Source organism: Buteo buteo, chromosome Z (genome assembly GCF_964188355.1).
Source record: "Buteo buteo chromosome Z, bButBut1.hap1.1, whole genome shotgun sequence".
NCBI classification, from domain to species: Eukaryota; Metazoa; Chordata; class Aves; order Accipitriformes; family Accipitridae; genus Buteo; species Buteo buteo.
The window spans coordinates 55,469,291-55,757,648 of NC_134204.1; the positions used below are offsets into that span (position 1 = coordinate 55,469,291).

General features: G+C 43.8%; 2 protein-coding genes across 8 annotated transcripts; both read left to right on the plus strand.

The window, feature by feature from the left end:
• Positions 1 to 14,461: 14,461 nt before the first annotated feature.
• NRG1 (neuregulin 1) lies at positions 14,462 to 197,694 on the plus strand. Of its 7 annotated transcripts, XM_075020270.1 has the most exons (12): positions 14,462 to 14,740; positions 46,466 to 46,643; positions 52,989 to 53,113; positions 61,804 to 61,854; positions 64,787 to 64,837; positions 168,545 to 168,674; positions 175,483 to 175,541; positions 186,479 to 186,581; positions 189,962 to 190,088; positions 191,568 to 191,698; positions 192,211 to 192,414; positions 196,510 to 197,694. In XM_075020270.1, exons 1-12 carry the CDS (start codon positions 14,530 to 14,532, stop codon positions 197,159 to 197,161), a joined length of 2,022 nt encoding a protein of 673 aa, XP_074876371.1. In that variant the 5' UTR covers positions 14,462 to 14,529; the 3' UTR covers positions 197,162 to 197,694. The 7 variants fall into 7 exon arrangements, with proteins under 7 accessions (XP_074876371.1, XP_074876373.1, XP_074876374.1 ...); XM_075020272.1 differs by lacking the exon at positions 64,787 to 64,837; XM_075020269.1 differs by lacking the exons at positions 14,462 to 14,740; positions 46,466 to 46,643; positions 52,989 to 53,113; ... (1 more) ...; positions 64,787 to 64,837; positions 175,483 to 175,541 and adding exons at positions 94,860 to 95,487; positions 174,757 to 174,824; positions 181,917 to 181,940.
• Positions 91,334 to 94,410, plus strand: LOC142026551 (uncharacterized). Its single transcript, XM_075019674.1, has 2 exons — positions 91,334 to 91,446; positions 94,245 to 94,410. Exons 1-2 carry the CDS (start codon positions 91,334 to 91,336, stop codon positions 94,408 to 94,410), a joined length of 279 nt encoding a protein of 92 aa, XP_074875775.1.
• Positions 197,695 to 288,358: the final 90,664 nt, after the last annotated feature.

Sequence of the window (288,358 nt, forward strand, 5' to 3'; positions counted from 1 at the left end):
GTTAAGAGGTTGAACACAGGTGGAAAACCAAAAGGTGTACGGAAATTCTTCTCTTCTGAGTGTGTACACCCAGTTCCTGAACAGTGTGAGCAGCCAATGCATGTGTTCACAGGTTCGTCTGTGGCAATGCATCCTGCCTAGTTTGAGTCTCTGCTGGGAATGAGGAAAAATGTCTCTCATTACCTTGCAGGGCTTATTGGTCAATACCTGCATTTTTAAATGGGATTTTTGGAAGGGGAGGAGGGAGAAACTGCATCACAAAGCTGGACAGAGAAACAAGGTCCCAAAGAATTCACACTCCATGACATTGCTTTGCTGGGTGGCAGTGATGTGTTACAGCTGGGAGGAATTTGGCTTGAAGACTCAAAAGCCTGTTCATTATTCAACCGTGTTGATGGAGGGCAGGCTCCAGCTCTTCATCTGAGCACAGCTGTTGCTGCCAGCCAGGATGTTACACTCTTTCTTCTCAAACTAGAGAACACAAATGAAATGCTCCATCACCTGCATTATCTGTGTCCACACTTTGTTTTGGGAAAAGAGAGAAAACAAAACAGGAGTCAGGTGGTGCTTTATTTTGGATATGGATAGCAAGTAGAATTCACAAGCAAAGTGATGCTGATAACATCTAAATTAAGCACACACAGCTTCTAGGTCCACAGGGGAGACCAAAGCCAGTTTAATGCCTCACCTGCTGGCAGGATTTTTGCTATTAGCATGTAACACATAAATTTGGCGTTACACTGCCCATGTGGCAATGGAGGCATTAATCCAGCCCGTTACTCTTGGCCATTCCAGTAAAAAGCAGGACAGATGTTTGGAGTTAGCAAATCCCAGGCAAGGGCCATTCCTCTTCAAAAAGCATGTTCCTGTGGGCAGAAAGTGCCCTATGAAGGGGAAGCTGTGCAGCCATGCCAGTGCCACATTGTTAGTTCAAAGACAGCTCTGTAGTGTGCTGTTTAGGATCCCACAGCACGGCCACTGATAGAGCTGTGCCTGCACCCTGCTGCCCATCCAGCAGCACTCTCGAAAGGAAAAGGGGACCTTGTCAGCAAGAGGAAGAAAAAGCGGCCCCCTCCTACTCCACTCTGTGCGAGTATGAGAGGTCTGGCTAGTCTCCCTGCTGGCATGAGCAAGATTGTGCAACCTGTGTGTCCTCTTCTCGTGGTGGGAGCACAAGGACACCCTTGTGCATAGGCAAAGCAGCTTCCCTGACCATCATCTATCGCAAGGAGCCTCCTGATGTGCTACACCCGGGTGGCCTTCCTGACCATGTAGCCATGCTGATATAAGCAGGGGGGAAGCTGAGGGACCAATGTCCGAAGCGCAGAGGAGCAGACTTTCAATGGGTGCAACTCAGCACAGCCTGTTGGCTTCAGCAGCACTGCACTGACTTATACCAGCTGCAAACCTGTTCTCTGCTTTTGCCAGAGTTAATGTACTTTTCTTTCGTAGGACAGGGACAGAGCGGCCTAATGGTAATTATTGTTATGCAGGAAGTTGAAGTTAATCTCTGTTTTCGCATGAGTATAAATGCCAAGGCCTGCATATGTACATTTCAGAAACAAAGAGAAATTACACAATGAACTCATGGCATTTCATTAGCATTTACATTATCTTTGGGCCCAGAGGGCTTAGTGGAAATGGAGAGTCTTCCGCATAAGGAACTTTACCCAGGGCTTTATAAGGGCTTTTTTTTATTGGATCTTGAAAACCTCCAAGGATGCAGAAGGCTCAGCCTCTCTGGCTATCCTGTTGCACTGCCTGGCTGTCATCATGGGGAAGAAGTGTGTCTTTATCTCCAGCCTGAACCTCTCTAGCTTCCACTTATGCCCAGTGTCACTGCCCTTCCCAGCAGGCACTGCCAGGGTGCTGTCAGGTGCCCCATAGCCATCTGTGCTCCAGGCTGAACAAGCTCCTCCTTGTAGGACAGTGCTCCAGTCCCACCAACCCAGTAGCCTCTTGGAACCCCTCTGGTTTGTCATTGTATCTCCTCTCTGGGGTCCCAAACAGGGCATAGTGCCTGCATGAGGACCGATAAGCCCTGAGCCGAGGGGATCACCCCTGTCCCCTGTACAAATCCATCTGCCCTGTAGAACTTAAAAATTAAAAAAAAAAAAAAAAAAGACAAGCTGGATCACAGCAAGACAAGGACACGGAGAACATGGCTTGTCTAAACTTAGCTTGCTTAGCTGAGACCAGAAGACCATGTAGCCCACTATCCTGCCCCTGAGACCAGCCAACAGACCATAGTGGTGGAAGAGTGTAAGGACATGGAAGGTATGCTAAGGGGGATTTTTGCGAATGATTTCCCAAGCTTCTAAGAACTTGAGTCTCATGGGTGATGGGTTTATATTTAATAGCTCCTAAATCACTTTTTGTCCATGAGTTTATCAGATTGGTTTTGAACTCCATGTAAACCTTTACCATCCACAATGTCCTATGATAAGGTGATGTACAATGTAATTAGCTATATGTTGTGTGAAAAAGTACTCCTTTTCATGTTTGAAAATAATAGGGGTTGTGTTTGAAACTACTGTTTTCTGTTTTACTGATGCTCCTTACTTTGATAATTCTCTAATCACCTTCTCTGTTCCACTTATGTGGAGCACATGGGACTCCACCACATCCATCAGACTGCATGCCTTCAACCATCTGTCTTGCTCTTCTCTGTACTTTACCCAGAGCCGTTGCAGGGACAAAGACTGCAGAGTTGTGGGGTTTTTTTAAATGTGGCTGCAAACCGAGTTTGGCAGAGAGATGTTCTCCATTTTCTTCTTTTTTCTATTCTCAAAAGTTCCTAGCATGGAGTTCGCTCTTTTGGTGGAGCACCAGCCCTACTGTGTGCAGAATTATCTATTTGAAACTCAGGATCTCATCTTGAGTGAGGATAATCCATTGAAACCCTGCCCCTGCATGGGTAAAGGTCAGGGAGGGGTTTTCCTCTGTAATCTTCCAACCTCTTTACCTCCACTCCAGTGTCCTGCCTGCTAAGTTTAGCTGGCTTCCAGGAACACTCCATTGGGGTAGTTAATTTCTGCTCTCATGTCCCTTCAGTCTTGCCTGACGCATTCCAAACTTTGCCACTCTTTGTCCATGACACAGTGATAGTACAACAAGGACTATGCCCCAATAAAATACTTCTTTGTTTTTTTCTATTGGACTGAAAGTTTTACAGCATCTCTGTATGCCTTTCTTTCTGCAGCCCTACTGATTTCTTTGGGCCACATATTCACCCCAAACACTCAAACTTCAGCTTTTAGAGTAACTTCCTTCAGCACGTCCAGCCCCAAGAAAGGCAAGAAGCATTGAAGGGCTGTGAGACACTGCAGGTGAAGAACAGGAAAGAGGGGGAGAGCCATCCCCACTGTGCATACAGTCATCCATAGCGTGCATTATGGTGGTGGTCAACCTCCATGGGCACTATTTCAGAGACAGTAAAATGGCTTCAGCACGAGCTGTGAGTCCATACATTGGTGTTGCTGTTATGCTGGGGGTCACCTGGTGCCATCCTAGGGCAGAATCTGGCCCTCTGGGCACTACTGGGACTTTAGTACCAGTAGGGTCAAATCAGTGCTGTCTTGAATCAATGTCCATGAAATCGAAAAAAGCACTTTTCACTGTTTCACCTACCCCAGGGAGCACTAACTTTTCTGAAAGTGTCATGTGATTAGTCCGACACAGTATAAACCCCCCACTCCAGCTTTTTTTTCTTCCTATCAATGACTTTTTCTGTGGCTGATGCAATGTCCATAATAATATTCTCTCTCTGATCTCTGTGAGCAGTAGATCTGGCCCTTTAGGGTTAAATTGGTGTGGCCAGCCTTCCCCAAAAAGATTGTGGCCTGTGGCATATTATGTTATGAGTAGGGCCACTTGATGGGGCATCCTGTCTGCGCAGCCTGGCAAAAAGGCCAGAGCAGCTCTAGTGTGTCCTGCATCTTATCTGAGACTGGGACCACCTGACTTCTCCAGCAACAGTTAGTCAACATCTTGTGTCCTGAGTAAAGATCTCAGATAAGATGGTGCTCTTCAGGTTGCTGGAATAACATTTTGAAGATCTGGCATCTTTATGGTTCTGCCACAGCTTTGATGTGCTTTCCTAAACAAATTGCTTCATTGCATCATGCTTGAGCTTCCACCTCCGTTCAATAGGGAGTCATTATAGGGACCCCCTAAAAGCTAGGAATTATTCCAGTTAAACCAAGGGAATGGTGGTGCTGACAATCTTTTCACAACTGATGACATTTCTTGGAGGTGAACACTGTCATTTGCTTGATGATTACCAGAAGGTATTCATGGATGTTAGAGCTAATAGTAATTAATTGACCATGTAAAACCACTGATGACTGAAGAAGCTGACTCAGATCCCACTTCTTTGTTTAAACTTGTGTGTAAATTCTTCACATTTTCATTTGGTAAGAACAAAGATAAACTACTTTAAATGTAACCACAACCTGTAAACATAACATGCAATGTCTGAAAGATAGGTCAGATTTTCTGTTGGGTGAGTGGGTGCAGCTTCCAGACTGAGGTTGAGAGGTTGGCTCAGCAGTTTCCAAGCCGTGAGCATTTCTTCTCTGAAAAAGAAATGGGGGTTTCTGCAGAATGAAGAAGAGCAAAACAGCTTTGTTAAGGCCAAAGGCGCAAGCTGACAAACTGGAAGAAATGGACATACAGGGCTGGGCATTTGCTGGGGAAATATTCAGGTTCTTAAAGAACATAGGGGAAGTGGGGCAAAAGAGACATTTCACCAGGGCCTTCAGTCCAAAATACTGACAATTAAAGGTTTTGAAAATATTGCCCTAAACGAATGAAAGACAATAAACACATGGGATTAGGAAAGCTCTCCCCCTCTTGAGCAATTTTCACATCTGTACAGAGGTACACTGAAGCCACAGGAGGCCGAGCCCTCCTCCCCAAATGTTTCAGACACCAAGAGCTGCTGAATGTTGATACTTTTAATCCTCAGTCAGTCTCCTCATTGCATCCACCCCATCCAGATCCTCAGACAGCTCGGACTGCAGTATGTGGGGTCAGCCTGGGTGCTAGGGCACTCACTTTGCTGCCCCAAAGAAAGTCACAGCACAGAGTTTCTTTCTCTGCATCACATTTCAGCCTGCCAAAGCCATTAGCTTACCTGAGAAACCATGGCAAGTTTGGAAAAAATGACATTTCAAAATTAGGCTTTCTTTCCCCAGTTGTTCACATTTGCATTTGCATTTGATTGCTTTGCTGATCCTCAACTATTTTAATTTTACTACAGCAAATCTTGCTAGCTAATTATTCTCTCCAGACTAGTTCAGCTTATCCTCTAGCTCTCAGCCCTTTACTTGGGGCAGTCACTCACTTACTTATTTTTGCCAGAACACTGGGATCCGTATCAACGTGACATTATTTTCTTGAGGTGTCCCTGACCATCAGACACTTCATCAGATTCTTTAATATCTTTTGCATCCTGTTGCTGTAGACAAGTCATGCACCTGCTGGACCATCTGCCGATGCAGACTGCAGTTCAACCCACGCACACAAGAGATTTCTTTATCCATTACTTTGCACTTTGTTAAATGGTATCTGTCTGTACAGAGAGGCTCTAGTGAGGTTTCAGACCAGGGCCAGGCCAAGGTGTTTTGGAAGCACAAGCAAAACCTGATTTTTTTCCTGCAATTAACTCCAAAGGACTCGAGTTCTACCTCCAGAAGTTGAAAGGAGCACATGGAGAGCCCTGCAGGGTGGTGTGTGGCATGCTGAGCACTGTTCATTCTGCAAACCACGGAAATGGGAGGTCTGAGACAGCACAGTGGTACCAGCCAGCCTTGCTTTTCAGGACTCTAGCACAGAGCGGGCAAATGCTGGGGCTTTTGTTCCTTTCCTGCCAATTTTCTTGCCTGTTCCCTGCCTTTGTCTCATGCCTGAAAGGGAAGTACCCAGATCCCAGTTATTTGTATTTTTAAGCACAAAATCTTGGCAGCCAGGGTGTAGCTTGTAGGAATTTGTCAGTGATCCAGAAAGAACCCTAAATATACATGTATTTAAGTCTTCAAGTGTGCTAAAGTACTGTGTTCACTGGGATCTGTGTGGCCCAGCAGCACCTCCTGAATTGCATTTTGTGCGTGCATGTGCATGTGTGTGCACATGTGTGTGTGTGTATGACATGAGGATCTGGAGAGAGTTCTATCTAAACAGTGTTTCACAAAAAGTTTTATCCGCAGAGAGCACTTACAGTGCTGAGGTTCTCCAGCTTGATTCCCTATTTAGACTTCCTTTAAAAAGAGAGGAACTAGTCAGCAAACAGCAAAGCTATTTGCTATCTATATGTTTTAAACTAGGGCTCATCTGGAAATAGTCATGATGTGTTGGGGTCAAATTTTCAGGCATGCAAATCACTATTTCCATGGACTTCAAAAGAGCCATGCTAATTTTCCACCCTGTGGGATATGACCTCTGGATTTTACTTCAACTTTCACACTACGTTCACTACCTTCCTTACCACATCTTTTGCCAAACAAAGTTATATTTAGCCCTTTGTCTGATATTTTATGCTGAATTCAATTTTCCTACCACCAATAACCAACCCATAATACCTTCAATCATGACTTTGCAAAGCCATGAAAAGAAAAATAAAGATATTTTTAAAATGTAGTTTTATCTTCCCTTGGCAATCTTTTACTAGGTGTGTAGCTTGGTAATTTCTGATGCCCCAAAATGAGGAAGTAGGAGACAGTGACCGTGGGAGTCCGGTCACCCTAACTGTGGCAGAAAGATAAGACAACAGGACTTCGTACCATGTCTCTACACTTGTAGAAAAAATGGAAAGTAATTAGTCTGGGAAGAAGGAACAAGTTTCTATAAACAGCTCTGAACCAGCACTCACTTACAGATCACTGAAGTCACAACTTGCTTTTAGAAATATGATGAAGCCTCATGCTGACCTGAAACCTCAGGCACTTGTTAAATTGCATGCAAAGCAAAAGAACACAGAACTGGTCATAATGGGTCAAACTAAAGTCCCATCCAGCTTAACATCTATTTTCTAACAATGGCCAGGAGCAGGATCCTAAATGAGATTAAAAGCACTGGGCATGTAGAGAGCAATTTTCCAGATTTATGCTCCCAGCTCCTGTCTGTCAACCAAGTACTCTTAGGATAACTACAGAGTGCCCATGTGTATTTGGGGTGCATTTCCACGCCACCCCCCCACTCCCCCCCAAATGGTTGGCAGGGCTCAAAACAGACAAATATACAGTTTTTGCTCTGGCCCGTCTGCAGGTAACACACCACTTCCACCCCACCCACCAGTGCACTGCGTTTAACACAGTTTCAAAACATTATTTTTTGAGGCTTGAAATAACTGGATTTCCCTGGGCTTTAATTTACCACTTGACTAGTTTCCTATTTAACCTTTCACTTCAATCCTTATTTCACAGCATGAAATGATACCCCTGCACACCATATTTCTCTTTTTGAGGCAAGCCTGCCAAAATTATCTTCTGCTTGGATGGGATGGGCAGTGCATGCAACTTTGTGAAACAACTCAGTGAAAACAACATATTACTCATAGAAAATTCTCAGTGAAGGTTGCAGCTGAGAAACTTTGATAGGAGGAATGGCATATTAGACACATTTTACCCGAAGTTCCACTTACTTAGAAAGGAAAGGGCATGAAAACTTTCTGAAAGAACAATCTTTCCCAAACCCCGTTTCTGAAAGGGAGCTAAGTCTGTGCCTGGCTTTAAGCAAAGGAGTTGCCATAGAAATACTCCTGTGCTTAATATGATACCTGCTAAGTCAGGGATTTAACCAGGGACACTGTAATTAATGACACAAATTTTTACAGCCTGAGCTAAACAGTCAAGACTTGCTAGCTATAGGTATATATTTCTTAAACAGATAAGGCACAGCAGGGAATCTTACCACTGGTTCAGGCTTTAATTAGACACATCTTAATTATTGTGCTGGATGAAAGACCTTGAAACAAAGCTGGTGTGACTGTACATCCTCTCTAACACTGTATTTATTAATTTTTGCTTAGGATTTAAATAAGAAGAGTTATGGAGAAGGCAAAACCCACACAGAGAGACTCCTCTCCCTACATGCAATTTATTTTTGTTTACTGCTGCTCATCATACTGATGTTCATGGGCAGCAAAAGCTCCAGCTGAATCACAGCAGTTCTGAATTAGCTGTGAATGTGTGTGTGTGTGTGTGTGTGTGTATATACACATGTGGGGAGGTATGTGCACAGGGGAAGCCTCACCCTTCATTTTGTATATTAATGACAAAATGGTTCCAAACAATTTCTGCATTTAACAGCAGGCCATTTAGCTGAGCCCTCAGTGAAATCCACACAAAAAATGTACATCTGTATGTCTGGTCTATGGGACTGGACCTGTTGGTATGCTCAGACAAGAAAGAATACCCTCAGTCGATCCAGTCACAGTTGTCCCACCACATATGGGGACAGAGACAAAGAAAGCATGATAGCGATCACAACACTTATGTGAAAGAAAGGGTGGTCTCAATTCCAGTTCCTGCTCTCCTAACTATTTTATCTGTCCAAAATTTTTGGCCAAAATGTCTAACAGCCTGGCTAACTCCTGAGAGATAAGAGATGTGCACTTGCATCTCTTCAGACAGAAGAAGGAACCAAGCTCAGGTTTCTCCCTCTTGGGAATAGGACATCTTCCAACACTGGGCTGTTAGCACAGGCAGGAGGGAGGCACTCTGTGCTTGTTGCAACCATTTTCAAATAGCATCTCCTTTTTTTCTGGTGTTTTTGTTTCACTTTGGGGCTGTGAATGCACCTCCCTGCAGCATGAAGTTGAAAGCCTCTTAAGCTTCAATGAAACATCTTGTTTTATTGTTAACACTTGGGTATCTTCTTGCTTAGCAGACATGGCAGTTGTGAATGCCACCATTGGGCACTGAACAATCCTCAGGCACTGAATGTGGAGCCTGTGTGCCTAATTCAGGATGCTGTTTTGATGACCATATCATGAAGAGTTTGCAGCTACAAAGCTGAGAGCTGCTGGGTATAAAGTCCCTCTCAGTTCTAACTCCTTTTCCTCTTCTGTAAAGAAAGAGGCTAGTAGCTTTGCCACACAACCACAGCAGTGTTTTGAAGATGAGATATCTTGGAGTTTGTAAACCATTGAGATTTTCTCATGAAGAAGGCTGTAACAACCTTGGGTGGCAGTGCAAGCAAAACACACGCAGAGTGCTTGTGCTGCACTGATTGACTCCAAAGGGGAGTTGTTTTCTTCACAGAGCCCATGGAGCAAAGGCAGCATGAAGTGGAGCCCTTGGGGACCCATCAGACTAGCCAAGTGATTTATTCAGGGACATGGGGTTAATAATGCACCTTGGATAACTTCACCCTGCCGGGAGCATCATTTTTCCTCCTGCAGCAGGGCAGGGATGCAGGCAGGTGCCTGTTCTCTCTGTAGTCAGCTTACTGCAGGACCAGGACAGGCCAGCTTGTTGTTGCAGAGGAGGGGGGTTACAGGGAAGCAGAGAGGCCACAAGTCCACCACTCTCATGGTGGAGAAGACCACACAAGGTATAGACATACCTGTGCAGCTTGATGGCTCAGAGACAGACAGAGCTTTACCAAACCCACCAAGCAGAGTGCAGTTTGAGACTGCTGACCATGTGGATGCAGGCTTCAAAGGGCTTGGGACCAGCATCCCTTCTGAGATGTGTCACCACAGAGGTAAGGAATGTGTGCTGGCTGTGATGGGGCACAGATTAACCATGAATTTACGCCCAGAGTGTGCCAGTCTAATTTGGAAGGTCTGTTGGTCCCTTGTGAGTGCAACCAGGATGATGGGGATTATCATGCCTGGCCACTAACATCTTGCCCACAGTGAGAAAAATCAATCTAGATCCAAAACAGCTATGCATTTAATGTGAACTTGTTAAACCACATTAAAGCTCTGTTTTGGCATTTTTAATCAAAGGTGCTTTTAATATGATCAGACTTCATTACCCTACCAAGTGAATTGGTCTGAACTTAATTTCAGAATTTTTTAGTCTTGAATAGAATATCCACCCAGAAATTGAATGAAGTTTCAATATACACTTAGAAAATTAATTTGAATTCATTTCCATGAGAGCACAATGTGTGGACTGAACACTGATCAGTAGAGTCACACCAGTGAAGTGAGCGAGCTGTCAGTACTGCAGGTGCTGGAGGAGCTTGGATTCAAACAAGGGCTGTCAAAATTACTCCTCTTAACAGATTTTCACCTTCCACGCATTTTCACTTAGTTTATTTTCAGAGGCCATATCCTTGGTTATAACTAGTGATGTTTTTCAGGAGTGTAGTAGCCTGTAGAAACTTTGGACTGATAGGTTTTTGAGGAAGATAAAGCTTATGCCCATTAAGTACACAAAAATATTTCTTCATTCATCACACACGGAACAGCATCAATGTCTTGCACATTAATGGGGCTAGAAGTTGTGACTAGATGATCTAAAAAGTTCTGAAACAGTAAATGTTAAAGTATCCACTTCATTTGTGACAGTTTCCTGAACTTTCACAAATTGAGTCCATAAAAATTATTGGTAAATTGGAGGCTATCAGGTCTTGCTTGTAGCAACATATACACAGACACACGTACAAACAACTCTGAAATGTGCCATTTCCTGAAAAGAGACGTTAATGAGACGTCATCACCTGTCACAATTGCTGCTGTTGCCAAAGATGTTGGTCTGTCAGCTTGACCTTTAAACCACTGTTAGGATACTTCTGTGTAATCAAGATTTGCATCTTCAAAATGTCAGTAGAACAAAAGCTACTGTTGTCCTGACTCAGTTGAGTAGATGTCAAAGACTTGGTTCTCAGCTGCTGACAAAATTTCAAGTCCAGCTTAAGATAAGAAAGTGTTTTATTCACAGTTACGGTTAGAATACATCTTTACCATTTAATTCTGTTTATGCTGATGTTTCTTACTCTTTTCTTGCCACCAACAGAGTGGCAATAAGCAGTTTTGATGTCTATGCAGATTGTCTTCCCACTTGTCTTCATGGGTTTTAAAGGAACACCAAATGGAGAAAAAGAGAAATTGGCAGTCCTCAGTTTAAGAGGAGACTGAGAGTAGGGTTAAACCATGACCTTTATTAATTCAGGAACCGGTTTTGTTAATTAAGTACATTTTCTGTAAGAAAAAAAAAAAAAGGTCTTAAAACACTTTATACTCTCTTGGTAAGTCATTGGAGTCTCAAAGTATTTGTAATGAAGCCTGTATGGCCAGTGATTTGTAAAAACGAACCTAGAAGCAAAAGAAAATCAGATTGTTGAAGTTTTATTCAATTGTTTGTTATCCTGGAGCGCTTTTTATTTATTTTCGTTTACTGATCTGTCTCTTTTGCCCTGCATTGCATTTTGCAGAGATGTTTATATGAGGGGAAAATTAGACTTAGCAGTGTTCTGCATTCACTTTGTGCGATGTAAATAATTGCACAAAGTGCAGAGGTCCAGAGTAGCTGACTATCAACAGCTAGATAAGCTTGGGCATAGGCAGAGCTTAACTTTTGTACTGAAGAAGTTGACATGGAGAGAGCAAGGAGATGAATGTGTAAAAGTTTGATACATAGTCTCTACCTCTGTGCTGGTGACAAGCGGGCAGCTCTCCTCTACCTGTCCTACGATGCACATGAAAGTTTGACTTCTGTTCCCCAAGTAACTGTAATTTTTATGAAATTGTGCGACATGTCTGAGCTATGGTTCCCACTCCACTGAAATTATGTAAATTGTTGCATCCTTGTATTTCAAGAAGTCCAAAGTGGCCTTTCAATGTGGAAACTGATAAGGTGCTTTGAGATCAGTGGGTTGAACTGTGCTGTAACAGCTCAAAAAGTTGTTGTATGTTGTGCATTTTCAGACCTGTGTCTGACAAGCCCACTCTCTACCACAGTACTGCAACTGAGGGGAGGAAACAGCTGTTTTAACATGGTGTTAAATCAGCTGCTACCCACTCTGCTGAAGTACCTCACAGCTGGCAACAGAGAGGAGGAGAGACAGTCTTATGTGCTATAAGCGGTACCTGCTTCTTTCTCATCAGTGTATATAGGAGTAAATCACACCCTTCCACTGCAGATCCATGACACATTGTCTAAAATGAATGACAGTCTTCCTTCTGGGAATAATAGGCTTATTTCTGGAGCAGACTTCTGGTATGTTTTCCCAAGAAATTTCCCTTTTCTGACAGAGAAGGTTCCAGGGTGTCAGGAATCAGACGTTTCATTTTTAGGCTTTCATTTTGAATGCACCCTCGGGCTCCTGGGGTCTTCTCACAGTCTCTCACCCTCAAAAAGAATGAGTCTTTGGTGGGGGTCCATCCTGTGTCCTGCTCACAATGCCTGGATGCTGATAACTCCCTGGAATGACCGTCTAACACTGATAAACACGGCATGAAGGTAATGTTTACCTTGAGCATTTAGATTTTGCAGAGTACAGAAAACCAGGTCATATCGAGATTATTTAAAAGTACACTTTGTTACCCAACACAGTCCCTTACATTTTGCCGGAGTAGGCTCCCTCCTTGCTGAGTAGTGACCCCTTAAGGAAAAACCCAGCTACTGCCGCCAATAATATCTCCCCATCTCCAGCTGCTCTTCCGTGAGATTTGCTTTCTCTCCCCGCCTAGCCTGGGGCTTATTCCCTCATTTTCGGTTCAGCACATTTGAGAAAGGATGTCATAACGACGTGTATCAAGAAATCCGAAATGTTGCTCAAATGCGTCCTGGAGCAGGCATCTTCTGTAACTTTTTGTGTCAATAATTGTGACCATGTCCTTTATTTTATTTTCCCCATGGTTTGATTTGTTCACTGATGCTGAATCGCCAGGCCACTTAGGAATTCTATTTTTTTGCCTTATTGTTTTGCAGTAGATGTTGTTCACTCCTCTAATTTTACCATAGAGACAGAACTTACACGAGCATTGGGGTTTTTTTCTATGTTTCAAAGTCCAAATGCTGAAAACCAAGTATCACTGGTTAACCACTCCTTTCTTCAAAAGCCTCTTGCTCCAGAAGAGTATCTTGAAAAAATTGAACCCTAAAATTGAGCCCTAAACTTTCAGCCACAGAAGATGAGTAACTCAGTATATGTTGGGTTTGGAGTGTTTTGTCTTTTTCAGGCCTGACTCAGGAAGATTTTTTGAATGTTTTCAATCAAACAATACTGAAAAATAATTCTATAGCATCTGTCGTGCATGGTGATCATTGTAAATGTTTTTTTGCAGCCTAAGGAACATGCAGAATAATATCCTCAAGAAAAGGAGGAATCACTAAGAACTGCAAAGTAGCAGTCCTAGTTCTGGGCTCTGATCCTACCTGGTTTTCCATGTTGCATGGCCTTTCCAAGCATACAGGGAAAACCTTCCTTTGTGAGATTTTAAGTAGTTTGTGCAGATCTTTTCTGTAACTTCTCGGAGTACTGTTTCCCACCTAAGGGTGTAAGTGCATCTCCTACAGATAATGGTTATCTGCACCAGCAGGGAATATGGCTGAGCAACTATATACACAGATTCTTGAAGTTTTCTGGGTGACGGTGGAGTTCAGTTTGATCTATCTACACTGTTATCAGCTTCCTTAAAGCTGTCCCGTGTATGACTGTGTCGGGTGCAGTTTCATCTATGAACTGCAACAAGGCTTCACCTGACCAACTCTCGGTTGTGAGAACTGGTGGTTCTGGGATCAACCCCATGAGGGGATGCAAGAGTAGGAACGGACCCACACTGGGAACACGGACTGTAAGTGCGACCTCCCCGGGGGCACGGTCCCCTTGCAAAGCACCAGGTGCGGGAGTGGACGCTATAGCCTTGCGAATCCCCCCTCCCTTGAGCATCGGCCACCGCCGGGGGGGCGGCACTGCCAGTAACTCCGCAGGAAGCCGCAGCTTAAGCAAGTGCCGAAGTGGCAGCACGCAAGCACCCTGAGGAGCCACCGCAGCCGCACCCGCCTCTAGCTTTCCCCAACCCGCGAACGCGCGCCGGAGACCACCCGCGGCCCCCGGGAGAGGCCCCGCGCCTCTCCCCCGCGGCGTGCCCACAGGTCGTCCGGCGGCGGAGCCACCCGCCCTTGCGACCAGCCGCGGGCTTTGCCGATGGCGGGGCGGCACCCGGCTGCGACGCCCGCCCCGCCCCGCCCCGTCCTGCCCTGCCCTGCCCTGCCCTGCCCTCCCCGCCCCGCCCCACCGGGGCCGCGGTGCCTGCGCCCTCCCCGGGGCCGGGGCCGCCCCACCCCACACCCTGGGGCTGTGCAGGCTCCTCCCGAGAGTAAGCGTGCGGTGCCCGGGGCGGGCATTAGTAAGGCGTGTGCCGAGGGGGTGTGTATGTGGGCTGGAGTTTATTATTATTATTATTATTATTATTATTAGGAAAGAAAGGGAAAAGGAGGGGAAAAAAAAGGGAGGGGGGAGGAGGAGGGAGGGGGGTGAAGGGAAAAAAAAAGGCCCGGAGAGGAGTTTCCAAAAACTTCCAAGGAACTCGCTGCTCCAAGTCCCAGGCGGCGGCAGCGGGCAAGAGCGATGCTGGAGCCTCGGGCGCTCCGGGAGCCGACAGCGGCTGCGGGGGCGGCTGCGGGGATGGCGGCGGCGGCGGCGGGGAGCGCGGTGCCGGCCGGAGCCGGGGTGACCGAGAAGAAAAAAGACGGCAACGGCAGGAAGGGGAGGAAAGGCAAAGGGCCCGGCAAGAAGCCGGCTCCGCCGGAGGAGGGCGAGACGCCCGGGTCCGCCACAGGTAAGCCCGTCGGCAGGTGCGGGGGCCGGCCCGCGCGGACCCACCGCGCTTTTCCCGCACCCGTGGGGCCGCAAGCAGCGGGCGCATCCCCGCCGCCCCCCGTCGCCGTCGCCGCCTGCCCGGCCCGGCCCGGCCGGGCGGAGTTGCGCGCCCCGCGGCGGCGGCTGCTCGCCGAGCTGCCCGACCCCGCGGAGCGGCGGCGGCGAGAGTCCCTCGGCTGTCCGACCGCGGGCCGGTCTGCCGCCCTCCCTCCCACCGGCCCCGAAACCCCGAGCGGCTCTCGGCCAGCTGTTGCTTTTTTCTTTTTTTTTTTTTTTCTACCCCCACCCCTCTTTTTTGGAGGTCGTGGGGCTGTCTCTCCTACTACAAAACACGTTTTCTGTCCCTTCCTTTCCCCAGAAATCACTTAGCTGTGTTGAAGGGATGGCAAACTTTCGTGTGGGGTGTTTTGTCTAAACTTGCACCTATTTACTCAGAGAGGACTTTTTGCTTGCTTAGCAGCACGTGTTGTTTCTCTTATGCCTCCCCAGTATCAAGCGCAAGTATTCGTGCCAGTGATACCCTCGTCCTTTGTAGGTGTCCACAGAGGCAAGACTCTGTGGATCGACCCAAAGTTAGGGTTGCAGCTGAGCATGCTGCCTCGCTTGCCGTGGTTATTTATTTCTATCAGCCAAACACCCTGGTCAAGATCAAGACTCCTAGTGCTGTATGAACACATATGAGCACATGATGCTTTTCCTAGAGGTATGCCACCTAGTTTATCAGAAAGCCTAGTGGCACATACAGATGCACTTAGCTTTTTGCAACAGCAGTGTGTAACTGGACTTGCTGGTTAGTTTATCTGTTTCTTTGAATTATTTGTTGTTTGTAGGCAAATTGTTTTAAAAGAAGCATATGAAGAGCAGTCAGTTGCCTGATTTGAGCTTTTTTTTTTTTTGCTTTGGTTTTTTTTTCCCCTCTAAACAGCCACATAAACAAAAAGCCGAAAAGGGTAAAACTTCCTCAATATACCTACATTAACTTTGCTTAGTGCATCATGGCCAACACGATGCTGCTATAGATTTTAATCATCAGCCCTCAGGGAGGATGTGTGTGATTCAGCAGCAGCAGGTATCCCTTTGGGTTAATAATGTTTACAAACTAGCACTGCCCAATGCATCCTCTTCTTTGTGTCCCTTGGAGACACAGCTCACCCAGCTTCTGGTCAGCAGTGGGTGTAAATGAGTTTCAGGTACAGCAGGTGAGGTTTCCCTTGTTACGCCAAGCTACAGACAAACTCTCCTTTTGACACACACACCCCTTCCTCCCCCCAGCCCCCAGGGTTTTATAATGCTGCTTGCTGTTACACTATGCAAGCATTGTGAGCGTCTCCTGCTAAAACAAACTGTCTCTTGGAACATTAAAACCTCTGGCAATCTTACACATGACAGCTGTGCTGTTTGAAGTGTTTGGGGGTTTTTTTGGTTGTTTTTGTGGTTGACAGAAAACAGGAGGACAGTGACATGTTGGAGGATTTGTGACAAGAAAGCTCTGTCAAGGAAGCATAAAGGAGACACACATTTTCTGAGTCCTCTAGTGTCCCATCCCATTCTTGTAGGAGAGCTTTCATTTTCCTGCTCTGTGGACAGTTTTCTCTCAAGTGGAGCAGGGTTGCTGCACTAGGGAAGCTTGGGCAGTCCCAGGAAGATGGGGTGAGCTCTTGTGCAGGGCATGGGAGGCTCCACGTGCCTTGGGCTGGGCATTTGTGCCAGTGCTGAGGGAGCAGGGGAAGGAGCTGTGAACCAGAGAGGATATTTTTTGAGTAATCCAACCAAGTGGACTCTGAACTAGGCAGAGGTTTTTGGGAAGATGATCTTCTTTCTCTGGTGGGGGGAGCCAGAGTAACAGTCTCGAGGATCTATGTATCTATGTATCACCTAAAGTTTAGGTAACCATGTGTATTTAGTTCCCGCTTCTGGTGCTGTGGTCTGATCATGTCTGCCATGGTGAGGGTTTTATCTGAAAATCTGAAAGGTGGCAAGTCTAGATGGAGGTTCACCAAGGCAGGGTTCAGATCACGCCTAGCTCTTAAGGCTCTGCTAAAACTCCAGAGGGCTCATGTCCCTCCTAAGCTAAAACACGTCAGTGTTTGAACCAGAAAAAGTCCATTTTTCTGGCAAGTGCTTACCTCAGTTCTCCAAAGTGCCAGTATCTTTTTGTCGGTATGAAAGAGTACCGCCTTCATCCATACCTGACATTACTAGTCAAAAGTTTCCTGTGTGGGCAAGAACTGAGCATTCTTCTATCTTATGTAATTAAAATCCCACTTCTTCCAAGATGAGTATATGTGGCAGGGTAATTCACATGTGTAGCTAATCCATGTAGTGTTTGCAGGTATGTTATCTAATAGGAGAATTAAACACAGCATAAGACATCAGTGTACACTTCACTCACAATCAAATAATGTCACGTTGGCAATGTTACACTTACAAATCTGTTACTTAAGAATATTTTCTTTTGGGGGAACTTAGAACAAGAGCTCATATTTTAGAAGAGAAAGAGTGGAAAGATTGGTTAATGTGAAATGTAGCAAGAGAGCAGTTTCACTTTTCATGCAATGGGCTTTTATTCTCTCTGTTCAAGCATATTAGAGCTTGAGTTAATTACTGGGCTACACATGTTGATTAACAGTACTTACTAGGGATGATAGGAAGGCCTCTGACTTTCGTGGGACCATGATTTCTCCTTTTTGCTAATACAGTTTTGTGGTTGTATCTGATGATCAGTTGGTGTGTTTAGGATGTGCAGTCTGAGATGTCATGAAACAGTTTTGCTTTTTAGTTACCTGCTTTCTTGAATTATGTCAGGAATTGTTATCTTCTCTGCTGTGTTCTCCTCTGTCAGTAGTTTGCATCTGCTTGTGGTCTTCTTTCCATATGAAAAATGGCAGCTTGCAGCTGGTCATCAGTTTTAAGATCTGTGCACTAGCATAGGAGTCCTTAGCAGACCTTGAGTTTTTTGTTTAGTGCTGTTTTTTATGATCATAGCTTCTCTCAGCTTATTTGCTTTTGGCTGTCAAAGTATATCACATATCCCTTCAATCTTGGGTCTGGAAGCATTGTCTTATTGGTAACTTGTCAACAGGTTGAGAATTGGCTTTATTATTTGGAAAAAAAGTGTATGAGAAAATGTTTCTTTACTATATTCTGTCACAACTTACCTGGGAACTCCAGAATTACTGTTGGAGAAGAAAATTATAGAGTTACTGGGAAAAAAACCTGAGCAGGTTTGGCCTCTTCTGCTCAGCTGCACAGTGATAACACAGAAAAAAAAAAACATCTTCATGTTTTTCATTGCCTGTTTGAAATCCAGGCTCTGTTACAGAAGTTTGGGAAGGTCCATGTCGCTGTTGTTTCTTTGTCACTAAAATTATGTAGAAGAATATTTCCCCCCTCTCTTCAAGCAGTCTTGGACAAACTGATGCTGTCTGGTTTGTGTCAAGTCCAGAGTGATTGTATCTTCCTTTAGCAGGGTACTCTGGACCATGATAAATACAGGGGGTGGAAAACTGAGGACAGAGTATTGCAAATGGACAGAAGCTTACAGCTTTTCTCCAAGTGATTTCACTGAACTGCTGTGCCAACTGAGCATGCAGAGAGGCTCAACAAATCTGGTCTTCCTAGGGCATCACCAGCACACTGAAAATACATCCAGCCTGGGCAGAGGAACCTAATGCAGGGAAGCTGAGGTTGTGAAGCAAGGTCTCCAGACCTTCCCCTCACAGAGGCACCGCTCCTGACTCATGGTACCGTTATAGCTGGAGCAGGGAGGCTGGGACTGGGCCCAGTGTCAGCCCTTGAACCTTCTGCCCAGCCCAACTTAGTGTTGGACCACATAAAGTAGTGCTAGCCAACTGAGAGAAAAGGAATCAGCCCAGGAAGTATCCATCTGTGAAAGAGCTGTGTTTTGGTAAACTAGGTGGTGCACCAGCAAACCAGTTGCCAGGGCCTTCGCCAAGTGTTTCCAGACATCTCAGGAAATGTGAGTTTTCAGGTGGTTTCTGCTTAGCAGACAAGATGAGGGAGAGGCTGCTGGGCTTAAAGGACAAAGCATGAGAAGACATGAAGTATTTCTGAGAGAGACACCTTGATGTGTGTAATGACTGACAGTGCTGTCAGAGCAGCAAAGTCTGTGGCTATGGGTTATGTCAGCCACTCTACTTCAGTAGCAGTGGTAGGAAGCTTTGCAAAAATCTGGTCCAGAAAGACAAAGTTGGTGGGGGAAGAGTGAAGAGCAGCAAAGATGGATCCCAATCATCATTTCAGTGAGGTGACCTCAGCAGCATTGTTCTGAACACATCTGCACTTGGAGAGCCCAGAGAAGGGTGGTTGCAGTCATTGACATAGAAAATAAGTACCTCCTGGTGAGAAATTTAATTTAGACTTAGGTAAAATGCCAGAATTTTGAGACTACATGACAAAATAAATAGCACGAAGTTCAGATGAGATGAGTGTGACTGAGCATCACTTTTGACTGCATCCTGGTAGCAGGCTTGGTGGACAGAGGAAGAAATGGTTTTGATCATATGAAAGACCAAGTTGCAGGTCAGGGCTTGGTTGGGAAGATTAGAGGCTTGCTAGGTTTAAATTGATACTTAACATTCATAAAGAAAGGTCAGAACGGAGGTCAGTATTTTGGCATGAATTGAAGACAAGAAAAGCCTTGGAGATGGAATGAGAGCTGTGATTTCTGGTAAAACTTGCCCAATTCTAGAGGAAAACCATTGCTTAGAAGGAGTGACAACTTCTTCTGGTGTTTCCAGGCCAAAACATTTATGCACTGCTGGTATGCCTGTACTTTTTTCTGGGAGAAAAGCTTCTCCTCCTGTGTGCAGTGCCTGAATGCTCCAAACATTCCGCACAATCTTCAGAGCAATTTTGAGAATGAATCCTTTAAAAAGCATGTGAGTGTGTTCATGTTTTGTGAATAAATGAGATTAGTCACCATTCAACATTTTTTGACTTAACACTAGAAGTACTACTTGACTGTAGCTGTGGGAATGCAAATAAAATTGTGAGGACATACCAGTACAGTTGTCCAGTAAGTACTGCATGTGTATAGAAAGACATTCCCCCTGCTAAATAAATCCAGAAACTGTTCTGAACTTTGTGCAAACTTTGATAGCTGGGGAAGGCTGAATAAATTTTTATCTTGGGTATAGAAATGCAAAGATCTGCTAAGCTATGCAAGGATTTTAAAACATTAATCCCTGGCAAAGCTTGTGAGATGACACTCAAATCTGAGTTTGTCTATTTGCAATTGTGGGCTTCTCTTCTTGGATTTCTGGAAAGGCGCTAACTGAAAAAGAGAAAAAAAAAAAGAGTGAAACAGTTTGAAACAGCTCTCATAAGTAAAAAAAGAAAAAGAATCCTATGCAGTTGATTTTCCAGAAGACTTCAGCACTCACTATTTGGGGCAGCTCACTTTTCATCTCATTTACTGAATCAAAGTCACTGGGTTTTCAAGAAAACTTTTTGGGTGCTCGGTTCATCAATGTCTAGCCACAAAAATCACAGAGGAGCTACCGAGCATCTTTGACAGCAGATTCTACTTTAAGCACCTAAGTGGCAATTTGTTATTCTGAAGGAAGGCCAGGTCAGCGCTGAACTGTAGAAAACTTCCCTCCAAGCATCTCCTTTCCCCCACCTCCCCCTTTTAATCTATTCATAAGCATCTGATAGTCCTTTGAGACAGGTACTTATAACCAAGAGCAAAACAGTGAAGAACAATAGTGTCGCAGGGTGTCAGAAGCTCTGGAAATGCTATGAATTCTTACCAAATCAGTGTTTTGTTAACATTCCAAAAGTAACAAGAGTGAATGTGCCTTTAACAGTACTGATAGTTTATCATGTTCCGTTATGATACAAGGAAACAAACCAAGTGTCAATACTTTGTGTGAGTCATTCTCGCTCTACAAAGAACTGCTTGAATGTGCTTGAGGTGTTTCAGTTAACCCTCAGTTGCTCCCTCAAATACACGGGGTCCTGGGGTCGGCGGGAGGCGGGGGGGAGGTCTTGTTCCAGCCCGACAAAATTTAGAGTGAAAGGCTTGCATCTGAAGAGCTAGTCAGTGCCGGGGCTACAGGCAGCTGCAGCAGGGGCACAGCTGAGAGAGGAGCCATGTCAGGACTGCGGTGCTTGCTGGTGATGCTCACGGAGGCGTCTGTGGAAGTGTTGCCTTAAAAATAATGAAAATAATCACAGTAACAGTGAAAGGAAAAAAATACCCGTTGGTGACCTGAAGGGAAAGGAAGCGGGGCTTGAGGAGGGGTGCCGCTGCCGGTGCCGCTGCCGGTGCCGGCCGCGAGAGGGTGCGGCGGGAGAGCGCTGCTGCCCGCGGCCCCGCGGCAGGTACGGAGGGCTGGGTTGGGGCGGGGGGGCTCGGGCCCCCCGCACCTTTCCCTCCTCGGGCTCTGGACGGGGACGGTGGGGTGGCAGCTGCCCGTTGCCCTAGAGCTGCGGGGCTTTGGGCTGATCCGTGTGGGAGACTGACGGGGGTGTTTTCTCAGTTCTTTGGCTCCGTGGGTACTTCACCCGTATCAGAGGGTGATGCGAGGATGGCAACTTGGAAAGCAATCTCCTGAAAATGAAGGGGGGTGGGGAGCTCTGAAGTTGTGCAGGTGTGTGGACGTGCAGGTGAACTTGTAAAAAGCTGTGAGGGCATGCTTTTCTCCTCTTTTCCTTCATTCTTTCCTTCCTTCCTTTCCTCCCACACTCCCTCCCTTTCTTCTTCCCCTCCTTCCTCCTTTCTTTCCTCTTCCCTCCCTTCTTTCCTCCCTTCCCCCTTTCCATCCATCTCTCTTGCTGTCCTTCTTTTATGCCTCTCTCTCTGTCCTTTCCTTCCTCTGTCCTTTTCTTCCTCCCTCCCTTCTTTTCTCCATCCTTGCTTCTTTCTCTCCCTTTCTCCCTCCTTCCTTTTCCTCCTTTTTTTCTCTTCTTCCTTTCCATCCATCTGTCCTTCCTCCTGTCCTTCTCATCTGTTCTGTTTCTGTTAATGGAGAAAAAACAATGAAAGGAAAATAAAGCAAGGTACTTCATAAGGAACATATAGGGATCTTTAACATAACCTCCTGTCTGGAGTAACTGCTAATGTTTTATTTGTGCACAGAATACTAGTGCCTGTTTTTGCATTTCTGGTTGTGTAATTTTCTGTGGGAGCACTAGATCTGGGGAGAAATTGACCATGTTATGTAGTTTGTTCACTGTAGGCCATTTGACAACTCCTAGCTCTGACAAGGAGCCCACAGGCTTCACAGGTCAGGGAGGAAGAGAGAGATGTTGATCCATTTGTAACAGTTCACTTCAGAGCCTTTCCTCATTCCCTCTGTGCATCTCTTTCTCAGATTTTATGAGCTGATGGTCCTTCCACTCTGTAAGCAGGGGGAATCCAGGTCAGGCTGTTTGGTCTTGGCATTCAGACTTGGACTCAGGCTGAGCCTTGCTCAATGCCTTTCTCCTGCATTAACAGCTTTCATTTCAACCCTGAGTCAACCACATGCCATGTCCTATGGCTAATGGTTAATCCCTTTGAAGGCAGTTACAGAAGCATGAATGCATACTTCAGATGACTAAACAGAGTCCCTGTTAACATCCAGTTGCAGAGGTGATTGATAGAGGTTGTTCCCACTGCCACTACTGCCAGAAGAGTTAAATTTTACATCCAATATTGGGAGGCTCTGTGTGTCTGTGTGTATGTGATGTGAAGTTTTAGCAGGATTGTTGGCTTCTAGAGTGACAGACTCTTCAGTTTTCCTTTGGGGAAGTTCACTGGACTTAGAAAGGAGAAAAAAGGGGTTGTTCTGTCAATGTTATGTTGCACCTGTATATGAAACAGCACTGAAAACTGCTCTCAGTTATTGCATTAGATTTGGAGTGGATGCCAGTAAATGAAACAGGGCCCATTATTCTGTGAATACATTTTTGCACGTAGCCTTGAACTGCACCAAATAAACTGGTATTGTTTGTATCATAACAGTCCTTCGAGGTCTAGCTGAAATCTGTATCCTTCAAATTCCCCTCTGTGGAACAAGCTCAGTTTGAGAGCAAGCTCCTATTGCCTAGGAGCCTACAGTCTGTACATGTCCAAGGTCACACCAAATCAGAATCTGATCCCAGCACAGAAACCAAGTCTCCTGATGCTCAGTCTAACTTCCTTCTTCAAACCACCCTGTTTCCTGACATATGGCCATTCTAGAGATAAGAATAACATATAGGTAACACAAGCCTGTCTCTTGCCCTGTTTTTAGTGTGCAAAAAGATTCCTTTCCTTCTGTGAAAATGGGTTTCCTGAAGGGCACTGTGCATTGTTGATACACCTGTTGCGGAGGGGACAGAAAGATGGGTGGTCTTTTTAGGTAGCATGCATATTGCTGTGCCACTGGTCCTGTGCAGCCAGCTCTGTGGCAGGAGCTGTTTCCACAGGGAGGATATGGGGATGAAGGGCATCAGGGAAGATGTCAGTTGTGCTACTGTGCCAGACCTGCATGTTTCAGGTAGGTGTGTTACCGGTAGGATTTGACAGACCCTCAGAGAGAAGGTGGTATTAGAAAAATTTTCCAGCAGGCTGCTTCCAAGGGCAGAATCTCCCATTGCAAGAACAGAAGAGAAACTTCCCGTGCAGAACTTCCCCCCTCCAGTGGGAACAATATGACCTGTAAAAACTGGTGTTCCAGGGTAGCCAGTGCCTCCTTCTTATTTCTGCCCTCTGCTCTACTTCTGCAGTGAGCCATACCAGCTTTCCAGCACTGTCCCAATTATCTCAAGAGAAGTTACTTTTGGAGAAGTTAGCTAAGCTTTTGAAAAGTGAACCTGAAAACATGAAAGCTCCTAGCTGGACATGTCTTTGGAAGGGGTGTACTGGAGATACAGAGTTATAGAGTGCACTGTAAAGAGTTTATTCTCTGTGGGAGCTCTAGGGGATAAACGGAGCTGCCAGTGCACTGGTGGGGTTAGTTAAAAGGCACTGATTCTAAAAGTGAAGGAAGTGATGCTGAAGAAGGACTTGCCTGCACATGTGGAGGATTTCTGTCACTCACAGCATCTGAGGTGAGGATTGGTATCTTTTTTGAAAGATATTCTATAGTTCAACCAAAAGCTATGGGATGAATTCAGAATTACTGGGTAAGGGTTTTTTCTGTGTGTCAGGCTTCTAGTCCGACCTTCTGAGCAAGTTATTGCCAGACTTAATGTTGTAGATTCTAGCAGTCCTGGCCTCATCTTTTTTTTCTGTTGACACATTTTGATTTAGATATGATTTTTTCTTAAGCATGTTGCACATGGCATGTGAGAAGGTGCTGCAAATGTACAAAAGGCTAAGTGCAAATGCTGGATGACAAAATGAACTGTGGGGAAAAGAAACTGATTGTCAACAAAAATAAAACTGGTGTTGAGCACAGGTTTTCCTGGCTGTGTGAAGTGCCAGCAAGGTCACAAATTGGAAAACCATTTCAGAGCAATAATGGGGGGGGGATTTTGAAACAAAGTCAGAGAGGGGGATTTAAAATAGATAACTATCCTTTTAACTCAGGCCTCTCCTTCATTATTTGGCATTGATTATTTCTCCCATCTGTGAGTGAGGGTGTCTCTCACCCCATTCTGTCCTCACTCTTACAGTGAATACCATGAGGGTGAGGAGTCTCTTTGTAGGGTTAGGGCCCATCCTATCACAGAATGGTGAGAACTCGTCCTAGCTACAAGATCTCTGTTAAGGCTCACGTCAGTTCCACAAATGCTAGAATCCACTGGTCTTAGCTGCTGGTGTCCTTGCTCCCATCCCCAAAGTGCTGTCTGCCCTCATCCCTTCTCCAGCTCACACCTGACTGGCAGAAGTTATTGGCAATAACCAGGCTGCCTCCAGTTTCCAGGCAAGGTGACTGAGGGGAACCAGTTCTTTGGCTGCAGTCTGAGTTGCACCTAACAGCAGGATGAAGGCAGAGCTTGGTGTTAAGGAGATGTCATCTTCACTGCTGTCCACAAGAAAGTGCAAGGGAGGGAATATAATTTTTAAAAGCTGTTGCGAGAGCTTTTTTGCTAGCTTCATCTAGGCATTTTATTTTAATGGTATGGAAATAATTGCACAGCTGCTGCCAGTGACATTGCTTCCTCTTGAGGGGGGAAGTGCTGAAGAGAGATTCCCAGGGCACCAAAGATTGCTGAGGATGTCCTAGTCACAGGGTGGATTTTTAAATGCTTCTTATGGTTCACTCTAGGCTTCCATGGCTTTCCGTCAAGTTGACTTTATATGCAAGTGCCAACAAAGCTGAAGTAAGCTGCCAGGTCTAGATAGCTGTGTTTCTGTCCATGGTCTGTAGTTTGAGTCTTTGGTGTCTGTTTCCTTCTTGTCTCCCAAAAGGTCAGACTCTGCTTCTGTGATGAGTTGTGCTGAGTGCTGGCTGCCACAGTGAGCTCACCTGAAGGTACCTACATGGCACTGGCAAGAGGGAAATAGCATGTCAATGAGATGAAATGTCAGGAGGGCATGTGAAAATACTTCATTTTGCAAGCTCTTCAAATACTTGTATAAACAAAAAGTGTTTGGGAGCCTTGTCTTCCGTCACACAGTGTATGGCCTCTACATACTTATCCAAAATGCTTATACCTGGGGATGCCAAACAGTAAATTTTTACCAGACTCTCTCCAGCGCTAAAGGCTGCTCAGTGCTTTGGCAAGGGGGCTGCTCATGCTCTGCCATTTCCACCATGAAATGAAGTAGCCCAGAAACTGCTCTGATTTATACCACCATTGAGTTTAAAGTACCACTTTCTTCCCACAATGCCAGGAAGTTTAGACACTTTGTGCTGTCCAGGGGCATCAGAAGAGGAATCTTGAGGCAGCCTACTGTCAGAGTTTCCACCTATCTCTGTAACGTACAAATGTGATGCTAACTTGCTTCAGTGTAGGCAGTTTCCCTAAACATGTCTTAGGAACCTGCATGCACAGGACAGGGAAGAATAAAAGTTGCTGCTAGTGATTTTGAGCCAAATCCCCAGAGGAAGAAAAGCTTTCATCACAGGCTTGAGGGGAAAAAAGCCACGAGCAGGACAAAGACCAGATGCCAGCTGTAGCAAAATCACCTGTGCAGTTGAGAGGGGACCTTATCTCATAGACAGAACAGTGGATCCAATCCCTCCTACCCATTACAGACAGTTCTGGTGTCACTGTGTCTATGCATCTCCCTGTCCTGCACAGTTAGGCCCTGAAAGGAACCTGATCTTCCAGCTTACAAGCAAGCTGACCTGTCAGGAATGCATGAAACTCCTTGAATATCACTGGGACTATTTGCAGACTTAAACTTGAGCACTTGCCTAAGCACTCTGGTAAATGGAACTAGCTGGGGCTGCGTGCAAGGTGAAGATATCATGCCTATGGTTAGGTTTCCTCTTCTCTCAGCCTACATGGGTATCCACGTATTTTAAACTGTGTGTAGGTGTTGTTTTGGGTGTCCTTTGGTGAGTCCCAAAAGAGCCAAGTGAAAATGCAATTAATGACACTGCAAATTATTTAAACTGAGAATAACAAATGGACTTCTGTCTTGCAAAAACAGTATTTGGAAGAAATTGAAATGATGTACTGTATCACGTTTGCTGGCCTAGAGATGGCAGGAAGAGAAAGATAATTAAATGAAATATCTAGTGTTTGCTGATGAGGTTAATGGTTAACTCAGCTGAGCTGTGCAATCAGGTGCTTGTACATTTGGAGGTGTTTTGGCATCTTTTTCATCTTCTCCACTTTACATCTGCAAAGTGATAGCTGTTTTTTATTCTACTCTCATCTACTTAGCTTTTGCAAAGAGAAGGAAAATTTTTTTTTTACTAGAGTCATGCTAGAGCAATATTAGTGCAAACATATATGCAGACTTGTGATGACCACAGTGTGTGTGTGCACAACTGCAGCAAAAGAGGAGTTAATTTTGAAGTGCTTGAGACCTTCTAGAGCTATATTACATCAGAGAATTCCTCCACTGGGGAAGTGTCAAGAAAAGCAAAGGCTTCTTTTCTAAGCCATTTTTAACTCGTGGTTCCATAAAAATGCTGGAGTTCCTGGAGAGACCCCCCTCAGGGAGTGGTCCTGTGAAATATGCCGACAGCTGGATGGCACAAATTTGGAAAACACTGCTGTCCTTAAAGAATAGAACTGAAAGCTGCTGTGAGAAAGCAGTGCATTTTCCCAAATAACCCTTTTAATTCTGTATCAATGTTTTAGAGAGGAACAAATGCATATTCTTTTGATAGTGTTGGGAAGCAAGCTCTTTATGGAAAAGCAGAAATCTCCTCACCATGGCTCACAGCAGGGAAGTGTTGAAATGTGCAGAATAGTGAGTTGCCTTTGATACTTTTTTTTAAAGCCGCAGTTGGCTAACAAGTCCCTTGACAAATTAAAGAAATTCCAAGCAGCCTTAAGATCGCCTTGTTTCATGGCACGTTTCATGGTGTTTCTCGCTATCAGTTTCATGGCAAAACTCAGTCCATTTCAGATCAATCCCAAAGAACCCAAGCACAAATAAGAACTATGAGTTGCTTTGAAGTTGAGGCATAAGCAACAGCTTGGGGTATTTAGAACTGGGGTTTGTTTGTGAGGCTGTTTCCCCTCACAAAACCATAACGACTGCTGGCTCTATAACCAGGGAGTAAGTAGATAAGATAAAAAATGAAAGATAGGATTACCCTCACAGTGTTTGCACATCCTTCTCCTGACCATCAGCAGGGTACGCATGGGTCCAGTAATGCTGCCTGAGTGTTGCTGTCTCTGCTCCAGTGCAAAGCTCCACCTCACCGGATCCAGGTCTCTCCCTGGAGTCAGCCAAAGTTCCCCATCACCTTCAAGCCCCACCAGAGGAGTGAGAGGCAGCTTGTGCATCTGCTTCACACCACAAAGGCTCCTGAGCATCAAACCTGACCCAGCGGTACCTCCTTCCTCTGCAGCTTGCTGACGTGGAGGACTTTGCCATGGCCAAGGGCATCACAGCCAATGATTTTGGTTGCTTTTTTCCTTGTCTCTTTTCCCTGTCACACACCATCAGCTGCAGCTGGAGATATGATAGATACTAGGCTAGACTAGCTTTTTGTCTGACCAGGATGGTAATTTTTATGGGTGCTGAAATATGCTTGAGGATGGAGTGAAGGATGGGCATGTGGGATTTTTCAAGCAGGAGTGGAGGATATGCACTTGACAAGGAATGAATGTATCAGCATCTTAGGGAGTCCTTTCTTAAGCAGCTGCCCGTTTCTTATGTTCTCAGTGCTCTGCTGCTGCTCTGGTGCCTGCTACATCTCTTTCCCCAATACCACTATCTGCATTTCTAACAAACTCTCTTTCCTGCAGCATGCTGTATGTAACATTTCCAGGGAGGAATGTGGGGGTGGAAAGACCACATGAGGTCATGAAGTTTTTGTGGAGTTGCAATTTGATCCAAAAAGTGAATTACCAGGTGCTTCTTCGGAGAGGGATCGGGGGTTATATTTAAATACCTCATTTAGTAAGGCCTTTTACTCCAGAAGAGAATCAATTCCATTTATTCTCTAAATGCATTTGTTTTACCATAGCATAATTCCAGGATGATCTTTAAATTGATCAGTAGATTGAACTCAACAAATTAAGAAATAATAGGAAAAAAAGACAATGCTATATATCATTTTTCCTAACACAGAGGATTTTACCAGGCTACTGATTAATGAAACTTTAAAGAGGCAATACATTTCAGATGTTTATTTTCAGAAATTTACCTTTACCTTGCAGGGAAGGGAGAGAGTAGGGGTACAGCCCCACTACTGTAATCAGCACTTGAACTCTCTGTTCCAGGGCCAGGGTGGATATAGCATCAATCAACAGGCTTTAATCAAGGAGGGGTGGCAGAAGAGGTTTGATGGGACTCTGCAAATGGACATACTGCTTCTGGAATGGTTGTTACCTCTTGGGGAGGCTTCTTGTAACAGAAGGTTCATAGGAAAGGTCTTACACTCCTGTGAGCTGTATGCAGGGGTGCAGCTGTTTGTGACTTGGCCGGGAGGCTGCTGGGTCTGCTCCTGGTTCTCGAGTGGACAGAGTTGCTGAAACACAGGTTGTATTTTTTTTCTGCTGTGTTTCTGAACAGCAGTGTTGAACGCTGATCTCCTACCCACTTGTTCAGGCATTCAGCAGGGAGGATCAGCTGGAGGCAGTAATGGCACTGCTTATACATGCTTGGAAGGCAAGAGCCTGTGGTCAGCAGCCTGTTTATGCAGGGACACCTGGAAAGCTCATCCAAACAAGCTTTAAAGTGCATACGTGAAGCCATATTGGATCACCACTTGCATTTTTTTTTTTAACCTAGCTCTAAACCAGCTAGAATTAAGATCACTTTATTTCTGAAGTTGTGTCCCCACCATAGTTAAACTCAAGTACTTTAGATTCACACTTTGAGTTAGTTCAGTTAAAGCTTTGCAGTCTACCCTTGTGCCAACAGCCCTAAAATGCTTTGCCCTTGCTGCTTAGCCTGACTAAGTCTCTAGCCCCAGTTGAGTCTCCAGGGAAATTAAGGGAGACCCAGCCCACAGTGCTGCTGTGGTCTTACACATGACGTGCTGCGCAGACGCAGGGGGAAGTCAGCTTGGGACCATGTTCAAGAGGAGGGGAGAAGTGGTGGAAAAGCAAGGCGGTAGGACTGGGATTTGTGGGGCTGAACATCAAGCAGTGGGAAATGAGTGAGTGAAGAGAGGTCCTTGGTGGAGAGCAAGGAAAGGAAGGATGAGTGTGGGAGCAGAGAGCTTAGGAAGCAAGATGCATCTGGGAGATGAGGGTGCAGGAGGGGTGGTGGAGAGGTTCAGGGTCACTTTTGGCTCACTGGGAGATGGGAGATTGGGAAGGGGGGAAACTGAGGCATGACAAACACACAATGAGGGTGGGATGAGTGGGACAAAGGAAGGTGGCCTGGCAAGGGGAGGGAAAAGGCTGCCGATGCAGATGGCGTTGTGCAGCCCTACTTCCCCCAGGGTCAGCAGGCAAAATTACTTCACTGGCCATCCTCATCATCTTTTCCCTGCCTGCAGAGCCACGCTGTTTCCATGCAGTGACCATGGCAACCCAAGTTTTTGACTGGCTGCTCTAGGATGGTAGCCGTAATAGCGGTAATGAGTATTGACGGAGGGGAGGGGAAGGCAAGCAGCTGTGGAGCAGGGGAAGTTGCCTGAGTACAGTAATCGTGTTTGGCAGGTCAAGGGTGAACTGTGGCCTGCGGGAGTTGTACAATGCCCAAGGCTAGCAAAGTGGTGTTATAATAAACCCCAGATGTTTCCGCTATTTACAATGTATACCTTATGTTTAAACCTGAAAATGCATCCTAGGATCTGGTGGGTAGGGAAACAGTTATTAACTGCTTGGAAAGGACTTACTGGTAAAGTATCTGTTCCCCCTTGATATTAGCTGTTGCCTGTTTAAAATATAAATCTTCTAAGCAGAGACCCTCACAAGCAGCTGCTTTGCCAAACCAGTGGTTCCATTCGGCTTCATGAGAAACAGCACTGTCCCCTGACAGTTTTTTGGGAGTATGCAGCCTGGGCACGGCAGCCCTGGGAGCCGTGCTAGCAGCCTGTGTGCGTTGGTGTGGGAGAGGCAGTACTGTCAGGCACGGGAGCACAGCCAGTCACAGGTGTGCAGAAATGACCGTTTAATTTCCCCAAACTAATTGTTTTAGAGCTTGGAGCCAGAAGCCTTGATGTGTGTTATGGGCCACAGCAGAACCACAGCAACTTGAATAAGCATTTGAGGGGTGGGCGTGGGGGGGGGGGGGGGGAGAAGGGGGGGACGACAAGACACACCTTAGTTGATTCGGCTTTTATGTCAAAACAATGGCTTGTCTACAAGAGTAAATCAGTCAGCTAAACTGTGAATTTACAGCCCAATGGTTGCTCTGCACAAACCCTCCAGGTGACCAGTCCTACAGCTGGTCCAGGCAAGGCACTCAAAATACTAATATTTAAAGTGAATGAGTTCAACTGTGGGAAGCCCTGGAGCGGACATTAGTGTTCAGAGATGAACCATTCTGAGTGAATTGGAGTTGAATCTGCTTTGGAAGTGAATTAAACCAAAGCCACCCAAATTTGGAAGGGACATGTTTGCTTTGATGTTTTATTGGATTTAACTAATGCAGGAGAAATGCACACCTTCCGTGAATCCTGATTAACAATTCATGCACGTACCCCACCTGCCCCCACTCCCTGTGCATCAGTCTGCACTGTGCCACACTCACCCATCGCATGGGAACTTGGTGTATGAAGAGGCTTGTCTGGACCCCTCACCACAGGGTGTACAGACACTAGCGCTTTGTGTAGGGATTGAAAGAGGAGTGCTTTAAGTTAGGCTGTGTGAAAACATTGCTGAAGATCAAGCAACAGTTTGCAAGGAAAATGGCCAAAAATGGAGTCCTGGATGACCAGTTCAATTTACTTCCGCTGATAACCCTTTGCCCAGGGTACCTAGGCATGTAGGAGAGTTGAGTAGTCACATTACGCAGCACTTATCATGTGTTGATATGGCTTTTGGGTCTGTGTAGAAGTGAATCTTGGGCATCGGGGGGAAAACTATGCTGATTTTGACAGTTGCTGTTGAGTTGTTCTTCCTTGTTCTCTGTTTCTATCCCAAATATTCCCAGTGCAGCTATCCCATTGCAAGTCTACTGTGGCTTCTACTAAAGGCAATGTCTTTTCTTCCCGAGCTTTATTGTCCTCCCACATCCCGTGTGCCTGCCCTAGAGTGATTTTCTTGAATTTTAGCCCTGATGGACAACTCCCTGCCTAGCCATCCAGTTTTACAATATTTCACATCACGCCTCATAAGAAGGAATACAGTACAAGTATTCTGCTAGGCAGACTGCCTGTGTGATGTCGATGGCTCTCTGTACCTCTCTCTCATTCTCTTGGACTCATTATCATGGGTGAAGGATGATTCATTTTAGTGGTTTCTAATGTGACACTCCAGTTTAGAATGCAGTAAGCTACTCTAGTTAATATGAAGCCAATGCCTGAGGTGACTGAGTGTACAATAACCAAAGCTCTGTAAATTCACATCCCATCCCATCCCATGAACTAGCTTCCCCACATGGAAAGCCCCAGGTGTAGAAATGTCACTTGTCTGAGATCTTTTTTGAATGCTAGAGTTGTCTGTTTTGCTGATTGAGAAAAGTTTTTTTAATGTTTTTCACCTATTTCAATGTGATGACAAATTTTTTTCAAAGTGAAGTTGCCGAGTAAGAGTTAAAACAGCAAAACCCTGCATTTTTCTCTCCCAGTCTATGCCTAAAACTGACGTGCCTCTCCTTTTTTAAGGACACGATGACCATATTCAAATGTGACTCCTAGAGTCACTTTTAGTACTTCTTTGTTTAGTGAGCCTGTTGATTGTGAATTCAAAACATGTTTTAATAAAATTTCTGCTTCTCTCCTCCCCTGTGTGTCTAGCAGATTCAACTAATGTAAGTCCTGTCAAAATTCTCTTTTTCTGTATTTTAGTCTTTATCCTTCCACAGAATAAACAGTCAGATAACAAATACATCAGATAATACATTATTTTGCAGCATAAAAATAAAAGATCTAAGAACTTATAGGATGATTATGTGTATGTTCAGTTATACAATTGTCTAAACAAATGGAGGGCAGAGATAGCATATCCTCAGGGCTTGGAAAACTGAGTTATCAAACTAAGAATAAGGGCTATGCTTAATAACAAATAAAAGTGTCATAATAGTTAGCAACCAGTGAGAACCTTTCTCTTTTTTTTTTTTTTTCCTTTTGAGGGAAAGAATGGGGTATAGAAAGGAACAAGATTATTAAAACCTGCTGTTTAGGTCAGTGCTTCCTCTGATTATTTATATTTTGTTTAAGATTGGGGAAGCAAGCCATGGGGATTAAGAGCTGTCAAACCTCTCACTACTATCAAAACAATTCCATCTCATGAGCACTGAGAAATACTGAGAAACAAAAAACTTCACAATTTTTTGTATCTACTCAGAAAGATTGGGATGAAGATACTGTGAGAAAGAGGGCACCTGGCCCTGGAGATTTTTGCCTTTCTTGGCACAGAAACCTGAACTTCCATGATTAGATACTGTGTTCTGTGTGTGCTCAGTCAACCCTGGACAGGTCTGTGAAGGCTGTAGATGGAGGTGCCATGCAGAGATGATGACTTTGTTGTTGATTTACTGAATTTTGACCCTCCTCTATGCACTTTCAACTCATGTCAGACCTATTAATGAGAATGGCTTTTGGGCCCTTTCACACCTCCCTGAACACATAGTGTGTGCTCACTTCCTGTTCCTCCATCACAAATAGCTTGATTGTTCTATTTTGATACTGTTGTTCTTTAATCCTTGGTCTGTTCATGTACTACTGGAAATTGATGGAGCTCATGAGACAAAACAGTCTGCAAGAAGATGACACCTGGAAATAATGAATTCCAAAGTCCGAAGCATGTCTTAAATTCTTTCCAGAAGCAATGATTAGAAGGGAAAAATACAGTAGACATTCAGTATAATGACACTGTTGGTTTTTGTTATTACGTTTTTCAGCCATGTTGGGTAGACAGACAGAAATTCAGAATGAGGTAATGCTGTGAAAACAGTATGCTTATCATCCATAGAGCACTTTTCTGTCTTGTTTCCATTTCTCTTAGCAATAATGGTGTCCTGCTTGGTTGCTTCCTGCATAAAATTCCCTTTGCAGCCAGAAGGGGGACTCAGGATATTAAATTTCAGCAGATGCCGTTGAACTCATCCCTTATGTTCTTTCTTCTGAACATCCCTTTCTGATACTGTTGCCATTCTTTCTTGTCTTCCTCCATCAATCTTTCATGGCTTTTATTTGCATAGCTTTCATTATTATGTACTTACCAACGTAGGACAAATTTTGCAGTAGGAGGTACTGAAATGCCAGGACACACGGCTGAAACCAGATTCCAGTCCATCAGGAAGGGGATTTGGTATATCTTTTCTTTGTCTATTTATCATGGGGGGGTTCAGTCCCTGTATTATTGGGTCTCCCCACAGTTATATCTTTTCCCCAGTGTGTAGGTAGAATCCCAGACTGTAATTAATAAGGGAATATTTTGGCTGTTGTGACACTGAAACACAGGGGAGTGTTGTGAGACCCAAGAGAGGATCCTTGGTCTGCTGGATGGACTTCAGACCACCACCCAGCTCATGATGAAAGAGAATAAATGGACATTTCTAAGCAGAGATATGTATGTTGCTTCGTGATGGCAGCAGCAGTGAACTAATCTATGAGAGAAAAGTCAGAGGTAAAAAAAAAAGCCAGATGGTGTGGATATATCATTTTAGGTAAATAGCAGACTCATCTTTTGCTCATCACCAGGACGTGAATCCTGCCTGCCACTGGGCTTGTTGTGAGACAGCCTTGTTCTCTGTACTCATTCCACCTTGCAGGACTAAGTCTTACAGGAAACCTGATACACCTGCCAGTTCTGCTGCTGGGGTTGCACAACAGTTTCTATTGTAAATCCTCATTTTCCCAAACCTTTTAAGGATCAAGCTTTTATCTTTGATTTATTCAAGTAATATGAGTTTCTTTCTCATGTATTCTAGAAAATCTGGACAAAAGAGATGACTGGCAACCCCCTAGGGTTCAGCACAGTTGGGGATAAAGTTATGCATTCTGCTTGTTCCATGCTATTTTCAATGAAAATCCAGATTGGAACTTGACATGATACCATCTTTTTAGGATAATGTGGTTTTGTTTGGTTCATAAAAGACTGCTTTTTTTTTGAAGACTACTTAAAGAAAGAAAAAAGTGACAACATAAGAATTAGTCTGAACACTATGCAGAGGGTCTCTGAAGGGAGATTTGATTCTGGTTTGATGCTTTGATCTCATATTACTGCTTGGGGAAATATCCCTCCTCTGTCTGTCAAGGAGCAGCAGCCTTCTCTAACAGATTCTGCAGTTATTTGCTTCAGATAGCTTCAGAGAGGCACAGTGGCCACATGTGATGAGGCTGGAGCCTTTATTGTAATGCTGGCTCTGCAAGAAATAGAAAAGCAATCTTCCAGGCTGCTGCAGCATGACACCAACACCAGCATGTGGGAACCTTCTTGCTTTTCCTCACCTGGGCTTTTTTCTGGGGAGTTGTCTCAGGGTGCTCCTGCATGAGATTTTGACTCTGTTGGCACAGCAGCGAGGGTGTCGATTGCTGCCTTCCTTGCAGCTCAGCTGTCCGAACCTGAGCAGAGCTGGTTTGAGGTCTGTTCAATGGGACTCAGTGGTAGAAACAGCTTTGCTGCAGATTGACTTGCAGTCATTCTAGCAAATTTTCAGTAATTTCTCAGCAACAGAAAAGCATATTTATGCTGGATGCTATGTGTATACAGTCCAGGTGAGTCATGATTGAAATCCATGTCAGCACTGGGAATTAAAAGCAAAGGAAGAGTTTCTTGTTGCAGAAATAACAACTGAAACTTTTACTAGTAAATATGTGAAACAGATAGATTACAGGAGGTGATATACAGAAACCTCCGGCTCAGTAGTAGCGAAATGAAGCTGTTGTTCATGTGGGTATTATCCTTGAGAATGAAACAAAAAGGAGACCAGGAAAGGGATGGGACATTGGTCTGATTAGTCCTTTTGTGCAGAGGTTTATAATCACATTCATGCATTTCTACCCTGAATGATGAATGCTTATTAACATATATGAGTGTTAACACACAAAGTCACTGTCATTAAAGTCAGGTTTCTTAAATCAATTCAATTGAAGCAGAGAGAGCATTGCCTCTAGAAAGACCTGTTAGGACTAATTTAATCCAGAAGTTTATTGATTCAATTTAATTTGTTAAGGAATTGATTTTAATGTGAGTTTAATCATAAATCAGCTTTAAATCTGTTTAAGTGTGTTCACACTGAGGCTTTGCATTGGTTTAAATAAAACTGATTTATGCTTTACTTAGAAATCTGCAAATTTGGGTATAGATAAGGTCTGTACTTTATTTTTTCCCCTTAGAAAGACTATAGCACACTTCTCTGTCTTCTGGAGGGAAAGTCTAACTGTATCGAATCAATGACAAAGCATTTTATTTTCACAGGGCCTGAATTTTACCTTAATACTATGCTGGGTCTTCAGTTCTTATGGTATAACAAATAAAGCCCTGGATACTTGCACACTTGATATAATCAATTTCCAGGCTGTGATTTTATCCAAAACTGTGACACACAAAAACCATTTGTAAGTTTAAAAGAAGAGGTAGAGAAAGGGAGGTTTACTTGATTTACCATGTCTTTATTCTTTTTACTGGCAGCCTGTTCAGAATTTATGGAGTGCAGTTTATTCTCCAACTCCTTTTTAGCTAAACTTTACAATATAGTCTCTGTTCTGTTAATGGAGAGCCTAGATTGGGGCATAAGATTTGGTAAATTATGCACATTGCTTACTACACTTTATATATTTGAGTGGCTCTATAAGGGCTGCCTGTGGCTTCTACATAAAGAATATCACCTTCCTACAATAAAATCTGTAATTCCTCCTCGATAGTAGATGCTGGTGGCCACAATAACAAGGGTTAGATATGTAGGATGTTAAATAGTTACTATTTAATGCATGTTACAGTCTTTTTCACATAGTCATAGATTTTAAGACCATTGAGGGGTTTTGACAGAAGGATATATAAACACCTGGCAGGATGGGCTTGATCGTTATGGACCAGGAGCTCCAGGCTGAACTTGATGGCCTGGAGAGCTATTTCACAGTTTTCTGTATTTGTGTGAAGGTCCCACTCCTGTGTGGCCCACTACTTAGCATTCACACAGGTTTCCTGGTAGGCAATTCCACCACTTATGGTTGATCTGGAATATATTTTTAAAAAGCCTTGTAATTTTTCCTGCATAATTTTTGAACTTTTGTCTACAGTTGAGAAACCATTTCAGAATTGCATAAAGTGTTCCTATCCCTCCTCCAGTGACTGCTGGACCATGGCATGTTTCTGCATGCTTTACTGATCATGTGGTTATGGATTTCTGGAAGTTGACCTTTAAAAGGATGTCCAATCTTGTATAATAATTTAACCAGGGGAGATGCTTCTAATTAGATCTTTTTGCAAGCTGTTCCTGATTGCAGGTATTTAGCAATATTTATTTGTAAGAATTTTGTTTAATTGTTCATTTGTCTGAAGATAGCCGGTGCACATTTTTAAGCAGCTGTGACATAAATGTTTCCTTTTCACTGCAGTTGCCTGTTCTGTTTTGTCATAGCTGCAGAGTATAAATGCAGGGTTCAGTATATGTTGGAAGTAAATTATACTGAAGGGTATACATTGAGATCCTCTCTGCGTACTGCGCAAGCCCATAATGTTAGGTGCCCTGTTTAGATTTTTGCTGAGCTGGGTTTGAGCTGATGATTTGTGTGCTATGCCCAGGTGTATCCAGGTTCTCAGCTCCTGAAATGAGTCAAGTGGCTTTTGGTCTCATTGGCTAAACTGTTTGCACACCTTCTGGTAAAAAAGGAAGATTTTGCTAACAGATGTTTCCAAGTGATGGCCACCTCAGTCAACTGAAGGGGCCAGGACTAGTTGTGCTCTGTCCCTGGGGAAAGGCACGTCCTTTTGCTGTGGGAGTGGCACCCTTGTGACACTGTCAGACCACGTGGATTTTCCCTTAGCATGTAGGTATGAAAGCAGTCATCTTCTGAATTGACTTCGGAGTGGAGGCACAGCATGCTCCACCAGCAATGGCTCCGACGTTTTCTACCTGGTAGAGATTTCAGCAGACAGAGGCAGGGGGGCTGCTCCTTCAGGTGTTATGCAGCTGGGATGGCACTAGCACATGCTCTGCTCTGTCTGTGATCAGCACCAGAAGAAAATGACAAAGAAAAGCATTAGAGGCAACTCTGGTTAAGCCTGGATGGGGACAGACCCCACTTTGGGGTTGCAGTGGAAGGGCTGCCCTTGCCTTCCACAGGTTTCCTCCGTCTTTGAGCACACAGATGTTTTTGTAGGCCTATGTCCTTCCACAGCCTGTGCTAAACACCCACATAAATTCCCAAAAGACAGTATTGCTAGAAGAGCTGACCACAAAGGATTTAAAGGAGAGGAGGGGAAGGAAAGTGGTGAATGAGGAGCCAATACCCATAGTGTTGTTTGACTTGTGCATTAGCAAATCAATGTCTTGAAAGTTTCAAAGTTCTTCACACTGCTGTAAATACTTTATGCAGCCCTTAATGCAACAGCAACTTCTTCCTTTTCGTGCTCCAATCATTCTTGTTTTCTCTGAATTAATTTCTACATTTTGATTTAGTTTCTGTTCATGTCAAACAAGCCATCAGACAGGTTTCAGTTCACGTTTTCCACCTTCCCACCTCAAAACTTCAACATGGATGAGTGGTTTAGTGTAGGGAGGAACATTAGTGGACAAATGAACCCTCTAAACTGCCAATTGTGCCTGAGGATGCCCAGAAATTTTCTCATGTACTTTGTGAAAAGTGGTGGCCTCTGTGTGAACTTTGTGAGAGGGAGATTTTGGGATACTTCTGGGGAGGCAGTTGTTTTGTAAATCCCATTTTGGGTCTTTCTGTGTACTCACTAATTATTCTTTCCAGTGGTTATATCCCCAAACTCAGATTACTCAGGTATCCTTGGTGGTGGTGGCAGTGACTCTAGCTCTGTGAACCTGTGTAGGATGAGATGGTTAGCAGTCACCTGTTGAGGTGCCCTGCATCCCACAGTCTGGGAATTGCCTTCTGACCACCATTTCCACTGAATTTCACCTGTAATGGCACACCCTGTTCCCTGTGTGGTATCATTTTTAATAAGGTGTCCATGTGGGAAGCAGGTCCTTCTGGTTTTCTTGTTCAACATGGAGAATTTTTTTAATACTGAGCAAATTTATGACTACAACATTGTCTGATGTTATTTAAATTCTGCATCATGCACTAATATGGCAGACTGTTGCTTCTATACATGTACAACTGAGCTCTCACTGGAAATAGGGACAAATTGGCACGCTTAATTAGGAATATCTCTGACCAGGCACCTAAAAGTGTGCTGGCAGTGTTGCTGGATGTGTGTTGTTATTCCTTCTCTTAAGGCTTCCACAGCCTCAAAAGGATGAGGAAGATTTTGAGAAGTATGAAGGCCTTCCATGGATATGTCTGCACTGGGCAATTTATTGGCTGATGCATGGTACGATTTTGTCTATGAAGTGAAACTATTGCAGAATCAGAAGAAGCTACAAAGCCTAGAAAACAGTTTAAGCCAGGAGGAAAAATGGGCCTCTGATTAGGATCAAGGGAAAGCAATCACTCATGTCATTTGTGCATAGGCGTACCAGCTTTGTTGGAACAGTGTGAAGGGAAAGAGCATGATGGAGAAATGCTGAGAGGGTGGATAAGCAACTGGTGAGACCAGAGGAGATGGAAACAGGAGTTATAAAATATAAGATAGTGCATAGGATTTGAAAAGCTTACCGGATTTGACACACAGAAGTCTCTGTGTTTTCTGATGGTGGCAAATACAGGAGTGTGTCAGAAAACAAAAAATGCGAGAGGGAGAGGAGGAATGGCTGCGGCATTTTTCAGCCCTCCGACTGAAAGGCTAAAGCTCTAAGGAAGGTATAAAAAAAAAAGTCAGTTCTACCAAAAAGAGAAAAAAAGGGAATTATGCAAGAACTGGATTTTCATCAGTAATCCAGAGGAATAACCTCTGAAGTTATACCAAAGGAGAAGATAGTTGTGTTGCACATCTTTCCTTCCTTGCCTTTTTTTTTCTCCATTTGTTTTTATTCTTCCCAACATGATCTTAGAGCACACCAACATGGCTACATGTGTACCACAGCTGAGACCCAAAGTTTAAGTTTCACATGCCTCTCAGCCCAGTGATCTGGTGGACCTTCCAATTCTGGCTGTAAGGTGTAGTCTGAGACCCAGCCAAGTTAACAGTGCAGTCACAGCCTTTGCTTTTAGGTTGTTTTCTCAGCTGCACTGGTCTCTGTTTGGTGACTTCTTGCATGCCTTTTTTCAAGCAAAGATAGAGATTAGTGATGAAAATACTTATGCTGGAGAGCAAAGAAGAGAAAGAGACATATATATGATGCAGCAAGCCATGCTTCCTCCCCTCACCTGACTTCAAGGCACGCAACTTGAGACAAACTTTTTTAATGTGCAGCCCTGAAATTCAGCTCTTAAATCAAAAGTGGCTTCATGTAAAAAAAATCACTGAGTACTTGCAAGTCCCCTTGAAGTCCATGGGATTTATACCTGCATAGCATTTCTGTGCAATGGATTGCTTTAATTTTAGCTCTGAAACAAAGATTCTGGAGTCTACCTTTATGCACTTAGGTATGTAAAATACGGACCTGCAGATTTTTATATCGACTTTATGAGCAGTTGTACCTGAATCATTTATTGGATATCAAGTATATTTATTTTACACTGTCCCCACATTTTCAGTCTGTATGATCAGGTTTTTGTATTGACAGTGTCTAACAGGATCATCAAAGTTTATCAGGGATGCAGCCAGTTGGAGTCAGCTGAAGCACTGTGAACCAGAGGAGATAGTATTTAATACAATCAGGCAGTGTGTTCCTGCAGACACGATCATCAGTAAATAAATTAAGTGTTGACCTTTAAATTGTAATCTTTAGGTTAGACGCTTGCTCACACTCAGCTTCTCTTGTGAAACCTACATTTTGCTATCTTTGAACACGGTTCCCTGTCTCTGAGGAGGTCTAAGCTCAGAAACTGATATCTTGAGTGACTGCAGGAGGCTGGACAGCCTGGCATTATCTTATTACACTGAATAAATGGGCACTCTCAGGTTTTCCCTCGTGGACATGATACTTCTAGACATGCCAGTTTGTCACTAACATCCTTTTTCTGGCTCCACTGGAGATGCTTATTACTTTTAGAGTGGAGGAGGGAGTCGTGAGACCTTCTCCATTTGTACAGTTCTTCCAGATGTCCATTTGCATTGTCCTGTTGAAAATCCTGCCTTGTCAAGGTTAGGGGGGAGCAGTGAGACCTTCTCCATTTGCACAGTTCTTCTTCCATATGTCCATTTTCAGTGTTCTGTTGAAAATCCTGCCTTGCCAAGGTTATGTTATGAGTTGGCCCATGATACTCTCATTGGAAGAGTTTACTGGGTTTCTGACAGGGAGAATGACAAGAGGATTAATGCAAGCTCAGAGAGCAGCTTCATGGCTAGGTGTAAATATCCATGAACACTGACATGACATACCATGTACTTGAAAGCATCTCACACTGAATAAACAAATACTTTAGGTGGAGATCTATGAGTTTGCTGGGTGCACCATTACTTTGAAAGGACCAAGTGAGACTTCAGCACATCATACCTAAGCCTATCAGGCTTACTGAGTTTAGGCTCAAACTCTCCACAGCATGAGACAAGCAGTTCTCGGTCAGGGTAATCAGAGTTGCAGTTGGCTTTGTGATTAGTTTTTGGAAGTGTTTACTCTGATTTATAGTGGCATTTGCTGGTTCCTCACTGGTCCAGTGTTCAAAGAACATGGCTGTAGTGCTATATGCCTCCCTATTGCTCTGTCTCTTGGCTCCTGAACATGTTGCTAGCTATTCCTGTGGCATTCCCCTTTCTTTTGGCCTTACAACATCTACAATTTCTGCAAAAATTTCTTTTTAACATCACTAGAAAGAATAAGATTACGTGGGTCTTGGTTTTACATGTAGTGCTCAAGACAAATGTCGGGTTTGCAATTTTTCCTTTTGGTCTTCTACACAGCCATAAGTATTCAAATCATACCAAGACCAAGAAGTTAAAATGTATCTGGCAGTATTTTCAAAAGAGTTCAGAACTGAGAAATTCCCATTTAAGTAGCTAAATGATTTATTTGGTTTTCCAATCTCTCAGCTCATGTTCAGTTACTCTGGTATTTTGGGGAGCTGGTTATGTGGGATTATCTCCTATCATTACACACAGGGGTTTATAGCATAGGTAATCTGCACACAGATTCAGCATGCTGGAAGGAAATAGCCAGATTTTTAAAAGTGTACAGAATCCAAATGTTGCCTAAGAGAATAACAGGGGGGGATAAAAACCAATAGAAAACAACAGAACTTTGGGTTTTGGGGTTTTTTTAGTTGCTTAGAGCAGGAGCAGTATACATTTTAAAATGTAGCTTACATGGTTTGTACCAAAGCCTTTAGAAAATCTGGCCTGTTGATGATAAACCTGAGCTTGATTACAATCTCATATGCAAGGGGAGAAGGCTTTTGGAAATAATGTAATTTGTCTTGCATTACTGACCTGCCTTGAACATTATGCTACAAAAAAGCAAGTCTGAGGCCAAGGCAATGGGTGTTATTCTTGTGGCTTTTATTACCACTCACCAAGCTGTTGGTCACAATTTTGCACAGCAAACGGTGCACATGTGCCTACTGGCAAGCATGCCTAATACATTCCTGTGCTTAGACTCTTAAAAGGCTTTGTGCCTTCCTAGGAAAAGAAAAGAAATGGGAAAAAACCCCAACCACTCATGGAATTTCAGCTGAAAGAGTGTAGTTGTGTGATAATATTTTGCAGGTTTCCTGTTTAATTTGTTCAATGTGTTGAGCTTCCATGCAGATTAACTATACAATCAAACACTGAGGGTGAGGAGATTGCTGTGCTTTGCCAAACTCACCAAAGTCCAGAGAGAAGAAGTTATCTCCAGTCATACATTATCAGTGAGTCTTTTGCAGAGAGAATATGGAAGTGCGTGTTCCTTATCTGCAATGATATTATGCAGGCCAGCAGACATACATTTCTGAAAAAATTGCTAACAAAATGACAGATATTCAAGACATTTCAATAAGCAGAGATATAACACCTCGCATGCTTTTCCCTGTTAAACCCTTCCAACACTGCAGGACGTTTGCTGACACAAGAGCCCCTGCCGTTTTGTGAGGGCTCGTCACAGCCTGACAGCCCTCTCTTGCTGTTATCACCTCTGTTGCTTTCTTAGAAAGTCTGTCAAACCAGGGGAGGTCTGTGGGTCACAGAGAGAGGTCCTGACCGGGGAGTGTGAAACGCCTGGGGTTAAACGTGGGTGCCTTTCTGTGTGTCTAATTAACTCTTAAAATGTGAGGCCCTCCTGGGTTTCAGCACAAGGAATACAGATAAAGTGGATTCTGCCACACCTTTCATTCAAGTGGTGCCGCTTTCGGGGTGGTTCCACGCTTAGTTTCTGCTGTTTTTCTTCGGGATTTGTCTGTTTTCTTTGCTACCTGGCCCTTGTCATTCGGTGACGGATGGCACGTGTGAGGACACTGCTGCCACTGTACCAGAGCTGCTCATGACAGCACTGCCGAAAACAGGACACACAGGAAATGCTGCAAGGCTCCCTTCCGTCTTTCACAACACCTTTGGATGAAGTCATCCTCTCCTGGATGGCACCTCAATCTCCATCCCTATGTAGGAGGTGCAGAAAGTGTTTTCCTTGCCCTTTCTCCCTCATTCCCGCCCGCAGCAGCGAGCCTCACCCGGATCGGCGGGCAGTGGCATCGTTGGTGTCAGGAGCAGTGCTGCGTGATGGGCACAGCAAGGAATGGTGGAAAGGAGCCAAGCTGGCAGGAGATGCCATGGGGCCAAAGGGGGAAGGGGTAGAGAGGCAAGGGGAGGAAGGTGTCAGGAGCAATGTCTAGTTATCATTATAAGCATTTTTGCCTCCTTTAAAAGCATTTTTACCCCTCAGACAAGGTCCTGTCTTAGCAGCACTGGAGAAATTGGCACAGACTGATGAAAGTCAACTACCTCCTGCAACAGTGGAAGCTGTAGCTGATCTCGATCCAAGCACACAATGCTGTAGTTCTATCAGCACAAGCTTTCTCATATGCCTGGCAGGTCTGATTAACTTTTGCAAAACTGCAGCTGAAAGGAAATAAACATAGTGTAAATGAAAAGGGCCGGGGGGGGGGGGGGGGCGGGGAGTAGAAACAATCTCTTTTCTGTCATGTCTGTGAACGGCTTTTACTGCTTTCCCTGGAGAGCCTGCATGCTTGGACAGCGAGTTACTGTGAATTAGTGAGGGTCACTGCCATTGATTAAATCCTCTTTTATGTTTCCTGGTAACTCCTGAATTATGGCAAGAGCTGAGCATATTAATTTAACACTTTTTTTTTTTCCTTGACAGTTCTGATGGAGGAAAAAATCTGCAAGTCATTTTGAGCAGATAATATTGAATTAAAATAAAATTCAGGAACAAAATGGCATCTCCCTTTTATTCCTGGGTTCACACTGCTATGTTGACAGGAAAATCAATAACCAGTTGAAGTCTTAAGCACAAAAATTTTGATCCTTGCAAGTGTGGTTATTCTAATTTATGCAAGATATGGACTAGGACCATAATAAGTGAAATATGGTAAAATAAGGAATACTGCCTTTTATTTCACACCTCTGCAGCTCCTTTTCATATATAGTGACAAAAGACTATAACCTTAACTCTTCAATGACAGAATGAAAGTGTATGCACAAACCTCAGTAGTAAGGCTGTTAATGCTAATTATTTTGTTGGAAAACTTAAAGATTGGTATATTTCAAAATTTCTTTCTCTCTTTTGGGTGACTGCCTGAATATTTACATGTGTGCTTATGTAAATGTATGTATAGATACAAATACACACACACTCATGGAATTATATTTATTTAAACATACTGATTTCAGAATGGTGTGTGGGCATTTGTTTTTCAGAAAGCAAAAACTGTTTTGGTAGCATTTTGGGAACACCCTGGAATTTCCAAAACTATTCTGAGGGGAGTGGAAAATGGGAACCAAAATATGAAAGGCATTTTGGGGGAGATTTCTTTCTGGTCTTGAAATCCTGGGCCTTACCTGATCCACCACAGTGCCATGCTGACACATGTCTACCCTGTGTGTAAAACCTCCATGGATGCCCTCCCCAGAGAAGGTCTCCTTCTCAGATGTTTTGCTGATATCTCACCCAATACTTCCTGCCAGGGACTTGTGTTCCACACCAGCAGAGATGCATGAAAAAAGTTGTCACCTTCCTTTTAATCAGAAGTCTTTTAATTATTAAAGGCTGCTCTGTCCTTATACTGTCTTCTGCTGGTGGCCCAGCAGGTGCCACCTCATTTGCTCGCTCACTGCAGACTGCCTTTTCCCAGCCACCGTTGTTTATGCTGCTCTGCTCAAGTCTCATTTTCCACAGAAATCAGGCTTTCCCTGGGCTTTCCTGGGATCAGGAAGGTTGCCTCACATGGAGAACAGGCCATGCTGCTGTCTGCCACAGGCAACTGCTTATCAGGCATGTGTGTATCCAGTTCTTTATACATGCCTCTCATAATTATCAACAAGATGGTGCTGCTTGGTTTTTGTCTGACTGGAATAATAATTAAGGGCAATTGGTGTCAGTAAGTCTCCACAAACACACAAGCAACAGATATCAAAACGTAATCAAGCATGTTCCAGTTTGCCAAAACATTTTGTTGTACTGGGCTGTATTGGAGACCTGTTGGTGTCCTGATGAAATCTCCTAATCTGCACATTACAGGGAATCATTTGGCCATGCTGGCCATTTGTTTCCTTGGACACCATTACATCTGTTCAAGGAACAAACCACACTGCAGCTAGAGAATACTGGCTCCCCAGAGGTACAGACCAATAACGGGGCGCAGCTGACCTGGGAAGGACTCACAAGCTATCACCAGCTGCAGCTCCCTGTATTATCCCTCCCCAGTTGTGTGGTAAAGGTGTTATCTTAAGCCCCAGGGCAAGTAAGGTTAAACTAGGTGTTTTACCTCAATACTGGAGTATGGTAGAGCCTGGTTTACAGCTAGCCCATAGGGTCAAATGAAGGGTAGTGTCTCACAAAAGGACTGCATCTTCTTGTGAAGCCTGTGCTCAAAGATCATTACCGGTTGTGCAATATTAGAGGTCTTTAACTTAGAAAGCCCTAAATGGTTTGAGATTTACCCACAAAAGAAACACTATTGCTACAACACGGTAGAAATTGAGATGCATCAGCTGGAGCCCTTCAGTGTGTGGGAGCCATTGGCTGAGCCTCTTCAATGCAGTGTCCCCTTCTGGGTCCAAAATACCCTTAATTGATATTGATTCTCTTGATGGGCTTCCAAGCCTGTTGTCTCTTGCCTCAGGGAAAGGATATGGCCAAGCTGAGGTTTGAGGTAGGTGTATAATGGGGGTTATAATGTTTGGCTGGAGCAAAAGCCTTTCCCTCAGATTAGGGAAGCTGTCAAGCTTATATTTATGCTTTTAGCTCCCTGTCACATCAGCTGCACCTGCAGCCTTTGGATAGCCCCTGACTCATAGCAGTTAAAAAAAATAAAGCAGCAAGACACCCTCCCTTTCCCTTTCTGTATTATCTACCAAGGCTGCCTGCTGCAGTGTGCTGTCTTGTGTCTAGGTGCACACAATCAATTAAATGTTGTTAGTGCTTCATACCATATTCAGAAGCAGCACTTTAGTTCTTGCTAAGGCTGCATATGGCTTGCAGGTTGTAAGACCCATGTAAGAGGACTCCAAAAAGTCAAACTAGGCTGTCATTAAATGTGCCTTTATGCTTTAAGGATGATACACGTAACACACAAATTATCCTTATTTTTCAGGTTTTGTTGTAGAAGCATTGCTCGTCTGGGTGGGGTTTTGCTCTCTGTAGCTTGCCTAGCTCAACTTGACTTGGTACTGTTTTCCCTTCTGAGGACAGCCTAATCACCAGCACGTTCTTTTATTTCTTTAGCGGTGCCTCCCAAATTGAAGGAGATGAAAAACCAAGAGGCTGCTGTGGGTCAGAAGCTAGTGCTAAGATGTGAAACCACTTCAGAATACCCTGCACTCAGATTCAAATGGTTAAAGAATGGAAAGGAAATAACAAAAAAAAACAGACCGGAAAATATCAAGATCCCAAAAAAACAAAAGTAAGTACAGACACATATCTCACAAGTGGGGTTGGGAGGGATGAGGAGGGCTGTTCACCAGAACACAAGCATTGAGGTTGTTAATTGCAGTATCACAAAGCTAAAAGCTGTGAGTTACAGCAGAAGAAAATTTAAGGAAACAGATAGTGATGTTATTTTTCTTGAACGTATGGATGAAGTGGTAGTATGGTATAAATATTTCATAAACAATTTTCCCTTTTCAATTTCTATTTATTTTCTGATAGCCAAAGGCTATCGTTTTAGCCAGTAAACCTTGGAGACAGGCCATTTTAAAACGACTGACAAGAACTGAGGTGCCTTATGTTTATTGTCTAAAATCCAAGAACATTTAAAATCATCAAAGCAAAGTATATTTGGAAATATTTTTGAGATTTGCTTTGCAAGCAGTCTAGTCCTTAAGAAGGGCTGAATGCTGTCTGCATTAGCTTCGAATGCCTTATGCATGCTGGCAGTAGTCCTTTACTAGAGGCATTCCCACACATGCAGAACAAGGCATGGGTCTAGCAATTGTCAGATGAGTAGCAAAGCCTGCAAATCTCATCCTCCTGGCTGGGGGAAAGTGTCCCCTACATGTGACTGATGAACAGTGCCAAAAGATGGTCTGGTGCGTTGCTTCTGCAGGAAAGGAGAAGAAGGTACACAATGCATTTTCTGCAGCAAGACAGGAGAAGGCTTTTGCTGTTTTGTCTCTACCTTGTTGTTTAGGTTAAAAAGTTTCAATTGTGGATGCTCATCCATCCAAGAAGCTATGGAAATCTGTTTGAACACAGCCCTTCAACTCTCACTTCTGTTCTCAGTAGGCAGGGCTGCTATCTGCTGCATTGTGCCATGCCAGCCCTTTGTACAAGACACAGAGGATTTGGGGTGTCTGCAAGAGTATCTGCAAGAGATCTTTCCTTCCAGGGTGTCAAGTACCCCCATACTTTTTGTCAGGTCTCAACTCATTAGGCAAAACAGGAGCCAAAATCAAACCGGTGCTTGACTTTTCCAGAGTTATTCAGGTTGAAAACCAGATGTCCTGCCCTCCCTTGCAGTTTCTTGTACCCCAGCCTGGGGCACAAAAGTGAAACAAAGAGGGGGCAGAGCAGCTTTACTGCAGCCCTCATGCCATGGTCGCACAGACGGCAAGAAGGAACCTCTGATGTCTCCTTCCAGCATTTGTGAAATGGAGCTGTTCCAGGTGGCAGGTAGCCTGGCAAATTGTCTGGACCCATTTGCAGGGCCATATGTCTCCATCAGAGTTGTATTTTCAGTCTATTCTGTAAAGAAAATGTTCAGGCCAGAGCCTGGCCCTCAGCTTCCCCAGCAGCACAGTGCTGCCTGTGACCGGCAAACAGTATTTTCTCCTCATACATTTGGGCTGATGCTGATTGACAAAACTCACTGGAGCCAGGATTTCACCTTCTGGGGCTGGGCTGTATCAGTTCAGCATTGAATCAGTAACTGCCTTCTGCCAGCTCCCTTCTTTCTGGTTTGTGTATATTTTTTCCCCACGAAACTTTTGAGGAGCTGGCAGAAGGGAAACTAGCTAATAGCTATTGATTACAGCATGCATGTGGAATGTGTGAGACTATTTTTCAGGTTGATGTGCCAAAACACATTTTAAATCCCCCAAAAGATACATAATGAAAAAAATTAAAATTAGGCCTTTTTCTGAAAAACGGAAATCTGAAGTCCTATTCCCCCACCATCAGCGGGCAGGATGCAGGCTTTGACATGGATTTCACACTTCTGTGTGCTACCCCAGCCATGAGGGTATCACTCATCATTGAAATTTCTCTCTTCTATATTCTGTTTTAAAACAGAAATGTCAGTGTGGAACAGAGAAGCCCTTCCAGTTAGAGATGTGAAAGTCACTGAATGTAGAGTACAAAAAGGGGGAAAACAAACGATGTCTGCTGACATCTGAAGGATTTTCCTTGCCTTTCTATTTTGAGATTTTAGTTTGAGGGCACATCAGTGCTTTGCCATTTCTTTTTTTGCTTTTTAGATGTGCTTTCAGGACTGAGTAGATGTGAAGAGCTTAAAAGGAGATAGATTTTATTTTGATAAAAATTGTGAGAGGCATGTGTTCTAAAGCGAAAGGAAAACAGGTGAAAATGCAGTGCAAATGAATGCCTGAAAAGACATGCAGATTAAAGTAAACAAAGCCATATTATAAAGATCTGATGGCAAATGAAAGGAATAACAGTGATGAAGGAGTTTTTTCCCCACTTACTTTCTGTATTTTTTTCATGACAGTGCATTGGTAAATGTTTGTCATGTTTGTATGCTGCTATATTGTTATAACAATCATTTTAGTATGAATTTTTTACTATTACCAAGTGTGGGAAACATCAACTAGGAAGGCTAGAGTAGTTGTTGATCTGTCTGGGATTGTCTGTTTTAAAGGTCAAATGGCTACATAAAAAGTAGGCTATGTTTCTGAAAAACCATTAGCATGCAGGGTACCACAGTCTTATTGACTCCTTCAATCCAAACACTTGAGAATAACACTTTCAACATATTTATGAAAAACTTACAAAGTTTCTAGGTGGTGGCCAATGGCCAGAAGTGACTTTTGCTAATGCCATGTTTTGCAAGAAATCACCTTTCTCATGGTGTGATGGCAGAATAAAGCCTGTTCATTGTTGGGAGAAAAATAAATATTTCTGAGTTCTGGCTATTTAGCTTTAGGTTTTTAAACAAAATTCAAAAATATCTGGTAGAACAATGAAGTGTCTAGCTCAAAAATTGAAATTAATACCTTAGCTTGGCACCTGGAGTAGGCATGGAAAAGATGCAATTTGGTGTTTATTGGGTGCATTTGGCCAGGGTGAATACTACTGCTTCAAAGGATTTTCAGAAGCAGGGCACATGCTGACTGTGTTTTCCTAGTTTTTTAAGGGTTTAGAAGACTCTGTGGCAATGCAGGCTTCCTCAAAGCTTCGCCTTCTGAAGACTGCCTTGCATGTAGAATGAACTCAAGGGAATCACTCCTCTAAGCTCACTAGGATGATTTCAGTGTGGTTGATTCAGAGGGCACATTGCCCTGACATATGTTGACATGACAGTACAGCAGGTGAAACACACTAAATGACTGTGCCCCTTCTCATTACGCTGGAAATTCAAGAGAAACTGAATGAGTTTAAATTTTAATGAAAGGCATTTAAAGCATTCACTTTTTACATCAAATTTGTCATGGAGTAAGAGCATGCAGTCAGTGAGTTTCTGCTGCTGTTATGATTGCTTATGATTCGTGATGCCACAATTGACTGATTTGTGTGTCCAAGCTCTAAGCTGTTCCTTTGTGTCAGTGGAGATATAGAAAAAATGGGCACCAGACAAGGGCTTTTTAGCTGCTAGCTAACTTTCCCATGCCTGTTCACTTGTACTGGTAACATTTCATTTTCATTCCCTGATTTCAAACCCAGGTGAAGTGTGCACTTTTTGTCTTGGGTAGTGTGCTGTGCAGAGTCAGGCTCTCTTCATGAAGACACTCCTTTACTGAGGTTGCATTTTTGGGGCAGAGGGATGGTGTTTGCCACTTCACCTAGCTGATGGCTTTGGATGCAATAGTGCATGAGAAAACTTTGTGTGCAAGTACCCTGTGCCTTGGGCTTCATCCAAGCTTAGCCTGGATATTTGCCCACAGACAGGCAATTCTGGATGACAGATGGAGACTGGAAGCAAAATGAATTCAAGCAGTCAGATAAGGTGGGCTGGGACTGCATTCTGCAGATGTATTTCTTTCCCTTTCGTGTATGAATACAAGCTCAGCAGTGTCATAGTGGCAATGAGCTAAAGATTATAATAGAAGCAAATCTTATAGGGAGGGGCATTTTTTGGTGTAGCATGGTATAGATTGAGAAAAGGACAGACATCTGAATACAAAATCCCTTATCAGAGGCTTTAAGTGAATACCGTTGGAGTACTGTATTGCTAGGGAGCTGCTTCATTTACAGACATTAATGAGTTATCTTGTGCTCTGACTGTTTTGAATTCTGTCCTGATATGTCTTGATAATATTCTTAAGGCTATAAATATTCATATTATTTCTCCTGCTCTCAAAGAGAAAACTCCTTACAGAGTTTTTCTAAAAACAAGAGTAAATCTGGCATGTTAGAAGTACATTTGTAAAAGATATGGTTGCTTCACCTATTTTAATATAATCTTAAAATCATAAAAGGAAGACACAATTCCTCACGTTTTCCCCTATGTATCAAGTAAAACAAAGAGAATAAAAATAAATGTGCAGGGCAAAGAGCTTCTTCTAAAGGCCAAGAGTGCCACAAAAGTAGTTTGCATCAATATTACTTAATATCATACAGAGAGGAAAAGAGACTGCAGCAGACATACAATGGGTGCCCAATAGCTGCAGCTGTGCTTCTTGCTTATCACTGGGTTAAAGTGAGTTCCTCAAAAGAATGAGCCTGTTTACATTTCCTTTTGAAGCATGCTGAGGCTACAGCCTGCTCTCCCTCTAGACAAATGTCTGCAAGCATGGCTGAAAGATAACCTGTGCAATATAGGAAATATCACATGTCCATGCAAGCTGTTAGGTGGTGTAGAGTACTGCCAGACATTCCTGGACAGGCTCTCAACAGGCTGCTGCAAAACCAGTTGTGTAGATGGCTGGCAGAAAGATTAGAGTAGGCCATTTTTACTGAGTCATAGCTGTTAGGTGCAAAATTCCCATGCAAAGAGACAGTAGCATTCACCTTCTTGACGCTTCTGTCAGTGTCTCAACCACATTTTTCTGATATATTCATGGTGGCTACCAACTGCAGTGTGTTCTTGTATGCCATATGAAATGCAGCCCAGATAATTAATTCAGCATTGGGAACTGGGGTCCTAACATTGCCTGAGAAGGGAGCCCAAATAGTCAGCTATTTAGTTGTTTACCATTTGAGTAAACCTGAGCAATTTGCTAATCCTAGTTTGGCTGCTTCTACTTCTTGCAAGCCTAGTGGCCTCAGGAAAGCAGCTCTCTTTCATGACATGAGGGGAAAGTCTTGTAATGTGAGTTTCTAGCAGAGCTAGGGTTCACCTGGCACACTGCTGTCATCCTGTGAGGGCCACAGCGCTGACTCCTCAGCAGTAGGACCCTTGTGTAGAGGCAGAGAATGCTGAGTTGCTGATAAGCAGGTGTTTGATAGCAGATGGGATATTTTACTGTGGTGAAGGGGATGGCTCACAAGGATGGGTTGGAAAGTGGCTGTGAATATTTTGGTTGTTCCAGAAGCCCCCCTGCTACAACAGACTTGTTTCTGATCTGAACTCAGCCCTGCTCAATGGTTCCCAGAAGGGTAATCAATTGTGATTTCTGCATGGAGACTTAGGAGACATGGCTGTGCTGAAGCAAAGCAACTCCCCAAACATAGCTTGGCTCACCACTCATCACTAGACATGCTGGTGAATACGAGGTTTTAGAGTGAAGAACCTGTGCTCCCTGGGGATCAGTCCTTCATGTTGGGGTAGGCCAACTTAGGCAGCCAATGCTCATGCACTCTGCTAGGTGACTGTTCTGTAGATAAATGAGCAGGCTTTGCTACAGGCAAAAACTTCCCCAAAGCACTTCTTTTAAACAGAAACTGGGAACAGCAATAATGTGTGTATTTTCCCCAAGCTAGTCATTCTTCGCAGTCTAGGTAAAGGGATTATTGCCATCACGAGTTGGGGACCCCTTGAATGACACCAGAACATGTTCCTACCAAATTAATGGGTAGGCAGGAGTTCTGCATTTTAAAATCTAATCTTAAAACCTTGGAGACTGATTAAATTATGTCTCTGAGCCAGGAACAAAATGTAGCTTCATGCAAATTGTGCTCCTGCTCATAATTTTTTGTTAGCACTGGAGAATGATTTACTATCAGGGTTTCAGAGGTTGTTAAAGAGAGTGGTGCATTCTAATCTCATGATTATTTAGTCAGATGTTGGAAACTACAGTACTTACCCAGAACTCTGCTACTGGCAATATGAACCTGTAGGAAAGTGTAATCTATTTTAATATTACACCCATCTCTGTGGCATCTGGATAGCCAACAATTCAGCTGAGAGAGGAAGGTTGTTTTTCAGATTTACTTTAAGAACAAAGACTCCTCTCCAGCAGAAAAGCATAAACAAGTATCTTCATCTGAGTTCATTAATGTGCCTATTTTCCAGCAGCCTGTAAGAGATATTTTTTTATTCTCCTCCCTTCATTCAAACCTGGATAGTGTTAATCTGTCAGTAAGAATGGAAGACAAGACTCTTTGTTGAGAGGTAAAAAAAAAAGAGTGCATTAGTTGATGTAGTGACTGTTACTCCAGTAGAGGATGTTTACATGTGTTTTTGATTTCACAGGAAATACTCTGAGCTTCACATTTACAGAGCCACGTTGGCTGACGCTGGGGAATACGCATGCAGAGTGAGCAGCAAACTAGGGAATGACAGTACTAAAGCCAGTGTTATCATCACGGACACCAATGGTAAGGCTTGACTCTTTATTTTACTATCATGTTCAGAAAGACCATGTATTAAAGCTGCCACCCTGACAAAACGGTTTGGAGGAGGGGAAAGCTTTACAAGTGAAGTGGAAGTGGAAACATTGAAATCTATTAGGTGTACTAAGAAAATTAATCAGGCTTGACTTGTCTGCTGTGTAGTTGAGATGTTCAGTTTTCCTTACCCAGACAAATGGGATGCCTCCTATGGATCTCAGGAGAGATCAGCATTTTCTGTGAGACACTTTCCAACACTAAGTCTATGACACAGTCCAAATAGACAAGATAAGAAGAGGATGAAGGGAAGGCAATATTTTTCTAATTCCCATGGTACACGTGAGTAGTGGAGGCACTATAGACCTGTGGGGAAGCTTTCATTTAACTTAAAACATGTCCTAGTCTGAACTTCTAAACCAACACTTCTCTCTTTGTCTTTAAGTAATATTTGTATGGCTCTGGTTGCCATCATTTTTACTTTCACAGATGTTGGAAGGTTTTTCTCTTGGTTTCTAAAATAATAATGACAAAGGCATGAATATATTTGAAGGCATTTTATTCAAAGGCATGAATGTAATTTATGACCTTTAATTCAGGTATTGTGGTTTGAACTTATTGCTTGAGGAGCGGAGCTTCTCATGAGGCAGATAGCATTCAGACTTACCCAAATGATTTAAAATTACTATAGATTGCATTTTTTGTAGGGCTTTTTTCCATTTCATTTACAGGAAGTTCCAATTGCTTCTGACAGAATTTTGTGAGTGTTGCCATTGTACACAAATGCTTTAGCAGTACTATTTCTCCTTGCGAGAGCATTGGAGGCTGCAGTTCAGTTGAGATCTTGTTTAAGTGTGACATTGACTAATTCAGCTCCAATAATTCAAACTCCAGTGTCCAGCCAGTTGTGAAGTATCAAACAAACATGCCCTCATTAGCAAACAAAGCAGAAGTATCTGCTATCTACACGTATCTGAGATAGGTTTAAAGATGTTGTTGCAATGGCAATTTACCAGGGATGCTTTTCTGTTTCACATTGTGCTCTGAAACAGGAGAAAGGCATTTAAATAAAAAGAAAAATGAATGTAAACCTTTGCCAGTGGGATTTGTCTTTGGCTATCTGCTGTTTTGTGAGCACACAGTGATTGCTCGACTGTGTTTGCTTTGTGTATTTGCTATTCTATTTCATCAACTAAAGAATCTCAAGTGCTAAGATTTCATACTGGCTGTATGGTGTTATAATTATGATCAGCTGTCAGGAGACTGATATAAAAGATCAAGTGTTATTTACCAGAATATTATTAGGAGGAAAAATGGGTAGGTGTTTCTGTGTAGCTTTGTAAATGTTCTTGGTTTCCATGAATACTAATTTTGGTTGCTCATTAGCTGCTTACATGGAAAGCTCCTATACTGCTTCCAAGATACTGGAGTTTCCAAAACTCAGCTGTAGGCACTGTGCCTAGGCTACGATACAGATAAATGCAGAAAAAATGCTTGGCCGTCCTCTATTACTTTCTCAGACAAGAAATGGTGTCGTGGCTGGGGAGTGCATGTGGGACCTCATTCCTATGCTTCATGACATGGATTTTTTGGAGGCTGTGCTGAATGACAGCAGAACACTCCTGCTGCAGGGAGACAGGAGCTTGGTTTTGAATGAAAACATTTGCAAGCAAGCCCTGTTATGTACATTTATAACTGATAAGTTAGAATCTGTCTAATCTTATTGTGAAATGTACATTGTTTAAAACACAGCCGTGCATGCAAACTCACTTGAATGCAGGGCAAACTTGGATCCAGTCTAAACCTGGCAGCTGGCTCTTGTCTGTAAAGATCTGAACTGGAAACTCAGTGATATCTGAACTGGAACATCTTGGTGATATTTGATAATCTAGAATCAGGCATGGCAGCATTCATTGGTTGAATAAATTAATCGTGCGTATTTGGTTGCCACACATACATCTGAGCCCCCTCTGCTTATTGTTGCTTACAACTGACCAGTAAAATTGTTCCTAATTTTCCTCCTAATGATGGAATTTTCCACCTGGATTTGAGGAACAGCATTGGCAACATCTGGTGACTTAAGAGGAATGGATCCCTAAGGCCTCAGAGGGTAACATCTGCTTTGCAAACAGGGATAGACCCCCTGCACGGGTGACCTCCTCACCCCTCCTTCCCCTGCATTCCCTGACCTCTTCCCCTTGTGAGTTTAATGACAGATTTGGGATCCAAACTCGGTAATGAGCCCTGAAGGCCAGTCATTACTCAGGTCCTATATATCTGTGAGGTCCTGCACTATTCATAAGAAAGAGAAAGGTTAAAAAAAAACAAAACAAAACAAAACCAAACAGCATATTTAGCTCATATTTGTTATTTCCTGCCAGTGGGCTTTTGGAGAAGATCTTGGAGTCCAGTGCAGCCCAGGAGCTCCTGTAGAAGACTAATATGCAGCTATCTGAGAGGGCTGAGCCTCTCAGGGTAGGCAGAGAGGTTGCTTCCTTCCACCTCCAGCAGATAGGGCAACAGTGGGGTAAAGAAAGATACATCAGAAAGCCTGACTTTCTTATGGTTGTACTGACCTGCTCTGCTATAAGAACCATAATTTTAATTATGGCCTTTAATTTAATGACCTCATGTGGTCGTGTTTATTAAGTGTACCCTGCTATCTGCAAACTAGATCCTTCTTTCCCTTTATGCTGGGTGCTTTAAGACCGAGGGTAGATAAAGTGATGGCATTTCTGGGTATGGGGTTATTTTTCTTCCCACTAAAAGATTAGTGCTTTTCAGTATAAAAATCTTGGGTTTAATTTCTCAGAATTTTGTCAAACTTTAACTATTTTAGTTGAAATTTTCTTTGCTGGTGTATGCCACAAAAGAGAACTCTAGGGCTAGACCAAAGGTCTGTCTAGCATGATGCCTTGTCTCTAACTTCAACTAGCAACAGGCATTAGGAAAAAAAACACAAGAACAAATGTGTTGGGTTTTTTGCCCAAGAATGGGAAAAGCCACACCTTTACCACTAAGGTCACATTTCTGAAAACTGCTAATTTCAATTCCCTTCTCCAAAGAATAGAAAAATGAGTATTTCTCAATAAAACAATTGTAAAAATTTCTTCATTGTTTTCAGTGAGCAAAGAGCTATATTTTTCCCTGATAACATTCCCAGAAATGGTAATTTTTTCTGTCTTAAACAGTAATAGCCAATGCAATAGTAACTCCCATCCTTATTGCTGTCGCTGTTATTGTTAACATTGCTGTTAATTAAAACTGCCAAATTTGCTCTTGTGCAAGTTTTTGCTACACATGAACACACGCACACACACCACACAAACTGTATTAACCTACATAGACTTTTAAATTTTTTCTCATTTCTACTGAAAGAAACATAAAGCCGTGTCTATAGAGCCATATGTATGGATTAAAAATGCAGCAAATATAAAAATAAGTTGACAAAGACTGTTTTTTACCAGTCATAATAGCAAGCAGTGGGAGCTATTCTGTTCTCTTTTAAATTTATAATGAGTATAACTTGCCCACAGGATATGGACTGCCTTCTTATTTTCATTCACTCCTATTCATGTATGTTCCTCTAAGAAAGATTGTAATTGAGGTCAGAATAGAGGCATGAAGTTCTCCTGGATTTGTATAAATAGTGCACAGGTTGGGTAATGCAATAATAACTGCTTTTTTGCATCCTAATTTTTCACTTTAGCCAGGCAAAATTCTTGCAGTGAATTTTTTCATGGACTTTCTTATCAACATAACACCTTACTATGCTTAGAAATAACCCTGAGAGAATACTTCATACCACAGCCAAAGCTTTCAATTTCATGTTTGAAAACTTGCTCACAAAACCCTTTATTTAGACAACTAGGTAAGTGACCTTGTTTTCTAAAGCGTTGAGCACACCACAGCCCCAGCTGAATGTGGTGTCAATCTTTTCCATTAAAAGCTGTTGACCTAAATCTTTTGCCTCTCTAAGGATGTTTGCTGTGCCCAGCATTACTCAGGGTGCAAAAGGGTGGATTCCTGCAGAGATGTTTCAGAAGTTAGAAGTCTACAGTGCTGGATTACTGCTGCATTGTGTGCAGGGTATTGTGTGAGCGCTCATCCTGCACATCTGTGCAAAGTGAGTTGATGTAGTTTGAGTCATCAGTGGGAGAGGCTGGGACAACTTTGCCTGAATTGAAGGGAACAAGAAGTGCTCAGGTGATCTGTTCATGTAACTCAACTGTAGACAGAGGTAAGCCTTGGTAAATTCATTAGCTACACAGTCAGTGGCCTGTGCAAACTTCTGGGTTTGCATACATAGGACTTGCTGTAGTACTAACAGCTCCGAGTTGTGCAGTAGTCAATAAGGATCTGATATTCATCATTCATTAAACTTGACTTTGTTCTTCCTCTTCTGAAGGTACCCAGTAGCTTCTCTTCAAGAAGATGGCAGAGAAATGAGTAAATAAAAACATCTTGCATCTAGTACCCATAGAGCAGGTGGCCAACTATGAAATAATTCAAATGCAAGAAAAGTCCCTCCTACTCATAGATTAATCTCTCTGAGACTTGATTAAAGCAGATCAGTGTATCTTTTCTCTCTCCAGCATAGTTACAGGTGACCTGGGGCCATAGTTTGCTTTTAACTGGCTAGTGTGATGGGTCAGATTCTCAGCTGGTGCAAATCAGCATGCCTGGACCAACATCACTGATTTAGGCCTCCACATAGAAAGAAATGTGGCCATCACTCAGTTTGGCATAGCAGTTCCCCTAAGAGTAGCTTTGAACCTTTCCTTGCTTTTTGACATATTTGAATTGAGAGCGGTGCTCTTTAAATCTGATTCAGGGCAATAGTTTCTTGGAGGACCAGGAAAAAGATAAAAAGCACAGTAGTTTTAAGAAACAAGCCAGTTCATCCATTGGATCTCCCTGTGTCCTTGACCACATGTGCCTGAATGCCTCTGAGGCCTCTGACTATGGCCTTAACTTCTACACACCTACCCCCTACTCTGCCATCTGTAGACCAAGTAACAGAGGTCTCAGATACTCCCCTTTTCTCAAGGTGTGTGCTAGCTTTTGTCATTCTTCATATAATTCAGAATGTGTCACCTGAATGGCACAACTAATCCAAAAGGTTTAAGTCTTATCTCACTGCCAGAAAGTAAACCTCAGGATGACAGAATGCTTGTTTGCAGCTGTACCTACCTGTGATATTTGTAGTGTTTGAATCCTCCTCAGAGCGCAGGTTGTTGTCCCTGTCAGGGTCCTCAGAGCCACCTTCATAGCCTGAACCAAAACCCATGAGATCAACCAAATCCCCTCAGTTTGCTCAAGCAGGCTTTTTGGATTAGGCCTTAGGCAAATGAAGTGGGGGAAATAAAGGGCTGTGAGGTCATGCAGAGGGGTCTTCACAACAGCAGCTGTAGGGCTGTCAGATGTTTGGTTATCCCCGGAGAAAAGATGTCTCCTGAGAAGGAGGACTCCCTGCCTCCCTCAGAGGCATTACAGCAGAGCTTGTCGCCCAGGCACTGAGCTGTCTCCTCTCAGCAGGTCAAACAAAGCTCCCTACCTGGAAGGATGGATCAAGATACCAAGCCCAGCAAGGTGGTGGGTTGCTGTAAGTCCTGTAGGGATTGAAGGGGCTTTTTACTGTCTTGCCAGAGGAGACAGCAGGAGGTGAAGCTGGCCACAGTACTAAGAAAATGGGACTGAGAGGCTGCAGGGACCTGTCACTTAAAGCATGCCCAAACAAGAATCTCTTGTCCATCTGTCAGTATTTTTACATAAGAAAGCCCCAACACAAACATATCCAGTTTCAGGAAACAGCACTTCACCAAAAATAAGTGCTCCTAGAAGCACCAGGGGACAGAACTGGATGGAGCATCTGAGGTAGCTGTTCCTTGTGGGGACTTAAACATGATGATAAAGACGGGGCTGTGGGCTGCCATCTCCATACCTGTCCTAGTTTTGGCTGGGATAGACTTAATTTTCTTCCTAGTAGCTGGTATAGTGTTATGTTTTGGGTTCAGTGGGAGAAGAATGTTGACAACACACTAGTGTTTTCAGTTGTTGCTAAGTAGTGTTTATACTGTCAAGGATTTTTCAGCTTCTCATGCCCAGCCAGCAAGAAGGCTGGAGGGGCTCAAGAAGTTGGGAGGGGACACAGCCAGGACAGCTGACCCAAAGTGGCCAAAGGGGTATTCCATACCATTGACATCATGTCTAGCATATAAACTGGGGGGGGGGGGGGGGGGGGGGGGGTGAGGGGAGTGGCCAGGGCAGGGGCAGATTGCTGCTTGGAAACTAACTGGGCATTTGTTGGCAAGTGGTGAGCAACTACATTGTACATCACTCATTTTCTGTATTCAATTCTTTTATTATTATTAATGTCATTTTATTATTGTTATTATTATCATATTTATTTTCTTCTTTTCTGTCTTAACCCACGAGTTTTACTTTTTTCCCCGATTCTCTCCCCCATCCCACTGGGTGGGGGGGAAGTGAGCAAGCAACTGCGTGGTGCTTAGCTGCTGGCTGGGGTTAAACCACGGCAATACCTTAGCACACTGCAGCAGCAACTGGAAGTATCATGACTGAAAAATGCTTTGAGTTCTTCCACCTCGGGCAAGTGTTGATGGCCCCCTACAAGCACCTTCTTTTCTCTCTGCTTCTTGTATTCAGATGGCTTGTCATGTGGATCTGTGCTGGCCTTCTCGGGTGGAGTAAAATGCCTCTCTTGATGTTGTGGAGTACTGTCCTCAGTAAGCAACACACACAAATTTTGCATCTTCCAAACATTAGCATCCACTGTTAAGGCTGCTAACACAAATGTTAGTAGCAGGGCTTGGTAATTTGTGACTTTGCTACATGTTTTCCAAATGTGTTTCTTAGAAAGTTACAGGTGTGGGAGGCTCTGGCTGTATTTTCCACCGGCAGGGAAGCTTGCCGTTGGTGTTTGTACTGACACAGCTGGGCTGGGGAGGCGACAGTAAGAAATGTTCCATCAAGCTCAGCATGGGCACTAGATGGAACATGGTTTCTTTAATGGAGAAAGAAGAATTTGTTCCAGTTGTGCCAGATGCTGAGCTACACAGCTCTCAGACCTGTTCTGTCTCCTTTTGTGACTAAGAAAGGTTAATTGCTCAGACAACCCAGCGGCAAAACAGCAAACTGCCTCCATACCCCAAAAATGGTCCTGAAAGCTGCCTGACTACAGGTCGCTGTGTTCCAAGACCTAGTGCACAGGTTTTGACGTTAAAAATTTTACTTACAATAATCATTTCCATGCCACACATCACTGGCTATCAGGGAAATTCTGTATAACATGTTTTCTCACAGTAGTGAGATGAAACTGGGACATATTGCCCAGGCAAACAAGTTATTTGCCAAAGAAAACTGGACGAAAATGGAAAAAATATGAAAGAAGAGCTAGCCAGTAAGAAATTAAAAAACAGCCTCAACACTGAGGTTTAATGAGAGGGATGTTGAAGGGAAGACAGTTGGACTGAGTTTTGTCTCTGGGCAAGTTTCTGTGGACTCTGAAGACAGTGAGCAGAGGGTCACCTGATCCAGAATCACAGAACAGAGTAAAAACATTCTTGTCACCTTTTTCTAAATCTCTTATGAGACTTTTTCTAAATTCTTTTTGTTCGGCCTACCAGAGGATTCTTGGTGTGCCTTGAGGATACAGGGCAAGACTTCTTCCCTGGGATTTGTGACCATTCTCCAGCTGTGGAGTTGAAACTTGTGCAACTGTATTGAACTGCACCACTATGAGGCTGAAAACTGTTCTGAGAACTTGGAGAAGACCAAGATTGTTGATGCTTACAACTGAAGGGCGCTTTGTCCACACCTAGGAGATTGCACACAGTTGTGGTTTGCAGGGTCAGCAGCACACAGACACATGGATGGTGTCATTGGAATGAGGTCTCTGTACAAGTCTGTGAAGCCTAAACAAAGGCTTTCTACTTTCTGCTTTCTCCCATCTCTGTTCTGCAAGGCATTAACAGGGATCTAAGCACAGCAGCAGCATCCCCCATAGCCATCAACCAGTGCAACAAGCAGGTGCAAGGAGTCCATGGCAGTATGCCACTAGCAATAGCATATCTCTGTAGGACCAGCATGGAAGAGCAACTTTTCTCATCTCTTCAGCAAAGCAACTGCTTGATTTCCATCACAGAACCCCCAGCAGTCATCCCATGAGGGACTGGGTTTGCATGTGTAACTTAGAAGATTCCCCTGAAGTGGCAAGTGGCGTTATTGGATGTACTTACCAGCAATTCAAGTGATATGAACAGGAACACATCTTTGCAAAATTTAACTGCCTAGAAGCATAAGGAGTAAATATTAACACTGACATCTTCCAGAAGCAGAGCCATCTGCATGATTTCTCCTCTTGCCACTGATCAGTGTTTCCCAGAGGAGAATGAGAGATTGAACAACTGGCTTCTTTCAGAAGAAACAGGCTTTTTTCTTCAGATCTACTGGTAGACAACATCATTTTGTATTTTTTCCGGAAAGGAAACATTTGCAAGTTGGTGTCTGATTGCAGCCTCTGCCCACTGAAGCAGAATTTAAGCTTGCTTCTTTGAGCACCTTTTTCCCCTTTACCTTGTCCATTCTTGGACCTGAATGCCGTTAGAGGATCGTCTGACTCCACATTATAACTTCTTGTTGCCTCTTGTGTTTTCCAGAGAGCACCAGTAAGATACCAGTATCAACAGAAGGGACAAAAACTTCTTCACGTAAGTTGAATTAATAGACTCTTTCTACCTCTTTCTCTTTATTTCTTCTTGAAACTGCTTCTGCAGCTCTGAAACTCTCCCTCTTAGCAGAGAACAATTCCCCTACATCCAGCACCTCAGTATCTGCATATCACCTTGAATACTGGAGCTACTTCAGGGACTGAGAAATGAATGAAGAAAGGTTAAGCCTACTTTTTGATATCCTGGAGCTGCATTGAGGATGCTAACTGGGCCTGCAGTTGTCAGCCTGCAGCAGACCAAGTGAAAAAGTATTTGAGTTGTTAGGAACTGTGTTTCAAAAAAGCACTTGTTGCTCCTGTTCCTGTAAATCCTAGTAGCTGCATGTGAATTTGCAGAGTGTGTAGGTATATTGATGTTTCCTCCAGAAAGTTTGTTGGCTAGACTGCTCTGTTCCTTAGGGGTCTACATACAATTCCTGACAACTCTGCAGGGTCTGTGAATGCAGACAGGTAACTCACTGTCAATAGTTTAACCACTTTTGAAGCTGCCTTGGCATACTAGAAGCCCTCTCCAGATGGTTTCCTTTCAGGCTGGTGGAATTTTGCTTTCAGCATCCTGCCTGCAGTTATGGATTACATGCCTCCAGAGTTACTCCTGGAACTGACCCCAGTGAGAAGTCACTTTCATTATTTTAACTATTAGAGTTACTTTATATATGGCCACAATACAAGCAGTTGTCTCTACCGCTGAGTTTGGCTGAGGGAGCTGTGGATAGGCATGTGTAAGCCGAGCATCCCAAGGATTTACAAGATGCACATATCCTGCTTGGCAAAGAGGCTGGAGTCCTGCTAGCTTTTTTGAGAAAGCTATGTCTGGCAGAGACAGGTTTTAGTATGAGATGACAGTGTTTGTAGGCTAGATCAAGGAAAACAGTGGGATTGCCAGATTTTGCATTTAGCATGCCTGCAGCCTTTCCTTTGATGCATCTGCGTGTGTGGTGACCTACTTCTGAAATCTTGGCACTGCTGCCTGACAGAAGACCCATTGGATGTGCCCACATTCTTTCATGTTCTCAGTGGGGCCTGTCACTGGTACTTCACTGGATATGTATGAGGCCACATAGCTAATAGAAAGTGTCCTGTAACCATTGGAACCATTTTTGTTCAAAGGAGGTGACACGCTGGTCACTGACTCCACTGGGCTTGCCTTCCCTCCTCCCTTGTGCAGCAAGAATGCAATCCCTGCATTTCTCTCCCTGCTTTCCCATGAACTAAATTTCGTGTTCTTGAGTGGTCTCTTTCCCTGCTTATGTCCCTTCCAGTGCCTGCTGTTACAGTACTGTTCTCCTCTTTACTGCTATTGTGCCACTGGAGAGGAGGTGGCTGGGATGTTCAAAAGGCTGGCTGCATTCCTGATGAGTTGCTGGACTGGCAGATTTCATGCCAAGCGGCACATCACGCTGTTGTCCTGAAGAAGAGCAGAAAGCAACACATTCAGTGGCTGTTTGTTGAGGTCTTCTCATGGAGCTCTGAGTAGGTCTTTGCTGTGTGGCTGGAGCAGAGACCTGCTCAGTCCCAAACCCAGCCAGGTGCCAGTTTTCCCACTGTTCTCACCCAGCCCTGGGTCCAGACCATGTCAGCTTTCTCTGCCACTACAGGAGTCTCCTGCTGACAAAGTGTCTGGGGTTTTGGGCACTGCGGATTTTTTCCAGTCCTTGCAAATGCAAGTAAGTTATTAGTGTGTTGCTGCTTTGATTGGAGGTAGGCTATTGTAAGATGCTGGTGTTTAAATCACCAGGAGCTAGGTCTCTTGAAGTATTGCTATAGCTACGTTTTGGTGATAGGAGGACTTACAAAGTGGTCTTAGCTTTTAAGTGTGGTTTTACTCTGCCTAAAAACTGACTCTATTAGGTGACAGATTCATGTTTTCTACCTGACGTGACATGTTGTTAAATACTTCACTACAGAGCATGCAGTATGCCTGACCTGCAGCCTATGATCCACAGGCTGATTGCTAGCTACCCTGACTTCTTTCATCCCTCTCCACGGTGGCACGTCACATTGCCACCTTAGGCGAAGTGCTCTCTCTGCAAACTCTTCCTTCCAGCTGATAGTAGTCCTCAAGCACACTCTTGAATTCTTTACTCATGCATGTCACCATATGTTTTGCTGGACTCTAAGCTGGTGAAACTCCATGCAGCCACCCAAACACATGGCTCTGGTTTGTTGCATTCGGTTCAGGTTCCTACAGCTCAGGAGGTTCAGCCCTAGCTTCAGGCTAGCTTGCTTCTTCCATTAACTTTTCTGAGTGCTTCCTTTGTGTGATTTGTGTTGAGGTCTGTTTCCTTCATCTGTCCTACAAGATTATTTGCCATCTTGAGAATGCTTCTTCTTTTTCCTTTCTTTGTTACCACTTTGGGGCTTGTGCTATGTCCCATTTTGGTCTGGAACATGTCCTGCTCTCCCTTCCAGCTACAGCTCTCTGCAAAGGTGGTGACACTCATGCACCCTGCTCTCTTTGAAGCCACAGAGGTCCTTAGCCATAGTTGTGATAAACCTGGAGGCCTGACTGTCCATTTGGAGTTATGTGAGAAGAAGATAAGAAGCTAGTGTTTCCTGGGTCAGCATGTGCAGCTTCAAGACCCACTGCTTTCCACTTTCCTCTGATGCTGTCACAAACAGCTGAAAACTTTGCTTTCTTTTTGCCAGTTTTCTCCTGGCCTTTCCTCCCAGCACTATGGAGCATTTTTGCTGTAATTGATTATTCACAGCATGCCTAGGACATGCTGTACCAACTTTGAAGTTATTTCTTTCTCGAGCTATCTCATTTTTTTCACTTCTTTGGCAGGTTTCTGATTACTGGAAAAAAAAAAAAAAGCAAGCTGTACTGGGGGAAAATGTTCAGGCTCCTCAAGTACACCAATGTAGCTGTGGCTGTATTCTTAAAACTTTGTTACTTCTGTGTGTTGCAGAACCCATGCTTAGGATACAAGCTTCAACAGAAGGAACAAACACTTCCTCCTGTAAGTATATACACGTTGTTTAAATTGTTGCTGGCAAGACCCTTAGATACAGTTATCGCTCCCTAGCTCAGTAAAAAATGTGCTTCTATCTAAATCTACCGTAAGGGATCGGGAGTGACTGGACAGGATTCCTGCACTACAGATGCAGTTATTATTTGTTATACATATTGTAACTCTCAGAGCCATGTCCTTTGCGGATTGAGGGCTAAACACCTTCCTTCAGGAAGGTCAAAGCACATGTTTGGGCAGGGCAAAGGAGGAGGAAACTGCTCCAGTGTTTCCTACCTGGAATTCCCTTCCCTGCCCTCTCCAGGCAATGCATGGCTTCAAACATGGTCTCCTCTGCCTCCACAGCCCCTGGCCCTAGGGTAGCTGGAACATCCTTAGGTCCAGCCATTCCCAGCTGCAGCACATTTCCCTTGATCCCTGTGCCAGCTAGTGCATGTTAGAGTTTCTTGGGCTCTTTCTGTTGTGCTCAGCTGCCCTTGGGAAGAGGATGTGGAAGGTGAGGACATCTTTTTATGTGTCTTCCCTCAGCAGGGACAGAGGCTCCTTCCTGTGGAAGAGAGGTTGTCTCTCTCCTCATCTTGGGAGCACACTGGGAGCTGGGGGTTACCAGTGAGGAAGCTGACTCTTTTCTTCCTCTGTAGTGATGCTTCCCTGGGAAGCACACTTTACAGCTGTAATCCTGTGTGCTTTCATCTTTGAGAACCATAAGGTAAAGCCTTCCAGCTCTTTACTAGACCGAGATCCACCATCTAGCCAACCTGGTTTTGAGCAGTCTGGAGGTATGCTTCACAAAATCAAAGTCAGCAGGGTTGTGGGAGGTAAGGTACTGACCTTTTTCTAAAGCAGTAAGTATTGCTGGCTGCCAGGAATGGGATGACAAGTGAGATAGACCAATGGTCCAATCCTCCCAACAGTTCCAGTGTTACTGTAAAATACTGTGTATGCTCTATAGCAAACTACACATAGATGCCCTTAACTCACATCTAATAGCTACTGTAGCAGCACAAGAGGGAATGGTCAAAGCCAAATCTTTGGACACAGTATTCTGAATATTTTTCATAATTTATATGAGATAAAAAAGACTTATTCTTGTAGATTTTCTTCTCAGCTCTTAACCTGATTGATGTTTTAAGTGTGTGGTGAAGAAATTTTAGAAATCTGATAGGTTATTTTAAAAGACTGAAAAGCTTTCAGCTAGCAAGGTGAGAAGAGTTAATGTTTTTGGCCATCTTTTTTCCTCTGGTGCATAGTAGCAAGGTGGCAGGAATAATTCCCGGAGCAATTTAAAACAGATATTTCTTTCTGTTCTGTTCTCAGTTCCATTGAGGTAAATTGGGATTAGTACTATTCAAGTCACTAAAGTAATGGAGGAGAGCAGTATTGGATACTGCTGCCTGTGCTGGGTTGGAAGGTACTACAAAGCAGGAGGGAGCCAATGTTTATTGCTAACAGATGTGAATGTCTACTCACACCACAGATCGCTGAGGGAATTGAGTGCACGTATTTATTCTAAAGTTGCTTAGGGCTTTTATTTTCTGAATTTCAGTGGGACATGTCAGTTTCACACTTGTCACTGTCAATCTTGCAACAGCTACAGGAGATAAAATAAACTGTTTCCTTCCACTTCTCAGACAATAGCAGATGTTTCAGAGAACTTGCCAGCACTGTCACTGTTGGCCAGACACTGGGAAAGACCTGAGAACAGCAGAGTGATTCAGTAGGGTCTCTCCCCTGGGCTTTCACAAGTGTACAGACATGTGTTATGCTATGGTTTTGGGGGGTTCCAGTGACAGATATTCAGAAAGCTAAAAATTATTAAAAAATCCCATCTCTGTAAGACACTCCACAACGGACACCCCAAAACTGAAGGTCCCTCTACCCTTTTATGTTCACATGCACCTACACTCCTCCAAATCCACACTGTTTTGAGAGTGTGAGCCTCCATTCTTAAGTAAAGGAGAAGGGAAAGACTCTGATGTATTCCCAGCTTAATGTAAAGGGCTGGTGGTCGGGCTGGGGGGGTCAGTAATCCAAGGGAGGATGAGGAAATTCATGCTTTTGTGTCATGTTTCATAGTGAGAGACTTTGTGGCACTGATTACCAACAATGCCCCGGCACGTAGAAATGCTTCCCACCTTCTCTTCCACCCCAGTCCTAGGATTGCTCCATATATATTTATTTTGTACTGTGTGATTTTGAAACCTAAGTTACAACTTTAATTTTCCTTGATGATGGAGCTCTCTGTGATATGGTTTCTCCCACTGAATGAAGTGAGCAAATCAACAGCAGTTGGAGCCCTGTGTGCTCTCACTACCAAGAACTGCAGGGGCCATTCTTAAGCACATCAGAACAATTTGGGGATGGAAGACATTTTTCCTCCCCTTGTTCCCACAACTACAGTGCTCTGAAACAAGTGCCTTATGACTCTGTGACTTTCTTCTGCTCAGGATTTGCAGCGGAAAAAGTAAATCTGAGATTTCACCCTAGTGCCTTTGTTTTATGGGTTCATTCAACTATGTATTCAAGACAAGAGAATGAAAATATGGTGGTCTTTTTGCTCTTCTGGGACTTGTTAAAGGAATTTTGGCTTCTCACCTTGATAGGCAAGAATAGCATACATATGGCAGCCTTCCTTTTCTTTAGAAAAGTGTTCCCAAAACTTGAATTCTTGTTTGTAAGTTACAATACACCTGGAAAGAAATTCAAAAGCAATCAGGTTTCTTAGGTTAAAATCATATCATCAGCACTGCACACAGCCTCCTGGTGGAGGTATTCTGCAGCAACATTTGTATGGTGCAAGAGGGGAGAAGGGAAGTGGTGGGATGCAGGCTGTTTACAATGACCATAGTTCCTGTTGTGTGAGAACCATCTACAGCACAGTATGTATGTACAGACCAGGAGTGATGAGGCACCTTAGCTCACTGTTTCTATGGAGAGCAACAGTTTGGAAACCCATGTTCTGAGGACTAAACTGGATCAAAAGCTGAGCATTTGTAGCAGTAGGAAATGAAGAAGTTGGACAGAGCCAGAGCCTGTGGGAGTATATTTCATACTCTTCATCACAGACAGCTTAGTTACACCTTGAAGCATTACCTTCATGCCCTTGTTTACGCTGCCCACTAAGGGCTACTCCCTAAAATGTCTGTGAAGGCGCTTCCTCCAGCAAAGAGTCAGGGCATGCTGTGTACTCTTCATGTTTCAGACCTGATTGTCTTACACTGGGCTTCCCAGTTCAGATTTGTCTGCTTGTGCAAGATGCTGAGTCAGCAACCATGGCACGATGTGCTTGGAGCATATTTTCTGCAGCATGCAGCCTCTTGTCCACTGTCTAGCATGCTGATATGATGCCCAGCTTGAGGCAGGAGTGTGGATGAAGAACGGGTAGGAGGCTGATCCCACCTGGCTTGTGGCTTCTTTTTCAGAAGAGTGCCGAGCAAGTTTGTTTAGCTTTTAGCTGGAGGGAAAGACCCAGTGTTGGTCATCTGTCCCATAGATTACTTTAATCTCATTTTCCCACAGACTTTCATTCTGGCCTTTAAAACCTGCACAGAAATTTTAAAAAGAAAGATTAGTTGGAGAAGAAATATGTCAGCTTGGACTGCTCATCTCTTCTCTCTGGAATTATTAACTTGCAAGCTCCAAGCCTGGCACAGCAAGGCACCTTCCTAACACTTCATCTTCTCATGGTGCAGTAACAGATTCCAACCTGCATATCAAATGGAGAGCAGATACACCACGTAGAAAGGAGGCATGCAAAGGCTTGTTGCCTGTCACATTTTCTCAAGCACAGTACTGATCTGCTTTGATAAAAATGTTCCATGCTGAGTAGTAAAACCTTCTGTGACATGGTGTTAGGGTCATTGGTTTATACAGTATTTTTAACAGGAACATTTTTGCATATATGAGGCAAGCAGCCTGGCCAGTAAATCATCTGTGTCCTAAAATCTTAACAAGCAAGTTAAGTTTCTGCTAGTTTATGCTTTCCTTTATCTCCTAAAGTGAACGCAGTCCTTCTCCCCTGTATTTATTCATGTAATACCCAACAGGAGTCCACTTTCACAAAAACATTAATTTCATCTAAGAATCATACAAACCAGAATCGGTCCTTCTGGAAAACAGAAAGCTTGGGCCCCCAGTGATACAAGTTTTATGTGGCTGTTTCTTCTGCCTTTAGGATACTTATCCAAACCTCTAAAGACCTTCTGATTTTGTTGCTATTTCAAGCAATTGTTTAAAGGGTCATCTTGATTTATAGCAAGTCCTTAGACCACTCAGGCTGTCCTGCTATCTGATGTTTGGAGTTTTGGTTAGATTATTTTATTTGTTTTTTTTTTTAAATATTACTGATGCATAGGTACCTACAAGAGTCTGCTTGCCTTTGATGTGTGGCCAAAACTTGTGGAATCAAGAAAAGGCAGATGAAGAGTGAAACTCTACTCTGCAGTCTTTCGTACTTCCTGAGGTCCATGTGAATTGCAGTTCTTTTAAGACACAATGTGACTTGGTGACCAGATATCTTGCAGTATAGCAGAATATAGTAAATATGGAGTTTCTGCATTAATGCGTTTTACTCTGGGTTTTTTTGCTTCATTTTACTCTGAGTTCAACAGATGTTAATTTCTAATATTCCCTCTACAACTGAGAGACGAAGAAGATGATAATGTGATGGACAGTGCTGCAGCACAGTGTAAGGATCAGAAAAAATCAGGGGACACTGCCTAATGAACATGTGTTTAACTTCTTTCAGCCCCAGGAGGCTCTGCTGTGTTATCATAAAGCCTAAATACACTGGTAGCAGCTCAGTGACTTCTGAAATGCAGCTTTCTTTGGGTGAAAGAGCAGAATTGTTTTACTAGAGACTAGTAATATGGCAAAGTCACTCAGGGCAGGATGGGAAGAGGAGAATAGTGTAACCAATTGAGAAAATTGAAGGAATTCAGATGGCGAAGGCAATTACTCAGGTTGCAGTTATTATAGCACAGCAGGATTCCCAACTCCTGCTCTTGTAATAAGTTAGTGTGACATTTTCAACTGTCAGCATTTAACTTACCTGTTCCATGGATTGAAAGTCTGCTTCTCCAGGAAAACCCTATACCTGATGCCTTGGTGGGACAGTGGGTCAGAGAAAAACACTATACCACCTCATGCATTTTGCTTTATTATTTCAGTGTTGGGTTTTTTTCTGGAGAAAACACTTTGCTTTGTTCTAAGAACAGAGTGAATGAGCAAGGGCAGGGTCAGGTAACTAGTTCTTGTTTAATGTAAAATGAGTTTAAGCCTTCTGTTAATGAAATCCTACTGGAAGAGCAGAGATGAAGTCATCTGTCAATCCCCTGTTAAAACCTAGCACAGCGTGCAGTATTTTCCAGTTTCTTTCTCCACAGTGGACACTAATCACAGTGGGCAATGCAGCGGTAATCTCAGTAGCCTTATGATTTGATCTGGTGTGACAAATCCTGTTTCCTGTGTTTAAATTTCACAGATAGGGCAAACTCATGTGAATAGGTAACATTTCCCAGAGACACAGATTTCAACCTTTTGCGTGATTCCCAGTCTAAGGCTGGTGTGACATTAAGTCTCTGCTTCCAAACCACTTAATCTTGCAGGTTTTCGGTAGTTGCATTCTTGGTCCCCCAGCCTTGCTATGAAGGAGAGCATGGGTTGACACTGAGGACCTGAGCTGGGTTAGGCAGCTCCACTGGAAAGTTTGTACATATCCAGCTTATAAGAAAACACCACTAGTATAGAGTCAGGCCTCTTCTGTGCTGGGGTTTCTTGGGTTTTTTTCCTTCAAGGAGGTCAAAGAGGTAAAATGCAATGATGGGTATAAGCACTATTAAAATAGAAGAAGGTGACACAACAGTCACAAAGGAATAAATGCAACAGTTTATATAGCTTAAATACAGCTGCCAGAGTGGAAGGGTTTTAAGGACATTGCCTTTAGCTATCTGTATATTTGTGCATGTAAGAAAAAATCCATAAGGCTAGCACTTGCCTCAGGATTGGTATATGATGAGGCAATAGTGTTTTATGTATAAATATATGTACATATATAGGTTTATAAAGTATATACATGTAAGTGTGAAGGCAGTGGTTTGGATCTGTTTATTTCAGGCTGTGCTTTCCTGAGATCATGGATTACACCATGAAAAGCACTACCAAACATGCGGCAGTCTACTCTGCTGGCATACAAGTCACAAAAGCTACTTCAAATGTTTCTGTTGCTTGTAATATTTCTGAAAGAATTTCACAGGCCCACCTCCCATTGTCTTTGACATTGTGGATTATCTCCTTCTCTCCAAATTTCTAACAGAAACTCTTCCCATCATTCAGCAAAAGGGATCACTAGTTAAATTTTTTAAAACCTGAATGTGTCCTCACTGGTGGAGTGGGGGACACCCTCACAACAGGATAGGTGGCCAAAAGCCACGTTGTTAATTGCTGCCTTAGCTGGGTCTCAGAGAGGAGAGACTGCAGGCTCCATCCCTAGCTCTCCTCAGGACCCCAGAGTATGTCAGGACCTCTCTTTCCGAGACTGTGTAAGTTGTATGAGGATTTGGCTTCAAGGGGCTGCTGGTAAGGCCCGGTTTCTTTGAGGGTCTCCCAGAGGGTCTAATCATGGCAAAACCTTTCCTAACAGAGCTTTAGCTTATGCCTTTCTGACTTCTTCTCCCCACTATGCTGAAGTGACAGGTACTATGCTCCCACTTGAGACCAAAATCAGCATCTTTCTTATTTGCCAGCATAGCCCATGCTATACTGAAGAACCTGAGCTTGTAGCACAGGGATGGATTGGTGGTCTGACCTTGGTGGTTTGGTCTCTGTGTCTTCCATGGGAAGAAGTCCCTGGTGCTGTCACTGTGACAAAAACAGGTGCTCAAGGACTCCTGTTGCCTGCTGGCTATATCCTTTCTAGGTAGCAATTATGAACATACTTTGTGGGATTGGATCAGCCTTCTCAAAATCTTCCCTTGTCCATGTCATTTTTGAGGCATCAAGGTAGCAAGTATTCATACTGAATAAAAGTACGTGACGGGCAGTGATACTAGCTGGGCAGAGATACGTGAACAACATGGAATACATGACCTTGACAGAAGCACGCATCTATTTCAGGCACTCTGGCAAATCAAGACGTGTCATTAACCATGCTGAAATCAAGAATGTCAGTGCTTTGTAGGAAAGGGCATAAAGGGGCCAAAGATCTCAGAGCGAGTGTGAAAAGGGATACTCACAACAGACAAAAGTGACGAATGTGTGCATGGGTACAGAATAATACTAGTATTTTATCTAAAATAGGCAATTCCCAACTTTCCCCTATAGCCCAGAAATTCTGTTCATCTCCTTATCTTCCACCTGTTGTCCCAACAATACCTTCCTACCCCCAAAGAGACTTTACCCTGAGGCACCCTGTTGTATTAACCCCAGGAGAGACTAGGAATGCAAGGTCCTTTACACTCCTCAGGAGGCCCTTCTGTCCTGAGAAAGACAGGTTTGCTGTTCACTTTCTTTTTGGAGGGGGAGTTTCTGTTGTTTCAGCTTTGGTGGGAAGAGTCCAACAAAGAAGAAAGTCGCAAAGGGAATTTGGGTTTCCAAATCTGAATTACACCAGCATGCCTGGAGGTTTGCTGGGCTCCCTTTGACAGAGAGGCACACACAGCTGGCCTTCTTAGATGGTGTGTTCTGGACTTTCTATTCCACATTATCCCAGGGGAGGTCTTAGGCTGCCTTGGCTGTAAACAGAGATGCTCTGTGGCATAGCAGGGCCCTGTTCCATGAAAGGTTGTTGCAAGTTAATGGTCTGGCAGTGGAAGCCTGTGATGAAGCAGAAACACAAAATTAATTAGATAGAAGTCAAGAGACTGGGTCCAATGCTTTGTTTTCTTGCTGACCTTCCAATTCAGGCAGTTTTGGTCAAGCCTAAAAGGCAGATGCTGTTGTCTAGGGAGAAGGAACAAAGTTTCTTAGAGAGCAATAGGGGAAGGTAAGATACCCCTCTGAGTTGTCTGCTTGGGCAGCTAGGCTCTTTTGACTCCTGAGCAGGAATCCAGGGAGTCTCTGCCTTTTTAATAACTGGAAGTGCCTCAGCATTCGATTGGATCTGTTTCTAGAAGGTGAAAGCAGAGGATAACATGGCAGTAGATAAAAGATGAACAGAAAAGTACACTGTTATCTTCAGAATAACTTTTAAAGTGTATCGCTTTGAATAAGTTTCCATTTGCTTAAGAATAACCCCATGATAAATTACTTTTTACTTCTTAGAAAATGCAAACTGCATGACAGAAGTTATATTTCAAAAGCCATAGGCAGAGCACTGTATACATACATGCAATCTTGCCATAGATGCATGGCTTTGAAAAGCTATCCCTGTGTCCCCTCATTAGCTTCTCCACAAACATAGTGGCACGCTATGGCTGAGACTCAATTTAGACTATAGCAGTTGCTACCAGGTAAATTAAAAGAAATACTCTTCTTTCATGTTCCTATTCTAGCAGTATTCTAACAGTGCAATGAGAGCCAAGCTAAACCCATGGTAGGAAATTACCATCCCATCTTTCATGTCCACATCTCTTCTAAATTGCCTTTTGGTAACATCTCATAATTGGATGCAAAGTGGGAAAGTTGTATCTCCTGTGACTTTCATTATCAAAATGTTCCTGCAGGTTCTTAATGGTTTCTGCTGTTCTTGACATTCTCCCCTTGTACAGAGAGGACAAGGAATCACTGTAGTCACTGCAGCAATTAAAGACCAGCCTTTTACAATGTGATATTCTTTCTAGGTGTGCATCTTCCTAAATATTTAGCAGTAGTCAGCTAGTCAGTAATTTTGAGTTACATCTGCAGGAGCATGGAAATGCATGGCAAGGATCACAAAACACCCACTCATTTTCTTTGAAAAGAAAGCTATGCCCCAGAGCAATTGTTCTTTATGAATTGTGTCTGATGGATGTCAGTATTTTCTTTCAGGGAATATATATGTATATAAAGGCTCTTGCATTTCTTTACAAGATTTTCTTCTGACTGCCCACTCTTCATGCTAGTCATTTCAACTTCATTATGGATGTACAGAGCTCATAGGCCTTATTAGTAAATTATATTAGTCACAGTATCCAGCTGTCTGAGATCTTTTGGCAAAATAATTCCAAATTTTCCCTTCCACAGGGATCTGCTTTTTACAAGGGAGGAAACTTTTCACAGCCCTCCAATTTCCAAACTGCATCAATCCTGTTGCAAGCCAAAATAGCGTGGGGCATTTCTAATTTATAATGGATGATCATAAAGGCTAAATCTAGGGTGCTAAGTGGAGTGAGGCTCAGGAGTGAGCTGGAGTGCTAGAGCAGTGTTTGCCCATTTCATCATTAACATGCTTTCTTGTGTCATTCTGACTCACATCACATGCTGCTTTTCAAGACACCTAAGCACAATATGAAGGATTAAGTGCATTGAGACCTTTCCTAGGAGGCAGCATGGGTACCGGCCTACCAGCTTGGCTCCCTTCACTTTAAACAGTCCTCCCACCTCATCCTAACAGACATTGCAACCCCCAAAAGCCTTTATACCATACCAGAGGGAATTAATTATAAAACCATATTCATGCCATAAAAACACTGCCTGGGTGGGCTAAGACACAGCCTTCCCACAATTTAGACACTGGGAACTGGAAAAAGCACACATGTAAATTATTTTTAATGAAGGGCAGAACCATGGTGACGTGATGTGTGACCTAGATGTAGCCCAGCCATGACACTTGTCCTTGGACTGAGAACATGATCCCTCCCCTTTGCTACTGAGCAGCATAGGCACATCTGAGAGGTCAGGCTCCCTATACCACCCCAACCTTCCTGACCACGGTGTACCTGTGGGGCACAGAGCAGCTAGCGTTGCACCACAGCCCTCCTGAGTTTAGCAACTGCGGCCACTGCTCTTAAACGGAGAGATGAGACAACACCTACTACACTCCAGTCCCAAGCGAACAGAGGAGACAACTGTTTTCCCAGTCCTGGGCGTTTGGCTTTTTTTTTGTTCATTTGTTTCTGTTCTGTTTATTCAGCACAGAAAAGCTCCTTACTCCAGAGCTATAAATATCCAGAATTGATGTTGAGTCAGGAAGGATTTGACTGGACACAGCTCTGCAGCCTGAAGCTTTTACAAACACCATGTGCCACTGAGCTTATCTTAAAGTTTAGCATTTATACATGGGGTGGTAATAGCCCTTCAGAAGTTAATACAGTCATTATTTTTCTGAGGTTTGTAAAGTGGAATCTGAACTTTATTACTGATATTTTTCTGGTAATATTCACAATGATAAAAAACATGATTCTTAATAAAACAGTCAAGCATCTGACAGGTATTTGGATGAGCTTTCCAAAATGTCAGCAGGTTTGCCGAGGAGTATTACTGCAATAGTTGGTTATAAAAGAAAAAGATAAGCCATACTTCAGGGAATAAATATGAGGGCATTTTTTCAATAATGTCTATTTTGCAGGCAGATATCTAGCCGTGAAAGCCACAGCTACCTACATTGTAGAAAGCTACCCATTAGATCTATTGCTGCCAATTGTGGCACAAATCATCAGTAGCAGAAAGTTTTTCTAGTCTTCTCAAATTAGAAGTGAGCTAATCACATGTGATGCATTTGTTTGTTTGAAATGTCTGTGTTTTTATATATAGGAACTGAGGATGTTCTTTCAACTGTAGCTAAAATTCTGTTGTATGCTTTTAAGCACTGGCATCCAATGCTGTGGGGGGCATTAGTTCAACAGTTTAGTTATTGTTCTGAGAGAACAGTAGGTTTGAATGTCTGGTACTTTTGCCTGATTAAATGCCACCTCCCTACCCCCCACCCCGCTTTTTTCCATTCTAAGAAAGTCCAAAACTAGCATTGATTGTTTTGAATTCCTTAATATTTTATGTTATTTAAAGCAATGCAAACATGGAGTGATTCCACTGACTCCACAGGACACACAGTGAAATAAGATTGAGTCTCATCTTGCACTATACTTTTTATACTGTTAGTATGACTTCTATTGTTTCCCTGAAACAGCTCTTTCCTTCCATTTCCCACTGGGGAAATCTTTGGCTTAAAACAAGCTGCAGGCTATGCATAGTTCTTGAATATTTTAATGATCTGCACAAAACCCATTAGCTGCCACAATGGCAACTAATACTTGAGAGACAGTAGGATAACAGTTGTCTTGGAGTCTTCGAGAGACCAGAAGAATCTTAAACGCTAATTTTGCAGGAAGGATGAAGAATTGCCTTGAGCAGCAATGCAGCTCATTCAAATGCGTGTCTCTGTCGCTATGCAGAGTGGTGTTTCAGTTCCCTGGTGTAATGAGCTCTGAATCAGATGCTGTCCCTGGTTACTAGGCACACCACATCTGCAGAGTAGATGCTTGTAACTCATTTATTTGTCACTTTGGAGGGAGGATGAGGTTAAGATAGGTCCAGGGAAGGCATGCTGTGACTATAAATTCTGTATCTTTTTTGGTAGACTAGTAGTCAAGCCAATGTAGCTGTAATCCCTAAGAGTCGCGGATCAATTCTAAGCTTCATGGGAGGTAACACAAATCTGAAATCCTCTCCATGTGTGTTCAGCCAACACATTTGGGCTATGCATCAGTGAAATGCCTCCATGGAGGCAGGGGAGAGAAATTAGGCATGGCTTAGGGACTGTTTACCTTAACCTGTCCAGTTGCATGTTTCTGTCAGATGCAGAGGACTCTTGGTGTCTTCCCCACAACATCTGTGTCCTGCACCAAGTGTGTAAAGGACCTCTCACATCGGCAGCAACACCATAAGCCAATTACACTTTAGAGTACAGGAGCTAAATGCCAGCACCTTACTAATTCTTCCAGCCAAATGGACACCTGGAGAGCTAATGTATTGTTGTACTTACTGCTTGAGTTATGTGTAGAAAATATGCCGTAAAACTCTAGATAATTGGATGTGGATTGCATTTGCAATTATTTGTTCACTTGATAATATGCATGCATCAGAGACCTAATAATCACCCCAGCAAGACAGCACAGTTATAGGCAGGCTGAGCAAATGGAGCTTTTCAATTTAAATGTGCAAATGAAATTTATACACACATGGGCAATATTAGCAGATGGCCAGTAAGGAAGGCTGGATAGAGGGGAGGGATTCTTTCCTTTTAATTTGGTAAGAATTTATTCCTCTGGATGATGTTTCATCCTGAGGAATAGCTTTTATTATCTGTAAATCTCTTGTAAAAGATGAGGTTGCCATTCACAACAACCCAAAAGCAGCATGTATCAAGTACTGGATGGAGAATTTTCTCTGGATGGAGATAAAATCATCAAAAAGAGTGAGCCAAATATACCAACTATTATCAATTCGCAGAACAAGATGTGGAGTGGGTAGCTCTAGTAGAAACACATTAGCTATAGTTGATGAACTGGCACAAGATTGCAGAAAATTTTGAATCTTCCTTAAGGAAAAAAGAATTCTTAAAAAAGCTGGCCATCAACTAACTCTTTAGAATGGGAGGCAAGCACAGAACTGGTTATCACTTTTTTAGACTTGCTGCTCTCAAGCTGATCTACTGTAACCTAGTATTAAAGGGTTGGTGAAGTGTAGGAAAAGCTAGTTTAAGCAGAAAGGAGAAGAGAGCATGTGTGTATGAGCTGACATTTCTGCTGAGCCTTTGTCTCAACCAGATCTCACCACTCATTTCTTAAACACTGCCATATCCTTGGCATCTTCCCTTTTGTTATCACAGAAAATTGTCATTGTGAGAAAGTACATTACAGCATTTATAAGGAACACTGACTAATAAGGGTCCGGTGAGCCTTTAAGGAGCTCTACATACTATTCTGATCTCTGGGGGCTGTTTCTTCCTCAGCCCTAGTCATGATCATGCCTCAGCCTTCAGTAGCTCTGCAGAAAATAGTCATTCCAATCAATTTTCAGCACAATCTCTGCATGCAATGCCACCTGTCAAAATTGAAATATCACCAGCTCTTGAATGAGAGTCCCAGCTGTCAGCCAGTCAAACTGACCATGTGTGAAGCAGCCATGCTGCTGTACCTCCTCTACCTGGCCAGGGAAGAAACAGAAGCTGACCTTCTGGAAAACACCATTTGCTGCAGGGCAGAATTTCTGCTGCCAGCCCATGCTCACAGATGATAGGGAAGCAGACCAGCCAGAGACACACAACAGCAGGCAGGCTGGCCAGTTCCAGTGCCCACCAAGCCCTGTGTCCTGTCTCAGGCAGCAGGCAGCAATTGGTGCCTCGGGGACTGGTAGGGGAAAGACACAACAGAAAGATGATGCCTCTGCTAAATGAGTTTCCACCTAAGCCGTGACCATGAGAAGTAACTCAAACTTTCTGACTCTTATTTTTCCTCTCGTTAGATCTGTGGGGAGTCTTGTCTCTTCTGTAATCTCGTTTGGTTGTTGGCCTCAGCTCCCTCCCACTGTCCCATAGCAACCACTCCCCCATTATGCCTTGGATCAGGTTCCTCACTGTGAGGCCACCTGTGCCCTGTGACTTCAGAAGGGGGCTTCTCCCACCTTATAGACCCAGGGCACTTGGGGACAACAGATGATTAAACCCTAAGCCACTAAGTGGAATGTAATCTTCTCTTGGTCTGCTGCCTCTCCTCATGCCTTATCTACATCGACTAGAAACAATTAGAGCAGCAAGCCACATAATCAAATATTGTGGCTAGAGTCACATGCCATTTCAGACACCTTGAATAGTGTCACACATGATTGATGTGGGAATACAGAGCACCAGAATAAGTCAGTGCTTTACTGATTACTGTTGCTAACTGCAGGCAAGGCCAAAAAGGGAGAGGAAGGTGCAAAAATAATCTTTGTGGAAAAGTGGACTTGTTTTATTACCTAGGAAATGTCATCCTTGCCCTCTTGTGATTGATTGACTTATACCCTAAAGCATGAGGCTTACTAGCTTTTGCATAAGAAGCATTTGGTTTTGTTAGTGCAGCAAGGGAATCCATGCAACTATCAAATCTTTTCTCAAAATTTCCTTAAGAACTTGATCTGAAGGAGGCCTAAGCAAGTAAGTGTTTCTCAATGGCAGATGAGATTTTTTTTTTTCTTTTCTGTTCCCACATTGAAAAAAGAAATGTGTCTGTTCCCCATACAGGAAAATCTAACCACAGAGGGCTCTAAAATCACCTGGCGGGCTGGAGAGGCATAACTTGACCTGCTCCTTTGTTGTGGTTTAACCCCAGCCAGCAACTAAGCACCACGCAGCCGCTCACTCACTCCCCTCCCCACCCAGTGGGATGGGGGACAAAATCAGGAAAAGAAGTAAAACTCCTGGGTTGAGATAAGAACAGTTTAATAGAACAGAAAAGAAGAAACTAATAATGATAATGATAACACTAATAAAATGATGACAGCAACAATAAAAGGATTGGAATGTACAAATGATGCGCAGGGCAATTGCTCACCACCTGCCAATCGACACCCAGTTAGCCCCCAAGCAGCGATTGCCCTGGCCCCACTCCCCAGTTCCTATACTAGATGTGATGTATGGAATATCCCGTTGGCCAGTTTGGGTCAGCTGCCCTGGCTGTGTCCTGTGCCAGCTTCTTGTGCCCCTCCAGCTCTCTCGCTGGCTGGGCTTGAGAAGCTGAAAAATCCTTGACTTCAGTCTAAACACTACTGAGCAACAACTGAAAACATCAGTGTTATTAACATTCTTTGCATACTGAACTCAAAACATAGCACTGTACCAGCTACTAGGAAGACAGTTAACTCTATCCCAGCTGAAACCAGGACATCCTTGCAGCCCACAGAGGTGCCTCTCTTAGCTCAAGAGATGGCGAGGAACATCCTGACTGGCAGAAGGCACTCCCTTCAATACACTGGTGATGTAAGATCATAAAATGGGATACCTTGGAGGTCTCATTTTGCAGCCCATGTGAAGTGCTGAGGAGGATGCATGTGTTAGTCTTTTCAAGACTTCTAACTGGCCTTAAGACTGGCCACAGTTTGACCTGATTATGGTTTATTTGTCCCAGAGCAGATACAATTAATATGTATCACCCACCATTAATACGTGGGCGAACATACAAGGAAAACAAAGTCTTCAGCAGGGAGCCAGCACAAGGCTTCTGTCACTGACACTCGCCTTTGCCCTGTTGTTTCACCCACTGTGATTAGAAATTCATCAAATATGTCTGGAGAATTTGCATGCTTAGCCTACTTTGGAAAGAGGGGATTGTCTAGCTGTGAAAGGAGATTATGCAGCAATTTCCTCCTCAGCACAGCAAGGCAATGAATCTGACTTCATTATAGAGGAAGGATGGGTAAGAACAGTTGCATTTCCTGTGCAGCAAGAGCAACATGAGCTATGCTCCAGGTTCCTTTGGGAATTTCCATGATCATGTTGATTTCAGACATGATGCATAATGTTACTACAAGAAAATGCAGATGTTTAAACAAGAATGCTTGTGGGGAAGAGGAAAGGGATCGATTCATTAAACAATGTGTTTGATCTCAGCTAGACAGACAGCTGTACAAAAGAAGACAGGCTCAAAATTAGTTCCTTGAGTTTTATAACTCATGCATTAATTACTGACAGCAGCAATGTATTTCTGAGATGACCATGATTTTTAATATTATTCTCACATTCTCTCACCACTTATTAAAATATTTCACTGTGTTTTTGTTATGCGAGACGCTGTAAAGAAGTCTTGCAGTTACTTGTATTTGCTAAATAAATGAAGGAGAGAGGTCCCACAAAGCATCTGCATCTCTGTCTTGTGCTTTCACACTCCTGCTTAGGGTGAACACAACTCAGTGCTGCTGGTCAGGCATCAGACACTCCCTTTCTGTTTCCCAGAGTCTCTAACAGATATGCAATCCTGCTTACATTTTTATAAATCATTTACTTGCAGGAAGTTGTACACCTGCAAATGCAGAAATGTATCACAGGGACAACAATCACAAGGACACATTCTCAAATGCTCAAGACAGACAGTCCAGCAATTGGATGTTAGCAAGACACGGATCAAAGGAAAGATTTTCTGAGCAACCCTGAGCACATCCCTTAGGACTAATATGAATGTGGGTTGCAGGCTGGGAATCCCAGACCAACACTTGGCTCCTGAGGGAACAACCCATGAACCCTGAACTGCATGTGCAGGCACCCCAGTGAATGCCCAGAGAGACTTTAGATGCATCAAAACTAAAAATATTTCCTACAAGGATTAGTCCAAAGAATTACCAAAGGTTGTTCCACACTTATGTGCTGAGTGGGGAGCCAGGCAGACAGACAGCATATTAGAGATGGCTAAGGTGGAGCAGAGGAATTTGTCTCCACTTCTGCTCGTCCCCTAGATCCTCAACAATTCCTCAGACATATAAGGAGGAAAAAAAAAAAAAAGGGAGGGGGGGAAGCATTAAACCACCATCAAATAAATGCACCTACTATTTACCTGTGAAGAGATAGTGTTCACCATGTCTTTCCTCTGTCCACAAAGTCTTAGAAAAAAGTTTCAGTGACATTCATCTCTTTAATGTAGAAAATGTTTCATCATTTTCTGCAAAGCTGGAGATTTACTTCAGGAGGAAAACTCCCAAGGGGGAGAAAAAGGGTCGCCCTGTCAGGTTGTTTTAAAATAAACCCAAAAGCTGCTATTAACATCTTGGGTGAGGTCTACCATGGTAAAAGGATCTGAAGGGCAGTTCTGGTTTGTCCAGCACCCTCTAGGGTAAGGAATGGAGGAGAGCCATGAGTCATGAGCAGATGCAGGTGTGAGAAAGGAACTGAAGTGCCTAAGGCCACATGGTTGAGTGTGCCTATATACTAAGTTAGGCCCATTTTAGATGCCTAGGCATATTTTTTTAAACTGGCTATTTTTATTTTTTCCTCATAAAGGAAATGCAGTAACTGCACATGCCTTATTAAAAGATTACTTGTTTGGCTGGTGGCCACAGGCAAGTAATTCCTCTTATTGCTCAATAAATCAAGTTACTATCATTTTAAACACTCTAGCTGAATTTCTGATCAGCACATGAAAGAGTTAACTCCACCACTGTCATGTTACCACATCATTGAAATAACAGCAAATTTGGGGAACATAAATTTTATCCTCTCTTGTAGCATAAATTTGGAGCATAGGCAAATCCTTATAGAACTGTGCACATTCTGTAAAAATCTGTCTCTCACTTGGAAAATACACAAGTAGAACTGCGGACTAGTAAAGTGCAAATAAAATATGTGCAGGAAAGCAGAGTGGTGTCTTTTGAATTTGTAGGCATTTCAAATACATTTTTTAAATTTTTAAATAAAACTTCTTAAAATGCTAAACCGTTTTTTATTTCAGTTAACACAACTCTTCTTATGTACAATAATAATCAGGTTATCCTGGGCTGGAAGGGGGCGTTGATTTAATTTGAAGTGGTGGGTGCCTTTTCTGAAAGGTTTTTCTGTTGCTTTAGCAATTGAAAGCCTTTCTTTCCTAATAGGATTAGCCCAAATAATTACCAAAGGATTTCTCTGTGTCATCTAAGTACAGTTCCCCACAGTGGTATTAAAAAGCCTGTCTGCAGTAAGGAAATAGTCAATGGCCGTGGGTAGCTGAAAAGGTTATATAGTTAACTGTTGCCACCAGTCTGCCAAACCAGAGAAAGTAATCTTCAAAGGCAGGACCGCAGTGGTTTTTACCCTAATCCCCATTGTGCCCAACTGGTGGGAAGAAGAAACAGTAGCTCCTTGTTGGCAAGAAGCTACTATGGAGGGCTCATGGTCAGCAGGGTGAAATGAGGGGCCACAACCTGAATGGTTGGTGTCGTGACAGCCCTTTTGCATGTCTTGTTCAGTAACGCACAAGTGATCCTGGGACAATGAAGCTTTAACATTGCCTGTGCCAAATTTCATGCTAGCCCTTTGATTCTGGCTGCAGACCTGGGTTCTCTCCTCTGGCCTATTAGGAAGGAAGTCTAATTGTACTTCTTTGATGGATCCTTGAAATCAGTGAGGCATGTCAACGGGCTGTGGGAGAAGCTTCTGACTCTTCAGCTTTAGGACAGCTCCTTGCTGCTTTTTATGATTTTTACATTTTAGGCTCCGTATTGAGGAGTTACAGATTTTGTACAAAAAGAAGAAACCTCCTGAGGAGGGGAAAAAACAAAATGTGACTTGGCTTGAGACTGCACGATGGCATCCTGCTGGGGGAGCAGGTCTGAATTCATTTCTGTGACTTTAATCCATGTATCTAATCTGTAGCTTTATCACTTGTTCAAGGCACACTGTATTTTTCTGCTGTTCTAAGCCTTCATTTCAGGGATTCTGGCTATGTATGTATATTTGTATGCAGCATAATATGTTGTCCAGGATAACTGGAAAATGACATCTGAAAGGCATTTCTTCAGCATGTGTGGGCAGATACCAACTTGACAGATACATGTCTGTAATGATAGATCATTGTTCAGTGTGCTAGGAAATAAGCACTTCTGGCCTGACTTGTCTGATATTCCTTGAAATCACAGGACATGTGTGGGCATTTTTCTGAGCTCACTGTGAACACTGTGTTGTTTCGATGGGAAAAGGGCTTGGTAAAGACCTTTATTTGGGGTGCTTTGTCTCATCCTGCTATCTCTACCTGTTTCCTTTCTGCTCATCCTCTGGAGATTTCCGACTTGCATAATTGCATTTGAACATAATCACATTCGTGGATCAAAGAAAATGCACAACCTTATTGTTGCAAGTTAATTGTTCCTGGAATAATTCCTGCAGGTTGCCTACCATTGCCTGTCTTAGTGACAGATTCAGACCCATCATTCCTCCCAGCTTCTGTGCTTTTCCAAATAGCTGGTATTATTTAGCCACTTTAGTTGGCGCTCTTGGAAACTCTGTCATTACCTAATGCATCAGTGAGCTGACTGTTGCCAGTAGCTACAACTTACCTCTACACTGGTAAGCAGTAAACCTGAACTTTCTGTAGGCTGTGGCCACATTAATAATGCATTATGTTTCCTGTAACTACATACATGCACAGTGATTTTTTTTTTTTTTTTTTGTAAGAAGAAAGGAGATGGAGCTAGAGGGTGGAAGGTAGTGGAAATGGCTACAACTAATTATTAATGCTGACTAGACCCCAGCTGCATAGATTTTTAATTAGCCCATGTCTAACCCTAGTTGTCACTGTTGGGATAATACTAGCACTTCTTAAATGGGCTAGTTTAGAAGGGGAAGTGTAATGTGTGCTTACCCTACGCTGTGTAGTGTTACTAGCACATACTCAGCAACAAAGGCCAGAACTTCATCCTTTTTCATTTTTCAGTTCACTTAGTTAAATTGTAGTCATTTTTTGTCCTTCAAGGCAGCCTCAAAGAGTGATTTCTGTGCAGCTGAGCAGGGCTGCTTTCCTGATGAAACCATGAACTGATGCCTAACGAAGGAAAGGCATGTAATATGCAGAATTTCATGTATTTTTCAAGTGTTATTAGCAAGGCCTCCAGAGAATCATTTCAAATTGATCAGTGAGGCAGGAGCACCATCTTCACTCTTTGGGGCAAAAGGAGTTCAAAATTCAAGACACCTTACTTTTTCCTTCCTTAGCTGAGCTTCAGGCTTCTGGAATAAGTAGAAACAATGTTACGTTATGCTCATGAGTATGTGTGTCAGCCTGGTCTGCCCCAGGGATCTCAGGCTTTGCCCTGTGGAGCTTGTGCCTTTAGCATCGGATCTATTTTGGTCACATCCTTGTTTTCTCCTCTAGCATGTGCAAAGTTGTTAAAATACAGTCCCTTTATTGAAAACCCTGAAGGAAGGACACAAGGTTTAGTGTGAAATTAGAAACATAGGGAGGATTTGTTGCCCTTTGGCAGCTTTTAATTTAATTGGAGTTAAGTGGCAGTTAAGCAGTATGCAGGGAATTTTTAAGCAACAGCAAGGCATCCCTCAAGTGAAAGCAGGTATTAGGACTTCACCATCTCTGTGGTTGAGCAGGCTGAAATCTTGCCCACACTGGCAAGAAATTTGGCCCCATCTTTGCAGTAGTCAATGTCGGAGGGAATGGTAGAGTGTTATAGGGTCTGGCTTCAAACTGTGGCCCTTATCAGAAAGGGATTTAGGGACACAATTCACCTCATCTGTGTGTGTACAAGCCAAGGTCTCTAAGTGCCTCCTCCTTGCAGCCTCTAGGTGCTTGTTTCCCTTCCCCACCATCATGGCCACCTTTCCCACCACAGACTTAGCATACCTAAAGTGGTGTACATGAGGACAGCTCTATTTTATTTGACTTTTTCTCTGGATGGTAATTTGGATGAGCTTGGCTGGGAACACAGGATACAGTGCAACCTCAGCCCTGCCTGTCTGGCCCACCCTTTCAAATACTCTTTCAAAGTAAATGCATTTATTCCCTAGGCACCCTCAAGAAAAAGGAAAAAGACAGCCTGTCCCCTGTAGTCCTGTTGCCACTCCACAGCCTCTGTGGTGAAACACAGGCAGATATAAGGCATCCCCGATGAACCTGACCTGCAGTTTGAACACAGGAAATGCTGCAGGAATAATGCATCCATCAAATGAAATGATGATTGCTGTAAACTCATTCTGATACATATGTATGTATGAGTGCGTAAACACTCTGTCACATACTGTCGTTGTCAGTAGTGGAGATTAGAAATACCTGGATTCTGTAGCAAAGGCTCCATTTACCTGCCTTCCTCTGTCCTGTTGTGGGCTTTAAAGACCTGGTTTTTGCTCTGTCACTGCCTCCTATGCCCCATTTCCAGGTTGTCCAATGTCTTGCAGAAGGGGAGTGTTTCCAAAGCTACCCTACTGCTCTTACACCATCCAGCAGCAATGGCCCACATTGTCCTGAGCTGTGCATGCCCATGTGTTAAATGCAAACAAGTTATAATGAACCCATTTTACCCTGGTGTAGGGGTCTGCTCAGTGTCTGGAGCATCACAGAGCCTGCGTCAATGAAATGAGAGTACAGCAGATATATTTCTTTAAGGTTTCAGAGTTTCCTCTTTGCTGTTTTCCTCTCTTGCTCTTGACAAGACCCAACCTGATGCAGGAATATTAAAGTCCTGTGTATAAGAACAGTTAATTAACTACCTTACTTCAATTTGGATTTTGATTTCTAAAAGGTGAGAGTTTTGGTTTTGTGCCAGACCATATACAACACAAAGAGAGCCTGGGTGCAGGGGTGAGAAAGATGTGACAAGACATTTTAAAATGCAGGCTAGGGTTTACATTCAAAACACAGCTATGTAGTAAAACCATATTTGATGAGACTACTGAAAACTCATGACTAGACATAAAATCTCCTTTGTCATACTTATCTGAATTCTTCTTAATTATTTGCTGGAAATTGACGAAGTTTTCTAGCCAATGCCAAAGGAGTGATTCATGCCTTCTATGGCTTTCTGAATGCACTAAGAAAGAATATTAAATATTAAGTGTCCTTGATGATACTAGGATTCTGAGGCATAATGAGAGCTGTTGCTTTTGTTATTGTTGGAATTTTGCAGTTATAAATACTGTGTTGCTTATCAGTTTTAAACAGCGAACATCTCAATTCTGCTATCTTGAGCATAATCAGGCTACGTACAGACATGATCAGAGCCGGACTGAATTAATATCTTGATTTCGGATAAAGTAGAATAAATTCTTTATTTGGAGGTATTTGCAGAAAGCTGCTAAGCAAACCAGCTCTTGAGCTGAAGTCATAACATTTTCTGCAAGCAAAATTCTGAAGCTTGCAGATTCTGAATGTATGACTGCACTGTAAGATGTACTTTACAAATCTAAGCCAGTAATATGTCAATGTCTTATCATTAATACTCGTTTATGTAATGCTACAGAAATTCTTCCATGTGTTAGACTGGCTCTATGTCTTTGACTTCTTTCCTTCTGTTTTTCTAATAGCCAAACTATTGAATATACATATGCTAGAGAACTGCCTATGAAAAAGTCCATGTGTAGTTGAAATTTTGAAAATGACACTTTAAAGTTAAGTAAAGTTTGATGCCTTAAGTTAGCAGCAGTTGTGAATATGTGTAGGTACAAAAATAATTTGTCTTTACAAAAAAATGAAAGGTGTAAGTAGCGTCAAGATTTTTCAGAATAATGGGTATCTTGTTGGGATCTTCCAGGAGCTTCTGCCTAAGTTAAGCCTAGATTCAGGAAGGGTCTTGGGTCATGGTTTCACTATGCAAAGTCTTTGGTGAGAAGACAAGGTCAAGGAACTTCTGTCCTCTGGACCATGGTCCCCATTCTTCCAGCCTACATATCTTTATGGGACCAGGCTGGGAATTAGTTGGTAACCTTACCCATAAAAAAAAACAACCTTAAAAGAAATTCTTTATAAGTCAAAAATCAGTTCTCTGATCCAGTTGAAAGCCTGGCCACATGAACAATGTTATGAATTAGTGCAGGTGACAGAACAGAGGGACCAAAAAGAAAAGAGAGACAGGGAAAAGGTTGATATTGCTGCCAAACTGTTTGGCAGCACATGAAACCACGGCACTACGCTCCAAAATACCTTTTCGGTTCCTGAATTAGGCTCTGATTCAAAAAGGCACTTAAATATATGATGTAGTCTATCTCTAATCAGGAAGGCATTTCACCACTTGTTTAACTCCATGCACGTTTAAGTACTTTATTAACCAGGGGTCAATGGGGGAGGGATAATTCCTTGATTCAGGGCTTTTGGGACCTTTACTCAAATTTTCAGTGTCCAGTGACTCCCCAGCAGCAACAGCACTGTGGATATGAAGGCTGGCCAGCACGAAATCCTGCATAGCCGTGCCTGTGCAAAGTAGCAGTACTGCCACTGTCCTGTGAACACCCACGAGGAATTTATTCCGTTTGAATAAAGTGGCTCAAATGCAGGCACGCAGATGCATTTGAGGACTAAAGTGGGTGGGAGTTAATGAGTGACTACAATGCTGCCCCAGCTAAACCCAAAACCAAAACAAAACAGAAAACTGCACATGGTCTTTCTTCTGCTGCTTCTGCCCTCAGACAGAAGAGCCTAGCTGAGCATGTTACGTGTCTATGCATCTCTTAAATGCTCCTTTACCACATGGCAGAGCTAATTATCATTAGCCTGAACAGTGGCAGGGCTCATCCCAGTTTTGTGACTGAGCAGAGGCTAGGGGAATGAGTCAGTGTCATTGATGAAAAACCCTGACATTTGTGGTTTGATATTGGATTTCTGTGTCTTGTGTAGTGCCACTAGCTCTGCTTTTGATTAGGATGAAAAAACCTCAGTGTCTCACATTTCACTTGAAGATGAAAAGACTCAGAAAACCTTTTGGTTCCCCTGAAATAACAGCCCATTTTGTGGCAGTTTTCAGTTTCAATTACTGGCTGCAGCTATTTAAAGTATAAACATCTGTAGCGTTCGCTACATATCAAGGTGCCACACTTAGATCACTGGTCAGCCCGGACCCGGGAAAGAGACAGATAACACACACAGTGTGAGAGCCAACGTCCGCCTTTTATTGCGCAGTTAATTCCTTTTATACTAACAAGGGGAGGCGGGATTACAGGTACATCACAAGGCTGCGACTAACCCTCTAACTTTCCGTGACATCGCGAGATCTTCCGAACACCAAACCCTACAAACATCTCTTGAAACAGCCATTGTAGTTGTGTTGTTTTTTCAAATCACTGTTTCTGCAAGCCACAGCTATTGGACTTACAGAAAGCATGTTCCTGGTGTAAACGTACACGTGACATCAGTACAGAAAATGCTGCCACAGAGGCAACATGAGCTCTCCCAAATGTTTTTACAAGCACTGAAGTTTGTATTCTGTGCTCCAGACTTTTCCAAGAAATGTATTAGTGTGAAGACCTGCTTCTGACTCACCTATGTGGGCAGGGCAATAATTCCAGTATAGTGGTTTTGGCTTCAGGGTATGGAGATGGTTTGGATACAGCCCCTTCATGTCCCTGTCTCCTGTGTTGTCTGAGGGTAGGAGGTCTTCCTACAGCAGCCCTCTTATGCCAAATGAATTAAGCACACTAATGATTCTGCTGACATTGATGTATTTACCCTCATGTCTAAGGCTGAATGTGTGCTTAAAGGTTTGTACTTTTACTGCTCAAGTTTTCCTGCATTTTCGTACGGGCTTGATGTTCCTTCTCCTCAGTCACATATGGCTGCAAACGGCCAGAGGATTTAAAAAAACGTATAGAGGAAAACGTGGTGGTAATGGGCAGAGACATATAAACAGCACTAGCACATGTATCCTGTTTGCTTTCCATCAGGTGAAAAATGGGATGTGTGTGTATGCAACTGTTAGCCTGTCCCATTTTAACATTTGCAGTTCCAGTGACAGGACCAGTATAGAAACAAAATGAAGTTTTCTCCATGTGCCATTTGAGCTGAAAGATGAGGTTTTTAGTGAAGGCTTTTGGAAGGACTCAAAGGGAGAGAGTACTGGCATCAATCCAAGGGAGATGGATTAAGGAGGGAAGGTTGGTGAAGCACTGAAAACAGGAATAAATGAATCGTTTGCATTGTGTGTGATAGCCCACTCTTCCCACACCATGATTGCTGGCAGTGATGCTGCTTATTGGGCCTGCTCACCTGCTTTGGGTCACCCCCCATCTTTAAATAGTGCATTTATTTAATTTGAAGTGCCTGCAATCAATAAAAAGAGAACCTTTTATCTTCCTCATCAATCTCTTGTTAATGAACGTGCACTTTTTTTCTTTTTAGCTTCTTGGTTTCAATGCTTTTAATTTCTCAATGTGTGGAAAAAAAGGGAGTGCAGTCAAACACATGATGGAGCAGTTGATGCCACATATTGCTGCTTGCTTCTTTCTGAAGAATTGGCATGTTCTTAAAGCAAAGCAGTGGCCTGGGGGAAGATCACTTGCCCTGCACTGATCTGTGATCCCCTGAGCATCCTTTCTTAAGCTGTGATCCAACAGAGTCATGAATAACCGCTTGTGAAGGCATACTTTACTTTCCTAATGTCCCAGTAGTTGCAAGAAAGTACATAATTCTTAGAGAATCTTTTTGTGGGCTACTGGGACTTTATTTAAAGCAGTTGCATATTTGATATCCAATTGCTTCTATGAGAATGACTCACCAAGCCTAATTTCAAAAACTTTCAGCAGGTTTGGGTCTGATTATGGCATGACTGAAGGGTCATCTGAGTTAAATGGTACTTGCTGCTCTAATTTGCAGGATGTTGTCAGTTATGATCATGTATCTATTTAAGCTTCATCCACATATTTGTGGCTGGCCAGAAAGAATGGTCCTCTGCAGTTTGGTAATACAAAATCAACCTCCTTTTAGGACCTGTAAAACTGAAGGAACAGATACAGCTTTTTCCTCCTCATCATAGGCTGGAGGTTAATGCCGACTTCGGCTTTGTGTCTTTCCTTGAGTCCGTTGGGAGTGGAACTTTGCAAAAACACTCCACAAAATAAAATTTCAGTTTCGTAAGACTTGAGTTTCAACCTGTCACTTACATATGGCAAGAGTCCAAATCTCAGTCACAGCCTAGCTTCATTAGTGTAGAATCACACTACTTTTCCCTCTAAGCCAAGGAGGCACAAGCTATATAATAATCAGAAATAAATCTTTGCGTAAGGACCTAACCTGATTACAAACAGGCAAGTAATTTCCTTCTTTACCTTTCTGTATTGACCACCAATGGGCTACCCTAGTAAAACTTTGTTACCTCCAAGGTCATGCTCCCTCTTGCTCTCTTCCAGAGTCTCCCTTTCTGTTAACCAGTTCTGGCTCTTTTCCAAGGCACTCGTCTCTTCCAGCCTGGGCCAGAACCCATGTTTAAGCACAGCACACCAGTACTAGCATGTCACTACAGACATGTAAAAGCCTCAAAACGGCAGCTGCAGGAAAGTATTTCTGTATTGCTTTGGGGGGAAAGGGGAGCAGAAAGAACCCCCCAAACCCGCAAACTCTACCTTCAGTTTACAGTCATATCTTCAGACCCAAAGTGAGAGACCATCAGCCTTTAGTGCAGCTGCGAGAGCTGGCACAAACGGCAGCATGCTCCCTTACCAACCCAGATGTGGCAAAGAGCGTGGGGTTGCATTTTTGTCCAAAGGGTCCCAAATGGAGCCAGCACTGTGCAGTATCGGGTTGCAGCATGGTGGGCAGGCTGTGTCCTGGCCCTGGCTTTGGCCACCTGTGGAGCGGGGCCAGGGAAGCATCCGGGCCAGTGATTCAGCATTGCCTTTCTCCCTGGTCGGCCGGGGAGCAAGGGGAGCCGCCAGGCACCCCCAAAGGCAAGGTGCCGCCCTGCTCTCCTCGCTGCAAGCCCCAGCACCCCACAGCTCCAGCGGGGCTGGGAGGCTGAAGCAGCTCTGCAGACTTCCCTGGGACGGGGGACGGCAGGAGGAGGAGGAGGAGGAAGTCTGAGCAGAGCTTGGCTGCACGATGCTGGAGCAGGCAGCCTGTGTGCCAGGTCTGGAGGTGCCGCAGGGGAAGGGACCTGCAGCAGAGGAGGGTACTGCAGCCTGGAAGGGAGCCAGGCCCCACGGAGATGCTGCGGCCGCGGAGGCGGCGGGAGGGGCTGGAGGTGGCTGCCTACCGGCAGGAGATGGTACAGCCAGGCTGGGCCCTGGCCAGTGGAGGAGAGTGTGAAAAAGCAAGGAGGTAGCAGAAGCTATCCTGGCTCCGTTTAGCTGGGGGGGCTCAGGCAACAGGCAAGACCCCTTTGGCAGAGCCCTTCCCCAGGCCCTGCCAGCTCACGGCCCCTCTGGTAGCAGGGTGAGGAGAGGGGCAATGCACACACATGCAGGGGAGCCCCTTGATGTGTCCCCACTGGGCTCCTGGAACAAGAAGCTCTGAGGTTTCACGAGGCACTGTGCAGGCAGACGTGGCAGCCCATGGTCTGACCCGGTAATAATCCATCTCCCTGTCCAGCTATGTAGCATTGTGCACGATTACTTCAACTTCATGGCAACCCTTGTAAGAAAGGTGCAAGATCTCCACATGCATTTCTGTTCACTTCAGTGCCTGAAAGATGTGAGCAAAGCAGAAACATAATCTAAAGGATAGTAGTTAAATGTGGGTAGGCTGGAGAGTAGTGAAGATTATAGGAGAAAACTGAACACAGGTAGTTTGCCTGGAAGGACAGTGCAGGGAAGATGTGGGCAGGGCAGTGGATTAAACACAAGCTCAGAGCAGTGACAGCAGGGAAAATTGTCTTACTGGAAATAGGAAGGTTGAAATACTAGACATGGATGAAGAAGGCATGACATTTTAAAAAATTTGTGCCAAGCACTCAGATGCTGGGGTATCTCATCTGTGCAATGAAGAGAGTACTCCCAGCTGGTTCTCAACTTGCACTCTGCTTTGAAGAGTGTTGCTTCAGCTTCACACTGGAGGAGCAACTTGTGTGTGCAAAAGTATGTCTGGTTTTCCCAGATTTGTCAGTTAATCTAATAAAAGATACATCCTTTCCCTAAGAAACATTCCTTACTTGTACCCACAGACCACCACAACTGTCACAGCAATACTGCTGTGATGTTACCCTTTCTACAAGGGCTGTGTTGTTACTGCTGTTTGAAATAGGTTTTGAGATACTTGAATAGAGGCTGCAGTCATGCAGAATATTACTAGCTAAGGAGCACATGTGCTTTGTAATAAGAGGAGGCATGTAAGTAAATATGCAATGCAAGCTGTTCGTTCTGTCTGAGGTTACTGATCACATCATTAACCTGAGGACCAGACACTTTAGTGGTAATGTAGACTAGATTGTATGACGATTTATCTTTTTACATTCTTCCAGAGAGTGTTATCACTGGCTGTGCTTTAAGGTAAATTCTCCAGGCGCTTGAATGTAGTAGCATCGTGATTACTTCAGTTGGCTACTACAGCCTCACAGGAAGCTTTGTGATCAGACATCCATCAATTAGTCCTTGACATGAGAGTCTATGAAAACACTATGGGATTCACTGAAATTTTGATAAACCTTTTTTTATGCGAATGTTACTAATGTTCCCATGGAAGTCGGGATGGGGGGAGGCAGGAAGATGAGATGGGCAGAGACAGACATCTTTTTTTTGTCACTACCGAAAATACTTAACTACAGAGGAAATTACTTTTTGGATGCCTGACTAAGGTACCAGCAAAAATGAGTTCGGGGCAGTTTGTAGCACTTGATTCTTTGTTTCCTTATGCATCCTGCAGCCATTTATACTAAGGAGAAAGGGGGATTCATGCTGCCAAATCTTCAATGCAAATGTTTTCACTAAGTCCAAGGAACTGGAAATTGTGTTAAAAGACTGTCTCCTTTTATACACGTCTGTATTGTTACACAGGTGTACTTTTCTGTGGGAGACAAAAGAGACTGGGAATGGCGCTGATCCTAATCTTACTTTCATTAAGTTAATACCCCTGTATTACACTGCACTGGTGGAAATGGGAGTTAATGCTAGGTATTGGTAGAGGTGAGGAATGACAGGTAAATTGAAGAACAAAGTGGAAGCCTTGTTAATAATAATATTCTTTGATTTTTTTTTTTTTCCCCTAGTCTAAGGGGGAGTGAGGATATATATGTTAGCAGCATGTGAGCTCTTGAAAAGTGTGTTCAGGAGCTGGCTTTAGCGTGAGGTCTTTGCTTTTTGGTTTTGGAGGGTTTTGGCAGGGAGGTTGAAAGATGAAATATTAAAAAAAAAATTATGCAAACCTCTCTGTAGTAACATAAATGCAAATTTGTCAGAGGCAGGAATGCTTTTGGGTTTTGGTTTTTTTTCCCTCTGCTTGACTTAAGATGCATCTCAGCACTATTCCGAGTGCACGAAACTTATTCAGGGGCTTGGAAAGAAAAGCTGTCTCTAGGTGTCAGGCAGGGAGAAACTGCTGCCGGAAAGCGGGTCTTCCCGCTGGGAGAGATCGGGTATCAGGCAGAGCGAGCCTAGTCCAGCCCAAAGAGCTCCCACCGACACCCGGTCCTCGCCGTAGGACCCTGTCATCGATGGCCGCCGCCTCTGGCCGCGCTTCGGCTGGAGAGAGGGAGCGGGCGGGCGCGCAACTCCTGCCCTCTCTTTCCCTTTGATTTGATGGCCTTTATTCCCCCTAATTGGATAAAATAGGAAGTCGCTGACAGTCCTGCGTTGCTGGGTGTACTGATTTCCCTCAGACCAGCCCTGCGGAGGGCGGGGGGTGGGGTGGGGGAGGAAGGAGCGAGTCTGTACATCAGGGAAACAGGCTGCGAGGGGGCTGGGGGAGCGGGGCGGGGGGGGGGGGGAGGGGGGAAAGCAGGAAAGTGAATGAGCGCTCAATAAGGACAAAGAGGGAGGGGAGAAAAAGGGAGTTACCACCGTCTTGGCATAGCTCTTCCTTTCAAACCTCTGTGTAATGATATTGTTTGCAGTGATGCTCAGACAGCGAGCACCTGCTGCTCTGTAATGATTCAGCCTCTTTCAGCCGCCGCTGTAACACGACAGGATGCTGCTGCTGCTACTGTCACTTCTGCCGCTGCCGCTGTTGTTACAGATTTTGCTTTTGCTCCTTCTACCGCATGACAATTGTTTTCCTCATCTAAGCAGATACCAGCCTCAGATGCTCAAGGTGAGAGTCTTGCCTTTCGCTCTGGGCTATTGGTTCACTTAATCCAGTCAATTTGTTTGGTGTCAGTGGTTTTCTTTCTCTCATCACCCTCCTTCCCTGTTTTGTTTTGTTGTGCTTGCTTTTGGGGGATGTTTCTTCCCTCCCGCAGAAGAGCTGGAATTGCTTGAGAGGCATTTAAGGAATTATAAAAGTGGACAGCAAACAGGAGCTCAGTAATTGTGAAGCTACTCTTGCTTCAGAGAGGCAGAGAGAGTGAAAGAGGGCTAGGGGGAAGCGGGGAACAGGGGTGGTCTCATTTTTCCTGTGCATTGCTCCTCTTCCAGTTTGGATGATGTTGCTGAGCTTGGACCTTTTATTGACTCCCACTCTGTGATTTTTGCAGAGCACTGTGACTATTACTACCATCTCTTTTTGTCTGTGTCTCACAGTAATGGACTGTGATAGAGTTAAGGCCTTTTGGAGGTGAGCTGTTTGAGAGCTGATGCTTAAACATGTCTGAAGTAGCTGCTGACACTTTCCCCAGCCCCTCAGCTCAGCTGAGCCCTGATGCATCCCTCAACGGGCTCCCAGCTGAGGAGAACATGCCGGGGACCCAAAGAGAGGACAGGAGGGTCCAGGGGATAGCAGGCCTTGCCACGACCTGCTGTGTGTGCCTGGAGGCAGAGCGACTGAAGGGCTGCCTCAACTCTGAAAAGATCTGCATCGCCCCTATCCTGGCTTGCCTGCTCAGCCTTTGCCTCTGCATTGCTGGCCTCAAGTGGGTCTTTGTGGACAAGATTTTTGAGTATGACTCTCCTACCCACCTTGACCCTGGGAGGATAGGACAAGACCCAAAGAGCGCTGTGGATCCTACAGCTCTATCTGCCTGGGTGCCTTCAGAGGTGTATGCCTCACCCTTCCCTGTACCTAGCCCCAAGAGCAAGGCTGAAGTGACAGTGCAAAGTGACAGCTCGCTCGTGCCCTCCAAACCGTTCCTCCAGCCTTCTCTGTATAACCGCATCCTAGATGTTGGGCTGTTGTCCTCTGCCGCACCTTCGCTGTCACCATCCTCCCTGGAGCCTACCACAGCATCTCAGGCGCAAGCAACAGAAACCAGTCTCCAAACTGCTCCAAAACTTTGTAAGTAGAAGCTATGTGTTTCTTTGTTTTTCCCTTCCGCAAAAAAAAAAAAAAAAAAAAAAAAAAAAGGCACTTAACTGTTCTGCAGCTGTCCTCGAGGAGGACATATGATTGGCATGCAAAGCTTATATGTGCTAAGACAGGTACAGCATGGATTACCTTCTGAGGAGAGCACATAGGGGCCTCTGAACTTAGTTCTGAGGTGTGCATGGCAATGAAGAGTGCTTCATTTGGGACCTTTGTAAAGCATCAGTACCACCCTTTTCTCTGCATCCACTTGTAGGGAAGTATGTGATTTACTTCAAGGGTTTATCTGATAGCTATTCTACATGGTCTGTCAGCGTATTTTCCCTAGAAATTTGATTTGCATCCTGTGCCGGATCTTCTATGTGTGTTCATTTTCTTTGCCTTGTCTGCAGAGCACTTCTGCTACCCTCTTCCTGAAGTCCATTGCTGGCAGACATCTCTGTCATCCTCCTGAAACAGTCTGGGAGGACGGTGGGAAAGAGACTGTATTTGAAGAAGTTAGAGACTGGGAATTATTAATTTAGCAGTTAATTTATAATTTTTCCCTTTACCTTAAAAGCATAGTACATGTTTCTCTGCACCTTTCCCCTCCTCTAGGAGCTGATTCTTGTTGGACCTGTTTCTCAGACATTGCCTCATTGACTTTCATGGGGCGTTTCAGGAAAGCATTCTAGCTGATGCAGGAGCGGTCAGTTTTCAAATTAGTCTTTGCTCATCCCTAAAGCAAAAAAATATCCAGGGTACCTGGATTATTTTCCCAGTAGTGATCATAAAGCATCAAAATACTGCATTGCTTATGTGTAATTTCTTTGACATTCATCATTTTAACCCATCAAATCTGGAGCAGATCAAGCCAGCAATTCCTGAGCCATGTAAAATTGTACAACTCTAGAAGAGAAGGCAGCATGCTGTTGTGCTGAGAGCACAGGGCTGAGGCTTCCTTTGGAAAGCTGCAGTGATCAGAATGAGCAACTGTGTTCCTTGCAAACTGCCTTGTAGGATCCCATCTCAGTTTTTCTCCCTTGTGCCTTCCCTGTAATGCCGCAGGATGGCCACCTTGTAGGTGGTACATACTGGACCTCACCCTGAAGCCTTGAAGTCACTAGAACTTCGCTACTAAGTTTAGCCTAACCAGGACTGGACTCAGTATAGATATATGGCAATTGGATTATATATAACATTTTGGGCCAACCACCTTGCCGGTGAAAATGAGCATAACTACAGTGATTTCAGTGGAGGTCCTTTTGGCTGAGAGTCAGTCCTGAATGGCAATTCCAGAATCTCTGAAAGAAAATTTTAAGTATTCCTGTATAAGTCCTGCTGCCTTTTGCTTAGATAATGGGTGACAATCAGCCTTCAGATTAAAAGTAATTTGTCTGATGGAAACAGCCTAATAGGGAAATATTACTGTGCAATTAAATGACAAGGGGCTTTTTCTGTGGTAGGTAAGACATTACTTGAATTATTGGGACACTTAACCACCTTTGCAGTTATATAGAATTACACTAAGTGATTTTTTTTTTTGTCCCTGGTGCAGAAAATCTTTTTTTGTAGTGCAAATATTATAAGTGACATCAAAGATATGACAGCAATTTTTACTTCATAAAGTGACCAAGGACCACCATCCAGTCAAAATGACCTCTTTTGTGCGAGAGGGAGAAGCAACCAAAAGCTAGTTATGTCAGGACAACCCTCATCCTCTTGAATTTCCACATGTGAGGCAAGCCTTTATCAATAACATGGCTAACTTCATCTCTGAAGTAAATGACAGGGATGGGGGGGAAGAGATTCTTTGGAGCAGTCACTGACAAAAAGCTATTATCTGCAATCAGATCCGCTCATATCTGGGAAATAAATGGTTGTCCAGAAATTAGGTGATTGAGTTGAGTTTGTTTTTTCACTGTTGCCTTACTTTTCTTAAGATAAATATGTTTTAAGGCATCATAGACTTCCAGATAGATACAGACTGAAAGAAGAGGAAGAACTGGCAGCAGGTCAAGTTTGGGTTGCTCTGAGGGAGACGGTTGTGTAGACAGTATTTGTCCTAACTGTGGCATGTAATCCTGACTATGGCAAGGGACTGCAATTCCCTGCAAAGAAAAATAAGAAAATATAGCTGTAAAAGTACACTGCAGAAGATCTGCCTAAGAATTCAAAAAAGCATGAAAAGAACTTTTGGACAACTCTAAAAGCACTGTCTTGGGGTTTTTGAAACAGCTGCGTTTCAAACAGATCATTGTGTTTTATGTAGAGCAAGATTTGTTGGAGAGGTTGATAGATTGCATCAGTGATAACTTTTTTATTTTTTTAATGAATGCCTTTGACAGCTATAAAATTCTCAGAGATATGGCTAGGAAAGTAGCATCTGCAAATTGGATTGTCCCTTCTTTTGCCTCTCAGTACCCTTTTTTCCATTTCAGGCAGGGTGAGGTAACTTGTTCCCAGAAAGCCCCTTTTGTGCTGATAATTTTTTTTTCCAGTGCAGAAATAAAAAACCCTGACACATCTTATATTCTGTGGCTGATATATTGTTTCTAAACCAAGCCCTTCCATGAGTTTCAAAATCCTTTTCTTCTCCTCTCTTTTCTGTCTTACTCAGCATATTCCCCTTAAAGCTATATCCTTCAAGGTCATAGTCTGCAGAGAGCTAATTGATTCTTCTTTCTCCTGGAGCCTGGAAGAGAAAGAGAAGAGAGACAATCCTAGTAATTGTGTCTGTGCATTAGATTCAAGACTGGTCTCACTCTTATTATTATACTTTGCCCTTTATCAGTACAGAAATAATCTCTTCCTTTCTGTTTGGTTTACATTTTATGTTATAATATCATTTCCTCTTTGCTGAAACAGAAAGGAATGGTGAATGTTTTAAAGCATTACCATATTTAGGGAGCATGTCAATATTAGCATAAATACACCAGAGAGGATTTTGTTACAAGCAGCACATAACAGTATGCACTAACCTACAATCTCCCTCCTTCTGAGAAGACATGCAGATTGTAAAAGTGCTAACACAGTTCAGGAGCTAAATTTTACCTCTTCCTACACCATCACCTTTAAATACAATTCCACCCTTTACCGAGGCTGGTAATAGACATGGCTCTGTAGTACTGTCAAAACTGTGTTTCTGTAATGACTGCATCTATACATCTGCAAACCAACCACTCCCCTCTTTACAGGTCTTCCCACTGTTTTCTCTTTCAATTTAAGCAGATTTCCCCCCAAACCACCCACCCAGGTCCATGTAGGCTTGCCTTCCTGGTGTGACAGCTCTGCCGAAGAGTGCAGCACTCCTGCGTTTTGGCTCTGCCCCTAAGTGGAGGTGCCCGAGCCCTTGGCTTTGGGATCACAACTCTCCTGACTTGGTGAGGTGCTACAGCACACACAAGAGGCAGGGCAGGAGACAGACCACAGCACAAGGACTTTGCAGGAGTGGGTTTCCCTGTGAGCAGAGCAAAAGGCCTGGTAGAGACCAGAGTCCAGAAGATGCACCTCCCTAGCAGCACATCTGCACTGCCCCTGTGTCCTTTCCACTTCAGTCTTCCCTGACCACCTCACGTGCTGTGTGCTGATGGGCCAGCTGCACACCTCGCATCACGCTGGTGGCCAGCAGATAACCAACAGGCATGTCTGCATCTCCCTACCTCTGTGCCTACCGAGTTGTGCTGGCTGTAACAGGCAGAGGTGGGTGGGTGGGTGCAGCACTAGACATGTGCATGCCCCTCAGGGACAGGCAGGGCTCCATCCTACCTCTCCTGGAAAATGTGGTGAAGCAGAGAAAGGGCTGTGCACTGCTGTCAACCACCCCTGACTGGGACTGCTCCCTTCACCTGTTTCTGATTTCTGCTGCCACTTCAGGTGTGCTGGGCCAGCATCAGCAAAAGCTGCTGCTTTCTCATCCTCAGTGGAAAAAGTGTTAAGAGTGCCTCTAAGCACTGGTAGTGGGTGTTTACCTAGGAAGTGGTCTCAGTTATCCTCCAAAGTTATCCAAGCACAATGGCTGAATTTCTTGTGTCTCTTTAGAGCTAGGGATGGCAAAAACAGAAAGAAAACTAGCCTGTGCCTTGTTTTGGTATCGTACTGTGAATATTCCTTGCAATTTCTCTCTGCCTCTTTCACCTCTGCTTGTTCTTTCTCAGCTCTGCCTTTGATGTCGTTTCTCCTATACACAGTGATTTGTGATGGTCTGTATTTTACCTCTGTGGCAGGCTGGAGGGAGCCTTTCCCTCCAGTTATAGGTGCTGCAGCCCACCTGAAGGCTTCAATTTATGGACAGCAAGGGTTTGTTCCTAGGAGCTTCACACAGTGGTTTGGTTTTTTTTTCCTTGAAACAGTCTAATTCTGACCCATGCTCTGCAGCTCAAATCCTCATCACAGCACTGTAGGGTTGAGTCCATGCCTGGCAGCCTCTGAAAGTGTCAAGGTTAGGGATGTCTCGGAGAGCTGCAGGGGACTGTACTCTCCAGGAGGGGAGGGCAGATGATACAGCACAGGCTATATACCAGCCTTTTCTACACCCACTGTTATTATGCAGGGCAGTGCCGCAGGGGAGATTGCTTTTTCCCCAAAGTTTGAAGATGCAGGAGGAGAGCACCTTAAAGCAGATGTTGCTCGATTTCTGATACAGTATTGATGTTGACTAGCTTCAGACACCTGACTTAAATGCATACATGAGGAAGCTAGGCAGCCTTCAGCTTCCTATTCAGCATAAAGGAAGAGACCTCCCACAGGCAATTCCCAGCATGACTCTAGCAGGAGTAATTCTCTTTCTCCAATCAGTGTATAGGGAGACTAACCTTGCAATTCAATTTCTAAGCTAAATGTCTGCTACACAATATGAAAACTAGTTTTGAAAGCCATGACTTTTCTTTGATGTGTCCTGTGAATTAACAATGTCTTGTCACAGGGAAGCTATAATCAATCACGGTTAAGATACCAGGCAAGTTCTGAGTCTAACTCAAGAGTGTAATAAAGAGATTCTGATCTCAGTGGGCTCTGAAGACATGACTAGGCCTCTGTTAACAAGCAGCAATAAAGCAAGTGCCACTGTACTGAGCCAGCCACCCTGTATTTCCCTGAAACTTTTCTTTCTCTGCTGTCCCAAAGGTCACAATAGCTTACAGACATATATACTTGTGGCAGGAACACTCAGCGTAAAGTGGGATTGGGACTGATGGGGTGGGATTCATAAGGTGCAGCAATTTTTAGGAGGTTCAGGCCCATTAAGCCTTCTAAAGTGATAACTGAGACTTCCTCTCCCCAGCCCAGTTAGTCACACTGTCTTTAAAATGCCCTCAACAACCACAGAGTTTGTTCAGACAAATTTATTTTTTTGTATGTCTACCATTCCGCTTTTTAACATTCATTGCTTGCATAGAAACAGTTCTTCTATTTAACATGCAGAGGACTGAACTGATGGGTCCTGCGTTTCTTTCTCTTGGCCAAGCACCCCAAATTCATGGCTTTTAAAACTACCCCATGGGTATGGTTTTTCTTTTGTGCACTGTGCATCATGCACAGATCACGATGGAGAAAAAGCAGTATTTCGTGAAGTATTTTCTCTTAATAACAGTCTGAATTTTTCAGTGCAAAATAGTAGTCTGAGCTTGTGTTTATTTTTCAAAGCTTCGTTTTACTTTGTAAACTTCACTGAGAATAAGCCATGTATTCATGTTACATGGAACTTCTGCATGGTCTCCCTCCTCATTTATATATGTATGCATATGTGAGTGTAGAAAATACAATAGGTATATGGAGTGTATGGCCATTGTTTTTTTATTAAAAATGGCATCTGGGATTACTGCATCATAAGTTTCTAAGCAAAACTGGTTAATAATTGATGTTATAACAAAACCCAGGGTTTGGATTTCCACTGCAGAGACTGAAATTATCCTCCTTCAGTATCTACTGTACTTTTAAGTGAACTGTTTTATTTCCTATTCATGCACTGCAAAAAAATGCACACAGCAACCAACCTCATATTTGCAGTGCCTAACTTTTGGGTACAGAGAAACCTTGGGGAACTTTCTCAGCATCTCAGATGAGAAGGCAGAATTTGGCTTGCTGGAGGCTAAGTAACAGGCTAATTGTGATGCAGAGCTGGAATGATATAAATGAGCTTTTTCATCATTTGCAGTCTTGCTAATGGAAATGCAATAGATTTGCTGCAGAAATCCAACTCTGAATCAATAGCAGTACAATGAGACAGCTGGTTCAGGGAGAGCACATGGGATGCCAATCTGCTGCAGACAGTGCCTGGGCAGAGACCCCTCTGGCTCTCTGTCAGGAAGGGGCAGGCAGCTCTAGAGGATGCCACAGCAGGTGATGAAAGACTTCTGAAAGGAAAAAGCCTGCTTTCACCTAGGATGGGGCGGTGTTAGGAGAAAAGGCTTTCTCAGGCTGAGGGAAGAGAATAGTTTCCTTTGAGGAATTCAGATCTGTTTGGACCCAATAATGTCTTTTTTGTTACAAGGTGCTAAGTTAAGCATGGGAGTGTTTGTGCATCAGGTCATGTTCAGGTCACATGAACTCAAGGAAGGACTGAGTCATGGTGTGTAACTTTGGAGACCAGTACATGGTTTTAAAGTATCTCCTGCTAAGGGCTTCTGCTGTTTTGTTCCCCAGGCAGACCACAGAGAAGAGCAGGTGCTGCCTTTTTGTGGATTGCTTTATAGTAGGTACAGTGGATACCTTTACTATTTATACTGGAGGGAGCCCAGTTTCCTGGAGAGTGAGCACTGTGAATCACACCTTGATCTTTCATGTTAAAATGTTATATGAAGTACCACTCAGTAGGAGGTACATATTAAACTCAAATGCCTGAGCATGATCATTCTTTGGCAATTAGAGAGCTCTTGAAAGCAGCAAGGGAGAAATGCCTATGCATTATTTTGGGACAACGTATTTACACCCTGTCCTGTCTCATCCTGTCTCTCATCCCCCTTCCCCAACCCCAGCAGAGTCTTAGTCACTCAGACGAAAGGAAAGGTTTTAGGTGGGGAAAAATGGACAGGGACAAATCCAGTGGGACATGGCTGGCTGCCACTCAGGGCTGCTCTAAGCCAAACCAGAGGCAAGGTCCGTCTAGCTCTGGGCAAGATCAGTGGTATTGTGGTATCCATCTATTACCTCTGCTCCTGTATTGTTTTATTATGAAAGTCTTATTTTAATATAAATCTTCTCACAGAATATATTCAGCTTTTTCACATATGCTTTCACTACCCCCTCCCCCACTTTTTCTTTTTTATATCTATGCTTCATCCCGGAACTTGCTGGCAGTGCATTCTCATAACTCAGACAGCTTTTTATTTTGGCAATGAATATTGCTTCAGTTTTTGAGATTAAAAGAAATCAATACTGGGTTGATAGTCACATGGCACTGGGGGGGGTATATGAAGCTATGATCTTAAGCATGATTCGTGACATAGTTCAGTATTTCTATCGAATTCCTGAAAGATATTTGAATGTTACAATTTTTAACAGTCAATTAATTCATGTGATTAGACAGATCAAAGGAGAAAAAAAGAGTATCAAGCTCATTCAAAAGCTTTTCTCTTATGCAAAAAAAGAAAAGACTCAGAGCTTATAAAATATGACTTGAGTCTTTCAAGGTGGTAACTGGAAGTGAGTGTAAAGCTGCTAGAACTGGATCTTGAGAAGAGAAACTTATGTTTTTCTCTGTACTAAATTAATCTGGATAAATAATTTAGCTTTTCATTTTGAACGAAATGGCCTGAATTTTCACTGGCATGAAGATTCTCAGGTCTGTAGCCCTGTAAGACCTAGCAGAGCATTGGGATGCACTGGTCCATGACCTACATGACATAGAGTATCTTCCTGACTAAGGTTTCTTCCAGACCCCTACCAGTTGTGTTGTGAAGACTGAGAGCAAGACAGTGTCTGTCTTTTCCTTATTCTAGCTTCGATTTTAAACAGAACCGCCTACTTTGACTTTGAAAATATGTGTTTGTATTCTGGCCATTTGTTCATTTACACCTTTCTCTCCTAGATTAAAAAGCTCTTCCATGCCATGTATTTTCCCCTCACAAAGGTGCATATACACTGTAATCAGCTCAGCTTTGGATAAGCCATTTTGACAGGACAGGCAGGCTGAACTCCATAATTCTCCCCATGGAGGGAATTGTTTTCAGTCCTTGAATTATTTCATCCCCCTTCACGCTTTCTCAGTTTTCAGATAAATAGAGATATAATTTTTATATACTTACACATGGGCTGGTCCAAAATCCTAACAAAGGACAACAAAATAAGTTCAGTGTCTTGATCACTGTTCAGAAGCACTCAAGATGCATGAAGTAGAGCACCAGTGTCTGTTTAAGTGGTAAATCAGTAATAATGTCCAGTCAGAGCAGAAGACCCATGTCTCACAAATGCAAGGGCCTTCACTGTCCTGCTTCTTGACCCCCAAAGTTGCATGCTGCTTCTTACTGAGGTGAAACAACAATCCTAAGGGCCTGTCAAGGGAAGAAAAGACAAATATTGCCCCGCCTTGGCAATGCTATATGCCTTTTAGGAGGAGTTTCAGCTCTCTCATTCCCCAGCTGGTTCTGTCCTGCTCTGAAGGATGCCCTCAGCAAGGCTTCTTGGGTGAACAGCAGGTCAGTTCAATGGTTATAACTGTGGAGGCTCCCCTATTTGCTTGACTTCTGCTCATGCTTTCAAAGATTTCTCCCTCTCTGCCCTGCTGACACTTCTCCCATTATTGGCCCAAGGACCATTGCATCAGTTTGCCCTTTATTCAGTTTATTGTCTCAGCTCCTCCAACATTTGGTTCTTCCCTCCAAAAGCAGAAACAGCCCCAGAGCATGCATTTGTGGGAGGGAAGGATTTTGGTGTTTGTGCATCACTCCTGTCTACCCAGTTTAAAAACACTTTGCTTATGTGATGGATTCTTTTGCATTTCTGTCCTACAGTGGGTCTGCTGCATGGACTCAGCCTGATAGGGTTGCATGATGCCCAAGCACCTTTTATCATCACAGGACATGGGAATTAAGGAGCATGATCATATCAAGAAAGTCACAATGGCTAATAATTTCAAGGTCATTGGGATTTTCAAGACATTTTTATATTTTCAAATTAGGTTTTCTTGGGCTGTCCGTGTGCTCAGCAGGACAGTTAGCAGTGTGAGGGTAATAACTGCCTTAGCAAGGGAATGAAATATATCAGGGTGAGAGAAACAACTGTAGGGGAATGGAAGAATGATCATTTCTGTATCTAGTCTGAGCTGGTCAAGGAACAAACTAGTGAGTGTGTTGTTAGAGTTTTAGGAATTAAAAGCACAGGATAAGAGGGATGACAAAAGGCTCCCTGCTGTGTTGATAGAGGGGGTTGGAGAGGCTTGAGCTCATACTTGCAAGAGAGGAACATCATTAAGTAGCCAGGAAAGTGCCAGGAAATTGGGAATTGATTATATCTGCCAAGCACAGGAGAGCAGGGGAGGTCCGATCCTTTCTTGACTGGAAAAAAGCAGGACGAATCTGTTCCCCAATGGCACAGGTTCCTCCGGTCTGCCTGGGACTTGCAGGAGATCCCAAAGCAGCTTTTCCCCCTGCTGAGGGGCTGGAATATGAATGCAATCATCCATTCTTTGGCCATGCTGCGTTTCTAAGGGAACATCTGCATGGCAGATCCTCTTGCCATCCAGCTGTGCTGAGTACGGGCTCCTCACTGACGCCAAGATCCAAGAAAGTGCCCTTCATGCCCTGCTTTCCCCAGCCTCCCCAAGGGCCGGAGCTACTCTGCTCTGTCTGCAAACACTGCGAATTGTCTCTCTGTCACTGAAATCCTCCCCCATCACTTTGTTCAAAAGCCCTCAGTGCACTCCAGCCATTGCCTCATGGAGGTTAGTCAGCCCACCCTTGGTTTTGGAGACATTGATTTAGTGATAGCATTAATAGATTTTGAAGGTTATCAGTAACAATTTTTGCAAGTTCCTTCAGCTATGTAATTTTGGGGATGTATGGCTGTGTCTGTATTTTGTTTGTGAGCAAAGAAAGGCTGTGTTTCAGGATCAAAAAGCCAATAAACTCATTAGCACACAGAGCCTTTTTTTCAGAGTTGGTAACAGAGAGATTCTCCTTTTGCTTTATAAAATGGTATCTGGCCAGTAAAGCAAAAAAATACATTGTGTTTTGAACATGCGAAGGTTCAAGAACATGGTTCACAACCTCACCGTTGCTTGCTAGCTCCAAGCATTTGAATTCACCATGCTGTAGAGATTAATGGAGATCTCTCAGATAAGTAGCTTTTCAAGTAACCCTGTAATTTTCCTAATTGATTGTTTAGCGTATGCAGTTTTTACTTCTCCAAAATTTGGAGGAAGGATGAAAAAGACATGTTCTGTAAGTGTATTCGGATAGCTGCTACAAGCCCAAGGAAGCAGATTTACTAGCTGTGAATCAGAGGAAGTTCCCTCAAGCCACTTTGCTGGGCAGAAGCTGGCAGAGGAGGGGGCTGAAGTGAAAGAAAACAGAAAAATATTCTGACACTTCCTGAACAGGACTGAAATCCAGCGAGCATGGCATGTCAATATGTCAGTATTCAAAGAAGAATTTGTTATCTAAATTGACTTGCCCCTAACAGATATCTAGCAGATTCCCCAAGTTGCAGGGTAGCACATGGTTATGCTCTGCTTTTGCTTTTGCAGATTACTTATAATGTCTTCTCAGGGCTGTTACTGGTACTTTCAGGATGCTAATACACATCGATTTTAACAAATGGGTATACCAGCACTACATCTGATGTTAACTTACATTTCACTCATATATTCATTTTCATACATTACTCTGTTTTACAAAAGGTGATGGCATAGTGACAAAATATTCCTGATAATTAATCCAAAATGATGACTTAACAGAAACACTGACAAAGTTTTTAAAAAACACAGCTTGTAAATGTCATTCAAGTCATGTAAATACTGTCCCTGCAGAAGAAGACTTAAAAATGTTAGTCAATAGAGAAAGATCAGACAAATAACTTGACCATGACTTTTGTGTAATGACAGGTCATGTAAGAGAAAATTTGGCATGTTAAGATCTGGCAAGGAAACACTGCATCATGTGAGAGTGAGCTGAAAATAGATTATTCAAGCTAGAAATTAACCACGGAGTTTTTAAGAATAAGCCTGTACAACTGTTGGAATTTTTACTTTGGGGGTTAACTGACCTCCAGCAACCACACGGGAAGAATGTGTGTCCCAACCAGTAATGTCACCAATTGCACCAGGGTAACTTGCTACACCAAAGTGACTGATTCATATCCCAATCTCATAGAGAGAAAAGCTTTAGCAAGTTCAAATCCCACCCTCTAGTGACTTTGGGTGAATGCAAATTTCTTCAAGTTTACAATAATTACTTGAAACAACTCTTTACCTACATGCTGACTCTAGTTTTCACTGAAAACTAATGAGCAGTTCAGCTACACTGGCCTTTGTTTTACCTTGTGATAAGTTCAGGATTGAAAATGCCGTCTACCTTTCTAGTTGCAGCTTGACCTCTCTGTGCTTGCATGTAAAAATAGAAGAAACCTCGGAATTATCATTTGAAATCTTGGAATGACCATTTGAAATCTAACACCAATTCTGTTCTAAATTCTGCTAATTTAAAGAGGATTAGGAATATTCATAAAGCATAAGAAGACTATGTAGCAGAAGGACCACAAATCACAAATCTAGAGATAGCTGTAAAACTGTGAGAGCTTCTGGGGATGTTCACTTGCTAACAGAGCTTTTAAAGTTGTCAATTTGTGACTTCCCATGTGTGATCTCAACCTCAGTCTTTCCTGTGCTTCATTTACTCACACTGTTAGTGATCTGCCCTTTTCATTGCTTCAGAAGCCTTCAAGCTCATACTGCTTGGCATTCTCAGCAGACTTAGACCCAGAGATCTGCTCCTGAAGGCAGCTCATGTTTTGAATTATGCATAAGGCCATCACAGAGGGGCTGCACTTCCAGGCTCCTTTTTGGGTGTGGTGATGTAAGGGAGTCTAAGTAATATAGTGACTCTTTTCATTTTTCATGTCCTAGCTCAGTTAAGAGCAACCCTTGAATTGTGTCATTTTTCTCCCATGTGACTGTTTAATCACCTGAGAGAGTACCAGCCAGAGTTTTGTGGTAAGATTGATTATACTCCCAACAAAGTGCTTCCTTCAGCTGAGCACCGGGAAGTAGCCAGTTTAGCAGCTAATGGGCTTCAGTCTGAAGGGGAAATGGCAACTGTGATTGAAATGTCAGTGCAGTGCATGCCAGCCCTTTGGGCTGCGTGCTGAACAGTACTGAGATCTTGGGGACGTTGTTCAGGTTTCCAGATGGGGACAGATATTCCCAAGCTGGACCACACAAAGTTGTGCTATGGGGAGCACTTCAGCTTCTCCTTTGAAAGCATCAGTGGAGTGGGTGTGGGAATATCCAGACCTGCAAGTTAGAGAAGCATGTTGCTGCAGATGTAACGATGATTTTGTTCACACTGTTAGCCTGCATGGCCATAGGGCTGGTGCTGTGAGGTTTGTAATATCACTGCTGGCATCAGCAAAGTGTGCTGCAGGACCAGCTAGGACCCCAGTTTACATGGCATGAGACGAAGAGAACTGTAATGGAGTGATTTTCCACTAACACCCCCCAAAACACATTTTGACAGCAGCCTGCACTCATGCCCATTACAAGCCTGGGAGAGAACTAAGGAAATACACTCACCAGCCCTGTTTTACAGAGCGTGAGTCAATAATAACATCATAGGTGACAGTTTACAAATGTTTTGCCTTGCTTGGGTGAATTCACAGTCTTTGCGTGCCAACAGCTTCTCTTACAGAGGCCTCTGTGATTTACCCAGCATCACAATGGAAACTTGTGGCAGCACCAAGAATGAAGTCCCACAGCCTGAGAGGCAGCTGTCCTCTCTTTAAAGGGTAGCACATACTAATGAAAATCCAGGAAAAAATGGGAGGAAAGTCACAGATAAAGGCTAGTAAATATGGTTGCATGAAGATACAATGAAGCAAAAATCATTCCAGAATCCTTCAATTCCAGAGGGTTGGGGTTTTTTTAATTTGTGATAAGAAATACTGTTTAAAGTACATAGGAAGACAATACATCTTCACTGTTAAAAGATACTCCTTTCTGGCATTTATCACTGAAAATGAATGAAATAAATGTAAACAAAATCAGATCATGGCATTTCAAGTTAGGCTGTTTTTCTGTCATTGCTTCACTGAATGTAATAGACTGTTAGTTAACAGCTCCCTTCAGAAAAAAATATAGCAGTGTTGCACTTCATTGACATTTGACAATTTAGCCAAAATCTGGGGATCACATTTCCCAAAGTTGAGAGCTTTGAATGTTGAAGACTTGGTGTTCACCCTTTGGCTGAACCTCAACCAGCTGCAGGGCCTGTTTGTTTGTTTGTGTTTGTTTCTGGGTTTGCTTTCTTTTTTTGTTTGTTTGTTTTTAATAGAGTTTGATTGCTTCTTTCCAAATCTTTGCTAGTTCCAATTTTTGCACATAAATACGCAAAAACAGCTGCTCGTTTTGAACACTCTCTGCTCCTACGGCTGTTTTTTCACTGTCCGGTGTTTAGCATGGGTCCAGACCTCAGTTCCTTAGCCACTCAAATTTAGCAGCCTTGACTTGCACAAAGCAAGGTTGCAGGAATGACCTTCATACCATCACCTCCTGTGTCTCTGGCCAGGGGATTTCTTCCTGGGCAGCAGTCACCGCATGGCTATCCTGCTTCTGCTGTGGGAGGAAGAAGCCCGTGCTCTGCTGGACGGAGGAGCGCAGTGGTGGGGAGGAAGAGGAGCTGTGAAGGGTCTGCCGCCCCATCACAGTGGTGGTGGCAGGGTGCCAGCCCTGTGGCCAGGAGGGAGGGCAGTTCCCACAGTGCTGCTTGGGGAGGGTGCAGGCATCCAACAGGTATGCAGTGTAGGGATTGCTCCAGCTCACTGGGCAAAAAAGGCAGTCCCTTTAGATAGGAGAAGAAGAGACATAAGCACTCTCTGAACACCCATGGGGGACTCACAGGTCTCAGTGCAATCCTTTTGGCAGAAACCCCCCTCCTTGCCAGTCAGCCCTGTCCAGAAAGTGTTTTTAGCTTTGCCCTTCACTATTGTCATTACTGTAATAAATTGAGGATAACTGCTTGGCTTGAAACAGCTCTGCCTTCTGCTGTGTAGGTGGGGAAATGATGCCAGGAACAATCCTTTCTTCTCCTGCCAGTTTGCTTTTCTCTGCAGCAGGGATGCTATACATACCAGTTCTGTATAGCTGCTGCTGTTAGCAAAAAGCAACCTAAGCACTGCCTCAGCTAGAAATGCAAGATTGATTACATTAGATGTGTTTTTTTCCCAGTGTCCTGCATGAAATCAGCTCCTGAATAGGTTAATGCCATTGCTTCAGAGTGGAAAATGCCAATGTTAATACAGGGTTTGTTACGGATAGACAGCTTGGTACAGAGCACAAATGCATGGGATTGGGTCACTGCCAGACTTGTATCTGAGGAGGTAGGTCAAATGAAGGTTTGTATGTGACGATACTTCCTACACCAAACTCAGCATGTGACCAGTTGCTAGGACACCCCAGGGAGCTGTATCCTCTAGGTCTGAGTTCAGCTCTGCTATGATGCTATTTACAGAAGACTCAAACATGTTTTCAGCCATGGCCCAAATTATTCTGCTGCTTCATGGTGAGGGCATGACACCATGACAACACTTTAAATCTCACTTTAAAATGAAACAAGTCTTCCGGAAAGTTTTGAAAATGCAGGGAAATTACTGGAAGAAGACCAGAGCACATGATGCCCACTGCAGGGGCAAGACCCTCTACATGATCCTTGAACACTGCAACAGGGAGGGTTCCTACCTCATTTTGGGACAATGCACAATATGCAAAAGGCAGCAGCCCTCTGCTGCCTGGCAGTCCAGGCCCTCTGCTCTGCTAGCCCAGCATCAGTGATGGTGGAGTGGTTAAGGGATTTTGGCATGGCTCTAGAGCTGGGAGATCAAGTTCTGCTTTGCCCTTGCTCTGTGATGCTCTTCTCCAGTGGTTCACTGGGCAGAGAGGAAACTGGCCTTACCAAGCCGTATGAAGCCAGCATACCGCCCAAGTGAAACTGTGGTTCTTGGCTTTCGGGGGATGGATATGCAAATGAACGGGCGAGTGTGTTTTCCACTCATCTTATCTCCCAGCCTTAGAATTCAGTTTCTGAATGTTCCTGTATGATCAGTGTAGCCTCTCACTTATAAACGTCATGGCTGGCCACAGGGCTACTCACAGCTAGAATGGAGACTTGCACAGAGCTGGAGTGAAACTTACAGTTCAGAGGGGTACCCCAAGGGGGAGAGAGTGATGCTGGTCCATAACCTGTCCCTAAGGAGTGCTGCACAGAGCCTCATTATGCTCCCATGTCCCCAGACCCCACATGCTGCACAGCATCTCATTCGTGGCACGTCTTTGCTGTTAACACATCTTCCACAGCAGACATTGCTAGGGGTGAATGGTGGATTCACATGGTAACCTGGAGATGCTTGAACAGCAAATGACATGCTTCCCCTTAGGTGAAGATTGGTGCTAGGCTACCAGTACAGGGCTGTACACTTGGTTGGCTGTTGTTCAGGACGACAGGCTGTGAGGAGGTCCTAATCCTTCTTCAAAGTTTGGCCATGCTAACGTAGTTAAATTCTCTGGGTCAGGATGTGCTAGTTCTGTACACTTTTTACATGTTTTCCTGGCCTTTGCACCTTCTCAAGTCACAACCTATATCCATCCTGCACCCCAAGTACTTTTAGGTAAAAGCAAGAGGAGTAGTGGACTGTAAGGCAGGTAAACAGCAGCTCTGAGACTTCTCAATATCTTCTGTTACTGGGCAAGGTTGCACATTTTGTGAAATGCTGCAGTCCACAAGGCATGAGGCAAAACGCTATACCCCTTTTAGACACCAAACAATAAAGAACCATTTGGCTCACAAAATACCAGCAGCCAAAGTGATGTTCTGCCACACGACGCATCTGTTTTGCATTCAGACCAGGCAGAAAGGAAACACACTGTAGTCCATTTTTAACATTTCAGTTGCATTGGTGGGTATGACAATGGGCTGATCTGTCATGATCATGTCAAAATCAGGAAGGAGGAAAGATACCTATTTTTTCATAGCTACTTCTACAGTAGAGTGCATGTGTGAGTTCGTACCTGTTTAATGAAGCTGTAGTTTTAGGCCTGACTGCTAAGCTGTTTCCAAACACTCTGTAATGTCCAAGCACCTGTTTTCATTTACTTTGTTGTTATGATCTCTGGGGCTGGTGTGGACTTTTACAGATATTAAATCTTAATATCCAGAAGATAATCAAGAAACATGGATTCAGGGTGTTGTGGGTGGTGGCCTTATATGGCATGGCCCTGTCCTTTCATCCTTCCTTAGAGCTTTGACAACCCAAAACCAAAAACATCTGTAGTAAACAAGGTTTATTGTCCTATTGCTGTCACTGATATTCATGATTAACTGTCTGTGTCTTGACTACCCTCATCTACTTTGTATTTCCAAGGCACTGTTTTTTTTAAGAGGTCCCTTGCATCCTGAAACATTTCAGTGGTATATTGTTTCCTAATCTCAATGCCTTATATCATGTCCTGGTTATCTGGCACTTCTAGAGAATGACAAGGAAGCTAAACGTTCTTTATCTATTACCTTGGGACATGGCTAAGACCTCCTTTCACTTACAGATTCAAGATCTTTATGGGGGAGAAGGGGAAGTTGCCATTGCTTCTCACTAGACTAAGATTACTATATCATTATGGAGATTAAATAGAATAATCTTGAATGCTCTTAGTGTATTAGCTTTGCCTGATTCCAACTAAGAGCTGGTGGAACAATATTTCCAGGGGACCATCTATTATTCATCTCTATCTTCCGCTAAATGAAAGACCATAGGCACAGAGAGTAACTAGTTTTACTTTTGCTTCAAAAGAAATGCCATGCTGTTTCATCCTTTGTGGTGCAATTCAGTCAGGTCCTTTTGGAGAACTATTCAACAATCTGTTCTTTCCATGGTGGGGGAGGCCATCATTCATTCTAGCCGAAAAGGGCTTCTCAGGAGTATAAGACATTAACAGAGAACAAGCTACAAGGTTTCATAAATCTCCAGAGATAGATGGAGAGCTCTCTAGTAAATGAGGATTCTCGTACAGCCTCCCACTCCCTTTCCCAGTCTGTTGCCAATTTTAGGGACAACAGTTATAGCAGACCTTTCCTACTGATGTTTTGCTCAGTTTCTCTCACACGGTTCTGCTCAGCTCTGTAATTGCTTCTCATAAAATGCATTTGTCTGCATAACTCCTGCTTTGTCATTCCTGCAGTGCAGGATCTTGCTGGTGCTAATGAACAGAGCTCTTGCAAGCTCAGGAGCATGCAGCAACAGGGAACAGTGCTGAAATCCCATCAGGGCCTGGATTGTCACAAAAGGGTATTGCATTGTGCAATAGTTGCCCAGGGCAGGACCTTTCCAAGCAATGTACTGACAGAGCTACTTAGGTACCACAAACAGTATATGTGCTCCCACAGGGACTGAACGTGACCTGAATGAGGGGCAGAACTAATTAGCCCACTTCACAGGCATGACAGTGCTGTTTTGAGGGATGCAGTGCCCTGAACAGCATGGGCAACAGGGTCTGTTCTCTCAGGCCTGGCATGGCAGCATCTCTTCATGTTCACCCTTTTGTCATCGTGGATGTGGCCAACTAATTGCAGCATGTTTCCCAGGCTTTTCAAATGTGTGCCAAGTCATACTGCTCTGCCTAGCCAACTGGGAGAGAGACAGTGCTCACACCCCATCACTGCCTGCTGGATGAGCTAGATTAGGTGTAGCAGCCTCTGCTGTAGCTCACAAACAGCAGGAATCAGCAAGTGGGTTAAATTGCACCTACATCCTGGTGTAGAATAATCTCCTTCCCAGTCTTGTGATTGGTGAATGCAGGCTCTCCCAAAGTGCTGAATATTGGTGAGATGATGAGATTCAGCCCTGGGGGACTTTGACATTGCACCCTCCAGGGTAAAGCAGCCCTTCCCTCTGCTCTGACCCTAGCTATACTCTTTTTTGAAGACTGCAGAAAGACAGACCTCAACAGGACCAGAACTGGAAATGATGCAGATAGATAGATGTAGCTCCTTTGGGCTTCTGTTGTAGGTCAGTATAATATTTCAGATCCTGTTAATAGCTTGCTAATGTGTGTTTACTATTACTAGCATTGTAAGGTATGTCTTAAGGTCTCCTACGCCAACAAATTGAGATAAGAGGCAGAGCCCATGCTTTAAGGTGCCATACCACACAAAGCCAAGGCAGATGAAGGGCTGAAGGGGAAAGCAGTGTGCCTGAGCTCATGCTGTGAGTCAAAAGCAGGACAGAGAGATGAATCTAAGGCTCTTGGGTTAGGTCTTCTCTGCTGACACTACATTTTCCCAGCTCCTGCTGCTGGACCAGCAGCCTTTTACAAAGTTCCTGCTGACACAGCCAAAGCTGGTCACCTCCCATACACACTTGAACAGCTCCCTGCCTTTGAATAGCACACTGGGAGGCTGTGACTTGACAGACAACCAGCTTTGGGAGGACTGGGACAAACATACCTTATCCAGCTGCTGCCAAGTACCGTGATCTGAAATCAACTCTGCTGGTTCAAATGTGTTCCAAAAGTAATTGTACAGGCAGGCTTTTGTGCGGTCCAGGTACTGCCTGCCCCTCCACATCTGGCAGAAGACCACTAAAGAACAAGTAATGAGTAAAACAGGTATGTGCACATCTTATTGTGGTGCTGGAAATTAAGAAATTCAGCACAAAGTCTTAAGGGAAAGCGTAAGGAGCAGTAGTTGTCACGTAGCAGCTCTGAAAGGTCTTGTCTTTGCTTTGGACCAAAGGCCAGTAGAGGGATTCGGAGGTGCAGGGCAGAAAGCTGCAGGTTTAAGACTCAGCAGAAGCAGAGTGTGCTGACCCCGATGCCTGGCCAACAACAAACCACTTCCCAAGCAGGCTGGATGTCCCTTATGCAGCCCAGCTAGAAGCTGAGTTTGTAACTACCCCTTACGGGCACATGTGAAGAGAGAGCAGAAGGCTGTCCCATGGCCGCAACAGCCCAGCTCAGTCTGCAGCGCCTGCTCGTTCAGGCTCTAATTGTATGCAAAACCCCTACAAAAACAAAGACACAGCTGCTGGCCTGTTTTGTGTGGCAGCCCTTAGTTAATGCTGTGTAATGTGAGAACTGCTCCATGCCAAGACCACTGTGTCCCTCCTTACTCCTGCCTCCCTCCCCACCATCAGACACATCTCTAAGCTCAAAACCTGCCCCAGATAAAGAACACATCAGGGCAGATTTTGCATGAGTGGACAGGAGTAAAATCCCTCATAACACAGGCTTCAGTCTGCTTCATATTACCCACCTGGAAATGGTTAGGCTTATGGCTATCTCCTTCTTTGATAATGCAAGTTTACATATTGGACATACTCCAGACCTGCAGCAACGCCTGCAGAGGAGTATAGCAAATTAACCTCTCTATACTCAGGTGTGAAATCCCCTCCCCTGGGGCAAATTTACACCATACCCTCCTACACACACATATGCACACAGCAGTGAAAGGCACTGAGGGAACGGCATTGAGGCTGACATTAAAAGCCATGGAAGATATATGCTTGCCTATTGCTGATGGATGCTCCTTCTGTGGCAAATTGCTGGGACCAGCTGGTAGTGAATGAAGTTGTAAAAATCACCCTATGCAGAAGGAATTGTGGCCCATACATGACAAATGTGTTCTCTCTCCTCTCTCTTTGTCCCCCTAAAAGATGTATGAGATGGAGGCAGGGAAGGAAGAATGAATGCATTTTACTCCAGGGGGTGTTAGACCCTTTTAGCAAATCTCCTTAGGTGTCAACCACCTTATTGGGTATTTAAATCCCTCTGAAAAATCTGCCCATGCATTAGATAAAGGTTGCACTGCGCCTGAAAAACAAATTCTACAGGTGCAGCCTTGGTCCACTGCTTCCCATTAAACCTCTCCCAGTTCAGGGAGAATAGCAAGCAAGTAAAAAATGAAATCCGGCATTGCTTTCCACTGCCTTCCTGCCTGCAAAAGGGAGGTGATAAGGGCCATGGCTCTTGCTGCAGTAGCACATTTTCCCCACAGCACCTGTTCTGCCATTATTTACCTAGGTTGGTGATAAAAGCTCCTGCTTTTGTGAATTCAACCAGCGTAGATCGTGTGAGCTGTCAGTTGGACCACAGCCCTGATTTGGTCAGCGGTTTTCAAAAAATACTAATGACTATTGATTAAAGATTGCAAACATTAATTAAGATAGCTGTTCTTTGGCAATACCTGCTTTGGAATAAAAAGCACCTCGGAAACATAGACGGTTAGAACAATTGTCTTAGAAGTCATTTGTAGCCAAGTGATATACTCCACCAATGCAGCACTTAAAAGATAAGCAATGGAGAGTGGCTTGTAAAATCCATTCAGATACAGACACCGGCTGTTCTGCAGGGGCCAACACTTAGGCTATTACCACAAGGCTCTTAGTACTCAAAGCTTTCTTGACAAAGTATCAGCCCATTCAGTCCTGATACTACTTGAAAATCTGTACTTCTTTCCCCTGCAATTTTATTTGTTTATTAATTTCTGATCGTGATGATTGCAAAAATCAGCTTGAAAATCTGGGCAGCTAAAGTTCAAAAATGCAGAGGCCAAAAACTAATGTGTCATTTTAAGAGACATTTCCATTTTCATGCCAATTTCATGATTTTTGAGCACTTAGAATTGGTAAGACAGACTGTATAACCTTTTATTGAGAACACAGGCTCCAAATCTTGGCATCTTCAGGAACTTTTTTGTTGTTGTTGTTGTTGTTGTTGTTACAAGAAGACATATTTAGGTTCATTTTATTTTATGGCAGGCTCTTCGGGCCAGATTTCTGGATGACTTTTTCTTTAAATAACTGTCCTTGTTCTACAGTGTTCAGTTTGGCTGAATAAAATGTAAACAGGCCCATACAAGTTATTAATGGAATATCTGGATGATGTTACAAATGTCTAAAAACCTCTAGAATGTTTCAGAAACATGTAGGGTAATTTTTGAAACTTCCTGGAATTACTCCACTAATCGTCTTTTCCCACAGGAAATGACTATTCTATCCCCAGCAATAAACATCCAGCATCCTCCAAATGACAATAAGCTGATGAATTGTGAATATTGCTTTCCCCTCATCCCCACACAAAATTTCATGTGCTCATATGCATATGTACATGCACACACACACTATGATCCAAACACAGAACATTTTGCCAAACACAGCATCAGAATCTTTTTCTCTCCTCACTAATTCCTCTACCATCTCAAGAGCTGCATGTCCCATGTTGCACAGAAGGTCATATTCATGAAATATAACAACCCTCCCTCTGCTGAGTCTGTAAAGTAAATCTGAGCCAACCAAATCATTTTATCAGCTGCCTCAAGCAGACTGGTAATTTTTGCTAAAAACTGAGATGCAATTTCATTATAAGCATACTTTAAAAACTAAACTACTTTTGCTCTATTGTTTAGTGTTAGTAGTGTTTTTAACGTAAGAGTTTAAAAGTTGAAAAGGGCAATTGACTCAAGGTTTATTTAATTAATATCCTTCTACCAGAAGAAGCATGGAGTAGGTTGTCTGAACAACCTTCCTTGAAAATGAACAGGGATGGCCTGCTGGAGGGCTAGCCTCTCCTGTGCGCTGAGCTGCATTTGAACTGTGAAAGGGTAAATTCAAACAGCATGTGTCTGACATCAGTAGGGAAACTCCATATCCCAGCAAAATCAGAGTTTGGCACACAATGATCTTTTGCAGCAGTAGCATTACATTGTTACACTGCTAAAGCCAGAGTAATGATCTAAAGTTTAAATGCATATAATTTCTGTTGCCCTGTTTAAGCATTACTGATCTTGAAGTTACTCGCTCCTTTATGTTCATGTGTTCATATGTTCATGCTTATGTTTAGGGTGATTGTTGCTGTCCTCTGGACTCTCCCTGGTTTGTCCACATCCTCCTTCAAAGAGCAGTCTCAAGTCTTGCAGGGGAGGCTTACTGATGCAGCACAGCACTGGATGTGCCTTTTCTGTGGCTTTGTTGTTTCCCACCATTTGTGATCCGTAACGATTCAGATGTCCTTTCTTAGAGTCATTCGTCCTCACCTGTGCATATGTAGTTGATTCATTCTGCTTATTTGTTCCCACCGAGCAGCATCTTTCTCCTGTCTTTCAAAATCCATTTTCATGAAGAGACTGCCTGCTATGCATTCATATTCACAGGACCATAACTGAACTTCTCAACCTTTACAGTTTTGCCAGTGTTTGACACAGTCCATAGCAATGTGTGACAAATGACAGAAATGTGGAACACTTGTGCCCCATTGCATAGCATGCTGTAATTGACAGATTATAATCATTTTTAACCATAAAAACTGTTTACAGAGTGCTTTTTCAGAGAGCGTGAGTCACATAAACCAGTTTGTGTCACTTACTTGTTTATATGTGATTTGAAAAATAGGTTTTGTGGCCAAGATATCTGATGGCTCTGGCCAAATTATCTGATGGCTGAGGCAGAGGATCTCAGCTGGGAATCTCCATTGGTACCTGCAAGAGTGGGATGGTGGCCAAAAGAGTAGACACTATCCCACTGACATAGTCCTACGTGTGTCCTCTTCTATAACTCTACAGCTGCTCCTGCCCCTCCCCACAGAAGTTGGACCAGGTGTAACCATTTGTAAATGTACTACCATCTTCTAAAGCCTCTCCCTCATGCACTCTGGGCTCAAGCATCAGAACTTCTCTCTTCCCCATTCAGTCCCTGCAGGCAGCATGTCAGAAGGCACAATGTTTTGGAAAGATCAGGCTCCAGCTGTCAGAAAAATGAGTGAAACAAGATTAGTGGCCATGTCTGAGAATGTCCTTGCTTGCTTATGCTGCACTGGAAGCATGTCACAGAGCCAGGGATAAAGCTCAAGTCCCCTTCCGGCACAGCACAAAACCTTAATTTATAACTGCTTCCTCCACCCGTACCACTTCTTCACCAGTGGTTACTGAGTTAGCTGGTAGAAAGCAGAACAGTGCCAGAAAACAAGGGGTGGATCCTGTGGCAGGGATAAGAGTCAGCAAGGCATCCCTGACCCAGAGAGGCAAGACACCACTGGCATTGCTGGCCTGGGAGCTGTGCAATTATAAATGTGGCAGTGGTGTCTGGGAGCCCCACAAAAAGGAGTCTTTCACCCTCCCCCACCACACCAACACAAATCCAGTGAATGTGTTGTGGGGATAATAGTACCAGTTTTATAGCAGCTTTAACCCAGCTCACATTTAAATGTGCAATCTCACACCCATTCTAAAAACTTGCCACATTTAAGATTTGCAATTAAAATGAGGGAGCCTTGGTGAACATTGCTCTTCATGGGATGCTGCAGAAAAGCAATGGGTTTTTTTGTGTAGTTTTTAGAAAGCTGTTACCACAATGCCCTCATTCCATAAATGTATTGATTGTGAGAATGAACTAGCAGTGAGAACTAACTCAAAGTCACCAGAAAGGGAGGTGTAAAAAGCTTTTGAAAAAGTGCAAAGATATCTGTTTCATTACCTGGAAATCGCTTGCCATATTTGCTCTTGTAATTCGCAGCTGCACCAACCTCAAGAATCAAACATTATAATGGGATCAGGCCCTGGATGGGGGTGAATAGATAGCTTAGACTGACTCAGCAAAATTTGTCATCTGCCTTCCTTCCCAAGTTTATCATGGGAGTTGTTATTTCTCATGTTTAGACATGCAGGGGTTGTCCAGGAGGGATTCTGACCTAGGCTCCACCAGGAGCAGTCTGGACACAGAAACACATAGATGAAAGTCCATCCCTGCTCCACCTCCGCACCCCCAAAAAAGGAGGAAAAGCATATTTTAGTCCTTCAGAAACCAAATAAACCTGCACAAAGACATCTCAAGTGTGGAGAGCTGTAGCTGCTTCTACATAATCTCTGCAGCAAAAAGTAAAAAAAAAACCTAATAAAAAATCAGGTTCTGAAAAACCTGCTCCCTTCTGCAGTTACCACTAGATCTGCACAGCAACAGCCACTATAGACTGCTTTGCATTCATTAGTTATTATAGTTATTTTAATGAAGTGCTTAAAGATGTAGGAAAGCATAAAGTGCCATGACCATGCTGCTCAAGATTTTTTTATAAGCATTGGCAATTAATGATGAGCACTAAATTAGCAAGCTTTTGCAGTTGGTAAAGTTATCTGCAAACATATTTCATAATAACTGTTCTCGGGACAGTGTTCTCTCATGAAAATTCTGTCATTCAGGCAAATATTTGATAACTTTTCAGAGCCTGATAATTTTCAGGACATAGCTACTTATTTCATAGTGAGGGGACAAGAAATAAAGACATTCTCATTAGTGTTCAGTGTTGCAATAACTTTAAGACAATTTATTAAGTCAGGGGAAAAGCTTTCCTAATTCAGCTGCATTCATTGATTTTTTGCCTTCACTTTGTTTGTTATATGCTCATATGAAACTGCAAGTAATAAGAGTCCTAGAAGATTAGCTGATGAGTTTGAATGCTTTGTAGCACGAGTGTGCCTAGAAATGAGCTGGTCTCACCTGAGAGCTAGGTGAGAAAAAAAAATAGGAAGAAAGCACAAAGTCTTGCAGTCCCTGTAATTATCTGACCCTTTTTGGAAGGCAGCATATCTTCCCTCCTCTCCATACTGAGGAGACTGACTCTTGCAGTCAGAGTCTATACAATGCTGGACCCATGCTGACCACAGCTGGAGGGGCCCTTTCCATCAGCTCACATTGCCCATGTGCATGTGGTTGGTGAAGCAGATCCCCCAGTGTGGTCTCATCAGGAGGATCTCCATCACAGCTTTGTCATTTTGCAGGTAACAGTAATAACTGCAGATACCCAGGGGCTGGAAATTCCCAAGTTCATAGCCAAGATTTTCACACAGGATTGCTTCCAAGTCCTCTTGCCTGCATGGTTTAGCAAGGCCTGAGCTCTTGTGGGATGTGACTACTGCTGCAAAGAAAGAGTCTGTCTGAGATGCATTTCTGGACATGCAGGTGGGGGTCATGCCAGCTTCTCCGGAACAGGACCCACACCTGTATTAGTTACTGTGGGTAACAGCATCCACAGCAAGGGAGCTTGGACCTCAGCCTGGCAAAATGATGGTAGAAAGTGTGTTGCGTCCTTTTTGCTGCCAGATGGGTTGTCAATGTTTCAGGTTTTGCCTTCCAGATTCAGTGATGCAGCAAGGACATTGCCTTCCCCTACACATACTGATGTCGCTCTGCCAGCTTAACGAGATCTGCTTGGGTGAAGGCAGTGGATATAGATGGTGGAGTATTTGGAAACAGTTTTCTGTTTGCTGGAAAGAAGTAAGGAGAGTGTCTAGCTTTGGGGGTGCTTAGGCCCTTCAAGGAAAACCATTACTAAGCATCTTTTGGTCCTTGAGGACATCTCTGATCACCTACTATTAAAGTCCAGCTGACGGCAAGATGTGAGGCAGTTCCACTCACAACAGAGAAATTTTCTAATTACTGTGGAAATGCTGCCTTCCTCCCTACGTCCTGTTGTGTTTCCTTCAGCAGTACAGCCTGCTACTGTGAGTCATCTGCCTGGGGCTTAATGAAGTTAGTCTGCAGTGTCAAAAGCAATTAAAGTGCTTTTGCAGAGCAGCTCCACACAGTTACCTTTAGCTTGTCCCCTGAGAAGTCCTGTGCTGCATCTGCAGACTCCCTTACAATTGTTGGGAGCAGTTGTGCTAGTTTTACTTGTGAGAAAAATAAACACAGATTGCTCTTGTCCTCAGTGTGGCACCACTCAGCAGGCCAGCCTGCCTTGGGTTCGAGTGGGGCTCCTGGAATCATGCAGTGGGGAATGAAACTTGGAGGAGGAATGAGAAAAGAGGATGTTAGCAGCCAGGTGCCCTGGTCCGGGGTTAAAAATGGGCTTGCTGTGTTCCTGCTGCTCCTACAGACTCACCCTCTGGGGGATGCAATCTTCACACTTCTGCTCTCTGACGGTACAGGGAATTCCTGTGAATATAAGCCATAAGAATATGCAGATGTGCTGTTGGGTTGCTTAGGACTCTGGCTGACAAGTTTCAGTTGGGCACCAGAAGAAAACCCAGTCCTTTCTAGTCCTTCCCTACACTGAGCACCAACAGCTCAACAGTGAACTTAATTACTCACAGTACATGGGATGCAGATTCGTTCCCACTTCGGGGGGCAAGGGGCTTGATACCAGGTCTTTTACACCCTGGCATACCAGCCTTCCCTTGTTCCAAAGGCTGCTACCCCAAGCCATATTCCCACTAAAACCTTTGCAGCAATGCAGGCATTTTTTGCAGAAATGCTCTGGTTGCATCAAGTCAGTGCTTCCTGAAAGAGTTTTCACTGCAAAGAATACCCCGCCTCAGCTCTCACTCATGCTCATCTGCACCCTTTGGGGTTTTCCAGCTGAGCAGATTACATTGACAGCAGGCTGGATATGCACAGTTGCATCTCACTCTCCCTCAGGTCTGTGACTTGTTAGTGTCTTGCTTTTCCTGATGCTGAGGCTGATCCTCCTTCCACACACAGGGCCTTCGAGCCAAAACTGAAGCTTAGGTGGAGCAAACCCTACACACAGTCAGAGGAAGTGAGCAAGGGATGAACAAAGCTGAGTAGCAAATGCATGGGAAATGCAGGGACTGAACTCTGGATAGCTGCAGATCCAGGGAAAGTGGTATGTGAAGGAGTAGCTGGATTTCAGAGGAAGGCATAACAGGTACAGTAGTTCATAACAGCTCTTATTCTGAAAAAAAGGGAAGTGTGGCAGAAAGGAGGGATCAGCTTGCTGTGTAGCTGTGGCAGCAGCAGAGATCTGGCACCCTGTCCTCCTGCTCATTGCCTCCCCAGCACATCTGCCTGACCCCACACTGGAACAGATGGGATCCCAGTTCCCTTTTTCTCAATGGTTTGAATTTTATTTCTTTGTTTTTTAAGTTTCATTCCTGGTCATCTCATTCAAGCAAAGCAATATAGGTACATATTTCTTGTCTTCTTTTGTGCTTCATCTCAAGGCTTGTGGTTTTATGCAGACAACTCTGTGTAGTGTTTCCTTGCAGTGGATGGAAACAGGACCCACAAGCAAGAATGTGTGTGTGTGGTCTCAGGAGGTGATGTGAATACTTGGGAAATGTCCTGGACTAAAACCATGCAGCAAAGGAGATCATTTTAGAAATAAGCAGCCTGCTTTGCCTCTAGCACACAGTCTGGCAGGAACTGCTCTTGGACTGTTCTGCAGTGTGTTTCTTTCCATTACAAGGCTAGGACAACAGTGTGAGTGAGCTAACCTAGCCGCAGTCATTCAGAAGGAATCAGGTCTTGTTTCATTGCTTCAGCACGGTGCTGAGCTGGTATTTTCCTCCTTTCTGAGTTTTTGAAGCTGCTACCCCTGGGCATCAGTGCTGGTAGTGAGTATCACCATTAGTAAGAGCACCACCCAGCTCTGTGCTGGGCACATCTGCCTTGAAACTGGTCTGGTTACCAGTGTACAAACCCTTGTACAGTGTTTTTTTCCTCACTGTATCTCTCCATCCCTCCTCTTTCCTTCCACACGTACGTGCTTGCCCCTGTTTGTGGGCAGTGGAGCAGGAGCATAGGAAGTGCCATGGAGGGTGGCTGCTCATGCCTAAAGAAACATAACTGTGACAGAGCTAAGCACCAAAACAGAGGTGCAATGTCATCCCACCCTGCCTCTGTCATCTTAGGGGTGCAGAGTGGACCCTGAGCAGTGTGTTGCAAGACTTTAAGCTGCTCTGCCAGGGGCTGTTGCTGATCCCTGCTGCCTAGCAGATCTGTCATGGAGAGCCTCAGAGGCCTGCTGTAAAGTGCCTGTTTTAGGATGGGGGTCAGTATTCTTCACCACAGCTGGCACAGGCTTCTTTCCTGGACATCAAGGAGGAAAGGCAAGCAGCAAACCTCTCATTAAATAAGCAAACAAACTGTAATGCCATGCAGACAAATCCAGATTTTCTTGCACTTCGCTCCCTCTTGGGCAGAGTCTGTGGCACTGTGCTTTGAAAAATAATGATTTACTGCACAATGTGAAGGAAGAAATGTTGCATGAATATTGAAGGACACAGCAAGTCAAAACCAGCTTAGTCATGAGTGAAACAGTCTTTGTAACACCCCATCAGCTGTCTTACGTCCTCTTCCTGGTGTACAAACCTGCTGCTTTTACAGCACAGCTTTTGGGGTTATCTTTGGTTTTAGGGTGTTGAGTTTTTGGATGAAAACTGATCCATGGCAGAAATACCTACCCCAGACGTGAGGAATGCAACATGGACATTTCCAATGACAGCTGTCTGAAGTAGGGGGAAGGGCGGCAGGTGGTGCCCTCTGGGTGCACACAACTCCTATTGTGAGATCTGCAAAAGAAGATGAGAGAGAATCTCCATTTCTGCACAGCCTACAGCAGCAAGCAAATAGGCAGGCAGTACACCAGCACCACGGCCAGCTTGCTTTTATTCAGTAGCATCTCCAGGCTGTAATTTTTAAGACATCTCTCAGTTAGCACATCCATTTCTGCTAGCTCACCACACAGCAGAAATGGAGAAGCTGGCTTCTCAGGAGGTGGTGGAGTGCAGCAATCTTGTTTGAATGCTTTGAGCATTGTTGTGTAACCTTCCCCTGCCCATGGGCTACAGAGACTGTTTTAACACCCTCATTTTCCATTCCCCTTCAGCCATTAGGTACCTCTGATCACTTACTGAGTGCAGGACAGTGCTGCATGTGCTCCCTGAAAGACGGCTCCATCACTGGAGCTCTTGCATGTTTCTTGCAAGCCAAGAATAGGACAATTATTGGCAGTTATTTAGGTGACACAACATATGAATTAGCCTTAGAAAACTGCTACCGTGTCCACAAATTTTCAGAGTGTTTGTACAGAGACAAAAAGAGGTTGTAAATTAGCTTGAGAAGAGCATGATTTAGTGATCAAATATTCATTGAAATTCAGAGATAAATGACTGGGGAGACTCCCAACAGTTGCATATTTTCAGTTCTCCGCTAGTATAGCAAGAACAACTTTTTCCTACTGGGCTCTGCCTATTCCTAAGTCACAGGGAGGATGCAGTCTTGTATATTTTGAGGACAGAGCTGGAGCAGGTGAGGAAGTTAACTGCCCCTGGCTGTTCTTTACTGCCAGTCTTCTGGAGTCACAGTTGAGCTACACTTTTGAGGGTACAGTGCTAATTTGGAATAACTCTATATAGATCAGTGACAAAATACCTTTGTATAATGGAGTCATGTTAGAAGCAGTTCTGCTGACTCCATCCTGATATGAGGGGAAATAAGAGAATTTTTAAGTGAGGGGAAATAAGGAAATTCTCTTAGATACTAGTTTTAGAGACCTGGGAATGAAAAAGTAGTTCTGATTTAGAGGCTGTGTATAAGGCTGTTAAAATAACAGCTCTGCACAGCTGAATGTTTCTGGGCAGTAGCCACGTAGACTCCTATTTTCTGCAGTTGTTTGGAATGCTTGAGTTTCCCCGATTTTGTTTGGAAGTGCAACACTATCCACTTTTGCATTGGTTTTCTGATCTTTTCATTGCTTTCTTCCGCCTCAGACCATTTGAGGTATGTCTTTGGATATGACATGCCATAAAACAAAGCAGAATAAAAATTTATTGTGCCTGTGCCTGTACATCAACACTTTGAGCACCGGATGCTGCTGAAGCCTTTAGCAGATCCCTTTCACTTAGCAGATTGTGTGCTTCTTCTGTCATCCCTGCCTCTAGCAATGCCTGTGAGGGCTATGTCACTCTTGTTAACCCCTCTTGTTCCATGATCTCACTTTGGCTTACGATACCATGAAGCACATGCACTTGCAAAGTCGTTATGGCAATAAAATAGTGTCAATGTTTCAGGTTTTCACACAGCACAGAAGGATGCTCTCTTCAGGTATGCTTCAAACCCTGCTCATCTCAATGTATAGCCCAGCAATGCAAACAAACTTCTTCTTTGGCTTAAAAAAAAAAAAAGAAAGAAAGAAAGAAAATTGGGTATTACTTTTAGCAGCACCCCCAGAATGACAAGATGTTGGTGTTGCTGTTACATGATCATAGAATTGTCAGTGGACTTGCTTGTTGTGAAAAGTCATGGAGGAAGGAGGGAAAAACTCCTTGGATGATTCATTGTCTGTGTGTGGAGATGGATCTCATTACCAACTTTATGAAATGTCTCCCAGTTTCCATAAGAAGGAGAAAGTTTGGGGGAGGGATGGTGAAGACATGAAGAGAGGGGGAAGGAAGATGACAGGCACAGTATGAGGTTTGAACATTGTGCTGACAGATACCCTATCGTTGCCTAGTGGCTAAAAATAGGCTCCTGCTAGTGTATACATAATGGATATTCAGCCTGTCTCCAGACTAGGTGTGTGCAGGTTTTACAAATGCCTGTTTTCTTCCCAGGAGGACAGAAGCAGGCTGCAGCCCTACTGTCTCCCCTACACACAGGCACACAAACTCCTGACTCTCATTTACACTCATTTAGACTTTTGTTTAGACTAGGGATGAAGCAAACCCCGCATTCTTAGTCTAAATAAAAGGCCCTGGCTCCCACTTCCCCCAAACCCCTTTATGCTTCGGGAGGAGTGGAAGTAGGCTCAGGAACCAGGAAGAATGAGACCCTTGTGCGGGGCCAGCTTGAGGTGGAGCTGCTAGGGCAGCTCATCCCCAGAGATTTACACGGGCACGTTTCCAGCTGGTGTTGCTATGAGGAGCTCTTGTAGCCAGTGGAGCTGCAGAGATTTACAGTTGATGAAGCTGAGACTCCCAAGCCTGCAATCATCTGGTGCTGACTCACTGGTTGGTGCAGCAGCCGGGTGCAGATACGGTGTGAGAAGGCACTGACATGTCACGCTCTCTGCAGCAAATGCAGCGGTAAAAATGGGAGCATGGGAGGACCTGCTCCTCACCCTAAAGGAAAGTCTTGCCCTGCCAGCAGCTTGGTGCAGAAGCCATGGGGCAGTTGTACAGAAGCTGTAAGGCTGTGGATTTGTTTAAATTTTGTTTTCTGTTCTTTGCTTAAAAAGAGATTTCTCATCCAAATCCCCTTCTCACTGCCTGCCCCAGCTCCCAAGAAAATACATGTAAAAAGCAGCTTTAGTCACAGACTATTGCTTCTGTCACATTACTGGCAATAGTGCATAGTTCTGTACAAACTGCTGCCTGCTGCGCTGCCAAACCCCTGCCTACAGGAGCCCTCCTCACTGTCAGATGTCTCAGCTTCCACATGTGCTCAGTGAGAAGCAAGATTTATTGCAGTGATAAGTGGTCTCTGAAGTGCAGTCCTGCTCTGTAAATGAAGCCAAGAACCAGGCTATTCCCAAGCCTCGTGTGACTCTTGGCACAGCCAGCACTGCCAATTCCCTGTAGTGGCCCTGGCTGTACTTCCTCCCCATGCCCAGTGGCAATGCCTCCCTGAGAGCTCTGCCCTCTTCTGCCTCCAGTCCTGTGGCTTAGCTCCACACAGGCAAGGGTAAGCAGTTTTTGAGGTGTATGAGTGCTTTACTCTTCCTGCCAACCTAAGTGCTAGTTAAGGAAGAGGAAAACCCTTGCCTCAATTCTCTTGTTGTCAGCAGATATCAGTCATGAGCATCTTCCTCACAGGTGAAACATTACAAAGAGAGTGTGCTTGGTATGGGCAGCTGCTTTTGATGGAGCAGCCAGGCAAAGCTGCCTCTCCTAGGCAGAACTTTCGCTTGGGGCTTTCAGAACAGCTGCCCAGAAAAAATCACATTTGGAGGGGAATGCAGTCACTGCTGGACGGGTAAGAGGCAGACCAGGCTGGAGGGAAGGTCAGCATGCTGTGGTTGGTTTTGTTCTTATGTGCTTGCTTTGTTTGTCATTCAAGGACTTTCACCAACACCTCCTTTATGAGCACTCCCTTGCTGCTCAGTCTCCAGCAGGCAGATACATGGAGCCTTCTGCAGGGATCCCAGAGGGGCTGAGAGCTGTTTCTCCATGGAAGTGTTTAGGGAAAGCGTCAGGAAATGAGAAGAGGTCAGGCTGCAAGAACTGAAGAATATGGCTTCAGTTACTTCACAGCTGAAACATGCTGACTAAAGGCAATTACGTATTTTCCTAAGTGCCCTGCCTGTCTGTATTTCCAGCCCAACACAAGCTGCATAAAACATGGAGGAATGGTATAGCAGGCACTGCACAGGAAAGTGAGGAACAATACCAGAGAAGCTGGGGTGACCCAGAAGACCCCCACTGCCCAGGTCAGCCAGGGAGAAATGCCAGTGAAGTACAATTGCATTGCTGAGCCTGGATGGGATCCAGCCTCAGGGGCCTCAGCTAGATTTTAAGGCTTGTTATGTTGGACTCTCTGGGAAAGCCATTTGGGTGGATGAGGATCCTTACCCTCCTGACTGCCCCAGGGTAGTTTTCTAGGCTGCAAGACATGCAGAAAAGTTACCCTGGGCAGTGCCTGAAGACATGCGGTTGTAGTTCCTCCCATTCCAGCACACAGGAAGAGGCCAGAAAGTGAAAATAGGGCATGGTTTCCCAGGGTGTCCTGTTTCTACCAACTGCTGTGACCCTTGGCAGTAGTGGAGGGAAAGAAGAGAGACTGCATGCAAAGAGTTCAAAGAATGAAGCAGAGCTGTTAGCATTACTGAACTGAGATCTTTCATACCTACATGCATCTTGGAAGCTATTAATTAGCATCCATGTTGTAGGCAGTAGGCTGATCCTGACTCTGAATAACTGAATAAAGAGAATGATTGAGTTGCCTGTGGGCTGGAGGGAAACAAGTTGCATATGAGACAGGCCAGTAATTCACAAAACTCAGACTGAGTGTACCCAGATTGTTGAGCATTGGCAGCAGAATTGCTTGGCTTATGAGCGATGATACATGGTACGCAACAGTAAGGCCTTCAAAAATGTTCTTGGTTCAGTTGCAGCATGGATAAATTAGGACAGGTGGCCAATGGTTCGGATGACAGAGGCAAAAGCAAATTCCAGAAGTTTAGTGAGCTTAGAGACTTACAGGATATTGTGTTCAAGCAGAATACCTGTAACTACTAACACAGCAGCAATGGGGGTCGGGGCTGGAACCACAGCTAAGTCGACACTGTGTTAGTCAGGTAAGTTGATCTCACTAAGAGATGTTCACTGATATATTCAGTACATACATACAACAAGCCAAATCCACCACAAATGTAGGGAGCCACGTTGACCTCTGTCAACCCCTAGAACACAAGCAGAAACTGGTGCTTATGGAGTATAAGAACATTGTGGGTTTAGATGAATTTGTTGAAACTGTAGACGCCCAAAGAGACATCAGTGGGCTCAAAAGCTCACCTATCTTTTTCCAACTCAATCTGTCAGTCTAACAAAAGATAATGCCTCCCAATACAGACCTTAGCCCATTTAGAAGTTGAGGTGTACTAGTGTGTATGAGTTATGAAGAGGGTTCTGCTGCCTGCTTACCCATGTTACTGCAAAAAATACCATTAAAACATCAGTGGTCTGACATGGAATTCTCCTGCCATCAGCAAAAGCATTGCAAGCAGCCACCATATTTAGCAGGGCATGCTAAAATGGATCATCAATAAAGGTTTCATGTCCGTCAATTGGTTAAAAAAAAAAATTCCTCCTCTGTTTTGAGATACTAAGGAAAGCATCAAAGCTCTCCTCTGAATGGAAGATATGGCTGCAAACAGTCACCTGAGTACTATTCCAGAGCCATGCAAAGCACAGACTAACAAATAGCCCTGAAAGACAAGTGCGTATCTTCAGATGAGGAAGAAACTGTGCCCAAGATCTTCTTCATGCAGAGGAATGGCCACAATACAATGGAAAAAAACAGACCAGAGAGTATATCTACTGTTTTGCCATTAGCGCCCCAAGCTGAAAGCCTTTGTGGAACAATATCTACAGTACGCTGTTTTCATGAGACAGATAATCTCAATACAGGGCAAACCATGAAGAAGAGAGAAAGCAGGTACAGAGCAAGGAAAGGTGAGGAACCAGAGACACAGTTTAGTTACTTATGTTTTTTGTAAGAAGCTGGGTACCTCATGCTCAGGCAATGGCAAACTTCATTGAAATTAGACTGGTATCGAAACAAAGCAGATTCAACGTTTTGTCCTTTGTTGAGCACCCTGGTGAAACAGCGTAGGTGTCCATCTCCATGAGAAGGGACAGAGAGGATAAACCACACTGCTGAGTGTGATGGTAGCATGTGTTCATGGCGACAATGTGAGACAGAAACCAGAGGTGGAGAAGATCCTTTCCAGCAGTAACTGATTGTTTACAGGCAGCCAGGGAGGGAAAAGAGTCCAAAATATAACAAAGCCTATTGAAGGAGGGACCCTGTCTACACCTGTCCCATAAATATGGCAAAGGCCAAATGACTAAGAGTCATTAAAAATGGGAGGAAAGGAGAAGAACAGTAACCCTTCCCTAGTCAGGAAAGTGGCTAGCGGAGATCTGCCAGATGTCTGTGTTTGTCTGCCAGGGAAAAGCAGCCAGCTAGGCAGCATCTCCCCTTCTTTGGGTGTGGGATAGCCCCAGGGCCCTCTCCCACCCAGGGAGGAAGGACAGTCTCAGCAACTGCACAAGGGTCATGCTGAGACACCCATGTGCAGTGCAAGATGGACGATTAAAAGCTGTTTTGCTTGGTTGTCACCACATGCATAGTGAGTGTTTTGCCAAAGCCGCAGTCACAAGCTAGCTTGGCACTACCTTGTGACCGGGGATACATAGCTGAATATACCCATGAAGTACCAGACAGCCTCAGCTCCCATTTAGGAGGTGGGATGAGAGAGCAAAGCCAATTTGGAAGACACCAACAAACTGGAAAGAAGGAAAAGGGCCAACTGGAAGGGCCCACTGTAACTGATATGACTGCTGGACTTTAAGTCATCTCCTAAGACAGAAAAAGGGAGAAGCACCAGTGAGAGGGAGGAAGAGAGCATGAACTTCGTCTGGAAAGTAGAAGACAATCCCTATGGGTCAGAGCACCTGTGTTCTGCAGCAGTTCTCCAGGGAGTATGGCAGATAGGAGTAGGAAAGCAAGGGATGCTGCAGCTCCCATGCTGCAATGGGGTTTCCTTTCCATGGATTTGCCACCCCCATCAGTCCCTCCTTGTCCTGTTTCTCCTAAGGCTAGCCTGCAGCAGTAGTGAGTAGCCTCTGCACGCCTTAGCCGTGGAGGCTATGGGCCAGGGTCCAGCTCTGTACTGGGCAACCTGTCACCAAGGCACCCTCATCTTCCACCAACCCAAACAGCCATATCTCAGGGCTCTAGAGAAACACCAGAAAGTGAAGACAGGTTAAAGGGCAGACTGTGGAAATTGCCAGAGGTGACTTGAGTTATACACGCTTGGGGCATTACCCTGGATATTCTGTAACAAGATGCTGTGCTGAGTGACCTGTTTGATGCTATGTTTCCTTAAATTTTGGTCCCCTAGAAATGGCTGTTATCCCCCCATGCTCCAAAGGTTTTTTTCTTCATTGCAACCTAAGCTGAAGTGCATATAATCATTACAGGCTGTCTGTTTATCATCTAAGCACCTCCAAAGGAAAACTCCGTTACTTTTTATTTCACTTAAAGTTTATTGCCTTCCAGTTGCAGTCAGCGTCCCTGAATTATAACCCCCCAGTCTGAAACACAACATGTGCTTTGTGTCCCTGATGTCTTCCAAGAAAGCATTTTGCAGCCAAAAAGAAATAAAAAAAAAAAAAGATAGCATCTTGTATACACCGAGAGACCTGATATTACTAAAAACATCTGCACGGACAACCTTACAACAGACCAGAAAAATTGAATGTACTATTTCTAAAGTGACGGTGTTGTGTTTTCCACCAAACCACCTTGTTTTAAAAATACTTCTCTATGTGACAAGATCTTCTTAATTCCCCAAAATGTTTAAAAGCCTGCCTTTCTCAAGCAGGTACTGTATCAGTTTTTAAATGGAAAACTTTTTATAGAAAGAAAAAAGGATGAATATGTTCATCTTTTGCCTTAATCACCTGAGCTCAAGGACATGTACATTGCATTTATCTGTACCTAAAGTGAGGAGTAGTTACAATACCGTGGCCTTGTGGGACTGGAAGTAGAATGAATGTTTTTTTGTTGTCTGTGATACAAAGCAGCATGGTTTTTGTAATTAATTAGTACTGTTCTGCCCTATGCTGACCACATTTCATACTTCTGAAGACAACATATTGTATTTCCTAGGAAGTGGGCAAATCCAGTGGCCCCACTGAGGTGAGGCTGCAGCAGCTCCATGCCTCAGATCCAGGCAGCGGTGAGGCTGGGCACACATTCCCAGCAGGTGTGCACACAGACACATGTACATACAGATGTCATCTGTACACACATGCACACCCCTCACCCAGGAAAAGAGTTAGAAATGGAGTTTAATGAGAAGACTGGGCAGACTGCACTGATCAGGTGCAAGGCATGGCCACACAGACTGATTGGCAGCCTGTTTACACATGACTGGCCCCCTTTTCTCCCCTTATCCCTCAGTTTTCCCATGCTTGTTCTCCCCCAAGCCACCTAGGTCCCTCCCATTCCCTGCTTTCATTTTCTCCCCTAAATATCTCATCATGAGTCTTGTACGATACCAAAATGTGCTCCCCTTGCATCCCATAAGGAGTCTCAGATGCCCGTAGGCAATAACACTGTTCTTTGAATGCTGCTCCGGAAAGACTTTCCAGCTGAATCACAGTGGTGGGTTTCATCCCTCAATGTGTGGCTGATGGCTCCCAGTGTGGGCCAGGCAGGGTATGATTCCGGTTCCCCCTCTATCTGCTGTTGTCTCTGTGCACTCCCTCATGGGTGGGCAGATGAGCTTTCATCACATAACCTAACAGTGTTAGAAAATAAAATAAAGCTGAGTTGTGATCACAGTGAGATGCGCTCTTCTTTCAACTCCATCATTCGCCAAATTTAACATTAATTACATTATGGTTCTTTGTTAGCTATGTCACTTACCAGGAAAAAAAAATATTTTAAGCAAGAAATCAGGGTTTCCTGCTGCATTGTATTTGCCTTTAGCTCTGCTACAGGCACGCAAGTTACTTCTGCATGTTGTGGTTCCCAGACTGCATCTAGGGATATCTTTTACATAAGCATTTTTTAGGTAAGCTTAGTGCTGTCACTCTCAGGTGTGAAGTAACACAGCCACAGCCACACACCTGTGAAGAGATGTTTTAGTTTCAGACCTCAATGGCCAGTCACACAGACTAACCCGTCTTGTCCTTTTGCTTTCGTAAGCCTCGTACTACAGCTGTGTCCTTCAGCTCTGTCACTGGCTTTGCCCGTTACAAACTAAGGTTTGTGGCCCAAATTTTCCAAAGGAGTGAGTGTTTTGGGGCGCCACCGGTGAGTTGAGGGTCAGAGGAGGGGGCTGAGCAGGAGGACCTGAGTGCGCAGCAGTTTGGAGTCCTTTAAGAAAGGAACATCATGCAAAAATCGAGGAGTCACTGCTGCAGAGATGTTCACCTCTTTTAACATGTCCTGGGCAAGGCACAGGCACTGGGCAGGAGGTGAGGGTGTCAGAGAGAGGCTTGATTGCTAATCTGGTTATGGGGCTGATATCACCCAGGTGCTTTCTGGCCCTCTGCTCTGCCTTGACTTTTCATCTGTCCAGAGACTGCGTGCCTGGGGAAAGTTTACCAATCTCCTGTTGGACCCTGACTAGCATTCAAGCAAAACAAACTTTATTTAAACACTTGTTTAGAGATTAAGTGCAAAACTGTTTTTTCCTGCCAAGGTCTAAGCTCAGAGCTTTTTATTTCCTCTGCAGCAGTGAATGACATCATTGCCACTCTCTTACACTGTGTTAAGCATAAAGGAGGCCATCCAGTGCTGAGCAGAAACAGAAAACAACTGCCTTGAAATCTTGCATAACAAATAAATTACTTTCTTTTAAACGTTTAAGATCTAAATTGTAGTAGCCACTGCCTTGTAGCTTAGGCTGTAAGCCATTTTCCTTTATAAACCCATTTTGTCAGTCGTTTACAACTTTGACAGACTATTCAAATGGAAGTTTTCCCTGCCTCATGCTCTAGATAGAACATTGTTTGGAAAGTTTCAGTGAAAAAGCATTTTCTGTTCTTCTGAGAGTAAGATTAGGAAAGTTTTTGCAGAGCAGATATGCCCATGGTAAAGAATAACTTGTGAATACTTAATGGATGCGCCCACAGAGTCACACATGCAGGTGACTTTTTAGATACAGTCATGTGGTTGCAGGGACACCACTATAAAGTACAACTTTCAGCATAACTTTTCATTATGTTAATGGCAGTGTGCTTATCAGAAAGGTAAAACAGCCTTGCTAATGTCAGGGGGAGACAGAGTATGTTGGCGCTAACAGTAGGACGCAGTGTCCTGCATTTTGTATAGCCGTGTACAAGTTGCTCCTTCTCAGACCTCAGTGTGAGCATTAACTCACATTTGCCTCTGTTTTCTACTTTCCTGCCTATTGGTTTTGAAACTTGTCTGAATTGTGTAGGATCTACACACAAAGCAAAACTGCCAGCCTAGTCTGCATTACAGGCTTTGTCTCTGGCAGGGGCCCTGAAGGTCTGCCCTGGGCAGCGATTTACTGGCCTGCTCGACTCCTGCGAGCTCCCTAATGGCTCATCAGCTTCATTTAGCCTCTTCACACAGCCGGTTTTTTTCCAGTGGCACCCAGTTTGCATCCATGTGGAATGCTAACCTGTTGCTGTTGTGACCAAGGTGTCTATAGTATCTCTGCTTCTGTGGATCACAAATGCCATAAAGGGGAGACAGAGGGGAATTAATGGGAGGACAGAGATGTCAACAGCAGATTGATTTCATTTAGTGAGTTCCTGCTAGGAAAAGATAGATATTATGCTCACCATGGTAACCTTGTTCTTCCAAAAAGGGGGGGGGGGGGGGGGGAAGAGGGGGACATTTCAAACAGAAAGTGTATACTCCCTAGTTGCAGAATTCCTGAGAAGAGAGAAGAAGCTCTTACTTGAGTTTTGGCACAGCTGCCCAATTCACCATTACAGGAAAATAAGATGATCTGCCTCCTGGAGTGAGTCAGCATTGTATGCTGTGTTGAGAGGAGATTGCAGGGTGATACTTATCTTCTGGAAGAATAACTGGGATTGTGACTGAAGACCACATTGTCCTGAAGCATGATTTTTTTACTGTTGTTCATCTCCTTCCTATTTTTTTCTTTCATTTTATGAATGATCTGGTTTACGTTTAGCTGAAAGATACAGACTAGCTGATTCACTTGCTGCAGTTTTAAACTGCAAATGGAGAGCCAATTAAAAATTAACAATAGCAAAAAAAACCCCAACCCCAGTCAAAGCTAAGAGCTGGCATGATCAGCGATCCTTCCAATAGCATTGAGAGGATGTAACACAGGCCACATTTCTATTTTCCCCTTTGATTTTCTATGGGAGGCCGTGAGTAATTCTAAATAGCTTACACTGCTATGCTTCTCCCATTCATTTCCATAATTTCTTGGTCATCTAAGATAATGCCCCAACAAACAGAAAGAACGAACATTGGCTTAGAAATAGTGGCTACTTGTCTAACTAATTCTGGCTGCTCTAGGACAAAAGTCTCTCCTATATGTCTAAATCCCTTTCACTGTCTTCATCTCCACTTCCCTCCACTATTCATCAGCAGTTTTTGTTCTGAAAGACTCATCGCAAACTCAGACATCATTTAAAATCCTGGGATGGTAATCATAAAGCAGTCTGGCCAGTATTTTAACGAGCATACAATATTTCCAGCATTGGATGAGATTCTGTTGTTTAGCCTTTTGCATCCAAGAGTGAGTGCATGCATCTCTGTGTGTGTGTGCATGGGCGTGCATGTGTGATTTTGGTCATTGGTTGCCTAATTGTCAATCTTTTTATGTGCCATATGAGGATGACTCCTGTTGTATTGTGATTAGCAGCTTGAATTTGCATTTCATCTGAACTGGAATGTGTTTGATTCATTAGTTGCATCGTGGCTGTTGCATACATTGCATTCAAAATGAGAAAAACAGTGTGGTATGTAAGGGTGCATGAAAAGGAGAATGCACCATTTGCTAGTCTCTCTGCAACTGCTCTTAGGCAACTCCTAGGGCTTTGTTCAGGGCTTGCCCAGCTCATGGTGTCCATCACAGGCTGCCTGTGTATCCTGCATCCTCCTGCCCTGCAGATCCCCAGCAGCCTGGAGCCTCAGCACTGGATCTGGGAGCTCTCTGTGTAGATCCATCAGTGGGAAAGGCCTTTTACTGTTTCTCACAACCTCTGTGGAGCTGAGAGACAGTAACCCTTCCATTTCTGCCCTGGAAAACTCAAATCCTTTGGCCAAACAATGCCTCTAATCCTACAAGTGTACAGGCACCTTAGCAGAGCAGCTCTGCAAATGCCGCACTGGCCACAGAGTCACAGCTCTATGTGGTCAGGACCTGGCTGCAGTGCCGTGGTGCATCACCATTAGCCTGAAAGCAGCAGAGGAGGGAGTGTCAGGACCTTGTGCACTGGGAGGTTACAGAGGCTGACCGAGCTGCCAACCGCTGGAGGCACAGTGCAAGCAGGAGTTAGCAGCAGGCTCGTGACAGGCCCTGGCAGAAGGAATGGCTTTGAGAACACACAACCGGTCTGGGAGCGGAAAGCTGTTGAGATCTGGGAATGACAAATTTCAAAAGATGTTCTAGCCTAGGACTTTGTGTAGGCTCATCCTGTGAGAACAGATTTTCCACAGGCAGGAACGGGGAATGAAGTGTCCCGTTGGTAGTCAACAGGTGAGAGCAGCATCCCCATCCAACAAGGTGCTGAGGTGTCCCAATACTTCCTCATATGAAACAGTCTCCCGTGACCCTGGATCTTGGCCCTGGCTTGCCCTTTGGAAACTCTGCGCAGATTAGCTCAATTTGTGATTGTTCTTGATAATTCTAGTTTTTTGCACTTCCTGTATGTAAGAAAGAGAGAACTCAGGAAGATGCTTTAAGATGGTGGTTGGGTTTTGGTAACCCTGCAGCATTTCAGGAAGAAGATTGTATGTGATAGTCTCAGACTCCCGCATCACATTTTTACTTTAAGTGCATTTTCTTCTATAGTGGAAAACTGTTATCTGTGAGTACAGTTTAGAACTCACAGAGTAGAGATGGTGATTTTCTTTGTACCCTGCCTTATCAGAGACATATCATCTAGTCACAATGCAATGATTTTTTGTAATGCTTTTACATTTTGCCTTCTGATAAAAAAAAAAACAAAAAACAAAAAACAAAACCCAAAACTGTAGGGCTCTTCTCCCCAAAAGCCCTCATTTCCTGTGTTTTTCCTCTCCACCTCCACACACCTCTCAGGTTCCTTTTCAGTGTTATGCATCATGACAGCAAAGCCCTTCAGTGTACTATTACCCTGCCTTGGTACAGAACAAGTGTCCAAGCACGTACAGAAGTAGCATTTCAGAAATGGCAGTGGTGTCAAAAACCCATTTTAACACACACTCATGCAACCTATTCTTTTCCCTGGCGCTGTGGTTTCAAAATCTGTGAGCTGCAGACACCATCACTCTAAAAAGCAGGCTTTGCTATTTCAAAACAGAGAAGAGCTGGTGGTCTCTGTAGCTAAGGCTGTGATTAGCTTTCCTTGTTAAGCCTGGAATTAATCTTCTCTCCTACTGTGGTCAAATGAAATTGGTCCATCTGTGATGTACATGTAGTTTTTTCTAGCGACTAAATAGCTTCAGAAAGTTGGGGATAACTGAATGAGAGAGAGGAGGAAGGTTGTCAAACATAAAAACTCAATATTACCATTTTTGCATGTCTCTGGTGGCTACTGGATGGGATAGATGGGGAGGATGATATACAGAAACAACTCCAGCAAGAAACCTAGATTTATGTTTTTCTGTTGTCTTAATTGAAAGCCAATGAACTGGTCTGTGTAAAGAGCGAAGCATAGTAGCCCTAGAGGAATGGATAAAGCAAATAAATTCCTCTGAATTTCTGGCTTGAGTTTTGTAGTTACATGAAAATAGATCTTCTCTAAGTCAGGAGAATGAAAAATTGCAGCAATCTTGCTACATACTAATAGAGGTTGATTTACAGTTTTATAGTCATCTTAACATTCCTTCCTTTTTTGGCATCCTGTGTTGTGTCACTATCAAAATGTGGCTGCTTCCAGCTTCAAACTTCTTAATTTGTTAGTAGTCCAGGCAGTATTGCTATGAGGGTGATTCATCCTTTTTTACCTTTGCAAGCATTTAAGCACAAGCAAGCATCAATCCATATCAAAGCACCACCTCTCTTAATGACACAGCAGCATTTCATCTGTTAATCCAAAAGGCCAGACATCCTTTTTCTTTCTGTGCTCAATATGCAAAAAATGTTGGGCAGCATGAGGACCTGGCAAGTTAGCTGGGGCATTTTACATGGGCCTGCCTTAGCAACTGCTGGGGACATATGATAAGACAGTTGCTATGTCTTCCCAGTTTGGAGTGAGGCTTCGGTTCATTTTCCGTCCAAGTGGCTTGGCTGCACCTACAGCGCTGCTGCATCGTGTTACTTCTTCATGCCCAAATTAGCTGGCACTAGCTTTTCTCTCCAGATCATTCCTGTGGTCCTTAATCACATATTAAGTACAATATAGGCAAGATTACTCTGTACCCAGTTGTGTCCCCAGGGTGCCCATGACACTGTGCATGCACTCAAGAAATGACAATTTCTTCTAAGCTTTTCCAAATGTTGGTCTTTCTGATGGCAATAAAATGAATCGCAAGAGCAGTCTTCCTTGGTGCATTTTTCCCATGAAATCTGGGGGATGTCCTGGACCTTTTGATGCAGCCGTAGATGGAAACCCATCCTGTTTACTATGTATGTGTGACGGCTAAAACCCTGAGTGTTCAGAGCTGAAATAAGTGAAATTCATTGTCCTTTGGGAGTCAGTAGCTGAGGGTTACTCAGGCAAGACTAAAGCAATGTTCAGAAAAGGCATTCCAGAAGAACAGACAGTGGGGTGAAGTTTCCCCCCTCCTGCTAAGTTGGCACGCCTGTCAGCATGACTCATCAGGGAGCTGCAGCCAGCAGATAGGAGTTTGTTCATCTTTATCTGGTTGCAATCATGTAACCTTTAATGTCCTCTGCAGATTTTGCTGCCATTATTCATGTTGCTGTCACTGGGGGACTGACTGTTGCATGGTGCCCTCTCTCACTGCCACCTCCCAACCGCTCCATGCCTATAACCCATCCTGGAGGCACTTGTGTGAATGGAAAAGGAGAGGCAGAAAGTCTTTAAAGAGTTTGGAGCTGTCCTTTGCACAGTTTAACAGCTCGTAATGCAGAGAGGGAGGCAGCGTCACACAAGTAGGCAGGTCCCTAGCTGTGGCTAGGTGCCATACTTTGCGGCCACATGGGTATGCACAGCTTCCTCCCAGGTACTGCAAATGTCTAGGTTGGATGGGTTCTACAGCATGTTCTTTGCAGTCCTTGACCAGCCCATGAGAGCCATCATGATCTGTCTCTGAGGCTAAAAATAAGTCCTTGGATAGTTCTTGAACGGGGTTGGAAACCAAAGGAAGTGTCCTACCCTGTCCCACCTGCAAAATCACTCATATTACACCAATGGGATAGGTATGGCCTGTCCATGCCTGTACAGAAAGCAGGCCTCACCTTTGATCACAAATTAGCTCTGCATCATTTTCTTTTCCCCTTCAAACACTCCAGAAGAGAGGAAAGGGAGGCAGAGCAGCATCATGCACACTGGAAAAAGCCAGGGGACAACTCAGAGGAATAAAGGCCTTGCAGGATTTCCCAGTTTGCTAAATGCAGTTCCTTCTGCACCCTGCCCTTGCTCCATGATTCACAACAGACAGTATGTCCAAGACTCAAAATGTTTCCTTGAGTGCAAGATGGTCTGTTCAGAATGGAAGTAGCAAAGCAACATCCATCAGGAAAGAGGCAGCCCATCAGGAAAGGACTTCCTTCTGTCTATTACAATGGCATTTTATGTAGTGTTCAAGGAGTTGTGGAATATGGGAAAGGTCAGGAAAACTGAGGCAGCAGATCCTTGTGTTCCTAACTTCTCTGAAGTACTCAGCCTAGAAAACCAATATTGCAGGGAAGCAGTATGCATGCTGTGCTTATCTTTGCTTGGCATCTGCAGTAAGCAGCACACTAGGATCTATGTCTCTTGGTACAGAAGCATCTGGAGTGATTATCTGTCAGTGCACTGTTTGAATGTCAGTGGAAACTAGGAGATCCTTGACTATCTTCTTGTCTCTTGGGGAGACTATTACAAATTTATTTAGATTCTTAATCCCTATTTAAGCACTGTGACTCCCATTGAAATGTGTGGGGACTTGGATTCTCATGTGAACCTGTCCTCTGGCCTTTGAGCTCTCAAGGTGCATGTACACAGATTAATGAGACAGCACACAGCTCAAAGGGTCAGGAGATGCCTGCCATGGCACAGGTGGCAAAAGACAAGCTTCTGCTTCTGTAAGCAGCTCTGAATATGCAGAGCCCATCATATGTGTAGGCTCTGTTCTTGCACAGAAACATTTTCAACACCAGAGTCAGAGTGAGGTGGCATTTCTTGAACAAGTAAAGCTAGACTGATGTATGTCAAGCAAGGGGCTGTTACTGAGGACAAATGTCCTCTTGTGTACCAGTGCTAAAGTAAAAATAAGGTTGCAGGAAAGCATTACAGCTGTACAGGATCCCAAATGCAGATAGTTCTACAGGCTTTGTAAGGAGACCCCGTTTATTTCTCACACAAACCATTTGAGAAAGGAGAGTTGTGCAGAAGGTGTTCTTCCTTTATTACAATTTGTGGCTGCCCTTAACGATGAGTAAGGACCTGTGCAAGACCTGTCTTCTTCACTGCCTTTCCTTTTACTTGTATTTGTGTTGTTTTTCGTCTTTACTGCTTAGTAACACTCACTACTGGATAAATATCCGCCACTCTTTCACCCAGTCTCACAGTGAGGTCATACACCTGTTTATGCTCTCACAGCCCATTGTCATGGTACCATGACTCCAGACGTCTTGAGCAATGACTTTATTGTGAGACCAATTAAGACAAAGTGCTGTGAGGCAATGGTTCTTTCACACAAGGCGATGCCCAAGCATGCAGAGCAGCTGCAAAGGAAAATTGCAGTGTGGCAAGCTCACAGTTACCATGTGTCTGCTCTTTACATGCATTCCTTCACTGAGTTTTTTTTTTAGTCATTTGCTGAGCATCTTATTCTTTGAGGTACTGTGGTAATCCTGAGGTCAGCACTGTACCTTGCCTGTACTTTGGCTTGGGTGATATCCCAGACCTACCAAGATCACATTCATAAGCTAGAATGCCTCACCCAGCATCATCCCTACTTCCCATTCATCTGGCTTCCTAGAATCCCCTGAGCAGTGGCTATCCATGAATGAAACTGCCATGCCACTTCTACTCTGCCTTTAAATAAGTGGTTACTGCAAAATGAAGCAGTTTCACTTCCTGCAGTTCAGTACGTGACAATGATGGAGTGGCACAGTATGCCCACAATGGCACGGAAATTGATTCATTAAATTGAATCAGTTTTAAGACCCAGATTTTGATTAGTTAAACAGCTTGCTTGGTTAGTGATTAATGTGGCTACAGGACTGAAATCTGTTTTTTCTAGAAGATAGAGAAGATAACCCTTATAAAGTACAGGGTGTGGCACACATCTAATTATCAGAATGGTGACCAGAGCAGATTTTAAGTGTAATGCAATACTGTTTTTTTAAGTCAAAAGATGGAGCTAATGCTACAAAGAGCATGGGGAGCAATCTTGAATTGCTGCAAAGTCAGCCATGAAAGATGCATTCTTGAAGTAAACGCAAACTCATGTCTCTCTCTGGGTCATGGATCTTTATAACTTGACAGAGGCCAGCTGAGCCCATTCAGCCTGAGACCTAAGTGGCTGCCACTGATAACTTGGCAGTTTTGCTCCTCTAGCAGACAACTTTCATGGTGACAGGCAATGTTGGAAAGTAATTTCCACTTACCATATACTAAGAGATGCAAAGAACCTTGCAAGAACAAGTCGTAAGTTACTTACACAGACTTTTCTACTTGGTTTCTCAGAAAGCTCAGCTTTTAATTTAAGGACGTTTTCCTATTGGAAAATCTCCAAGGAAGTATGTTGCTGTCACTGCCATCTGTCTTCTTTCCGGGGAAGTATCTCTAGTGAATAAGGAGGAATGCTGGCTGGCAACAAATAGCGAATTTTACCCTTGCATTTGCCAATTCTGGCCCTAAAGGCCACTGCTCTTAACAAAGCAGTGAATATATGATATAAATAAATAAATAAAATGGCTGAACTAAAATACCTAAACTCAGAGCTTGTTACAATAAAGTTTAAAAAAAATTTTTTTTTCTTGTTCTAGACACATATGTGACTCTAAAAGATATTTACAGAAGCTCTGCTTTTGGAGGGGCTGGCACATCAGAGTGCAGACTGCTTGGGGTTGGCTAGGTGATGCCTTCCAACCCATCGCCTGTCTTTGAATCATTGGCACAACTTACATCAATTGTACACGACTTTCCCTTCTGCTCCAGCTCTGGGATGGCTATCTACTTGTGAGGAAAACAGGAAAAGGGGAGGGAGGGATAAAATAGCAAAATCATTTTTATAAAATGATTTTACAAAAAAGTGAGAACTAATAGAAGGAAATACTTTTTCACACAATACACAATTAGTTTATGGAACTCACTGCCAAAGGATATAACTGAAGCCAAAGACTGCAGGCCTGTTCAAAACAGGATTAGGCATAATATGAAGAGCAATGTTAGACAGAGTCATAACTGTTAATACTTAAAAATAAACAAGAGATTCTGGAGGGAGTGTAAATCCTTGGGCATCAGAACGGAAGCCAAGCTGTAGCTAACAGGGGTTAAGAAGAAATTTTTCCCGGGGCCTGCTTATTCCATAAGTGAGTGTTAGCAGAGTATCTTGCACCTTTGTCTGAAGCATCTGGTGCTGGCCACTGTCAAAGAGACAACACCGGATGACTGGGCACAGAGCCAGACACAGTCTGGCAAAACCAAATTTTCTTTAGTTAAATGCAGGTTTAGAATTAAAATAGAAACAAAGCAAAAATTTTGGGAAAGCAGAACAAGTTTTCTCATTTCAGATTCTGTGAGCAAAAAAACAGAAGTTAGCCTATCCCCAGTCAAAAGCAGGAAACCTAATACCTAGCTTCATGTGTTGATGTTCACACTATTGAGTTCAGCAAGACCTAACCACACACATCTTTAAGTCTGAACATCAGTATGAATCTGAGAGGCCATCATCCTCTTGAACTGTAACACTAGGGCCAGTCAAAAACCTTTTCTGTTTTTAATGCTACTTTTTAATTTTTAAAGTAACCTCAGTGGGACCTTCTGTGCAGGACAGGAGGTGTGTCAGTTCTGCTAACACAGCAGGAGTTTTGCCAAGACTAGGTTTCTCCCAGGACCTTCCAGAAAAATCTCACAGAGCTGCAGCCACTGTGAAAGAACAGCATGTTTGTACCAAGGCACTTGTCAGCACTTGCTCCCAGTGGAGAGGAAGGGAAGGGTTTCCATGTTTCATATGTACAGGGAGGGTAAGACTGCAGCAATAGGATGGGTAGGACAGGGAGAGGAGAAAAGAAGAATTGAGAGAAAAAATGGAGATAGGCAAAGAGGAGGCTGGCCCAAAAAAGAACGTAGAATTCAATCAATCATTTAGATGCATCTTTTTCTAATGAATAAGCATGTACAAAAAAAGCATGTCTGCTTAACAGAACAACCCCCAGTCACCCAAGACTTGGGTTGAATTCTGTATTTCTGGGGCACAAAAAAGCCCTCAGGGAGCAGCATATCTACTGTCTGTCTGACCATCCACCTTGCCTGCCCACCTTCCCCTCTTTCCTACTGATACTGCTCTTGTCCAACTGAAACCGGCATGTTTCTTTCCTGTGGGACGGCCTTTTCCCCACCATTACAAGCAGCAATGTGGCAGCAGACCTAATCAATCTCAAACCTTCCCTCCATGCATCAAGGCTCAGCTTCTGGGATGCGCTCAGCACCCATGATGCAACCTCGGCTCCTGGTTAAACCTGTTAGCAGAGACCTTGCTCAAAGAAGCCAGCAAGAGAGGCACTGATCAATTTTGAAAACTTCACTGTGAGCAGCGTGCAGCGTCACCAACAGACAACAGTCCCCATAAAAAGCCACAGTGGGAGATGGACTGCATCAGAAAATCAGGTCCTGGTAGCAGAAGCAGGCTGCTTTTAAGTCATTGGAAAAGTCTGCCCCCATTTTATTAGGTTATTCTTTATTGCTGCAAGATTTGGTTTCCTCTGAATGTCAAAGCTGACCTAATTTTATTCTGTTTTTTTCAACTTCTCTGCTTCCAAAATGCAAAGCAATCTCTTGTTAAACCTAGAGAGAGGATGATATCAATACTGGAAATTTTTGTATTCTGAAATGAGGCATATGGCTGGAAATAGATCAGAAAATCAATATTGGAAATGTGGGAGGGAGGAAACAGAGGGTCTCCCCTTCATTTAGCATCATATGGGCTCAACAGCATGAGTTTCGTTACTGGAAAATTGTCACTTCAATAAGAAAGTTCACTAAAGCATCTGCAGTAGTTTCCTGTCTAGTGGCCATTCTTGGACCATATGTGCCAATGAGAAAATGACAGAGAGACAAGAAATAAAAAGCAAGAGATATACCTATTTATAACTCAGACCAGCTGTAAGGCTCAAAGGACCCCTGAGAGTGGTGGAATGAGGAATGTGAATTAAGAGCTCCCTGTTTCCTCCTTCCCCTCTACCCTGAAAAATATACTGTGGAGTGTATGATGTCTTACAGGGATAACTGGCTGACTTTTATCTTTGGTTTTCTCCTGTCTTCCTCCTTGAAACCTTTGAATCAAAGGCATTGCTTATTTTCTTGTTGAAAGTTAAACGTTGTCTACAAGTAGGTCAGTCAAAGTTTCATTGTCTCTTGGGTGACTATATCTGTTCAGATCTGTTAGAGCAGAGCTCATGGAACAGAGTTATTTTGCTTGATTCATATTAAACAGAACTGGCAAATAATACATGATACAGGGAGGGGGAAAGGAAGAAGACAGCCTCTTAGGGGACAGTGGGAAAGGTAGGCCCCTGAATGCAGGAAAACAGACTATAGGAAACAGACCTTTCCTAACATTTCTTTGTGATGGTTCCCTTTCCACTTTGTTAGATTGTTTGAGCTGACATAGGACACAAGTATAATTAGCCCAACTGTCCATTTCCCAGAAGGAAAGCCAGAACCAAGCTGTTCACCCACAGTCCTGACCTTTGCCCAGGACAACCAAGCATTTTCCCTATCTCTGCTACTGACCCTCTGTCTATTCTTGGGCACATCACCTCTTATCTTTTATCTGTCTGGTCACTTCGGGTTGTAAGCACCATAGGAGTGGGTCTTCACTTGTGTTACAGGTGTTTCTGAAAAAGAAACAGTTTATTCCACCACTACCTCAGCACAGCTGTAGTTCAGTAATTTTGGGGGTTTTAAATCCAAATGAAGAGCTCTTCTGCATACACCACTGTGCTCAAAGGCCCAAGTAGTTTTTAGGAAACATACAAATTTGAATGGGAAAACTACAGGGAAAATGTCGTGATGCCTTCATACAAAATGATGATGTACTTTTGTCTGGAGTGCTGCCTGCTGCTTCATTCACAGATGGAATAGCAGAGTAGAAAGGGATCCAGCAAAGAATTAAAGGAAGAGCAGAGAGCTTGGAAAAACACTCAGGGTTTTTCCTATGTGAGGAGATTGGAGCAGAAAGATTTGGGAGACATAATGGGGAGGCTGGGTGATTTTAAAAATGGCCTTGAGAGGGTAGATGGGAGGTTCTGCTCTCTTTATCCACTGGTCCGAAAGCAAGGATGTACTCAGTCCCACTGCTCGATGGACTAAAAAGCTGACCAAAAGTGATCTTGGTTTGTATTACATGTAGTTAAGCTGTGAAGCATGTTGCCACAGGAAATCACTAGGCTGAAACCAGAACAATGTTTCGTTGGATTAGTTTTCTGTGCATTGGATTGTCAGGAAAGCACTGGAACTGCTCAGTGGAAACCGTGAGAGACCCTGGTTTTTCTTCTTGGAACTATTTGTGTGGTAACAGTACAAGTGGCAGTATCCGGCCAACTTCAAATCCTGCACCAAAACAGGAATACGGGCCAAGGCAATGGGTAGGTGAAGAAGGAGATTGCCCTGGCTCAGTCCAGGAAACAATGCAGATGAAGAGTCAGCAGCAGAAGGAAATGCTTTAGCTAAGGAGTGGATGAAGTCTCTGGCTAATCTATCTGGTTATCAGAAACTGAGCTTGCTGGGGTCCTTCAGGCCACTTGACAGCATCACGAGGCAAAAATGGCAGCTTTCCAATGGCAGCCAGCCAGCCGCTTCCAGACAGACAGGAATGCACCACAATAGCACAGACCTCTTTCACCTTCAGTCCCATAACACATGGGCAGGAAGACCTTCTAGCTCCAGTTGGTACTGGGTTTGTCAGCCCCCCACAGAGCAGGTCTTCTGAAACTTGTAGGACAACCCACTGAACATGAGAGGGATGCTGCAGAGGTGAGCAACAACAGTGGATGTACCACCAGTCCTCTGTACAGGCCTTTCTCCTGGGTCCATCTTCTGCTGCCAAGTGATGCTTGAGCCTCACAGACTTGCCTTCCTCCATTTCCAGCCCCCTGCTTTGCAACTGATGGCATAACTGAAGTAAGGGGGCAGCAACAATGCAGCTAGGGGTGAGCAGTGGGAGTCTGGCTAATGCACGAGCTGAGCTGGTAACTCATTCCAGGTTGTGGGAGCTCTGTCACTGCCAATGAACATCCCTCGGTTTTCAGAGAACAGACCAGAGTTTGCTCTCAATTACTCCACTCTCCTCTCACCAGGCAGATCTTCTCCATAGGAAACCCAATTGTCTTTAGAAGATTACGTCCTGGCCCCGTACTGATAAAAATGAATGGGTTTGCTCCCATCAACAAATTCTCTGTGGATCCAGGCTAGGAACAGATGTAGCTAGACTTACGCTCTCAAAAAAAAAAAAAAAGAATCAGGCAGCATGTTAAAGCCTGAAACCTGACTCTTTACAGGTGGATTTGAATTAAAAATGCTCACTGTTTCTCTGCATACTAATAAGTGTTGATGACAGAAAAATGAGGCATTCTTGCCCAGTTGTTTCAGTCTAACTTCAGGCATCTAGGTTTTAGGTTTTTTACATCATTCCCTTTTTATGCTACTGGACTGAGACTATCTGTAGCCCATATCAAACAGCCCATTTTGGATGCTATAACAAGAGATTTCTTTTAATATCATGCTTTTCTTGCTTGTGGTTTTTAAATGATCTGTCAGATCAGAGCAGAAAACTTCCCCTATGCTTTGTTAACACAGAGAATGTATGATCTCAAAAAGTAAAGCAGAGATACTATGAAAGACAAACTAAACATGACACAGAAAGTCTTATAACCAATCAGGTCCAGTTTTCTGAAGTGAACAGGCTAAGGACAGTGAAATACAGTGAGAGAGAGAGGCATAGGCAATGTGTGATACCGGAGCTGACACATTTTTTCACTTAAACCATAGCTGCAAAGCAAATTCAATTGCATTTTTTACTTTTCCCAATACTAATAAAAAATAGACTAAATCTCACAGTGAAATCCGTAACATTTTAGTTCTTGCTGAGATAAGACACACACACACAGAGTAATCCCAATGTACATTTGTGATTCATGGTCTGCCTTCCCCATAGCCTTGAAATTCACTGGCCCTTTCAGGGATTTTTTTCCTTTAACAATATATCTGTACTTTTGTAAAAAAAAAAAAGCCAGTGGTTGCACAAACACTTCCATATGCTGAAGGAGATAGTTTCTGCCTCCGGCAGCCAGAGGAACTAGGACATTCAAACCACCCTGGTGCCAGTGCATGACGCACCATATCAGCAGCAGAGTTCATACCCGAAGGCAAGCAAAGCCTCTTCTTCATCCACCCTGACCCTCACCCCAGGTTTTCAACTTCCCCAGGTTTTTGCTCTTTAGAGGCTTGGAAGAATGAAACCATCAGTGAATAAGACCTCTCACAGACACTATTTTTCTTCAGTGTTTCAGGATTGATATCAGAGCTCAGTTGTTTGCCCTATGCATGCTCTGGCTGTGACTGGGTTCCCTGTTAGTTGATGTGATGCTGCCCATGCTGAGGTCTTCCTCTTGCCTGGCAACATGAGAGTGATGTCCAGCTGTCCATGAGCTGATGTTTACCTGCAGCTGAACCAGGTTTGTTGTGATCTCAGGAACAAAAGGCATTTGAGCCAACAAGGTTTAGGATTGTGGTCATTTTTGCCTGTATTTCTGCATGGTAGGGCTGGGGTGCTCAGGGAAGCCTAGAGTGCTGGCCACTGGGCTCCTGCCCAGCTTGCTCTCTTTCAGGTGTTTTGCACATCCCCTTTGGGGCAGACTGAAACCCCTGAAATAACATGTTTTGTTCTCTTAGAAGCCCTTTATAGGTGGCCTAAGTTATTTTCCTGGTTTAGAGGAGAAAGGGCAGAAGAGCATGTGTTTATTAAACCTTAACTCCCAGCACACTAATGAAGAAGCCAGTTGGTTTCAGCCATCCTTGTCACTGGTGGAGACATAACTGGAATGTGATTTAGGGGGGATGTGGATAGCACACCAGAGTGCCACTACTCCTTCCCTGTACATGGCCCTGTCTGCCTGAACTACCTGTTGCTGCTCTGCCTGTTGACCCATCTTCCAAGAAGCAGTATCAGGTGCAGGCACATAGGTGTTCCTGTGGCAGGATCCTTGCACAAAGGTCTACCATGGTGCATGCAGGAACTGGCTGACCTTTCCCTCTTGCTCCTGATGAGGGGCCTTAGCAATTCATGCAAAGGTGCCCATGGCTAGGGAGGGTATCTCCCATGTGACTCTTCTTCTGAGGTCTTTGTCAGTCAGGTTGAGAGATCTGGCAAGGCTGGAGAAACAGGTCAATAAGAGGAGGAAGAGGAGGAGGAGAAAGGCTTCAGGGCTATGTCATAAGTCTGATTCCCTCCCAACAGAGCCTGGGACCAGCAGTGGATGATCTCTGTGTGTGAAGGAATACGGGTTTACTCTATTTGAATTTCCCTTCCACCACAGCCTCATCTACATTTGTTCAGCACTTTGAGGGCACCTCCACAGAGGCACATAAAAATAAGAAGGCAGGTGGAAGAAAGATAGAGTTTCATCTGCTCCTGCTGCTTCCCAACAGGAATGAGGTTGTCTCTTCCCAGCCACTTTTTCAACTGGCTTTAGCAGTATCAAATCTGTTGCATACAGCAGGAAGATTTCCTCCTTCCCTTCAGACAGCATGCAGCCCAGTGTTTTCTGCAGTAGAGGAGATCAAGCCCAGATTTGATCTAACCTGAAATAGGTGCATGCAATTACAAGGAGGGCTTCTTGTGGGCCTGTTAACATGTTAGAAGAAGAAACACGGATAGCAATCACAGCATAAGCCTGTAGATCCTCATAGGAACCTTAGCAAAGTCTCCATTTCCCAATGTTTCAGAGAGTCTGGAGGTGCTGTAGCTATTAAGTGTCCCTTCATGCACCTTTAGTGTCATCACAGTGAGCTGAAGCTGCATGGAAATCAGAAGAATAAGAGAGAGAAAATAGAAGAGCTGTTAAGATGCTTCTCACTGCAATGTTTAATGCACCCTCATTTTGACAAAGAGCTGATCAGGGCAGTCTCAGCTAGTCCAGTTGGGTACTCAAATGCTCAGTTGTCCAAATTCATTGATCAGCTCAGATGTCCAAAACCAGTGCTTGACATCAAGGGCCTGCAAGCCTTTGGCAATGCGCCAACCTTCTATAAATCACTGGTCTTTCACTGAAAACTGCCACCTACTCCTACTACCGTGAGAGATCTCTGTTGTGCATGCATGTCTGAAAAAAAATGTAGCAGAATAATTAAACAGAAGTAATAAGCGCCTGCCAGTCCCTTTTGGTTTCAGTGAAAGCTGCTCATACTCAGCACCTATGAAAAGTGTACTGTATGAGATCATGGTTTAACTGAAGAAATATTTAAGTACAGCCAGAGTCAAGGGCAATGCTGAATTCTGGAAGATTCACATCAGCTATGAAATCTTGCCAAACGGGGGGGTTTTTTGTGGTAGGGTGCTGATTCTAAGCAATGATGGGATTGAATCAGACTCATGAGCAGGGAATTGGGAATTGTATGTGATGTGTGATTCCACGTGGTTAAATATCCACCTGGAAGTGCGATCTTTCATTTTAATAAAGGTTTTGCAGGCACTATATTTAGTAGGCAGGAGACTGATCATTTTAGTTTAAGCACTCCAACGGACAAAAATAACAGTCATACACAAAGGATCTAAAGATCTTTGAGTCCTGGGATCCATACACACTTTTGTCTTTCCCATATATGTTTTTCCTTTTCAGGGTTTGCTGACCCTTCAGCACAGAAGTTCTTAGGGCACTGCAGTCTGGTTTACATATTGGTTGTAGGATTAATGGCTGAACATGCTCCCTAGGAAGTAAAAAACCAGGATTATAGACATGCTGTAAATGGCCAGAGATACATATCTTCTACTCATTCATTCTTTATTACATGAACAAGTATCTTTTATATGATTCTATGAGCAAATAATCTCTTGAAGTATTTAATTTACCTTGGACTCTCTTTCTCCTGCAACAGACCATTGCCAGAAAGCATGCCACCAACTCCAAAATTTCACTTGATTCTTTTGACTTGAGTCTTTGAAATCCCACCCTCTCCAAGGTCACCATAAAATGATCATAGCTGACAATCTTGATCTTCATCCATGCTTGTTTGCTCTAAGTATTACTTTTACTGTATGCTGGAAAGAACTTTGCAAAAGAAAAGATATGATCTCCTAAAAAAATTATATGTGTCATAAAGGGGGGGACTGAAGCAGTATTACTGGCTGCAATGTGTGAAAGCACAGGCTGAACAAACACATCATTTGATCAGGGAGCTGAATCAGCTCCACAGGTAGCTGGAGTGTTGCTGGGGCACAGCACAAAATGCGGCACTGAGCTGAGTGGATATTTGCGGGACAGACAGGAAGCATTGGCATGTCTAGAACATTTCTGTCCTTGGTGAGCAGGGCTGGCGTTACTTCACAGTCAGAGGACGCTCCTGCAGCTCTGCTCACCATAGCTTGGCACTGAACACAGCAGGACCAGGCAACCTGAGCTCCTCCAGAGTTGCTCACCAAAGTGTGACTCCAGGCAGGGTTTTTCAAGGCATTTGAGAGCCTGTGTGATTGAGACCCACGCCCACCGTCTCCCAGTGGACATGCCTTGCACACCTTGGGAACAGTATATATGCATGTTGCATCAAGCTTGTGCTTTAAGGAGGCTGTCTGAGCTAGGTTTTGTGTAAAGTTGAAGCCCAAACGTTAATTATTTAACAAACTAAGAAAGGGCTGTTCTTTCTTCAGCTTCCTTACCTCATTGGCTGCAATTAGCTCATATAATTGCCTCACTTTTCTTGCCCTGTATTGCTTGGTAATTTCTTCTCATAATGTGCCTGTCACTTGTTCCTAATTCATTCTCTACTAAAATTCCAGAAAGGCCTAAGTAAGGACTAGGGAAAAAAAATGCATAGAAAAGCTGAAGCTCCAATTTCAAATCTGAAGTAGTAAGGTCTATTTAATAAATAGCCTGCTGAAGTCCTAGCAAAATGGACCACTTCAAAAATGCTTTAAAAGGCCTTTTTTGTCAGGCTAAGTAGCTGAGTTGAGGCTTTTCTTTGTGACCCTTTATTTAGCACTAAGGGCATGTTCTGTATCAAGATATAACCAGACCTGTCTCCAGAGAGCAGTCAGTCTGGGTGAGGAGCCAGGCACACCAGAACGCACAGGGGATGCAATTACTGACGTGTACAGGTTACTGTGTCGAGACAGTTCCCGGACAAGAACCCCCCCGAGGCTTCTCTTGCTTGACCTGATTACACACTTCTCCTGCCCTCCAGATAAATTCATACCTGGAGTAAGGAAAGAGGACAGCCCTGTTCAAGTTGGTAGCAGGGAAGCTGCATCTTTGCTACCCCAGCACATCACCTGCTGCTGCATGCTTCACTAGCCTACAGGACAGTATTTGTTAAGGTCTGGTGCTGCTGGAGCCCCAGAATATCCCTGCTGACCTTACATCTTGCAGGGACAGTGCTGTAAGGGCACATAAATGGGGTAGGGAGAAGAAAATGAAATGGCTTTGACTGGTGAAGCAGGAGGGTTGTGGGGAGGACAAGAGGGAAGCAATGTGACAAGAAACACAGAGACAGACAGACACACTGGACTGCTGGTCTGGCACAGCCTAGAATAAACTGTCGGCAGGAGGGTGAAAGGATCTGAAAATAGAAAGGGGTAAATGTTGTGCTCTGTAGGTCCACTGCTACAAACAGTGAGAGCCAGGCTTGGACTTCAGGTCTGCACAGAGTCAGGGGCAGTATCATTTTAGGCAGCCGTAATTCTTTTCCAGCCTTTTGAAACGGAGTCTAGTTGGCAAATTTCAGGCTATAATAAGGTCAAAGATGAAATCCCTGAAACTTGCTTTTTCCCATTTTATCTCAAAGTGATAACCTCTTCCATTTATTTTTCCAATGGGACACACTCCACCAGATCACACAGAATATGTGTGAAAGATGGGAGGTAATGAATGGCATCCTGTTCTCACTCATTTGTAAAATGTGTCTGCTGTTGACTTTGGGCCAAACACTGATCTCAGTTACAAGACAAACCCAGGCTAATTCCACTAGGAGTTCATACTGTTGCATTTAAACTCAGATTTTAGAAAGAGACTGCTGAGTTTTGGGATACTTCCAATTTTGGACTCCCTAATTCAAGGCAGCTTCAAGGCAGGATGAGCTCAGCCTGTGTGAAAAGCAGGCCAGCTCAAGAGTTCTCAAGCTGGTCCAACCAAAACCAGCAGTATGCTATAGCAAGAGCTTGTATCTTTTATTTTAGAGGAACCACTTTGAGTCTATCCCAACTACTGAGTACTAAATGAGTAAAAAAAGAAAGGATTTTTGGTAAAAAAAGAAAGGATTTTTGGTAGAATTTCTTGAAAAATCAGTATCATTACTTTTCAGACATCTGTCATTTTCTGCTTCCCTAATGGGCATCCATGACACAAACAGCATATACCGCACCAGTCTGACAGACATGATGGCATATGCACCAGACAAGAGCTGTATGTGTTGACAATATACCTAAAAGATTTTGATAACTATTCAGGTCAAAGCTTTATTTTTTCTTTTTTATCAATTTTCATGTAGTGTATTTCATCACAATTTAGAGCAAAATGATAAATGAAATTAAGACAGTAATTTTTTCCTTGCAGGAAAAGCTATGACTGTCAGGGTTTTCATTCTTTTCCAAGGAAGCAGAGAAATATATTCTAAATGTTGATCCACCTCTTTTTCCAATTTGTTTACTTCCAAGTCCTTCTAAAGATATTAAACATTCTTCTTAACTGCTATCTACTGACTTCTTGAAGTTTTTCTCTAGTTTCAATTACTAGTTAGTAAATAAAACTTAGGAAGTAAAAAACATTAGTCATGCTTTTGGAAGCACAGAATTGCTTAATAGGTTCATCAGGCTTCTTGAACTTGTTTCTAGCTTAGCAAAATGCATGAAAAAATTTTTAATTTTATTTTTTCTAGCATCATCTCTTAATGGATATCTCTTTGATAACCAAATTTCTTCTGATCAGCATGAGTAATGGAGGAAAGATCGTACTCCACAGAAAATTTCTGAAAGACCACACAAAACTAACAGACTAAAACAAGAAAAAAAGGCTTACTGCTAGAAGTTAAGCAAATGTATTTCATATTATACTTAGTATGATTTTATTATCCATAAAGTCATTTTTCCATTAGTCAACTCTTTAATCAGAGCTATCGTCCACTGATTTAGACTTTTATCTTTCCCTACATGTGAATGTTTTAAGTTAGTTTTTGTTTTCATCCCTAGCTAAAAGGAAAAGTTCTATCTAGATGCTTAAATTCACTAATTTTCATGCCAGCAGTGTCTCAAACTATTTAATTTGAATAGCTGCTCTTAGGCTTAGAAACATTGAAGAAAGCTGTGCTCAAAGGACCACTCTTCATTGGTGCATGTAAATAAAAGCAGATAAATCGTGCAAAAATGTCAGAGAGGAGAAGGACCCACTCTCCTCTCTCTCAGGGGGATCAGTTTCTCATTTCAGTCAAGTCAAGTGACTCTGGCAGATAAATCCTTCTGGCCTGTTTGCCCTTTTGTCTCAAAGCAGGCTCCTTGCACAGTAAAATGCAATTTCATCCCACTAAGTGACTTTCATAAAGGCCATGGAAATTAATGGCACCCAAGGGTCATCTCTACAGTACTGGGAGAGTAAAAGATTGTACAAGCACTGTAACTTAGCTCACCACTGGCCTACTACCAACACAAGACTTTCATTGCTGCTATGATATTGCTGCTGCTGGTAACAAAATACGTGGCTTTGGTGGAATGAAGCAAGCCATGTTGGGTAAATGGAGGAAGACAGAGTCTGCCACAGCAATATCTGTCATTTAGGCTTTGTGTCCTGCTGACCAAGGTTAAGTAAGGCAGATAGCTGATGTAGGTCTCTGATTCAACAGGGAAGTTGAAAAAGACATGGAGTCTTGCTTTGCTCAACTGTAAAAGAATACCCTGAAGAAATAAAAGGTCCTTGTTTTGCCCTGAGATACTCAAACTTTGCCTTGTCTTCACTGACCTTGAAGTATCTTCCGGTGAGGAAATGCATCCTGTGAAAGGCAGCATGGGTTTAGGCTAGAATTGCTGTTCTTACTTTATATTCACCGGGGTCTTTGTGCCAGGAACTTTACTGAGTTTCTGGAGGTGCAAATTGGTAAGGGAGGCAGCAGCCCTGGAGAAAAGCAGCCAGTGTCTACTTTTGTCCTGTGGAAAGGCTCAGCCTTGTCTCAATATTCCTAAGAGTCAAAAAAATTGCTCATTACTAAAACAGTCATCACCCCCCACGCTGGTAAATTGCTCCTTGCAGTACAGTCTGGGTACAGCAGCCAAGGATCCTTTCAAAGCAGTATTTAGAGGCAGAGTGAATTGCATTATTTCTCAAGCTATGGTAAAATGCTGTTGCAGTGCTACCAGCACACAAAGTAGGCAGAATCTCTGCAGCATTTAGTTTCTTTCTTCAAGCTACATTTTAGCTTTCACTTGAAAGGAAAGAGGGAAAGCCAAACTTTTTGGGTTGCAATACAAAATAGGCTCAAAGGCTGAAAAGCAACAAAACAATAAAAACACTGAGTGAATGATTTTTTTATATCCTGCTGTTGTCTTTCTAAACTAATCTCAGGATTTTGAAGGCTTGACTCAGGGTTTTTAAATGTCTCAGACTATTGATCTTCTTGTTTTAACTCACACTGAAAGACAATATTTTTAAATAAATAAATGCTAAGCCTACATCTTTCATAACTTCAGGAAAGCTCCACCGCTGCCACTGTCAAGTGTTTGCCTAAAATGTTGGCCCTGAGCACTTGGTAGCTTCCCCTTTCACTGGTTTGTGCCAAATTGCTGTCCTGTCCTGGAGACCTTCAGGAATTTCTCTTTGTTCCTAACCCTAGAACAAGCATGGAAAAGATTGATACATCTGCCCAATAATTGTGGCATGTAAAGCACATTCTGGTTTTTGGTGGAAACCAAACCTAGCTTCTCAGGGCTCGGGCGCACAATTCTGTTCTGCCTTTGCACTGTCTTTTGGACTTTGTTAAATTACTAGCTGAAACCCAGGAAATAATGCTATCAGGTGAGCAATATGACAAGGGCAATCCCCGGGGTCTCTCCTGTGGGGTGGTGCATGGCAGTTTCCTCAGTCACCTGCAGGAGGCAATGACACATTTGACACTCAAGGTTCTCATTAGCACAGATTTTTGCTTGAAGGTACACCTCATGGCACCATAAAATGGATGCAGCAGTTGAGAAACCATAACTATTCAGTTTGTAGACTGAAAGAAGATGGAAAAATAAACCCTCTAAAAGGTTTAGTAATGAAAATGTGCTTCCATTTTGATACAAAGGGACTCAAAAGTATTTGGAGCAAATGGAGTGCTCGAAAGGTCATTGGTAGGGTACCACATACACCAACAGTTTTCCGCAATGAACCCGAAAGATTAGGCCCAGACTACAGGAGTAAAGGTGATCCTTTCACCCCATGTAGTGCTTTGAAATGAAGAGGTTGAAAAGGTGTAGGCTAGGTGGATGGCCAGCTTGGCTCCCTGTGTCTGTAGGGCTCCTTGGGCATGACACCACTAGAACACAGCTTTCTGCTTTTACCTGCACACCTAGGACCTCCACCCCATCAGGCTATTCCAGTGTCACCAGTGCTTTCCTTCTGCATCCCTCCAGTAGTTTCTCATCTCATTCCACGCCAGCCCCCTTACAGCCCCCCTCTTCCCTTCTGATCACCCTGTGGGTGCAGGTTCCCACCTTCAGGCAGCAATTGGGTGCTGCTTTCCATAAAACAGTTGTTCAAACAGCCACTTCAGATGTTGCCCCCTGCTTGGAGGGGCTGTCTGTAAGCCACACATCTTCATTTTACTTGGAATATTCTCTTTTGTGGAATAACCTACAAAAAATCTTGGCTGCCACCATGAAGAGTTTCTTGATGTTTTCTTGTGTCCCCATCTCTGCATACCTCTGTTTCTTGCCCTTTACATGCCCTGTGAACTCTTTGCATTTCTGACTGGTGTTCTTCTTGATCTTGGTACACAACAGCATCCCAGCTCTGTTTACAGTGACAGAAATAATAAATACCAGCAAAGAGCTCCTTCTAAGCTGAAGAGCAAGGACCAAGGATAGCACTGCCTTAGCAAAAATGGTTTATGTTCGAAAGGCAGCTGCCATGTGTAAACGGGGCTTTTTTTTTTGGTCACAAGGTTTCCCTCATGTGACTGTGCTTGCACTCTTGCCACATCTCCTCCCTTAGCTAGACAAAAATCCTGGTTTTCAAGATTTCTTGAAAGTAGGATGTTCATCTGGACTGCATGTTCTCCTTCACTCTGAGACTGCCTCTTGCAAAGAGACACACTCTGCTCAGGCTGTTGAACCCTTTTCTCACTCCTGTGGATCCATCCCTTTTGCAGGTCTGTGTCTGCACAAATGCATGAGTATGACAGTGACTCCATTAACACAGCAATTGCTTGGAATCTATTAACATTTCATCATAAATCTGATTTTTGACAGATTGATAACCAGACTGTAGAAATTAACTGCTGGAGGAAATGTGCCATTTAGTCTCAACATGAACACATTTTATTTTTCTACATGGTTGTATTTTTTCTTACCAGACTTTTTTTAGAGGCTAGTTAAATAACCTTGTGCTTTTTTTAATGTACTTGTTTTAAAGTGAAAAAAAAACTCCAACTTTTCATAAACTTTTAAGAACTGTCTGGCACTGTGACACGTTTATTGAATAGTCCTCACTGATGTTTCTTGAGAACAGGTACTGATTAAATGACACTTACTGTATCAGCACATTAAAATATAACTTCACTGAAGAAATAACAGCTGAATATAATAAGGTTAGCAGGTAAGTAAAATAAAGTGCCAGAACAAACAGTGCCATTGATAGGTGGAAGATAGTCCTTATTGCAACAAATATAGTACTGTTTATGTTTACAAAACCGAGTTGATACATATTAATTAAGGACAGCATCCCATTCCCTTTGCAGTAACCTGAAGTTTTGCCACGGAGCTTTGCCAGTGAGCCCAAGCTGAAGTACTGCACACTCTTTAATGCAAGTGGTGGCAGAAGTTGCAGGAATGAGGGCAGAGGAGGGAGAGCAGTCTGAGAGGACTGGCTCTGGGTGTAGGCACTTGCTCCTCTGCACTCACAACTGCCATCCGAAGCAGTTCACAGAGGTCTTGGGCAGGGGCAGCAGTCATCACAGGCAGATTTTGCTGGGGACACACTGAGCTGGCGCCTGCTAATGCGGCTGCTCCTGACAAATCACACCATCCTTTGAAGCCTGTTGGAGTCAGTCCCAGCAGAACTAGAGCCCACAGTTCGAAAAAAACTTCTTTCAGGCTACGCAACCTGAAATCTTTCCATTTTGCCCCATTAGTCGTGTTTTCTAGGCCATTCTTGTTTGCCTTTTTACTAACATGAGTATGTTTTCCCTGGGTACCATTTCATACACACTGATTTTCAAACAGAACTATAAACAGTGACAGTTTCATACCTCCAGGCTGCAAATTAGGGAAGGGAATGAGGAAAGGCTCCCTTACTGCAGAAAACACTTTCTTTGATAAGAATTTCAAGTGCTTTGACAGTTTGCTATGAAAGCACCCTGCTTACAGAGTCCAAAGGATCTTGCTACAAGCAAAGCACAAAATAATGTCTCTCTCCACCACTGTCCTCTGGAGAGACAAATTGCAAGCAGGGAAGTGGCTGTGTTTTTCAGAAAAGACAGGTCCCATGGCTGTGCTCGTGTATAGTGGAGTGGAAATTTGCAGCCACCTGGAGAAGATTTTTCTCCTTGGTCTCAGTGAGCAACTCCAAAACAGCTCAGGAAGCTGGATCCTCCAACAAAACCTACATGAGAGACCCAGCAGCTCTGTCTAACAGTTTCTCATATCTTTTTTCCAAGGGGAACTGTCCATTTCAAATGTAAGGAATAAGTTTTAACAGCAAGAGAGTAAGTCTTTCTTCTTTTCTACTGGTTGTATCTCACAACTTGTTTTCAATTGTAAAGCACCTTTAAAAAAAAAAAAGAAATCTGAGGCCTTGGAAATCTCTGCTAGAATACAAATATCAAAGTAAACTGAAAAATAAATTCAAGCTTCAGTGCCTTAGGAAAGAAGCTGTCTTCAATAAGCATTCTTGTTCTTTTACTTATCTCCCATACTTGCTAGTCTTCTTGCGTGTCCTTTCTTGTAATGCTTTCTTATCATAGATATCAAGGAGATACTTGGCAACCTGTGAGCAATCCTTTGTGTTTTGTGAAAGAAGTTGCCTTTGCCATATCTTTGACTTAGAAATGGAGCTATATTTCTGTACTAGTCTGTGTTTCAAAGGGTGTCACAAGAGCTACCATTAAATTGGAAGAGCCAATCTCTGCAAGTCTGCTTTTCCTCACCACCCAGGGACTTCAGGCTGGTTAAAAAGATTGAGCTGTAATTGCCTCAGGGCCAGCACATTGCTTTCATGCCTTAAGCTTGCAGTGGCTTCTTCTCATGGCCACCCCCATGAAGCAGAAGGCCACTGGGAAAGCAACAGGTAGTCTTCTGTGCTTTGGGAATGGGGGTAGGGGGAGGGGACATGCCCTTAATGACTTTGAAGATGTGCTTCAAAATCAATGAAAGCTTGTTTCACTGTGGAATTAGTAAGCTAGTAAATGCTTTCCCCTGCAGAGTATGCAGTAGGAGACAGATTAATGCATGCCTAGGAATCCTGGACTGGACATTTAGAATTATTCAAGGAAAGGTTGCAGACACAGCTTCCTCTTGCAAACTTATTTAACGTGGGGTATTCAATAGGCAAGCTTTGCCTTCCACAAGGCTAAACTCTTAAGGCACTGTGCTGAAATCCATTCTACTTCAGAAAAAGTTTTTAAAGACACCAAGGAAAAACATGGAAGTGAATGTGACTACAAATTAAGCAGGTACTTAAGTACTATCTTGAATTTGTGTGGGCTAAGCTTTAAGTATGTTCTTGCTGAAATGCTTTCCTGAGGTAAGGTTCCCCACAAGGATTATCATGTTGACTTTATATGAAACATCATTTGCAATAGAAAGCTTGCATACTTCCTCTCATAAGCTGCTGAATAGTCTTTATTATCCCTGCATCTCTGTGAGCAGATAGCACTAAAGAAGTGAAGAGATTTTGCATTTATCTGTAGAAATATAACTGGATACTTGGAATTAATAAGAAAAATCCTTCAGAGGAGTGAGGAACGAGAACAGATTTTGACTGACTATGTTATAATGGGATGGAAGTATTTCAATACTTGACGTGATAAGGAAATAGTCATGTCAGTATCGCTGCGTACCCATCAAGGCAAACTTGTACCAGGTGGAACCTGTAATACAGTCCTCTGCTACAGTAACATTCAGGAGCAGTAAGACAGCCCTTCTACCTGAGCTGAGACTAACTGCAGCTAATCAGAGTTAGATTTTTTTATTATTAGTTATTTTAGTAATTGAATGTAGGTTATAGCACTGGTGAACCACATGATCAACTCAGTCCTCACAGAAAGCATCAGACATGGTCTGAATAAGGGAATGTCGTGATTTAACCCCAGCCAGCAACTAAGCGCCACGCAGCCACTTACTCACTCCCCCCCACACCCAGTGGGATGGGGGAGAAAATCAGGAAGAAAAGTAAAACTTGTGGGTTGAGATAAGAACAGTTTAATAGAACAGAAAAGAAGAAACTAATAATGATAATGATAACACTAATAAAATGACAACAGCAATGATAAAAGGATTGGAATGTACAAATGATGTGCAGTGCAATTGCTCACCGCCCACTGATTGACACCCAGTTAGTCCACAAGTGGCGATTCCCGCACCCCCACTCTCCCCAGTTTATATACTAGATGTGACATCACATGGCATGGAATATCCCATTGGCCAGTTTGGGTCAGCTGCCCTGGCTGTGTCCTGTGCCAGCTTCTCGTACCCCTCCAGCTTTCTCGCTGGCTGGGCATCAGAAGCCGAAAAATCCTTGACTTTAGTCTAAACACTACTGAGCAACAACTGAAAACATCAGTGTTATCAACATTCTTCACATACTGAACTCAAAACATAGCACTGTACCAGCTACTAGGAAGACAGTTAACTCTGTCCCAGCTCAAACCAGGACAGGGAAAATCCAGATTTTGCATCCGGAGGCAGGGAAAGCACTGTAAGCACAGCTGTAGTTGCTGCCTCTGGGAGCTTACTGCCATGCCAAACCTGCAGTTGGATTTGGGCAGCTGGCAGGGCCCTAGGATAGTGTAAGGAATTCTCTCTGGACAGTTCCTTGAAGGACAGCAATCTGTCTTCATAATCTTTGAAGTCCTTGTGTGTTTGTCCTTTCAGTTCTGTCAAGGCCCTTCTTTTCTCCTTTTTTTAAATTAAAAGTCTTTTTGAGTTAGAACTGTTGAGTATGATTGTTTGCTCTATGCAGAAATGATGCTGTTTGCATTAGAGTGCTCCAGATGCTGCCTTGCAGAATCAGGGCATTTGAGACTTGAGAAAAGAGCCCAAGTTCTCTGCCTTACTAGCTCAAGTCCAGTTCTTCTGCCAGGATGGAGGTTTCCAGCTAGGTCCCATCAGTCACCTCTCCAGGCAATAATGCAACTGCAGATGGTGCAGTATTCCCTTTCTCATTGATTAGGCAGAGTCATGACACCAACAGTAAAACCTGACCTGCCCAGTGGTTTGGTGCAATCAGTTCTCCTGGGGTTGGTATCTATACCCTAACATGCAAAAGAAGATAGCTTCTCACCTGTCCAACAGTTGATTTCTCTTCTTTATGCATTGGCTCCTCTAGCTGTGCACTGGAGGAGGAACTGGACTGTTTGGGCAGTTCTTGCTTTGTGAAGCTTCACCTTGTTTTTTAAGTCTCCTCAGAGTTTTGAGGGCCTGCTCTGCATCTGCACTGATGGTCCTTTGCCAGCAGCCTGAAGACACCTTTCAGAGCTCTGTGGAGGAGCTGTGAGATGATAGACAGGAGTAAGGTCCCCCATGATACAGCACACCTTACCAAATGTATTACGGGTTGTTTTGCTTGGGCTCTGCCCCCATTATGAATTTCCAGCCCAATGAGTTATTTACCTTACCTTGCTGCACAGTGAGCATGGAAAAGAGCAGAGTGCAGCCTCTGAAGCAAGGTGAGCCAGAAATCCTTTCCTACAGTTTATTTGGCCACCCACACTTTTCCACATGGTGGGATGTTCTCCAACGCAGCAAAGGACTCCACACTGGATGAAGTTCATTATGTCATGGCAGTTGCATTCAGCTCCTTATCTGCTGTCTGCTTTAATGTAAGGCCTACAAGTTTTCAGGCCCACCCACTCATTGCTGGCATTTTCAAGGTTGTTTGAGAGTCCCTCAGTAGTAAAGGCACTTCCCTATGTGGCTGTCAGCTTAGCATTCCTGGGCTTAGACCTCTTTTTCCTGCACCAGTTGCATCTATGCATATTTCCTCAGCACATCCTTTCTTTTCTTTTTTTGCTGCCCCTCCCCACCACACACACATTTTTCCTCTTGGGACCCTCTGACCTGTCACTGCCTTGTGTTTTGCCATTCACATTTCCCCTCACCAGGTGGGGAATGTTTTCTAAAGGCCCTTGCAGACCTTTTGCTGGCGCTTATCACCCTAAAGTGAAAGCTAACATCTTTCATGGCAATGGGAAAGTATGTGTTGTCTCAAAGCCCGGTTTCAACCAGGTCTCTCCATGTACCCTTGCACTCTTCCACAACCCATGTTGCTCCCCTTTTTCTAAAAACTCTACTGTTTGCAAGCAGTATTTGCATTTCTTCACAAACAACCCGTGGGGTATGTGTGTCTCTGCCCATCTTACCTCCTATCTCAAAGTTAAAGGAAGCAAACAAAAATTGCTCCTGGTTGGGCCATCTTTAGCATGTGTCACCTCTTGACCCTCTGTGGTGAGCCAGATGCTGTGCAGGTCTCACAGTCACATGCCTGCCAACTGGGTCAGTCTGTTGGCCTATCAGGGAGGAAGCGATTGGGTGGTGCAGTGAGCTGAAGCATCTGTCCTTTGTTTTTCTTTCTCTTTTTCTTTTTTTTTTTTCTTTCATTTGCTTTACTAAGGTTGGATTCGTGAGGGGAAACCGCTGCCGAGTCCATGTCATAGGGGGAAGAAGGCCATGCTGCCTTGGTTCAGCAAGAGTTTATGTGCTCTCAATCTTTCCTGAAGTGTCTATCTTGCAGACCCAGCAATTTCCTGTTTCCTTCTTGCTGGCCCTGATCTTCATAGAGATAGTGCCAAAGTGAGAAAGCACTGCCTTAGGGCCAGAGAGTAATTCCACTAACTTGTAAGCACTTAATTCAAGCTGCTGGCAAAACAGCAGGCTCCTTAAATGATCTCCTGTAGAGGTCCCAGGCATCTGTTACACTGCATGTTTTTTGTGAAGATAGAGGCTGAAAAAAATTTATAACTAGATTGGACAGCCAGTTTACCATATTACATCACCAAAGTAATACGAACAGTTCTGAGCAGCCCCATGAAATAGACCATAAATGCCTCCTATAGAGATTTGGGATTTTTTTTTTTTCTCTGAGGTTTATTTGTTGGTGTTGGTAGTTTTTTTAAACCTTTGGTATGTTCAGAGCTACATGGATGCAGCTTCAGCTTGAACCATTAAGGATGACTCACACGAAACACATCCTTCTACACACCTGGTAAAATGGAAATTCTTGTCTGTTCAGAAAGGGGCTAGTTTTTGATTGCTCTCAGGTTTTGGCTTCTGTTCTCCTTGAAGGTACCTATATAGCTTTTGCTGCCCACAGTTATGCTGGAACCAGCAGTTTTCCTCATTCAGTGCAGTACAGAAATGCCAGCCTTTTCTGGAGTCATAAGTACTTTGCAAGTTGGGCTCATCGGGGAAGTCAGAGTGAGCTGAAGAGGCTCAGTACTCAGCAGGAAGAAAATGTTTAACTGAGACATAGAGGGATAAAGTTCTACAGTCAAGGTTACATGGGAAATCAATCTACACTGCAGATCAGGGCTGGACATCTTTAAACTGCCCATCATCAAGTCAAGAGGGAACTGGATTGTGCTTTTAAAGAAATTAATGAGCTTCAAGCGAGGGAGTGTGAATTAGTAAAGCTGACTTTATTCTGGGGGCACACACTTCATCACCCCAAAATTTGCTTGTGTGGACTCCCTCTCCCTCTTCTCCTTTCCATCTGTCCCTCCCTCAGTCCATGCAGGTCCCTTCCTCTTCCATTGGCATAAGCTTCAAGTAGGCTTTGCTCAAGCCTTAGTCTTAGAAAACAGTGATAAGCAGAAGTGTTTGTTATGTTCCTTCCCAGTAATTTACTCTTTTTGTTCACAAAAAGGGACTGGAAAGGTCTCCACCTGCAGTCTAATAAGGTGGCATATTTACAATCTGTAAGTGGCCTTCCAGTGAGAATGGCAAACCTTCCTTTGTGCTGCAGCTGCCACTTGACTTTGTCTCCATTGAATCATAAAAATCTCACTAGTCACCTTGTATGACTTTGAGCATGTCCTCTGATTTTACACCAGCTTTGCAGAAACTCAGTTTGAAGAGGCATGGATACTATTCTGTCTAGGTTGCAAAGCCTTTCCCTCTCAGTCTGTACTCAGACAACCCTTAGGGCTCCTCTCAGCAGACTGCCTCACCTGTGCAGAGCCTGGGAGTCCAGTTGCTGTAGCCACTGAGAGGGATTTTTGGAAAGCAAGAGAGAGAAAGAGAATGCATTTTTCTGTTTCAAGACAAAAAAGGGTCAGAGATTCTCCAGGTAAGCTCAGAATTACATAAAGTTTTGTCTGCTTAACATGAAATTACCCTAAAGTGGTTTTACAGCAGTAATTCATGTTTTAGAGAGTAGTTTTTGAAAAATGCAATAGCTCCTATTTTTCTTCTTGTTAATGGCTTTAGGCAGTTCCCACAGATGGGAGCAGATCTTATTGTTTTTCAGTGCTATGTGAATATTTGCATTAGTGGGGACTTTGTTCATACTGCCTGCAGTTCCTTTTTTCAAGTGTGGTGTTTCTGCATTCAGGGAAGGGGAAAAAAAAAGGTAGAGTATGCAGTGTTTTCAGATGTTATCTCATGCATGATATTTTCAAATTTCATTACAGCATGTAATTTAGTCCTTTCAATAAGCTAGGGGTTTGGTATAGGACTCTAGAACAAACCAGCTTTTCTATCTTGTGCTTGTATAGCTGAACATTACAGAAAAGAAAGGAGGTATGAATTTTGACTAGGTGAATAAAGAACAACGCACAGATTTGTGGTCTACAGCTGTGCCTTACCTCACTGCCGCCTGTCATTTGCACTATACATTCTCCAAGCCCATGTCTGCTAGAGATGTATGGAAAGGCAGTGTTTTGGGGCTAGTTGTGGACTGTATGAAATGGGCTCTGATGAACACCTGCTGCCAAACACCACATTTCTTCCGTTACGTGGCTTTAAGTGAAACCCAAAACCATAGTTAGCATTTCTTGTATTTAATTTGCAAAATAGACTTACAGTGCATACACTGAGTACTGGCCATATGCCATAAAAACTATGCATCCTTTGCAAAGAAAAATTAATATCAGAATTAACTCACTGGACAGTTTTTTTCCCCCCTGAGCCCACAGAGTTACAAAGCTCAGGCAGATTGGGACTACGGTGCCAATGGATCAGTAATGCAGAGAAAATTCTCATGCAAGATTTATACAACAGTTTTGAACATGCGATGCCAAAAACATGTGTAGAGGCACTCCTCACAAATATGTGTAAAGCCCTTGTATGATGAGATTTCTCTGAGAGCTGCAGATTATTCCTATCTCTGGTAATCAGTTCAGAGCAATTTCTGCTATACAATGCTCACTTACATCACCTGGGAAATAACTGTTACTTTGAAAGTCCATGGTGATCTGCTTTTGATTGAGCTGCTGCTTAAAGAAGAAGCAGTAAGCAAGATGATGAAAACAATTATAGATAGCTACAAGCCCACTTGCTACTATATCTACCTTCGTAACTCAATTTAAAACATTCCATTAGACAGCAGGGTTGCAAAATGGTTTTTTTGTCAGAAATGCCACAGATAATATTGCCTTTTTTCCCTTCCAAATTAATGCATTAGATTTCTGAGCTTGAGGACATCCTCAGAGTGCTTGTCTCACTTTCAGGTTGAAGTCTTTTAATAAGGTAAAAGGTGGATAGGCTATCAGCAGGGATAAGCTTAATAGTGAGTTTACCTGTTAAGATTCAAAAAGGCTTCAAAACGTGCATTACTATATAGATGGGATTCACTCACGCACATTTGTTACATCTTAGTTCTTGGTATGCCGTTGCATGTCATGTCAAACATCTCCTTTGGGCTAATAATCCAGGCTCCTTTCAAGCCAGTGAAAAAGGAAAGGCTCTTCCACAAGGCCAATTTCTCCATCCTAAGATTCATGTCAAGGATGGTGGTCAACGCACTGACGTCAAGTGTAGACAACCCTTCACCGCTGAGCTGATGGCAATCTGTTGGCTAGCCTTTTGTCAACATTGGGTGCGAAGTCCTGTTTGAACTGATGCTAGCTGAAAGAGTGTCAGACTACTCTTAAAACATGACCCCTTTTCCTGCCTCTAGACAAGGCATAAATTTATCCTGATCTGAGAGGTTATAAATCATGCTTTGAGGGGCCAAGAGAAAGGAATGTGTTGTTATTATTATTATCCTACTAATTCGAGGAATTAGTACTCCGTGTTTGCGTTTCATTAGCCCCAGTCAATGGAGCCTTAGAGGACCCAGTCAACATCAGCATCTGGGGAGATGTGACACAACGGATGGGTGCAACAGTGAAAAGCAGGAGGGAGCTTGAGTTTTGGAAGAGGTCACAGGAGGGATTTTCCTGGCCTGTCAGAGGAGGGCAGCCCATGCAAGCAAGGCATCATGGAAGAACGAGAAAGAAGCTGACACGCTGATGATTAATGGCAAAGAAAGGAAGGGGTATGAGAGACATTAGATGTACAGGCAGATGGGATTTTGATGGAGTAAAAGAGGGGACTTAAATATCAGAGTCACTATCTCATGTGTCATTGAAACAAGATACCTAAAGCCACCCTGAAAATGGTGCCAGCCAAGGTGCCCCATTCTCCCCAGTGCTGAGTGCTAAAAATGCAGTTTTACTTGGAAGATGATGGGAAAGACATGAAAATCAAATGTGACAGGGACTACTTCATCCTTATTCTCAGAAAGAAGAACTCGAAATGTGTAAGTAGTATTTGTTGATAGCCAATCTGCAAAAAGCATGTTTTCTTTGGATTCAATGTGTGCAGCAAATGGTAGCACGTCAAGCATCACCTACTATAAACATGCCCCTTGGGTGCCTTTATGTTAGAAATGGCTTTGAATATCAGACAACCTTTGTGTAGGTGCTTGCAGCTTTCTAGCCAACTCCAGTGGAATCAGTCAGTAGATAAAATCGTTGTTCCACCTCAGGGTAGAAGCTATCTTTCAGAAACAAAAATACTGGGATTTATTCAGTACTGTAACAAAACTTCTTACTTCTCTATGTTCGGAGATGGCTAAACAAAAACCATGCAGGAATCTTCCCCACTTTTTACAGATGACGGATAGTCACTTCAGTCAGTTGTAGCCATTTAAAAATTAAGGGCATATTCTCAAGAGTTTAATCTTGCTCTGCAGTCAATGTAGAGAGACAGACATCATCGGAGGGGCTGTTTATCCCACCCATTGTGGGGATAAGTTGAGCTGCTTCCTGTGAGCAGTGGAGAGCACCTTACAACTAAATGATTCAGTTTTGGATGGAAAAAATCAAGTGAAGTGAAAAACCTGAATGACTTGTTAAAGGTCACATAGCTCATCAGCAGCATGGTTCCTGAGCTGGGTACCGATTGGTGTCCAGGCTTCAAGCACACCTACCCTGTTTTGACAGAATTTAGAGCAAAACTTATCTAAACTAGGGTGCAACCAGACACTCTAGTTTGGGGCTGCAGCTGCAGCCTAGCAGGTACATGCCTGACTTAGGTTTAACTCAGCTCACAGAGGTGGTTTTGCAGGCACAGAACAGCATGAGGACCTGAAGATGTAATATGGCCTCCCCATCATCCCTGTTGCTGTTAGCTAGTTTAGGGCAACCTCAGGCAGATTCACCTTACACTAGTAGTTACCAGCAATGACTGCAGTGGGGACTTTTTGAGCACTGTCTCTCCTGCAGTACTGCTCCCTTTGGTCAAGGCACTATTGTTTCCTTGACAGATACTGCATGGGCAAATCCTAAGGCTGGGATTTCTCATCCTACCCTGGCAGCCTCTTTAACAGTTGCTAACTAAACCCTGCTCCTGCCTTCTCCAGGTATTCCTTAAATGCAGCACGGTGTAAGCTAAGAAACACTGCAGGTGTAGTGGTACTTTCATTTAATAACAATTTGGGCACCTACTGGTGTCTAGCAGCATTGGTGGCCCCAAAATGTTAATACTTCATTCAGATGAGCCCATCTGCAGGAGATGCTAAGCTGGCCTCCAGATCAAAGACTCCTGTGGACACAAGGGTGGCAATTGTGTAAGCACAGGAAGGGACAATGCCTCCACCCCCCCATCCTCTCCCTCCCTACAGAGTCAAACCAAAGCAGCCACAGCTCACATCATTGATAAGGAGGGGAAGAGGCATTCAGCATGCAACCAGTCACCCTCCCCCCTGTGAAGAAGGCAGTGGTTGGACCAAGGGGTGCAGTCCCAAGTGACTGAATCAGCACAGGGCCTCAGGTTAAGCTCCTGTGAAAAACACCTACTTCAAGGCAATGCCAGGAAGAAAGCTCATCCAGGGCCTCATTTTATTAGGCACTATATCAGCAGTCTGTAATGACTCTTATACCCCAAAATCACTTGAATGCAATTAATGCAATATAAGTAACTGCACATAAACTACACATTTTTAATGAAATACACATGAATGTTGCAGAAGTTTAAGGTCACTTGATGGACAGAGCTAGTGAAATCCTCCCTTCCTCCCAGGCTGGGTGTGGGGCAGCGTATTTCTGACATGTGCCTTTAACACTCCGTGTGTCAATCAACAAAACACAGGGTAAGGTAATTAGTGCTTGTGGTAGCAGCAGATAGAGAGCTCAGAGGAGTTGCCAAATCCTCCCTGGCCTTAATTCTTCCCTCACATACAAGTACACTTACCAGTCAGGAAGAAAAACTAAGCCATTCTGATGTGTATTTTCACTCTTGTCTTTTCCAGCCACTTCCACATCTACAACTGGGACAAGTCATCTCACAAAATGTGACGTAAAGCAGAAAGCCTTCTGTGTAAATGGGGGAGAGTGTTACATGGTTAAAGACCTTCCAAACCCCCCAAGATATCTGTGCAGGTAAGATATCCTATTTGCTTACTTTTGTGGAGCCACCAGGTTCCAGAAATGCTTTTTCTTTAAAGGAGCACCTGAACAATTTCTTAGTTTTTAAGTATGTGGATGTGAAAACCTACCAAGAATGACCTCTGTGTTCTATATATGAGGCATAATAGAGGCTAACCAGGAAATCTTCCCATGTGATACTGGCACAGCAAGCCCCATTGATGTTTACACAGCATGAAGTAACACAACTTGAGCCTTATATTAGAAATAATGAAACAGATACTGTAAACTAAATACACTGCAAATAGCAAAAAAAGCTGTGTGAGTAACTGCATTGGATAAGTACCCTTTATACAGGACAAACTGGTTATTCCTATTGCCTACTCTAGTAACTGAACACTTTCTGATCAGATCGGATTCACAACTGGAGTTTTTGCTGTTGTGTTTAATTGCATAAAAACCAATAAATGTCATGGTACTTGGTGGAGGCTACTATTTCATGTGAGGATCTTGATTCAGGAATTCATATGAGTTTAGTTTTAAGGGTGTGCTTGCACACCTTTCTCAAATCCTGGCCTGTGGTGTATCAGGCTGTTGCAATAGTCCATTATGTTGGAGAACATCCATGAAGATCTACAGCACTGGAGTTCACATCCTGCCTGGTGGTGCACCATAAAGCATTTACATCTGGAGCTGAACTAGTCATAGTGAGTTACTGCTTCTCTCTGGCTTGAGAGGGAACTCAGCATTTAAACCTTGGCAAACACCCTTGGGACCTAGCAGGACTGAGCGGAAAGGGGGGACTTTTATAAGGATATTGCTGGTTTTCAGACAGACAAGAGACAGTGGTCAGTAAAGACTGTCATCTGCTGTAACTACATAGATTTTCAGTCTACTAGGACTAAAAATCAAACACTAACTGTTAAGATGACTCTGGTAGGTGAGTTAGGTGAAGGTCTATGATGCTTTCATAGGTTGGGAAGGCATTGACTGCTTGTCTCTTCAGTTAATTAAAAAGCACCCAGGACAAAAAAAACCCTCACAAATACCAAACCCCACAAATGTTCTGTTTTACTTGTGCGTCTTCTTTTTTTGTAGAAGGATGTTACATGGACTTTATAAGCTTTGTTTTGCTTTGGTTTTTCACAGATTGCTCTGTTGCTGAAAGTGATGAATATTTTATTGATCTTAGAATCATTTTTAGCTGAAGTGAATATGGAAAAGTTACTGGCTCTGGTGGGTTGGATTCTTTTTTGAGAGAGAGAGAAAGATTTGTGTTAAGTTTACATGATCATTATAAGCCAGCTGTACAAGATGAGCAGTTTGCTATGACTCTCCAGGGCATGTACAAGAGCCTACCTGCCTGTTTCAACTTCGTATCCAAACACTGCTCAGAAAACTCCAGGGCAGCAGAGCTGAGCATCTAGCAGACTTGCTAATGATTAGCATTGTCTTGACAGTTTCAGGTACCTCATTTTCACTGGTACGGGGACTTCTCTTTTTTTTTAAATTCAGAGATCTGACTGTGTTTGTTCTTTGAAGTTATACATTGGCTAATTTTTTAATTAAATGTCTCAGAGACACCTGGATGAAGTGGAGATTTTTTTTTCCTTCTTGTAGACAAGAAATAACCTTTAATTCTGGGGCTGGAGTTCAAAGAAAAGGAAATTCCCAAATTTGACAGATGTGCCTGTCTCTGGGTGGCCCAAGACCTATTTGGAAAAAGCATCAGAGCTGTAAAATCAGAGAGGGTGAATCTCATTTACAGTAAGGCAGTGGAAAAGGATTCTTATCCTGAGAACAGTCAGGGCCACCGCTATTTTGCAGGGCCTTTTGCTATGCCCTCTAATACTTGCCAGAACTAAAACTTTGTGTTGTGTAGCAAAACAGGACACAATACAGCCATGTAAGAAATAAAAGTGTGAGTACTTGAAAGTGGGTGTACTGGGAAACTGAAGAGACAAAATATGGTTCTCTTCTTATTTCATTAAAAATACAGATGTCTACTTTTAATTCTAATATTCCAGTGTTAATTAAAATAAGTATCTAACCAGTACACATTGCCTTCATTGTTCTGAGAAAATAAATCTTCCCCCAGAACATGCCTGTGGAAACAGAATGTTTGAAATATGGTACTTGCTCTTCATATTTCTGCCTCAGTAGCAAGTTCACATTTTTCCATATGGTCCATCTGTTGAGAGCAAAAACAAAATTTCTAAAGCATGAGCCATATCATTCTAAATTGGTTTTATCCCTAACCAAAAAAACATGACTCAGATTCACAACAACCATGGAATTTTCCAAGTGATATCTCTGGTTTTGTAAACCCCCAATACTATTTAAAAAAAAGAAGCTCCTAAATCCATCTTCTATTAAAGTCTAGGTATGTATTAAAAAAAAAAAAAAAGTTTTGTAAAATATATATTGTATAATGATCCAAACTGGATCTGATCTTGCTGTCATGGATACTGGTGTGAACTTTGAAAAAATTCCCTGCTTTCAAGAGGTAACCATGTGAAATACTCAAGAAATGCATCAAGACTTAGTAATGCATTGCACAGCTACAGCTATGGTAGCATGTATGTTCCCTACATGTATTTTAATTATGACCCCAGACAGAACAAAACAACCTCTAAATAGGAAAGATGAAAAAGGAAGCTTTGAGACTACTTAAATAAACTAATGTATAAAATTTTCAGAAGTTTCATAGGAACATGAGTCATATTTTGAAAACATCATAGACATTGGAAGCCGGGAAGTTAATGGCTTCCTATGAGACTGAGGTTCCTAAGTCATTTCTGTTCAGTTGGAAATGTATCTCCAAGTTCACTGAAGACAAAAAATCAGATAGCTTCTTCAATAAATACAAAATTAAGACCAGAATTCCTAGTGTTTGCTTCTTCCTTGAAGAAAAATATATATGAATATAATATCTGTTACATTTTTAGAGTATTCTTTTGAAGTATCCTACCATGAAGGCCCTGCTGGTCTGACTAATTGATTTCTTGCTCACAGAGATCATCTTTTCTAGTGCTTTTTTGTTACTGAAGAAATGAATTTACATCCAAATTTCAGTAGGTGAAAATAATGCTTCTCTCTAACAGAAGGATGCTGCTTCTTTTCTTAACAGCAAAAGAGTGAATGATGTACTTTTTAATGATATAGCTATTTTCTATACCCATCTTCATGCAAAGGCCTTGATGAAATAGAAATTGACAGTAGATTCTTGAAAACAGCAAAAAGAGAAAATTTGTTTCCATGATACTAACAAAAGTTCCAGAGATACTCATTCAACAGGCAGGACAGGAATACTAGTTCTGACTTAGGCTATGAAATGGACGACTAAATATGGAAGTGTATTGTATTTCCCATGAAAAAAAAAAATCTCCCACAATGCATTTGTTTATAGGCAGCAGATGAAATGGAAATGTGAGGTCCTGATCCATCCAGCCATTCCTCTCCTGCTGAAAAACAGTTTGATGATATGCATTTGATGTTCTGAGAAGTGCCTTCTGAACACATGCAAATACCACTCTTTGCAACTACTGTGTGTATAGGAAAAAAGCAAATATTTTAGTATATGTGGTTTAGTATTGTGGTTTCACCCAGTTAATAAATAAATAAATAGTCCAAGTAGCCTGTTTTTTTAGGCAGAAAGGAAATTATAAGGCTCTGGCAGCACAAAGGTCTACTTGTTGCCTTGAGTTGCTTGTCTCCAACTTTTGCTAGTGTCATAAAAGAAAATGGTATGTGTGTAATGAACTGGAAAAGAAAGACACAACAAGAAATAACATCTGGAAACTTTGACCTGGACAAGATGTTTTGAAAACGACACCATTGCAAGCTGTTTGTAAAAACACAATCTGCAGTAAACAACCTGCCAAACAACACTGGAAACGGTGCTACACTGCATATCTGACAAAATGCCTTTAGCATTCACACATAATCCTAGGCAGACAGGCTCATCTCAGCTCTCATCTCGGCTGGCCCACCCTGGACCCATTCTTAGTGGCAGGTCCTGCAGTCCATTTCCTGACAATGGTTTCAGGGTGAGTATAAACACACCTGAACTGTTTTCAGCGCCATCTCAACAGGGCTGACCCTGCTCAGTCTGGAAGTGATTTCAGCATTGTCTACCCTAGTGCTCCAGTTGTTTTCATCACCTCCACAGCTGCACCAACATCTGAAAACAAGCACAGATGGAGCAAGCAACCACCAGCAGCCAGCAGCAGGAGCAGAGCCTGAGGCTTTTAATCAGCAGCACGTTCATTAGGATTGTGTAGGGTTGAGCCTGACAAACAAGATGTAGAGGTCCCTATGAAATGAAAGCCAATGCAGGTGTGAATACCAGCTTTCCAGGGATGAGTATTTAACTAGATCACCATAGTGCAAAATAAAACTGAAATCACAGGGGTAAAACATTCTTACTCTTGTTCAGTATCACAGATCAAAATGGCTTCTATCAAAGGCATTTTGCCTTCTATCAAAGATGCAAAAAGTCTTCTATGGTGCCCAGTAATATCACCTTTTCATTACAGAGTTATCCTTGTTGCATTTTTCTCAACAGAATATATCTGTGGAGACTGGGATGTCTCTACCCTGCATACTTATCAAAAGGTAGGACCTTAGCTCTGAAGAACATAAACTCCATTCCTTAATAAAAAATACATCATTACAGCAAATCAGCCCCAAAGAATCATCTGCAGATCCTCAATACATACCTTTATTATACAAAAAATCATTCCTGCCTGGTTTATTTGAACAAGATACTAGCGTTTATGCCTGACACTGGTCCTCTGCCAAAGTGATTTTCTGCAAGTCCCATTTGTACAAGGGCAGCATCCCTGACCCTTAGGGCTAGAGGCAATTGTGGAAGAGTGGAATTTAAAATATCAGGACAGCTTTCAATGCACATGAAACTCGAGTGGACAGAAGAGGTGGAAGATTATTCTGAACAACATGCATTTGCAAATAAGAAGGTTTTTCGGCCCCTGGCGAGTAAATGATGAAGCAGTTTGAAAAGGAGGATAGTACCAGATTGGCAGCAGGAGAAAAAGAGGGGAAGATTCTTGCACCATAGCAAAATCATGGAGAGCATCAGAAATACAGGCAACACAAGTGATGTATTCAAGGATGCAGATATCAGGTAATGTCAGGTTACACGCTGAGTAAGAGTAGGTAGAAGAAGGAGGAGGAAAGAAGATTAAAATCTATAGATGTTTAGTGTGGTGGACAGTCATTCACACTTATGGCTGAAGCACAGGAGCCTGCATTGCTATGGTGATATTCTGGGAGCCTGAGCTCTGCCCCAAAATGGAGAATAAAGGTGAAGGAAGAACTGACAGCCAGCAGCAGAAGAAAAGACAGGCAAAACACAGAAGAGAAATTCCTTCACTATGACCAAGGGGAAAACTGCACTGAAGTTTTCCGCAGAAGAGCTTAGGAACTGAAAGGGAGGACAGCTGTGGGGCTTCAAATTTTGAGAGCACCTCTGCCCTCTCATCTTATTTATTGAATGGACTGACTATTTTTCAATTTGTCAGTCATGTTGAATATACTTCCTGCCTTTGGGTTTGAGTTTGTCTTCTCACTTTTTGGAATTTTTTTTGGCTTTTCTGTGATTGCTGTTTTAACTATTCCCCTTCAAAGGAAATTACTGGAAGACACAGCGTGCTGTTACAGAAATAGGGAAATCATGGTATTTTCACAGGATTTATGTGACTGATGAAAGCAACAGTGTAAATTGCTGTTACACACTGCATTGCAAATTTAAAAACACTCAATCTGGTCCCTTCATGAGGTGGAATAAGCAATGAGCTGATACACATTTTTGCTAGCCCTGATTCTTCTTTCTTTTTCAAAACAGACAAGCAAAAAGACTTCCAAGATTTTTTTCTCTGGTGGATTATTGCTGTAAATTTTGCAAAGTGTTATCTTCTGGAAAGGTTACACTTTCTTGCCCCTTTTCTGATCATTTTTCCCTAACACCTAACCAGGAGGTCACTTAATGCACTCCCATCTCCATAGGCCAGCAGATGTCAGTCTGTTAGTGCAGTGGTTTTGGTGTACTATTGCTTATCACGTTTTTGCCCTTTAGGTGCCAACCTGGATTCACTGGAGCAAGATGTACTGAAACTCTGCCCATGAAAATCCAAAACCAAGAAAGTATGTTAAAATAATCTGAACTTTGCTTTCTTCCCCAACTACAGCAACAAAATCAATAGTACTTGGTGTTTTCACAGTTCAGCTGGAACCGGCCTCTTTATGCAATAATTTATGACTTGATTCTCTAAAGTAAAATTTGTACACCATGGCATTATTGACCTCCAAAATGTTTCTCATTTGTGTTATTTTTGATCTTTCCATCCGTTTGCAGATGCATTTGTATTGCACACACTGGCAGCTTTCTTGTTTGGGAGACTGCTGTTAAGTGCAATCCTAAAAAAGCAAACTCATGGAGATGAGTGATGTACAAATCTTGTGTCCTCACTGCCTTGTGGAAAGTGCATCCTAAAAGCAATTCGGGAATTTGGAATGGTGAATTTCTGTCTCACATCTCGAAACACACTTTGATCTGGATTGGATTGGTTTGGTTTGGGCTGGTTTTAAAGGGGGGGATTTCTTTCCATTTCCACAGAGCAAATGAGTTGCTCTCAACATCTTGAGCCATTTTGACACAGTAAACCGAGATTCAGTTTCTGAAAGTGAACTCACCAAGTCATATCAGTTCACACTGAAGGAGCTTCTTTCTTAGCATATATTCACCTCTTCTCTTTTCTCTGTTTTTTCTCTACCATTTTTTTTTGTTTGTTTTTCCTCTCAGGTGCCCAAATGAATTTACTGGTGATCGCTGCCAAAACTACGTAATGGCCAGCTTCTACAGTACGTCCACTACCTTTCTGTCTGTGCCGCAATAGAAGCATGCTCAGTTGGTGCTGCTTTCTTGTCGCTGCATCTTTCCTCCAATTTTTTTTTTTTTAATCTGTAACTAGATTTGTTGCCTAAGGCCTAATATTGATTGTCTCTGCCTGTTGCATGAAAATGATAACAAAAAGCAATTGCAGTACTCTCCTGGATTGTTTGGCATTGAGGTTATGGGGAAAGGCAGAACTTAGGAACACTGTGAAATTAACACCAAATGGTGTGATACAGACTCTCCACTGACATCAAGTAGTAAAAGTGCAAAAATGACTTTTTGAAAGTCTCACATTTTATTTGCCACAAAAAGCTTATGAGTGTCTACACAGACCAGTATTCCCCCAACAAAGGGACAAGTAGCTAATCCTCTACTTGCATATGAGATTTGTATTTGGACCTACAAGTTAAAGGTAATTGACACACTTTCATCATTTCTAATGAGCACATGCCAAACAGGATCAAAGTGTTCTTCCTCCTCATTGTCCAAATTTCAGGGGAAAGATCACAGAAAGACAAAGAAAAGGGGGAGAGACGGCATAAACAATGGGGTCTGACACATTTATTCATGGGTAACAGGTGCAAGAGATCAAGTATTTCAGAGCCAGATTAATTGGCCAAAGAAATGTACCAGACAGACACACACACAGACACACACACACAGAGGAGTCTGTCTGTGTCAGACTGCTGGTAGAATCAGCACTGCAGTCACATATCTCCTAAGCTTTCCCATGGAGGGACAAGTTAATTATTATTACTTGTCAGGGAGGAAACAGAAAGTACACTGAATATTTATTTTCTCTCATTGGCTATAGCAAAGTCAAAGGTAACATATAAGAAAATTGCTTAGATCTTACATTTTAATGCATGTGTACTATTCATAATTAATTGTCGCTGGCATCAGAATGTACTATGATCTAAGAGCAGTATTATAGGAACTATTTTTTTGATGTATTACTTGTCAGCACAGAAAGATTTCAGAGACTTTAGGCTAGCTTAATTTAATTTCCATTAGTATATAGGACAAAGAGCTGTTAGCATGTGCTGGACATTTTGGAGCCTGAAGAGATGCATAGGTTTTCTCTTATACTGATGGATGAAAAATGCCCATACATAATTCATACTGCCCATCATGGAAGCTACCCATGTAAATCCCAAGGGTGCTGACTGGAGACCAGACCTTCCAGCATTCAAGTGTGTATTTTATGTCCTGTTTTAAAAGCTTTACTAGTGTGAGTTATTTTTAAAATGCCTCTGGTAACTATGGATTTCAAAATTTTTATGCTGTTACAGTGTTTAAGTTTACCAAATGTTAGATTTAAATGGCCTTTTCTGTGTATTGTGGTGAAAAGTGCAGTTAAGGTTTTCTGATCGTAAAAGAATCATTTAAAAGGAGGTAGTGTAAAAATATGAGATCCATTTTTTTGCTGCTGAATTTACCCTGAAAACCATGGAAGAATTGTATGTTGATCATAAATTCATTTTCCTAACCAGAAAAAAAAAGGGCAGAGGGGGGAAGGGGGAAGGGGGAGTAGTTGGGTTTTTCTTTATTAGTTTTTCAGTTTCCTAACTCTAGTTCTAGTTAGGATTTTTAAAGGAATCTGTGAGCAGTAGACACCAGGCTGAGATTTTCTAAAGTTGCCTCCATGGGAAAAGCATAGATGCCCTTGCCTTGCTGCAGGACTTATGCTCAGCTGTAAGTATTTATGCTGGTCCAGCCCTCCTCTCCTTGAAATGCACTGGAAGGAGACCACACTGCTACCTACCTCAGGCTACTCTCAGGCAATGGCTCTGAGACTCTGGCACTTCCGCCTACCCTGCATCTGCAGTATAATGTTGGGTTTCTTGAACTGCTACAAATCTTAAAAATACACTTTTGGGAAGGGTCCAGTGAGTGTACATTTATATCTAACCAAAAAAATAAATGAAGAAGCATTTATATGACTTTTTATTATTACACCCAACGCAGACCAGAGTATACAATTAAAAATGGGACTTAGATCTTCAGGCAAATGTTGCATTTGGAGCTTAAAGCCAAGTTCATACCTTGCACCAAGTGTTGTGGGTGATTAACTTAGTTCTGTAGAGGCAGCTTTTGCAAAGTATAGAGCAAATCAGGATGTTAAACAGCATAAGTGCCAGTAGGAAATGAAAGTGTACATGTGAACTATACAGTGCTATCTAATTTTATTTTCTTTCAGGAGGGTCTTTCTTCATTTGGAAAGAAAGGGTCAATGGGGTTCCACACCAAGTGTGCCTACTGATGAGCTGTCACTATCTTAAGGCTCTGTATTTGGCTGTTGAGAAAAAGTTAACTTCAGAAATCTGCCCTAGAGTTGGTATTTGTAAGAGTCCTGAACTTATGAGCTTTGCTGAGGGCCTGTTGCAAGATCAAAACAAGGCTGATGCTAAGCATTCTAGAAATCCCCTGTCCCAACAGAGTGCAAGGCTAACTGGCTTATCTTGGCAGTGGTTTGGTTATCCCTGGAGGATTCAGTTATGAGGGTGCACTAGAAATAGGTTGAAAAGAGACACAGGAAATGAGGTGGATCTCCATTTTAAGAAAAGTTCTTCCATAGAAATGTCTTTCCTTTCTGTAAGTGGAAATCTGAGCATAACTGGGAATGGATGTGAGGGAGACTACTGGAAAGCACATGTTTAGGCTCACTGTGCCTTGGCTTCCAGCTTTGCAAACACACTAAACCATGGGACAACCTGTTGTGGCCAAGAGATGATGGCTGTTAGGTTCCCCACTTCCACAGTGACCTCCAACACTGCAGCTACACAGTTTTTCTCCTTCAAGTGGTCCTTACTGCCACTGGAGACCAGGGAACACTAAAGAACAAGCTGTGCTAGTTTTGCTGGTCTCTGGAGTCTGGCTGGCAGACCCTGTAATGTCCTTTCTTTGAGCACAGCAGTCACAGCTGCTACCAGGTGTTTTCCCCAATACCCTGGCTTTTTGCTGCGGTGGTTTTGACTTTGAGGCTCATGGTCCACCATTGGTCCATAAGACACCAGAAGGTGGTCCACAGAAATGTGGCAAAAATACATCTCTTCCATGCAGATATATTTGCTGGTTTTGAATGTTCACACATTCACTCCCTTGAAGACAAGGAAGCAAAGCAAATGGAGGAAAATAAAAGTAATGAGTTAACATTAAAAGTTTTGGCTCGTTTTTATGTAGCTACGCATGAGAACTCTTATAGCAACACTGTGCAGAATGAACCTTGGGATAAGAAACACTGGTGGAGCCTTGGATTAATAGAATGTTGAGGAAACTTCTCTAGAGCATAATCACAGGTAAACTCTTTGTCCTTCCAAATGCCCCAGATGGGTCAAGGACCCCACCCAAAGGGCCAATTGACTTACTTACTTGACTAGTTAACAGTTATATATGTGTTGTGAATATAGAACAACTTGTGGGGCATGCTGTGAGCTGTCTCAGGCATTAATTGAATGTGGTCTCTGCCTTCCTGAAGGCAAGTGTTTCAGTGTGGGACACCAGTTTAAACTGTGTCCATTCCAGCTCTGCCATCCTTGGTGAGCAAGAGGGACAGTGACAAGAGAGGGGCAGAGGGAAATTTCTGTTTAGATGACAGCCTCTACTGCGTACTGTCAAGATGAGCCTGGCTGAAAAATTAAAGGGGGCAAGAGTTGTGTAAAGCTATGATATTCTAGAGGGATGACCAAAACTGCTGTTACTCTGTAATGGCCTCAATTTTTCAGTCTTTCAACATAAAGTACAGATCTTCAAAAGTCCATTTTTCAGCAATTTTACTAATTCAGTATTTCTCAATACCTATATATTTCTTAAGTGGTCACATCTCTATGAGGGTACTAGACAACCTTACCTGAAATTTTCATTTTCTAAAGCCTTTCAGCACCCTAAATTGTACTCTTTATTTGCTGAGACCAAGACTCCTAAACGATGCAAACAGATTTGAAAAATGTCATTGTCTGTCTTCTGCTCAAGGTTAAAGAAAACAGTTTTTCACTGTCAACTGGTCAGTTAATGCTCATTAAATGCTAAAATTGCTATGATAGAATACTGTAATTAAGAAAGGACATCTTCTGTACTTCTGAGACTCTAACCAGTTGTAGGATAACACTTTTACAGGAGCCATAGGACTCAACATCCCAAGTTCAAAATTGATTTTTCAGACTGAGTACCACTGAAATGAATCAAGATTTAGGATCCAAAGTGGATCCTAAGCCTCACGAAGAGATGCAGCATCCCAGCCTCTCAAGCAGAATTGACCAACATGTAGGGTTTATGTTCTGTGATACTTTGGGGGATTTTACTTTGTTTTCAATTCAAATTACATGAAAAAGAAACTTTTTTAGAATTTCTTATTACCCACAGAACACATTTAATAAGAAAACTAAGCAATGACTTAAGAAACTAGGCACCTTGATGCTTCAGAGGTGAAATTGGTCTCACTGAATTTCTCTGCTGCTGCATGTGGTTGATCCAAATGGGTCCTTCCCTTGTTAGGTGCAAGGTCTCCATACAAAACCTGCAACTGTGCTCGCTGTGCCCTCACTGGGCAGCACCATATCCCCAGGCTATCCACCCACCTACCTCTATGGAGTAGCCACCTCAAAATCTTGGGTGCTCAGCAGCTGTGTCACACCACTCATGAAACAGCATGCAGTCCTGGAGGACCTGTTCCAGCATTTCCAGGCATCATACTCTTGTTCTGTAGACCCTGGACCCCAGCATGATACAATACATCCAATGAGTTGTACTTGTAAGTCACTTTTTGGAAAACACCGTCTTCCCAAGCATTTTTTCTTCCAATACTGCCCTCACAAAAATCACGTCCAGAATGAAAACTGACTTGTTAAAAGTAATTAATTGTATTTCTTCTTGAAGTACCTGGAGAAATATTCAATAGAAACCACATTGCATGTAAAAAGTATGCAACAATATTGGGTTAAATAGGAAAAGATCAAAAATAATGACCTGTTTATAAAATGAGAAGTGTTGGGATATTCTGCTTTCTTTTAATCAGGTCTAGGGAATGTAGCTAACAATAGCAAAGGTAAATAAGAGCTACATGACATCTAGGTTTGAATAAGCAATGCATGTTTCTTCAGCATGTTTTCTTGTTAGGGCTTTCAGCCAGAATATATTCCCATTTTAAGTACCAACTTCCCATTGAATTATCTGAAATAGAAACTGCATGATATCAGTGACTTCCCATAAAATTAAATTACATCCAGGCTAGGCATCTTTCCTATAAGGAGGCATAAATACAGCAATATATGTGCATGGGCATGTCATTCATTTTATTGAAGACTTAACCAAGCTTTCTATGCAACTAATGTGTATCGTTAGCAGTGTTCATGTAGGCATGTAATATTGGCTCTTCAGGAAGAGACCTGAATGGATTCCACCTTACTCAACCCTTAAAATGTTACTGATTAACAGGAAAGAATTGGCATTCCCCATGTGTACAAACTACATAAAATATCCATTTTGTCAGAAAATTAGGACTGGATTTAAATTTCACAGCACACAAAGATAAAGAAAGTGAGAGATACCATGGTTATGGTATTGGCCCTGTGGGAAGTGTCTTCTAGGGTACCTGCTGGAGGGAAACCTGTGTTCCTCTTTTCCCCTGGCTGCTGGGGCCTGGGGGTGCTAATTTAGGCAGGTGATCCATGTAAGCAGTATCAGCCCCTGCACCCCAGGGTGCATCCAGCCAGCCAGCAAGTGTTGGTCTGAGGGGCAGTGCAGCCCAAAGGCAGGGTAAAAGGGGTTGGCTCCTCATTCTCCAGAAACAAGAGCCCTGCTGCAGTCAGTTTGCAAAGCTGAGAAGGGCTCCCACTGCTGAGCAAACAGTCCCAGCCACCTCCAGGTCGCAACCCACAAGAGCAAGGAGCTGCATACTGGGAACAGGAGCAGGGCCAGAAGGAAGGGCAATGCATTACCCATTTGCAGGGGAAAGCTACCCCTTGTAATGCATCCCTGTGCTCTCATGGTCCCATCTAAAAACAATCAGCTGTTTCACATGGCGTCATCAAGCCATAGCCCCCTTCATCTGAGTCAGGTTTTTAAGGGTTAATGGTTCCTGCAGCATTCCCTGCACTGTGGCTGTTGAGATCCCCCGTATGTATTTTGGTGTGTAACCCTTGTAGAAGGTCTGGTCATGTAGCTTACAGAGGCACACTTGAGCACTGCCCATGTAACCACATGCCCCTTTGCCCTATATTTCATGTGCAGATACAGAATAGCTGTAATTCTCATATATGATTTATTTTTGAGTACAGTGTATTGCTCTTTTCTGAAACTTTCTCCTTTTTCTTTCTTTTTTTGTCAACTTTCTGCATTGGCAGAGCATCTTGGGATTGAATTTATGGGTATGGACCAATCATTCCTTTTAGCCTACAGATTTTAGAGCCTGAGAGATAAACCCATTTTTATTTTTTTTCTCCACCTCCCCTTTTCAATTCCTAACCAATTTCTTTATGCTTTAGAAGGGATCATACAGCTATAACAACAACCCTCTTCAAAATGTTAGCAGAGATCAGGTCACTAAATGATAATAGTGATAGGATATTCCAGACCTAAGGAGTTCTAGTACTGAAGTATTCATAACACAGTGTACATTCATTTTTCTGCTGTGTAATTTTGACTGTTTTGACATTTGCTTTTGCTAAGTTCTTCTAGGGTTGACGGATTTTGGAAACACTGTAAGCATTAAGCAAAATGACTAACCAGTCTATAAAAAAAGATATACTGTTATGGCCACTTAAAATTCTGCAGATTTACAGTTTTGAGCTCTGGTTTCCAAGTAAAGTTTTATGTCTAAACCCACAGCTAGGTATGTAAATCAGATGCATATACATATGTGTAAATGGTATGCATATATACATTAATTTCTAGGTCTGTAAACTAGAAGTGAACTGAAGTAAAGGTTTACAGCTAGACTCCAGATCCTCAAGTCAGCAAATATATTCAATATTTCTAATACCAAACTCATATTGGACCCAACCAAGAATATTGGCACTGGGTACTATTTTTACACTTCAGCTTAAATATAATAGAAATAGGTCTTGTAAGTCCTCTTCATGAATAGACTGTACTTATCTGACTAAAATTTAGTAATCAAGGGCATAAATAATGCATCTCTTGAACAGGCTAGCCTGGAATTCAGGTCAGTTTTAGTTTGGAACCTCCTAAAATTGTCGGCAATGAGAAAAAACAGCCAGTGATGCTTTTCACACAGTTTTAGTTCATGTTCTTATTAAAAATGCCCCCACAAAATGTCATTAGTTTAAGCTGTGAACTGTGGAAAACCCATTACAAGTCCAAATTTTAAAAATCTCTCACAACCCAGCTTATCATTATTATTATTATCACAAGTTAATATTAATTCTCACTCATAAGTACTAGCTCATAGTAGAAGATATATGGCTACATTAACATATGAGGAATTAAATTAAAATGCTTTAGAAAACTGACTTGCAAATTTGGCTTCATATATGAAATTACATCAGTGGAACCACCTCTCGGAATGAAATTCTCTTCAAAATCCCCAGAGACCTGTAAGAAGAAAAACTTTAAAACAGAGCAAATTTAAGACCATATATGTCATCAATTATGTATAAATTAAGATGATGTGAAATTAATTGCATAATGTGCATATTCGAAAGGCTGCACATAGAGGGATTTAATATCTTGACTTAAGTCTCACATTGATTTGATTTTCCTAGCATTATGCAGGGGGGAGAAATGTATTCAAACGATTTTTAATACTTAACAGGCTAAAACGTTTTCTAAATTCTCACTGCACATACTTTTCTCTACAGATTTTTCCCTAAGGCTGGTATTATTTTTTTCAAGCTAGTTCAATGACCACTGCAAACACAGCACATGTTATTTGGCTGGGCATCATTAACTGGCTCTGTAAACGTTAACACTGGTCAGAAAGAGAGGGCAGTTTTGGGGTGAGACCCAGTATAACTGCAAGGGCCCCGCAGCAGTTCAGTCCCTGCTTCACAAACTCTTCTGGCCTTAAACAGAGAGGCCAAGGCTCATCATGAGGCACCATGCCACCTCCAGATCCATGGCCAGGATCCTGTCCCGTCCTCACAGGACACCCGGACGTCCCCCAGTCGGTCCCTGCTGTCCCGGGCAGGGAGACACTGTCAGCCAGGAGCACAGCCAGGTTTACATGGGAGCTTGTGGGTTTACTAGGCAAGATATGCCCAGAGGCCTCTGCCTTCCCAGGCAGCCATTCCCCTCGTGGCTTGAGGGAGGGCATGGCGGCACCACCGTTCATGCATACCATGTCAAGCTGGATCTTCCTATGGGCCTCATTTCGAAGGGTGCAGGAGGGAATTAAGGCAACGAAAGCAGACTCCAGGGTTTACCTCTCTGTGTCTCTCAAGACCTACAGTCCCAGCAGACATGCCAGTGCAAGGAGCACTGCTCAGGGCTGCACCCACCACCCTGTTCCCTTGCTGCACTCCCCTCCCCTGCAGTGGGTGAGAGCCCAGGGGCGTCCAACACACAAGCGACAAGCCTCAACCCACTGGCAGCCTTAGCAGACCCATCACCGGCCAGCTGCCCAGCTCATTTAAAACAGTCTCAGCCTGGAGCGGGCCTCCTGGAGTCAGTGCAATTTTTTCCTGAGTATAAACAACCAAGCAGAGTTTCCACTGTTAATTAATCTTCTTCCTCCTCTCCTTTCCTCTCAAAAAAAACGGGTTGATATGTCCTTATTCATTTTGCTTTCACAAGCTAACAGCTGACAGCATGAACAAAAGAAAAAAGAATAATTCAAAGCATTTAAAATTTGCCCCTAAATTGCTTAGCGCAATTCTCCTGTTTCCTGTGACATCCTCGTAATATACCATTTCCATGGCTAACTAATAAGCGCTTTCAGAAGGGGCAAAAATGGGAAGGGGATTAAGTGCCACTAACTAGCCTAGGCGAGGAGTTATGCTGTATGAGAAATCCCTTCACACTCTGCTTCAGCCTTTTTTTTCGTCCCCAAGCATTTCTTCACTCTGTTTTTTCCAGTATCAAGCATGCTGTGCCAGGCCTGCAGTTGACTTCTCAATCCTTTAACCCTATCTTTCCCTATATTTCACCTTCCTCTTTTTCTCTTTGTCCTGGTTTAGTTTGGTTTCGTTTTGTTTCATTTTGTTTCGTTTTGTTTCGTTTCATTTGGAACTTCAACCCTTTCTTCCTTACCTTTTTTGACTTTCTGTTCTTGGAGTTATATTTTTGTTTTCTTTAATACATTTTTGCAGCATCCTAGTTTTACTGAACTCACTTCTTCCCTCCCCTCCCCCCCCCCTTGTTTATAATCGGTGCTATTAATTTTGTCTGACAGTGCTCATGACGTGTTTGCTGGTGTTTTGGTTTACAAGGTGTTTGGCTTGTAGGACAAATTCATTCCATGGTAAGGTGCATTGTATCAGAGAAATTAAGATTTCTTTTTGCTTTGTTGCATGGAATATTTACCATTTTCCCACAGCAACTTTAAAACTAAATGAGAAAAGCCCAGGAAAGACATTGGAGGAAGGATTGCTCCCTCTTCAGTAGGGAGCATTTTCCAGCATGACATTTATGACAGCACATCATTTAAGGATGGACAGAGACTCATAGCACATGTGAGGAACCGTTGTGCATCTCTGTACCTCCTGGTGAATTGCCCCACAGACCTTTTGTGTTCATGCAAGTCCCTTCCAGCAGGAATAATGCTGGCATTTATCCCAAAGTAGTGTGAAGCTTTATTCGTTCATTTATTTTTAATCACCTACTGGTATTGCGACTGTGGTCAATATTGCAGTCTGACTAAAGGCCACCATCTGGTCTGGATCCTCCAGAGCAAGTTTTCTGGGCTGTCTGCTTAATCAAAAATAAGACTTAAGAAAAGCTAGACACCCATTTTTGTCCTAAAAGCAGGAATGCAAATCCACATCCATAAAGTGTCAACACAGAACGCGCCTCTGTTTCAACACTCCTTACATAATGTTTCCCCAGCACAGCACACAGTGATGCTCTCTGCCAAGCATGAGTGAGGCTGGAATGCATGGGTAGCTCCAACCCAAACATTACCAGTGCTACTAACATCTTTATAATAGTGAAATATCTCTGATGAGTGAGATCGGTAACAAGTTGTCATCACTGAGCAAGCTGCTGCTCTAGACAGAACAGTTCGTTTGCTGGACACAAAGAGATGCAAGTAGAAACCCAACATTTCTCTGATACAAGGCACTGATGGTTGTTGATATTGCTGTGTTTTTGGAGGAGCACTGGAGAAAGAGTCTGAATTTTATGACCAGAGCTCAAAACTTGTCTTCATTTCCATTGGTGATATAATTACAAGCCAAGCTCTTGTCTCAAATGTAGAAGGATATTTTGAAATCTATCTGTAAAGACAACTGAGATATAAATTGACATGGGGGCAGAGGGACATTGGATATGAAAACAACCCAAAAGAGATAATAAGAAAATAAATTTCTCTTAAGGCCCATAAAATTGGCCTTCATTCCAGCTGTCTTTGCAGAGTAAAACTTCCACAGCATTTGCAAGTTCATGTTATTACCTTAGTGCATTGCATTTTTATTTCCAGCAAATGCTGAGTGTTTGTCAGTTGTGAAGTTGTTTCTTAGATACTATGGTTGTTGACTTAAACAAAAAAAATTACTTTTGACTGTAATGGTACGAATGATTGCTTGTCTCCAGTACTGTGTTAAGAGCTTATGGTGTAGTCCTGTTCTCCTTGCAGTCAATAATGAGTCTGCCTGAAGTGTGGTGGCTGTGATTCCGTGTGGCTGTGTGAATCTGTGCAGTGGTTTGTAGCATGCCAGCTGTTGCCTGTGTGCTCCTTGCCTAGCCATTCTCCCATGTTGTGACCTTCTCTGTTTTTGTCCCTTTCTAGAAGCTGAAGAACTGTACCAGAAACGGGTGCTGACCATAACTGGCATTTGCATTGCCCTTCTAGTAGTTGGCATCATGTGTGTGGTGGCCTACTGCAAAACCAAGTAAACTTTTCTCTTCTTTTTTATATGTATAGTTGTTGGTCAGGGCCTTCCCAGTTGACTGTAGCTTCTAATCCTCTGAGCATAACGTTGTATATGGGTTTCTCCAGAGGTGAGCTGAAGAGACAAATCTGTGGCCAGGGTGCTCTGGTCCCAGCCAGAGGGGTGCAGGTCTCCATGTCCATCAGTAATGCAAAGATAAGACAGGTATCTGAAAGGTTTCTCACCCTTCAAATGTGACTTGAGCAAATTTCACTGACTTGCAGTTCTTGCAGTTCTTTGTCTATCAGCTGGTTTCCTCAACTGGAAAGGAACAAACCCCAACACCGGAATCATGTTGCTCTGCAGCAGTAAATTTTACGTATCAGCCTAGTTTGTTTGTACTTGAGGCAAGATTAATGGTGCTAAAAGTTACTAAACACCAAAGGCCAAAGAAACAAAAGTGAAAGTGCTCCCAACGCAAAAGTAGGCACTTAAATGCATTCTGTGAGTCTCTGTAAATTACTGAGGGTGACTCTCAAACATGCATGAGGCGCTCTGGACCATAAATTACACTGAACATCAGCAGGATTTGTGCTTCCAAAACTTCTGGCTGCTTTTATAAATCTCCCCATGAAAACACAGAGAACACTTATCATAAATCTTCTACATTTGTATAAACCTGATTTACTGTTGCAGGGCCTGATTGGCAGTTGGGTTGTTGGTTTTCCTTGTAAGCCCCAGCAATAATAGATGTGTTAAGGGGGGGGGGGGATCATTTTCCCCCCCTCCGTGAGAATCCAGACACACACACACACGCTGGTCCAACCCACAACCTTGTGCCAGTGGTCAGTGGGGAACGACTGAAACAATAATAAAGAATCTGATCAATTACTACTTTTAGAAATGACAACTGGCAAGCCAGGGCAGCTGAACAATTTCCTGGTCCAAAGTTCTTCGAAATCAGCCAAGACATCCCCATGAATTTCAACAAACATTTAGTCAGGGTCCTGAAGTACAGTTTTCTATATAAAGAGCTCCCAGAATCCATCAGGACTCTGGATGCTTTGTCACAGTTTGTCCCAGACATCAGTGATCACTGCCAGCCAAAAGTGAAACGTTTTCAAACACAGCTGATGAAAGTGAAAGTGAGCTGCCAGTTCATGGCCCTCCCATTGCAGCAGTAATGCCAGACTGCTATCTGTGAGATGTTCCCCACGTGCTCTTTCCTCCTAATAGGGGAAAACCAAGAAACCGGGGAAAATCCTGGAATGGTGTTAGGAGAACACACTAAATAAAAATATAATGGCTTAGGTTTTGTTGGTCTCTTTGCAAGAGATACTGCTGGTCAAATGCTAAGGCAATGTCTTTGACACTGAGTCTTAACTCAGAGGTGCTTTATTTGCAAGTCATTTATGTTAAGGGAAAGGCTTCTCAGAATAAGTGAGGTACACATTAGCTTTCCCAGTATTCTTTCTTCTCAGCTTCCTGGAGTAATTTCTTTTTTTCGTTAGTGTCCTTTTACTAGAGGACAAACAGCGCACATGGAAGCATGCAAAATGTGAATACCTTGATCACTAAAGGTGGGAAGTAATGTGATTTCCTAGGGACAGATTCCCAGGCAGTATGTGCCAGGATCTCAGACCCATATATGATGAACTCAAACTGCCTCTAGAACCCACTTTCTCTACCATGTCAGGGGACTTGGGTTGTCCTCAGCTCCCATGGTCTCCAAGGTCTCATGAAGGGGTGCAGTGAAATCAAGTTAAACCCTTGCCTGTGTTGCTTCTCAGCCCAGGCAGGTCTTTGGATAGCTGCTCAGATATCTCCTGGCGCTGCACTCTCCATCAGCCTTAACCACCTGTGTGTCCTAAGATGATGTCTGGTTATCCTCCAAATACAAAGCCCATGTGGACAGGGACTGTGTCCTGCTGAGACAGGAGCATTTGCAAGGCAGCCATGTCTGCTTATACCATTCATGTGGAGGGACATAAATTAAACATCTTCCACTATCCAGGCACATACACACAGAGAAAATATGTAAAATGCAGTGTGTCAAGTCATGTTTTCTTTGTCTTTATGCTTCCTGGGCAATCAAGCTTTAACATATTTATTGTTTTCCTTCCCCTCTCCTTTTTGGAAAGCTTGGAATAGCCCCCTTGAGTTCAAAACAGGATTGAAAATGGTTATATTTTACGCTGTTCTACCCTGCCAAAAGTATCTGCACTTCTGCATACGGCTTAGGGAATTGTGTGTATTTTAGTTCTTGCCACAGCCAAGGTCATATGCACTCTGAAGTGCACTGGAGCCTGCATCCTCCTTTCATTTCCCTGAGTTCTGTGGCAGGATGGTGGAAGTTCTCCAGTATAATCAGAAAAAAATGGCGAATATTGATAAATTAAGTCTGAAATTGAATAGCTCTTTCCTCGGTTATTTATTTTGGTGTTCTATTTAGTGTGTTCTGCATGGCGTTCACAGCACCAGGTTTTACTATGCTGCAAGTTTTGTTACTGACAGCCTGTAATGATCTCCTGAAAAGTTCTCTTGAGGAGAGCTGGAAGGATTAGCAACTGGGGCAGGAGCAGCTGAGGACAGGGCACAGTAGAAGCATCCAAGTCAGCCAGAGACCATGCTATTAGTACATGTGCTTGATGGATGATTCTACTGAATGCATTAGCAGCCCTGCATCCACCTGGTAATCATTAGGTTCCAGAGTTAATCTCACTTTGCTGTAACAAAACCTTCCAGAGCTGCCAGGATGGCTGCAGACTCAGGCATACCTCACCCACACACTCACTTTGGATTTCTGGGGCTTCCTCTGCAGCTTTCACTTCTTTAACAGATTTACATGTTTGAAGTGCACTGTTGAGGTAGGGGACAAATCCCACAAAAAAAAGCGTAGCTGCCTCATCACAAAGATTGTGGCACTCACCATGTTTTCCAGTGGCTGCAAGCTAGCTCTGAGGCGAAGCCACCTTGACTCCCTCTGGTGAATGGAGAAGCATAATCTGGTGGGCTGTTAGAAACCTGGCTGTGGCTGCAGTGAGGGTGTCAAGATGGCTGGGTTAAAATCTCTCCCCCTCCCTTCTGACTGCAGAAAAGAGCTCCTTCTGAGATGGAACATGGTTTAGAAATTACTTCCCTCTTCCTCACACTTTTTCCCGTCCCTCTGTGGCCTGCTGACTCCTGGAAGGGTTCCCACACATCCTTCCCCCTCTGCAGGTCCCCACAGATACAGCTGCAATTAGACCTGCGGTCTTCAGAGTTACTCTGAGATCTTGCAGCTATGGGGAAAGTGCTGGCAAAAAAAGCAATGTTTTATTATTATCATCATCATCAACATGCTGAAAGGTGCAGCTGCTTTCCCTTTGTCTATTAAAATCATTTCCGTGTTTCATGCACAGGAAGCAGAGGAAAAAGTTACATGACCGCATTCGACAGAGCCTGCGCTCGGAAAGGAACAATGTGATGAACTTGGCCAATGGGCCACACCACCCCAACCCGCCACCGGATAATGTCCAGCTGGTGAACGTAGGTTTTACTGCCTAGGCTGCCAGTGCCACAACAAAGCTCACCCCCCAGCTTTTAAGCTTCTATCTGCTGCAGGCTGGTGACTGAATTCTCTTTGCTTTCTCCACCCAGAAATAGTTAGGGACTTTGCAAAAAATATGCAGTAGAATTAGGTACGTTTCTGCAGGTGGCCAGTTTACTGGGGCATGCTGCAGTGCTGCAGCTGTGCCTGTGGATCTAGGACACCAAAAGCAAGAAAAATGCCTCAGAAAAAAATACTAATGGCTCTACAGCAGGGCCAAGCGTTGTAGGGATCAATGTCTTCAAACACATGTCTTGTTCTTCCTACTGCCCTTGGCGTGATGGTTGGTGAGCAGGGATAGCCCCCTTGGATCAGGAATGTGATGCTATGAACTCAGGGGTAAAAGTCTGAATGAAGATCTCACCTGGACAGTAGCAGTGACTGAGGACACAGGACTGGGGCAGATAGTCCACCAGCATCCCCCAGCCATTTGTCAGAGGAGAGCAGAGTTACTCTTCAACTAACCCCTTAGCCAAGCCCCTTGGCCTTAGAGGCCAGGGCTCATGCTGCTGCTTCCTCCTCTCCTCCCTTTCCCAGAGAAGCCTGGTGCCCACAGGGAATGTCAGCTTCCTGCCACCTCAAGCCATCCCTGCTCTCCTGCTCCACCATCGCTATACATATTCATGCCAGCTTGTTGCAGGGGTGAGCCCTGGCTCCGCTAAGTCAATGGCAGCACTCCCACTGACCTTGGTTAAGGCCAAGACACCTTTTCAGAAGAGCTCAGCTTCCAATATTTCCCCTCAAAGGACCTAAATCCATGGTCAGATAATTAAGACAGGGGAAAACAGGAGTGCCCACTGAGGAGAGTGGACAGTCCTACGAGCAACAGCATTGGGGGGGGCTCCAGACAAAAGCTGTGAGGGAGGTTGGGCACTGCACACCTCCAGCCCCATCTCAGGAGGCTTTGGCCCATTCTGCAGATCATTCCCTGTTGAATAGGTCTGCCCTGGTGCTGCATCCATGGACACTGAACATAGCCATTTCCTGCCCAGATTCTTATCCTGCAATGAACCATTGCTACTGTTAACTACTGCTGTCTTCTCCATCAGAGAACAGTTTTTTTGATGCATTTGGTAGTAAAGGGGGGGTTGCCTTTCCAGGTCTCTATCCATGAGGACTTCTCATCCCTTGTTAAATATGTGTGTTGTTTATAGCCTGATTGGGAGGCACACCTTTGCTAATTTCCTCATTTGTTTCCTCCTACTTTGAGTTTAGACGGGGTATGTACACAGAGGTGTACACGAATGTGCTTGAGTGTGTCACTGTGCTTTCTGCCTGTATTTAAGTGACAAAGTCTGTGCTTTGGCACGTGTGAAAAACTGTCACTTGGGGGGAAGGGGGGAGGGACTGGAAATTATGTCTCCAAATGTGCTGTGAATTACAGTTTGTAAACCTGCGGTTTGTCTGGGTTTTTTCAGCAGTACGTTTCAAAAAACGTAATCTCCAGTGAGCATGTCATCGAGCGAGAAACAGAGACATCATTTTCTACGAGCCACTACACCTCAACAACACATCATTCCGTGACGGTCACCCAGACACCTAGCCACAGGTACTGGAGTGGGAAGGAAAACAGCACCTGTAATATCTGATCTGTTGTTGTTGCAAAATCGAAAAGATGTGTAAAAAAAGAAACCCAGAGAAATCTATGCTCCCTTTGTAGTGTTTTCATTTTAAGGCTAACAATATTTGATGTCATGTCACCTAACTAATGATCTTTCCAGGAATTTACAAAGAGCTTTATTGACTGAATGGCATTCCAATACCATTACAGTGAATTTTAGTATATACAATTGCTAAATCAGTGACAGTCCTGGTGACTGGAAAGCCCTCCTTCCCTCTTCTTTTATACACACATTCAAAATCGTCTTGATGCATGTAGATTCATACAATTCACAAAATTCTGCAGCCCCGGTTGCCAACCCAAAGGTTACGCTGCACATCCTGAGTGGCAACAGAGCCCTTCCTTTCCCCTGGCTAAACTTCAGCTCATCTGCATTTGCCACCAAACAATCCTCTCATGCTCCCCTCCCTTCTTCTCCTTCCCTGGTTGCTGCTCTCCAGCTGGAGTAATGGCCATACCGAAAGCATCCTCTCTGAAAGCCACTCGGTGCTCGTCAGCTCCTCCATGGAGAACAGCAGGCACACCAGCCCAGCGGGGCCCCGGGGCCGCCTCAATGGCATCAGTGGGCCACGAGAAAGCAACAGCTTCCTCCGGCATGCGAGAGAGACCCCTGACTCCTACCGGGACTCTCCTCACAGTGAAAGGTAGGACACACCACCTCATTGTTTTCAGCTGGCAAGGCCTGGTATTCCCAGGTGGTTTCAAAGCTTGGGAGCACAGGAAGAAACCCACCAGTGCAGCTGTTCATCTACAGAGTGCATCTCCTCATTCATAAAGGTGGAGAGCTTGGTAGTAGTTTAAAGTCTACCAAAAGCATTTCTTCCCTTCTTGCCTCTGCTGGATTTATTCCTAATAGCCAGGAGTTCACATTTGGATAAGCTCCACTGAAGTCATTTGTCAGAAATTTCCATTGTAAAGTAAGAACCGATCTTTGCCTAATTATCAGTTTCTTAGAAGAAGCAAGTGAGAAAACTGAGGGATTTTGTGAGACACAAAAGGTGGGGAGAAAGCAATGTATTGAACCATAGGAGGGCACTAAGGACTCCTAAGCAGTATAAGAATTCTGCCACTACCTACATTCTGGGGGATTCCAGCTCCTAAACCCATTATCTCTTACAAAATTTCCCCTTGACACTTCATTAGCAAGGAACACAAAGTGCAAGCCAGAAAAACCCAGCTCATTATTAAATCAGGAGTAGTTAGAAATAAAGCTGGCCAGGAGTTTTCCAACTAAGTAATATTTTCTGTGAAAAGACTGGTTCATCAGTACTTACAGTTTGCCTTGAAGTGCATCAGTTGTAAGAAAACTTTTACTGAAAAAGTCTTCTCAGCTTTAGGCTAGGATTTTATCTCAAGAGCATGGGATGTCCCCAGAGTAGCAAAAGAAAGACTGAGGAGAAACAAGACATTTAAAGAGAGCTTTGCTCCCAACAGTCAGAGGCAGAATAAAAGGAAAGTAAAGAGTTACTGAACCAATTCTCTGAGCATTGTGAAATCATGAGGGCTTTGATCTTGTGGGATGTCCATGATGTCAAAAATGCAGCCAGGCACTCCCCAAGGAGGCCGAGTTGTGTAGGACACAAATTGAGGTTTCCAGAAAAATGAATGTGCAAGTACAGCAAAAGCCATTTCTGTGGTACTCCCTCTGCTACACAAAGAACAATTGCTTAGCAGCAGCATAAGGCATGATGGCTAAGGGTTCTCTGAATAAGGTCTATAGGACAACTAAGGATAGTGAACTGGCTCTCTCCTTATAACAAAGTTATATGTTATTTACCATGGAATTTAATTTCAAGATATGTGGCTCACATGACATAAACAGCCATGGCCCCAATCCAGTAGAGCACTTCAACAAGATTAACTTTTAATTGTGCAAGTAGCACTGTTGAAATCAGTGAGATTACTCACGTGGGTAGAGCTCAGCATGTGCTTAAGTGCTTTGCTGGATCAGGACCTATACAAGTAAATACCACATTGTCTCCTGCCTGGGAACTGTCCCGGATGCACGGCCACATGCCCACTGATGGTGAGTATTACAGCTTAGTATATTTGGGCATCTGCATGTGAGAAGCAAAGATCATTCAAGCTGTCTTCCCACATTGCCTGGGACACTGCGGAGCATCAGTCTGATATGAGCTGCTCAGATTTTAGCGGGGGAAAGGAGCATGTGCCTTTCTGTTTTGATGAGAAGAAAGAAGGCATTTCATCAACTATTGTGTTTCTTGAAGATTATGCTACAGGTGAAAAGCAGCAACATTTCTGTGATAATTCACCAGGCATTGATGGCCTAGCCTGTGCCTGAAATGACAGTAAATTTGTAATGCAGAAGGTAGTTCCCTGGGCATTAAATTAGGCCTTATCTATTTTTAGCAAGCAGGAAATACATGGCAGTTTATTTCTGAGATGGATTGTGTGTATGTGTGTGTATATAAGGGGGAAAATGAGAGTTATTTGCAACTAAAAATTACTCTGAAATATAAAGGAATGTATGAGCTGACAAAGTACTTCCTGAAGCCCTCAAATGTTGCTGTGCTGTGAAATGGTAGATCAAGGCTGTGCTCCCTCCACCCTCCAGTCCCCCAGCTACTTCACAATTTTGAAATTAAATAGAACGGACATTGAGATAGGGTCTTTTGCATTACCCCATCCATTTGTTGGATCCCATGCCCTGACACCTGTTTACACAAGCAGAGGACCCAAGCACCTGTATTTTAGAAAGTCCTTAGCCATCTTACAGGAGAGAAGATCAAAAACCACCATCTCTGCACAAAAGGCTGGACTCTTATGAAGTTCACAGCATGTAACAAGTTAATGCTTGTTGGCTGACCATGGATACACTCTGATCCCCTTTCACTGAGCCAGTATGGTTTACCTTTTGTTGACCATGAAGCTGGATAAATCTATCGCCTTTTAACCTTCATTTTGGGATGGGCTAGAGCTGCATGTATTCGGCTCCTGTGCCCCAGCTCGTGGACAGCAGCTTGTTAGCACTGGCCCATTATGATGTGGGGGAATACACCAGAAATGTGTGAATGCACAACACCCCAGTATGAGTAACTAGACACTGATGGAAGCGTGCACAGTATGCTGAACACATTTAATTAACCCTGCATTAACTGAATCAGTTTAGCTAAAATCCAGTGTGTCAGGAAGATGTACATCCAACACTGTACCAGCTGGGGAAGTTGAAAGGCTTCATTTTTTCAGACAATGCCTATTTAAAAATGTGAAAGGGATGCAAAGTTCACTCATGGAAGGAAAAATAAAGAATGGCTTCATTCATCTGATGCATAGACCTATTAATTGCCCTCTGCTCTCACTAGCAACCAACTTGATTAGTTCCCATGCATAACTACAGCTTTGTTCTTCTTTCTTCTGTTCCTGAGTTGATGTAAATCAATGTGCCTCTACTGAAATCAATTTACTCTACTACACCTCAGTTCAGGATCTGTCCTGGTTTCTCTTTTATCCAATAACTCTGTTTTAATCAAGTGTAATATATGCAACTGTGTCATAGATTGGATAAGAAAGTTGGATTCAGATTTATTTTGTTAATTTCAGACTCAGATAGACAAATCACTAATGGAAAAGTAAATAACTTCCTCAACCATAGCTGTATAACTTATCTCAATGGGCCTGTGTAAGAAAGGGAGCTTAGAAAGATTTTAAATTTGGACACATGAAATTCAGGCAGGTGAACTTAGGATAAGAACAAAAGCAAAGCCAAACCATGCAAAATGTCATGCTGGGCACTGTGCCTTTGATCAAGAGGTTTCAGGCAGATCTTCACCTGGCATGAATCCTCATGACCTCATAGCATCTCATGGAGCTCTGCTGATTCAAACCAGCTGAGAGTCTCACATTTTTTTTGTCCTATTCCTTTGGGACAAGCTCTGTACTGGCACCTGAGCTTTATTTTCAGAAATCATCTTTGACCATTACCCTTTCCACCAAAACTTATGAAGAAATAGGGGCACATTTTGCAGAGCAATCATGAACACTGGGCCAGACAGTCCCCTCTGTCAGCATTTGTTCCCACATGATGACAAATAACGAACCATGTTTCTTTGCAGACAGATAGACCTACCAGCCAGGGTAACTAGCACCCGAAGAGTGGAGCAGCACAAAGCTGCTGGGACAGTGCTGCAAATCCTCCTCTGACTACCCCCCGTGATTGAAATCAGCAGAATCTGGCTCTAGATTTTGTACAAACTTTGCTTTCTCTCTTTAGCCTGAGACAGTCTGGTTGTCAGAAGAGGGTGAAGCCCCAAGAGGACTGTCCCTCGGTTCCTTCCTTTCTCTCCTCCTGTCTGTTTGCATGCACTCCAAGTTCTGGTCATATCCTGCCAGAAATGCAGCAGCCGTTTTCCTTTTGAGAAAACACTTGCAAATGCATTTTGTTTCTGGCAGCCCCCCACTCTCTGAATCCCATTCCTGGAGTCGTTCCAGGAAGTTATTCTGGCAAATAATTTGCAGCACCTCCATGGCTCTTCTGAGGCGAACGGACCTGGGGGCTTTGCCATGCTCCTCCTGCTCTCAAACATTTTTGACCAGAGTCCTATAAGTCAGCAGTTTTACAGGATTAATAGCAACAGGAAAGTTTCCCTGGTAGCCTATTGGGAGGATGCCAGGGATCTTAAGGGGTCCCTGCCTTTTCCGTCCCAGCCCATGTGAGCAGCTGTGTTCACAAGTCACCACCGCTCCTGTGCTCGCAACGTTTCCCCATCTCTTTTCTTCAGGTATGTCTCAGCTATGACCACACCAGCTCGCATGTCACCTGTTGATTTCCACACTCCAACTTCTCCCAAGTCCTGCCCCTCCAAAATGTCGCCACCGGCTTCCAGCTTGACCATCTCTGTCCCGTCGGTGGCGGTGAGTCCCCTTGTAGAAGAGGAGCGACCGCTGCTGTTGGTGACCCCACCGCGACTACGTGAGAAGTATGATCATCACCTTCAGCAGTTCAACTCCTTCCACCACAATGCCACCCACGAGAGCAACAGCCTGCCGCCAAGTCCTCTGCGGATAGTGGAGGACGAGGAGTATGAGACCACGCAGGAGTATGAACCAGCACAGGAGCCTCCAAAGAAACTCGCCAACAGCCGGAGGGTCAAAAGAACAAAGCCCAATGGCCACATTTCCAGCAGGGTGGAAGTAGACTCCAACACGAGCTCTGAGAGCAGCAGCTCTGAGACCGAAACCGAAGACGAAAGAATAGGCGAGGATACACCGTTCCTGAGCATACCGAACCCCGTGGCGACCAATCTGGAGCCAGCCACTGCCTACCGGCTGGCTGAAAGCAGGACTAACCCGGCAAATCGCTTCTCCACACCAGAGGAGTTGCAAACAAGGTTGTCCAGTGTGATAGCTAACCAAGACCCTATTGCTGTATAAAACATAAAACACATAGATTCACATGTAAAACTTTATTTTATATAATGAAGTATTCCACCTTTAAATTAAACAATTTATTTTATTTTAGCAATTCCGCTGATAGAAAACAGGAGAGGGGAAAAAAACTTTTATAAATTAAATATACGTATGTACAAATGTGTTATGTGCCATATGTAGCAATTTTTTACAGTATTTCAAAAATGGGGAAAGATATCAATGGTGCCTTTATGTTATGTTACGTTAAGAGCAAGTTTTGTACAGTTACAATGATTGCTGTCCCATAGTATTTTGCAAAACCTTCTAGCCCTCAGTTATCCTGGCTTTTTTGTGCACTGCATTATAATGACTGGATGTATGATTTGCAAGAATTGCAGAAGTCCCTCTGGATGCTTGTTGTAGAATCCCCAGATCAAAAAGCCCGGTAATGGCACTCCCACCCTACCCACCCCACCAGAAAAAAAAACAACACACAAACACACACACATGCATAAACACACAGAAAAAAAAAAAAAAAAAGAAAAAAAAAGAGAAAAAAAAAGCTGAAAAAAACAACAACAAAAACATTTTCTTCTATAAGAAGTTTTATTTGCTTTCCGTATATGAAATGAGTTTTGTCTGCTCTCTGCCAGCTAAAAGGTTTGCTTCTTTGAGCACTGGGATAATAGCAGATCCAACAGCATGCTACTATTAATTACAGCAGGATAACGAAAAAAAACAACAAAAAAAAACAAAACAAAACAAAAAAAAAGCCAACCTGCATTAAATAATGTTACTTATAGAAAGAAAGTAATACTGTGATTTTAAACCAAATATATTATTAATCAGAGGTCAGCTTGTAATCACTAGGAGCTGCCATTTCATTATTTTCCAGATATTAATTGTTCTAGTAATCCCTTAGAAATTGGGTTTAGGTTAGCTGAGGCTTTGAACCCAATACTCTATTAAAAAAAAAAAGGAAAAAAAAAAAAAGAAAAAAATAAAAAAGAAAAAAAAAGATTTATATTAGTTTAAGTTAATGGGGCAAATATAATAGCAGATATCTGTAATCAAGCAAGGAAGAGATCTAGCTGGAAAACAAATGCCACTAATAAAAGTGCAATCAGTTTTCACCTCTATTTTTTAATATTGATTTCTAATAGATGATTTATCCTTTTGTTTCCCCTCAGTTTTCTCCCATTTCTTCTCCTTCTCAGAAGGAACCCTGACAAGCTTCTAGCAATACTTTGTTAGAGCTGCTGTTGGAGTAAGGGTTACTCTTGGACACAGAAATGACTTTTAGGGAAGAACTGATTTGCTGAATGGTTAAAAAGTGTAGGGAAGTAGGAAGGACATAGCAGAAGTATGGAGTTCATTTCTACTTGCCTTTATTGACTCCATTATTTGGGGTGAAAGAGGCAAGGCTGGTGCAAAGCCCATTTATGAAGGCAAGCACACTTTGTGGGTTACAGCCAGAGTGTGCATGGCAATTTGGTATCAGTGTTTATATGGCCAGTGATGGCCCTGAAGTCTTTGACTAGCAATGAACAAGGATGCTGTCAGTGCTGGAGCAGTCCAGTTGCATCCATTCATACAGAAACAACTGGCCTCTTTTGCACTGAATTCCTATCAGTTTAGTCAGGGTCACTCTGCCTCTTCTCTTCTTTTGATTTTTGTTGTGTGTTCAGTTGGCACAGCATAGACTCAGGATTGATGTGGAAAACAAATGTTTTTCCTAGACTCCAGGGATTCTGAAAATAAGAACATATGTTCTACAGGTATTACTGGACTCTAAATAAGAGCCATGTCAAAAGAAAAAGAATTTCAGCCAAACTACACTCATCCTTTGGGCCACATCCTGGTCCCAGTTAAATGAAGAGAAATAAGTCAAGAAAATTTTGTGAGATGTAAACCTGAGGAACTAAAGTCCCAACTCAGTAAATTGTTCAAGCATATGCTTATGCTAATCCCAGCAAAAGTTCTCTTCAGCACATGCTAGACTGCATTGACACATCCAGCGCATGCACAGTTAAGCATGCGCTTAAGATTTTTGCTGAACAATGTGTCCTATTGATTTGAGACCTGAAAGCAAAGTCTAGTAAATGAAGCTGTTTATCAGGATGGTGAAAATCAGTGAGTTGCTCACTGCACAAATCAACCACATCATATTAGTAAGAACATGGGTGAATCTACCTAACCACCAGATTCAGCAGGAAAAAAACCAACCAAACAAAAAAAAAAACCCTTAGTATAGGAAGAAGATAATGACAAAGTTGTATGCTAGAATGTTGGTGGTAGAAGCAAAAGGCTAGGAAACTAGCACAACTTTGGGCTACGTGGTGGCTGAAATAGCACTGCTTATTTGAGAAGTCTATGGAGATGGCAAAGTTTGTCAAATACATACTCTCTGGACTTAAGTCTCCTTTGCCATTTTTTCCCTAGCTGGCATGTACTTGAACACACTTTGCCTTTGCAGACCAAAACAAAAGCTCTCTACAAATTCTAGATACCATATACTCATTTTCATCCCTTTAGTCATGCCTATTTATCTGCAATCCCATGCAGCAGAACATCCACTTCCCCAGTAACTCTGCAACTCAGTAGTACAGAGGGCCAGGTGGGCTTTCCTGATGCAGACCACCAATTTCCAAAGGATTTGCACTGTTGAGTTTCCAGAGGCACTTGAAAATCTGTCCTTGCATTAAGGTCTCTTGATACTGCAAAGATCTTACAGGACAGACAAGACAGAAAAAGGATGGCAGAGGAGCAAGAGATTTGCCCCCAAATCACTCATTTTAGTGGCAGAATAGAGATTATAACACAGGTCTTCTGTAATCTCCTCCAGTATATATCACCTACAAGACCAGCTCTCATTCATGTGTCTGTGATAGCCCTGACAGATTAATCAGGACGGAAAGGGAACTTGCCTTGAAGTGGAGTAAATTATTTGACTACTAACACTGTTGTTAATATAGAGGGCCAGTATAAAACAGAAGAGCAATTGCATGCTTGGGAGCTGTACATGTGAGATTTATTCACTGTAGGTTTAGGGGAAAATGTCACACCTCTACTGTTGCAGTGCCTCAAATTTGAAGTGGTGTGCAGTCCCTGCTCCTCCTCCCCTGGTACATATAGTAGTGTGTTATACGGTAAGCATGAAATTAGGCTGGGGACTTCACATGGACCTAAGAACAAGAAAATACAATTGGGGATATGGCTGCCTAAGCCCTTAGGTCTTTGGGGAGAACCCAGCCTTACAGCACAATTCATGCAACAGCGAGTTATGGGAGTTGCCCTGACTTGGCACTCAGAAATGGGAGCAGGACGTGGCCCCTCGCCTCTGGACTTGCTTTCAGCACACTGTGAGGGTGCTCCGCGTCAGTCAAGTCCACATCCCGAAGTTAGCAAGTCTACATGGCCACAGGTTCTGCTGGCAGGCTGCAGCCAACTTCTGCTGGCCAAGGGGCTGGAGACTGCAGCAGCACGGAGCAGAGCCAGCAAGTGCCTACGGGAAAGGCCAGCTCCCCTGTTGGGGATATTTGCTTCATTACCTGGACCTCTGAGCTAGGCAGTCCCAACATCCTTGAGCCATCACTGTGTAACCCTTGCCAACTTTTGGCTGAAAGTCATGGCAAGGAGAAATGTACTTTGAAGAGGGGGGAAATAATCCAGTAGTGGCAGAGTTGTTCAGATTGTCCTGGTTCCTTTCCATGTCATTTAACTTGAGCCATGAGTTTTCCTTGTGTATGTGTTTATATGCAGGAATTATTCCAGCATAAAAGGCTTCCTTCAGGTGTGTATAGCTGGAATATGTTGTGCACAACCTGGTACAGCCCACCTGTTCAGCTGGTGTAAATCACTACAGCTGCACAGATGTTCTCATGTAACAGAGAAAAACCTACTCCCTCCTCTTGGCCTAGCTATTCCCTTCCTCACTTGAGCCACCTCAGCACCCCCAGGTTTAAGAGATGAATCACTGCCTTTATCAGGGAAACAGGAAAGCTCCTTCTCTTTCCAGTCCTCCAAAACAACAACACTGCATCTCCCTGCTTCTCTCACACACATTGCAAGCAGTTTCCTGAGCATCCAGGATAGCAAACTTGTGTCTCCTCAAAGGACACACTTCTCAGCCTGTTGACCACTTCTTGGCCCTGCAGTGTGGCTACTTACCATCAGCTGGGACTTACTTCTAGTAAGAAACAAAAAAAGCACCTATGAAATGCTGCAGAGAAGGGCAGACAAAGAACATGGCCAATTATCATCATCTGTAATTCTCTATTCTATTGTAAATACATCTTGTACATATTTGGATGTTTTCATCATTTACTGTCCTTATGGATTATGTGTTAAATGAGACTCTCTTTAGTTTATTGTGTAACACTGTAAATAACATAACATCCTTTATTATTTATGCATAGGCATCTAACACGCGGAGAAAGTTATCCTCATATTATTTTAAGATATATGTCAAAAGTATGTTGCATTTTTCTTTTTGCTTTGAAAAAAATTGTAATATATCCTCTTTTTCCCCCTCTTTTCCTTTAAAAGAAAAATGAATGCTAATTTATTGTTCAGGAGAGAAAGGGGATGTAACTGAAAGGCAAACTGTTCAAAGAACATGCTATGGAAGCCACAAGCTACTGATAAACTAAAGAATTTATTATCCCAAATACAGCAATAAGTAATTGTTGATTTATTAAGGTTTTGTTATTCATTTGCAGTAAAAGAGGTGCTGGATTAAATTGTTTATGTGTTGTACTGGCCCAGCTGCTCAGCAGACTGTGTCGGGACACTAACCACCATCTTTCTGGATCCAAACGTTGCTGTAACGGTCTTGTTCTGTCTTTGTGGACCACTGTTCCCTGAGTTTTCTGACTCGTCCCTATAGAGGTGTCTGGCAGACACTCTTGTTCCTAGGTACAACATTTTTAGTGTCTTAAATTAGAATTATTAGCTTTACGCTGACCATTACTACTCAAGGCGGGGGGGGGGGGCAGAAAGGATACAGTCTTGGGGCTGTGAGAGCCTGCTCTACAAAAATGTCACCTCCCTGCTCCGTAACAGTCAAGAAAGCATATCAGATACTAGGAATTATTAGATGACATCACTATGCCACTGTATAAATTCATGATTTGTGCAGATCTTAGATACAATGAGTAGTCCTGGCCCTCTTGTCTCAGAATAGAAATAGTATAATGGGGAAAGGTTTGGAGGGCACCATGAATGAATGGATATCTGGAGCCAGTGAGGTCTCGCAGGGCACTGAGTAGGCTGGGTCTCATTAGTCTGGAAGAAAGGACAGCTGAGGGGAGATATCACAAAGGTCTAAGGAAACATAATTATCTTGTAGATGGTAGGAAAGAACTGGCCGTTCAGTACTTCTTCCAATACAAGAAATTGAGTTATCTATCAAAACTACTGGGCACCATATTCAGAAAGATGTGGCTCTTCATGTGAGGTGTAAGGAACTTGGAGAACTCCTTGCTGCAAGAGGTTATGGACTGTAAATATTTCCATGGGTTCAAGGGGAGTCCAGATCTTAGACAGTAATCCAATGAGAATTATTAAATCCATGGAAACCACATCAGATGTGAGAAATACCTGAACTGAAAACACATGGAGGTTGTAGAAGGTGGAAATATTGTGTACACTTGCCCTGCTCTTACCCTTCTCCACCTATCTGCCACTCTTGGAGAGAGGGCAGGGCAGATATCTGATCTGGCTGTCCTTACATGATATTACTGTATAAAGTCATTTGCTATTGACAAGCATTAAATAAGAGGATGAAAGCTAGGAGTGAGCAAAGGAGGGAGGAATGCAGTAAAGACATCCTGGATGTGTTTCACATCCACTTGTTCCCAGGCCCACTGGAAACTTGTGGGTCAGATTCCTTCCACCTACCTGTAAGTACTAAATCAGATGCCAAACTGAGGAGGGATGGAGGAATAGAGGGATAGAGGAATGGAAGGATAGAAGAATGAAGGGATGGAGGAATGGAGGGATGAAAAGAGGGAGGGGGAAAGGGAGGAAGTGAGGGAAGGAAGGACGGGCATAGGTTTTCTGTCATCCTCCCTCCCCCATTCTCAACACAGAGAGTGAAGACCTAGTGGGCCAGTCAGACCTCAGAACAGGTTCAGTTCCCCTCTGACAACATCCCTGTCTTGTCATTGCATGTAGAGGGATCCTGTAGCCTGGAGTCTGGGTGCTCAGGCTATTTGCCTCACATGAACATTTTAGTCTGGTAGGACCTTGTCACCTCAGAGCAAGCCCAAGCCAGCATCTCATTGCACAGTACTAGTCCTGAGGAAAGGAAGGTGCTCCTCTTATCTTCCACTGCAAGCTGTTAAAACAGGAATGGGTTGCTCTGAGAAGCCAGTCTCCTCCTGAGGCATCCCCACTGGCCTTTCCTGGGTGGGAAGCAAAGGTGAAGGATTTCTGAAGCAGTTAAGTACTGTAAGAACCACTCAGAGTTCAACAGGACTAAGAACCTCACATTTGACACAGAGCAGAGTGCTTTAGGAAGCACATCCTTGTGTGTCCCAAATCGCTGTCCTTGCAAAAACATTGTTTGTCACTCCATACTGTCTTTACCCTGTTGTCTCTCTCTGGCAAGCTCCTGCCTCTGCACTTCTCCACAAAGTCTGGAAGCACTTGGCCTCAGGGAACACTACAGGAAAAGCAAGCAAACCCTTCTCCTCATTTCTGCAGCCCACAGCTGGGTATGCTTTTAGCATGCCAAGCCCACCCAGTTATGAGCGCATGATTTGGATGATGCATACCCCAAGTTAGTTCACTTTGTCTCAGCTACTGCTGACGGGAAGAAAACTATATCAAATGCCTCCAGACGTTGCAGCTAGTGGCTAATAATTAACCTGTGTAGCCCAAGCAAAGCAACATGGACTGTGCTCAGGTTATGAGCCTGATAACTCTTCTTTAGTGAAAACCTACCCATAACAACAGCACTGGGAACACTCCAGGGCTAAATCTCATTTTACCATTCAGAAAAAAGGCACAGAGCCTTGGGGATTTCTGATCCCAGAGTGTTCCTTCTACGTGATGGTATGAGCTTTTGCTGGAGTCATTACAAAGTAGCCCTTTTTAGAAAAGTTCTACTGATGCAAAATTATTCCCCATGTCTCCAGGCTAAGTGTGGCAGGACAAATGTCACAAATCACTGGTATGTTCCTGATGCCCCCATTTCCACCCATCAAGACAAGGACTCAAGGAAAGTCCCACATCTCCCAGCAAGGAAGAGGTGAACCATGATCAGGCGCACGCACATCTAGGAAGGCTGTAATGTCAATGGAGTTGAGAACAGTATGGCTCTCTCTACCAGCTGCTATTTACAGCTTTGCACTTTCTAAGCATTGCATGGATTGTCTGAGCCTGAGACAAAGCTATCAGTATCAACAGAAAGAATTCCCCTTGAAAGCTAGACCTCACTCTCTAAGACTTTAGGTCCAGGAGGTAACCTACCATGAACTTCACTTGCAAGCTGGACTTTTAACATAAATGGCAGCTGCTGACGTTTCCTTTTTTTTTTCCTTCCCATTGAGGATAGCAAGAGATTTCTCTGTGCTTGACATGATGCCCTGGGAACTCAGGAGATGGGAACCCTGGCAGCAGTGCATAGAAACCACCCGAAGTAAGGCCAGGTCTTCTGATGGCAGCAACAGAGGAGGTGGCGAGGGAGTCATTGCAAGGTTACATGTTCATCAGTTGGTAGGGAGTACAGTGATTGTTAACAACTGATTAAATCATTACCCTGGTAATGGCCAATTTGGAACCAAGCTTCAGAAGACAAATATTGTGTGGGAGGTATTTTAACTTACCCAGCACATTACTGCAGAAAATTGGGTGATGTGTTTGCTATGTGTACACACACATATAGTCTCCCAAATTACTGTAATGATTTCCTGATGTTCAGTGCATGCTCAGTGACAGGAAAGGAAAAATGCCTCAACAAGGCCATTCAGCAGCTGCAAAATTGCCTGCATCCAGGAGGAAACACCTTTTGCACAGCAGAGAGGGAAAAATGAGGGTGATATTTGACCTGTACAGCTATGAAGAGATGGAAAGGGAATGTCTCTTGCTTCCCCAATTGTACAGGCTGCATCACAGCTTGCAGAGGAGCCTTCACAGGGCCCCAGCTGAGAAGAGACTGGCAAGGTAGAGGACTGAGGGGACTCAGACTAGGGTCAAGGGTGGCAGCGTGTCTCTCATTTTATTGAAATAACACTAGACACAAAAGATTCATCCCAAACAGAAAGAGTCACTGAAGAAGCCCAAGTGATGGGTCCTGGGCCCTCCATATGTGGTAAAGAGAGAGAATCTCCAAAGAGCAATTCTCATCCCAAGTTCTGGCTCTCAGGAGGTTCCTGTCTTGGGCTCCACCTTCACACCCTAAAGGTCACAAAGCTGAGGGTGAAGTAAGTTACACCCTCCACAAAACCAGACAGTAATCTGCTGAATGTATATGAGGAGACTCAGATACTTGCACCTACAGTGTCATTCCTGGAAAAAGCAATGGGAACTATTATGGCTGTGAAAGCAGTAATCCAAACTATAGGAAATAAAGGCCACTTACATGAATGCCAGAGTATAAATTGAGGAACCTGCAATTCAGTATCCAGTTTTAAAATCACCCCCTAGTAAAAGCTCCAGAAGACAAAATAATACTGTCCTAGTGATACATGAACCATTTTACTCATTAAAAAAATTAACCATTAAAAAAAAAGCCCTGCAATTCTGACATCTTACCGTCTGCACACACCATCTTACCATATTCAACTAAAACATGCAATATTTATCTGATGGCTAATGATTATGAAATAAAGCTCAAAGTAATAAAACTCCAATTAAGAACTGGCAGACCACAGCTATCTTGTGTCTGTTCTATAATCAGCAGCTCAGTTTTCATGGTACTAAATCACGCATTCCGGGTCATATCAATGAAATAACAGAAAGGAACTCTTACACTTTAGTCCCTATTACTTTCATTTCCAAGTGCCAGCTTCCTTCAAATAGGACTTACATGGCCTGTTACAAACAGCTTTATCAAATCCAAAGAGGAAATTGTGATTACTGAAGTCCAGGTACCAGCTTAGAAGTCCAGGTAACCTGAAGTCAAGGTAACAGGATTGTCTTCCCGGTAATTCCACCCTCAGCCCTTTTCTTTATTTGGCTGCCTGATATAGTCCAGAGCCTATCTGAATATTTCTGTGCCTCTCTACAATTAGTTAAAACTGCCATTCTAGGATTTCAGGTGTGGCAATCATAGTATTTTTGGTAAACTTCACTTGCTGCCTTACAACTTTATTTGACTGACAAGTGCTCTACTGGCTCAGCAGCAGAATAGCTCTCAGCTTGATCCCTAGGTGACTGCAATAGGTTCTCAGCTGCAGAAGAACAGCACGCTTGCTGCTCCTTCTTTGCTATTTCACCAGGATCGCATCATCAATGTCAGCACATAGTTCCAGGATGTTCTTCAGAAATATTTTTGGTTGAAGATCTAAAAGGGTTGAGTTGGTCTGTTTCCCACCACTTTCCCACAGGCATGCACCACATCTTTCAGATTTAAGGAAATGGAAAGAGCTTTCAAGGGGGAGCAGACCAGAGGGAATGCTATGAGGTTCTGTGTCAGGAGTAAAAGATAAAGAGCTTTGCCATTGAGCTCATATTTAACTTTGTTACATTCACCAAGCAAGGTATTATTCACCGCAAACTGAGGTGACGGGAAGTGTGCCATACTGCGTGAGGAATACAGTGATGCTGAACTTCAGAGCAGAGGCTCAAAGCCATTTGCAGTTAAGGAGTGGCACCCAGAGACCTGGCTGACCTGGGAGCTCTAGAAGTATTCAGAAAGGTGGCCATCTGAGTGCATTGCAGCGTGTCATGCCCTAAGCATGTGTGGAGGTTTCAAAGGTCAGCCAGTCTTGGCTGCAATTTGCTTTCAGGGGTGTTAAGAGCTCCCAGACTGGCAGGTAAGCCCTTTGGCTTGAAAACACCTATCCAGGACTTTCTTCCTGAAGCCAGTGAAGAGACCCAGGATCTCAGCAGTGCTCCCTCCAGCCCAAAGGAGGAGGAAACAAATGCCCAGCTTGAGTTTCTGTATGTTGGCCTGAAACCAGACACTGTGTCAATACTCTGCTATGACAGCTATGGTAGTGAGAATTACTTCAGAACAGAGGCATCCGGTGACTGAGAAGCTGAAAAATCTCTTGCACCAAAGAGCAAATGTTTTCCCTGATTTCTTGGAGGAGTGGTGGGTGGGAGCTGACATGATGAAGTGCAACAGAAACTTTCAGGCTGGAAACTGGGTTACAGTCCTGCAAAGCCTGGGGGCACAGGCAGCACTTCAACAGCAGATGCTCTCACCCACTACCAACATGGAGCTTCAGCTTGCTCCTGGTGGCAAATGTACTGCAGGCTCTTCAGGAGAGGAGGGCAGCTGGTTTAAGCAGTGCTATTGCTTGGTGGCTGAGATTGAGACAAGGTCACAACCATCTTTTTACATCCAAGCAGTGACATGAATGTCCAGTGACTGTAGTTCTGTAACCAGCTGTCCCATCCACCTATAGATAAATATTGTACCTGTGTGGCAAGAACTTGCTGGATGTTATTCACCACCTGTGCAAGATGTTTATTTTGCCTAAAGCACGTAATGCACTCATCCAAATGTAAGCTCTCCCAAAGGACTCAGTAACTCTAAAATGTATGATGTCTCTGTGAGAATCCCTAAGATTTTGCAAACTGGAATCCCTCTAAGGGGAGAGGATATCCTCTTTGCTGCTGATAGCAAAGTAGCAGTGACAGCAGAGAGCCTGGCATGCACTAGCCACATGGCTACTTAGCTAGGCTTCTGTAAAGATTTTGAAGAGCAGATCAAGATCTCTGCTGTGGTAAACTGTGATCTAACAGGTTGGCTATGCCTATGTGAACAGTGGAAAAGTTTCAACAGTTGACATTTCCAGGAACTGCTGAGCTATCTCTATGGCTAAACATGGTGGTCCTAACTCCCACTCTTGTACTCAGACTAGTAAATTACCCACCATTACTCTCCCCAAGGTACCTGACTCAGGCAGACCTGAGACAAAATGACCCACCTCCTGTAGGCTGAATCCCGCCTCCCTGGAACCGCCTTTTCCAGTATTGCATTAAACAGGAGAAATGCCTGAGGTCAGACTCTGTAGGAGGGGCCTGGGAAGTGCAAAAGCTCTGAAGTAGTTGGGCTAAGAGAATCCTGCTTATGAATCATTAATGTTTTTGTGCCTCCCCACAGAGGAATTTGCTTTTAACATAGAAATTAAGATAACTGGGTTAAATGCACAGTCTTCACCCCTACCCTTCCCAGGAGAAACTTTGCTGCTTTTCTTGGTCTTTGATGAGTAATGACTTGCCCTGGAGGAGAAAACCTTCTAAAACAATTGTAGCCCTCATTTGCATGTGCTGATTAGCCTCAGTATCACCATAGTTTGGTTGTGCAGATAAGCTCTCTGCAGCTTCTCAAAAGATAAGGATTTTCCTGGCCAAAGGTTTGGCAAGAGCATGAATAACTGCTTCACTAATGGCAATCACTAATGCAATGACTGGCATTAAAAACAGGACTGCTAATGCTATTAATGCAAGTGACAGTGATAATGTCACAGTGCTGTATAGTAGTAACCTTGTTATAGCTGAAGTTTGTTACCACTAACATACTTGTGGGTTCTCTCTAAGCTAATTTGCAGGAAGTTTCAGCTGTAAATGGCATATGTTTGGAGTATGAAATACCAATCCCATGCAATGCCCGAGGTCTTGGAAGGACTCCGGAACAAAAATGCATCTGAGCCCGATGCCGTTAATAGAAAAGGAGAGGAAAATGTCTCAAGCCCCCTGCTGGCAGCTGAAACACAATGAAGCTGTTTGGAAGCTCAGTAATATGGTTTGGTCTTGTTCCATGATCGCTGGTGCTCAGAAGATGACTTTTAGGGTGCATATGAAATAGGGCATGACCAGCTTCAAAGACAGGAAGCAAAGAGCATCTCACTGCTCCTCCCACTTCCTATGGACTGCCTAGTAAGTCTACTTCGGCATCTCCATGTGGAATAGGGGAAGAAGTTGACCAGCAGTGAGTATTTAGGACCTTTGGGGAAGGAAGGCAGGAACAGTTCAGAAGGCATAACTGGAAAGGAGTGGCATAAATTTCTTGCTAATGAGAGGGAGTAAGAATTCAGCATAGCTATAACACTTAGGAACACCCCACCCCTGTTAGAGACAGCACTACAGACTTCAGGGCTGAATAGCTGGAAGTTGCAGCTCTGCTTTGAGCCCATGCATGGTCCCCATTCCCCTAACACCTACATGCTGCACCCAGAGTGCAACGGCCAGGGACAGAACCAATGCTTTGATTAGTTCACAGCTTTTTCTAGAGAGGCTGTGCACAGCAGTCATTTTTCTTGAGTCTCCTAAGCCTACAGGAACACCTGCCTGGTCATCAAGAGCAAGTACTAAGAGGAAGGAGAAAACCAATGGGACTGCTGAATTATCCAGCTCCATAAGGTCACAGGCTGTTGTTGAAGAAGCAGACAGTACTTGCTTCTCCATTGCAAACAACTGTGCACAGTGGCTAGAAACATCCCACTAGAAGTTACCCCTGCACAAGCAGGACTAGAGGAGAACAGATGTGAAATGAATAGTGCTGTTCAGTCAGCAAGGGAGTCTGCCCCACAGCAGGGAAAGGTCTGCTTGCCTACTGGCCAGCTGAAACCCTCCCTGGCAGAAAAAAAAATACAATGTATTTCTGCAAATACCAGCAGTACACTTCCAGAAACTGAAGCCTTTCCTCGTTTACTCTAAGGATGGGGGAAGAGCAACTTAACTGATTGGCTGGGGCATGTTTATATGGTCATCCACTAACAAATCCCAGGCACTGTGCCAATTAGCAGGCCTGTGTGATGTCTGAATTATGCTCATTAGAGCATTCTTGCATCCTTGCTGCTCTGACTTTTCCACACTTCTGAATAGAAACACACCTGTCTTCCAAAACAGCATGTAAGTGCTGAGCCTAATCCTCAGTCTGATGTTTGTCCTGGTTACCATGTGTCTAATTCTACCCTGGCCTCAGAGAACAAAAACACAAACTGCTAGAAAACAAAACTCTGTTTCTTACACCCAAATGGGGACAAAGTTTTGCCTTTGGGTTTTTGCCCATCTAATTCTTCTCCGAGATCATAGCTTAACTCCTGGGTGGCTGCAGCCAGGGCACCTTCCTATAACAACATTGTTCTGGTCTTGCCATGCTTCATCCAGCTGATGCAGTTTTTCACTTGCAGAGGAATGAGAATTTTGTTTCTGCAGAGGGGTTAGTGACAGATGGGGTTAAGTTTTCTCACTGCCCCACAGGACCATGCAGGTTGGTAAGTTGGGTTTCTCTGAGGTGTGCTGTAGACTTCTTGCAAGGATCGCCACTAATTACCAGGTTGCAGTTTGGCATTGCCAGTTTTGTCTGCTCTTCAGTTGCCACAGTCTGTAGAACTGCCATGCCTCAGCCCAGAGGCTCAGCTAGGCTCTCATGGACTGTCATCTCACTACAGCTATTCATAGATGGAAAACAAATTGACGTATACTGCCAGAGAAGACCTCTTATGCTAGCCACAAGGAAAGGAGTGCTCTACCTGAACAGGACCTGTGTGTTTCAGGGACGGGCACTGTGAAAGGTGAAGATGGACCAAGGTAGACAGGTTCTTCAGTGGCCCACCTTCCCCCTTGGCTGTCTCTATTATTTTCACAGTTAACAGTCTACATTTCCTGTGTTCCCCCAGGTACTGAACCAGTCCCTTCTCACAAGAAGGTGCCCAGCAGCATTTATGTCTGATACTAGTTGCCATAGCTATAATTACTAAAACTGTATCTCCAATAACAATCTGACCCACATAAGGTCACAAGCTGGGGAAGGCTACCCTACAACATTGGCATTCTATTGCCTCCCTACCCTACTCTGCACCAAATGGAGCCAAAAGTCCCCTGTTCCCTAACTGTTGTAACTTTTTGATTAAAAACATCTCTTAAAGACATACCTGCAATTCTAAGAGTTTGTCACTTGAAACTGCACTTAGAAAAAGAAAACATAAAGGGCTTAGTCATGTTGAAATGCACCGTCTGGCTTCTTTTCTAGTTGATGGTGCTGAATTACATTCTGGTTTCTATGCAATTGGAAGAGAAGTAAAAAACACTTGTGGAAGTGGGAAATAGCCTAAGCAAGGTAAAAGTCAAGAAGGTTAATTAATTTTTTTTTTGAGTTAACTTGTGCATTGAAGTGCAGCCCCTCAGAAAATCATTTTCTGGATGTGTAGACTATGTTGCTGTAGGCAACAAGAATAAGCCAGAAATTTGATCAGATTTCTGGTCTTGCTTTAATTCTGATCTATCCTATCTAGTGCTATTCGTGCATTTAAAAAGCCTTGGTAGGGGGCAGGCAAAGTCAATTTCAGATTAAGAGCACTGAAGGCTAAAAGAATGCAATAGGAAAGGGTTTCCAGAAGTTATGAACAAAATAAAAGGCAAAAAAGGATATAGCCTCAGTTGCCCTTTAGGCAACTAAGTCCCTGTAGTCCCTTGATTCTGTCTTATGCAGGGAGGTACCCAGTCCTTGAACAGTGTCAGATGATTTATTTTTAAATTAAAGTGATCTGGGAAAAAAATCGGTGACATCTTCAGTGTTCTACCTAGTTACCAGCCATAATAAATGTTTTTTGTGTGTATTCTTCAAGTGGCATGGTCCCAACTGCATAAATGCAGACAGCACACATATAGAGACATGGGCTGTGCAAATGATTCAGTACTCAACCCAGTTATGTTTAGGCCATTATCAAAGGTCTGCTTGCTGCAAGGTCTCAGAAAAAAAGGACGTGCTAAAAGGAGGCAGAGACTGTGAAAGCAGCTGCTAGCCCATTTAGTCACATCAGCATTCTCAGCCTGTTCCATAGCAGGCAAGAAAAATTGGTTTAAGAACACTGACTCAGCTTCAGCCAAGGCATCTCCTCTATGAGATGGCTGGAAGGGTTAAATTCAATTACTTTCTTCAAATATGCAATTACTTATTAGACATCCCTGCTGTCCCTGGTATAAGGAGGAGTGGATATGCTTTACCCAGCGGCATGCACTGTGTTGGTTTGCATCTGCCTATACTTGTTCTGTCTCTGAGGGACTTCAGGATGAGGTACTTGAAGTGGATGGGACCATTCCCTTCCAGCCTTGAACAGCCCCAGTTCTATTCAAGACAGACTGACTATGGCCAGCTACACTTTTCTTCCCTTCCAGGACTAGGCCACCAGTTTATAGATGTCGTGGTTTAACCCCAGCCAGCAACTAAGCACCACGCAGCTGCTCACTCACTCCCCCCCCATCCAGTGGGATGGGGGAGAAAATCGGGAAAAAGAAATAAAACTCGTGGGTTGAGATAAGAACAGTTTAATAGAACAGAAAAGAAGAAAATAATAATGATGATGATAACACTAATAAAATGACAACAGTAGTATAAAAGGATTGGAATGTACGAATGATGCGCAGGGCAATTGCTCACCACCCGCCGACCGACACCCAGCCAGTCCCCAAGTGGCGATTCCCCGCCCCCCACTTCCCAGTTCCTATACTGGATGGGACATCCCATGGTATGGAATACACCGTTGGCCAGTTTGGGTCAGGTGCCCTGGCTGTGTCCTGTGCCAACTTCTTGTGCCCCTCCAGCTCTCTCGCTGGCTGGGCATGAGAAGCTGAAAAATCCTTGACTATAGTCTGAACACTACTGAGCAACAACTGAAAACATCAGTGTGTTATCAACATTCTTCGCATACTGAACTCAAAACATAGCACTGTACCAGCTACTAGGAAGACAGTTAACTCTATCCCAGCTGAAACCAGGACAGTATCCACCCCTTATTCTATACCATTGATGTCATGCTCAGTTCCCATACCTTTAGTTACATTCTGATCAATCATCACCACCTTTCCATCCCTTTGAGACGTACGAACAATGATATATATATATATGTATACACACACAGAGATATCATTCCTTTAGTTCATGGGTTATGGTCATAAAATGTTTGTTGAGTTCATTTAGTTTCCGACTCTGGGCTCCATCTGTCATACCAGTCTGTCTGGGCAGGAGGGGTGCTGCAAAGTCCTCTCAGTCGGTAGAGCAGAATTGGGCTTCAGTGCGGTGTGACGAGCAGGTGACATTTGACGCAGCAGGAGGATGGTGTGCACCGTTGGATTGTTGCATGCTGGAGTCAGTTCTGGTTCCATCACTACTGTGCTTTGCTCAGTTTTATCACAGTTCTTTCTTGCTTGATCCAAGTGATTCTTACTATAGTACTATGGATATAGCATGTAACAATTATAGTAATGATAACATACAGTAGCAGAGTTATATAGCAACTAATATCATACAGTTTAATTCTGGCTATTTTCACCTAAAATCAAATCCCCTTGAGGCACACATCGGACTTCTCCATCTTTTCGCATCACCCATCAAGTGCACTCAGGCCCTTGAGCAAAAGCAATCCCACGAATGGGTTTACCTTTGCCTGAGGCAGGAGTAACCCAGACTGTTTTCCCTAACATATTTTTCATGTGCACTACAGGGACTTTATCCCCTTCTACAGTATGTAGAAATTCTGATTGGGCAGGGCCACTCCGATTGGCAGATCCTCTGGTGTTGACTAACCAGGTGGCTTTTGCTAAATGTGTATCCCAATGTTTGAAAGTTCCGCCCCCCATTGCTTTCAATGTAGCTTTTAACAATCCATTGTATCGCTCAATTTTCCCAGAGGCTGGTGCATGATAGGGGATATGATACACCCACTCAATGCCATGCTCTTTGGCCCAGATGTCTATGAGGTTGTTTCGGAAATGAGTCCCGTTGTCTGACTCAGTTCTTTCTGGGGTGCCGTGTCACCACAAGACCTGCTTCTCAAGGCTCAGGATAGTGTTCCGGGCAGTGGCATGGGGTACAGAGTATGTTTCCAGCCATCCGGTCGTTGCTTCTACCGTTGTAAGCACATAGCGCTTGCCTTGGCAAGTTTGTGGGAGTGTGATATAGTCAATCTGCCAGGCTTCCCCAAATTTATATTTCAGCCATCTCCCTCCATACCACAGGGGCTTTAACCGCTTGGCTTGCTTAATTGCAGCACATGTTTCACATTCATGGATAACCTGCGCGATAGTGTCCATGGTCAAGTCCACCCCTCGATCTTGAGCCCATCTATATGTTGCATCTCTTCCCTGATGGCCTGAAGTATCATGGGCCCACCGAGCCATAAATAGCTCACCCTTATGTTGCCAGTCCAGGTCCACCTGAGCCACTTCAATCTTGGCAGCCTGATCCACCTGTTGGTTGTTTCGATGTTCTTCAGTGGCCCGACCCTTGGGTACGTGAGCATCTACATGACGTACTTTTACAACCAGATTCTCTAGCCAGGACGCAATATCTTGCCACAGTGTGGCAGCCCAAATGGGTTTACCTCTGCGCTGCCAGTTGCTCTGTTTCCATTGCTGTAACCACCCCCACAGGGCATTTGCCACCATCCATGAGTCAGTATAGAGATAGAGCACTGGCCACTTTTCTCTTTCAGCAATGTCTAACGCTAGCTGAATGGCTTTCACCTCTGCAAACTGACTCGATTCACCTTCTCCTTCAGCAGTTTCTGCAACTTGTCGTGTAGGACTCCATACAGCAGCTTTCCACCTTCGATGCTTTCCCACAATGCGACAGGATCCGTCAGTGAACAGGGCATATTGCCTTTCATTTTCTGGCAGTTTATTATACAGCGGGGCTTCTTCAGCACGTGCCACCTCCTCCTCTGGCAACATTCCAAAATCTTTGCCTTCTGGCCAGTCCGTGATCAATTCTAAAATTCCTGGGCGACTGGGGTTTCCTATGCGAGCCCGTTGTGTGATCAGTGCAATCCACTTACTCCACGTGGCATCAGTTGCGTGATGTGTAGAGGAGACCCTCCCTTTGAACATCCAGCCCAGCACTGGCAGATGGGGTGCTAAGAGAAGCTGTGTCTCAGTACCAACCACTTCTGAGGTGGCTCAAACTCCTTCATATGCTGCCAACATCTCTTTTTCAGTTGGAGTATAGCAAGCCTCGGATCCTCGATATCCTCGACTCCAAAACCCCAGGGGTCGGCCTCAGGTCTCCCCAGGTGCTTTCTGCCAGAGGCTCCAGGTAGGGCCATTCTCCCCAGCTGCAGTATAGAGCACATTTTTAACATCTTGTCCTGTCCAGACTGGTCCAAGGGCTACTGCATGAACAATCTCCCGTTTAATTTGTTCAAAAGCTTGTTGTTGTTCAGGGCCCCATTTAAAATCATTCTTCTTCCCAGTCACTTGATAGAGAGGGCTTACAATCAAACTGTAATTTGGAATATGCATTCTCCAAAACCCCACAACACCTAAGAAGGCCTGTGTATCCTTTTTGTTAGTCGGTGGAGACATAGCTGCTATTTTATTAATCACGTCCATTGGGATCTGACGATGTCCATCTTGCCATTTTATTCCCAAAAACTGGATCTCCTGTGCAGGTCCCTTGACCTTACTTTCTTTTATGGCAAAACTGGCTTTTAGAAGGATTTGGATTATTTTCTTCCCTTTCTCAAAGACTTCTTCTGCCGTGTTGCCCCATACGATGATGTCATCAATGTATTGCAGATGTTCTGGAGCTTCACCTTTTTCCAGTGCAGCCTGGATCAGTCCATGGCAAATGGTGGAGCTGTGTTTCCACCCCTGGGGCAATCGATTCCACGTATACTGGACACCCCTCCAAGTAAAGGCAAATTGTGGACGACACTCTGCTGCCAGAGGGATTGAGAAAAATGCATTAGCAATGTAAATTGTGGCATACCACTTGGTTGCCTTTGACTGTAGTTCGTATTGAAGTTCTAGCATATCTGGAATGGCAGCACTCAGCGGTGGCGTAACTTCATTCAGGCCATGATAGTCAACTGTTAATCTCCATTCCCCCTTAGACTTCCACACTGGCCATATGGGACTATTAAAGGGTGAGTGAGTTTTTCTGATCACTCCTTGGCTCTCCAGTTGGCGAATCAACTTGTGGATGTGAATCAGAGAGTCTTGGTTGGTGCGATATTGCCGCCGGTGCACCGTCGTGGTAGCAATTGGCACTCATTGTTCTTCAACCTTCAGCAATCCCACAATTGAAGGGTCTTGAGAGACACCAGGCAGGGTAGACAGCTGTTCAGTGCCCTCCGTCTCCAAGGCAGCTATACCAAAAGCCCATCGATACCCCTTCGGGTCCTTAAAATACCCCTTCCTGAGATAGTCTATGCCAAGGATACACGGAGCTTCTGGACCAGTCACAATGGGGTGTTTCTGTCATTCATTTCCAGTTAGGCTTACTTCAGCTTCCAATACAGTTAACTCTTGAGATCCCCCTGTCACACCAGAAATACAAATGGGTTCTGTCCCATTATAACTTGATGGCGTTAGAGTGCGCTGTGCGCCGGTGTCTACTAGAGCCTTATACTCCTGTGTGTCTGACGTGCCAGGCCATCGAATCCACACAGTCCAATAGACCCAGTTATCCCTTTCCTCCACCTGGCTGGAGGCAGGGCCCCTCTAATTCTGGTCAGAGTATTCAGTATTCACTTCTCGTAAAATTGGCTCAGAGTTCCCTTCAAGAGGATTGGAAATAAAATCAGCCCTTCTACTCTGTTTGGAAACTGGAGCAGCATTTTTCCTGGTAGAATTCCCTTTTGTGGTGGTTTTTCCTTGCAGCTCACGTACCCGTGCATTTAGGACCAAGGTAGGTTTTCCGTCCCATTTCCTCATGTCCTCTCCATGATCACATAGGTAAAACCACAGGGCACCTCGCGGTGTGTACCTTCTATATTCTCTCTCTTGGGCAGAAGAACACTCACTCCTAATAGCTGAGACATTGGACCTTACAAGTGTGGAGTAGGACATATCCTCTTTGATTTGTTGGACATCATGGGACAGCTTCTCCACAGCCGAAATGCAGGCTTGTAGGGAGGAGGAGAGATTTTCTTCTTATTGACGGAGTTGGCGAGCCAATTCCTCCACTGTTGGTGCCTCTTCATCCTTCCAGGACATTATTGCCAATGCGTTGGCATAGGACAATGGTGCGCTCCGTACAAACTTCTGCCACATGGGTCGTGTGCATTGAACTTCATCTGGATCTTTGGGTAATTGTGGGTTGTCCAGGTCATGGTGAATCGTCTCTAGCACAGCTAATTCCCTCAGATATTGGATAGCTTTTTCCATGGTGGTCCACTTGCTTGCTTGACATATAACATCTTCCTTAAAGGGGTACCTTTCCTTCACCCTTGACAGGAGTCGCCTCCAGAGGCTGATGGCTTGTGTCCCTCTTCCAATTGCCTTGTCAATGCCACCTTCCCTGGCAAGCGATCCCAGTTGCTTGGCTTCCCTACCTTCTAATTCCAAGCAATTAGCCCCATTGTCCCAGCATCGGAGGAGCTAGGTGATAATATGTTCACCTATACGGCGGCCAAAGTCTTTTCGCATATCCCACAGCTCACTCAAGGATAGGGACCGGGTTATTACCTCTGGTTCTGCCTCTTCCTCCTGTTCCCGTGATGACCCTGGTTCACCTTCATCCTTCGCTAAGCAAACTGATTTTTTTGTATATTTCTTTTTCTGTACGGGGGCAACTGATACTGGTGCAGGTTGGTCCGCTGGTTCAGTTGCAGTATCGCTCGCCAGGTTTTGGATAACCGCAGTGTCTGTCACCAAGGTTTGGGTAGCAGCAGTGCTCGTCGCTGGGGCTGGAGGGACCGCAGTGCCCGTTGCCAAGGTTTGGGTAGCTGCTGTGCTCATTGCCGGGGCTGGACGGGCTGCAGTGCCTGTTGCTGAGGTTTGGGTAGCCTGAGTTCTCATTGCTGGGGCTGGAGGGGTCACGGTGCCTGTTGCCAAGGTCTGGGTGCCTGCAATGCTCCTTGCAGGGCCAGGAGGGGCCGCAGCGCCCGTTGCCGAGGTTTGGGTGGCCGCGGTGCTCATCACTTTGTTGTTAGGTCTAGAGACTTTCTCTTCCCCTTGAGGGTACAGAGTGGTGTCGAACAGGGCTCGATAGGCATGGGCCAGGCCCCAGCACATTGCAGTGATTTGTATCTCTCTGGAGCTGCCGGGGTGACAGCATACCTTTTCCAAATATTTTACTAGTTCTTCTGGATCCTGCACTTGTTCAGGGGTGAATTTCCAAAACACTGGAGGTGCCCACTTTTCTAGGTACTTGCCCATACTACCCCACACACCCTGCCACTCATAATCCAGCCTTGGGGCAGATCTCTGGGTGATCTTCTTAAATAGTTGTTTAACCTTAAACGAGAGCTGAACCACATTCGGAAGTATACTAATTCCTAGCAGTAGGGCTAGGACCATGCTAGTCCCAGCATCCCAGGAGTACTCAAATTTTTCAAAATTCTCAAACACCATTGTAACTGGACTGAAGGAGAAAGGAAAGGGGAAGAAAGGTACCCCACCCATAGACTGGTTTTCCATGGAGGAAAGGTAAATGGTATAATTATTAATAGTTTCCCACAGATGGCTCCTGCAGTATAAAGGTGACAATGCTAAGTGCAAATACTGGATTAATCTCACAGCCGATGACTTTATCATACCATAAACCAGCGTTATACCATACATCAAAGCGAAAACCTTAATCCACCTCCCATGGATGATAAGCAGCAAACGAGGAACTACATACAGCAAGCGAGGTGATACATAACAGAGCTTTAAAAACCAGAGCAACAGCTCTAAGAACACATAAATCAACATAATGAATACTTAGAACAAATTTGTTTTAACAAGCTCTGGTGAGGTTTGTCGTTATCTCAACACTTCGTGCCCCACGTTGGGCGCCAAAATGGGCTGTCGTGGTTTAACCCCAGCCAGCAACCAAGCACCACGCAGCTGCTCACTCACTCCCCCCCCATCCAGTGGGATGGGGGAGAAAATCGGGAAAAAGAAATAAAACTCGTGGGTTGAGATAAGAACAGTTTAATAGAACAGAAAAGAAGAAAATAATAATGATGATGATAACACTAATAAAATGACAACAGTAGTATAAAAGGATTGGAATGTACAAATGATGCGCAGGGCAATTGCTCACCACCCGCCGACCGACACCCAGCTAGTCCCCAAGCGGCGATTCCCCGCCCCCCACTTCCCAGTTCCTATACTGGATGGGACATCCCATGGTATGGAATACACCGTTGGCCAGTTTGGGTCAGGTGCCCTGGCTGTGTCCTGTGCCAACTTCTTGTGCCCCTCCAGCTCTCTCGCTGGCTGGGCATGAGAAGCTGAAAAATCCTTGACTATAGTCTGAACACTACTGAGCAACAACTGAAAACATCAGTGTGTTATCAACATTCTTCGCATACTGAACTCAAAACATAGCACTGTACCAGCTACTAGGAAGACAGTTAACTCTATCCCAGCTGAAACCAGGACAATAGATGACAATGCTATGTCATCTGGCTTCCAGGCTGCCATATTTTATGCAGGACTGCCAATAGAAGGGTTCCTTTTAAACTCAGAGGGCTAAATTCAAGCTCACTGTTTGGATTAATCACACTAATGTCCTGAGCTGGTCTGGGAGGCAAATGCAGGGCGCAAGCCTTGTGACACCGCCCAAATGGGGCTCTGGGATGGAGAGTGTACAGTAAAGAAGTGTAAAGGCAAGTGTACTAGCCAGATGGAAGACACAAACGCATAAATAAAGACTAAAAGGTCTCCTGTGACGTTGACAAACCAGAAGGGTAAAGAAACAGGAAAGATGCAGACATCTTGTCCACCACAACATCGGGCTCAGTGGGGGTTGAGTCAGACTGGGTCACAAACTCGAGCCAGTTTTACCTGCCTTTTGGGTTAGCAGTGAATACCTTGCACACTGAAGGGCTGGACTTCTGCTTGCATGCAAGGCATCAATCAAACATGGGCCATTTTGTGCAGCCTAGAGTATCAGATGGAGTACATGATCAGGCAAGCAAGGGAGACAAATTTGAACTAGTTGCAAAGGAAATTTTTGGCTGTTCTTACACTTCAACAAACCTATCTTTAATTCCTGTTTTCAGGATGAGATGTCTCCCAGAAATGGGCATGATCTTTGGTTTCAGGGGTACAAAAGCATCTACCTACTTGCATGACTAGCATTTTTATGAGTGTCTAAGGACTGTTAACAGAAGCACAGTATATCTGTTTAAACTATTTCAGCAGCTAGGAGAGTTACATACAGTGTCAGATATTTTTCAGATTAGTCCTTTCAGCAGCTGATAAGGTATAGGTCTGAGCTGAAATGCTGCGATGTAAGCCACGCAAGAGGCCCACAAGGCAAATTAAGCAATAACATGCTTGATGCTCTGGCATAGTAACAAACCATGTTTCTTTCTAAGCTCTGCACAGTGGGGAGAGAGATTCCCTCCCCTTCACTCTCCTTGCATTCACCCTCAGGCACAAGATGACAGGCTCTGTGCTAAGTATCTCAGGCTGCTTTGTATGGCTGAGGGTACCAGCTGTCCTCCGGGCAGCCCCCAACAGTGGGACAGAAGGGCAGCACCTGGAGGAGCTGGCAACTCCTTGCCTCTCCCTGTGGGCTCCTCCAGCCTGCCCCAGAGCCACTTAGGTGGGGAAACCAGGGGCAGACCATCCAGGAGAGACAAGCTGGGGGAAAGCAGGAGAGCAGAGAGAGAAAAAGGCAGAGAGGAGAAGGCTGCGGAGTTGGGGCGAGGAGGAATAAAAGGCTGCTTTACACCCAGACCAGTCGCACTCTTCCTGCGCACTGTTGCCTGTGGAGGGATAGGAGCAGAGATGGCCCCTGGAGCTGGACAGGACAGAGCAGCGTGGAAACCACACAGCAGCATGGTGCAGCACTTCTCCACACTCTGTCAACAACCAGAAAGCTGGCCTGGGCTGGGCTGAGCTCTGTCTGCTGCTCCAGCTCTGAGTGCCACTGTGCATGTCGCTTGCTGCAGCCCAGCCAGTTTGGGAGGGGGCAGTGTGATGGGTTGACCCTGACTGGACGCCACGTGCCCGCCAAAGCTGTTCTATCACTCCCCCATCCTCAGCTGGACAGGGGAGAGAAATATATAACAAAAAGCTTGCGGGTCGAGACAAGGACAGGAGAGATCATTCACTAATTACTGTCACAGGCAAAACAGACTCAGCTTAGGGAAAATTAGCTCAATTTATTACAAATCAGCCAGAGTAAGGTAATGACAAATAAAATGAAATCTCAGAACACCTTCCCACCACCCCTCCCTTCTTCCCGGGCACAACTTCACTCCCGGATTTCTCCACCAAGCCCCCCCAGCGGCACAAGGGGGACAGGGATGGGGTTTACGGTCATCACATGTTATTTTCTGCCACTTCACCTCCTCAGGGCGAGGGCTCATCACACTCTTCCCCCGCTCCAGCGTGGGTTCCCACCCATGGGAGACAGTCCTCCACAAACTTCTCCAACGTGGGCCATTCCCACGGGCTGCAGTTCTTCACAAACTGCTCCAGCATGGGTCCTTTCCATGGTGTGCAGTCCTTCAGGCACAGACTGCTCCAGCATGGATCCCCCACGGGGTCACAAGTCCTGCCAGAAAACCTGCTCCACAGGCTCCTCTCTCCGCAGATCCGCAGGTCCTGCCAGGACCCTGCTCCAGCACAGGGTTCCCACAGGGTCACAGCCTCCTTTGGGCACCCACCTGCTCCAGCGTGGGGTCCTCCACGGGCTGCAGGTGGATATCTGCTCCACCGTGGACCTCCCTGGACTGCAGGGGGACAGCCTGCCTCACCAGGGTCTTCACCACGGGCTGCAGGGGAATCTTCGCTCCGGCACCTGGAGCATCTCCTCCCCCTCCTTCTTCACTGACCTTGGGGTCCGCAGGCTTGTTTCTCTTACATGTTCTCACTCCTCTCTCCGGCGGCTGTTTCTCACTCTCTCAACTTTTTTTTTTCCTTCTTAAAAATGTTATCACAGAGGCGTTACCACTATCACTGATTGGCTCGGCCTTGGCCGGCGGCAGGTCCATCTCAGAGCCGACTGGTATGGGCTCGCTCTGTCTCGAACACAGGGGAAGCTTCCAGCAGCTTCTTACAGAAGCCACCCCTGTAACCCCCCCCCCGCTACCAAAGCCTTGCCACATAAAACCAATACAGGCAGAAAAAAAGGCCAGGAAGGGTGCAACAGAGAGTAGGACACACCTGACCATTACAATCTCAGTCTTGGACAAATAGCCACCAATTAAAGGGGAAGAGGATAGGAGGGGCATGGGGACTGCTCCTGGGGAGGGCTGCAGAACTGCCTCAGGCAGCAAGCAGGGGCCAACCCCATGACCTGCAGAAGCATTAGCAATGCTACCTGTCCTCCTCAGCACAGGGGCAACATCTCTACTCTAACACCCAAAACCAGGTGGTGTCTGACCTATGATTACATGGTTTTCTGCCTGAGAGAGGGTGGCTGGCAGTGCTGCAGTGGGCCCAACATCCCCACACGAGCACAGGGCAATGACAGGCCACCTGCTGCCTGCCATAGGGAGCTGGCAAGGAATGCTCAGCAGCAGGTTTCAGGATGCCCTCATCCTGAGCCATGCTTCAGCTGGCATCCACCACCCTATCGAGGAGAGCTGTGGTCACCCAGCAGTAATGCTGAGATGGCCTCATCGCCACACTGCTGCTTGGGCAGTTTGCAAGGAGAGGGATAAAAAGCCCCTCCCCCTCCCCAGTGGGTCACAGACCAGCCATGATGCCAGGGAGGTGTGTAGTGTGAAGGAAAAAGGCAAGACTTTCACAGTCAGGAAAAGCCACTGTTGCACATGTTGTATTGCACCCTGAGACTTCCTGAAGCCCAGCTGCATGTCTCAGTGGCAGTGCCTGCATAAATGGATTCCTGAAGCTAGTCTGGTGCTTTTCTGGATCCTTGGAAATCCAGCCTGGCCTCAGTAACAAAGTGCAGATACACACTGAACACACAGAGACATATCCTGTGCTGCAGTGCTGTGATGGGGGAAACTCCTAGCTGAACTGAATAAAGTTCAAATAACCCTTACTGGCTGTAGTCTAGCCAGGAAACCTTGACCTCCGAGGTGAGGTCATTAAAGCTGAACTTCTGGAAACTCAGAGGTGTTTAGAGACCCTGTTAATTACTAATCCTTTAGACAATGCTGGCTCCTGGGATTTCCAGAGCATTAGCACTTTAGTAGCAGTTGGGCCCAGACCACTCCACTCCCTCCTCACAGGAGTACCTCCTGATGCAAATACTGCCAGTGTCTTCTCTAGGGCCATGCATGCAGAGGTGAGACAGTCAGAAGAGTCAGAGGGTGTCAGAAGCTGGCCCTGAGCATTTCTTAGCAGATGTAAGTTCTTTTTGTCTCATTACCATGGAGATGACATCATCTGTTTGCTATGTTTATCTGACACCTATGAAGCATCAGGTGGTTCCTACCCACTGTGGAATGAGCTGCCTATTTTTTCCAAAATCATTCCCCTTAGAGTACCTTAACCCTGTAGGCTCAGCAAGCCAACAGGTCAGCAGAGGGATGGAGCACCCTGGAGGCAGACCATGGTTTTAATGACAGTGTGGAAACCAAATGCCTAATCCATGAAAAATAGCTATGACAAAATATGAACAACTGAATTCATAATCATAGCAACACGGGCAACAGAGGTCAGCAAAACAGTTGTATTCTTTCAATCAGGAGAAGTAGCTGTTGCCCAGCAGCTCTCACTCTTTCCGGCTGGACAGTCACATTCCCAAACACATCCTGTTGAAGTCAAGCCTTCCTTAGAGGGGGGTAACTGATGCCCCTACACAGCAGAGAGAACAGCAGCGTTTTGTGGACCCATTGTAGTTAATGAACTTTGTCAGGTTGATCAGTGATTTTCTAGCAAATTTAGCTGATCATGGTTGAAAAGCAATCACAACTGATTTGTGTTACTGCAGCTACAGTAGTAACCCACACCAGCTACGCCTGCATCATGGGCATGAGGATGCTGCTTAGCTCTTCTGGCCATCAGCCTGCTTTCCTGGAACTCCTTCAGCTGGGCCAGCAATCTAGCACACTCGGATAGGGTTGCTACACACATACAATTTCCTAAAGACATTCAGGCACCCAAATCTAGCTGATCTAGGCCCCCAGGTTTCTAGCAGTGACTGTTTGCAAAGTGGGAGCCCCAGGAGCCCTCAGTGGAGTCCCCAACTCCCCACAGACTATGCTTCCTCCCCTGCAGGCAGCACAGAGGACTCCAGGAGCTGAAACTGAACCCTTACCCAACCTTATTGATGGATGCAGGAGCTCCTGGATAAGGCCTTACCCAAGGACTATAATTTCTTTGGCTTTGTCACTTATAGAGCATGGAACATTCTGCACAAAGCATGCTGAGACAGATGCACAATGATTTGTTAGCAGGGTCTGTAGCTGATGGCATGCATTGATTGTAATGGTGGAAGTTACTTTTGGGGGAAAATAAAAATTAAATGAGAGAAAGAGAAAAGGGAAAGCAAAAAAATTCTCTGACAGCAAGTGGGAAGAGAAGTAATGCAGGTTCCCAGACAAGTGTTCTCTTCCTTATTTCATCTCCAGAGCAGCAGCAGATCTCCCCATAATACCTTCCCATAGCGACCATAAAGCTTTTCATTAGGCACAGAGGCTCCTTCTTTTTCCTCCCTGCTTATGGGATTCTGTACACACTAACACACCCTTTGTTCAGCTGTAAGTGCTGCACACTGACTGGTTGTTAAGCTTTGTACGTATATGTAGCGGGCTCCCAAAGATAAACCAAAGCAGCCAAAGGCAGGGAAAAAGGGGGAAAGCAAGCAGAGTTCTCATGTAGGTGGCAGTTGCTTCCCATGGGAGCCCATCACAGCAACACTGGAAGAGACACAGGTGCAAGACCATGAGAACAGCAGCAAAACAACAAAGGCAGAACAGTCCAGCGGACAGTCTGGAAAACACAGCCACAGGACCTCTGGTGAAAAGTACCAAGTTGTGAGTAGAAGGCAAGCTGCAGAGTTGCAAGTTTCTGCTTGCAGCAAGGCTATTTGCAATAGCCTTTGGCATTACAAAAGCTAAGACACCTACAGCACCTTGCAACAGGCAACTCCAGCAGGGAAGAGTGCAGGAGCCCTGCATTGGGGTAGTCAGTAAGCTAGTACATGAAGTGCTGGTTTTCACTTTGAGAAAGGAAGGCTAAAGTTCCTGCCCCATACCTACTATGGACCCATCAGTGCAAGGATCAGTGCAGAGAGCTGCACTCTCCCTCATCCCAGTCAGGCCATCGCTACCATGTGGCTGTGGCTGCTCTGTGCAGGGCTGTGCTCCCATGTGCAGAGACAGGAGCACTCTGATCAGGAGCTGGAGAAGTGTTTATGTTGGGGATTCTGAGAGAGGTTACCTCTTCCTGCTTTGCTCTAGTCCTCTGCAGCTCATTTGTATCGGGGTTAGACAGGTGTAGGCTCATCCTCTTTCCTCAGGCACTTAAATCTCATTATGCATTGCTTTGAAAAGTCTCTTCATCTAATCTGAATACAGAGGAGACTCAGAGGCATATTCCTCAGCTGTTTCTGCAGATCTGAGCAATAGCTCTGCTGCACAGAGGTGTCCTTAGACAGATGATAACACTTGAGCCATTGTTCAGTGAAAACTGGGACCTTCAGGAAGGCGTAGTCAATTAATGGATATTGCAGACTAAAATGTTGTTGCAACCTGTGGTTTTCTGTCTCCCCTTATATAAATCAGGTTCAGCACTGGCAGTTCGGAGAAGGTAATCTGTGAAAGTACGGTTTCTTTGTAAAAGAAACCAAAGGGCATTTTGCTCTTGCAGACTGTGTCCTCATGCACCTGAGTAAGGGAGACTGCTGAATAAGACTGGGCTTGGCCTGATGTCGAATTGAGAAGCATAAAGTTGGTTATCCCCATTCTAGAAGAAGTCTTTTTGCTGCCCCTGTGCATGAGGTTTAGTTAACTGATTAGTGGCTAGCTCAGTTTAACTAACAGTCTGCTTGTGGTCTCAAAATTGGGTCTAGACCATGTAGGTATCAATCAGGTAACCTGAACACGGTTAGGTCTGGGATCATCATGACAGTTATGCTGCTTTAGTCTTTCAACAATTATTAGACAGCACTGCACCTTACGCCTACTTGTCAGCTTTCTCCAAAAATCATAGTGGCCAAACACACAGTCTGAATAATTCCAACAGTTCTTGCTATTCAGGCGTTATTCATCCCTCAGCTTCTGATCCATATGCAAGTCATGTGCATAAGCCATATTCTGCAACCTAGTAGGTTAGATACTGATATTCATAAGCACATCAACCTGAAGTTAAAGGAGCTTCAACAAAACCTTCATGTCTGTTATGAGCAGCAGTGCTGTAGAAGGGTCTCAACAGAGTCTTGCTACCAGTTTAGTAGTAGTTTTGATATTTAAGTCTATGTATTCTCTTATGTCCTGAAAATAACATGATACAGGAGGGACAAGTGGGGAGAAAGAGACAAATCCTTCATTCTGGTCACTGATGTGCCATAGGTGAGTTTCCAGCTGGAGAAGTATGGCAAGCTATGGTGGCTGAGGGGCACAAGCAGTGCAGTGCCTCCCTCATGAAACGGCAGTCTCTTGGTCCCTGAGCAGAGCAAGCAGCTGTTCTGCCCCAGCTTGCTCTAATCCCTCTTTCTACAGATGGGGATGAGAAGACTCTTAGGCTTCCTCTAGGTGCTACTAAATTACATGGTGCAAAGTGACGAAGAATCTGCTACAGTTAAGTTTTTTGGAAGATGAAATAGGGTGATGTTTTCTTTCCCCGTGTTCCTTGCTGCACTACATCACCAGATACAAGCAAGATTTGTTACTCTGAGGGGGCAGAGGAAGATCTTGTTCAGACTGATAGGTATGTCAGGAACAGCTTAATCACCAGTAGGGTTGCTTACTTGCCTAAAACCATTGCTGTATCTTTCAGGAATCATCAATGTTCCACTTAGGAAATATTTTTGCCTCTAGTGATTTGTATGCGTGTGTTAGCTATCCAGCAAAAGATGGCATGACTAAATAATCCAACAAGTGTTTTATCAGCTTGTGTTTGCTCCCGATTCAAAGACAATGCCCCCCAAACAGTCATTCCCCAGGAATGCAGATCTTAGAGCTTTGGCATTAAATTTCACTTAATGGAATTTGCTGCACAGATAAAACACAAAAAACAGCAAGTCCTGACTGTGAGGACATTTCCTCTGATAACAAACAGTTGACATAGGAAAAAATATAATTTATCCACTGGTTTGTCTGAGGTCAATGATTTAAAAAAACAAAGTTTTTTAAAAAAAATCTAGACAAGCACCCCAGAAGAATGGATTTCAAATTGATGAGGTATTTCATCCCTATTTTCAAGTCGTATGATCTCACTTGTTGCCGGACATGCTTTAGAGGACTGGCACCAGGAACTGCAGAGGAGTTGTGTTGCCATTTCAGCAGCCAGAGGAAACCATGGCTCATATCTGGTACCCTAAGAGCCCTCTGGACAGCCAAGTGTGACAGAGATCTGGCCCTGGCAAGGAAGGCGGCAGTAAGTGTTACCTATACTTCACATGTCTTTGGAACAAAACCAGCATCCTCAGACCTGTTGGTCCTGATGGCCTCCTGTGTCTGATGCTTTGCCAGGACATTCATGGGGAACCTTTCTCTGGTACACCACAGTGCTCTTCCAAACTGGAGACTGAACATGCTGGTAGAAGCTCAGGGAAAACCAGAAAAGGCTTCCACCTTTCCAGAGTACTGCTACCTTCTACAGATGCTGCTGTCTTTAGAAGTTTTACTATCATGTCTTCTCTGCATCCTATGCCAGGGGCCACTGACCCCTCCTTTGTTGATTCAGCAGGTTGCAATGGGGACAGGAGGGAACTGAGATGGGTTGTTATATGTTTTAAGACCTTGGCACGTGAAGAATTTGTGCAGCAGGCAACTGTCTCCATTCATTACTGCTCAGGCATACCAGTCAGATATCTGGTACTTCATACTCCTCTGACTTGTCAAGGTCCCAGAAAAAATTATTAAAGCATCAGGTGGGGATCATGTAATGGGAGAGATATACTGTCCAGCTGCCTCTCTATTAAAGGGTACAAGCCCTGCTATTGCCTTCCTCATGCCCCATCCTCCTCTCATGGCCCTCCAGTCTGAACTTGTGAAGTTCACCTGCATTGCACCATGGGATGATTGATTTTCTTATGCCAAAGCAAAGGCCTGAGCTGTTCCACACTACCAGGTCAATCCTGCAGCATAAACTAGCTGGCAGCACTCCTTTAGCATGCAGAGAAGCATGCTGTGCAGAACCGTGTGCCCACTGGGTATATGAAAGGGGAGCTTTCTTCTCAGTTCCTGTCTTTTGCTTGTCTTTCAGCATGACAGTCCTGAAATTAAGGTGTGCAATGCATTTGCTGTCTCTGTTAAAAAAAAACACTTCCACCCTAGAAGATATAACAAGAGAAACACTGAGTGGTTTGACATTTGCTGTCAGCAATGGCAGCGTACGTGCTCTTTTCAGTAGATTTCAGTCCACAGGTGAGATATGATTAGTAGCAGTATACCTGAATAGGCACAGACATAGGACTTTCTCAGGGAGAAAAGAAGAGACCAGTAACTCAGTGCCCTGGGCAAGCAGACTTCCCTGCTCTGCTCTAAGATCATGGGTATCGCAAAAGTGTGTGATATAAATCCATTTGCAAAGTTACAGAAGGTGTGCTATGGGGCTTGTAGGTTGTTAATGGCTTGGAGTCATCTAAGGAGCTCAGGTGGTGGTGGAGAAAACCATTTCCTCTGGAAAGGAACTCTGTTGTCTATAATTGCCAGTGGTTTTCTAGTATATTGGTCTGCCCATCCAGTATCAGCTTTCCTAAAGTACAAGTGAAGATGTGGTAAGGGAGCCATCACCCATGAAGAATGACATCTTGACTGGCCTCCAACAGCATCCAGAAGCCTGTTCTCATCAGGAGCCAGGTGATTGTCCTCTTTCCAATGCCCTGCACCTGTAATAAGCTGACAATGACAAAAGTCACCTGGAGCAGAACTCTTTCTGTTCAGCTCACATTCGCAATAATCAAGTACTAAGAAGTAATGCATTCTGGCTGCTGGGAACTCTGCAGCATTCTAGCTAGTTCTGTAGTTTGGAGGGCAAAAGAAGATGATAGCAGGCAGGAGAGGTTATTTGTAGAGTGGGTCAGAAAATTGATTTATTCCAACCATAAAGTAGTGTGGGTGAGAATAAAAATAGAAACCCTTAGTCAGAAATTTCTGCATTCACTATCCATACTTAAGGCATTTGTTAGAATGTGGATGTGAGCCCTCTGAGGGCACTGAAATTTACTTTTGCTTGTTTCCTTCCTTTTCTTAAGTATTTTTGTCTGTTAAAACCCCTAAATATCAGAAAACGGATCTTCCAAGAAAGAACTTTATTCTCAATGAAAAACCTTGGTTTGATTTTCATGAGGAATCAGGATATATAAATATGCTGTCTGCTTGCCATCAGTCACTCTGTCCTATAATAGTCATTGAAGGTATTCACCAATATCTCAGAAGATTAAATTTCCACAAGTTTTGTGGAAGCTGAAACTTGGGTAGGACATCCACTGTAAAAGGGACTGCAACTTGAGTTGACCAGGTGTTTTCTTTGGCCTGTGGGCTGCCTCGTTAACTTATGTCTCTTGTCCAGCCAGTGGTTAAGGACCAGTTGGAAGGGTAAAACAGTGGGTGGGACAGAGAAAATAGCAGTGCTGCTTAGAGTGAAATCCTATAAAGTCTTCTTTGGAGAGTGAGCTGGAGTTATGAGAAAACTGTTTTTGTTAGTGTTTCTGTTTGTTTGATAAACTTTCTGAGAGGAATGAAATGCCCACCTCTCTTTATTCACTGCTCTAAAATGAGAAAAGCAAGTGGACAAATTGCATTTTCCTCTAGCTCGTTACTGCTCTGAGTGAAAAAATGGAGAGATCCAACTGTTTCCATTGCCTTCGTGGTCCCAAGACCAAGGAGGCATCTGCAGCTCTCTTGGCAGGCCATGGAGATGTCACCTTGAAATAATCATTTGGGACAAGAGTCAAAAACATACTTCAGCCCGGAAAGGAATTATGAAATCCTACCAATATCACAGCCTGTACTTAATTTTCCTCTTGAGAACTTGAGAGATAACATGTTAAAGACACAAATGTTTAAGGCACACAACCTTTTTTGCTCTCATCATTAGTGTGATGGAAGAGCAGCTAAGTCATCTAGATCTCTAGAAGGATCAAATTATGTGAAATTTGAGTCTTGCTCTCCATTAAAGCTGAAGTTGGACCCCAGTTGATCTAGTTGTGTATGACACTCTGCTGCCTTGACTATCAAGCTGAGATGCCTTCTCATCACTCTCTGATGGACCTTGTCCATAGTCAGTGGTGATTGGAAGATCCACCACTTCTCAAGAGTTTCCCAAAGCCAGCCTGTGATCTGCCATAGCAGAGCTGTGGGTTGTTAGGAAAAAAAAGATGGATCATGTCATGCTGCAACTTCCATCAGAATGCTTAGAGATTTATTTTAAAAGATCTTTCATTGATATCTGGATCCCAAACTAAAAATATTAGGAGGCTATTTTAATTGCTGGTTCCAACTTACACGAAATTCAGCTGTCCTTGCATGAATGCAATTAAATTCTTCCTTGACTCCACAAACACTGTAGCTGGCAAGTGCAATTACTTTAACAGAATGAAAGAAATACCTTTGTGTGTAAGTTCTGACATTTTTCTTCTTTGGTTCTTTGACCTTTTGTACATGCAGCCGTTGGGCTAATTTAACTAAAATGTGCCCTTTCTGCAAGCCCTGCTGTAAAAACACTTTCAGTGATTTAACTAAATGCTGTGGTTTGCACATCTGAATGTATTGATGAAAGTTAACCCAGGATAAGCCATCTTCTCTGAGGGAGCTTTTAAACATACTTTTAGGGCACTGGCAGGTGAATTACAGTGAGTCAGCTACAGCAATTTAAGCATTTGTAAGTTCTTCATTGATCCTAGTTTTTGCTGCTGCCACAAGAGGAGTAACCACCCTGGTTCCTTCAACATGCAAGTGAGATGGGTTGTAAGGAGCATCAGCTGAGCTGCAGACAGCCCCTTCCCTCAGGAGCCCCTGCTGCTAATAGGCTGGGAGTTACCATGCTGTTCAGGACCCTGCACAATGACATGAGCCCAGGAACAGGCCGTGCCCAAAGTTTTGCTTTCAGGTTTGTTCTCCAAAGTGTCTTTATGGCTTGGCACAACTGGGCCTTCAAGGAGTCACTTAGAATTTCACTCAGGCGGCCACGTGCATTTGCATATGTGTAACTCGGCCAGCGGCACTGGTCTTTCTGCAGAGGTGTGATCCACTGTGCTGGGCCATGTGGAAAAAAATGGAAGTTTATTCTTGGCCCTGAATGCCAAGAGCTGGGGACAAATGCTATTTAAAACCAAAATCTCCAGTGCCCTGTCTGCTACTTAAGGATTCCTCTTAATGGCAGCAGCTCTTGGAAGCTGGAGTAAGACAAAAAGTTTGCCAGCAGTGTCAGGAGGATATGGTCCAGTGAGGCATAGGAGATGTCGTGTGTGCATGAAGTCTTCATGTGCAGCTAACCAAGCCTTCTTTTGGAAGGGCTAAGCTGGGCAAGAGTGCCTCTGGATTTCCATGGGATCAACCATGTTCTGCATCCTGCCTTCAGTTATATGAAATCTTATACAGGCACTATAGCAAAAATTTACCTGGCTGCAGCAGTCAAACAGATGCCACGAAGCTAGAAGAACATCCACTGGCCCACAGTTCTGGCCTTATATAAAATCATACAGGTTTGACATGGTTTACTTAACAGCCTAGTAACATGAATCAGCCTGAAACTGTCAGCAGGCTCTGTGCCATGTGGACAGGTAGCATTAATTTATTTTCAGGTTTGCTTCTAAGTGTGCCAAAGGGTTTGCTGAAAATGCTAAAGTCCTAGAACACCAATCTGCTATTGAGATTTGATTCAAAAGCGCCTGCTGGCTATTTGTTTTATCAGCCAGCCTGCCTTACAGTCCATGAGAGTTGGCACGACCTTAGCCCACACATAACATGCTGCAGCAAGTATCAGTTTCTGCAGGTAGTGTTTCATGGGCCAAAAGGGGACAAGGCATATCTGGGCTACCTCTCTGCTATACAAGACTGGTTGGGTCAACATCTTAGGGACCTATCGGATGGAAGGGTAAGGGAAAATTTAGGTAGCCTTAAAGTCTCTCCTAGCTGATATGAAGAGTCAAAGGCTGTATTGGATTTGTGTGGCAGGGTTTTGGTAGTGGGGGAGGGGCAAGAGGGGTGGCTCCTGTGAGAAGCTGCCAGAAGCTTCCCCAGCTCCAAGTCAGACCCGCCTCTGGCCAAGGCTGAGCCCATCAGCAACAGTGGTAGCACCTCTGGGATAACAGATTTAAGAAGGGAACACCTGCAGCAAAGACATGAGTGGGATGTGAGAGAAACACCAGTGCAGACAGCAAGGTCAGTGAAGAAGTAGGGGGAGGAGGTGCACTGGAGGAGGTGATGCCCCTGTAGCCCATGGTGAGATGGCAGGCTGTCCCCCCCCAGCCCATGGAGGTGAGCAGGGGAGCAGATGCCCCCAAAGATGGCCATGACTCCATGGGAAAGCCCATGCTGGAGCAGCCTGTGCCTGAAGGACTGCAGCCTGTGGAAAGGACCCATGCCAGAGAAGTTCATGAAGGACTGTCTCCCATGGGAAGGACTCATGTTGGACAAGTTTGTGAAGGACTGTCTCCCATGGGAGGGGCCCCATGCTGGAGCAGGGGAAGAGTGAGGAGTTCTCCCCCTGAGGAGGAAAGGAGAAGCAGAGACAATGTGTGATGAACTGACCCCAACCCCCATTCCCTGTCCCCCTGCACCGCTGTTGGGGGAGGAGGTAGAGAAAATCAGGAGTGGAGCTGAGCCAGGAAGGAAGGAGGGGTAGGGGGGAGGTGTTTTAAGATTTGGTTTTACTTCTTGTTATGCTGTTTTAATTTGATTAGTAGTAAATTAAATTGATTTTGTTTTTTCCCCAAGTTGAGTCTGGTTTTTGCCTGTGACCATAAGTGGTGAGCGATCCCTCCCTGTCCTTGTGTCAATCCACAAGCTTTTAATCATAAAAAATTATAAAATTATAAAATCCCGAGGGGATGGGGAGGAGTGAGTGAGGGGCCTCATGGTGCTTTGTTGCTGGCTGGGCTTAAACCCTGACAAAGGCTGCCCTACTCCTTTCCTAAGGTGTGTTCAGCAGTAACACAGTCCACTTCAGATCCGACTGGAAAAAGGGTGGCTGCAGCGCTAATTGTCTTCAACAGTCAGGACAAAGAACTCTGGCCTACACATTGGGTGCCCTCCAAAGCAACCACTGCCATGACTGGATATTGGATTTTTCCTTTGTCTCCTGACCTCTCAATTACATTTGTTATACTCAAGTTGTTAACTTGTAAATGTGATGGCCAGGAGCTGGCTTTTGTTGTTGTTGTTGTTGCATTTTTTATGAGATTATATTCTACCATGTCTATCACTCCTGAAGCTAGAAGTGTATGCAAAATCCAGGCTATCACAGGAGGTGGCAACATTCATATTTATCTCATGTATTTGTTGCTAGATGATCGTTTACTCCACTTAATTCAAACGTGGTGGATTTCTCATCTTATTTTTCCTTTCCAAACTCCATTCTGAGACTGGTATGTGAATTGCCTTTCACTCAACTAATTGACAGTGTGTGGTCGTAGCTCTAAATGAAATGAGAAGTTTTGCATAAAGAAACTATAGAAGCTTCAATCCATGGATTTTTGTGCTATACTTGCACTTCCAGATTACCTGTGGAGGAATTAAACCTCTTCATTCTGGTGATATGGCTAACATGACAGGTCACTGGAGTATTACTGGTTACACATGTCAGTCTTCCTTTTCTTGCTTCATGAATTTGTTTTGCTATGTTTTTCTCAGTCATTCAGTACCTTTTCCCTATGACTTTCCCATCCCATTAGTCTGTCTGGAAAGATGGAGATTCAGACTTCCTGAATTTAGTGGTACCTATTAAATAAAATACCTGAAAGTCATTTATGAAAACAAAGGTTTAACACCAGCCTGAACTCTGACTTTGTCTATCTTGTTTACAAGGGACGTGGCCAATCCCACATGCCCAATGGCTGAGAAAGGCACAGCAAGAAATCTGCCTCTGTCCCATGCCTTCCCCTTCTTCACTCCAGAGCATCACATACTTGACCCATACTTTTGCTTTACCTCTTCTTCTTGGACACCTCTGTCTCCTAGACTCTTCCCTACCCTATGGCAAGGGAGATCACAGGCTGGATGAGGTGCTGCCCATAAAAATTGGGCTGTGGGGAAACTGAACATGTTGGAAGTTGTGGTCCTAAGACAGGAGTTACAATTTTGGCTTCCAAGAGAGGGAAGGTGAGGTCCTGTATTTGCAGGGGCCATGGCCCAGGAAAGGTCCAAAGCTAAGAGAAAAACATCCATACTGCACAGCTAGTTTTGCACAGTCTGATGAAAACAACTGGAGTCCAGGGAAAATAGCTCTTATCTCTCCAGGTTTCCTCTGATACCTTCTTTATTTCAGTCTGTTTATGGATCAAGAGAACATGTTTGAGAAACAGCATTAATTCCAGCTTAGTCCTTAGTCACTATCCCACTTTCTGTATGTAAACACTCAGAAAACAGAAGCCGAAGGCTCTGAATGAGGATTTTTCCGGCCATTTTTATCCTCACCCTTAGCGTTGTGATCATGCTCTAAGAATTCCTGTTATCAGTAACTCTGGCCCCTCAGAGACCATGGTCATGCAGTAGGCCCACCCAGCAAGGTCACCAGATATCCCACAGCAAGGGCGGCTGTAGCCCTATGTACCCTGCCAGGGGTCAATCTAAGCAGATTTTTAAGACCTCCAGTCTTGGAGACTCCTTTTTAAAGTGAATTAGTGTTTATTAGGGAGTCAGTCTTTGCAACACAACCTGCATTTAGCTACAGATCCCTTTTGCAGAGGTGGTCTGGAGGCATGATTTGCCCATCCTCAATTTGTGCAGCTGAGTATTGATTCCTCATACAGTACCTTGGGCTTGTCCCCACTGAACAGCATCTCAAGTTTGCTGAGATTGCCTTGAAGGTTAAACCTTCCCTGCCACAGTTTGTGTACTGCCTCCCTCCATTTTGCAGTGTGAACAAAGTACAAGACTTGGCTATTTAAAGGCAAACCAAGTTGCTATTGAAGTGATGATTGTCCATCTACTGAAAATTATCATCAGTTACAAATTCAGACTGGCTCCAGCCTAGCAATGACAGCCTTGCAGGTTTATATGAGGCTCAGGAAGGCCCTCCTAACAGTCTTTCCCATGTCCAGCAATGAAACCAGCCCCACAAACATCACTAGCCCCAACCCGTGCTAGCACAAAGATGTTTTGAGCAATTTTTTTGTATGTTTCATGTTTAGGGGCTTTATTCTAGAATTTCAAAATTATTAATAATTCCCTACTCTCCTACAACTTCTTTCTGTCCTGACCTTTGCACTTTTGCTTTTTGCTCACACCACAAGAAAGAAGGGCCTTACTGTTTCATGTTATGGTTTTTTTACACACACAGTAAATCACAGACAGAAATGCTACTTCTACTTTCAAAAGCTGAATTGATGTATATAATCAGTGTGGTGCTTTTGTGATGGGAAAGGAGTGCAGAGATGAAGAGATCTGGTTAATGAAATGTGAAACTGAGGAGTGCTAATATGGAAGATCCAGAGGTACTATGGTGAAGTCATGACTTGCAGGCACCACTGAATAGAGTGGCCTTCAGCTAGGGTACCTGGCAATCCAGGGGACTTGGTAGCATTGACATAGCAATATGGAACAGAGATGGATGATGTGGAAGACAGGTGATATGGAAGAGTTAGGATGATGTGGACGTGGACCACCCTGCTGCAAAGAGAAAAGATCATTGTGTTGTCCTGGACCACCCAAAAAGAATAGAATTGGGGCAGGGGAAGGGAGGGGAAGGAAAAAAAAAAGAAATTTTTTAAAAAAATTGTCGGTTGCATTAGCATCTTTTATTGTTAAACATTTCCTAAACTTAAAAAACTGAGGCCCTTTTTTTTTCATATAGTAAATGTCTTCCTTCACTATTCACTGTTCCTTTCCTTAATGTCAGCCTCATGCTTAGCACCTTGGCTTCCTGTTGGCCTGCTTAATACCCACAAGAAGGAAAAGTTGCTGTAGAGCAATGGGAGACTGCCTTTCTCTTCCATGTTTGTACAGCATCTGGCACAGTGAGGGGCCATTTGCAGATGCTGCTGCACAGATGATAATGAGTGTGAGATATGCCAGTTCAACACACCCTGTTCAAGGCCTTTATATGCCAGTCCTGGTACTTGTTTAGAAGTAAGGAAAAATTTATAAGAAAACTGCTGAAGAACATGTTAGTCTCAGAATTGTGTCTCCTGAGAAATAAGCGTGTCCCTACAACAGTGCCTGTTGGCCTTCAGGGAACAGTGTGTCCTCAGCAGCTGGAGACAGCTCCCTTAGAAGCCTCTTTCACTCGTCTTTCTTTACCCTCATCCCTGTTCTCCATGTAGAGCCAAATAACTTGAACTTCTGCAGCAACAAGAATACACGAAGTTCAAATTCAACATGAATTCTGGGAGCTTAGAAATCCCAAGTGCATTTTCCTCTCAAGGGATCCATTCCCACTGCTGCAGCACTACAAACCCAGGTTCCCTGGGGTTTGGACATCACACTTCGTTGTTAGCATGAACCCTAGCACGTTTTTCCTCCACCACCTCTTCTCAGGAAGAAGTTTCCTGCTTATATTTAATCACTCACTCTTCATGCTACAGCCTTTCCACACACCAGTCACCCCTGTGCTGCTCCTCTGGCTGCACAAAATTCTGTGATGAATGAATTGGAGCTGGTATTCAAGATGTGGATATCCTAGGCATGTATGTATTAACATAGTAATATAGTCTGTTCTGTTGTTTTCCCATCTATTAATTTTTAACATTAGCTGCTTTTTGTATTTTTACTGTTCACTGAACTAATATTTTTGCAGACCAACCCACAGTAATACAAAAATCTGGTTTTTAGTGAAACTGTGGAATTCACAATTTACCACTTTGTATGCAGTGTTGACTGGGAACTGCTTTGTATTATGTAGCACAGAGTTTCATCTACAAACTTTTCTTACGTTGTTTTGCACCTTGAGGGTTTTATGGAACCCTTCTCAGCACCTATTGTTTTACTACCCCAACTGTGTGTGCTTGCCAGAGTTGCTTGCCTCATCAGGCAGCTACCCCTTCTACCAATCATTTGTAAAGAGGCTGTGCGACATGCACTTCTGTATAGATCCACTTCATTAGAAACCTGTCTTCATTGTAAAATCTGACTTTTTAGTCACTTGCTACTTCCTCTATTTTAACCTGTTCTTTACCTAGGCAATACCTTTCTTTTTTAGCACATTAGAGCTCAGCTTCTCCAAAAACCTGTAGGGATTCATCTTGTCAAAAGCTTTTTTAGAAACCCACATAGTACCTATCAACTGGTTCTTCCTCACAAACGTGTTCAGTGGCTCCTCAAAATGACCCTCACAGATTGGTAAAACCTGACTTCCTTCTGCAAAACCTGAGGATTCTTCTTGATCGTATTTGTTGTATCCATAAATTCTATCTTGTATTGCTCAGCGTGGATATCAGAACTACTAACCTGCACTGCCCACAACACCCCTCTCCACAGCTCTTTTAAAACTGGTATGTTATCGGCCACCCATTGTTAGTGCACTGAGGTTGTTCTAAGTGATAGCTCTCACGCCACAGTAACTGATGTGGGAATTTTATACTTGGGCTCCTTTTGAAGTTTTGGGTGAATGTCATTGTTCAAGGTGACTTTTTTACTCTTTGTTTTATAGTTTTTCTGTAGGTTTATTCAGACACAGATCCTCCAGCATATCCTAAGAGAAAGTGAACTGTGAACCTTAGAGAACAACTTTCAAGTGAACACAGATGTGAAGAATGTATTTAGTTTTCTGCTATGGCCTTATCTTTTCACCTTGACCTCTGCGACCACCCGCACCTTTTACACAGCCTGTGAAGGGCATCCTTCTCCTGGTGAGTGGGGAAGACAGACATGCCCTGCGCAAGTTGCTCCTCCAAGGTTTTTGACCTGCCTGCTCATAACTCTGACTAACCAGAAGGACTCTTATTGTCCTCATCTGGTCTCACTTGGAACTTGTTTTCCTTCTCCTGGTAGCATCTTTTACCCTGCTGTTTAATCATGTCAGCCTTTCTCTTTTGAACTGGGCCTTGCACATTGCTCAGGGCCAAGTAGTCACCTGTTGTGACATTTCAGTGCTCTGTTAATTATCACTCTTCCACCAAGCTTCTGTTACAGCCAGCTTATTAGTAGTTTCATTTAAAACTATGTTGTCAGTTCCCACACATTATTTCTAAGATGTCCAGTATTTGTCAAGAACTATGTATATATACTTATATATATACATATGTATGTACATATTATGGTTTGATTTCCTACTGTCTGTGTTCTGCTTAAATGAGAATTGTTATCTCTTCAAACTGTTTTTTTCCTTTTCTTTTCCATGAGCTTCTACTCTAGCCATGTTTTGAGGGTGCAGTTTCTCTCACTTCACCCTTACAGATGCATCGCTCCTAGTAGTGTGTTTGGCTGTACTTCATTGCTTTTCCATCTTTTTTGTTTTCTGATTTGCTATTTTTTAGCTGCAACCTGCTTCTATGCTAGATTAGCTGAAGCCTGCACACTCCAGAAATCAGTCCCTTGTGACTTCTTGATGAAACTGAACGTTTCCCCCTCACACCTTCACTATGTCTTTTACTCGGCTATACATTAAGGCTTTGCTTTTCCGCATCTCTGACAGGCCCTGAACATGCTCCTGGAAGGAATTCCAGAGATTATATTGTCTAAAGCTGTACATTTTTATACAGAATCTTCCTTCTTACCCATCCCTTTTTCAACCATAACAGATTGTTCATCACTATCACCTCCTTTCCAGCACTCCCTAAGAGCCTCTCTAGACACAAGGAGGGTTTACTACCTTTACATCTTCTGCCAAGCAAGTCTCCATCTAGTCTTCTCCAATATCCTAAGCAGATACTTATACACATGCTATTTACATGCAGGCATTGTAATAGCTTGTATCTTCCTCACTGTTGGGATATCTATTATCCTTCATGCAAGGCAATATATGTGCCCACTGTGGGGCTCATTTCTCACTTTTTTTGGTTAGCTGGCTATTAGATTTATCCTTTTCTCAGCTGCAGTGCACTGCTAAAGCTGAGTTGGACTGTCCTGCAAAGTCCAAGACATGTCATGATAAACTCCTCTTTCTCACTGAGTTTTTCCAGACCAGTCTGTGGGATAAGTGGTCTGTTCATGGGAGCTAGGCAGTGATGCACCTCCCTGGCAAGCAATGACATGTGTGGCATGAACAGGATTGTCTCCTGTGGTCCTGCAGTTTGTAGGCTTTCCTGGAGGGGAGAACAAAATTCCCTTGCTACTATTGTTTGGGGTGATTGCATTAATTTATTCCTCAGTTTATACAACCTACTTGGCTTCCATGTGGGATTGGTTTCTCCGTGGAAGTCAGGACAGACTGTTTGTTATACCACTGGCTTGGTGTTGGGGTTTGTCTTGCTTACACACACTACAAAAACCTACAGACATCAACTCTGTGTGCCTGGAGTCTTAAAAGCAGTACTTCTTCAGATAATGTTTTTTCAGAACTTTTTAGTTGAATTCTTGACCGAAAGCCTTCCCTGAGTCGTCAGCACACTTGAAAGGGTCGGTTTCAATAGCCATATATCTGAAAAGGACTTTTCCGCAGCACAACAAAGCAAATTCTGCCTGCATGAACAGCATACACAGAGCTAGGTGCAGCTAAAGACAAATAATTTGTTTGTAAGGGGTCCACCAGCCTGCTATTTCCATAATGTCAAAGTGGGGAGGATTTTTTCTTTCATACTTGACGTTCATAATGATTCTTCCATTGAAGGAATCATGGGTGAACTCGAAAGCATTAAACTGGAGAGTAACACATTTTCCTCCTTGCATCTTTTTAAAACAAAGCGTTGGGAATATTCCTGCAACTTTCAGGCAGTAACTCTGGACTCCAGGTATAAAACCCTGGCCCCTAGTGGTAACTAATAACTACTACCACTAAGGCGGCGAGTTCTTTTGTAAAAAGGATGGTGAGGAAGAGCACAAAGCACGGCATCTCTGAAATAACGGTAGTATTTTTTATACTTCTTATCGCTTGGACAGCAACCAACTGTGGTAGGAAATAGTAGAAAAACACGGATAAATGCTCTGTTGTGAGGACCGAAGTCGACATCAATTCCCTAGGCTGCCAGGACCAGAATGAATGCACTTTCCCAAATGAATAAGCTTTCCATTGTGTTCTAAAGTACCCTTTCCTTAAAATAAGCATGGTCTGGGAATCAATAATGCCCGTTAAATGGATTAAAAATGGACCAAAAAAATACATCTCAAAAAGTAATTGTTCAAGTGGACCAGTCTGTGAATGCAGATGATTTTAGTTGTATCCCTGAGGGTGGATTTCAGTCCAGGGGCTGTTCAATATCTTAATCAATAATCTGGAAGGAAACATGAAAATCATTGCTGATAAAATTTGCAGATGAAACAGGAATGCACAGAATTATGAATGGTTAAGGAAGGGTTCCTCAGGGAAATCCAGATTGCTAAGCCATGTACTGCCCAGTATATATGCCTTTGTATTTGACTAATAGTAAAAAACTAGTAAGAAGCAGTCTGTGATGATGGGGGAGACAGTTCTGAAAAGCAATGCTTCTGGCAGGGTAACTTGATGTGCATTTTGAGTGAGAGGCTGCAGCTGAAAGGGTTAACACGGTCCTCCTGTACATGGGCTGTGAACAAGGAGCAGGGACCAGGAGTTACAGACTTCTGGCTGTAGCTGTGGTGACACCATCCCTAGCCTGCTGTGTACAGCTTGGTGCCACTGGTATGGAGAGGATGCTGGAGGAAGAAAAGGGAAGTAGCATAAAATGAGAAATTGGAGGGCTCAGGAAACAGATACATAAGTGATGCAAGGTCTGAAAATGCTGCCTTGAAGTAACAGGCTTCAAGCACCTTGGTTTATTTAGAGAGAGAAGCGTGGGAGATTGCTTACTCTAAAAGCAGTGGCTTTCATCTTGCAGTTACTGATGCACTGACAAGGGACCATGCAGGAAAACTAAACACAATTGGAAGTTTAAAATTTGCTGGACTGGAATCAGCTTTTGCATGTGAAAATGCTCAGGAATATGTAAATTTTGAAGTCTTATAAAGAGTGGTTTGCAAATAACAAAACAATAGGAAGGTAAGATACTAGAGAGAGAAAATATTAAAAAAAAAATCCTTCTAAATTCAGGAGCTGCAAAGACAAAAGAGGATGGAAATGTTTAGCAGATAGAGTAACTGCTGGAAGTTAAGTGGTGGATTCTCTTTTCATTGAAAACTATGCATCTTCCTGCAGAGCAGAGTATTCTAACTTACCAGCCACACATGGCTTGCAGCAGATCCAATGAGAATGTAGGCCTGCCAGGGATATGTGCAGCATCTCACCAACTGAGAATTAAGATGCTTCAGGGGCCTGGGCTCTGTGGCCTGTGTCCCGCAGAAAGGTCACACTGGGAAAATTTATTTCTGGTGCTACTTTAATTTGACTTTAGCAGCCACCATAGATGAGCTACCTTTAGTGGGAAAACATCATTTTGGAAAGTTGGACCAGGAAGAGGGTGAAAAGGTATTTCTGACCCTGAGCAGCAGGGTGTGCATGAGAGGTGTAGTACTTATAGTTCACAGTGATTATTAAAGTGTAAAGACTGTTCCTAATCTCAGTAAAAGTCTGAACTGAAGAGCTCCTAATCCCCAAAGCTCCTTGACTTGATCTTGTTGCCTGACAAGTGTCCTGATCACAACATACCAGATGGCATAGCCTCCTAGAGGGACAGAGCTGTACAAATGTGATGAGCATAGCTGCAGGTTTCAGTTTCAGTCCCAGCCCACTGCTAATTTTCTTTAGTCACTGATGCAAAATATTGATTTCAAGGCAGATTTTAAAATGTTACTAATCCACAGGGGAATAGCAGTATATATTTAAATTCCATATGTTGATTAAAGCTGTCAAAGGTCTTATATGTAATTACCTACATGTTTTTTAATACATTTAGTTCTCAGTTCTGTAAGGCACACACAATCTCCAAGATGGGGAAAAGGAAAAAGAAAGAAGATAGCATATTTGGATTCAGGATGACATGCAAATTTGTGAAGTGTTCAAAAAGGACTGTCGTGGTTTAACCCCATCCAGCAACTAAGCACCACACAGCCACTTGCTCACTCTCCCTGCCCAGTGGGATGGGAGAGAGAATCAGAAGAGAAAAAGCGAGAAAACTCACGGGTTGAGATAAAGACAGTTTAATAGGGAAAGCAAAAGCCGCACATGCAAATAGCAAAGCAAAACAAGGAATTCATTCACCACTTCCCATCAGCAGGCAGGTGTTCAGCCATCTCCAGGAAAGCAGGGCTCCATCATGCGTAACGGTTACTTGGGAAGACAAACACCATTATTCCAAACATCACTCCTTCCTTCTTCTTCCCCCAGCTTTTTATTGCTAAGCATGACATCATATGGTCTGGAATATGCGTTTGGTCAGTTGGGGTCAGCTGTCCCAGCTGTGTCCCCTCCCAACTTCTTGTGCACCCCCAGCCTACTCACTGGTGGGGTGGGGTGAGAAGCAGAAAAGGCCTTGACTGTGTGTAAGCACTGCTCAGCAGACACAAAAACATCCATGTATTATCAACACTGTTTCCAGCGCAAATCCAAGACATAGCCCCATACTAGCTACCGTGAAGAAAATTAACTCTACCACTGCCAAAACCAGCACACTGCCCCAGTCGCATGGTCTCAGGTGCGAGTGGTTGGAACCTTGCTCATTCAGTTTGGTGGCTTTTGGGTCTGTTGCATTGAGGATGTCAGTTTAGAAGGAGATTGCTCAATATTACAGACCTTTGGCAAAGTCTTGGCAGCTGGGTGTGGTTTTCTCATTCCAACACCTTTTAGGAAGGATTCCTGGCCAGTAGAAGAGCTCAGTGTGGTGCGACTTTCCTAGGCAATATAACTACCAGTATCCATGATTCCTCTTTGATGGTTTGTTGTCTCCTGAACCTCGTTTTCTTTCTTTGTGCCCTTGTGGGCATGTGGCCAAACCTATTTGTTACAGCAGCCAGCTCTGCTTCAGATGGAGTTCCACCCCAGCTTTGGTCTTTGGCAATATTTCAGACCCTTTCCCTCAATTTCTGGGCTACTTTCTGCTTCTCTGTTGTCACCTCTTGGTCTTAATGAATATTAAATGGAAGAAGTGTGACAACACAAAGCAGCACCAATTGTTTTAAGAGCATGAAACTCCTCAACCTTGCACTGGGCCTTCAGTGCCTAAGTCACTTGGGTGCATTTGGAAACTACTAGCTAAATGTCTGATTAGAGCTGGTCAAAAATATTCTGACTGAACAGCTGTCTGACAGAAAATGTCCTTTTGATTAGATTGAAATATTCCACAGGAACATGCCAGTTTTGATGAAAATTATCAAAGTGTTTTATTTCTGCCAAGCTGGAGCTTTTGATATGATGAATTCGGCACATGCATGGCATTACAAAGGGCAAAATGGCAACAATGAAGTGAAGAATTGCAGCCTTTACTGAGATGTTGCATTTTGATAAAATTATTTTCATTATATTTTCAAAATTAATTTTAAAGGGGGGGAGGGTGGCGGGGACAGCTTTGCAGGGAAATGTCAAAAGCAAGGCTCATTAGAAAACACTTTACGCTTTCAAGTTGCCTGTCTTTAAAAATCTCCAAATTCTGCGCAGCTTCCTTGTCAAACACAGCCTGCCACCGACCCTTCCCACATCAGCAGCCCAGTTCAGCCATGCTCCCCACTCATCCCACTGGGTGACTTCCCTTCCTTCCAGGAAGAAACCTCTCCTTGAGACTTGTTTTGTGACAGATGTCTCCTCAGTTCCTGCTAAGGGCCCATTCCAGGTCTGCTTTTCCCAGGGGGGAATTCAGGGAAAGACCTCAATAACAAACAGATGCCCAGGAGAAGTTGGCCCTGGGGAGAGAAGGCATGCAATCCCTGAACAGTCCCTTTTCTGCTGGAACTATTGAAAAGCACAGCAGAGAGTTTGAACTGGATGCTGCACAGTGTGCAGGGACACAGGTCCTGCAGGGAACAGGCGTTGATTTTGTGGCCCCAGGATGAAACCCCTAAGGCTCATCTTGCAAGGGAAAAAGCAAGGCATGCACCCCTGGGTATTTATCTGTGCACCCTGGCAGAGGAGGACAGGTGATCAAATTAAAAGGCAAGCAATCATAGGCTGATGGGGAATTCCCCTTGCACAAAGCCTAATTAAATTTGGGCTGCCATGCAGAGAAGCAGACTTGTCAGTAAGACTTCCAAAAAGGGATTAGATGCCTTAAATGGAGACAATCTGCATTTGTAATTACACTGCTTGGGATAACATTTCTGTGGGGTACTTATCCTTGTTGTTTGGGGAATAAACTGATCTGCAGCTGGGTTTGGGACAGGAGTTCCCTGTGCTGAAGAGTCTTGCAATGAAATGAATATTATGCACGTTTTATTGCTTCCTCCAAAACATTTGGTTGCCAGCCACTGCTGTAGGCAGTCACTGGACTAGACTGACCATCAGTTTGTACCTCTGGAGCATTTCTAATGTCCCTGCATTGTACTACATGAGTGTGATAATGCAGGCCATTCTGCTCTGCAAAGAGCAAAGTCAGAGCATTATGAAGCACTGCAGTATTAATGCAGCTTTCTGTTACCCAATCTGTTGTTGGGAAGAAATACAAAGAAATATAACTAAGTTTGTGATATTACAAAAGAAATTAAAATACAAGGAGAAAACTGCATTACAGACCAGAATAGGCATGCATGGGGCTGAGTGGTCTACTGGTGGAAATCTGCTCAGTGAAAGAAACTGAGCAAGTGAGAACCACAGCCACTGTGTTCTCACATGAACAACAAATACGAGACACATGGATGAACTTTTGGGGAACATGAGGCTCCTGGGTGCCATTTTATTGCTGCTTGTGCTGAGCAGTGTACCTTTCTGGTGTGGCAGTGGAGGCTCAAATGCTTGCTAAGTGACAATGGTTTCTCTCTTTCAACTGTGGGGTATTTACTTTCTATTTCAAATAGAAAGTAAAGCCTTCAAACACTGTGAAGAGAGAAGCAGCCTTTACGGGCCACCCACTCTATAAGGCATGTCTGAAGGGAAAGGTGAAGTGAAAGGTAAAAGGAAATGTTTTATCCCAGAAGAGTGACAGAAATAACATTTGGGACTGAACTGCAAACTTTTCAGAAGCATGGAGTTAGCCACAGGGGAAATCCTAGAGAAGATCAAGAGGATTAAGACAGCCTTTTATATTGCCTGAACTTACTTCTGCACAAGGAAATTCAAAATTTCCTTGCCTAAGCAAACAATGACCCTTAGGTTTGTGTATCTGGGATGAGGAAGACAGATGCACAGATTTACAGCATCTGTGTATTGCACCTCTGGTGATTATGCAGTTCATGGTAGCTATCCTTCAAAGTTACACACATTTGTAAGCAGAATGTTGTTAATAGTCCCATTAATCTCAGTGCAATTATTCCTGATTATATTACACACAGATATAAGTATTTTTGGAACTCTTTATCATTAATTCCTGGAGAAGTAAATGGCCAGGATTAAGGAATTGGCTTTTTCTTTTCTGTATTCTTAATTTCTTTTCTTTGGTTCAAGTCCTGATCAGACCAAAGCTCCACTCCAAAAGTCAGACTATCTGATGACTACCAAATCATGCAGCTGGCCAGGGAGATGGATAGGTCTCGGACGATGACTCAGTATCAGCTTGGAGGGTAGAAGACCCTGGCTTGGAGCACAACTGCACCATGGTTAAGGGCTCCTGGTTTTGTACTCAGAGACATTAGAGAACCTCCAATTAGCTCCAGGCAGATCCTAGGACATTTTCCTGGGTTGCTGAAATCCAAATATTCAGAGACAGTTTTTGTTATCTTTGTTGACTTTGCAGGATCCTGGTATCAGTATCCCTATCTAAGTGACTTACATTTCAGAATAGGAGAATTTCCACCCACCTGAGGAGTTTAAGAGTGACATAAAAGAGAGAGCATGTGTAAGCAATAGATATCACAGATGTTTAAACCACCATGGCTTATTGTTTGAAAAGACTACTACATTGACATGGTGCTTGTCCTTTCAGAGAGTTTGGGACTTTTGGTTTCTTTCTCAGGGGGTCTGGACCTACTGACATCTTTGACTAGTATCTTTGTTCACTCTGTGAGAACTTCAGCAAGTCAAGCTGTGCCCAAAGGGCATTGGAGGTGCCCCAGAGGACTGAGATGCTTGGAAAGGGATACACACACCTAATGTGAAGCTCATGTGTTTGTTTGCTGAGTGTGTCCCACTGCTCACAACTGGGATAGTCATTGTTCGGGCCTCTGCTCAGCTCCCAAGTTGGTTTTGCAAGCCAAATGTTGAAGTACATAAAAGGGCCACAGAGACAGCTGAAGATAGAGGATACCTATGTAAAAGACAGGAAAGTGTTGGGGATACTGTATCAAGTGAGTTGTGCAAAAGACTTCAGCAGGGAGGTTTATGCTTTAGCTATGGGACACAAAGCCACAGGAACATAGGCTCCATAGCTACAGGGGTCCATGAACAGCCTGTCTGTAATGGCAGTAATTCTCTTCACGGTGCTGGCTGTTTATCTCTGATAGAGCCCGTGTCCTACCCTGGAGAAGACATTAAGGGATCGGAGTCCCTGGCATGTTTCATCTCCTTTGTTGCTGCTCTGGCTGCATAAAGCAGGACACACACGCTTTCATCAGAGATGGCACTTTGATGTCTTGTTTTGGCCCCTGGAGCAGCAGCAAGGCAAATGGAACTTATTGGTGAACCCGGCCAATGATTTCTGAAATCACAGTCTAACAAGGTTTTGTTAGAAAACATGTGAGTAAAGGATACAACACTTCTCATCTTACAGAGTAACTTATCCAGAGCTTGATCCCTCTGGCTCTTGTGATGGCCTTGACTTGCAAAAACCCAAGTCCACCATCAACAGGGGCATCCGCTGTCTCCTGAGTTTCATGTGCTGTCTCTGAGTAGGCCAGATCATGCTGTCTTACTCACCCTTCCCCTTCTTTCCTCTTCTGCCACAATGACAGTGCTGCTTCTCCCAGCTGTTAAAACCTTTCCTCCAGCATGATCTTCTTGCCAGGCATTTCCCTTCTGAGATGTGGCAGAGTCATCCAGGGGTCAACTGCTCTGACATATTACTGGAAATCTGACAAGGTAGGAGAGCTGACGGCAGCTCCTCCTGTCACTTTTCATGCCTGCCGAGCTCACCAGAGGCCGATCGCTAGCTGCCTGCAGGATGAAACAGGAGGATTGTGTTGGCAATTTGGCACCCAGCACTGAACATATTGGTTTCCCAGTCGCAGGCTGTTTCCTGGAAACCAAATAATCTCTGTGGCCAGCACCATCTCCTATTATTCTTTATTAAGAATTTAGCTCGATGCATCAAACTGGCCACAGATGCAATTCAATTAATTGGCCTCCTCAGTAGATTTGCTACTCTGATGTAAACAAGGAGGCTGGCTTGGGAGAGCAAAGCTTACCGAGGCCAGACTCACCTTCCAAGAAGAAAGTGCAGAGAGGATGTATGTGTTGAATGACTGCATGAGCTACAGTTAGTGCTGAAGCTTAGCAGGCATGAATGGTGTGAGCTCATCCAACTCACTGTTCCCATAAGCAAAGAGCCACAGAAGACCTCCAGCTTCTGGAGAAAGATTGAGGGAAAACTTGAATGCATTGGAAAAGGGCTGCTCCAGCACATGTTGCCAGAGGGAAGTACCAAACTGTGATTGCTGGGCAATGCGGATGCTTCAGCAAGTAGAAGGCCCTTCTGTTGCTCAAGTTTTCCTCGCAGCACGGGCCTCAGCCTAGAGTGTGACACCAGGCTACACCTGCCTCACCTTCAATCCTCATGGCCCTCCTGAAGGCACAGCCCCGATGAGTGCTGAGGTTGCTGCGTCAGGACTGTTGTGCTCTAGGTGCATGGGTCAGAGGAGGGTTGGGGTTTTGGATTTGGGCACAGCTGCATGTCCAGCTGTTTAATGCTGTTTGTCATCCTTTTCCTCCACCACTCATTTCTTCACTCCTTTCTGCAGCCTCAACCTTGTCCCTGGGTGACAGCCTCCCTCTAAACTCCTTACCATGTACTTGTCCATTTCACCTCCTTTTCAACGTTTTTTTCTGATCCTACCACTAGAGCTGGTGCCAGGCCTGGCACCTTTCCTGAGGAGCATTAACATGCAGCAGCTGCTGATTTTTTAGCCACAAAACACTTCAGAAAACTCCATGAGACCAGGAGGGGCCGAATTCCTGCAACAGGAGGTCCTTGGCAGCAGAGTGGCACGTTGAAGACAAGATAGGTCTTAGGCGGGTTTTACGTCGGTACAGCTAGAGATGAGTAGCTATACTCAGGTATGTTCATAGGGAGTTTGTAGGTAGCGATGGAGACATGCACTCAAACCTGTAATCTGTGTATGTGCATTGCATGGTTCTTCCTTAGTGTAATCTTAGTGTGATTCTTCCTTATTGTGACCAAGCACATATTTTCTAGAGCTGGGTGTGAATGCCTGTGTAATACACTCAGTCCTACTCCTGCAGCCCCAATGGGACATTCATTTCTGCTAATTAGAACTGTTAGGTTTCTGCTAATTGCTTGTTTTATGCACAGGATTTTTTATTCTTAATATTACCTGAGGAATCACAACCTCTATGTACGAAGACTTGTATTTTAATGGAAGTGAAACAGACTTTTTTGCATATATAAAAGTATTTATAAATTCTTCTAGTCATTCTTCTTTAAAAAAGAAAAAATCCAACAATATATGCCAGAAATTAAAGCACCACCCCATTTAGAAAGAATTAACCACTAATAACTTAGCATTAAAAAGTAATTTTCTTGTGAAATAAAATTTTGTTCTTGACTACCTTGCAAACAGAGAAAGGACAAAATTTGCAACAAATTGTGCCCATCTCTGTTTCAAAAGATTTTTTAAACATATATCTATTTTTTAGTTGAGTTTCCAGATTGACAACAACCGTCTAAATTGGAAAGCAGAACCATACCTATTCTTAAACATGGAAATATTGGAAGAAAACTTGCTAGATAAAAGCATAAATTGAAAGACCAGTGCATCCTTCATTTAGAAGCCTGTTTGCTGTCTGATAGGCATTTTTTTCTGACACAAAGATATAAGACTCATCAAAGATGTGAAAATACCGCTCTAAAGGCAAAATTACCACTTGTAATTCACTACTCAGATGTTGCTGTCTTCCTGGAGACACAGCTCTGTGCCCAGGGGAGCCTCTTGCCAGTGTCATCAATGAAAAATACAGTCACCTCCCACTTGTCACTGTTCCCTGTTCCCTCAGACCTCAGTACCCTGTGGATCCTGGAGTTCTGCGATTTGCACACCCCTTCCTCATGCTGCAGTCTCAGACATGGTGTAACTGGCTGTGAACTGCTGCATTTCCAGCGTGTATGCATCCAAATGGCTAGGAAAGCACATGCTTTTGATGGTGAAAGTGACTGAACAGGGGAACCCACTTCTTCGGAGTAAGAAGTGCTACAGGCATAAAAAAACTGTAGGCTTGATGCAGAGGTAATTGGATGAAGTCCTACAGCCTGTGTGCTTTACCGGATATTGGCCTAAATCGGCTAATGGTCCCTGCTGATTTTTAAATCTATGAAATGCTGACAGTTAAACTGCTTGATCATGGACTTTTCTGATAGAAATCTGTCCCGTTTGGTTTTAGACTGATCCACAACGCAGGATCCATACATTTTCACACAGAAGTAGTTGCAATAGGGGCATCCTTAAGTAAGTTCATAGAATGTCTCCGGTCTTCTCCTCCACCTCTCTGCTCCTTTTTTAGGGTTAAAAAGTCCTTTTGGTTTTATTTTTTTTCCTTCTTCAGAAGTAACTTTCAGATTCTTTTGCAGTTTCTGAATGTTGGATGCCTGCTGTGGTGTTTGTGAAGGATTGGCAAGAATTTTTTCACCAGAGAGGGTGTCAGTGCTGTGAGAGGAAAGAGACGTCTCTATAAAATGCAAGGCTTAGGCATGTGGCTGGCACACACCAGCTAATCCTCAGCAAGCATCGCTGTGTGCACTGCTATCTCACGCACTTTTTCCCACCTATTCTTTGGCTGGGATAAAAGCCACCCCCTGCCCTTGCCAGAGGGTTGTGCAGGTGGTGCAGTGTTCAGCCCTGCTTGCCTACTTGCCAAAGTGAGAATGAGGCAACTGCTGGCTGGGAAAGGGCTGGAGAAACTATAACCAGCAGTGTCCTGTATAGCCCAGAACTACCCTCACACAGAAACTTCAAAGGAGACAGAACAAATCACAATCAAATTAGAAAATTCAAGTACACTGAAACATGCAGGAGTTGTTTTACCAAGGAGGTTGGTTTTGGAAGAACGAAGTAGAAATTAAAATCAAACGTACAGCCTCAATCTTTTCCTCGTTTAGTAAAAATCATTAGTGTCACCACAACAGGCGTTATTTCAACACATCAGCATTTTGGCTCCAAAGTGATCTTGGCAGATATAGTAACTATAAAGAGTAAAATCATGAAATTAAGAGAGGCAAACTGTTGAACTAAGACTGCATTAAGACTAGAAACTCATGGTATAGGAAATAACATCCTATCACTCCCCTGAGGAAGAGATAACTAGCCATCTAATAACAGGTTACTTTCATCTTTAATTTTTATAGGATTCTGTAAAGTAAGTTAATTAATGTAAATGTATTTTTTTATAAACAGGGAAGGTGTGATATCTGCCCTTTATAAGTAACCTGAATCCTCAAAAATAATCTTCTTCCTAATAGCATCCCTGGGTTCTCAGACAAGGTTTCTCGTGGTCCTGCTCAGGCTGGAACTGAGAATGGTGCCAGCACAGAGCATGAATGTGTGTGACTAGAGACAGACTGTCTCCTCTTGAACATATTGTGTTCATGCTGATTATTCCAAATTCATCACAAGGCTGGACCAACATACAGGTCCTAGACAGAATATGTAAATTTCCTGAAATGCTGACATACCTACCAGCCTAAAGCACTCTTCTCTGGGAGGACATCAGAGTTTGCAGTCTCTCCTGTGGGGTATACAATACTTGCGGGTCACTGAGATGTTCTCCATCTCCACCTGATAAACTGGGATCCAGCAGTCATACTGGAAGAAAGGATGGAGACAAGGCCACAGCAAGGTGTCCTTTTTCCTAACTTGCATTGCCTAGACCAGTGCTTCAATCATTTTTCCATAATCTCTTTTCTAGTTATGATGTTTGCTGTACATAGCAGTTATTCCCTAGATTGTCTCCTTGAATTCAGCCTCATTATTTTATCATTTTTGACAATGAACTGCATTTGCCATCTGCTGGCTCCAAATCTCAATATAATCCAAATCCCTTGGAATCTGGTTACACTGTTTCTTGTTATTTGTTCATCCTCCAGTTTCTGCATCATCTGTAACTTGGAGCTCTCCAGTCAGATTCTGCTTTCTATTTTTTAACCAGGGTAAATCTGGACCTTCTCCACTGAAGTCTGTGGAATTACTCCAGAGTGAACAAATGGAAACCAGAGCTGGATATTGCTTAGGTTTTCAACACCCTCATCCAAGTAATTTTATACTTATATATAGACACATGTTATGAACAACAGATGTCCTAAAGCTGACCTTGAGGACACTTTTCATCTATTCTGTTCCTATGCCATTTTTCTAGTTGACACCCATTTTACCTCAGTCCTCGGTGTTTGTCTGAAGTTAGTTCAATATTAATAAACACACTCTTAGTGTTATGAATGAAGTTTTGGCAAAGTGAAGATACTTTCAGGCTGTGTTTACACTCTTTTTTCCCCTTTCATTTTCTTCATTTTTTTCTTCTTTTTCTGGATAAAGATTTTTTCTTTACTATAACAACAAGATGTTACTATGTAGCAGACTGCTACACGTGCCTGGGGACAGTAGGTTTACTGTGCTCCCTGGAATAAACAATAAAAAACTTGCAAAGTGCCTCAATGCATGGAGTTTGATACTCCACGCCAATGTAGAGGAGAAACCTAATAGAACTGCTGACCTGTCACATAACTCTGCAATTTAGTATTATGAAATCCCTTTCCTTTCCCACACCTCAGGAACACCAGTGTGAAGCAGAAAGCAAAACATGTTTTGTCTTTACAACTATTTCCCCTTCCCTTCTATTTCTCCTGTGCTGGTGAATCTTATTGCCTGTCGTAATTACAATTTTCAGCATTAACTCCCCAGGGCAGACTAGAGCATACGGGAATAGTATGAAGGCAGATGCAACCTGCTATCAGGACATTTATGCCAAACACTGCTGCATGCTTTGAAGGTGTTGCATCTTAACTGGCTGATTTTTCTGTTTACACCTGTTTCCGAACCCAACCCTTTTCCTCATAGTTTGCTGGTTTGCATTTTAGCCCTTAATTTCTGTCACAGTAGCAGGAGAGACATGAAATCAAGCTTTCCTCCATCTTACAGCACCTAGTATTGTCTGTCCTGTGGAAACAGGAGTAATGTGATCCTGTAACTCGAGACATCTCATAATGTGCACACATGAGGGAGTTCAAGTGTTTTTAGCATTACCTAACTCCCAAATACTCAACTTTTAGCTCTTATTTTCTCTTGGCAACATGTGGTGCAATTTATATATGTATTTCTATGCAGTTTCCTAGGTTTTTAAGACAAGAAAATATAAATAGTGCCACGTGCAAATAAAACAGCCCACCCATGTGGTCCACCAGGTTTTGAAATACAAGAATTACCAGACATTGCTGTTCCCTGGGTTAAAGGTCTAATGTCACCAGCTAGCTGCTCTGTTTGGTGGCTGTACTCTGTGGACAAGCCTTAGAGAAGAGAGGCACCACGCTGAATCATAATTCAAACAATGTGGGAGAGGAAATGTGCATTTTATGACTGCTTAAATACACAGCTTTAGGAGATCTGGCTTGAAAGTGAGCCTGAGAAAGCACAAGTGAGATCTCGCTCTGTCATGCTCCCCCCAGACCACAGGTGAGCCTATTCCTCCTCTGTGGTGAAAGATGTGAGCGAACCCTGGCCTTCTAGCTAAGATGCCAATTCTTCACTCCCTAAAAATAATGTGATAAAGAATATGGGAAGAGCACCTCTCACAGGGAGAGTAGATGTGTGATGGCCTGGCTACCAGTTAAAGCACCTTGTCTGAACACAGAAGTTATTTAAGGTCAAAAAAGAGAAAAAGCCCTCCTCTTTCTGTGTCCCACAGAAAAACAAAGAGCAAACTCAGAGTACCCTGAAAATCAGGTGAATTGAAGAGCCAGAGAGGAATATGAATGTTTCCTTGGCTTCAGGATTAATTTCCTGCTGACCTTCAGACAAAAGCTACTGGAGACCTTCAAAGAAATTGCAGGTGTTTAATGATGATTATGGGTTCCTCAGAATGAAAGAGAAAGTGTTTCCTTGGGGCTTTGCACTTTGTGCCTGGCCTTCCCATGTCCAAAGATACTTTTTCAATAAGGGTAGAGGAGGCAACAAGGCTGTGGCTCTGAGTTCTGCACCCCACTTCAGGAAAGTGGAAATATACAATCATCATCTCACTGCTTCAGTGCCAGATACCAGTCTATTGGACTGCTAGCAGGCTGGATCTCAGGCTAGCCTAGCCCTTGGGCATCACCTTGCAAGTGCCAGTGGAGAGGACAGCAGCAACAAGAGTGTTGCCCCTCTGACTCCCCTGGTGTGAAGCAATTCTCCCAGGACCTGAGCATCTCATTCTCACAAGGCCCATGATGTGCAGAGGTGCCCAGCTGTCAGCAAATGCAATGAAATGCCAGTATTATCTTCTTTGGTCAGTGACAATCTTTTAAATGTAAATCATGACTGACAGTTGGTGTGCCTGGATTTCAAGCAGTGGCTCTGCAATATTGTCTGGCAGCAGTGAAATGTACATCACAGGAGCTGGAGGGGAAGGTGCAGAGGGCATGGTGATAAATGTGTAGGCAATGCATTTTATGCTGCTGGAACGGAAGGATATGCCATGTTTTGTCCCTGGCCGGCTTTACCTGTACTGTGTAGGATAAAGTATCTCCACTGTGCAAAGATGCTGAAATGGCAGGGGCACCTCAGAGCCCTGACCAGACATGCTCTGCCTCCCAAACCCGATAGTGGCCACAGAGCAGGGACAGGAACAGGTGGCTGTGATCTGCCTTGCCCAGCTCTTTCTTGCAGGGAGAGCACCTTCCCCACCTTCCTTTGCCTGGATAGCTCTGCTCTGCTGGAGCCCTTATCAGTCTTGCGCTCTGAGCCACAGCATCTGCAGAGTACACCAGTGGCAACAGCACTCAGAATATGTTTTCTGAAGTGACTGCTGCTGAACAGGAATTCAGAAAGGTAGGGAGTTGTCGTGGTCCATTGAGCAGCCACCTGGATAACACACCAGACATGCAAAGTTGGAGAACAAAAGCAGATGACATGGAATTCTCTCCCCTGTCCAAACAGCCTGCTTGGAATTTCAGAAGAACTTACCAAGTTTTCTGATAAAGCTATCACCTCTGACTTGAATAAGTTTGCTTACTGCTTTCATCCAAACATGAAACCAGTTGATTTTATGGCAGCTATAAAACACCACAGGCAGCAGATGTATGAGGGTAGAGCTGTTGCTGTAGCAAAGTGTGCCGTGGAGCAGGTGGAGTGGGACTCCTCCCAAAGTCAGGGAACAAGGACACCAGAGATTCCACACAGGTTTGAAGTTGTAGAGAAGTGGGAATCCAACATAGAAGCTGGGGACAGTCGGAGGAAATCTCCAAAATGGGTGCAGTCAAGTGCAGCACTGGCTGGCTGATGTGGAGAGAGTTCTTTAATTTGCAAGTCTCTCCCCTCCAATTCTAGCAGTTGCCTTTCTGAGGGAAGCTGGGAGATATTTCTTTCAGCGTTAATCAATGCATACCATACTTTCCCAGCCATATTGCCATTTCAGGTTCACACATAACAAGTTCCACTGCCATGGAATATATTGAAAAGTGACTAGTAGCAACTTAATTGAATTATTGACAACCTTCCTTTTCATCTCAGTCATAAATTTATCCCCAGAGTAATCCAGTATTCCCACAATCTTCATGAAAGATGTTATGCAAATCACATTCCTGAACATAGATTTTTAGAGAATATGCCTGTGCACGTTATGGACCTAAGATCAGAGAGAAGACACAGTTTGATGAGAGCAGGTCAAAATTGTGCATTTCTCAGATCTGCATGCAGGTAATGTCATAATTCTCACAAGTACCTGCAGTCTGATATCTAAAAATATAATAGATGCATTAATTTGGCTAAAGCTAACATAAGGTAATTGTAGTACAGAAGATAGCTTAGGAAAAAAAAGCAACATAATTTATGTCCATTTCAATTCCACATGGTATGGATTCTCTCACTGGTGTTTGATTTAGGACCTGTTGAGTTGCCCGTTGAGAAAACTATCCTTTAACTCCTTCTATAATAGCTATTCTGGGCTCTTACATTCCCAACAGCAAAATTGATTTCCCACTCTCAGGCCAAAAAAATCATTCCAAAGAATGTAGCTGAGACATGCTGTTGTTCACGCTCTCTGTATGTGTACACATGCATATCTGTGCACACATGTGTGTGTATGTTTCTTGTTAGGGACAGAAGCCCACACCTTTAGTAGTGTGGTGCTGATGCTATAATCTTAAATTAATGCCACCATAAATCTCAACAATGTTTGTCTAGATTTATTCCCTTGTAAGAGGGAGCACAATCTCACCCAATCCCTTGACTGATTAGAAATGTCATTCCTCCTCATGTCATAGCTAGCTAGTGCTCACAGTCCCTGAGCTACACAAATTCATCCCACAATTTTCAGATTACGAGGTTTTTGTTAATTTAATTAAAGTTAATTTTCTGAAATTTACTGGAAAATAAGGGTTTTTTTAAAAAAATTGTATATACTTTTAAAAGACATTTAAAAGTCAGTTAGACTGTTACTGGTAAATTGGAGTTTGATAAAACAGTCTATCATATCTATATATTTGACCATAAAATTTTGACTGTCAACATTTTGTTTGAAACTGTTTTTAAAAAACACTTAAAAACTCTGTTCCACCACCTCTGTTAAAATTCTGTATTTTTCTTTGTAATTTTTTTTGTTGGCTTTATGAATAAAAAGAGCTTATCTACATGTATAGTTATGTATATGTAATGTGTTTCCTAGGAAAATGCACCTGCAAATGCGTTTATCTAAAAAAGTTTCTTTTCCTCCTTATGAGCTTAATTCTCCAAAACAAAAGTTCATGCCCACATGCAGTTACCCAAGAAGAGCTCCTGCTCTTTAGACACTCACTGTCAAGCATAAAGAAGTATTACTTGAGTTCAGCACTTGCTTAAATAAATGAAATACAGGAAATTATTTTAGAAAAGCAGTGCAGCACCCTCTAGCGTGGACACATTTAGATTAGGAAACAATACGGCTTTATAAATACTTGATTAACCTGGTGCTGACCCACCAGTCAGCCCAATGTCTCTGTCACTAAACTTCTGATTGACCTTGGGCAATTTGATCCACTTTGTATCAGCTTCCTCACCTGTAAAATTCAGAAAATAATTACCCTTTTAAAAACACCTCAGACTGCCCTAATGAAGTCCCTCCTGTACAAAAAAGTGGGCTGGTATCTTAATCATGACCACATGATGGAGGCTAGAGTGACCGCTCTACCTTCCCAAAATATACTGTGCAATGGTGTGGCTATGTAAGCTCTCTTGTGTGGTGTTTCACCTCATCTGTCAGTCAAGCTTTTTGTTTTTTTCCCAGGATGACCTTTTCAGCAAAGGTGCCTTATGGACTGGGAACATAAGCTGTACTGTCAGGTTTTCAAAACTGGTCAGTAATGGTTTTGTACTTCTACCTCTTGGAAACTCTGCTGTGCATTGATTCGTGTAAACCAAGATACCTCTCTCTCTCATTAATAAATTCCATTGTCTTTGGGACTTACTTAGTAAAAGGACAGGACTTGCTTGGGGAAGTTGAATGAGGAAGGAGAACAGAGATTTGGTCCCCGTAGGATTTTCTAATGAGGTAAAGAGATTTTCAAAATGCCTGAGCTCTTATCCTTTTCAGAGACAACACTTAGCTTGACAAGAAACTTTCTGAGGAGCTGGTCTTTCACTTCTATTCTGTATTGCACTTTATCATTCTCCAGTGGATTCCTGTAGGTGATCATTGAGCATAGCTATTGCTAAAAGCTGGAGATTGTCAGATGTGCCAAATGAAGAACTTTCTAACAGCTTGAGTACACTGGAAAGAATGGGGGAAAAAAGGAAGGTTAGTGTGCAAAAGCCTTGCCTTGGGGTGATGTCCTGCCTGGAGTTTGTCTGGGACTGCAGTCATCATGCATGTATACATGATACACACATATATGTGTATATATCCTTTTCAACTCATGTTGCCATTCCAGTGCATGGCCAGATGCATAAATCGCAGATGGAGTTAGATGGGATATCTACTTGTTGACACTATTGAGGGGAGTGTGTTGCAGGACTGGATCTGTAAGGTAATAACCAAGAACTTCTTTGACAGAACTTGTTGGGTACAAACCACTTAATCTTGAATGTCTCTGATTCAAGCATTAAGTGACAAAATAATAAAGGTAATTAAGGACCTGTCTAGGCTGGACAGATATGGAGCAGACAAGGAAAAAAGTGCCAACACACTCAGACAGGTGAGATGTGCTACTGCCATCTCTATAGCCGGTTTTCACGTGCTCTGGCCTGCCCGTTGCTCAAGTACATGCAAACTCTGCTCGAGATGACCAGGTTCAGGCCAATTTTTTCCTAGTTAAACAAGGCTTTTACCATTTTGGACAGTGCCATAAACTTTTCTTCCTGCCTCACAGCCAGGTTCCTCTCCCCTTTCACACAGCAGTCAGTTAGTCAGTCACAAGACCCTTCCCTTCTTCAGTTCTCTTTAGCCTCTGTAAGCAAAAAAACCCCATCTATCTACCAAAACTAGACCTGAGGGGAGCAGTCTTTCAATTCTTCCTCTGCAGTAAGATCCAATGCATAAAGTCGGGGGAGAGGAGTCTCTTTATTTTTTAGAGACAGGAACCAGGACATAAAAAATCTACAGGATTTTCTTAGCACTACCTCCTGCTTTTGGGTGTGCAATGATCATACTTCAAATTAGAAATCTGTGATTTAAGAAGAAATGGGAAAAAATGTTTCCTCTGTCTTGCAATCAGCAGTCTTCAAAGCCAAGATTCAGATTTTCAGCAGGAGTAAGTTAGCACATTTTGATCTCCAACAGGCAGGGAGGAGAGACAAAATTGTGAAAAGTAGTAAAATTAGAGATGTGCAGGAAGGAGACAGAAACTTCCAGAGGATCCCGAGCAATATATTACCGGATTTGATACCAGTTTAGTCTTTCTTCTTTTATTTTAAATCATGTTCTTGGAACACCAGTTTATATCAGGATCAAGTCTTTCACCAGTGGGACCAGGGTTTTGAACATCACTGGCAGGAGGACTTGCACAACTTCCTCATGCACAGACGTAAAAACCAACAACATGAAAGTGACAACAGGAGATTAGGAACAACCCTGGACTTAGCCATCCTAACTCTCTATTATCTTTTACTTCTTTTGTTCTGGGACAAGCAGGGTCAAAGGACCCTGATCCTGCAAGTATGTAATGATCCAATTATCCTTAGCTCCATTTTCAATCAGTTTGCGGAGTCAGAGTAGGACTCTGTGCGGAAAAATGGCCAAGGCATGTGACATAAGTAGATATTTTTCTGAACATATTGCAAGACTTCCCTTAATAAATTTTTAGATATTATTAGCTCTGTCTTTCAGTATCATGATGTCAGCATTGCTGTAGTTAAACTGCCTGTGGGCCAGGCCTGCTGCTTGGCAGTGTGTCCAGAACAAAGGAGCTATATATTCTCGGGATCACGCCCTTTCTGAGCAACTTAAGGCTAAGACCACATCTAGTCTAGGATTTAGACATGTAATATTAATTTGTTCAAGCTAATTAACATATTTCAAAATGCTAGATAAAGCAAACTGCTTGGACCTGAGCTTGTGCAGCTTCAGCAGAGCACCTTGGGAAGTCCAAATGATTCTTACCTAGAGTTGTAGGGGACTCTAATTCATCTGAACTATGTTCACACATTTTAAAGCCAAGACCATGCATCCAATAAGATGGAAAGCAGTTTTTCTTTCTAATGTAATCGTGAGGAGAACACAGCAACAGTTAAATGCTGCTCTGTACGCATCTGAAAGCAGCACTGGGAAAAACTGGAAAGCTGCAGAGAATCTGAAATTAAACTAATGAAATGCACATTGGATAGCTGGTAATTCACATGGGTGCTTTTCTCATATGCAGCAAAGTGAATTATTTCTGTGCTGGCTCTGTGATATGCCTAACACAGAGAGAAAAGTACCAGGCAGGGGTATTACCGTGCTTCTCTTGCCTTGTTGCACAGAACTTAATCACAGGGAAGTCCAGATGAATCAGGTCCTGCAGGTTCTGGTTCTTTTGCTGATGCAAGGATGATGTACTGTTGTGTTGGTATGCCTGTGCTTAGATGCTGCTCAGGAGAGCTTTCTCCCAGTCTGTGCCCATCTGCTTGTCATACAGCTGGGCCCGCATCAGTCCCCAGCCAGCTCCCACTGTGGTCTGAGGCAAAGAGTCTGCAGATCCCGCTCACAACTAGGAGCTGTGCAGCAGCATCGCAAAGGAGGGTGGAGGCACAGAAACCCTGGCACAGTGTTGGGCAGCACTCCCGTGAAGGGAAAGAGTACACCTGCTGATGGATGGCAAGACAGGGAACTGCAGAAATTTCATCATCTGTGCTAGCAGGATTTTTATATGTCTTTCTAACACTGAGTCAGGTTTTGGGGAGGACACGGGAGGCTGACCAGATGGCACTGAGGATAGCAAACACTCACAGGCATGTGCTTTCAACAGCCCTGATCCTCTTTATGCTCTCTTAGCACATCTCAGAGCAGTCCTGTGTACTGCCTTTACTCAGAGCAAGTGCTGGGACCATAATGCACCAGCTGCACTCCTTTCCTGGGTATCTTCCACGTTTGGGTTTTTCCATCATCTACATCTTGCATGAGCCATATTCAGAAGGAGATTTCACACCCTCATGATAGCTATGTGCTTACCGAACAGCACTGTGTTGGCAGTGTTCGAAGAAAAAAAAATGGCATGTTATTTTTGATTGTGAGAAACTGGAAAAGTTACCCAGAAACATCTCTTTTGGAAAGCTGTCAAATGATTTCTGTATCAAAGTTTATCAGATCGCCTAGACTGGTAGAGCCATGTGTATCATAGTGCTCCCTCAGTGATAGGATGTGATTTCTGCATTTGCAGCAAGCTGTCTTTCACCATGCTCCACAGTCTGAGCAAACAGCAAATACAGAATGATCAGCTGCAATTGCCATTACTGCTTTTAAGACACTTGCAGTGGCAAATCGGGATGAGCCCTGGTGAACATGACACACCTATGGTGGAAATTACATGGAATTTCAGGAGCAAATTTCATTCACAGAAAAATCTCCGCAATGCCCATTATGCAGGAATGATATGGAAGACTAAGAAGATACTAACGTTGAACCACAGGTGGAAGAATTAACTCATGGTGAAACCATGAAGCTAGTGGGCTAGTGTGGCCTGTTTGCAGTGATACAGGTACATCAAGATATTACTGCAGTTTTTCCATAGTGATAAACTTGGGTTTGTGTAGGCAAACCCTGTGTCATGGGTTGGTGAGCTAGTAGAGAATTCTCTTGTATCTTTCACATGTCTAAAATGTCTCCTCTGTAAATTGAAAGCAAACAAGAGAGCCAGAACAGAATAATATTGTAAAATTTTCAGCTCTGGTGTACTGTGCTCACTCTAGATTTGCTCATCTACAATTTCCTCAATATAATATCTTAGTACACTGCAGGTAGCAATTACCCTTTATCCAGCAGGCTCATTTATCACATGAGGCTTCCCAGGAAAGCAGCTTAGGCACAGAGGAGTACATTCTGATGCCCACTATCTCCTCACCTAAGCAAGGCTAAGATTTTTAAAAGGTTTAAAGAATTTGCCTATATTTCATTAAAAACAAGGACAAAGTTCTCTTACTCCATTCACATGCACCGTCAGCAGGAAATGACACAACACTGGCAACAAGAATTTCATTTACTGAATTAATGTTTCTTTCTAGGTAGAGCTGCATTTTGTCAGTTTCATCTCTACATGTCTGCTAGTTCCTTCTCCTCCTCTGAAACCCCAGAACTAGGTTGTTTCATGGGGCAGGCATCCCTGTGCCTCACTTGAACCATCTGTAGCTTATGTCTAGTCCAGCCAAGACATCTGATTCCTCTCTACTTGGTAGGGCACCTCCAGCCTGCAACTCATCCAAAAGACAGGTGACTAAGATGAGTGGACTGTACTGGCAGTGGTTCTCTCTCCATAACTGTGCAGGCTGTCTGGAGGCAGCACTCATACTGATTTATATTTTGGTTGCTAATGTGAAGAGAGCTCCCCGTCTTGGTGAGGCTCATCCTGCAGCACCTGTCTATGCATTGCACTACAGTAATGCCATCGGGTCCTTGTTGGAAATGGAGTCCTGGTGTGGCATGCACCTTGTAGACAGACAGTTCTGGACCTTTCCTAGAGAGACATATGGCCTAATTGAGCAAGACAGAAGTGGACAAAGAGGCAAAGTGGCTCCCTGAGCTCCTAGGCAGGTAAGTGGCAAAGGGAGGAGAAAAGCAAGGCACCTTTACTCTCAAGTGAATACCACCCCCATCAAATCACACACTGCTTCACATTAAACTACTTGGATTCATCCATCACTCACGTCAGAAAGGTCCTCTAGCTCTCTCCAGTGGGAATGTCAGCAAAGCAAAATAGAGTCAGGTTTGACAAAATAAAATAGGAGGAAAACCAGAATTCTGGCTTCTTGGGAGAAAAATAGTGTATGGACTACATTCTTGCTAAATCTGTGGCTAATTCAGAGATAGAACTGAAAACTGGTCAGTTAGCATAGAATATGTTTTTCTGGACAACACAAACTTTGACTGAGTTATAAAAGGACAGAGAAAAAATATCAGGAAAGTGTGCAAGAGAAAGGGAAATGTCTATTTTCCATGAAATTATTCTGTTGGTGTCCTGGCCAAATGAATTATTTCTACTTCAGAGTTACGGACTAGAGAGAGGACTTATTTGGGCAGGTCATCCTTTTTGTTTGTTCTCAAGCTGGATGTTTTGGGCTGGACTTAGCTTTGGGCTGGACATACTTTAGATTAATTCTTTGGTTCCTCCCTGTTTCTCACCTTCAGAGACATGGAGATTCTTTTTTACTGTCCCAGCAATGCTCTAAACTTGCTGAATGATGTTCCCCAGTCTGAAAAGCATTGAAAAGGAGCCAAGGAAAAATGGTTGTGCATTCAAATGCCAGACTTTGTCCTGCTGGAAGGGGGCTGGGTAATGCACTGTCACACAAAGCCTTTATCCTAATGATGTCAGCTGTGAAAATTCACTGCCCACATGCAAAAGTGCTTCCTTTCCATGGGGCTATATGAGTTCAAGCCTCAGCATTTCTGCCCTGGTGTGAGACCATCTCTCTGAAAGAAGAGACCATTACTAGGCAAAGAGCCAGACCTCCCTACACAGCAAGATATCCATGCATGGTCTTCCTACACGTCCTGGAGATGGGGACTTGGGATTCTGCACCCGCGCAGCCCATGCCTCCTGCACACTGAGGTGTCTTTGTGCTCTGCCCTTGCCTTGGCGCAGCCTAGCCTACAGAAAGCTCCCAGCAGCTGGCAACACAGTTGGCCCAATGGCTGTTATCCCACCTCTTTTCCACTGCCCAGCTTGGGAGAGAGGAGAAAGAGCAAGGCTGGATCTCTACCACCTACCATTGCTCTGGTGTCCCAGTGACACAGTCACCTATGCATACAGTGACAACTAGCTTGAGCCATTAGCCCCTGGCATACCCCGACTCACTTTGGGAGCAGAAACGGAGGGAGAACAAAGCAGTCTAGCTGAAGTACTACACCAAAAGGGAAAGGTATAAAGCAGGCAATGCTTGAGCCAAGAAGATGGAAAATCTGCCAGCCACCTAAGCAGAGCTGGTACCAAGCACTCAAACCTCTCCACCACCTTCCTGCCAAATTCTTCACAGCCGTCAGCTCCTGTCTAGATTTGGAGGGCATGGTGCAGTCATTCACCATAGCAGTAAAAAGCTGCCTCTCTGTGCAGAGTTGTCTGACTGCTGGGGACTCGGAGCCAGTGAGCCTGGCTGTTCCTTGCCTGGCCCTAGCAACCTGACTTGCTACAGTGCACATCGAAGGAAGTGCAAGGTAATACTCTGAACAGCAGCAACCTGCTGCCTCATCACAAATCTTTGATCTCAAGATGTATATTATTCACCTCAAAGCTATTTCTGGCCAAGATGTGGGCACTGAGGCCTCACTTTTTAAATTAAATGTTCTTCTTTCTCTCTTTTAGAAGAGGAGAGAGACATTTAATTTTTTGTATTAATTTCTCCAATAAAGCACACAGCACTTCTTGGCTGATTAAGTGCTGTGCCACTCCTTGGCAGACAGCACGGTAGTGTAATTTCAACCTATTAACATTTTTCAGCTCTCCTTCTGAAATGTGAAGATTTCCCTTCCTTGCCAAATGATGAAAAGGATCTGCCAGCTCAGAGTGGTTTTAAAATAATTGCAAGTACTAAAATGGCAAGTAGGAAAAAAACTTGTTGGTCAGAAAAACCACCTGTGACCAGTGCATAACCACATTCCCCAGAAGAGCCCTTGTCGGTTTAGGGACTGTTTTGAGCGATTCACCTGGTGACTTCTAATGTTAATCTGTGAAACAATGAAATCACCATGCTGTTTCAGCTCTAAGAGCTGCACAGAACATAGAGCTTTTTGTAATGCTACAAGAGAGAGGGGATGGTGTTCTGCATGGTGCATGCTGAAGAACCATCTTGTAAGGCTCCACATTAGTACAGCATCCCCAAGGGAGCTAACAAGTGGCATACTACAGACTGCAGTCATGTCAAAGTCAAGGATTGACAGAGGTTTCCTGTGGCATGCAAAGTTTTTAAGTCCATGGCTGAAGGAAGAGAAGGCATGTCACTTGTCTTACCCCCACCTCTGTGAACTCAGTATTAGCTTTGTCTACATATTATTAAGTTTCATTGCTTCATTGCTTCCCAAAGCTACAAGGCTTTCTGATGACCTTCCTGACTTAAAGATTTTCCTCTGTAATCACAGAGATACAGCAGGATAGCATCAGAAGCCAGGTACAAAGGGCTATCAGTTCAAAAGCCTCCCCTGTGCCATGAGATGAATACGAAGGGATACGACTGATATAGACAAAAAAGAAAGGGTTGCTGTACAAAAGCCAGGTGGGACTTCTCACTCACCCCATACAGAACATGAGGACTTTCCACTGAAAGGTGAAGATGAGAGATTGGACAGTGGAAGAAGTCCACATACCAGGACTATGTCCCAGTGGGAACTGAACACTTGATCAGCGAGACTATGGCTCCAAAGAACTAACCATGTGTGGTAGGTACCTGGACATTGACACCAGCAACATCCAGCCCAAATCCCTTCTCTCGCCCCACCTTCCCAAAGCAAAGCACAAAACAGCGGAACCTCATCTGAGTTCCCTTGTAGCACAGACAGCGGGGAGATGGTCTTTCTTCTCCAGAACAAGAGTGACAGGGTGCTCAGAGGAGAAAAAACAGACTCCCAAAAAAAGTAAAGTAGGGATCATTACTTTCCACATGTCCCTGAGGGACCCAATTACTTTTGACTTTCATAGTGGGGGAGGCAGAGAAGGAAACCTGACCTTACCCATGAGTAGGAACTTATGCGTAGTAGGAACTATGGCTTATCACTTACGGTATCAATCCCATGCTTGATCTATCAGCACTACAGTGCATTCAGAGCAACACGCATCTGGATGAGGACAGTGCAAATAGGGGCATCTGGCAGGGTCCAAAGCTGCCTTTTAATTTCAAAGACACTTTGCCTTTCCAGCAGGCATCAGTTTCTCAAAAAGACAATAATGTAATATGTTTTTTATAATAAGCTGTTTTCTTATAATCTCTATGGTTTCACAACCCATTAGTATTCTTATGTACTTAAATGATATTTAACCTCCAGGGCAGTCTCAGTCATCTACTCCAAATCTGTTTATATGTAAGTAAATTTCAAGCAACAGTGTCACTGTCAGCCAAAAAAATGGAATATCTCTATAGTCTGATAGTTTTGTTTTTCTATAGGAAAAAAAATAAGAAAACAAGAAAAAGAGGAAAATATTTGCAAGTTTGGAATGACAGTCCAGAATGAATGTCAAGAAACTCTCAGCAGTCATAACAAAAAGATCCTAAGTGTTTTCTTTTTCTTTATTTTTTCCCCCAAAGGCTACATTAAAATAGGCATTTTTTTATCAAAGCTTTTGGGGTTTTCCAGCACACTGGGATCAATACTTCCTCTCCAAATACTTGGGCAATGAGTCACTGATCAAATGTCAGCCACAATTTATTCATTGTGCAATGCTCTGATCTCAATGCAAGGCCTGCACTGCGAATATTCCTAGGCTTACTAAGAGCCTATTCTGGTATTTCTCACTCTCTAAATTGCTTTTGTTCTTGAATGTCACCAGAGCATCTTAGTGGACACATGCAGTCAAAGCAGTTTTCTTAAGACAGTGAGTTGTTTACTAAATAATTCATCAACTGCACAAAAGCCAAAAAAGGGCAGAAAAGCTCCAGAATGAAACAGCACTTCTGTGCAAATCAGTCTTGCTCATACCCTTCAGTTTCTTGAGGCAACTGGTGCTTTGCACTGAGTTTGCAGAGCAAGAAGTATGCTCAGCAGCTGGCTCAGGGGATACACAGAGGGCCAGAGGGGCAGCTAAGTGAGACCTAGCTGGGAGTGGGCAAGCTGCAGACCTCCTTGCCATGGCATATTGGTTGCTAAATGTTGATGTGCCTTCCACACAGCTGCCAGCTCTCCACAGTATCCCTTCCCCTGAGCACACTGCCGCAGAGATCCCACCCTACTGTCCCACCCCAACCTGTTGCCACCACAGCACTGCATTTTGAGGCTCTGAGGACAGGGAATAATTTTCTCCCCTGGGGACAGTAAAATGCAGGTTTTCTGCATCTACCTGATGCCTTGGTTCCTTGTCCCTGGCCAACCCCTTTTCTGCCAGGGTGGAAGAAGCGGTAAGCTGTGCCAGGAAAAGAGCTGATGTCCTCTGTGGTGGAGGAGAAGTGGAGGCTGATTAGAAACCTTCACTGGCAGACAATACCTCTGTGTTCTCCCTTAGCCTGGACAAATCTGGGGATGTCTGGTTGTCTGCTCCTAGAAAACCAAGCCATTCCTTAAGCAATGGAAATAATGAAGCATTTTCCAGTGTGTCTTCTGTGTGGGTTTAGTTACTCCTAACACAAGCCCTCTCCTCAGCAGGAGAGTGAGCAGAGACTTGTCTGTCCCTCCTCCTAAGACAGGAGAATGAAATTATTGCAGAGATATCTCCTCCTCTGTCAGACTGGGTTGGAACTGGCCAACAGATTCAAAACATGTTGGGACTGCTGGGACACACACCCTGTTACTGCATAACCTTAATTTTCTGAGGAAATTGGTCTGAAAACGTCTCTCTGCTCCTAAGCAAGCCAAATGGGTCCATTTTCTCTCTCGACTTTCATGCCCATGTCTGGCTGTGCATTTTCTCATTCAGTTTGTTTAGTTTACTACTCTGGATTTAATTTAAAACATTAGTGTTACTGAAGTTATACATGTAGTGGTATTTGCAGCTGTAATTGCATTAAAAGGAATGTGCAATTTTCTGTCACCAGGGATGGAGGGGTGGGAGTGCAGAGAAAGAACAAGACCAATCTGAAGATTACTAGTAATAGAAGTAAACCTGGCTTTGATTTAGCCCGCATCAGCCTGATGTATTTATAGATTTTCAATTACATATATCACAGTTAGCTTGAAATACATTCCTAATACTGCTTTGGAATTTAAATCACTGCCTTACTTTTTTTCTTATCTGTTTCAAGTCTGAGCACTTGAAAAAAAAAAAAAAAAAGAGAGAAGAGGTAATGGTGTTAAGGTGGCCAGAAGAAGCAGATATCAGGTTTCTGTGCTATTGAGTTGCAAAGGTGACAAAGGACTGCCATTCAATACATTAAGAAATTAAATTTCAACTGGCAATTTGGAACGGATTTTTCTGCAGCACTCAGCACTTTTCTACACCAGGATTTGTTCTGGAACAGCTACTCTTGATGGCCCACTCCATGACAACACTTGCTCCAGAGCAGATTGGATTAAATTAGTATACTTAGGCCAGCATGAGAATGGCTCAAGCACAGGGAGTGAACCACAAACCACTCTTTTGCTTTATGTTAATTCTGTAACATTAACCAAATTAATATCCCTTTGCAGACAAACATTTGTTCTTTGTCGGCACAGGAACATTTGAGGAAATTAATTCAGAATAACTTTGAAAAGGGATTTGTTAAATTGCACTAAAGCCCTGTGACCTCAGTTTAGTTTAATTCGGCATTAATTCGTTTAACTCAATTCTTGTCCTAAGTCAATTAAACTCAGCAGAATTATGACCCTTTCAACTCTGAAAGAGAATGCCCACACAGTGCTCTCAGCAGTTCAATTACTGTGAGGGAAATGTACACCTTTTGTTTAATTTGGATCATTTTTCTTCGGTGTCCTGTGCTGACAAGTCCTCTGTGGTGGCCCAACAAGACCAAAGTCCCACTGACTTGTAAAGGTCATAAGGATTTGACACCAGACCTACTGCTATCCAGTGCTCCAGCCTTCCTCCCAGTACTGTGCCTAATACCATGGATACCACTCAGGGACAGATGCCTTTTATTTGTACAGACATTAAACAACTCTAAGTTCACATAGGACTATTCAGAATAACTCAGTAGGGTTATTTTTGTCCTAGATACATGGCATAACTCATGTTATCAGCAGAACCTTGTCCTCAAGCAGTCTTTTCCACTGTTGAACAGCTAGTTGGGTACTTTGCACAGGAAAGGTCTTAGTAACTTCTTGATGCATCCTCCTCCGTGATAGCTGCAGACTAGACATTACTTATAACAGCAAACCTGTCCTAAGAAACACTGCACTGAAAGCCACAGTGTTTCTGCCATTTGAAAAGTGGAGACACGTTCCACATGTGGCAGGTTGCAGAAGCACGATCCTGACTTAGTGAGCCTCTTTGTAGTCTGGCAGGGGATGTTCCCACTCAGTGGAGTGCTTTTGATAAACAAGTTTTTTCCTTCAGCATGGTGTCCTTAGCTCAAACAAAGAGAAGGTGGTCTTTTGAAAGCTAGCAGGAGTTTCTTCCTGTTTTCTGGCCAAGAGGACTCTCTTTCAGCTTGTCTGCTCTTTCTTTTGCAAGTCTGGAATTGCTTTGTCCCAAAAGCAAGGAAGAAACAAGCCATGGGCTCATGACTTAGGTCAAGAAAAGACATGTGAAGGTGTGAGTGTAGCAAACTAAAAGACCTGAGTGATGTGCGATAGCTGCATGTGCAATTGCTGGATCCTAATATTTAAAAGGTCTGAGTCTTTGATCATTTTATCAGTAAACATGACAAATTATCAGCTTTCCATTGCCTGTAGGCATCTCAGTGGAAATGGAGTTGAGGAGATGGCTGAAGAACAGCTTCAACAGAGGAGGAAGGATCCACAAAACTACACTGAGATCTACAGGATGCATAAGATGCCCAAGAAGCTCAACACGTTTAACCTGTCAGAGAGAAGTTAAGAGGTAGTCTCAGCCCATGCAATACAAGAGAATGTGTATGAGACCAGGTCATACCAATGCAGCAGATAAGAGCACTGTGGGGGCCTAAGAGTCAGGAACAGTTGTGAAAGAATGAAAATGGGCTAAGCAGCATCACAAAAGGGAGGTTAACTAGCCATTGCTGTGGGATATGGTAAAGTCTCTCTCTCTCTTAGGAATGTTGAAGAGAAGTTACCTTTTCTGCAAGGTATGTGTCCACCCCTCAAAATGCCTGGGAAGAAAGGACTTAACAGAGACAAGTGTTACAGCTTTGCTATACTTTGCCTTTGAGTCTTTTTTGGTGTCCAGAGAGGCACATGCTCAGCAGACACAGCAGAACCCCTGTATTGGGTTTGCATTGCAAGGTTTTGGTAGCAGGGGGGCTACAGGGGTAGCTTCTGTGAGAAGCTGCTAGAAGATTCCCCTATGTCCGATAGAACCAATGCCATCTGGCTCCAAGATGGACCACTGCTGGCCAAGGCCAAGCACATCAGTGATGGTGGTAGTGCCTCTGGTATAACAGGTTTAAGAAGGGGGAAAAAAACCTGCCCGACTGCAGCTGAAGAGAGGAGTGAGAATATGTGAAAGAATGCAGACACCATGGTGTCCTGGCTTAAGCCCAGCTGGCAACAAAGCACCAACAAAGCCCAGCTGGCAACAAAGCTTGCTCACTCCTCCCCCTCAGTGGGATGGGGAGGAGAAAATATAACGCAAGGCTTGTGGGTCAACACAAGGACAGGGAGGGATCATTCATCAGTTATGGTGACAGGCAAAAAACAAACTTGACTTGGGGAAAAAAAAATCAATTTAATTTGTTACAAATCAAATCAAAACTGGGTAATGAGAAGTAAAACCAAGTCTTAAAATACCTTCCCCACACCCCTTCTTCCTTTCCAGCTCAACTCCACTCCCGGTTTTCTCTACATCCTCCCCTGCAGTAGCGCAGGGGCATGGGGAATGGGAGTTGCGGTCAGTTCATCACACATTGTCTCTGCTGCTCCTTCCTCCTCAGGGGAGGACTTTTCACACTCTTCCCCTGTTCCAGCGTGGGGTCCCTTCCACGGCAGTCAGTCCTCCATGAACTTCTTCCAGCATGGGTCCTTTCCATGGGCTGCAGTCCTTCAGGCACAAGACTGCTCCAGTGTGGCTTTCCCATGGGGTCACAGCCTCCTTCGGGGGCATCCCACTGCTCCGGTGTGGGGTCCTCCACAGACTGCAGGTGGGCATCTGGTCCCCTGCTCCCCTCCAAGGGCTGGGGGGTGTCAGCCTGCTGTCTCACCACGGGCTGCAGGGGCATCCCCTCCTCTGGCGCACCTCCTCCCTCTCCTTCTTCACTGATCTTGCTGTCTGCAGAGGGGTTCCTCTCACCTTCCACTCCCCTCTCCGCTGCAGGTTCCCCTTCTTAAATCTGTTATCCCAGAGGTGCTGCCACCGTCACTGATGGGCTCAGCCTTGGCCAGAGGTGGGTCCAACTTTGAGCTGGGGAAGCTTCTAGCAGCTTCTCACAGGAGCCATCCCTGTAGCCCCTCCCCCGCTACCAAAACCCTGCCACACAAACCCAAAGCACTAGGTCAGTGAAGGAGCAGGGGGAGGAGATGCCCCAGGTGCCAGAGCAGAGATTCCCCTGCAGCCCATGGTGAAGACGATGGTGAGGCAGCAGGCTGTCCCTCTGCAGCCCTTGGAGGGGAGCAGGGGACCAAATGCCCAGCTGCAGCCCATGGAGGTCTCCACACTGGAGCAGGTGGATGCCCCCGAAGGAGGCTGTGACCCCATGGGAAGGCCACGCTGGAGCAGGCTCCTGGCAGGACCTGTGGAGAGAGGACCCCATGCTGGAGCAAGTTTGCTAGCAGGACTTGTGACCCTGCAGGGGAGCTATGCTGGAGCAGCATGCTCCTGAAGGACTGCATGCCATGGAAGGGACCCAAATGGGAGTTCATGGGGAACTGTCTCCCATGGGAGGGACCCCATGCTGGAGCAGGGGAAGAGTGAGGAGTCCTCCTCCTGAGGAGGAAGGAGCGCTAGAGACAATGTGTGATGAACTGACCACAACTCCCATTCCCCGTCGCCTTGTGCTGCTGCGGGGGAAGAGGTAGAGAAAACTGGGAGTGAAGTTGAGCCCAAGAAGAAGGGAGGGGTGAGGGGAATGTGTTTTAAGATTTGGTTTTATTTCTTATTACCCTACTCTGATTTGATTGGTAATAAATTAAGCTAATTTCCCCAAGTCGAGTCTGTTTTGGCTGTGACAGTAATTGGTGAATGATCTCTCCCTGTCCTTATCTTGATCCACAAGCCTTTTATTATATTTTGCTCTCCCCTTTCCTGTTGAGGAGGAAGAGTGGTAGAGCAGCTTTGGTGGGCACCTGGCATCTACCCAGGGTCAATCCATCACAACCCCACTGCAAAAAACAGTCCCACAGACATGGAGATGCACAAAGCACACAAGCTGCACAGAACAGCTGAGCCATACAAGGGGTGAACAATTGAAATAACTCCTTTTCTATCTGCTCCCGATACAGGTTTTTCTCCAGGACCTTTTGGAAGTTTGGCAGCTCCAGAGTAGAACTAGGAAAAATGGAATATAAAAGCCAGCATAGGCATTTTGCTAAGAGCTTCTTATAAAATCCTCATTAATCATCCAGCAATTCCACATTCAAAACCCATCCAGCAAGATGTCTGCATTTTTTTGTCTCAAGATGAAAGGCAGAGAATGGTAATACCACTTCCTCTTTCCAGAAAGGAAATGGGAGGAGGATTGGCATAGATGTGTGTAAGAGAACAGTGGCTGGTGGAACACGTCACAGTGTCCTCTACGAGCATACTATCGAGCGTACGTAGAAAAAGGTCATTTTCCTGCTGGCTGTCAAATAGACTAACCAGACCAGCCCCTGTGTTGGTGAGCACAGCTCAAAAGAGGGCAAGGTCTTGCATTGACTGATGACACTCTTTGTTTCGCTTGCATTGCAGTTTCAAGGCTTGCTAATTTAAAGGGGGAAAAATGATGTTCTAATGAATATACAACAGTTTTAAGACTATCCAGACTGTGCAAGGCACTTTCTACGCAGACAAGACAGAGTTTTGCATAACCGGCTCCCACGTCAGCCTCTCCTGTAGGCAAGCCCCTGCCTCTCATATTTGCAGCTATGCACCATCACCTTTCTTCAGCAGCTTGGCCTTACATGGCTTTTCAACCTGATTAGCACATACACAGCGAATGTGTCTGGCTTATAGATTCGCAGGGCTGTGGGGAGGCAGCTGAACTGGGTGGATGGAAATCAATAGAGGACACCAGGAGGAGTTTGGGTGTGAATCAGCCTGACAGCCATGGATTCTAAGGAGTTTAATGGACTAAAATCTGAGGTTCCTCTTAGGTACTTGAGGTAAGATGGAGATCTACAGACCCTTGAGAAAGGTGAAATATCCCAACTAAGGTTAGCTGCGACCTGTTCATGGCTTTGGAAAGCTTACCTCTGCCTGCTTGTGATACTGCATTGTATGAAGGGAGCTGGTAACATCTGAGGCAGCGACCTGGGAGAAGCTGGTCATTTGTTATAGAGATCACTTGTCACATATAGTTGTCCTGCTAGACTGACCTGCATTTTCAAGACTATCACTTCGCCACTCCTTCCTCACCTCCACTGCTTCTCCAAGATCTTGGCTGTTACTTGCTTTCCTTCTTACAATTTGTGGTTCTCATGCAAGGGTTTTCCTCTCACCATAAAAGGCGCTGCCTTTATGCACTGGGAATGTCTGAGGAGGGGAAGGAGAAAATAAATAGCAGAGTGCAAAGGAGCCCTTTGCTTGAGCTGACAGCTCAGAAATTTGAGCTAAAGTGAGTTTCTGCCAGGTTTACAGGGGCATTCAGCCCAGGAACAGTTATTGTTTTATATATATACATCTCCAAAGAACAACAATTGCAAAGGAGGAATTATCCCTCTCACAGAACATACAAGCCCAGTACTCTACTGCATCAAGTCCATTGACATTCAAGTTGTTTTAAGCTTAGTTTCCTTGGTTTGCCTTTCTTCCAGCATTTTGCTACTGCAGTAAAATTGCTTCTTCTCAATCAGTGATGACTTTCCCAAGAGCAGACCTCATGGAAAGCTGCAAACACACTTTGAAAAGCTAGCCCTGTATCAGCTTATCCTACCAATATGCACTTCCATGGCTGCCTCTAGTGAGGAGTTGAGCTGCTGGTGCTAACCCTGAAGATTCAGGGTGTATTTTCAGCAGTGTCCTTCCTCCTCTCTCACTACTCCAGCTTCTGGCACCAGGTAGTCAGGATGACAGGACAGTAGCAGCTAAAGTCCTGGATGTGCTCAAATTTCTGAGTACAGTCTTTGCAAAATATGGGCTTGAGGGAGTACAGTCAAACACGTCTACGTGCCTCAGGACATGCTGAAGGCTGTCTCATCTTGCAGCAGCTCTTGTGACTCTGGATGTATACAAGCCCGTACCAGTAAGGGTGCTCCTTGGTTGTTAGCACATCAAACAAGGAGCTGAGGAGCCGTGTTCAAATCCCTTGTTTGCCTGTAGACACCTGAATCTGCAAATCGCTTTGCCAAAGAAGCATATTTTCCCAGCATGTTTCAGAACCACCTCACAACCTTACCTCTGCTGGCTGCTTAGCTTCACACAGTAGACTTAAATAGTAAGTGATGCAAGAGGTAGAAGGGAGTGTCCTAACCAGTGAGAAAGTGGACGGAAAATGGCATACCATGAGCCGTCTCCCTCCTTCTTACTATGCCATGTCCTCCTTTTCCCAGCCATCCCTTTCCTTCTGAAGGAAAGGGCTCACCTAGTTGCAGTGTGTAGCATAAGGACAACATTTATGACTCCTCAGGAGTACTGTGCCTTCCTGCAGACTTCATGGCATCTCTTACCAACTGGTCTCAGCACTCTGTACTCAAGTGTGCTGGATTTCATGAGTATTAATCTTAATTATCTACCTTTCCTTATGCATAGGAGGCAGCTTGACTGCAGGACACCTGAAGGTGAGCTGAGTTTCCCCCATTTTCCTGTCTCTCCTACCACTGTGCAGTAGCTGTTATGATGACCATTCTTTTGCTCTGCATAAATGGCAAATTTTCAGTCTTGTGAAGTCATCAGCCCCAAGGAATTCTTGTGGCTAGAGGATTTCCCAGTCTCACCATATGTGCTTCAAAAAGGGCTGCCTTGTGTCCATTTTGAACATTCACCCTATATATTTGCAATGGAAAGATACATCGCAGATAATACGTATAATATTTATCATACATAATGGCTTTATCTATAGATGGATAGATGGATATGTGTATTTGTATTATATAGAATTATATAGATAAATGTATATTTTTCAGTATCCTCCTGTCTTTGCACTGAAAGCCAATGGTTAGTTTCTGGCAAACCTCTGATTATATTTTTTCTCATCTAAATTTTATCTTCATATTTGAAATCTGCACCAATCTCTGAAGATTAATACAACAAAAAGGCACTACTGGGGGCTGCTGGAGGACATTTTTCTTTTAAATTCTGATAAACTTAAGTACTGCTCATTAATTTTTGTGTCCCAGAGGAGTGCCTGGAGCCTGCAGAATAATTTCCTTCCAACAACTTGCATAAAATTTTGCACTGCACTTTGGATCCAAGCCAGGTTGTCAGGGTTGTTATTTATTGCAACTAGTAAAAATGATTCTCAGCTGTTGTAAGTCAGAGACATTTGAATGACTTTGGTGGAGCTGTACTCATTTGCCTTGGCGGCCAGTGAATACCCTGTAACACGAATTAACAACATTGACATATCAGCTACTGTCACAGCAGTTATCAGTGGATTTTTCATTACTCAGGGGAGGAAAAGCAAAAAGGAGAAAGAAACCTTCTTACTAAGATACTGTGAGCTAGCTGCCTAGCTCAAGACTCCAACATTATAAGCCCCCAATTTCATGCAACTTCATGCTCACACAGTCCCTTATTTTTAGTTTTCCATGTAATCCATTAAGCAAACTGTAGCCACCAGTACTGACTAATCCCATCTTCTGTCACTATAGGGAGCTAAGGCCCCTCCTTGGGTCTTCACAAACAAGAACTAAAGTAAAGCCAGCAAGCAGTTACCCAAGACAGAAGCTGCAGTCAATGAAGGGGAAAGGAGCATGCTGAGGCAGTGATGCTAACAAGCCCCATCAGTTACCACTATTAAGAATCCTCAGTGGCTTGAGGCACAGAAGAAACCTGAAGAGGCAGGCTATCATGTCCTGCTGTACAAATGTCTCAGGCCAAATGCGTCATCTCAACTCAGAGATGACTGTTATCTGACATGTAAATTAATCGAAATTCGGTCTCTTCAGTAGAAGGTATCTGTTCCACTATATACTCTGCCAAAGAGAAGCAGAAACCTCTGGAACAGGTTGAAACTGTGGCCAGGTTCTTCCCAAACTAATTGGCTTTTCATCTCAGCCATTGTCTGCTTGTAGAAGGAGCACATAATATCCACACTGTGCCTGAAGAAACATGAGTTAATGGGTGAGCTAAGCTGTGACCTGCAGCTCCTTGCTGCATGGAGAGTTTGCTTTTAGGATGTCAGGTGGCTGGCAGACCCTGAGCTCTACTGGCCAACCTACACCTGAGCTGCACAAGCCTGGGAGATCCAACTTGTCTTCTCTCCATGTGTGCTTAACTCCTGGTCTAAGCAAAGACAAGGTGACACTGTGTCTTTCTATCTTGTGGGGTGAGTGGGTGTCTGACTCCACGCTTTTGCTGTAATGATCTCTCTTCACATAAAACTTTTCTCATTGACACAGCTAGACAGTGATGCCATTCTTCCCCTCAAATAAACAGAGTTCCCAGCTCTCAAAATCAAACGCAATCCCTTCTCATATTCCCCCTGGGCTAGATCCCAGTGCCTTCTCAGACTGCATATCTGTTCCTGTTGTTATTTCTGATTGATTTTTAATGTGTTGCATTTGATTTTATGTTTCCACATTCAACCTGGCCACCTGATCGATGTGTTAAATAATAGAAAACTTGAGGTGATGCACCCCAGGAGCAAGTCAGGCCTGTTAATATGACACAAACATTTTTGTGCTTTACATTTTCTGACCCCAAGACTCTTTGCAGTGGCTGTAAAGTTTGGCGGTCAATCAAGCCATTTATTGCTTTTGAGGTCTCTGCAACCTTAATGGACCAAAGCTTGACTGGTGTAGTTCAGTGTGGCCTTCATTGACTTCAGTCAAGCAACACAGGCTTCTGGCTACTGAAAATCTGGTCCTGCATATTTTTCTCTCTCTCTTCTGCCTTTTCCTCAAAATCTCTGTAAGGATCAAGGAGGCCAAGATTTTCAAACCTGCTGAAGGGCACTGGGTGATGAGCCTACACCAACATTAATGGGAGCAAGACAGCAAAATGTTTTATCTGTTTTGCAGATTTCACCTTTAATGTTTAGCAGGTGAAGTGGATTAGTTCCTTCAGTGCAGGGGTAGGGACTGATACAAAGCCATCTTGATTCAAGACAGTTTTGCATTGATTGGGCAAGTTTCACAACCATCATGATGAGCTCCTTCTAGTCCAATGACTTCCACAGGTCTTTATGCAGCACCCACAGAAGAGCCTGGCTTCTCATGTACTATCTCTTTAGCACAAATCTGACATGCTGGGTGCTATAGACCTGACTCAGCAGCTATCAAGCATTTTATTCTTGTTCCCTTTTTAATGTAAAAAAAAAAATCAATTGATTGTAGCTCATGTTTCCATCTTTTATTTCACTCCTTGAGGTTAATACCACTGCTATTGGAAGAGCGCATTGCAGAGCCCCTTCTGATCTCAGGAAACCTTTCCACCCTTGCCTCACTGCTGTTTAGTAACATTTTAACTAAGGCTTCAGCCCATGTGATGCCACTGTAGCCTTAGGTACATGCTGTCCATGTGAAAAGAGGGGAATGGAGTGAGGGTGGAGAGGCCACAGCTCATGGCAGAGATCAAGATTTGAGATTGATGTCATGTGTGTAATGGCACAGTCTGGAAACTGGACAGAATCGTAGGCGGGTAAGGAGAAACAAGTAAAACTAGAGCATAAAGCCATCAGGTTTTCAGAACTTCAGATGGACAGCAAGCAAATTAACTTTCTTTCCTGATGCTCCCATATCCTACTAGCTGAGTACCACCTCTGCTGGCTGCCCTGGTTTCAGCTGGGATAGAGTTAACTGTCTTCCTAGTAGCTGGTACAGTGCTATGTTTTGAGTTCAGTATGCCAAGAATGTTGATAACACACTGATGTTTTCAGTTGTTGCTCAGTAGTGTTTAGACTATTGTCAAGGATTTTTCAGCTTCTCATGCCCAGCCAGGGCACAAGAAGTTGGCACAGGACACAACCAGGGCACCTGACCCAAACTGGCCAACGGTGTATTCCATACCGTGTGACGTCCCATCCAGTATAGGAACTGGGAAGTGGGGGCGGGGAATCGCCGCTCAGGGACTGGCGGGGTGTTGGTCGGCGGGTGGTGAGCGATTGTCCTGCGCATCATTTGTACATTCCAATTCTTTTATTGCTACTGTTGTCATTTTATTAGTGTTATCATTATCATTATTATTTTCTTCTTTTCTGTTCTATTAAACCGTTCTTATCTCAACCCAGGAGTTTTACTTCTTTTTCCCGATTTTCTCCCCCATCCCACTGGATGGGGGGGGAGTGAGTGAGCAGCTGCGTGGTGCTTAGTTGCTGGCTGGGGTTAAACCACTACACTGGCAGGACAGATACTGTCAGAGTGGACCCAGAGAGTCCTGTAGGAGTCTGTGCTTGTGATTGCACCTGAGGTTATGGCCAAGGCACTGTCTTGTTCCAGATGATACTACATAAATTCAGAATGAAGCAGCTTCTTTCCAAATCCTTAGGGTTTAATCAGGCAAATAGTAAGAAGGGAAATAAAGTAACAGACCCAGCAGTGACAAAGGGCCTCAGAAATACCTACTGTCCCTCTGGTACTTTTCTGATAGAGAAAAATAGCTGTTCCTCAACAGGCTCAAGAGCACTCAGACCTCTGCCCATGTCTCCTCTCTACTGGGAAATGGTGAGGTTAACCCCACAGTGAGATAATAGTTCCTTTAAAGGGCCTTGGTCAGGTTTACTAAAGCCAGCTTATACCAAGCAAAATAGATGACATTGCTCTTGGGTTCTGAAAGCAATGCATCGCTTCCTGGGGCATCTCTGAGCAGCACAACTGCCAGCAAGGTAGGCCTGCCAAACACAGGCATAAAGTGTGCCACCTGTGGTTGAAAGCACGGGTGCAGTGCAGCTGGATGTGCACCAGGGAGAGGGAAGAAGGGCCCATTCTATTTCCACTTCAGCAGCCTCGGGGCTGCGAAGCAATTCCTTGTACCCAGTGCTGGTTGGGGGGATGCAAAACGCTGTAGTGACATGAGGCAGCCAGCTGGCTTGCTGAGGGAATGTTCATCTTATTGAGCTTGGCTCAGCCTTGAGCAGCAGGAAGAAACAGTGACACCATTTCCCAGAAGTTTAACTGGCAATAGTGGTGATTGCAAATGCATAGCGAAGTGCCTTTTGTCACATTTTCTAACAAAGCAGGGGTCAGGTCCCTTCTGCCTGTTGGGATATAAATATCTTAATTAGATCTTTGAAAGGGAGAGAAAAAGAAAATCTAGAAGCATGGGAGGTATTTTATTATTTCTTTTTTATTTTTAGTATTAAAATATAACTCAAGTAGTGTTGGCACCAGGATACATAATCCACTTACCAGGGCAGAGAGGACTCTAGAGCTGCACCACAAATGCATCATTTGATAACAGTAATGAAAAAGACAGCAATCTATATCTGCAAATAGCATTAGAGCAGGCTTTGTTTGTGGACCAAAGGAAGCTGATGCTGAATTTATGAAGCACACGTCTCAAACATTTGAGACCAGTGCTTTCTTTCCTTCTCTGTTCTGTTTCATCCTCCCTTACTTTTTTCTTTTTTAATAACTTGACCCTTTGTTTGGGTCAGCTCTTAGCCCTATAATCAGAACAATTTAGTCAAGAAAAGTCATAGACTGAAGTGGGCCTGTCTTGTCTCCTGGGCTGAGTGGGACCAGCCAGCTCCTGCTTGTTTACCCTGCTCTGCAGGCCTTGCTCCTTCACTGCATCTCTTCATCGTGCACCTGCTCTGAGTCGTACATGCCACATGGATCCATGCCTGCAGTGTCTGCTGCTGAGCTGGGGCTAGAAGAGCTACAGGGCCAGACAGGAGAGACACCATCCAGCTAAGCACCAGACAGGATCTTCTTCAATAGAGATGTCCCACGTAATCTTTCTCCATCCCATCTCACACTGCCCATCACATGGCTCCTAAAAGGAGCCTCCTAAAGGAGAAGTGAGCATGTTGGAGGAAATATGTGGGATCTGGAGGGAACAGGCAGGGAAAAGAGAGCACAAGAAATGCTCTACTACTGATGCACGGCAGTCCTCTTGGCCAGTACCCTGTCCCCAGCTGTGGCAGTAGGAAATGCTGCTTAGGGAGAAGACAAAAGACCATCCACTTACAAGTTTCTCCAATTCCTTTGTGAGACAGTCTTCCTTCACAACCTCCTATGCCAGCAAGTTCCAAAAACTCCCTTCCCCTCTGTATAGAAGCAGCTTCTGTCTTTTCTGTTTTAAACCAGTTCCCTTGGCTCCAGTGTTGCAGGATTTGATGAGCTACAGTTCCACTTTAAGCTTGTCCTCCATTTTACTGATTTTGCACATGCCTGTTTCATACCCTTCAGCACAGTCCCAGACTAAAAACTCTCAGCTTTTTTAGTGTCTTTTTTTAGTGAGCTTCTCCATCCACACAGTCATTTTAATTGCTTTTTTCTTTCCATTCTTTGCATCCATCATGGCTTTCTTGGAGACAAGAAGGACAAGACCTGCACTCTCTGCTCAAAATGCAGGTGCATCAAGATTTTTCCATTCACACTCTTTTCCAGCTCTTTGATGGGCATGCTGAATAAAACTGGTGCCAGCACTAATCTCTGGAGGATCTTCCATTAAGCCCCATCAGGGAAATGGGGTAGTATGCAGCTTTACAAAACCATACTGGTTATTTCTCAACACACTGTGTTTACCCATGTGCTCTGTGACCTTAGTCTTGACTGTAGAGTTTTACCATCTTCTCAGGAGAGTACATCACCCATTGGTTGGTAGTTCCAGCAGCTGTACGACACCCTTGTTGTTTGCAATGACAGGTTATGCACCTTGGGCAGCAGATCTGCATGTTCACACCTGAGTTCCCACTCAGCCTGCCAGTGAATGCCGTCTGGTCATAGGAGTTTATTAACATCTTATTAACCACAGAGCCAGACACTTGTCAGGCTTTCAGGGTCCTGGTGTTAGTGCAGACCAGCACTTGTAAATTTTGCCCTTGGTCTGTCTCCTGGCACACACCAAGCAGACAGAATTGCAGGTAACCTAAATTTCTCTACTGATCCTTTCTTAGACACACCAAATGTTAGTCAAATTCACCTTGTAGGCCATGCCAGTCAGAACAATGTGCTTTTTCCCAGCTCAGAGCTGACATACTCCTCTACAACCTTTGTCCTTTCCTGTGTTAGCAGACAAGCTCTGTTATGAAGAGGGATAGCTAGTCCTTTCTGTATGGGCTCCTCTTCTCCTGAAAGGTTTCCCAGACCCTTACCACCTACCTCTTCACATCATCACCTATCTCTCTGAATTTCTCCCCTGGTTCCTCAGCCTCACAAGACAGGGGATTTCAGACAGTGCTACCATAGCCTCCAGTCTCCACTTTCAGCATTGACACAGTAAAGTTCAACTCCCAAGGTGAGAGTGGCTTAGAGAAACAATGGTTCACAGGTGAAGCCTGTTGCAGCGCTGTGGAGGGGTCTGCCTCATGATGAATGGGTGTTAGTGATGGCCCAGGTACCCAGGGACCTCCTGATAATTCTTGATCTGATCCTGCCGACGGAGGTCTAGCCTTACAGATACTCTCTCCATTCAGTGCTTTGCATCTCCTGGCAGATTTCCTTCATTTCTTCAAGCATGTCCCTGAGCCATGCTGTCTAAGATATTGTGATAGCAACTGGAAGGGCACCTTGAGCTTTTTTATGCTGTGTGAAGGCTCCCAGAAGAATGGCTTCTGGCCTTCAGCTCTGTAGCCCTTAACATCACAGATCACTTTAGGGGAATTGCTAGCAAACCTTAGGAGAACAGCTGTGATCTGAATAGGCTCAGACAATGGAGCAGGGCTTAGCTCAACATCTCTCTTTTAAAGAACACAGAGTGCTGGAAGGACCCTCAAGGCTCTTGAAAAGGACAGGGATTGGGAGGAGGTAATTTTAAAAAAAAAACCGCACCGAAATGCTAAGCTTGCCACTTGTATTTCTTTCTATGAGTTCTTCCTTACACTCTCACAATAAGCTACAAGAGGAAATTACATCTCTGGGAGGTTGTCAGAGCTGTGCATGCTGCACAGTGCAGCTAAGGAACCCCAGGGGTTACAGAGAGCAAACTCCTTCAGCAGGGTAATGAGGTGGGGACACAGGAGAGCTTGCGGGGACAGAAGAAGGGGCAATCCTGGAGAAACAGGGAAAAAGACCACCCCCAGGACAGCAAGGTAACTCCCTCAGAAGAGTTAACTGATGAGCTTTACCCTCCCACCTTGTTAAGGTACTGGCACAGGAAAGGAGTACAGAGTTTTGTGCTTAATATAATCTAAAGCTGGGTGGTTTGGTTTTTTTTATTCCTGGTCTGTTTTATTTTTTCTGGTTCATTTATGGAAAGCTTACTCCGTCCTTTTCTATTGCTAAACTGAAACCAGGTTTTCCTGCTAAGCAGCTGCAGAGCCTCTTGCATGCAGGAAGGCTGCCTGTGGTTCTACATGGTCTTGCAGAACGCACAAGCTGATGCAATGCTGACTGTGGAGCTACAGAGCTGCAAACTAGAAGTGATCAGAGAGGAAGAGGAGGGCTGGAGCACCTAGCAGGAACAGATAGACAAAAGCAGATCACCTAGAGCAAGCAGCAGCATTTACTTGCCCAGGAAGACAATAAGCAAATTCTAAGGTGTTACTGATGAGAAAGAACCAATCTGGTGGTTTATTGGCTATGCTAAAAATATATATCCATACACACTGGAAAAGGTGTGATTGGTCTCTATGGTACCTGGTTTTCTCTGTGCTATCTTTCTCTTTTCTCCCTTTGGTACACTCATGTTTGTAAATCCATGCTTTTAAAGGGGAAAAGTTAGGTCATTGAGCACCAGGTAGTTTAACTTTAACGCTTTTTGTGTTTCAGTTTCACATTCTTTTATTATGACCACTAAAATCTAAAACCAGCCATTGCTGCTGCAGTGAACTTCTGGTGAAAAGCTCCTCTGTGCTCTACACAAGACCCTCAGCTGAATTAAAATTACATGTTTCTGTTAAATGGAGAAATTTTTCTTATCCTCAGCTGCTGAAAATAACTCAGTGCATTTTTCAAAATGCAGTGTGTGTGATCTCTCTCTGCCTGGCAGAAGGAATGACCATACCACAGGGGAGGTCAGGTTTTCTCTCCAACTTGATGCCCTCGATACTTGTGCTTAAAAGAAAAAAAAAGAAAGCCTGGTGTTCTCCCATCATCCTGTGACTCCAGGAGCTGGAACACCAGCTCACATCTTGTACTGAGCTAGATTATGAAGTCCCTACCTATCAGCCCAGAAATAGGCCATGGTAGGCAATCATTACCACCTCACATTTCCATAAGGTTTGGGCCAGGAAGGTGTGATCTCTGTCAGGAAAGCATAGGAAGGCATATTCCTTGTGGCCAGCACATCAAATGCCCAGGCTTTACAGGAACATCGCTACTGTCCTTGCAACATTGCTGCTACACCTTCTCTGGGAATCACCCTCCCTGCAACATTTCTCACAAATGTAGTGCACATGGCCACAGGATTTTGATGTCTTGGAGCATATCTTTAGCTTTGCCATTTATTGGGCTTCCTTCACCCAAAACATCTCCAGAGCCATCAGGGATGATGGCACAGAGGGGTCCTCCTGGCTGAGCTGGCTCAATGCCACAAGCCACCATCACCATGTCAGGCTGCTTTGCTTGCTGCTGTGAGGGCAGCAGGGATGCCTGCGGGCATCAGCTGCCATTATTGCTCAGGTCTCTCAATGGCTGGCAGCAAAAACATATCTGCCTCTCTGGCAGAGCTCAGCTAGAAGCAACACCAGTCTTTCCTTCTTTTTACCAGGAGGTAGAAAATAAATTGTCTGATTACCTTTTTTTCATTTATGTACATGAAAACATCAGTCATTTTTCTTTGTAAAACTAAATGCATTCAAAATTGCTTAAAATCAAATTAGATTAGTTTAAAAAACTAGAGCAGCCATTTGAAGGGAAAAGGAAACTCTGAACCAGGGGAAATCCTTACCTGAGCCCTGGGGAAGAGGGTGTTTTGAAAAGGTGATGTCATCTTGGGAGAGCAATTGCTTCCAAAGGTGCAGAGTATATTTTCCTCATTCTGAAGCACTTACTTGGCTGTTCAGAGCTGAGAACTGGAATGTAAATGGAAAGGCAGAAAAGTTTAATTTTCCTCTTCTAATCTATGAATATAAACAAGATGTAAAATGAGATTTATTACTGTTAAAATCTTGAAGGTCATCATGACCAGGAACTAAATTCAAATCACTGGCTAAGGATCATATTACTTTTGTTTAACAAATCACTTAGTTTTAAATGTTGGACATGTTTTGATAAACCTTCTGTTTTGCAGTATGCATATAGTACTTCCATGCAATTACAAAGGAAAAAAGAAGAAATTAGATACTTCTCTCCACACATTCAAACCCCTAACTGAAGTGCTGTTTGGGGGCTAACTGAATCCCAGTTCTCTTCCAGAAGCTGTTTAACTGAGATCACAAGAAAGAACCATTAACTAGGAAAAGCAAATGGGTCTTCAACAGCCTCCAGCATCATAAAGACAGTAAAAATTATTAATCTGAATAAACATGTTAAACCCTGTAACTGAGTGAAGAATAGCTGTGGGTCCTGAGTGTATCCCAGCTCAGCCAAAAGATACGTTGGATTTTGTTAGACTTTCTTTGAGGAGAAAAAAACAAACCTGAAAGTCCACACATAGCAAAATGTAAGCAATAATTTAAATTGAAGCTCCCTGCTTTTTTATTTAGATCATGATTAAACACGATGTTTTAAATCATCATGATAAATTAATTTCTCCCCCTTGTCAGGACTCTCCTTATTAAGCTGACACATCTAAATTCTCAGTTGGTAAGGGTCAGCTATTAGTCAACACAGGTCTCCTGGAGGGGAGAAAAAAGAAAAAGTTTAATCCTGCTTCCCCATCCCCCTTTTTTTCACCTAATTCAATTTCCTTCTATTGATTCTGTTTTTATCACAGATACCCGCCTCCTTTGTCATAAGGAATGTCACCTGCAGTTAAAATCATGGTAAGGAGAACAGAGATTGCCCAGAGCACGTGGTAATGATGTACATAAAGAAAACACAGATTAAGGTCATACTGTGCCTAGGTTTTTTAGGATCTGTGTCCATGTGAAGTCTCCATCCCAGTCAGCCTTGCTTTTCTGGTTGTTGTTTTGTGGTGCTCAGACCAAACGAGACCCAATATACCTGCCCAAGCCAACCATGAGACTTGTGGCAGAAGGTTCCCCTTGCAGCCTGTTTCCTCCCACTGTTACCCAACAGGTCCCCCATGCAGCAGGAGAGGACAACTGCTTCTTGACTCATGTGATCACTACTTTGCACACCCATACCTTTGTTTGAGCAGATGCTCCACTGGTTCCTTGCGTGTCGAGGGACAAGCAGATTTGTCTTCTCCAGCAGCCACTTCAGCAGTCAAGCTTGTCTTGACCCTCTCTGCCTGATTTTGGGCACCACAACGCCCAGGCACAGAGACCCAGCTTACAGCACAACACAGCCAGCCCACCTGGAGACCCAGGTCCAGTTGTACAGCAGCAACAAAACCTGACTTACCATGGAAGGGAGTATGGCTGCAGAGGCACTCCTATAACCACATGCTGTCAACATTTCTAGGTGGGTTGCCAAACCTATAGGAATTTTTACCTTACTGCAATACTGGCCTGGTCCATGAGGGGTCATTGCAGAAAGCTCTTCTGCACCCCTGACCTGGGTTTATTCTAATACAGTGCTCTTCTGAGAAGGTGCTCGTAAACATGCCTCAGCTGTCTTTGGTAATTCTTTTGAATAGTTTTATATATGTCTGTCAGCAAAAAAATGAGGAGGCAAACTGTGAATTTTTACTAAAACACCTTTTCCTTTAGTAACATCTAATTGTCCATTTGTTAGTTGCGTTTTGTCATGCAACTTCTGGTATTTTCCCTTTTTTTGCTGAGGGTCCAGTATACTGGGGTTTTACTGCTTTTAAGTAACAAATAAGAAAGCCCAGATGAGGAAGCCCTGGTACATAGCAGGCGTCTTTGTTGCATGCATGGAGTGTCGACACACATGGGGATGCAGAAGTGTGATTGCTGGGGAGAACGGCGCAGATGACAGTGACAAACAAGCAACCCCAGCACCCAATGACTGAATTGAGTGTGGAAAGGCAAAACTGGGGTTTTTGTCAACAACCAGGACACCATGCACAAATGGGACTTTCCCTCCCTGCGGAGATCAGGGAAGGTGGGCCAGACCTTGCTGGTCTAATGGCACAATCTGATCTGCTGCCATAGGAAGTACTTTAACTGCAAATAAAGCTTCAGAAACGTAGAACAAGGATTAATCGTATTTCAGGTTGATCCTGGGTGGGATACCAATATGAATACCATAACATTAATAATGACCCATGGATTCTTATAAAAAGGGAAGAAAAGTCACATAGCATTCAATGCTTGCAAAACAGCACTTTTCAATTTTCTTCATTTGTGTAAATAAACTGTAATGTTAATATACTGATTCATATGCATTTAGTACTATAGTATTACTAACATAAAACTACTGATGTAGTATTACTAAACTGATCAATAAACTGCTGCTTGGGAGTTTGTAAATACAGCCTCTCACAATGGGGTGTGTTAATAGTGTTGTATGGATTTGACATTTTCCTTTTCCTCCTTTTGTGCTTTCCTGCTGTCACTGACATTGTCATTTTGCAGTTAGCTTACTGTGCAGTCATCCCAAAGAACCTGCAGTGGACTGTGTGAGTATTACCATTAGTTGCTATTTCTTGGAGCATAATGCTTTTTAGGATGATAACTGGAGGGCCACATTCATAGGATCGCAGGTGTCACCAGTGCTGTTGAACTCAGTCCTCTTGTGCCAGGCAATGCAGAGCAGATATATATCACAGACAGGACAGCAGGCTGCCTATGCCACATACCCTCCACATGCCTCAAAAAGTTTCCTGGTACAGCCTAAAGGACATGCAGGCTGTTTATATAGTCACAAGCCAGTGCCATGGATCCAAGAGAAACAGTAGCTTCAGGTGACCGGAAAAGCAGATCACACTCCATTGTACAAAGCAGAGCCGAAAGAACATAAGCATCTCTCCACAAATCTGTCCTGAAGGAAAAACTGTCCTCTCAACCCAGTCTAAAATTTGGTGTTAAGTCTGGCTGTGTTGCCAGGATGCACCAGAGGCATCCACAGCAATGTAAGGCTCATGCCACAGAAGTTCTGTCTTGACTATGGTCAGCTCCAGGAGCAGTGTGGGGAATGGTAACATTCCTCACATCATTACTCTATAATAATATTAAAATAACACACAGTTTGGTGTGAATTTGTAAATAAACCATGAAATGGTTCCTATGCTAACAATTCAAAGTTTCTTGAGCCTGATACAATGGCACTTTTCTCCTTTGCTGTACAAAGAGGATCTTGAAGAGAGAGAGCAGCACACCGAAAGCCAATCACTCGCACCCATGTGTGCCTGGGCTGCTTGCCAGGGCGTACCCCTGAAGTGCAGTTCCTTCAGTCCACAAGTCTGAACACTTAATTCACCTTTCATCCTCGTAAGTGTTTGAGCACATCATTCCCATGACTACATGTCACAGGAAAATAAACAGAGCTTGGAGTACCTCCTTCAAAGCATACTCGAGAATACTTGTGCTTCAGGCAAGGAAACATGAAGGATTCCCTGGGCTGACAGGGCAGGAACCACAAGTGACCATGTCGTAAGCCACTTCTCATATCAAAGACCGTGTATTTCAATCTTCCTGCCCAAGTACTCAGCTGAGATACCGCCCCGGGGAAGGCTGGTTCCTTTCTCTTTACAGGTGAATGAGATGCAGAGCTCATACCCTGCTGTAGGGGAGGTTCACCCTTCTCGAGAGGGCTGCGAGGATACCAAAGCGACCGACACCACGAGGGAAAAAAGCCCCTCGGGGGCGAGCGGCGGTGGGGCAGCGGTGCCCTGCCTTGCAGTGGCACCTGGTGGCCCTGCGGGAGATTACACCCGTGGCGTGGACAGTCCCACTCCCTGCCCCCTGCACGAGCAGGAACGGTGGGCTCGCCGGAGGGTTTTTGCCGGAATGTTTTTTGCTAGCCAGGGAGGTGTGGAGGGGTGTTGAATATTGATATCGGTGCTGAGAATGAGGTTGGCTGAAGCATCATGGATGTGAATTCAGGCTAATCGGCACGGGATGTATTGACCATGAAATGCATCCACAGGGCTGAGTCAGCCCCATCATCTCTCAAGGTTATGTTGCCCCATCTGTTAACAAGTATCTGGGACAACTTCACAGCAGGTTCCACTGTTGTTTGGGGCATTGGAATGCTGATGCACAGAATACTATTTTGGGTATCCACAGTCAACCCCGCTACCTGTAGCAGCCCAAAGGACAGACCCTGTATCTCCCAAAATTAGACTACCTCCACCGATCCACCCTGGACACCTTTCATGCACTACACCTCCCATCCAGCCCATGGCAGGGCAGATCTCAGGGCCTCCTCTGAGGACAGCAGTTCTGTTACATACCGGGGAGGGAAGCCAGCTGTGGGTGTGTGGTCCTGCTCCATCACATCACCGTTGGCTCTAGCAACACTCTGACCCTCTCCAACACTCAGAAGCTGAGGTGCCAGTGAGCAAATCAAAGCTTTTGCTAAGCAGTATTCCCACCTGGAGGAAGAAAGAGGCCAAGTGGGCTGCAATCTTGTGAGGCATGTCCCTGACTGAAAGGGTTTGAGGTGGGA

Coding starts and splice junctions, on each gene's coding strand:
- NRG1 (XM_075020269.1), top strand. CDS start 94,860: ATGTCTGAAGTAGCTGCTGACACTTTCCCCAGCCCCTCAGCTCAGCTG. Junction 186,582..189,961: donor GTGGCCTACTGCAAAACCAA/GTAAACTTTTCT, acceptor TTTCATGCACAG/GAAGCAGAGGAAAAAGTTAC. Junction 191,699..192,210: donor ACCCAGACACCTAGCCACAG/GTACTGGAGTGG, acceptor GCTGCTCTCCAG/CTGGAGTAATGGCCATACCG.
- LOC142026551 (XM_075019674.1), top strand. CDS start 91,334: ATGCTGCGGCCGCGGAGGCGGCGGGAGGGGCTGGAGGTGGCTGCCTAC. Junction 91,447..94,244: donor GAGTGTGAAAAAGCAAGGAG/GTAGCAGAAGCT, acceptor GTAACACGACAG/GATGCTGCTGCTGCTACTGT.